At 40.1% G+C, this 288,358-nt stretch overlaps 3 protein-coding genes across 6 annotated transcripts; all 3 read left to right on the top strand.

The window, feature by feature from the left end:
- The first annotated feature begins 5,521 nt into the window (after window positions 1–5,521).
- On the top strand, window positions 5,522–16,722 carry hhex (hematopoietically expressed homeobox). The gene is given in 4 exon segments (NM_204089.1): window positions 5,522–5,927; window positions 11,174–11,352; window positions 12,661–12,711; window positions 15,275–16,722. Coding segments are annotated over 4 exon segments (825 nt in total). The 5' UTR covers window positions 5,522–5,560; the 3' UTR covers window positions 15,503–16,722.
- An 82,454-nt stretch (window positions 16,723–99,176) lies between these two features.
- exoc6 (exocyst complex component 6) lies at window positions 99,177–264,518 on the top strand. Of its 4 annotated transcripts, none has more exons than XM_031905939.1 (23): window positions 99,177–99,302; window positions 138,114–138,285; window positions 141,631–141,678; window positions 141,934–142,024; window positions 150,146–150,191; window positions 160,519–160,723; window positions 162,694–162,846; window positions 166,703–166,771; window positions 169,523–169,606; window positions 169,703–169,749; window positions 170,545–170,665; window positions 172,042–172,113; window positions 173,963–174,060; window positions 175,543–175,648; window positions 177,473–177,582; window positions 181,764–181,875; window positions 183,892–184,026; window positions 188,855–189,034; window positions 191,267–191,296; window positions 206,012–206,153; window positions 219,344–219,417; window positions 262,182–262,294; window positions 262,699–264,518. In XM_031905939.1, exons 1-23 carry the CDS (start codon window positions 99,178–99,180, stop codon window positions 262,829–262,831), a joined length of 2,466 nt encoding a protein of 821 aa, XP_031761799.1. In that variant the 5' UTR covers window position 99,177; the 3' UTR covers window positions 262,832–264,518. The 4 variants fall into 4 exon arrangements, with proteins under 4 accessions (XP_031761799.1, XP_031761801.1, XP_031761800.1 ...); XM_031905940.1 differs by lacking the exon at window positions 99,177–99,302 and adding an exon at window positions 106,035–106,233; XM_031905941.1 differs by lacking the exon at window positions 191,267–191,296.
- Window positions 264,519–271,375: 6,857 nt separating this feature from the next.
- cyp26c1 (cytochrome P450 family 26 subfamily C member 1) lies at window positions 271,376–287,593 on the top strand. Its single transcript, XM_031905723.1, has 7 exons — window positions 271,376–272,210; window positions 275,212–275,459; window positions 275,612–275,836; window positions 276,932–277,207; window positions 280,266–280,421; window positions 280,954–281,532; window positions 284,800–287,593. The coding sequence occupies exons 2-7, from the start codon at window positions 275,256–275,258 to the stop codon at window positions 285,184–285,186; spliced, it is 1,827 nt and encodes a 608-aa protein (XP_031761583.1). The 5' UTR covers window positions 271,376–272,210; window positions 275,212–275,255; the 3' UTR covers window positions 285,187–287,593.
- The last annotated feature ends 765 nt before the right edge of the window (window positions 287,594–288,358 follow it).

The raw sequence follows: 288,358 nt of genomic DNA, 5'->3' as shown, positions 1-288,358 counted from the left end.
ATAAATTGGAATTATTAACACAACAAAATACCAGATGCCGCTGATCCCCACAAAGTAAGCCGGTCCCTAATTTGTATTTGGCTACTTTTATGAATGGAAACGAATTCTTTAATGTGACTGAATTTTGTGGAATAGGCCCCTCAGAGGTTTGTGGGCTTAGAAATGATAACCAGCCCTTATTGTGATGCTTCAATTCTGTGTATTGCGATGTACTGATTGTGTTTATCTCTTAATTAACGCCACCAAGGTAGCGCTTCATGTAACACAGTTAGGTTTTAGTAAATACACATGTGCAGAGAAGACATGAAAGGAAAATAATGTCAAGAAGCGCTTACAGTCTATGTGACTTGAAAATTAAATATATTTGTGGCCATCAAAGGAGCAGACATTTGGCAATAAACTTGGTCAGAAGCAATTGGCAATTTCCCTCCATTCGTAGCCCTGTATGATGGCCTATTGAGCCTTGTTCCAACCGCTGTGGTCTAGGGAACCTCACTTTGCGGGTATCCCAGTTCATAATAAACTGACACAGGTATTTATACCTACAGGTATGTATCTTGAGCAGAACTTTATGTTTTCCTTTGCCCCTGTTTATATATACACACTCGGTGCAATGCGCATATTAAGCGCAATGTACATTTAAACACTTTCCTACCATCACTACTGGCTGTACAGTACAGCAGTGCATGTTGGGATACTCAGCCCCCACTGATAACTTCAGAGGTGTCTATTTCTGGGTTCTCAACTACCCAACATAAAGTAATGTGACTCAAAACATGGCAAGCTACAGCTAGAGCTCATATAAATGCCCAGTGAGGTGCCTTGGTGTTGCTAAAGCTTTGAATTCTAAGTAAAAGTAACCAGGTGCATGCAAAGGGAGGTGCCAGGGCCCCTTGTGGATGAAGTGCAAGCCAAGATAAATGCTTGGGTACATAACAAGCAGAGTGCCCAAGTGCTTGCATAGAAAAGTACCTGGGCACATAAGTGGGGTGCAGTGGAGCATACCAAGAGAGGTACCTGGATACCAGACAAGTGAACTGCTTAGGTACAAGCCAATGAGCAGCTAAGCTCTGTGTGTAAATGCAGTGCCAATGTGCATGCCCAATTGCTGGCTGCAGCTGTATCAGTGCAGTGTCTGGGTGCATGATATGTTATTGCCACAGTTCTGACTTCAATGTGTATTACTTTAGTGTCTATGTACATACAGACTGACTATTGGTAGTGCCCATGCACTGATGCCAGACACTTTGTATTACTGTATTACCCATGTACATACAAATTGATGCCAGTGTGTATTACCTAAGTGCCATTTTACATACAGGCTGACTGATGCCAGTGGATATTATTGTCTGTAGTGGCCCATGTACATACAGACTGATGACACTGTGTATTACTGTAGAGCCCATGTATTTACAAATTGATGCCAATGTGTATTACTGTAGAGCCCATGTAAATACAGATTGATGCCGGTGTGACACTGTATTGCCCATTTATATAGAGACTGATGCCAGTATGACACTGTAATGCTATTTACATACAGACTGAGGCCAGTATGTATTACTGTAGAGCCCATGTACATACAGACTGATGCCAGTATGTATTACTGTAGCGCCCCTGTACATACAGACTGAGGCCAGTATGTATTACTGTAGAGCCCATGTACATACAGACTGATGCCAGTATGTATTACTGTAGCGCCCCTGTACATACAGACTGAGGCCAGTATGTATTACTGTAGAGCCCATGTACATACAGACTGATGCCAGTATGTATTACTGTAGCGCCCCTGAACATACAGACTGAGGCCAGTATGTATTACTGTAGAGCCCATGTCCATACAGACTGATGCCAGTATGTATTACTGTAGCGCCCCTGTACATACAGACTGATGCCAGTATGTATTACTGTAGAGCCCATGTACATACAGACTGATGCCAGTATGTATTACTGTAGAGCCCATGTACATACAGACTGATGCCAGTGTGTATTACTGTAGAGCCCCTGTACATACAGATTGATGCCAGTGTGTATTACTGTAGAGCCCCTGTACATACAGATTGATGCCAGTGTGTATTACTGTAGAGCCCCTGAACATACAGACTGATGCCAGTATGTATTACTGTAGAGCCCCTGAACATACAGACTGAGGCCAGTATGTATTACTGTAGAGCCCATGTCCATACAGACTAATGCCAGTATGTATTACTGTAGCGCCCCTGTACATACAGACTGATGCCAGTATGTATTACTGTAGAGCCCATGTACATACAGACTGATGCCAGTATGTATTACTGTAGAGCCCATGTCCATACAGACTGATGCCAGTATGTATTACTGTAGCGCCCCTGTACATACAGACTGATGCCAGTATGTATTACTGTAGAGCCCATGTACATACAGACTGAGGCCAGTATGTATTACTGTAGAGCCCATGTCCATACAGACTGATGCCAGTATGTATTACTGTAGCGCCCCTGTACATACAGACTGATGCCAGTATGTATTACTGTAGAGCCCATGTACATACAGACTGATGCCAGTGTGTATTACTGTAGAGCCCCTGTACATACAGATTGATGCCAGTGTGTATTACTGTAGAGCCCCTGTACATACAGACTGATGCCAGTGTGTATTACTGTAGAGCCCCTGTACATACAGATTGATGCCAGTGTGTATTACTGTAGCGCCCCTGTACATACAGACTGATGCCAGTATGTATTACTGTAGAGCCCATGTACATACAGACTGATGCCAGTATGTATTACTGTAGAGCCCATGTACATACAGACTGATGCCAGTGTGTATTACTGTAGAGCCCCTGTACATACAGATTGATGCCAGTGTGTATTACTGTAGAGCCCCTGTACATACAGATTGATGCCAGTGTGTATTACTGTAGAGCCCCTGTACATACAGACTGATGCCAGTGTGTATTACTGTAGAGCCCCTGTACATACAGATTGATGCCAGTGTGTATTACTGTAGAGCCCCTGTACATACAGATTGATGCCAGTATGTATTACTGTAGAGCCCATGTACATACAGACTGATGCCAGTATGTATTACTGTAGAGCCCCTGTACATACAGATTGATGCCAGTGTGTATTACTGTAGAGCCCCTGTACATACAGACTGATGCCAGTGTGTATTACTGTAGAGCCCATGTACATACAGATTGATGCCAGTATGTATTACTGTAGAGCCCATGTACATACAGATTGATGCCAGTGTGTATTACCTAAGTGCCATTTTACATACAGGCTGACTGATGCCAGTGGATATTATTGTCTGTAGTGGCCCATGTACATACAGACTGATGACACTGTGTATTACTGTAGAGCCCATGTATTTACAAATTGATGCCAATGTGTATTACTGTAGAGCCCATGTAAATACAGATTGATGCCGGTGTGACACTGTATTGCCCATTTATATAGAGACTGATGCCAGTATGACACTGTAATGCTATTTACATACAGACTGAGGCCAGTATGTATTACTCTAGAGCCCATGTACATACAGACTGATGCCAGTATGTATTACTGTAGCGCCCCTGTACATACAGACTGAGGCCAGTATGTATTACTGTAGAGCCCATGTACATACAGACTGATGCCAGTATGTATTACTGTAGCGCCCCTGAACATACAGACTGAGGCCAGTATGTATTACTGTAGAGCCCATGTCCATACAGACTGATGCCAGTATGTATTACTGTAGAGCCCATGTACATACAGACTGATGCCAGTATGTATTACTGTAGAGCCCCTGTACATACAGACTGATGCCAGTATGTATTACTGTAGAGCCCATGTACATACAGACTGATGCCAGTGTGTATTACTGTAGAGCCCCTGTACATACAGATTGATGCCAGTGTGTATTACTGTAGAGCCCCTGTACATATAGACTGATGCCAGTGTGTATTACTGTAGAGCCCCTGTACATACAGACTGATGCCAGTGTGTATTACTGTAGAGCCCATGTACATACAGATTGATGCCAGTATGTATTACTGTAGAGCCCATGTACATACAGATTGATGCCAGTGTGTATTACTGTAGAGCCCATGTACATACAGATTGATGCCAGTATGTATTACTGTAGAGCCCATGTACATACAGACTGATGCCAGTATGTATTACTGTAGAGCCCCTGTACATACAGATTGATGCCAGTATGTATTACTGTAGAGCCCATGTACATACAGATTGATGCCATATGTATTACTGTAGAGCCCATGTACATACAGATTGATGCCAGTATGTATTACTGTAGAGCCCATGTACATACAGACTGATGCCAGTATGTATTACTGTAGAGCCCCTGTACATACAGACTGATGCCAGTATGTATTACTGTAGAGCCCATGTACATACAGACTGATGCCAGTGTGTATTACTGTAGAGCCCATGTACATACAGATTGATGCCAGTATGTATTACTGTAGAGCCCCTGTACATACAGATTGATGCCAGTATGTATTACTGTAGAGCCCCTGTACATACAGATTGATGCCAGTATGTATTACTGTAGAGCCCCTGTACATACAGATTGATGCCAGTGTGTATTACTGTAGAGCCCATGTACATACAGATTGATGCCAGTGTGTATTAATGTAGAGCCCATGTACATACAGATTGATGCCAGTATGTATTAATGTAGAGCCCATGTACATACAGATTGATGCCAGTATGTATTACTGTAGAGCCCATGTACATACAGATTGATGCCAGTATGTATTACTGTAGAGCCCATGTACATACAGATTGATGCCAGTATGTATTAATGTAGAGCCCATGTACATACAGATTGATGCCAGTATGTATTACTGTAGAGCCCCTGTACATACAGACTGATGCCAGTGTGTATTACTGTAGAGCCCATGTACATACAGACTGATGCCATATGTATTACTGTAGAGCCCATGTACATACAGACTGATGCCAGTGTGTATTACTGTAGAGCCCATGTACATACAGACTGATGCCAGTATGTATTACTGTAGAGCCCATGTACATACAGATTGATGCCAGTATGTATTACTGTAGAGCCCATGTACATACAGATTGATGCCAGTATGTATTACTGTAGAGCCCATGTACATACAGATTGATGCCAGTATGTATTACTGTAGCGCCCCTGTGCATAGAGTGCGTTGCCTGTAGCACGGTGCCTATGTGCATGCCCAGCCAATGGCCGCTCGGTGCCACAGCGCTTATGTTGATTCCGATCTCTCATTTCTCCCGCAGATCAATTTAGAGATTGTTGATTGGCGCCCTGGGGAATGTACTTGTACTGGGGCTTGTCGGGGGGTGTGGTTTCCCCTCTCAGCCAATCGGATGCAGAATGTGACAGAGCAGGAAGTGGCTAGAGCCCACATGGGGCCCTCCCCCTGCCAATAGAAACCTATGGAAGGTGCTGCCTAGGCTGTGTTCATGTCACCTCTCCGTACGGACGCGCCAGGGGCCATTTAAGAGGAGTGTGGCCCCAGTGTCAGGCAGATCCCATATACTGGTGGATTACAGCAGGATCCGAGTGTGGGAGAGAGAGAATAGCCATGCAGTACCAGCACCCCAGCTCCTCAGCCCTGGGGCTCAGTGTCCCCCTGTACGCACCCACCCCTCTGCAGCCAGTGCACCCAACTCCCTTCTACATTGATGATATCCTGGGAAGGAGCAGCGCCTCTAATGGGACCCCAGCCTTACCCACCCCAACCCTGCCATCGCCCAACTCTTCCTTCACCAGCCTGGTGGCTACCTACAGGACTCCCATCTATGAGCCTACTCCCATTCACCCTGCCTTCACCCACCCCGGGGCAGCCCTGGCAGCTTCCTATGGAGCCAGCACCTATGCCAACCCTCTGTACCCCTTCTCCAGGCCGGTCAGCGAGTACACCCATGCCCTCATCCGGCACGACTCCCTGGGTAAGTAACACATTGGTGCCTATTTACAGAGATTTAGCGCTGTAACAACTAACTGCCAGTTGTATGGGAGAGACCCCTCTCTGTCAGTGGGTCCTGTTATTCTAACTATGCTGTAAGTGCAAATTATCAATGGTTTTAATGTTTTATTTTTTCGTTATAAATGTAATTGAAATGATCTGTCTGGTTGTTTATATGACTGCACCGCTGGCTTCTGACTCCTAAACAATGTAGCAGAAAACAGCTGATTAACAAACCTGGGGGGGAAACTCACTTCTGCTACATTGTGTCAATAGTCACATTCAGAGAACCTAAAATAGAGCCTAAAACGCCGATTTCAAATACGATTCCATTTATTAAGCGGTTTGATACTTAGAATGGCATTTCCTTTCCTTATACAAACACTTTTTGGCGGAGCTTCGCTTTAACGCTTATTCCACACAAGGCAACTGGGCACAGGAATAAGTCTCTTTACTTACTATGGGGCACCAGCGATTATTTATAAAGACGCAAAATCCCTGTGTGGCATAACCAGCAAGGAGTCAGGGGAATCACTTTTTGTTATCGATTGCGAGGAATTGAAATCTCTGTGGCTAAAGTGATTTGTAGCTGGCTTGGAAGTCACAGCGAAACCACAGCAGCAGTGTCAGTGCAACTCTCTGTACCAGAAGCCTTCCCTTAATGCTAACAAGGCTGATGTAATCTCCTTCTCTGTAAGCCCTCTGCTCACTCACACTATTTCCTTAGAAAAACGGAGAGAAATGTGACAGATTTAGCAACTGTTGCAGGTTACAGTCTCTAAAACTTAAAGGGATGCATGAGTGCAACACAGGGCAAGTCAACTGTGAACAAGTAACAGGGAGGGATCTGCTTATTTGCTTATTGCAGAAGTAAAGTCATATTGGTTGCAACATATTTATTGTGGGACTGACTGGTAATAGTCATGCATGGTGGGAATAAATAGTAATAGTCATGCATGGTGGGAATTAATAGTAATGCATGGTGGGAATAAAAAGTAATAGTCATGCATGGTGGGAATTAATAGTAATAGTCATGCATGGTGGGAATAAATAGTAATAGTCATGCATGGTGGGAATTAATAGTAATGCATGGTGGGAATAAAAAGTAATAGTCATGCATGGTGGGAATTAATAGTAATAGTCATGCATGGTGGGAATAAATAGTAATAGTCATGCATGGTGGGAATTAATAGTAATGCATGGTGGGAATTAATAGTAATGCATGGTGGGAATAAAAAGTAATAGTCATGCATGGTGGGAATTAATAGTAATAGTCATGCATGGTGGGAATTAATAGTAATGCATGGTGGGAATTAATAGTAATAGTCATGCATGGTGGGAATTAATAGTAATGCATGGTGGGAATTAATAGTAATAGTCATGCATGGTGGGAATTAATAGTAATGCATGGTGGGAATTAATAGTAATAGTCATGCATGGTGGGAATTAATATTAATAGTCATGCATGGTGGGACTGACTGGTAATAGCCATGCATTATGGGGCTAAATAGTAATAGCCATGCATGGTGGGGCTAAATAGTAATAGCCATGCATTATGGGACTTAATAGTAATAGTCACACATGGTGGGACTTAATAGTAAGAGTCATGTATGCTGGGACTGACTAGTAATAGTCATGCATGGTGGGAATAAATAGTAATAGTCATGCGTGGTGGGAATAAATAGTAATAGTCATGCATGGTGGGACTGACTGGTAATAGTCATGCATTATGAGACTTAATAGTAATAATGAAGCATGGTGGGGCTAAATAGTAATAGCCATGCATGGTGGGGCTAAATAGTAATAGCCATGCATGGTGGGAAGAACTGGTAATGGCTATGCATGGTGGGACTGATAATAGCCATGCATGGTGGGAATGACTGGTAATGGCCATTCATGGTGGGACTGACTGGTAATGGCCATACATTGTGAGACTGACTGGTAATGGCCATGCATGGTGGGAATGACTGGTAATGGCCATTCATGGTGGGAATGACTGGTAATGGCCATACATTGTGGGACTGACTGGTAATGGCCATGCATGGTGGGACTGACTGGTAATAGCCATTCATGGTGGGGCTGACTGGTAATAGCCATGCATGGTGGGACTGACTGGTAATGGCCATTCATGGTGGGACTGACTGGTAATAGCCATGCATGGTGGGACTGACTGGTAATAGCCATGCATGGTGGGACTGACTGGTAATGGCCATTCATGGTGGGACTGACTGGTAATGGCCGTACATTGTGGGACTGACTGGTAATGGCCATTCATGGTGGGACTGACTGGTAATGGCCGTACATTGTGGGACTGACTGGTAATAGCCATGTATGGTGGGCATGGGCGCTAATAATCTAGCTGCAATATATAAATAGTAATGCTGGTACAAGTTCATAGTGAAATTGACAGCTGATAGCGCTAGGGTTCCCAATCAGAGAATCCTGTTGCAATGGAATGAATTCACTTGATCGCTGCGATATTGCATTAGGCAATGCCTGTCGTAGTTTTTATAAACACATTGTAGGCACAGTATTTCTGCAAGTATCTAGGCTTGGGTAGTGTTAGAGAAATAATAAGCGCAGGCTTGGTAAGTTCTACATATTCCCCTTCTGATGGCGTTAAACTATAATTATTATTATTTTTATTATCATTTATTTATAAAGCGCCAACATATTCCTCAGCGCTGTACAATAAGTGGGTTTCAATTCACAGCATTTCTTGGGATTGTAGTTCACCACCAACAAGAGGTGAAATCAGTTGCAAGTTCACAATCCAGGGATAACAGGTTGGGGTTCCATGACCCACAGACTGTGCGAGGTCACAATGGGCACTGAAGGGCCCAGCAAGCACTTTCTAACTGCCTAGTCCTATAGATTGTGTTGTACAATGACTGATTTATACTCATCAGCCATCGGCTACAGGGAAAGGTGAGACTAGTAGTTTGACAAGAACTGGGGGGGAGAATTCCCCTGAACTATATTGCCTGACTGAGGTCACAGTCACCAGTAACTGAACCAGAAATGCGTAAGTAATTCCCTTGAAAAAAAAGAAGAAAACACTTAAAACGCAAAACAAAAGAATATCGCCTGGTGATAAATACGCAGCGATCACTTTGCGCAGGACAGAGCTGCAGTTGGGCTGATTAGCGCGAATCTGGCCCGGGCCCTTTCCGTTCATACAGGAAACCTTGACTTCTCGATAGGAGTAAATCTGCTCTCAGAAGCTGTTAAATGCTTTCCTGGCTGCCTCTTCCTCGGGAATCGTGCGCGATGCTGATTATATTATCGACATCCTCAATACAGACAAATTCAGGAAACACTCGGCTTCTGATAGCCAGGATCCGTTTTTGTGATATTGTTCATTTCCTCTGTGTGGGATGAGACTGCTACAGCGGCTAAAATAACTTGCTGCTTCCTATTTTCTTTTTTTTTTTTTCTACGGCTGCTTTTCTTGCTCAGCTCCAACTGACGCAAACGATTGTCTTGAGCAACTCTCCTGTTGTAAGGCACAGACCGCAAAAATGCAAAGCTGGGGGTTTAGATAGCATCTAGTGGGAGATACTGATCGCTCATTGTAATAACTAGTGAGGACTATACGCTGTTATCTGATACCCCCTGAGTAGTAATAACGAAAAACAACCTAACAAATAGGAACAATCGTATCCCACTGATAGAATTATACAAACGCGTTTTGCTCTTAGACTTCAATATTTTCGTTTAACGATTTAATCAAGCCTATGTAAAACTATATATTTTGATAAATGATATATATCAAATTCGTATCACTAAGTTGCAGTAAGTTTGCTGACATGGCACAGAAAGCGATACATTTTATAGGATAGATACCGTGTTTATTTCACAGCTACTTTGTATGAGAAGAAAGTTTTTATACATTTAGTAAGATTTCACTAGGAATAATCGAATTTGTGTATAAATGCATCAGGATTGACAGAGTTAATTGTATATGAGAATCAGTTTATTTTTAGAACTTTCGCTCTCAACTGTTCACAGTTGGGAGCTTTTAGAGCAGGTATGAAACATAATGATCATTACAGCGCCATTGAATTATTTGTACCGGGCAGACACGAATCTACTGTACTTGGGGTATTTGTTACTGTACAGAGCAGAAGGAAGCCGGTGTGTGTGTGTTTGATAGACCCACAGGAAACACATTGGCGGAAATGTGGCCATAGACCTAGGGGAGGATGGGACTGCTCCTCTGAGCGCAGTAAAATCAGGGAGGTGAGAAACAGGCTAAAGATTTACACCCTATCAGCAACACCATGGGGGAAACTGCCTATTATCTGCCATTAACCACTAACAGGCACTGCCTGCTCTCTATAGCCTTCTGCATTTCTCTCTAACCTTATAAATAAATATAATATCAGTTTATTTCATTGTACAATATACGTGTTCAGTGGTTTTAGCATTATTTATAAATGCAATTGCAATCGAAAGCAATATTTTTCCGTCTCTTTTCTGGTGCACAGTTGATTCTGTCTCCTAAAATAGTGCAGCAGAAGTCAGCCTTGCATGCTGCTTCTTTGCAGTTTTGTTAAACTGTAGGGGTCTGCTACATTGTTTCAGAAGTCAGAAGCACCAGGGCAAAAAGGGACAGGCAGATACTGGTTTTAATAGCAGCTGCATTTATAAATCACTTTAAAAAAAACAACAGAACTAAATGAAATAAAGTTATATTTCCAAGTTGCTTGACATATAGAGCATTCCAGTTTGTGTCCTTGGGTTCAATTCTGTTTTGGGGTTTCCAGCCCCAACATTACATTAGGGTAATATGTATGTATGTATGTATGTATATCTTTATTTATAAAGCGCTACTTATGTACACAGCGCTGTACAGTAGAATACATTAATACAAACGGGGTATTAAGATAATAATAGATAAATACAAAGTATTACAATAAATACAAAGTATTATAATAAACACAAATACAAGATACAGTTGCAATAAGTTAAAAGTCAAAGACACAAGAGGATGGAGGTCCCTGCCCCGTAGAGCTTACAATCTATATGGGAGGGTAACTTACAGACACAAATGGGCAAATATAAGTGCTATAATAAAGCACAATTTTCCCAAGGAGGTAACCAGTTTACAAACACATTGACACAAACAGTTACTTATCTATGTGATTACTTTATTACTTATTAAACACTCGTTACCAATTGCATTACCCTTTTCAGCAAAGTGCGTATTTGTTGTGTATTGTGCAGGCAAACCCTTGCTATGGAGCCCCTTCATCCAGAGGCCTCTTCACAAGCGGAAAGGCGGCCAAGTGCGGTTTTCAAACGATCAGACCATCGAATTAGAGAAAAAGTTTGAGACACAAAAATATTTATCGCCCCCGGAAAGGAAACGCCTGGCTAAAATGCTTCAGCTCAGCGAGAGACAGGTACAGAGCCCCCCAGCACTGGGGAAATAGGGGATTATATCTGCCGAATAAGGGAAAGGGGTGAATATTCCAGATTTTTAAAAAAACAATTTGATTTTAATTATGTATGTACTGTGGCTTGCATTTTATACATCTGCCAGTTTCTCAGTGAAACAGTGTATGAATCTAACATCTATATTTCTGTTTGTCAGCTAATCTCTTCTCAGTATTTATCCAGCCGTTATATAATTATTGCCTATTATTTCACTCATCTTTATTACTAATTATCTTCAAATAGATTATCTCCAAATAGATCTTTCTATTAATCTATCTATCTCTATCTATCTATGTATCTTCATCCATTCATATTAATCCATATACTTTTGAATTCACCATCTGTCTAGTCTGTTATCTATTTATCCTATTATATCTATTTATTTAGCTAGCTTGTTATCTATCATATATGTGTATATTTATCCATTCCTATATATCCTTATATTTTTTTTCTTTAAATAATTCATGTGTGCATCCTGTTACCTGTCTATCATCAATCTATCATATTTTATCTATGTATCTAGCTAGCTTTATAAATAATGCATATTTACTTTATACATTATACTATATTTCTAATACTTTATATATTCCCATCATTCCAACGCATATGCCTGCTATCTATCTTTTATCTATCTATCTATCTATCTATCTATCTATCTATCTATCTATCATCTATCTATCTATCAATCTATCTATCTATCTATCATCTATTCAATTTCTCAGTGAAACAGTGTATGAATCTATCATCTATATTTTTGTTTGTCAGCTAATCTCTTTTCAGTATTTATCCAGCCATTATATATTGCCTATTATTCTATTATTTCACTCATCTATATTACTAATTATCTCCAAATAGATCTATCTATCATCTATCTACAATCATCTATCTATTATCTCCCTATCTCACCGAATATCTGCTGATTGTGAATCTGACGCATTATTCTGTACATACTTTATTTTATGGTTAAATACACAGTGGTTCTTCCTCAGTAATTGTCACAGTTATATGATAATAATGATACAAAAGTTGCCCAGAACCATTTGTGTTTCTTCTAATATTGTATCAACACAAAATAATATTTTCCGTACAACATTGAATTGGAACAAGGGAACTGCCTGATCAGGTTCAGCTGATGTACATGCATTTCTCCTACAGCCTCCCCAATATAATTATGATTTTCGATCTGTTCCATATGGTTGCTATAAATGGAGCTGGGTAGCCGATTCGATGCGATGTTGCGCTGCTGTAACCAATCTCTTTCTATTTCTGTGCAGGTCAAAACCTGGTTCCAGAACAGAAGAGCCAAATGGAGGCGTCTCAAGCAGGTATCTAAAAACATTCATTTTCTATAAAGGCAGCGATTTTAATCAACTTATCTCTTAATGTGATCACCTATTCCGGCTTGTGTGCCAAAGTCATTTGGGTGCCTGTGTAAACTCTTCACCTTGATTAGAAAGGCAAATAGTCAGGAATCCGGGGGGGAACTGCTCAGGCAGCACTAACGCTAAAAGCATGGGGAGAGGTCGAGCTACGAGCGAGTCAGTCGCACATCAACTGCCGCAACACTGCGCTAATTGTAAGGTACACGGTGCCGGCCCATATGGCCTTTAGCTCATTACCAGAGCGCTGATAAAGCCACTTTGGGAGAGCTGTACCTGTATTTAATCCTCCTCATTATACAACACACATACTAACAACAACTCATATTTCAGCACAAAGAGTCCCCTTATTTCACACCCCTTTGCCTTATATTACTGCCTAATGATTTGTCTAGACTAAATCACATTACCTGGGGGATTTAGCGATGTGTACAAATGTCATTTACATTGAGCCTGGTCATGGGGTAATTGAATTTTAGTGCAGAAAGGACAGACTGGTAGCACCTTAAATGGGAAAATGTTATTACATTTGGGAAAATCTATGTGTCTGTCTGTCTGTCAATCTATATGACTAATTGGCTATTATCTATATAGATATAATCAGTGTATATATTTTGGTGTGCCTTGAAATCCTTATGTTATTCTTAGTATGATGTTTGTGTTGTAGTAGGGGGCATAGGGCTTGATTCGTTCCACCCTGTGACACTTCCCACCTATAAATCTCACAGAAACCTTGGAAATAAAAACTTACTCTTTGGTGTTAATATTTAATATTGAAAATTATTAGTGTTATTAACTAATTAGAGCCAATGTTTCTGTTGTTGTGTCTAAAAAGGAATTACAAAAGTGAACACTAATAATTCATTTTTTAACTACAGATGATCTAAGATAGCAGTCACACTTATAATTAGGCCACCAGAAGATTTCAATAATCCACATAAATATATCATCATTTTGAAATATCTTGGGCTTGTTTTGTGCCCACTCTATCCTTATTTCATACTTTGGTTGATCTGAATTATGGACAACATCTTTATCTGGAAATCCGAGGGCTTTCCATGTAATAGATCCCATATCTGTAGAACTAGGTTTTGGTATTATCTATACATCTCTACATATAAGAGGGAGCTGCTGAGATGTAAGACTGCCATAACAACAGCACCCCTAATGGTCATAACTATTTGCTGCTGCTGTTAACTGAGAAGAACTCAGTGGCAAACTCTGGTGACATTACAATGGGTGTGGTATAGGAACTGAGCACTGTAGCTAACGTTTTCCTGTGCAGCCAGGCAGTAGAATTTAAAGAATGTTACTGATGTTGCAAAACAGTCCATACAATTAAAAGGGAAATCCACCCAAACACGTTTTATTTTGGATAATGAAAGACAATAAACTTCTAAACAACTATCCCTTATACATTTCTTGAAAAATGTCTGTGGTTTTAAAGGTACTTGTAAATGTAATTCTTGGCACTGCTAATTCTGACTCCTGAAACAATGGAGCAGAAGTGACTTCTGCTAAATTGTTGCAAGAGTCATAGCAGAAAGGCACAAACAGTGCAATCAATGGCAATTACATTTACAAATAAGTGGATTTAAAAGGCTAGCAAAGCCTTTGAGTACTTCAGTAAAAACCAATAGAGACAATTCTAAATACATTTTGTATTTTATAAAACTAATATCTCAGTTAGATTAGTAGCTGCTCCTTCTAGCTGGCTGGCAATAGGTTCATTTTGTTTATTAGGGTAAGTCATTGATTAGCCCACAGCACTTTATCTTTAATGTTGAGGGGGAGGTATGCACATAGCACTATTTAAATATATATGTACATTATTTTTGGGGTTGTGCAAAGAAAATACAGAACCTATTGTTCTTTAAGGGTGAAGACAGATGGGGCAATTAGTTTCAGCGATTTTTAAAAATACAATCACAGCGACTAATTGCAGCGGAACTGAGTTCCATGCTTTCCTGTGATACCCTTCTTGTTAAATACTGGGGATGGGGTGCATAATAATAATAATAATAATAATAATAATAATAATAATAATGTATTATGTATTCCAAGCACATTTTAATTTGGTCTTTATAACTCTTTCATATTGACTTCAAAACTGTTGTGTGGGTGCCAAGGTAATTTAGTCCTTAGCAGTTTAAATGCCAAGTCTGAATGCAGGGAAACAAACAAACAAACTAAAAATTTTTTTAAAAAATAACAAAAAAATTAGACTATTCCTTGAATATTATAACCCCCTTTTCCTGTGAGGGGATAGGTAATTGTATTAAAAACATACTAACAGGGCCAAATGGGAAAAACAGTGCTGAAGATAAACTGTATTGTTCTAAAAGGAAGAAAATGTTGTGCCTTGTGGGCGTAAACATGAAAACCTGTGTTTTTGTAACATCAATGTGTCATCTGACCGGCAATGCAACAGATGAGTGAACAGCTTATTGGGTTTCTAGTACTGATTGTACAGTTCATTCAAAACTGTTAACTGACTTTTCTATTTTAGGAAAACCCACAGGGAAATAAGAAAGACGAAACTGAAAGTCTAGAGAATATCTGCGAAGAGAGTCAGGAGAGGTGTTTGAGTGCTGAGCAGAAGAGCAGAGAGTCCTCCTTGGATGAACCCACCTCATCGCCCACCTCCCAAGAGACTCTGGATTCAGAGGTGTCCGATGATTCCGACCAGGAGGTGGACATTGAAGGAGACAAAGGATTTTACAACTGTGCACATTAACTGCTGCTCAGTAAGAATGGACCTCTCTTCAGCTTGCACTTTAACAGAAGCTGGACCTAGCTCCCTGGTAGCCTGACTTGGGTTAAGCCAGTGGCTGTCGGACTTTCTCAGTTCAAGCCCCCACTGGAGTTCCAACCTTTGTTCAGGGCCCCCTCAGCTCATAACAAGGAAAGCAGCGGTGTACCAGTCAGAGCAGAAAATACATTTTTATCCCAAATCTTATCCTAATTAACCTTCAAGTTGGAGGTATCTAGGAGAGCAAGTAGGCATTCTCCTCAAATTTCATTCTTTATTGACCTTTCAGGTGTATTTAGGAGAGCAAATAGGCATCCTCTCTAATTCTCACCCTAACTGGCAAGCTTCTATCCCACAGTGGCACAGTTTGGGAACCACTGAGTTAAGGGGATGGAAAGGACATTTTATCAGTGTATATCAAGGTTTAGTTTGATCATGGTCAAAGTTCTATTTCAGATTGTGTATTTATCATAAACGGTGTTACTGTAATATTTTGCCTAATTGCACAATACCACTAATATTCCCCAAGTGCCTTTTTTATACAGGTAGATCAGGAATCTCATTGTGTAAGAAAGCTCAGATTTTATTGACACTCAAAAATGAAGGAAGTTTTGTGTATAAATTCCAGTGCATCTCAGGTTGGGGTGGCCAGGCCTATTGTTTGAGTGGCTTGGGAATTTCCCCTATGTACACAAGCAAACTGTCAATCATGGAGGGTGCACAGCCAATGAGGTCGCAAACAGGCAACCCATTTCACGTGGACCATATGGACAGCCCTTTTATGGGGTACAATTCATATTCCCTTATTGCTCCATTGTCTATAAATGACTTTAGGCTTACATAACTATATTGTTGGGTCTATTTGGAATGGAAAAATAAATATTAAAAGAAGCTTAATTTAGCAATAATTAAAATTTTACATATTTGTACATAATTCTTTTTGTAAATCCCAAGTGCATTGAGAAAATTGCCAAATAATGATTTTTTTTTTTACAAAGGGAGATCTCAAATCAAATGTTATTATATGATTTTTTTATTGTGAATATGTAATATATACATTGTTCTTTTTGTATAATGCGTGTGTTGTTGTTATACCTCAGGTTGTTTATATGTCTTGTAAATATATTTTCATCATCCAAGCAAAAAACATATTTAATTTTGTGTCTTAAAAAAACAGTGGAATAAAAGAAAAAAATGGATACACACAAGGGTCTTCATCCATCATTTTAGAACATTTTATGACATTTAATCTTTTTTTTTACTCTGATATAAACTTTGAAGGGACAAAAAATAAATCTAACCAAAATATTAGAAAATAAATTTGAAACGCAGTTAAAAAAAAAAAAAGAGAGAGAAGTCGGTGTCATATTCTGGTTTCAGCAAACAATGAATGCAGAACAGGAGATAAGGGGATTGCTAAAAGTAAATGTGACTCACACTTTGTTATATTGATTTTTAAGGATCATGATTATTTTTTAACATCCAAAAACCACCAGTCAGTGACCCCTCTGTAGTTAATAGAGGTTATCTGTGTTCCATGAAATGACTTCAGTTCTGAGAATCTGTTTCAACACAATAAGATTAGAAATAGAACTTAAAAAAAACACTTCATGCTGCTTTAGTAGCCACCCCACCCCACAGGAAAATGGTGATTGTGCATGGGGCAAGGTATTATTAGCAGTTGGAAATGTACAGGCACAATTGTATGTTTATTACTTAATAATAAAGGGGCACCCTCATCCAGACCCCCATGTCAGACTGGGGCACTATGTGCCCCACCACAGATCTACATAAGAACCCACCAGCTGCTAGCCTGCCAATCTGGACACATTGACATTCACTGCCCTTCTCAGCCTGGAACAAAAGGGATTGGGACCCCAGTTTATTATCCTTTATTTAAATAGCATAGACATTCCGCATCACTTTCAGGCCCGGATTTGTGGCGAGGCCACAAAGGCCCGGGTCTAGGGCGGCACATACACAGGGGCGGCATGCCGCCCCGCCGCAAGCAAATTTTAACATTTTGCTCCCATACGGAGCAATGGGGACATCTCCCCACTGCTCCGTATGGGAGGTCTACGTTAAGCACTTGCGCATGCGCATTAGCGGTCACGGCGGGGGGGCTTGTTCGCGCATGCGCATTCGCGGCGGCGGCGGGGGGGGGGGTGCCGAATGGGGGCGGCCTTGGGGCGCCCCAAGTAGAAATCCGGCCCTGATCACTTTGCAGAGATTATGCATAATCACATCAGTCCCTGCGCCAGTGGAGCTTACACTCTAAGGTCTCTGTCACATTCACACACTCTATGGTCAAACTGAACATGAAGATAGTGCCCTGGCAATAATAAAAAAAATGAAAGTTGTGCTCACCATAAAATTTCAAACTATTAGGCAAGGGTGCATTAAGGCTGTAAACACATTCATTAAGGCACTTTGTGCATTGAGCTACTAAGAAATGCCCTCCCCTTTAAACAAAAGAGGGACAGTTTGTCCATATATTGCAATATATTCAAGTCATCCCTGGTCTGGCAAGTCCTACACTCACTTTCTTCTGCTTCTTTAAGAAAATGTGCTGCTTTATTATAAACGTTACACACAGGGTCGGACTGGGGGGGTGCAGGGCCCACCGGGGCTGCTGACCCAGGGACCCTGCAGGTGCCCCCGGCGGCTGTGTCCCCTGCACTCTCTAGGGGCCCCTGCTGCACCCCCTAACCCCCCACAGGGGCCCCCACTAAGCCTCCCTTACCCCCCGCAGAGGCCCCGCCCGACGTCCTCCCACCGTGTGAGGGCAAGGGTCGGGTCTGGGCCACAGGGCCCCACAGGGTTTTTTCCTGGTGTCCCGGCGGCCCAGTCCGACCCTGGTTACACAGAGACTGAGTTTTACATGCAACTTGCATGCTTTAATGGTTAAAACTCCTAAATTGTTGCCCTTTTATTGGCCCACTGGGATCACCTGACTGCAGCTGGAAAGGGTGGGAGCAACAACATGGAGCTGGCCACTGCTCCTGTATAAACTTTATATTTCTTGTTAGCTTAATGCACAGAATGTCTAAATGTCCTATATATATTGATAACGGGTAAGTGCAGAGGCCCTCTTGTCTCTTTCTGGCTGTAATCAAACCCAGGACCACACCATCAGGCCTGGATTGGCAATCTGTAGATTCTAACAAATGCCAGAGGGGCTGCAGCAAGATGCCATAATCAGTCACTATTTAGGGCGAATACGCGCTTGCTACTTAGTAGCAGCTACTTGTCATAGATACAGAACACCAGAAAATACCCTGCCATAGACAATACTGAAAATTTCCTCTGCTAAAACACACGTACAGACAATTATCAGTAAATGATCAGCATTGTCTATTTTTGTAGCCATGGCAAATAACTGCTACTAGTTGTGTGTCTTCACCCTTATTGGGCTTGTTGGAGGCTATTGGGTCACAGTAAACTCGTATATGAGAAGTGTCCTTGGCTCCTTCAGCACACCTTAAATGAATTTTATTTTTCCATCTGCAGAGCAGGGCCCAATAATGGTGCTTGAGGTGGCCATACACTTAAGGGTGGGCGGTATCGGGCTATAACCCTGGGATGGAAATAAAATGGTGAGTATAGGCGCTATTGGGGGTGCTCATTCAAGGGCAGATAAGCTGCTAAATCGATCTGAAGGATCTGAATTGACAGCTGAAATCTGCCTGTGTATGGCAACCTATAAAGCTACATGAAGAGCCCACCTGGATAGGGGCCCCACCTTGACTGTCCCAGTGGGCTAGTCGCACACTGCTCTCATCAAGAAGTTAATATCTGTTTCTGAAAACATTGTGAAATACAGCTGTATTTATTAATACTCCCACTAATTTTTAAAAAAAATAATTCTTGAAATCCTTTATTTGTTTATTTTAGCTCTGACATTAATCAATTTTGTCTCTCCCATGACCATTTCCAGAAAATGTATGATTTCGTCTTTAGGGCAGTAGAGTTGGACATTAAGAAGACAAAAAAAACGCTTTGTTGGTTTAAAAATAACATAATAAATGGTAGAGTGAATTATTTGCTATGTAAACAGTGTAATTTAGAAATAAAAAGTACTCCATAAAAATCATGACAATATCCCAAACGGATACTATCACAGGGCAAGCCCATATTATAAGGAGGAAATTGGCTTTGGGAGGCCCACATCTGGGACAGGTACTGTATTATCAGATCTTTTCCCCATTGCCTTCAGCTTCAGATGCATTGTATATAGTTGGTGAAATACTTGGATCAGTCTATCATTTTAATTAATAAGCTACACATATTTTTAGCTGCTTCATCCCAATCATCCTGGGTAAGGTTGGGGACATCAATTCGCCAGTGTGTCTGTGCACCAAGGAATGGGGCGTGGAATCCCACCAGCAGATTTATTGAGTATAGATACTAATTTTGTAGTGTGTTTTGTGGATAGGATATCCTCAACAGATCTGCATTGATTCCCCCATAGATATGAGCACACTATGGAGTCCAGGGAAATCACCACTCTGGATCCAGATTTGTTGTGATGAATAAATATATTTGTAAATAGCCACCAGAGGTTACAGTTGGTAGATCTGCCTGACAAGCCGAACTGAACTGGGTAGAATGTGGATAAAACATCTACTTTAATGCAATAGCCCATATGATGTTTTGCCTTGATGTTCTCATGGAGATCACTGATAATCAATATGCCTTTATATATGTACACACTGCATATATGTATCAATGGGTAATCTTACTATTGATCAACTACAGTGCACTACCTGGCAATTTGTTTATTTATTAAAGACAATGGAATTGGCAGATTGTGTACAAGTGTGTCATAATGATCAGGTTGTTGTAATGATCATGCCATTCTACCTGGGAGACCCAGACTGGGGTATCTGGGGCCCAACAAAATAAAAAAAACCTGACCCAAAAGACCTCCTGGATACTCATGTAAGCCCAATGGGACCCAAAGTGCTTATTTATATTTGTATAAACTATTAAACAACTCTGAATAAATTCTGAAGAATGGATCATGTGTAAATTCACACCCTGACCCTCCATTATTAAGGTTCCAACTTCCACACCAGGCCATGCCAGGTGGTGGCACCGTAACTTGCGAAAACAATACACATGGCTGCATATTTAAAAGGTATGATAGAGTTGCTAATTAAAAATTCAGATTCAGAGCAGTACCGCACTCCACGCCATGTCATGTACTGGTTGTTTGCAGGGGGAAAACCACAAATGTCTCACAATTGCTTTCCCCCAGCCTTTGTGTGCAAGTGGAATACAGTGAAGTATTGGTACCCTATAGTGAAATTATTAAGATGGTGGATAATTCAGCAAGGTATATTCAGATCAAGAGCTTCACTAGCGTGTTCCTCTTGTTCTAAAGAAAAAGAAGTTATTACATTTTTAACCACTTTGCAGTTAATTGAAACAGAAAATGTCTGACTCAAGACTATGGTATGCCAGACGTCTCATCCACTGCCATGCTCTGAGGGGGGACCATTGTGGTCAAAACCGGACAGGTGGCAACCCTACATGTGGTCCTTGCTCCAACAGGCCCTATTTCTGTCATTGCAATTCGATAATATGGGCGAGTGCCAAATGATCGGATTACTCCAATATCGGCAAATTTAGGTGGGCATATTGGCGGAAAGATATGGAAGTTATAGTGTATGGCCACCTTTAGAGTGTGTCTGTGTGTGTTTGTGTGTTTACATGCTTATTCATGGGTGTGAACAAGACTTTAATCTCACCACTTTACAAACAATGTTTTCACAAAAGGGGGTTAATTGCAGCTCATTTGCGTGTGTTCAATAAACATGTAAATTCATTTTATAGATAAATTGTGGATTGAAATCACAATATTTACATTGTTGATTTTTTTTTTCCTTAGGACTTGCCTGCAACTAGTTGTCTTCTGCAGTGGGAGACTTTATGTATAATGGCCTGAAAATGTAATAAGGTTAAGTAATACTCAGCCAACCATGCTATTGTTGTGAAGTCCAATTTGCAGGAAGCCGGGGATTGTCAGACAAGGATCAAACTGAACCACACAGTGGGCCAAAAATGCAAAGTTTGCAACTTCTAGAGGCATCTTTACGTCTGCATTTTCATAGTTCTGTGAACCCCCTATAAGTATTTTGACTGAAGGCAACCAACTAAAGTAGGATGTATGCATTATATCAGAGAGAATCAGAACTGTGTTAACTAAACAATTTTTAATAGGAATGTGAACGTACTTCTATAAAGCATTGTGCATCCAACTTTTCTCATGGCCCCTAATAAACTATATATGATGAAAATCAGCAATTCAGGACTCAACTGCCCATTTCTAAACTGGGTGCTTCTGTTCAGTAAAATTGCTGGTCAAAATGTATTTGTTCCTAACTTCTATACAGTGCTCCAGTCAGCAGTGTCTATAATCATTGCATATCTGTCAATACAAGGGTGACAACTAGGCACACCAGAGAGCAGGGGGCAAAGCTTACTGTATTATTGTAGGAGTAGAAAGTAGGCCCAGGCTTGGAATGACAACCTGTGGATTCTGGCAAATGCCAGAGGGGCTGCTGTAAGGCACTGTAGACAGTCTCTATTTATTGGGCTGGTGGGGGCTGTTTGGGCCTCTGTGTACTTGAAAAGCAAGGGCCTATTTAGAATCCCAGTCAGGGCCTGAGTGGGCACACAAAGTTTCAGGGTACCCCCCATTTTCAAATATCACTTACTGCACTTTCTCGCTACGTGCCACCTTTTTATGCTGTTGGAGAGGATTCTATTTAATTGAACAGTCAAACAGGGATTCCTGGAATTCCAGCTTTCCTATTTGTTTGCTGGCTAAAGATTTTCATGTCAAATCAGCATCTATAACCCTTCCAAAACAACCAGGTACTTGTTTTTTGCAATTTTTTTTATCAGGAGATTCAACTTGAAAACGGTTATCATTTAGCAGAAAGACAAACAGAAAAGCACATTTTTGTTAATCATTGGAAGAATTGCACCAATTTCAACATGGCATTGAGTGATCAATCTTGTGCTTCATGCACTTGTATGTTTAGTCATTAAGTTCATTGTCCTTCCATATGCCAAACTCCATTCTAATAAGCCTTTGATTTGTTTTTGCTCAGTGTACTTTGACTTTCAAAATACCAGTTAGTTTTGCAGGTGAAATGCATTTATTAAAATGGAACCAACAGACATTACAATGTTCCCTTTTAGCTCAAAGTTCCTATTTGTTAGAAACCCTTTCTCTATAAACTCATATATGGCACAATGTAACTTTGTTCTGTTATATCTTCATTGTCATATTTCCATGGAACTTCTATAGAAGGTCTCAGACATTGCCAAAGTTGGGCCTACTTTTAGTTAAGAAGTCATCTGATCAACATATATCAGTGTAGCTGAATGTAGAATTCTATTATGGTGCTATTACATTGAGCTATTACAGAGGTCTCAGCCAATGTATTTTATGGTCTGAATGATCAATTGTTCCAATACATAATGGCAATTTGGCTAGTGGAGTTAATATACATAACTACAGGCTGTATTGTGTGTGCTAGATATGTACAAGCTCTCTTAGGTTAGCATGTCCAGTAGGTATGGTCCATATTGCAGAATTAAGATTTAGCCACACACACACAAGGTTTATGAGCAGATCTCTTGGAGAATGTGTAGAAGGTGCATTTCCTCCCATGTTGTATTGTGGCACAATGCTTGGCTCTACCTTGCAGTGCTGGGGTGCTTCATTTGATTTATTGAATTAATTAAATTGGCTTAAGAAGGGAATCAACAGGTAATATCCCACCGATAGGTCCCGAATTATCATATGAATAAACAGCAAAAATTTCAATGGAATAAAAACCACAACATTTATTGGCTCAAATAAATACAACAAAAACTAACATATAAATCATACTATACCAAAAACGACAGGTGCATCCCAGTGCCTCATACTACCCACTCTCCTAACGCGTTTCACGCTGTATGGCGCTTCATCAGAGGAGGTGCTTCATTTGATTCCATCCAGGGGACTACAGGGTCAGCTTCCTATAGCCACACTGAAAATTCGGATGTTTTCTGCCTGAAATGCCTGAATGTGCACGCAAGCATGTGTATAGGTTGGGGAGGCCACTATGGATGCACCGAATCCAGGATTCAGTTCAGTATTCTGCGTTTTTCGGCAGGATTCGGATTAGCCTGAATCCATGGTCCTGGCTGAACCAAATCCGAATGCTAAAAATCACATGACTTTTTGTCATGTTTTTCACCACGCGCTTCGCGCTGGGCAACATTCCACCCTTCCAAATTCTAACTAGCATACACTAATTAGGATTCAGATTAATTTCGGTATTCGGTTATATTCGATTGTTAGAAGGAATTGGAACAGTCGGACTAGTCATGTCCATCTCCATTTACCCCTGAAGCATTACAAGGATGGTATGTCCATAACTTCTAAGTGTAACAAGTAAATCCAATTTTGCACCAGGCATCTCATCCATTGCATGAAAACCACATGATGGGATGACAGTTGCCCCAAAGTTGACTAAACAATACTCTCACAGATTAATTTGTTTAGGCTTTTGAAATATCTTTCCAAAAACCATTAATAAATATGCTTATTTGCTTCTTTTTGAAGGTATAAACTTTGGGAATTCATAATTATATTATTATTATGATTCTTGCCTCCTGGGCCACCTAAGCCCAGTGTTTCCTTTTAAAGGTGCCACCGAGCGTTATTAACCTGGAGACTCAAGCAGAAAGATAAGAATATTGAGCAAATGATTTTCTGAACACATCATCATAAATGTAATTGGATGGTAAACAGTGACCCCCGACACACGGTGAAGCAGGTGGAGAGGTTTCCTTAGCTGTCTATGGAATCTGCATTACAGCGTACGTTCCATTGTTTGAGAATCACACCATTGCAATTGAGTAAATCATTTTTAAAATGGGCTCTGAGTGCTGGTGTAGGAGCACAGAAGTGGTTTCTTGGACAACTGCTGGCGGCCTAATGATGTGATAGTGGGTAACTGCAGGGAGTTGATAACCCATGCATAAACTTGTTGATTGTTTAATTGAATGTAAATGTAGCTTAACTGCTCCATTACCTGATCTCCTCGGGTTCATTCGAATCAATAAACTACCGTTCTGACAAAAGCACCTCCTATCAATAGCATATTGTTTCAGGTATTAGGGAAAATAGATTTACTGATAGGGTAAATAGTCACTGTCAATATTTGATCCTACGTTGTAAGTTCCATTATGCTCAGTATAACTGATCTCCATTAGCAGGGAGGACATGATACATTCTGTAAACTTAAATAAGATATCATGCCCCAGTGGGTAAATTAATTAAAAGGCAAATCTTTTTATGCCTGTGAATTAATGACTGATAATTGTATTTGTTTAAATTAGTGCCATTAAGTACAGTGTGCTGTAGATGCGTGATGTGTTTATCAGTAATTTTGGCTTAAAATCATGCAAGAGTGGCTTAATTCATTACTGGTGGAATTTATTCCATAACAACGGGCCAGCCCAGTATCAAATAGGAAAAAAAAGAAAAGTTGTGCTCGCCACTAAATGAATAAACCATTAGGCGGGGGTGCAATGAGGCTGTGACCACAAAATTCATATAGACAACAACCAGATGTGAAAACTGAGAGAGTCAGGCATTGAACTCCATCAGCCCTTGTGGGGAATCACTGTTTGTCTCAAGGTGGCCATACAGGGGCAAATTAAACTGCTGATTTGAGACCTTAAGGGCTCTGGTACACGGGGATTTCGCGCAAATCGCCGAAAAAGACTCGCGAGGCTTTTTCGGCGATTTCCCGAAATCGCCCCGCCGCGTCTGCCATCCCACCGGCGACTTACATGTTCGCCGGCGGGATGGCAGGGGGAAGGCAACTCGGGGAGATTAGTCGCCCGCGAGCAGGGAGTTTTGCCGCGGGCGACTAATCTCCCCGTGTACCAGAGCCCTTAGACAAATTTGGCAGCTTATGTGCCTCTCCTGATGGCCCTACCTGACTGGCCAAAAATCACCCAGATGTCAATCGGGCAGGTTTGCTTCTTTAGCCAGATTGGGGACTGCATTGGCTCATTAATGCTCTGACGGCTCCTGTCTCCATCATTGTAATCCGATCATTTGACCCTAGGACCGAACGATTGAATTAGCCAGATACCATTTAAGGACTAGGAAGCCCTGAAAATATGGTACAAATATGGTACAACCCCCCTCCCCTCGCCAACCGGTGAATTTTTTGATTTTTTTGAAAAAATATGCACCAGCCCTGTAAACTTTCTATAGCATTGCCACTACACCATCTTTCATCACCTCCTTCACAGAGACTTTAGAGTTTATTTATTGCATTTAAAATGGATGCAATTTTTCTGTCTATCAATGACAAGTTATTGCCTCTAAACTCTACTTCTGCATAGTTGTACCTAGCACCACTGCTGCTGTCCAGTCTGATGAACCTCACATAAGTGTGCCAGGGGAACATTGGAACTAACATTGCAGTATGATAGTTATTCCAATGTTCCTGCTGTAGGCTTTGTCAGTAAGGGAAGCAGACAGGTGCCTCAAGAATCCCACACAAATGTTAAACACATGCTTTGTATCAGAAATGATGCAGTCCTCACTTCCCAATTCATCAGATCATGCACCCACCACTACATGCATTTAATGCTTTGGACTAAATTGCTGCAAGCGCAAATTCACATGCACCTGTAAGTACTAAGTCGTACTAGGTACAAACAACCAAATAATAGGGAACAAGTTATGTCTGATTTCCTAAAATTGGTGCAGCTGTGCATGCACTTTGTAGCAAATTGGGTGCAGTTGTGGCAGATTTTACAGCAGCACTCAATTCAGAATGCAAGGCAGCACTACAAGCCTGGATCACATTTTGATGTAAGTACCTGTACAAAAAGTGGTTTTACATGCAGCCGACCACAGAGGAGGTTGCAACTGCGCATGCGAACGTCTACAAACCCTAATATCTGGTCGAGGACTGGCCAGATACCTAACTCATGGGTTTTAAAATCCTGTCTAATTCTACTGCAGCAGTGCAAATGTCTAATTTACAAGTGCAAGTACAGTGTGCAAAGGTTTCTACCTTGATGGAGTGTTGGACAACTTGCTGAGCCAATCACATTTTAACTAGTGATGAGCGAATCTGTCCCATTTCGGCGCAAAATTTGTGAAACGGCGAAAATGTCACGCGTCAAAAAAAATTGTCGCCCACGACTATTCTTTTGTCGCCCATGTTCTTTTGTTGCCCGCGGCTATTCTTTTGACGCGCCGCTATCCTTTCGTCACCCGCGGCTATAGGGTGGATTTATTATATAGGCATCAGCCGCTGCTGGAGACTTGTTCAGGTTAAACTGGATGGCAGAGCTGGGGGGGTGAGGAAGTTTGGGTGCTTTGATGGGTGGATGAGACGTCACAATAAGGAAGTGACAGGGGGTGGGAATTCGATTAGTTCTGGTGCCTAGGGTGGCACTGCACCTAAGTACATCACTACCTCTGTGCCGCCCAAGCCCGCATTGCTAGCGCAAGGAATTCTACTGTAATACATTTTGATCCAGTACTGGGACCCTCAACGCTGCAAGTCTTTTATATATACCAACAATTACCCTTGCTTGAACCTATAAAAGACCTCTCTGGGTTTGTCTCTTCTGGCACAGAGGTTTGTAGTAAAGTTCTCAGTCCTGATCCGGTTTCTGCACAACAGACTACAAGAGGACAGATGCCTATTACATTTCTATTACGGGCAATAAAAGCTCTAACAAAAACACTGTTATCACACGAGATGCTTCCATGAAGAAACCCCACTTAGTATACGTGGCTGCATGACTAATTACCCCTTCCTGAATCTAATCAGACTATTTATGTAAAATTTCATGGATCCCATCATTTCCCTGGGAGGGCAATTATCTGCAAACAGCCCCAGCTGTAAAAAAATTAGCTGCCACTGCAAATGGATGGAATGGAAAATCAGCCCGGTCTGTGTGTTGTCTGTGGCTGTTTGCTGATGCATTTGTAATGTTAAACACAGATCACTGTGCTGAGCATCAATTATGGCTGCCCGCTGGGCCGTGAAATCAAGTTGATATTTCAAACCTTTTAACAAATGGAAACTTCTTGACTCTGAGCTAAATAGCGTTCTAATGCATAGCTAAATATTTGAGCCTATTGCATACTATTGAATTAGGAAGTGTTTGTCATCTTTTTGAAAAGGGCTTAGCTTACGCCTCATTTCATAACCCGTTAGCAGATAAAAAGGGACTGATGAGCAGGCCATTTACTCTCCATTTATTATAAGAGAAGAAATCAAATATTTTTTTATAGCTGCCCAAGCATATGCCACTTTCTCTGTGTCTTGCACCTTGTGTGGTTGCTTGCATATAGGGCAGGACTATATGCATCAATAAGCCTATGTGGTCCCCTGTCCAATGGGAGAATCAAACCTGCCCAATCAACATCTGGCCTATTTTAGACCACATATTAGTCAGGCAGGCCTGTTGGAGGTCCCCATACGGGGGCAGATAAGCTGCCGAATCAGCCTGAAGAACACAAATCGGCAGCTTTAATCTGCCAATGTAAAGCCACCTTACCTCTGTAAATTCATCCCACAATAAAACTGTAGTAATTATAAGATGCTAAAATCATCAAGACAAAAGACACTGCCAGGGGGAATGATTACATTTAAACACTGTTGCCCACACTTTTAGGGGCCTATTTATTAAAGTACGACAGGTACAAATTACATTGAGCCCTATGGGAGACTTTCTTTGGGCCGGGTTGGAGCTGCAGAGTGCCATTGAGCCCTATGGGAGACTTTCCTTGGGCCGGGTTGGAGCTGCAGAGTGCCATTGAGCCCTATGGGAGACTTTCCTTGGGCCGGGTTGGAGCTGCAGAGTGCCATTGAGCCCTATGGGAGGCTTTCCTTGGGCCGGGTAGGAGCTGCAGAGTGCCATTGAGCCCTATGGGAGACTTTCCTTGGGCCAGGTTGGAGCTGCAGAGTGCCATTGAGCCCTATGGGAGACTTTCCTTGGGCCGGGTTGGAGCTGCAGAGTGCCATTGAGCCCTATGGGAGGCTTTCCTTGGGCCAGGTTGGAGCTGCAGAGTGCCATTGAGCCCTATGGGAGGCTTTCCTTGGGCCAGGTTGGAGCTGCAGAGTGCCATTGAGTCCTATGGGAGACTTTCCTTGGGCCGGGTTGGAGCTGCAGAGTGCCATTGAGCCCTATGGGAGACTTTCCTTGGGCCGGGTTGGAGCTGCAGAGTGCCATTGAGCCCCATGGGAGACTTTCCTTGGGCTGGGTTGGAGCTGCAGAGTGCCATTGAGCCCTATGGGAGACTTTCCTTGGGCCGGGTTGGAGCTGCAGAGTGCCATTGAGCCCTATGGGAGACTTTCCTTGGGCCAGGTTGGAGCTGCAGAGTGCCATTGAGCCCTATGGGAGACTTTCCTTGGGCTGGGTTGGAGCTGCAGAGTGCCATTGAGCCCTATGGGAGACTTTCCTTGGGCCGGGTTAGAGCTGCAGAGTGCCATTGAGTCCTATGGGAGACTGTCCTTGGGCCAGGTTGGAGCTGCAGAGTGCCATTGAGCCCTATGGGAGACTTTCCTTGGGCCGGGTTGGAGCTGCAGAGTGCCATTGAGCCCTATGGGAGACTTTCCTTGGGCCGGGTTGGAGCTGCAGAGTGCCATTGAGCCCTATGGGAGACTTTCCTTGGGCCGGGTTGGAGCTGCAGAGTGCCATTGAGCCCCTATGGGAGAATTTCCTTGGGCCGGGTTGGAGCTGCAGAGTGCCATTGAGCCCCTATGGGAGAATTTCCTTGGGCCGGGTTGGAGCTGCAGAGTGCCATTGAGCCCTATGGGAGACTTTCCTTGGGCCGGGTTGGAGCTGCAGAGTGCCATTGAGCCCCTATGGGAGAATTTCCTTGGGCCGGGTTGGAGCTGCAGAGTGCCATTGAGCCCCTATGGGAGAATTTCCTTGGGCCGGGTTGGAGCTGCAGAGTGCCATTGAGCCCTATGGGAGACTTTCCTTGGGCCGGGTTGGAGCTGCAGAGTGCCATTGAGCCCTATGGGAGACTTTCCTTGGGCCGGGTTGGAGCTGCAGAGTGCCATTGAGCCCTATGGGAGACTTTCCTTGGGCCGGGTTGGAGCTGCAGAGTGCCATTGAGCCCTATGGGAGACTTTCCTTGGGCCAGGTTGGAGCTGCAGAGTGCCATTGAGCCCTATGGGAGACTTTCCTTGGGCCGGGTTGGAGCTGCAGAGTGCCATTGAGCCCTATGGGAGACTTTCCTTGGGCCGGGTTGGAGCTGCAGAGTGCCATTGAGCCCTATGGGAGACTTTCCTTGGGCCAGGTTGGAGCTGCAGAGTGCCATTGAGCCCTATGGGAGACTTTCCTTGGGCCAGGTTGGAGCTGCAGAGTGCCATTGAGCCCTATGGGAGACTTTCCTTGGGCCAGGTTGGAGCTGCAGAGTGCCATTGAGCCCTATGGGAGAATTTCCTTTCGGATCGCCAATACGATATTATCGTGACTATTCCAATTTTTTCGTAAGCATTTTTGTGATATTTGCGATCGTCAAATATTATCGTATTTAATCCGAATTGTTCCCAGTTCGGGATTCAAATTTATACTTTGATGATAGACCACTAAGTGTTGCTGGGCTACAAATCTCATCCTTTATTATATTATCAAGGGTTGAAGCTCACTGGGAGCTGTAGTCCAGTAACATCAGGATTGTAGTCTTAAAGAAATATTGCTCATTAAAATGTCAATAATCTTGCCCCAGATCCCACCTGATCTCTCTCCGACGTGTATTGCTCTCAAATTGTATTTTGTATATCTGTATATGACATAATAAAATTAGAAAAATCGAGAAAAATAACACCTCGCCAAACGAACAGATGTTAATTTGTATGGCCACCTTTACATTCAGATTGATTTTGTAGGATTAACGTCCTAAGAATAACAAATTAGACAATGTTCTGACCAATAATATTTGCCAGACAACAATCATACAAAAGTTATATCCCGGAAATACATTGTAGGCCAGATATTATCGTTATTTGACAGACATTTTCTAACCTGTCCAATCAACAAAACGACCAATTGCGATGGTAAATTTCAATTGTCAAGAAGATAATGTAGAGCCCACACAATAGAAAAATCGTACAAAGTTTATATCGGTGTGTGTATGGCAGCTTTGGTCCGTACTTTATCTCTATGTTTGATTATAGTGTAATATCATGAAGCAAAAATCACACAAGAACCTTCACATCTGTATGATAACAGCAAGCGCCTGACCTAGTTCTAGCTCTCAGCATTCTGACTGGTGAATTCTCTTGTATTTATACTTACAAGCTTGGTCGGTAGAATTCTCACTGGTGAATTGTATTGAATCTGTAAAAATACTATGAAAAATAGGGTGCAACAAATTTCATGGAGGGTTTAGATATCCATTAGTTTAGTGGTGGACAGATTATTAAGTCAACAATGCTACTGCACAAATGTCCCATACATGCACAGAGCATCTTTTTGGCCACTGAAACTGGTGCTTGGCCAGTAGCCACACTGCTCTTGCACTCCTCTATATGTATATCTGTGATCACAGCTCTGACTCACAGTTAATAGTACAGGTATAGGACCCATTATCCAGAATGCTCGGGAACAAGGGTATTCTGGATAAGGGGTCTTTCTGTAATTTGGATCTCTATACCTTAAGTCTACTAAAAAAATCAATAAAACATTTATTAAACCCAATAGGATTATTTTGCATCCAATGAGGATTATTTATATCTTAGTTGGGATCAAGTACAAGGTACTGTTTTATTATTACAGAGAAAAGGGAATCTTTTAACCATGAAATAAACCCAATAGGGCTGTTCTGCCCCCAATAAGGGGTAATTATATCTTAGTTGGGATCAAGTACAGGTACTGTTTTATTATTACAGAGAAAAGGGAATCATTTAACCATGAAATAAACCCAATAGGGCTGTTCTGCCCCCAATAAGGGGTAATTATATCTTAGTTGGGATCAAGTACAGGTACTGTTTTATTATTACAGAGAAAAGGGAATCATTTAACCATGAAATAAACCCAATAGGGCTGTTCTGCCCCAATAAGAGGTAATTATATCTTAGTTGGGATCAAGTACAGGTACTGTTTTATTATTACAGAGAAAAAGGAAATCAGTTTTAAAATTCTGAATTATTTGCTTAAAATGGAGTCTATGGGAGACAGGCTTTCCGTAATTCAGAGCTTTCTGGATAATGGGTTTCTGGATAAGGGATCCCATACCTGTAGTTTAAAAGCGTGTGTCCTGCATAGTTAGTCATTGGAAAAAAGGTGCTAATTGTTTAGAACTAATTTTATGATATCTATTCAATGATAATATCTAATCTAAATTGTAAATAATTGATAACTGGTCATAATTAAACTGATACTCTGGTAAGAAGGACTTCTTTAATACAATTTATTGATAATTCCTATAAGCAGTTCATTACTGTTATCTTCACAAATGGTGGATAAAAAAATCTGCATATATATCAGAAACCACTGACCAAACAATTTAAATAGAATTATATATGTGTAAATGACTTCAGCTAGACAAATTAGGCATATTACACTTGTGGTTCCTGCATTGATTTGCTGCTAAATTTGCAGCGGTAGGCTGATGCCACATGAAACAACCTTGTGTGGTATTAACCTTAATGGGTGATTTTTAATAAACATTAGTAAACAGACTAATTTGGCGTTATAAAAAGGGCTGTCGTACCACATCCTATAGAGAGATGTACAGAGCAGAGCTATTGGGCTTAAAGGGATAGTTTAAGCATCAGTTGTGGATTTAGAAAACAATATATTGTACTTATTGCTTAGCACAATGTCTAAAAGATGCGTATTTCTAAGGCTGATGTCCCACGGAGCGTGTTAGTTGTGTTATCGCGGGTGACTAACTGATCCGAAATGCCTTACCACCTGCAACAATAGGAGTTGCCAGTGGAAAGGCCTTCGTGCGACTTCGGAAAACCATAGCAATGCGAAGGTTCCTGCAGGAGGAAACTCTGCGCAACTTCCAAAAACCGAAGCGATGTGAAGGCCTTTCCACAATTCCTATTGGTGCCAGTGGAAAGGCATTTCGGAGCAGTTAGTGCCCACGATAGCAGAGATTTATCAAGGGGCCACACTCACCGTGGGACATCCTAAAGGGTTATCAGACAGGTTTGAAAATCCAATCAGGGCTAGATTTGCATCAGTGTGTTGAGGTGGTCTACATCTGTTGGTCCTCTGTTGCCTCCAATTCATGATCCGATTACTGGCCTCAGGGGCAAGATCAACCCGAATCTGGTAGTGCATGGCAACCTGATATCCCCCACTTCAAGGTGGCCATATTAGGGAAAAATCATCTGCTCAGTTGGAGCAGCAGACAGTCCTGAGTGCTTAACAAATAAGTAAGGAGAGAAGACTTATGGTCCTCATACACGTGAAGATTCGCTCGCTTGGTGAGGTCGCCCAGCTAGCGAATCTTCACCCGATATCCCCACCTACGGGTGGTCGTTATCAGGCTAATTCAGGCTAATTTGGTTGTTTGGCCCTGGGGCCAAACGATCGAGTTATAATGGCAGCAGTGGGGCAGTCAGTTCGGGGACTGCATCAACGAGCCGATGCGGTCCCCAATCCGACTGAATCTTTTAACCTTTAGGTGGGGGTGATTCCATAACTAAAAAGGCATATGGTTGTAGTACTTACCTGGCAAACAGTACTCCAGTCATCTGGAGAAATCCAAACAAAATAACAGCTAAAAGAAACAAGCCTGTATTGTACCTTTAGTTTGTGATGTCTATAAAGCACACTTAAGTTTCATTGTTTAAAGCACCCAATTGATACAAACCCTCCTGCCTTCTGGCTTCTTTGGAAAACTCATAGATCAGATACACAGTAGTCAGTAAGTCCTAGGAAAGCAAGCAAAGCTTCAATAATGACAGGTAAACATTCCCTTTCACCAATTTATCAACTTAACTCAGCATAATGGCCCTAGGTTACCCAAGGTCAACAACCAGTAAACTAGCATTCCTCAGTTGTCTGATTGCTTAAAACACATTAACAAATGGCCATTGAATGTGTTTTGATTAATCACTTTAATATGTTTTCTCTTTGCAGTGTTCTGTGCAATATTAAGGCTTCTTAACCGGCCAACATATAGAGCAACAGCTTCCAGTGAATTATCTGCACTCATCTACAATTAAAATCCATAAAAGTCTACTGTACCCAAGCACTTGACCACAGAGGAGTAATCATTAACGGAATGCATGCATTTGATCTTGCCAATATACAGCGAGGCGGTGAATTCAAAGGGGAAGGGAGATACCATCTGAGCGATTGTTTGAAGTCGATTGTTTTCATTGATTCATGAAAATACAGGTTGACTTAGTCATCTGTTTAGTATGTTAATGCGTCTTTATTTTGTTTTACAATAAAGCTTGTTATTCTTGTCTTCCACAGGGGAGAACTCATGCAAGACTGTAGAACGCTGTTAAAGTAAGGGTCACAGAACACAGGGCTACACAGGGAGCTCTAAGCCCTTCAGGTTTAAGTAGGCCACAAATGAAAGGTATGGATGATTTTTCAGGCAACTTCCGTACTTGGTTATGATGTTAGTCTATGGGGGGTTATTTCGGGTGCTTTAAAGGACATGTAAAACCTACATTTTCCTACCATGTATATAAGTTGGGCACATCTCCCCCACCCAAACCACACAATTTGTACTACATATACCCCCTCCGTTTGCCAGCACCATCACATTTTTCTAAAACAAATAGCAGCTTTCACCCAGTAGCCATTTTACCTCTGACATCGTCAGTGACATTTACATCTGCAAATAGCACAGGTGCACTGTAAAGTTTATGCATTGAAAAATGCAGGCTTACACAGGCAGAACTTACTTTGATAAGCTCAGGAGTGGAGGTTAGGAGAAAAAACATGCAAGCCAAGAGCCAAAGCCGAGTAAGAGGAGGAGATGGAATCCCAAGTGATGAAGGGGATGCAGCAGCCTTACTATAAACCTTTGAACAACCCAAGTGGCAAGTATTTAAAGATTTCAAAGAGGCTGATTTCATTTTTGTGTGGAGGGTTTAAGTCCTTTAAAGTAGCTTTTGGCTAGCTGAGAAAAGTTGCTTTCACCCAGTAGCCATTTTACCTCTGACATCGTCAGTGACATTTACATCTGCAAATAGCACAGGTGCACTGTAAAGTTTATGCATTGAAAAATGCAGGCTTACACAGGCAGAACTTACTTTGATAAGCTCAGGAGTGGAGGTTAGGAGAAAAAACATGCAAGCCAAGAGCCAAAGCCGAGTAAGAGGAGGAGATGGAATCCCAAGTGATGAAGGGGATGCAGCAGCCTTACTATAAACCTTTGAACAACCCAAGTGGCAAGTATTTAAAGATTTCAAAGAGGCTGATTTCATTTTTGTGTGGAGGGTTTAAGTCCTTTAAAGTAGCTTTTGGCTAGCTGAGAAAAGTTGCTTTCACCCAGTAGCCATTTTACCTCTGACATCGTCAGTGACATTTACATCTGCAAATAGCACAGGTGCACTGTAAAGTTTATGCATTGAAAAATGCAGGCTTACACAGGCAGAACTTACTTTGATAAGCTCAGGAGTGGAGGTTAGGAGAAAAAACATGCAAGCCAAGAGCCAAAGCCGAGTAAGAGGAGGAGATGGAATCCCAAGTGATGAAGGGGATGCAGCAGCCTTACTATAAACCTTTGAACAACCCAAGTGGCAAGTATTTAAAGATTTCAAAGAGGCTGATTTCATTTTTGTGTGGAGGGTTTAAGTCCTTTAAAGTAGCTTTTGGCTAGCTGAGAAAAGTTGCTGCTACAAGTAGCTCCATGTATTAATTCATTAATGGGGGGGGGGGGGGGGGGGGGGATGCAGGTAGGCAGAAACCTGTGGCAATTCAGAGAAGTTCTAGGTAGGGGCAAAATTTGAACACTTAGTAACTGACCTCTTTAGTATACCAGAGGCCACATAGGGAAAAGCTCATTATAGGGAAGAAAACATTATTCCTATTTGAATTGGAGAGAGGAATGAGAATAATTCTCCTCCAAAACTACTACCACCTCCCCCCACCAAATAAACAGTGCAGGAAATCTGGAACAATAGGCAAGGTCAGCTACACCCTGTTGTTGATTGAGTTTACAAAATGCCTACTCATGAGGCCTCTACAACTGACTGGGCCCCAGAGCCCTTGCTGCACCAGTGGGAGCTCTTATCAATGACCCCTAAGCAGAAATGGAATAGGGAAAGAAAGAAGGAAAGAAGGTGGAGCCATATGACAGCATGGGGAGATGGAGGGAAAGAGACAGAAGGGGACTAGGAAATAGGAAGAGAAGAAACCAGGACCAGTAGATGACAAAAGACATTTTGCAGTTGGTATTCATTTGATACTTTCTGTGGTTACTAAAAAATGTAAATGTAATTTTTTTTGTTTTGTAATTCTCAGGCTAGGAATTTCAGATGCTTGTTACTAGGGATAGTGGGGTAACTACCATACAGCAGACCAAGGGACATATGGTCATGGAGTCTGCTCTATGGTTCCCACTTCCACCACTCCTCGCTGTCCACTGCAACTGAGATGCTCCATCCCCAATGTGGTGGGTGCCCAAACATTTTTATGCTGGGGGGAGCGTGGCTCATAATTACATCCTTGCTAGGGATTTATTACCCTAGCAACCAGGCAACCAACAGCATGGAATATAAATTTAGCATCCAGCTTGTTCATAGCATTACAGCTGAAATTTGTACATCCATATAATCGTCCTCCTGCAATGACTGCTTGTGCAAGGACCTTTTTTATATTGTCCATCCCTTTCATTCTTAGACTGTAAGCTTTTGTGAGCAGGGCCCTCCCACTATTGTCTTCTGCCAATATGCAATTGTAACTTTGCATCTGTTCTGATGAAATGTTTGTCTGTATATCTAAACGGTTATGTCTTGTAATCAGCAGCGTAACTACTAAGCAACGCTTCACCCTGTGAAAGAAACCTTTGGGGACCCGTCACGAGGAGCTCAAATCAGCAGAAGTTTTGCATGAGTCGATGACGCTATATAAATAATAAATACAATTCTACATTTCATTTTTACACTGAATAAGCTGAGGATTTAGTTGCAGACTGAGACAAACCCGTTATAGAAAAGGGCTGGCTCAGCAAATGGTGTTCCTGTTTTTTCAGTAAAAGTAGATTGTAGAGAACAAGATATTTGGGTCCCACAGACTAATCAGTAAAGAGGAAGACAATTTCCTAATGATGGAGAATCTCATGTGTATGTTTGGTACAAACTGCCCATTACTGACACACATTGCTTGCTTTAAACACTCGGGCCTTAAAGGAACAGTAACACCAAAAAATTAAAGTGTATAAAAATAATTAATATACTATGTACTATTGCCCTGCACTGGTAAAAGTTGTGTGTTTGCTTCATAAACACTACTGCAGTTTATATAAATACCCTGTTGTGTAGCCATGGGGGCAGCCATTTAAATTGCAAAAAAGGAGAAAAGGCACAGGTTACTAAGCAGATAACAGATAAGTAGCAGATTCCCATTGTATTCTACACAGTTATCTGTTATCTTCTTATGTAACCTGTGCCTTTTCTCCTTTTTTCAATTTAAATGGCTGCCCCCATGGCTACACAACAGCTATTTCGATTAACTACAGTAGTCTTTCTGAAGCAAACACACAACTTTTACCAGTGCAGGGCAACAGTACATTATATTTTAATTATTTTAAAACATTTTTATTTTTTAGTGTTACTGTTCCTTTAAAGCCCACTATACCATCACATTTTCTTTCTTTTTACTACCATACAAGGGAATGCCTAAGCTGATAAAGTGTCATTGCATCTCTCAGATGGAGTTGTACCTGTGGAGGTAAGGGAATTTAGACAGCCTGGTATTACAATTTATACCAAAGGCTTGGGCCTCGTATGCAAAGATGCTAGCCCTTTATATGCAGATGTGTCTCAACCATGTATACTCCACCCAAGCCACACCCCTGTTCTGCCCAGGCCCCACCCCCAGATAGCACTCTGTGGTCCAACTGCTTCTGAGGAAGCAAACAAGTATTTACAAGTTTTTGTTGGAAGTTGTACAGCTGAAATGGTATAGGTTGGTAAAGTTTTACCTTGGGTGGATCACCAGTAAACAACGCTGGATTCATGATCACAGCGCCCCGAGGCCGCCAACACCCCCCCCCCACACGTGTCCATTTAGCTTGTATATGGAGCACTGGGAGCAGGATGCGCTGAAGTTTTTTGTGCGTGCTGTCCCCATTGCTCTGTATGTGAGCAAAGTTTCAGTGTGACTTGGGAGGCCACCCTAGGCCCAGGCCTTTGTGGCCTCTACACAAATCCGGGCAACAGCTGTGACTCTAGCGGTGACTGTGTCTCCTAGTCTGATGGAGCCCATCACATTTATAAGGCCGTGGGAGAAGCATAATTAGGCACTGTACTGATCCCTACTTGGCAAATTGTAAGGCTACAAACTGTCCTGTTGAAATGGTATGCACCAAATCCAGAATTCTGTCTTTTTCAGCAGGACTCAGATTCAGCCGAATCCACGCTCCTGGCCAGACCGAATCTTTAAAATCATGTGACTTTTTGTCACATAAACAAGGAAGTTTCCATATCCTAATTTACATATGCAAACTAGGATTTGGTTCAGTATTCGGCTGAATCGTTTACAAAGGATTAGGGGTTCGGCCAAACCCTAAAATAGTGGATTTGGTGCCTCCCTAGTTGCAATAAATACTGTAGATCTTACGAAGGCAAATTTTAAACTGTAGACTGTGGCACAAATATGCATGAATGCCCTTGATTTACTAAGACTTGGCCGCAGTACTAGATAATGAAGCTAGCTAACTGTCTGCTCAGTAAGATTTCTGCTTTACTTTGAGGGATCCAGATATCACACAATGTGTCCTGTTCCATGCATCCATTAGTGTAGCCTCTGGGACATCAGGAATATTGTTATATGGGCTCATTCATGGGTGTAGCTATAGACCACATATTGATGCAAATTGCGTCCAAACACACTTCTACGTGATTGCCAATTCTCATCCTGATTTTTCTGATAAATGATGCACAGCTGCACCAACTGAAGCTGAGGTGTCATGGACAGGCCTATACTGGTAATCTATGGATTACGGCAAATGCCAGAGTGGCTGCTGTAAGATGCCTTAGACAGTTACTATTTAATTGGCTGGTGGGTGAGCTGTTTAGGAATCTGTGTACTTGAAATGCCAGGGCCTATTTCGAATCCCAGTTCAGACCTGGTCATGGAGCTACTGCCACCTTGGACCTGCGTGTTGCTCTGGGATCCTCACAGCAGGTTATGTCAGTAATTCATGCTCCAGAAATCACACAACCTTGAGTCGTGTCAAACTGCCAGTACAGTGGCATCTGTTTTGACACATCGGCGCATGTGTAGCAGGTGCAACTCAGAGTTCTGCAGTACATTGCACTTGCATTAGTAAATCACTTTTATGGTAAGCACCCACGGAGAGACTTACTTGCCCACGATAGATCGCTGCTATTGTGGGTGAGTAACCACTTCAAAAAGGGTTCTCACCAGCAACAATAGAAGTCTCCGGTGGAAAGCCCTTTGCATGGCTTCGGTGTAACGTTCAAGTTAGTTAGGAACCAGTGTGCGACCGCTGGATGCAAAGTCTGACTCTTACGGTATAACAGGAACTCCCAGCCCTTCCCGGTCTTCACCGACGCCCTTTTGGGGCCCCGGAACTTTCTGCTGCGGTCCAAGCTGGGGTCCTGCAAACTTTCAGAGTTCAGACAAAAACGGGGTACCGGCAAGGCAAGGCAGAATCGTAGTCGGGGTACAGGCAAAGGTCGAGGCAGGTAGCAAGAATCGTAGTCGGGCACAGGCAAAAGGTCGAGGCAGGTAGCAGGAATCGTGGTCAGGGTACAGGCAAAGGTCAAAACCGAAAACAACAACAAAATGCTTAAGCAGGTACTGACAATAAACCAGAAGCCAGCTTGGGCAATGAAACACTGAAGGAAGGGGTTTAAATAGCAGTATTTTGGCGCCAAAACAGAAGGGAACCGGAAGAACTAAAAACCTGTACAAAGATGGCGCCCAAAGCTTCAAGGCGCGCAACTGCGCATGTCCGCGCGTCATCGCGCATGCGCAGTACCGTCGCGCCGTCCCCGCCGAACCCGGAAGCGTGGGCCCATACCAGAGCGCGTCTGCCGGCCGGCGCGAACTAAGGTAGGAGAACGCGCCGGCCCGGCAGAGCGCCTTACATTCGGTTTCCAAAGTCGCACAAAGTATTCTCTTGCAGGCACGACTTCGGAAACCGTAGCGATGCAAAGAGCTTTCCATTGATGACTTCTATTGTTGCCGGTGAAAACCCTTTTTCGGAGTTGTTACTCACTTGTGATAGCAGCGATCTATCGCAGACAAGTAAGACGTTCCATGGGTGCTCACCCTAAAGGTGGCCATACACGCACCGATATTATCGTACGAAACCTCGTTTCGTACGATAATCGGTGCGTGTATGGCATGTCGGCGAGTCGACCGATATCGCAGGAAGCTGCCGATATCGGACGACTCGCCGATCGGACAAGTTTGAAAATTTTGATCGGGCGCCATAGAAGGCGCCTGACCAAAATTCTCCCTTCAGAGCTGAATCGGCAGAAGGAGGTAGAAATCCTATTGTTTCTACCTCCTTACCTGCCGATTCAGCCCTGAATGGTGTGTGGCGGATCTTACGATGTTTCGTGCGACCGATGGTCGTACGAAACATCGTCGGATCGCCACGTGTATGGCCACCTTTAGGGTAATGTCCCACGGGCACATTAGTCACCCGTGGTTAATCTCGACTACTACAGGCGACTAATCTCCCCAAAATGTGTTTCCACTGGCAATTAACTTTAATGCCAGTGGAAACACATTTTGGGAAGAGCTTTCCAAAGTCTTGTTACAAACCTTATGGTTTTTAGATGGAACTAAAAACGGCTGCAAAAAAGACATTGTGCTTCACTTTTGAGCCTGCAGTCTATCTTATCACACTAAAGTGCTATCATTGAGGCTTAACCTGATCTCTGACCTGTCCTTACAAGTGCAACAATGGTTATTTATTGATGGGAGTTTATGTACACAGCAAATATATCAATATAAGTCTTAACATCTGTCAAAGGAAAAAAAATGATGTATCGGACATATCAACTAAAATTTGCCATTTGCCCTGTAACTGTATCATTTTCAGGCCCGGACTGGCAATCTGTGTGCTTTGGCTAATGCTAGAGGGGCTGCTGTAAGATGCCACAGACAGTCAGTATTTAGTGGGCTGGTGGGGGACTATTTGGGCCTCTGTGTACTTGAAATGCCAGGGCCTATTTTGAATCCCAGTCCAGAACTGGTCAGTTTTACCTAGTTTCTGTAAAATCTACACCAAAACAATTCCCTCCCTCTCTTCAGTTGGTTATTACAGTAACCCTCCTTTTAATTCAAAACAAAAAGAATCTGGATAAACATATTTTGCTGATTAACGGTTAAAGCATAAGAACATGTGAACAGTTTCCTGTGTAAATGCTGGGACACTAAATTTCTGCTCTGTACAACTACACTCATGATAACAAGAGGAAATTACGAGGGTTCTTGCATTGACAGAGACATTATTCATAGACTTACATGAAATACCACCACTGGTGGTCATCAATATACAGTGTTGGTTCTTTTAAAATCTATAGAAAATGCTTCTGTCCAGGCAAGAATAAGAAAAATATGTAGAGAAGGGTTGGTGTGGAAGCACAGTCTATTGCTGCCCATTTAAGAACAAAAGCAGAAACAACAGATATATCCTTTAAAACAGGCATGGCCAATACGTCGATCACGGTCCACCAGTCGATCCCCCGTGGATTTCTGGTAGATCTCGATCAAGCCGGGGATGCGGAAGTGCTGTGTGAATGTGTACGTACCTGACACAGCGTATGTACGCATTCACGGAGCACTTCCACATTCCGTGTCGGTCCGGTCGATTGCGAAAAAAAAAATCTGGCCACCCCTGCTTTAAAACATCCACACAAAACATGTAGAGATGTAGTGAAATGTGTGTCAAGTGTGAAGCCCTGTGTTAGTGTTATGTAGCTAGCTAGTGTGCAGAGTGTTTCCAAGGTCAGACTGGCCTACCACAGATCTCCTGGTGGGCCCAGGCCATAGGTAAATTCCCATATTCAGGGCCGGATTTCTCTTTGGTGCGCCCCGAGGCCACCCCTGTGGGAATCCCCCACGCGCATGTGCGAACGCGCACCCCAGTGCGCATGCGCAAACGCGCCCCCGGTGCGCAAGCGCGCCCCCAGTGCGCATGCGCGAAGTGCAATGCGCAAACGCTCTTTTTAACTCCCATACAGAGCAGTGGGGAGAGGTCCCGACTGCTCCGTATGGGAGCAAAATTAAAAAATGTTCTTGCGGCGGGGCGGCATGCCGCCCCTAAACTTCTGCCGCCCTAGGCCCGGCCCTTTGTGGCCTCTCCACAAATCCGGGCCTGCCCATATTTCCGCCATTGGGTCTATACACAAATGTATGCCATCTGATTCTATCTCTATCTAATTGCTCTGAATTTGGCCTAGTGTGTCAGGTTCTCTGGTGGGCCCTTAAAGACCAAGTCTGGTGCTAAGGGTCTCTGGGTCAGACGGAATGGTAAAACTAACTAGTGCTGTTAGTTAGTGATGGGCGAAATGTTTCGCCAGGCATGGAATCGCGGGGAATTTCCGTGTTTCGCCAGTGGTGGATTGTTTTGCGAAACGGATGAAAAAATTCACCGCAGAAAAATTTGGCGTCAAAATAATAGCCGCGGGCGACAAAAGAATAGCCGCGGGCGACAAAAGAATAGCCATGCAACGAAAGAATAGCCGCGGGCGCAACATTTTTGCCGTTTCGCAAATTTTCCGCCGTTTCACGAATCTTTTGAAAGATTCCCGAATTTTTCTGCGAAGCGAAACAGGACACATTCGCTCATCACTACTGTTAGTATTTTGAGGCAGGAGACAGATCATAATCAGTCTTTCAGACCCATTCTAAGGAGTAGAGACACATAAAACCAGAGAGTCAGGATGTTAAAGCGAACATTAATCCTGGGAAGGAAAGAGAACCAACTAAAGGAACAGACATTAAAGTTAGAGGTATAGGATCTGTTATCCAGAAATCTTTGAATTACAGAAAGGCTATACCCCATAGTCTATATTTTAATTACATTTGTTATAAATTATCTCCTTTTTCTCTGTAATAATAAAACAGTACCTGTACTTGATCCCAACTAAGGTATAATTACCCCTTATTGGGGGCAGAACAGTCCTATTGGGTTTATTTAATGGTTAAATGATTCCCTTTTCTCTGTAATAATAAAACAGTACCTGTACTTGATCCCAACTAAGATATAATTACCCCTTATTGGGGGCAGAACAGCCCTATTGGGTTTATTTAATGGTTAAATGATTCCCTTTTCTCTGTAATAATAAAACAGTACCTGTACTTGATCCCAACTAAGATATAATTACCCCTTATTGGGGGCAGAACAGCCCTATTGGGTTTATTTAATGGTTAAATGATTCCCTTTTCTCTGTAATAATAAAACAGTACCTGTACTTGATCCCAACTAAGATATAATTACCCCTTATTGGGGGCAGAACAGCCCTATTGGGTTTATTTAATGGTTAAATGATTCCCTTTTCTCTGTAATAATAAAACAGTACCTGTACTTGATCCCAACTAAGATATAATTACCCCTTATTGGGGCAGAACAGCCCTATTGGGTTTATTTAATGGTTAAATGATTCCCTTTTCTCTGTAATAATAAAACAGTACCTGTACTTGATCCCAACTAAGATATAATTACCCCTTATTGGGGGCAGAACAGCCCTATTGGGTTTATTTCATGGTTAAATGATTCCCTTTTCTCTGTAATAATAAAACAGTACCTGTACTTGATCCCAACTAAGATATAATTACCCCTTATTGGGGGCAGAACAGCCCTATTGGGTTTATTTCAAGGTTAAATGATTCCCTTTTCTCTGTAATAATAAAACAGTACCTGTACTTGATCCCAACTAAGATATAATTACCCCTTATTGGGGGCAGAACAGCCCTATTGGGTTTATTTAATGGTTAAATGATTCCCTTTTCTCTGTAATAATAAAACAGTACCTGTACTTGATCCCAACTAAGATATAATTACCCCTTATTGGGGCAGAACAGCCCTATTGGGTTTATTTAATGGTTAAATGATTCCCTTTTCTCTGTAATAATAAAACAGTACCTGTACTTGATCCCAACTAAGATATAATTACCCCTTATTGGGGCAGAACAGCCCTATTGGGTTTATTTCAAGGTTAAATGATTCCCTTTTCTCTGTAATAATAAAACAGTACCTGTACTTGATCCCAACTAAGATATAATTACCCCTTATTGGGGCAGAACAGCCCTATTGGGTTTATTTAATGGTTAAATGATTCCCTTTTCTCTGTAATAATAAAACAGTACCTGTACTTGATCCCAACTAAGATATAATTACCCCTTATTGGGGGCAGAACAGCCCTATTGGGTTTATTTCATGGTTAAATGATTCCCTTTTCTCTGTAATAATAAAACAGTACCTGTACTTGATCCCAACTAAGATATAATTACCCCTTATTGGGGGCAGAACAGCCCTATTGGGTTTATTTCAAGGTTAAATGATTCCCTTTTCTCTGTAATAATAAAACAGTACCTGTACTTGATCCCAACTAAGATATAATTACCCCTTATTGGGGGCAGAACAGCCCTATTGGGTTTATTTAATGGTTAAATGATTCCCTTTTCTCTGTAATAATAAAACAGTACCTGTACTTGATCCCAACTAAGATATAATTAATCCTTATTGGAGGCAAAACAATTATTTTGTAACAACTTTCAACTTTTTTAAAAAAAAGTTTTAAAAAACTTATTTTCCTTTTCTGCATTTTTTTAACTTTCGGATGGAGGTCAACGAACCTGGGATCCAAAAAACTATTGCTCTTGTTACTTTTTATTACTTGTCTTCACATTCATTAAAAAGCAAAAAAGAAGACTATGCTGTCTACGCTGTATATCATAAGTTGATTTAAAGGTCAACTATCTCTTTTGTAATTATGAAGTCCAAATCTGCGTCAGATTTTAATTGGCTTTCAAAAATGTGGTTCTATATGGAAAATATTTATTCAGATAGTAAAGAAAAGGTCTTGGCTTAGTTATGAGTGATGAGAAAATGGTTCTACAGTACTTTCCTGGTTCTGCATATGTATTTCTGTATTGTGCCACAGTCACAGAAAAACCCCCCACACATTTTGGCGTTTTTAGGAAAGTTTTTGGAGCCAGCCATATTCCCAGCATTTCATGAAATATTTCAGGAAGTTATTCCTATTTGTATGTTTCCACACACAAGTTATCAGCAGTAAAGGGCATTAGAAACACAGCTATTCTGTTTGATTTCCTTTCTACCAATGCCCAAGTCTGAAATAACAAAGATGAAAAAGGATGCTAACGCCCTTTTGCCGCAGTTTCAATAGCTCGATGCACAAATTCAAAAAGGAAACTCCTTAAATTAAAAGAAATGGCAGGAAATAACACAGCCATAAATTATGCATATATGAAAAAAAATGTTACTATTGTCTGAAGATCTTGGAGATGTAACAGTCCGGCTGGAGATATTACAGATATCTCATAATAGCAGCAACCCCCCCCCATAAGCTCTGTTTGCAGGTAAATCTATGTGAGATGAGTTGGGAGAAACAAGCCTATAAAAAGATCGAAGTTTTTTTTTTTACCATTTTCACCCTGAAAGAAGCCATTCTATCCAATATTTTGCCCCCCCCCTTCCCCATTTGTAACCCTATAGTTTGGGACCACATTTGCACATTTTGCAATTTCAGCTATGTTTCTGGTGCATAACTTTATATTAGATGTGAAGCAAAGTGTCTCATTTGTTAAAGGAAAGCAATCACAAAGCTGCACCCCTTGTTGGGAAAGTTTCTAAAGATCATTCTACCTCACACAATACAGACTTACCTGCCAAATGGCAAGGAACTGTAAGTATTTACAAGGATCCCTTTGCACCCTGTCGCGGGTGTGCCCTAACCTTTGGCACAATCAGCAATTCAAGCATTTTAAACAGCACTATACCTCCTGCTACCAATGCAACACCAAAACCAATCCAACACCCAAATCTGTTCCCAATGGTGGCAATAGAAACTCATAAGCATAAAACTCACAGCAATTCATATTAACAGTTCTATGCTGCAACCTGATCTAAGTTGTCCCCAAAAGTTCCTCCAGTGTCTCGTCTCAACCCATTCACTCAATAGTAAATCAATTAAGAATCCAGGAAGCAGGGACCATGCAGATAACTGAATGTGACTAGTGTGCCATTAATCTCCTTTAATCTACTGGATCCTTGTTTCCTGTTTGAAGAACAAGTTCTCATCTGGAAACCCCCTCACCCACAATTCTCATCTGGAAACCGCCTCAAAAGTACTTGTTGTTTTCCATATGATTCTTACTGTAGGTAATAATGGAGGTAGCAACTAAAGGTAAATTTGGGGTATTTTGGATCCTTGTTTTAAGCAGGGTAAAACATGTGGGACATCAATGGTTTTTAGATTAATAAAACTCTGTCTTGGTGATGTCTATAATATAAAGGTTCCAGACATCTGACAAAGGGGCATGTCCCGAAATGTTACTTTTGTACTTGCACTAAATAAACACACAGGGGGAGTCCCTGCTTTAAATTGCCATGCTGTGCAACTGCATTTTTTTATGGAATTATTATGTTGGATGCAAAGGTGCCGGTCCCTCTTTTGCGTATTGAGAACCGGGTGAAAGTCTTTTGGAAAGGCCAGGGTGTGCGGGTGAGTGCTCTTCTATATATAATGTAATTTACACCACTGCCCTACTTAACAGTTTAAAAACAGTTTAAGTGAAAGCACCTTATGCTAGGTGTACCCTTGCCCCCCCACCCCCTTGCTTTAAAGCATTATAAATATGACTTATAAAGAAAAGCCATTTCTAAAAACATCACTTTGCTCCTCTTATTAGAGAAGCTGAAGTGCGTTTGTAGAGGTCACGCCACAGTGGCTTTTGAGTGGAACCATGACGCACAAACCTTTTCTTGGTTACTGACTCATATCAAAAAGATCTAGCCTCCACAAAATGTAGTATTATTACTGAATATACTTGGCAGAGTAGTTATACAAGGCACAGCCATTGTATTACGACATGGGGTCATGTAATACAAGTTGCAAAGTTTCAACCAGGTCTAGTAGTAACCCATATTTTGCTTCTGCAGAGTTGAAGAGTAAATGCTGATAGGATGCTTTAGGTTACTAGGCAAGTAGCAAACCCCGTGTATCTTATTGTATTACCTCCTTAAGGCTTTGATTCACTTATAGAACCAAGTTGCAGCTCTAAAACAAGATATTGATTTAGGACCCCATTTTCACTGCCAGTGTAGTGTTTGTCTTAGACACCACAAACACAGAGCTGACTCTGTGGGTCATTGCTCTGAGTCCCACACATAACAGTTTTTCAAATGTAGAATATATAATAATAAGAGCGAGGAACAACAAGTATAGTACAGCAAGATGGCAACTGAAGGGCAGGATAGAGATAGCAATACTTCAAATCACTGTGGCCTAATCTGTGACCTTTATTAAAGTACAGCTCCCCTGACCCACTGCAGCTGGCTACAAGCTGAAAATACCTTGCCCTCTTATACTTTCATTATAACTAAAAAGATATCTCTGTTCTTAGGCTGCTCTGACAGGGAATGGTAATTTTTTGGGACCCCCCTAGAACTGATTTATCTACACATATCTACAAATGTATTTTTACATATATATATATATGGTTTGTCCCTGAGGAAGAGTACAGTCAGTACTCGAAACGTTGGATTTTTTTCAATAAATGTTTTCACTTTATTGTTAAGTCCTTGTGTGTGCGGCTCTCTGTCCTTATATATAATATATATATGTATGTATAAATATATAGTTATAGATTCTTCATTGAGCCACTAGGTTGAGCATGCAGTGAAAAATAGCAGCAAAAAGGTTTTCTGCTAAAATCCTTGCAACATGAATATGGTATAGAGCAGGGGTCCCCAGAGTTTTTTTTTACTTGTGAGCTACATTTAAATTTAAAAAAGTTCAATACAAGCATGAAAAAGTTTCTGGGGGTTGCCAAATATTCACTGTGATTGGCTATTGGCAGACTCTATGTGAACTGACGGCCTACAGGAGGCTCTGTTTGGCAGTACATGTAGTTTTTATGCAACTAAAGCTTGCCTTCAAGCCAGGATGTCTTTGGAGATTTAAAGTATTGAGATCTAAATTATAGAAAGACCCCTTATCCAGAAAACCTCAGGCCTGAGCAATCTGGATAACAGGTCCCATACCTCTATTTGTAAGTCAGAGCTGACTATGAATACTGCTCTAAGATGGCAGTCCCACAAGTATAAAGGTGAATACATGGGCTGAAAAATTACAACATAATTGCCTTTTCCCTTAATCACTAAATATTTTAAGAATAAATTAAATAGGGTATGGGTGAGCCTGTTTAATCATGGGAAAAAATAATTGATGGCAAAGGAAAAGCTTATTATTCCAACTTGCTTGAAAGCTGAAGGCACATTTCCCATTGACTTCCCACTGATTTCTAAAGAAAATTTGAGTTTCAAAAGCTCGATCACAAATATATTTGAAATTGTGCAGACATTTTCTTGAATGGAGGGAAAAAACGAGATCTCGATTTTAAATTCATTTGTCCCCAATACAGGAGATGGGATCTTAGTGATTTTGAAAACACTTTTGCAATTGAATAATGTTTTTTCATTGCTGAATATTGATGGGCGAAATGTTTCACCAGACATGGATTAGCGGCGAATTTCAGCGTTTTGCCATTGGCGGATTGTTTCGCGAAATGGATGAAAAAATTTGCCGCAGAAAAATTCGCCGAGCATCCAAAAATTGTCGCCCACAAAAGAATAGCCGCGTGACAAAAAAATAGCCGCGGGCGACAAAAGAATAGCCTTACGACAAAAAAATAGCCGTGGGCGACAAACTTTTTTGATGTGCGACATTTTCACCGTTTCGCAAATTTTCCGCCGTTTCGCGAATCTTTTGAAAGATTCACAAATTTTTCGGCAAACCAAAACGGGACAGATTCACTCATCACTATTGCTGAATGGAAGGTATCTAATCCCACAGGCAGTCTGCATATAGATAAACATGTAAAGGGGCAAATGTATAATGAGAATCCTCACCATACGCTTTATTAAAAAAACTGGGACTCGTGAATAAAGTTGCCTTTGACACTTGTATGCTTCACTTAAGCAGTGCCAATATACCCTACATCACTGTACAAGCAGGAAGAATGACTGAACTTACAGTAATAACTTTGCAGGGTTTTTAGGCATGATAAAGGATATGTTTCATCAATACTTTGAATTTCCTCTTGTACAGAGCCTTTTATCAGTACTCCACTTGTGGCAGTTCACACTCTGAACGCACGCACGCACGCCTGGCCAGTGTTGGTTTTTCATGCTAAAAGCGAATAGCCTTATCACAATATGCCCAATTGCCAAAAACATTTTTACAAGTTTTTTTTTTTAAAGTATTCTACATCTGTACCTGATGAATAACACCCACCACAAGCATATACCACAAGGGAGAACCTCAGTTATGTCTCTCCTATGTCTGATGTTTGACTTTAACGTGTGGGTTGAAACTGTAATTGTGAAAGTCCATTAACAGTCCAAGTTTCTGATATGCTCCCACTCAGGCATAATTCAATCAGTGGCTTTTCTTAAAACTCACCAAAGAACTGAAATATCTGCATATATACTTAGAAATATCCATGTACAATGCTTCATTTAAAGAGCAAGAAGATATACCCTGGCAGAGACTTTATCAGCCAAGATGTGCAGCAACTCAATCTCTAAATTGTTGGCCCCTCTAGCTTCATAGCTTGGTATCCTGGTACTGCAGTAGGTGCTTATTGGGTATGCTCAAATACTGATCTACATACTGTGCATCCACAAGACGGGGCTGGACAAAGACTAAAGGTCCCCATACATGGGCCGATCCGCTTGCTTGGCTAGAATCCAGGCTAATTCCTGTGGCCAAACGATTGAATTATATCGACGGGTATAGGAAAAGTCGGTCCGGGGACCGTATCAACGAGCCGATGCACTCCCCGATCCGACTAGATTTTTTAACCTGCCCGATCGAGATCTGGACGATTTCAGGCCAGATATCGCTTGGGCATGCCCGTCGGTAGTGCCCATAGACGGGCCGATTAGCTGCTGAATTGGCCCTTGTATGGGGATCTTCAAGGCACAACTTTGGAAATATGGATATTTGACTATCCAAGTTAAAGTAGATGTTCACCTTTAAAGTAGCCAGTATGACATTGTCAGTAATATCTTTAGCCAATTTGTATTTGGTTTTCAATTTTTCTTTTTTGTGGTTTTTCAGTTATTTAGATTTTTTTGTTCTGCAGCTCCCTAGTTTGGAATATTAGAATCTAGTTGCCAGGGTCCTGTTTAATTAAACAACCAGTGGTTTGAATAAGAGACAAAATATGAATTGGCGAGGGGCTGAATAGAAAGATGAAAAATGAAAAGTTACAACAATAATAACATTTTTGGCTGCGGAGTCTGTGACCCCCACTTGAAAGCTGAAAATATGTAGAATAAAGACCAGTTGCAAAGCTGGAAAGAAAATGATATTCTATTATATATTGAAAGTTAACTTGAAGGTGAACCACCCCTATTTTTACTTGAAATGGCTTCGTGGATAACTGAGAAATGAAGAATAACACCAAAATGTATTTTGTCCTCTTTAGCCTTTAATAACAGTATGTCTTGTGTGAATATGGAGCTTTGGCTGATAACTTGCAGTACAGTCATTCTATATATCTCCAGGCTGTATGAAGATGATGCAGGCCAGTTCTACGGTAAGGAAGATTACAAAGGGGTGGTTGTTTATAATGACTCCCTTCATGAATACAGACATGAGCACAAATGTTAAGCAGGCCTAGCATGCTGGAAGTCATATCTAGATAAAGATACCTTCAAGATATTTTTTTTAAATTGTCTCCTCATCTTAAATTTCTTTGTGCTATTAATAAACAAATAAGAAGAAGAGTGGTTATCACACTTCTTTAATACAAGCCCTCCTTAGTGGTCCAGCATTTGACCAGGACCCCTCTTAGCTAAAAATCCTACTGATAAGGGCACATTACAAGAGTACCTATCACAGCAGATAAGCATTAATTATCACACACAGCCATGTCCTTTTCTATATTGCTGTAAATAGTGTACTATGAACCCAGTGTCAAAGATGGACAAATCACAAAGTCTTCTTCTGGACTTAATGACTTGTTTGGTATATGATTCTGTGTCATAAGATGTTGTTAAATAAATCAGTTACTCAGGAGATAAATTTATGTTGTCATCTACTAATGTGTCCTGCTTACATGTAAAGGGCTGCCATGATTTATATGGTATAGTTTTTATTACAATATTATACTATTCACATTGCAAATAATTGATTCTGCCATTTAAAAATGTATTCTTATTAATCATTATGAACCAATACATGTATTTTTAGCTGTAATATTGGTGTGTAGGCTCCATCTCATTGCGTGTCAGATTCTCAGCTTTCAGAAGGAGCCATCACTACACAGTAGAAACGCTTTCAGATAAGCTGTTGTTTCTCCTACTCCAATGTAACTGGAGGAGTCATGATCTGGACTTGGATTTTTATTATTGAGTGCTATTCCCATAGGGAGCATTTTTAGCAATGCAGGGAGCTATCTTGCTACTTTCTCATTGTTCTGCTGATCAGCTACTGGGGGGAAAGGTTGTGGGGGTGATATCATTCCAACTTACAGTGCAGCAGTAAAGTGTCACACTGATTGAAAAACATATATTTTGAAAAACAAATACATATGAAGACTTAAGTAACATTAAACATGTTTTTATGTGGTCACATCAGTCACAATTCCACCTGCTCATAACTAGCAGACGATTGCATTTGTGGCAAACACCAAGAGATATCTAAAGGCAATTCTTGTGTATTATTCATAGAGACATTTTCAGTGATCTCTTTAATCCTGTGGTAACAAATTTCTATGTTATACCATTATCTGGTGGACTTCATTGGCCATTAAATCACGATAACAAAAAAAAAAAAAAAGAGAGCTGTATTCCATACCATAATGTGGTCAGCCCTGCCCAGTCTTCTCACCTAATTAGAGCAAGAGAGTTTCTGGAAATATTTACCCCCATCAACAGAACATCAAATTATGGAATTGTTTCAAAGAAGGATGGTGTCACATTCCAGAATCTTATACACTCTCTGCCATTGTGGATTCATCCTGGTTTAAAGGAACAGTAACACCAAAAAAATGAAAGTGTATAAAAGTAACTAAAATATAATGTGCTGCTGCCCTGCACTGGTAAAAGTTGTGTGTTTACTTCAGAAAGTCTACTATAATTTATATAAATAAGCTGCTATGTAGCCATGGAGGCAGCCATTCAAAGGAGAAAAGGCACAGGCACATAGCAGATAACAGATAAAACACTATTGTATTCTACAGAACTTATCTGTTATCTGCTATGTAACCTGTGCCTTTTCTCCTTTTTCCGGCTTGAATGGCTGCTCCCGTGGCTACACAGCAGCTTATTATATCAATTATAGTAGTGTTACTGTAGCAAACACACCAGTTTTACCAGTGCAGGGCAACAGTGCATTATATTTTTATTACTTTAAAGCTCTTTCATTTTTTAGTGTTACTGTTACTTTAAAGCTCTATTTACACATTTACCCTGATGTTTTCTTCAATATACTACATGAAGGATAAATATACATTTCGTTGCTAATGCAAAGATATTTTATGCACAGCATATGGTTACTTTGGGCTCTAGAAATTCAGGTGGCCCTCATAAATAGTGCTTCTACACTTGGTTTCTACACATTTTACTTGGCAATAAATAGTTAGTTAAGGGGAATTTTCACCTTAACCAGTGGTGTAACTACAGGGCGCAAGGCCTGCAATACATTTTCAGAGTGACCTGGTCTAAACTGCCACCCCTACCCAGCAAAACCCCAGTCTCTGCCCACTTGTGTTCAGGTCGCCGCCCAGACTGCGGGGTCTGCTTCCTCTATAGCTGTAAAAATTGGCCCTTTTGGCTGCTCTCCTACCTGAAAGCAAGTGGCGGGAAATGGCCATTCTCTACAGCTACAAAAGAAATAGACCCCACGGGCTGGGTCCCCTGTGCCCCCCTTCGACCTTGGGGTCTGCTTCCTCTATAGTTACACCACTGATCTTCACAAAATTCATATAGAAATGTCCAACCTTTCAAAGAGCAGCAAAGGAATCCTTCACCTTTCTTACTCTAAGCACCTTACCTGAACAGTGTCATCCCAGTAAACATATTTCTTGAAGAAGTACCTTTCTAAATCTTTGTTGGAGCATAGGCCTTGCCGTTCTAGACCTGACTTTGTGGCAATTATGTAGAACATAGTTCTATATATACTCATAGTATCTCGATAGCCCTGAACACATTCCACAGGACACCCTCAGTTCGATGCAGCTTTCCATCTCACAGCTAAAATAGGAGAGCAACCTCATGCCTTCCACAGACATATATGGTTTGAAATTACTTTGACCATCACCCAAAATATATGACTCATGCAACGACAACAAACTATTTGAAGGTGAGTGATTTTTTTACCTCTCTACATTTTGACTAAAGGCGACTTCCTATAAATATTACAAACCTAATGCTTTACTCTACATTTACTCTCACTCAGGTGGGGTGTAATAAATATTCACAAACCCATATTTGCCTTGCAATTAAAGTCTGAGAGGCTCTGTCTCACCTGAGCTCAGGGTCCGACTGGGGGCCCTGCAGGTGTCCCCTAACCCCCCTTGCAGGGTCCCCCTAACCCCCCTCGCAGGGGCCCCCCACCTGACGTCCTACCCTGAGTGTGTAAATTTAACGTGTCAGGGGAGGAGTGGTCGGGCAGGGGGAGCGCCGCAAGAGTTGGGTCTGGGCCGCTGGGGCCATTGGGATTTTTCCCGGTGTCCCAGGGGCCCAGTCCGACCCTGCCTGAGCTAGAAGCAACAGAATGCTGTGCTAAGCTAATATCAGTTGCAACTTCTAGTAACAGAGATTTCTGAAAAATACATGGTTTAGTTGCACAAAACTCAGAAGGAAGAGTGTGCAGTCAAGAGGAAATGAAGCATTGGCTTCTATAATTAATCTATCATGCATTGAGGAGTCACTGGCCTGTAGGCATTGTGCAACAGGTCAACCGCCCGTGGTTCCTTTCAAACTGTAGTAACTGGAATAATAACAATAACTCTGCAGCTACTTGGGGTTGTCTTCTGTTAGCTTTGATTCATACCACTGAGGAAAAATTTATATAGGAAATATTCCTATATAAATGGAGATGTATTTCTAATGTCTCCCTGACTGTGACAATGAAATGTGGGACCAGACAGTAGCTTTGTGCTTATTCTACATCCTTTTGCTACCATATTTTTCCCTTCATTTTAAAGGAATGTTAAAGGCATGAATATAAATGAGCATATATGTGGGTCTAAATATTTATTCTATGTGAGCAGTGAACAATCCACTGCAAAAACCCTGCTCAAATGCACTACCAACATGTAGAAACCATCCGCTTTCTTGTCATGAGTTCATAAAAATACAATAAGACAATCATCCTGCCTAAAAAATCCCCAAAATATACAGATTCATTCTTAGTAGATAACATACACAATTTATTAAGGGGAGAGCTATTTTTCATGTTATATTTCTTCAAAAACATATTGTATTATTATTATAATTATTACACACATTTTGTATTTTTTTCTCTGAATGCCTTCCATATATTTTTAGACTGCCTGACAAAGACAGAAATATTTGGCAGCGTGTGGTATGTGTTTTTCCTTTCATAGCCCTGCTTAATACACCACAGTGTCAGTCTTTTTCTACAGAGTGGTTGTCAGCCTTTTCCTGTTCTGCTCACCTTTTACAAACAGCAGCCACTTCCTGCGCCTGCATGATACATTACCCCATCCTCAGGCAATGGTACAGTAATCCATGCAAGAGAAGCCCAAACTCTGGACTGTAAAGATGATAATGCGATCAATGGTGCAATTTAGTAACAAGTAACAACCAATCAGGTGGCTGCTTTCAAACATGTGACCAGTAAAAACTACCTGCTGATTGGAAGATATTGAATACTAGATTTGGTGCAATCTTTGAGATTTTTATTACATTACACCAATATGAGGGGTTCTACGGCATCTAGAATTCTCTAGAGCATTGTCTGCTGTCCATGGTACTGAATATCAGTTACCAATCATATAAGTCATAATGTAGAGCAGTGATCCCCAACCAGTGGCTTGGGGGTAACATGTTGCTCCCCAACCCCTTGGATGTTGCTCTCAGTGCCCCCAAACCAGGGAGTTATTTTTGAATTCCTGACTTGGGGGCAAGTTTAGGTTGAATAAAAACAAGATTTCCTACCAAATAAAGCCCCTGTAAGCTGATAGTGTGCATAGAGGCCCCTAATAGCCAATCTTAGCCCTTATTTGGCTCCTCCATGAACGTTTATGGTGCTTGTGTTGCTTCCCAAGTCTTTTTACATTTGACTGTGGCTCACAAGTAAGAAAGGTTGGGGATCCCTGATGTAGAGGCAATGGGTAGGTTGAATTATTTCTCTCTTCTTTCCAGTATTCCAGTGCTTATTAATCACTACTGCTGAACATGGCACAATGAATTGTACACAATAAATAAAACTGGTTCTTTTTTTTCTTGATTTAGTTGCAAAGGAAAAAGATAAAAAGAATCAGTGTGGAACATGGTGAATATACAAGCATACTACCTATACTGTATATGCTTCAGCAGCAGGAGGCATGCACACATTTGTAGCTCTCAATACTCTCAATACATAAAACCTTTAACATTCAGGCTACTGTCAGTAGCATATTTGTTATAAACACTTTATTTGACCCCATGTTGCCTAATTATTTTACAGTCTTTTTGACACAGAGCGGAAATATATTGCCTTCTGCATTCAAACCTGATGTCAGTTGTTACAGACACTTGTGGTTCCTCAGCAGTACTAGCTTGGTGTCTGTGGCTGAGGAAATGAAGGAATGCAGTAATATTACCTTTAACTTCTCTAATGCATTACAGATCATAGTGCAGTGTATGAATCTGCTTGCAGAGTCTGTTAAAGCTGCAACAAACATTTTTAATTTATAAAGTAGTAGGGGGTGCAATGAGTGAATTATCACATAAGTTCATACAGACAGAAGAATAGATGTGTTTATGCATATTAAAATACTAAAGCGCATGGAGACTAAAAATAAGATTAAAATAGGAATTTGTTGTCCTTATATTAAAATATATTTAGATTGGCTAGCTATGTCACAGTCAGCCCTAGCAATAGGGCAGAGGCACTGTACTGTTTTCCCTGAGAGAAAATTATGAAAACTTCAAGCTTCTGTATAAATGACTGGCCACAGAAGTTGTGCTTAAATAATAACATGAGGTTGCAATAGGCAACTGGGGGGTGCAGGGCATATATACATCATACTTATTTTAGGCACAATCAGGATAAAGAGCTCAGTGAGGGAGTGCTGGTGGGGATTGGGTCTGGGTTGGCAGGGCCCACCAGGTTTTTTCCCAGTGCTCTGCCAGCCCAGTCCAACCCTGGCAATGGGTATAACCTCTTAACCTCACACAGGGTACATATTACTCTCTGGGTTACTATAACCCATAATATGGGAATACTAAAAACAGAGGGGGGCAATATAAATTTTCATACATGCAAAATACATAGCACTGTTCTTGCTTGCCACATCCTTACCATATATACAGTGGGCACAGGTGATATTAACTTTACATGCCAAACCCAGGCCTCAGATAACCTCTCCTAAACTCTACCTAGGTATGACAATAGCTCCTGCTAAGGAAAGGCTCAACTTATGGAATTTCATCTTCTCGTATTATTTTTGGGTAAAGAATGAAGCCCAGGAAATACTGGTTTTCATGTAAAGCTGTCTGTTTATCTATCTATTATCTTATATACTGTACGGTCAATCAGTGTATTTATATATATATATATATTATATATATGTTATTCTTATTCTTAGGGACATAGGGCTTAATCCGCTACATCTCTGTGACAGTCACCACCCATCTATCTCACAGGTACCTCTAAAATAAAAATTGACAAATCTTGAAAACTTTTAGGTGTTGATCTTAACTGGCGTTCTAGGTATCCCTACATGTACACACACACACACATATTTGCCACACGGAATTTTTCAGTTCAGACTTTTTAGTCAATGTAAGACATTTGTGAAAATGAGTTTATTCGAAATTTAAAATAAAAAAAATTAGAAATGTTAAGAGTTTTAAGAAATCTGCCCCATCTATGTTTGAATGTGCATTGTAAATTAATATTTTTAAATAAAAAAATAAAGATTTTTAAATGTAGTTACATTGTAGGTGCTTATAATATGAAATATCAATACCACCAATAATCCTGACTGTCTGTTAAAAAAATCTTGGTCTCTTTATATTCATTATCCTACTATAGGCTCCTTTAGTTCTGATCTATAGAGGTATTGTGTTGATAAGAATGCTGAGAGGATTTGTTTAACTGATTTCTTGTTTGCACATTTTGCAGCAATTTTGATTTTACAAGGATTTTACCAGAGTTTTTGCTGCTGTTTGTTTCTAATGCACACCCCACCTAGTGGCAGAACGCAGGATCTATCATAAATACAGTGAAGAAAAAATGTCAATTTAAGTTGTGAGAAGTTGCCTCGCAAGGAAACTTTGGACGACTTAGTGATGTGTATGTTTCCCCACTGGCAAAATATAGGTAAGTAAGCATTTGCAGGAGATTAATTGTCCATGGTAGAGGAGATTAATTAAGGTGACTAATTTTCTTGTTTGTCATTGCCCTAACATCATTTTATTCCATATATTACTAACTGCAAAAAAAGGACATAAAATACAGCAAAAAGTAAAAGTGAGGGTGATGATATAGGGGAATATGTCATTAAGCCACAGCTCAAAGAATATGTAGTACAGCAAATTCATTTTCACTTCAAATGCCGCCCTAATTGACTTTCAAGTTTGAATTTCAAACTTTCCTTAAATTTTACCCAAATTAGCCTTTGGGCTGAGCCCCCCTTGCCACTGCTCCGAGCACCCCCCAGGGGTGATATTCCCACAGTTTTGGAACCGCTGATCTAAATGCTGACACAGTCATAACTTTGAGACAGGGAGAAATCCATTGCAGAATCAGGGCCAGAACTAGGTATAGGCAGAAGAGGCACCTGCCCAGAGCACAACGATGATGGGGTGCCAGGCAGGTACCTCTCCTACCTACTCCTAGTCTGTGCACCCTTGTCATTGCCCCCACCACTTGTCATTGTGCAGCAGGGCAATGACCCCTCCCACCATGGCATTACATGCAGGCGGAGGGAGGTTGCAGGGGCAAGGTAGGCGACCGGGTTGCCTAGGGCGCTGGTTGTCTTGGCCCACCCCTGTGAAAAATGTTCATTATTTAAAGTCAGTATCAGTATTCCATACACCAACAAACACCATGGGGCAACATTTTCTATATTTACTCTCCTTAACTAGAAGGTAGGTACCAATCATATGGGTTATCTACTGCATCTTAAAGGGCAGACATAGGTTTTCATCACCAGATGAGCCCACATTCTTCAGCCTACCATAACTCTGATGTTATTCTAACCATGGCGTCCATTTTTACATCTGACAGCAGCCACTATAGTTCCAGCCTAAGGCCGCGTTTGGAGAAACAGTACATTAAAAAAAATAGAGCCTTCCAAACAGAGGAATAGAACAGTGCCACCAACTGATGATTCAGAAATGCAATAAGGCAACACAGTGGGGTTAATTTATAAGTAAAATAGAAATCCATAGAAACCAATCAGTGATTAACTATTTTTGCCATCTGCAGGTATAACAATGAAAAGTCCTGGGTTGTGTGTAAAAAAAGACACTTGGCACTTCTAAAGAAATGAACCCTCATACCACAAGTTTATCTTAAAGCTGCAGTACTGGCATACGAGGAGATAAGTCGCCCGTGATAAATCTCCTCTACCACGGGCAATAAAGTAAATCGCCAGTGGGAAAACATATGCAGCACTTTGTTTTTCCAAAGTTTCTAGCGATCTACTTTATTGCTGGTTGGCTCTACAAAAGGGACCTTTTTAAATCTCTCCTAGAGTTCAAGATATTTCACACCCTAAAGTGAAAACAAATAATTATATCCGGCAACACTGGGGTTACTATTTGAAATATGCAGTAAACACAAACACATAGTTCTTAAAGATCAGAAATAATAAATATAAAAACATGAAGTGAAACTCTGCAGGAAAGAAACACAAGATTGTTTAGAAGTGAAGGAGGCACATAGGCATCCTGACTCAAGTGTGCAGGGGGTAGGGGTCAAGCGCTTAAGTGATGAGCTCTTACAGGTGCGCTCTTGCACTCACACTTAGGGGCTGATTTACTAAGACACGAATTCGAATCCGAATTGGAAAAATTCAGATTGGAAAACGAACATTTTGCGACTTTTTCGTATTTTTTGCGATTTTTTCGGCGACTTTACGACTTTTCGGAAATTATCGCGACTTTTTCGTTACCAATATGATTTGCGCGAAAAAACTTGAGTTTTTCGTAGCCATTCCGAAAGTTGCGCAAAATCTGCCGATTTTTTCGTAGTGTTAAAACATGCGTGAAAAGTCGCGCCTTTTTCGTAGCGTTAAAACGTGCGCGAAAAGTCGCGCCTTTTTTCGTAGCGTTAACTTAAAAGGCGCGACGTTTCGCAGGCTAGGAAAGGAATAAAGTATTGGCTAGGAAAGGAGAGGGAGTGGTCTCTTTGCGGCCCTGTTCAACTACCTCCTCCTAATGATATCAAAGCACACCCACTTGGCTGTTTGGCCACGCCCCAGCTCCATATCTGTGGGTTACTATTAAACAGAAGGGCAGCCAGCCTGAGACAATGGCAGTTCGACTGTGCAAGTAACACTTTTATAAGCCACCAAGACGAAAAGTAAATGAACAACTTGAATATTCCCATTAGACAAATACAAAAAGAAAAAGCCGTACAGATCAGGCCAAGCAAGTTTCCAACAAGCAGGTTTCCCATCAGTGAAATCCAATGGTATCCAACGTATAGTGCAGGGAATTGTGCTAAAACATTTCTGGCAACCAAAGAGTTAACCACTTCTTTCTTGGATCAGTCCCCCCAGCCCAGACGGAATAGAATAACAGAGACCCCCTGTGCTTTCAAGATAGTGGTTGTTTTGCTACATGGCTGAATGTGCAGAGAAATGATAGGAGCTCCTCTGGGCCTGCTCCTTTGATGAGTAAAAGGCACAAGGGCCTGCACGGCAAGGCAATCTGATTTCATACAGAACTGCAACTGGGGGAAGTGATAAACACAACTTCCTGCCCAAAAGCTGCTTAAGATAACACTTTCCATGGCCTGGAAATGGCACATGATGGCTTCTGCAGCATTAAAAGGGAACTGACTTGCGGTTGACAAATAAGCTTTTTGATTTGCTTGCAAACCTTTCAAAACTCTTTCCAACAGCTGCATAATAAGGGCTATTAAGGGTTTTACATTCCAGCTTCCTTCTAGGGCTGGCAGATAATTGTAGGATATTTACTTGATTTTAGTGAAAGGGCTTCTGGGACTAAATCTTGAATTCTGCACCAAAAGCTGAACTATTGCACAGAGAACAAGGAGTGGCAGGGCTAAGGTTGAAATGTTGGGGGTTATTGTGTTTTCTGATGGGTAACAAGGGACTAAAATTTTGCGCTGGGTCCCTTGGTCTTAGTCAACTGTATCTGTTGAAAAACTTGTCCATCAAAAGCGAATGTAACATGTATCATAGCCTACAAGCATCATAAGGCTGCATCTGAAAAGGTTTAAAAAGGTCAATGAAACTAAATAAAAAAATGGATCATCTAACCTAACATGAATGACAAAATGCACTAGTTTCCTGTATCTATCTATCTATCTATCTATATATCTATCATCTATCTATCTATCTATCTATCTATCTATCTATTGTATAAGGTACATGTAAAAATTTGTCTATGTACATTTCCCTCCATAGGATGGTGCAGGTGAAAAGAAGACTTTTCTGAATAAAAGAGATAGTAATAGGAAGGATTTAATTTTTTAGCAATGATTAATGATTATTTACTAATCAAGGAAGTAAAATGCCATATTGGGGGTAGGAAGGAGTTACTGGCAGTTGACCAGCTGTGCGTTTCTCCTTATCTGGATCAATTTGTAGAGTGTTTTGGTAAGGCTGAACTTAAAGACTACTACTAACAGATTAAAATAACAATATTAGTAATTAATACTAGTAATTAATAATAATTTTAAAGTAGGAAATAATGTTAGTCATTTAAGATTGCTAAAGATAATGCAGTAGAAAGTCTGTTTAAAAGTGTAGCTGTGTTCCACACCATTATGGGCTTGTGATGTGCGATGTTAAGCAAAGCAGTTCTAAATTTGCTCTTCCTGAACTGACATTCCTAAATGTAAAGGTCATTCTCAAAGCCTGACATGGACATGGGGCCAAGTAAAAACATTTTTAAGCTGGGCATACACGTTAAGATTTTTCTCTCCCTAGCAATCAATTTCAGTGCAATCCAACAAATCCATCAAATTATCATGGTTAGTGGGCATACTAGTGGGCATTTAATTTGCTGCACACTAAGGGGATTATTGATAAAATGTACAACGTTTGCCCAAGAGCAATAACCCAATCAGCAACCAATCAGAGGTAGGATCTAGTGTTCATCTGTTTAAAAGCAGACATCCTTCGGTTGCTATGGGTTACTGCTCCTGGACAAACGTAACGCCTTTTATTACATATGGGGGCAAAAGTATTATTAAATGTACCAGAGCCAAAAGAAATGCTCAAATAGTCAGGGAAGCCCCAGAATTTGTGTTATTGACACATACTGATCCAATGACATTTGCCGCCAACCAACAAATATCCTCCTCAACATGCAGAAGAGTATGACCAGTTATTTCATCAGATCTATTCATCTAATGGTAAGCCTTCTAAACAGATACTACTAAAAAGATCCAATAAAGTCAAGTTATTTCATTAAATAGTACAATCCTACTTTTGCTTAGGTAACATTGTTAACAAAGGGATTTTTTTTTCTCCTTGTGCCCTAAGGATATTCATAAAAAATTATGGGATTTCATCTAAATATATGCTGAAAATAGAACCAAATGAGATATAGCAATAGAAGCATAAGTAGAACATATGCTTTGTCCTTCAAAGAACTTTGATGTGCCATTTTTGTTTATTGTTATAGTTGCATGGGAAAGACGGACTGAATGACCAACCAAGAAAACTAAAACCAAATCACAAAACATTTTGCTCTATAACACTTTTAACTTAAGGTGATAAATAGCCACCTTGGCTGCTAATGCCACAAGCTTCATTTTGTCTCTGTGGCTTTTCCAGGAAAATTGGTTAACCAAACACTGGTCAACAAGAATCTTTTGAGATCTCAGAGTACATGGAGATTAATGCTGATAATAAGTGCTCTAGATCTCACTGAAAATTTCAGGTGTGTAGCATCAGAAACAGAAGACCCAAAGGAAGAAAAGGGGCAGAGAAGTAGGGCACCCTGTTGAAGAGGCCTGAATATTGTGTAATTGGCATATATGTCTGCAAAAGAGACAATTTCAAAGAACCTGGGAGGAGGGGGGGGGGGAGGTGAGGCTAGAAGGAAGCTGCTATGGGACCCACAAACTACTAGATCCATCAAGGTATGATACAAGGCCATCTGTATTTTTGTTGCTTCTGTTTGCTCCATATTGTGAAGAAGATACACCCTATCCCCCCTCCTCACAACCACTGGTGTCATTATCCAGAATGGTACCCCCTGTTTCTACCCCTCTGTACTATCTATTTGTAAATACCCTACTAAATATCACGTACAAACCTTTCAGGCCTTTCTTTTTTGAGCTCTCCTCATTATACACCTATGTTTTTGGTGTGGATATCTGGTGTTGAAGTTTTGACTGCAGAAGTTGGATGGGCACCTTTCCCACTAACTCTTTCTCTGGCAAAACTTGTATTTTCTTAGGTACCTTGTAAGGCGCCACAGTTCCAAAGGGGCGAGTTCCCTTTTTCAAATAAGCATACTCACTGCATAAGTAACAGCAAGGGATAAGTTATTTTCCCAGCCGCAGTATTTGGCACAGTATTCCTACAGTATCATCATTTTAAAAGTCCCCTCTTTTAAACAACTTTGTCATTAAAGCTATTATTGTCAGATGATCATTTGCACTGTAATAACTGACATGTTGTTAGTGATTTATTTTCCATCATAGGAAAAGGGCTGACTCTTGAAAAACCACTTCCCCATTCAACTTCCCGAGGGATATAACAACTGTTGTAAGCAGTTCAAGGCAGATTCTGTATGGCATGCCCAGAAAGCACGTATTTCAAAAACAATAAAACAACCCGCACCCCAAACAAGACACATAGCTCGCAGGTGACCTATTTAATGTACCACCTGGCCCTGTTCAGAAGGCATTTGGAGCTCCTGAGACTTAAGGTGCCCATACACGGGCCAATTCTAGCTGCCGATATCGGTCCCTTAGACCGATTTGGCAGCTAATCGGCCTGTGTATGGGCACTACCAACGGGCCTACCGGTAGTGTGGGCACTACTGACGAGCAGGTTAAAAATTGAGTCGGATCGGGGACCGCATTGGCTCGTTGATACGGTCCCCGAACCAACTTTGCCTATGCCCGTCGTTATAATTCAATCATTTGGCCCCAGGGCCAAATGACTGAATTAGCCTGGATTCTCCCGATATCGCCCACCCATAGGTGGGGGATATCGGGAGAAGATCCGCTCACTTGGTGACATCGCCAAGCGAGCGGATCTGAAGGTGTATGGCCACCTTTACTACTACTAAATATGTTTTCATGGCCCCGGAATGACTGGGCAGAGTGATACTGTACTTTCTGTACACCCCTGATGTTTGGTCTTGGTATTATTAAAAATAATAACATTCTCTGTTGGTCATGGACCTAAAGATTTTTCAGTACAAACCAATAAAGAGTGCACAGTACATGTATGCATGGCACACAATTTCTGAATTATCTTCTCTCTTATTCTGTGTTATGTGGTGGGTCCTTTTCTCTTGTGCTCTGTGTTCTATAATATTTCCCCATTCTTCTTTTTTCATTTTCTGTATGTCACTCCCTCCTCTCTTATTTTCTTTTTTTCTTCCTTCCACATCTTCTTCTTATAGGTCCTTCTTTACTGTTCTTTGCTACACTTTTCTCTATTTTCACTTTTTCTCCTATTATCTCCCCCCTTACATTTCAATTCTTTTCTACACTCTGTACCATTCAAAGGGTAGTTCAACTGTAAGTTAAGCTTTAGTATGTTTTGTCCCTCTCCCATTCATATTCCAGTCTATCATTCAAGTCACTGTCCAGTTGCTAGGATAAACTGGACCCTTGTGACAAAATAGCTGCTAAAATTCCAAACTGGAGCTGGACTGTGGAACAATTACAAAACCACAAGAAACACTTTTCCTTGCTTGCTCTAAATGCCCCACAGTCATGCCAAAGTTAGAATTCGACCATTCCTTTCAATAACGTATGCTCTAAGTACACTTCATTGAAGTAATAATCAGGGTTTGGGTGACATTTACACACAGGTCATCTGGTCCTCTTAGTGAATTCCACTGCACACAGACATTGTTGTACCTTTGTTATTTACACTCTGTGCTAGATATCGACTGAGCCAAGTCTGCTGCTTTTCATGATGAGGATCTGTATACTGAAAAAGAATGTGTCCTATTTACATTTTGGTTATCCACAGAATTTACATGAGGTCTGGGGTTGAAACACTTAGGGATGTTGGTTTGTTAGGGATTCTGTCAAGAGTTTTATGGTGTACTTTTTATTTCTAAATTACACTGTTCACTTAGCAATATTTCACTCTACTGTTTAAAATTTTATTCTTGAAGCAACAAATAGGGGCCACCTCAGTGCATTGTGCCTGAGTCTGAGCTTTCAGAAGGAGCCAGCGCTACACATTAGAACTGCTTTCAGCTAACCTATTGTTTCTCCTACTCCCATGTAACTGGAGGAGTCCCAAGCCGGACTTGGATTTCTTACTATTAGGTGCTATTGTGATATCTTCTGGGAGCTGCTATCTTGCTCCCTTCCCATTGTTCTGCTGATCGGCTGCTGGGAGGGGGGGTGAAGGGGGGGGGGTGAAGGGAGGAGGGTACAATCACTCCAACTTGCAACTTTCAGTGTGACTGAATTTATCAGAGCACAAGTCACATGGCCGTGGCACCCTGGGAAATGAAAAATATGGGAGCACATGGGAAATTTCAAAATTAAATATAAAAAAATCTGTTTTTGAAAAATGCATTTTAATGCCGGATTCTGCTAGAAGCTCTATAACCTGATGTATTTTTAAAAAAATATGTTTTCCCATGACAGAATTCCTTTAAGCAGGAGAAGATTTTACCTCCCCATAGCTTTCTTGAATCGATTACTGTACTATAAAGATGTGTTGCAGTACAGTGGTTCTCAGTCTGCCCTTGTCTCAGTATATTTTTATCCTGTGGGTTTGTAGGGAGCCATGCCAAGCATTGATCCCTGTTCGCCAATCGCCACCACTTGGGAACACAAGCAGTTGCCTTCTACAGTGTATCAATTACAGTAAAGGCTTTGTAAAGTGAACCCTAGAGTGGGCAAAAGATGTATTTTCACAGGGTCCATCAGCTCTTTCAATAGCAATTTTGTAAAATGAAGAATTCCCCAAAAAAAGCAGACTCCCACATTCTAATAATCTAAAAGGCCTTAAATTGTAACTTTTAAAAATGTTATTTTTGTATTTATTTAACATTATACTCAATTTTAATGTATGTTGTTACCTTCTGATAACTTGTCGTCTGGTCACTGAGCACAAGTTAGGGCAATGACATATGGGTTATTTTGTTGCCTGGGCTTTCAAAATGACCAAATGTCTGTGGCAGGTTTCAACCCCTAAAATGCTTTTTTTAGTGAAAAGAAGTACACTATTTCATGAATAGCACTGCAGTGCAGTCAGTCTTTACAGGAGTGAAGGTCCTATACCCTATAAACAGAAAGCCCTGGTTTAGCTTATTCTGCTTCAGCGCAACCTCAGTCGGACTATTTACTCATGAGGCCCAAAGACAGTTAAACTGTTAAAATAGTTTATTTAACAATACTGGATAGTCACTATCAGTGTAAAGAATTATGTTACTTGCTTGCTTCCAGAATTTAGTAAATATGGCATGCTATGAAAGATTTGTTGGTAATAAATGTGGACTGCTACATATACAGGGCTCAAAGAGAAGGGGTATCTTGGCACTGCCGGAAAGCTAGGGCACAAAAACAATTGATACAATTCTGGAATGTCCTCCCTGCCTAATGTAATACCAGCCACGATGGCCATTGCACAGTTGGTCATATATATCACCAGTTGCCCACATTGGGAAGTAAGGCACAATTTTTACAAGACTGGTCACTGCTAATAATATTTCAGACATCTCCTAGCTATAGACTAGCCTTAAGCTAATACACGTGCGGTAAATCTGCTCATATGGCAAGGCCAAATCAGGCTGACCCTACTGTGTGGCCCCTAAACCAACATTCAGATTCCATGCCCCCATATATGTGCAGACTCATTAGGGTCTTTGGGAACATCATTTTGGCCCTATACATGGCCCAAATAAACTTACATCAAGAGTGGCCAAGTCAGCAGCCAGTATAAGCCCACTTTAGTGTAATGCTTCTTACTTGCAGTGCACAAAAGGACCACAACATTTTAATCTAAGAACAATATTTTCTTACCTTAGCTGTAAACTGTAGGATGACTACAAAGATCTCAACAGATCCATTTTCAAACAGCTGCCAAAAGAAATGTTGTAAGCATTAACAGTTTTGTAACCTGCTTTAGTGTCTTAATACAATGTGCTCACAATCTTCCTGAATTTCTAAAGTTTCATGGTTTCTTTGCTGCTAAAAATCTGTAAGTAGACAGGGCCAGACTTTTCCTGTTGACTTTCTGACCTATCTAGTGGCAAAGAAATATGAAAAAAATCAATGTATGAAAAAAAAAGGAAGTGCGCCATACCAACCAATGCATATATCAGAAGTGGTTAGGCACCACATTCAAGCTGGTTCAAGCTTGTTAAACTTGTTAAACAAAAAATTCTGTTACTTCTATGCTAATCTTGAACAAGTGTAAAAAATCCCATAACCGCAATGTATTTTCGAATTATCTCACCAAAATTTTCTAAATTAGAAAACACAAAACACACCAAGGTGGAAAGACACCAAGATGGAAATGTATTTATTTTGCAAATAAAATATATATTGGCTTGAACCTGTTGGACAAAATGGTACATACATACATACATAAATAAATATGTTTAAATTAAGGAATGCATTGGTTAGATTGCTCTTTATGCATGTTTATGCCTGCCCTACCCTGCCTATGTGTGCCATACTCTACCTGCCCTATGCTGCCTGTGTGTGCCATACTCTGTCTGCCCTATGCTGCCTGTGTGTGCCCTACTCTGCCTGCCCTATGCTGCCTGTGTTTGCCATACTCTGCCTGCCCTATGCTGCCTGTGTGTGACATACTCTGCCTGCCCTATGCTGCCTGTGTGTGACATACTCTGCCTGCCCTATGCTGCCTGTGTGTGACATACTCTGCCTGCCCTATGCTGCCTGTGGGAGGTGAACCTGGCAGGGGTTTGTTCTGGGAATTTGTTGGAAATAGCCATTACATGGTCCCTAAGGTGTGTAATTATGTGCTGGGGGTTGCTGTGCTATCCACAGGGGAGAAGGAGGTATATGGATTTAAGGGTGTGTCTTAATATGACATAATTCTTTCACATATGAATGAAGGTTGATATCCCCGCAGTGAACACCAACCATTTTGGTTTTTGCTGCGCTACCACCATTAATGTGTGCTTGGTTTGTAATAACAGGGGTGTGGTTTGTAGTAGGTGTGGTTTAAAAAAGGGGAATGGTCAAAACTGGCTTCCATTAGCGGCCCTCCACTATGTATGCCAGAGAAATTCCAGCCCTTGTCTCCACAGAAGTTGCACAGCACTGCTCTATAATATACTCACCTCGAAGATGCTAAGAATCAGAAAGGGTTTCCTAATATCAATGTCGGACTGTCCCACAGGGATACCAGGAAAATTCCTGGTGGGCCCTCCTGCTTCTAGCCATTTGGCCTAATTCATGGTCATTGCTTATATTATTGCTTATATATGGGAATAAAACAACTAACTATATAGAATAGATTATAGTATATAAAGGTAAAAAAAACTATATAGAAACTGAGTAAGAAGTAGATGAAAAATATGGTCTAGATATTCTTGTTGGCCCCTGGCATCCCAGTCCAACTCTGCCTAACATAACAAAAGCAACACTATTACCAAAGACTGTTATGTTATTTTACAAGATTTTCTCTGTAACTGCTCACAGGGATATATTGATTGGTTTCCCCGGCATGAAAGTCAGGCAGAGTTTACATTCAGATTATAATTAGTCATTTAACTGTGCTAATGTTTAAACTTGGTTTATTATTAAAATGTAAAAGTGAGCTGGCAGTGGCTAGAGATAAGGAAACAGCAATGGACTACTGCTAAGCCTTGCATGCCTGTGCTTGATTGGCTATGGGTTTGTAACTTGGGAATCTCATACAAAGATAACATTTTTGCAATTAAATATTAAAGGGGATGTAAAAATGCTGCACAGCACCAGGCAACCACACTTTACTAGGTTTAGTTGTTGCTACACTTCCCAGTATGTTATCAAGGTTAAGGCATTTTGGGAGCTGTAGTCCAGCAGCATCAGGGTTGTGTTTTTAAAGCAGTTTTGCTCAATTAAAAAAATCGCTAAATCTCATCCTCTTATTGGTGTTATTTTAACTCAAGGAGCTCAAGGCCAATAAGATCCATTCAAAATTTTGGGCATCACTGTTTGCAAATCTTTCTTTCAGTCCACTAAAGGTGGGCATACACGGGCTGATTGTAGCTGCTAATATCGGTCCCTTGGACCGATTCGGCAGCTTATCCGCCCATGTAGGGGCAACAACGACTAGCCTGTCCGACCGATATCTGGCCTGAAATGGGCAGGTTATAAAATTCAGTTGGATCTGAGACAGTATTGGCTCGTTGATGCGGTCCCCGAACCGAATGCGCCTATTACAGTCGTTATAATTCGATTGTTTGGCCCCCAGGCCAAACGACCGAATTAGGCTAAATTCACCCGATATCGCTCACCCGTAGGCTTGCCAGGAAAGCAGATCTGGCCACCTTTACTGGAGTCTTCTCAAAAGTTGTTGTATAATAAAAGCCAATCAAGCTAGCAACTTTGATCAAAGGAACAACATATTAATGAGGTCTTGCCAAATGTTTCTTTGGGCAAGAGCCCCCGCTCCCTTTTCTCAAGGGTTTCTTAAAACAACCTACCTTGCAGACATTTTTCCTACACTAGTAATTGAATCTTGTTATTCAAGTAAAGTCAATCAAACCCTAAACCTAGAATGTGATCAAAAAGTTTTCTCACTTTCATGCTCAAGAAAATTCAAGAAGCAAAAGATAAATACCAGAAAAGAAATAATGTTTAGGAATTCTCATCAAAAGCGAGAAGAATTGTTGAATTTTCATAAATAAGCCTAGGTCTACGACCTGATCTAATTCTTTGACAATTCTATTGTAAGCCATATTTTTAGAAAATAGGTATCCTTTGCTGATAGTAGTAAGGCTGCAGGTATAACAGTAAATAATTTGGTATAAGATATTAAAAGAAACCTGTAATAAGGGAATCAGGTCTGGACTGGGATTCAAAATAGGCCCTGGCATTTCAAGTACACAGGGGCCCAAACAGCCCCCCAAAGGCCCAATAAATAGTGAGTGTCTATGGCATCTTACAGCAGCCCCTCTGGCATAGCCCCTCTTACCAGAACCCACAGATTGTGGATAGGGGCCTGAAGGGAACCTTTATTTACTTCTCAATGTTGCCCATGGTGGCAGGGGAATATTACATACAATTTTTAACTAGAAATGTTTGTGTATGTTTTTGGGTGATAAAATTGCCTGTGCTAGCATTTCACACAATTCCAGCAAATGTCAGTTTGGAGAAATGTAATACCATTTTTGTGCATTAAAAAAATGACATGCTCCATTGGTCTTATAAGGACCACTGAGCAAAGGGTAACGGAGTATATTTTATTGGTGATTTACTCACAGAAATCTGGGCACATAAAATGCAACTAGTTTTGAACAGCCTCCTTTAAGTTAAAAAATGAAAGAATAGTCCTCATTGGTTGCTACTGACAGCTGCATTTGTGCAATCAGGCATGTAAGATGATAAACTTTAAACATATGGATCTCAGACTGGAGCAAAAATGAACTGCTTTTTCACAGAATTTTCATATGATGAGAGAGCAGATAAAATGCCATGCTTGGGCCCCTTTGGTGGCTGCCTTCCTGCCAATAGATACTATATTGCATTGCTCGCTATACCTAGTGCTGCACACACAGTATTTGCACACAAAATTGCCCCCCCCTGAACGCTTGATCCATTAAAAACCCTTGCACACATTCCTCCTACTCTGTCTGTACAGTAGCTTCTCAAAACTCTTTCTCCCCAGCTGGTCAGTGTTACACCCTCGCTGCTTTAGTTACACTCTCCTGCAACCACCCTCTCCCACCGATATCACTGCAAAACTGCTGCACCCTGCTGCTTGCCTCTTTGCCTACCCCTTATTATGGCCCTGGCAAGCATTGGCAATACTAAAATATGTTGTAGTTCAGCCAATAAATATGATGCAGGGGGTGCCTGCCTATTGCCACCATTCCCAGTTGCCAAAGGTTCCGCTGGACTTTTAAGTAACCATAAAGCTTGTTCAGCTTCAATCCCCACCATCATTTCAAGCTCCTCCATAGCTGGAAATAAATAGCCTACAGATCCTTGGTCCTCATAGAACTGTTTGAATGTGAGATTTGTTTTTGCTTTTTTCAATTGTTCATTTTACTGACTGATAACATTTCTCCAAAAATTAACCAACTGTGACATAGCTTGGCACCTGCCCAAAAAGTATTTCAAGCGAGTGATTCATTACTTTGTGTAAAAATAGCTAACCTTGTTTATAGGTAATTCTTTCTTCCTCCAAAGAGAAGGCTTCCATTATTGTAAGTTATTTGATCTGAAGATTAAACATTTTTATCAGGACAGTGCACTAATCCTGCGCCTCTCACTTCTGCCCAATGTACGGCTATTGGCAATAAAGTGCAATTCAAGAACTCATAACCTGAGAAATTCATTGGGAGAAGACATTTAAGCTCCCTATAAATTTTCTTTTGATGCCCAGCTGAAACCACACAGTCAAATATTTGTGTTAGGAGCTCCTGTGTTTAAAAGACTAATTAAAAAGATGGAATTTTTCCGATTGTATCTTAAAGGGTCCTAATCCATTTCAAGTAGCAGAAAGAAAAGCATGCCTCCTGAATAAGGGCTTAGTGCTGGACTATAAATCGGCCACCCTAGGACATAAATGGAACTGAAGTGCTCTTAATGTGCAGAGTTAATGTGAAGCTCCATTAACTTCTCTGTGAAGCTGAAACGTCTGCCCTATCCTCCTGAACTATTACTTCAGAGAAGTCGGAGCCATCTACTTGCTTTTATAGTCGATCAAAAACCATTGTAGCCAAAATTACTCCAATGTTTGGAACAGCACAAGGGTGCAGCTGTAATATTGTAGTTTTGAGTTTTATATCAACTCACAGGGGCTCATTTATCAACACAGGCCAAATTTGTCCATGGGCAGTTGCCCTTAACAACCAATCAGTGATTGGCTCTTTATGTCAGCTGCAGGTAGAACAAGTAATTAGGGATGCACCAAATCCACTTATATAGGATCCAGCCGAACCCCAAATCCTTTGTGAAAGATTCCGGCGAATACCAGAACCAAATCTTAATTTGAATATGCAAAGTAGGATAAGAGAGGGCAAAAAAAGAAAAATCTTCGATGTTCATGTGACAAAAAGTCACGTGATTTTAAGGATTCAGATTCAGTTCACCCAAGAGCATGAATTTGCCCGAATGCTGCTGAAAAAGGCCAAACCTTGGCCGAATTGCGAACCTGGATTCAATGCATTCATACAATGAATGCAACTATTTAATTGGTTGCCATGGGTTACTGCCCATGATCTCAGTCACTTACATTATATCTTAACTTCATACAGTGTATATCAATCACATATAGTACATCTCAGTCACATACAGTACATCTCGGTCATGGTATATCTCAATCTTATACAGTATATGTCGATCATATTTAGTACATCTCAGTCACACACAGTACATCTCAGTCACGGTATTTCTCAATCTTATACAGTATACAGGGCCGCCATCAGGGGGGCACAGCGGGGACAGTTGGAGGATACTAGGGGGGGCTGGAGAATGCTAGGGGGTAGCTGGAGAAAGCTGGGGAGGATGCTGGGAGGGAGCTGGAGGATGCTGGGGAGAGCTGGAGGATACTAGGGGGGGCTGGATGATGCTGGGGAGAACGCTGGGAGGGAGCTGGAGGATGTTGGGGAGGACGCTGGGGGGAGCTGGAGGACACTGGGGGGGAGCAATGTTTTAGGGGGTCCCTGCCCTGGCACCAATGCAAAACGTAACACCTGGCTACCAATGTTTTAGGGGGCCCTGGCTACCAATGTCTGTGTGTCCTTTGTACTGATGGGAGGGGCCATTGAGGGCAGGGCATAGGAGGAGGGGGCCCAGAAAATTTTGTGGTGAGGGGCCCCGTGATTTCTGATGGCGGCCCTGACAGTATATGTCGATCATATTTAGTACATCTCAGTCACACACAGTACATCTCAGTCACAGTATTTCTCAATCTTATACAGTATATGTCAATCATATTTAGTACATCTCAGTCACACACAGTACATTTCAGTCACTTACAGAACATCTCAGTCACATATAGTACATCTCAGATACTTACAGTACATTTCAGTTACATACAGTACATCTTAGTCACTTCAGAATTATTATAATGCCCACTTCTTTCCCACACAGCAGCTGACTCCGAGCCGGATCCGTTTTCAAACCGGCAAATCCGCGTTACAGTCACCTCCGCTGTGCCATTTGCCATTATGTATAGGTGACAGAGAGCCTAGAACACACATTAGGCTCTTTGATGCTATTTTTTACTTAGATAAATATTTTATACAAAAACTTCTCATCTGCATCTCATCTTAATTTTGTTATATGCTGATGCACCATCATGGCACAGTCGATAAACCACCTGGTATCAGTGGCACAAAGAAATCAGATAGAATTGTTTACCCATCATCAACAAATCTTTAAATGGATGTCTGGCAAGTACTGAATGGGAATATCTAGCACACCAGTGATGACTAGTTATGATAAAATATATAGTTGGTTCATATACAATGTAAGTGAAACTTTACAAACTGCCTCTCCTCACATCAAGCAAGTGGGTGTTTTTAAATGTTTGTAAAGAAAGTATGTGCTCGCTAAGCCACACATCATCAATATCCCCAGAATTCTGCTCATGCATTCTGCTAGTTATAAGGTGCTAACCGTGCTAGTGAAGTGACAGACTGGAAGGATTGATAATGTTCACATATGTGAGAGAAACAGGTGTCTGTCAGTGTGGTGCTTTGTAAATGTGACAGACTTTACCACTTAATTGGCATTGTCACTAATTGTGTAACTGTAACACTGTTTGTTTGTGATATGAAATTTGTCATATTGTTTTTTTTGTAAGGTCAATACAAATATTGGGCAGTACATGCATGAGAATTCCTGTGTGATGTTAAGTATATGGCTGGGCAAATAAACAGCAAAACAATATGATGCCTCTATGTACATTTCTGACATGATTACTGTACTCTAGTGCGTAGTCCAGAGTGTGTAGCAGTTATCTGAAAACCACTTATCCAAAAAGCTCCAAATTACTGCAAGGCCATCTAATTTTAATCAAATAATTGAAATTTTTAAAAAGTATTTCCTTTTTCCTGTGTATGGGGCCCTCAGATGAGCCTACCCGTCCAATATCTGGGTTAAAATTAGCCAGATGTTGATTGGGCAGCATTAAAAATCCTGTCTGGATGAGGATCACATTGGCCTTCAATGTCAATGTGATCAATCCAATACTGCCCATATCGGGAAAAGATCTGCTCGTTTGGCAACCTTGCCAAATGACTTTTAAAATTTGATAGAGGGCCAGGCCAGTATCCACTTCTTTACAAATTTACCAAAAGGCGCAGAATCTGCCAGAGTGAATAAACCAATTTTGCGATAGAGTCTTTATTATTGCAATAATGGGGACTGGGCAGACTGTCTCTGTGGTTACAACTCCAAACACATTAGTTGCTTGTAGATAAATTTGAGCTTGGACTATGCAATGACCTACAAGTAGTGACAAGGGTTTTTTTGCCAGGCATAGGTTTTGCACTGGCCAATTTTTTTGCAAAACTGCCGCAAAAATTTGCTGAGTGATGAAAAAAAAGTCACAGCCGTGTCAAATAAGTCAAAAACACTCAAAAAAGTTCACTCATCACTACCTACAAGCCTTCTTGTACGACCAGTAGTGGCATCTTGTACTGATTTTTCATGGTGACAAATTGTTGCAGTTTAAACATATATACTTATATAGGTATCAGTATAATCATTTACAGAATATAGGATTTAATTTGAATTTCATCTGACTAAAGCAGAGGGAATAAAGCCAGAATAATCCCCAAAAAATCAATCATTTCATACAAACACTCTTCAAGGATACATTTAGGCTTAAATAGAATTATGGGAAATTGATAAATTGTGTCAATACTTATATTAATAGTAAATTATTTTGCCAGCATGTTACAAGTGTCAACAATTTTATGGCTTCCATTTTTTACCAGCAAATGACCCACCTGTTGTGCATAAAGTGGCAGGCATATCCGAACAGTGTTAGAACACTGAATAAGTATATAATACAAGAGCCCAGCTGCAAAGCCCGTAAGATCCCCAGATCAACTGATTTTCTAGCCATTTTGGGCTATGGAGGAAGTCAACAAATATATCCCATATGCAAAACACGGCTACCAATGGAACAATATAAATACCTAAAAAATAATATTAATCCATGCCAAGTGTATCACTTTTGGCTCCCGTAGGACCATTTGCTGTGCAGCTGTGGCACAATTTCTTAATGTGCTAAACTGGAGAGAGCCGTTATTTCCCAAAGGTGCTGAAAAGAATGAGCGAGGGAAACATCTGCCGGCTTGTTGTGAGTCTCTGTGGTAGAAGGTGGCACAAGACTGCTTCTAATTTTTCCTTTGTATTTGCCTAATATAAGTATTATAAGAAAAATGTGTTTATAATTTCTGTACAGCTTTCCACAGCTTCTATAAAGGTGCTACTAAATAACAAATTCAGCAATGCCTGTAAGATCCACTACCATTTCTGTGTCCCATATCCCACCCTTGCTTCTTTTCAATCATTCTCCTGTAAATCCTGGTCAGGTAATCCACTTGTAAACACCCTTGTCACTTATCACATTTATTAGTTACAATATCTCAATAACAATATTAAATATTAAAGATTTAAAATGCATAATTTATATTTTTCATTGGCATCAGGCAAACAGCAAATGCTCAGGGGGGAATGCTCACTTGGGCTGCTTTGAAATGTATTAACTAAAGGTACCAAACTGTAATTGTTTAGACTGTTATTTGGAAATACGAGGAGTGAAAATTAAATGAGAAACAAATAAAAAATTGAAATGTTTGAGTATATAAATAGTCCATTTAAGTTGTTACTAATTATGCTTGATGTTTTAACCTTGTATAATACTCCATTGTTCACTAACTGACTTGCAATGACCATGTTTATCTAATGCCATAATGTGTCAGTATTACCATAATCTCTACCAAGACACCAGAAAGGAGCAAGGTTTGCAGCCAAGAGAACAAGGCCTGGTATCACTGGGCTGGTATGCAACAAGGCTGGTGAAAATTGCTCGGAATGGAAACCCCAGGCTTGGAGCAGCAGGAAAGACATAAAAATTCCAAACTGGGGTGCAAAACTAAGTCTACTAATTCAAAAACAACAAAAAGAAAGTTGCAAACTGTCTTGGATTACCATTGTTTACATCACAATAAAATATAATTTTAAATTGAACAACCCCTTTAAAGGGGAATTTAGGCAATAGGGCTGCTTTGCTATATTCCATGGCCATCAGCCTTATACAATTTGCACTGGGAGATACCATTTACATTCTAGGTTCCATCAGCACAGCCCTCATCCTCCAAGACAAAGACTTTGTACCCTGAGGCAGCACTGCATGTGTGCTGGGTATTACATTTGCATTCACAAAGGTATCCTGCACCCCTATAGGTGATGGCCAACACTAATATAGGCGGGCAATGCTGCGGGCATTTTGAGAAGATTGCAGTAGTCAAAACCAACCACGGGCAACTAATCTCACCAACAATAAAGTGAATTGCCCGTGGGAAGCCATATGCATCGATTTTCAAAGCCATGCAAAGTTTCCTCCTGCAAGAGAATTCATGTGACTTTGGAAAACAAAGTGAAGCATATGCCTTTCCACTGCCAATTCACTTTATTGACAGTGGAAAGGCATTGTGGGGAGATTAGTTACCTGCAGTAGCCAAAAATAACTGCAGACGACTAATCTTCCTGTGAGCCATCACCCACACTTGTACTTCCCCCAGGAAGAAAAGGAGACAGAGAACCATTTCAGGTAAGTTATGAAAGTCTATTTACCCTCTAAAAATGTAAAATAGAAGTTTGTGTGCTTGTGCTCTCCCTTTCTGTGCAGTGGCTACCTGCAAATACAGCCCATAATGACCTTCATTGACAATGCTGATTTCTTCATTAATCCCAATTTCCTATGATTTATATGAGCGTACTTGGCAGCCTGCTATCTAAAACAATGCAAAAGGTCTTTCAGTTTCCACCATCGTCATAATGCTTCCCACTGTACTAAATCCTTTAACTGCATAATCAATCATAGTGGAGATACAAGTCCCATGTAAATCTTATCAGTATTACAAATATAATGGGCTTTTTGTTTGCAGGGTGTCGATTGCGTTTGCAAGCTTTGATAGTAGCTCTAGACAGTCAATAAATACAGAGTCACTTACATGGCCAGTAGGAGCCTAACTAAACTATTTAATCTCTGGAGTGACAGGCAAAACAATGAACTCTGAACTTAATCCTCTCTCCAAACCTGGTAGAGTGCTTCTCAAACAGCCTCTTAAAGGAACAGTAACACCAAAAAATTAAAGTGTATAAAAGTAACTAAAATATAATGTGCTGCTGCCCTGCACTGGTAAAAGTTGTGTGTTTACTTCAGAAAGTCTACTATAATTTATATAGATAAGCTGCTATGTAGCCATGGAGGCAGCCATTCAAAGGAGAAAAGGCACAGGCACATAGCAGATAACAGATAAAACACAATTGTATTCTACAGAACTTATCTGTTATCTGCTATGTAACCTGTGCCTTTTCTCCTTTTTCCCAGCTTGAATGGCTGCCCCCGTGGCTACACAGCAGCTTATAATATAAATTATAGTAGTGTTACTGTAGCAAACACACCAGTTTTACCAGTGCAGGGCAACAGTACATTATATTTTTATTACTTTAAAGCTCTTTCATTTTTTGGTGTTACTGTTCCTTTAAACAAGGGCATTCTGCATATACATTCTTGGGGCAGAATTTTCACCCAGCATTAGGGCTCTGGCACACGAGGAGATTAGTCGCCCGCGACAAAACTCCCTGTTCGCGGGCGACTAATCTCCCCGGATTGCCATCCCACCGGCGATTTACATTTTCCAGGGAGATTAATCGCCCGAGACACGGGAGATTTGTCGCGGGCGACTAATCTCCCCGTGTGCCAGAGCCCTAAGACATCAGTAGTAAAGGAGATTTGTATTTAGTATTATAATAATATTCCCTGTGATAATATAATTTGTATTTATTTTTATCTACAGGGGCAGGACTGATTTAAGGTGGGCCCAGGACAAAGATCTCAATGGTGTGCCCCCTGCAGTCACCCCAAGATATTTGTGTTAGTACTACCCTCAAGCAGGTGAACTTGAATGAATATAAAATAGTAGGCAATGGGTGGGGTCTAGGCAGGGGTGTATTTATATATAGGCACTTGTGTGCGTAGGGTTGTAGGTTGGCCCAGGGTGCCTGTATATATATATATATATAAAATATATAAAATAAATACAGTGCAAAAGCGGCAGGGGGCACCTGGTCTTTCAGTTTCTTATTTTGGTTTCAATATACGCCTGAAGCTAAAGTGTGCCATGCGTTCAGGTGCCCATGGTGGTATCAGATCAAAACGCAGCCATGGTTCCAGGTGCACCATCCTTGACCAACAGCCATGGAAGCAGATAAATCATAATTATGCCTATTCATTTATAAAATTTTTTGTTATAGAGCTCTTATAGTGAATCCAAAATAAAAAGTCTGCCATTCCTCAGGAAATGCTTCAGTCAAAAGTGGTGAGCCCTGGGCAAATATGCCGTTGGCCTATTTATTAATACGGCCCTGAAGGTAGGGTCTGGAATTAATTTAAACCAGGCAGATATATGAAGCTTCTTGCACATGGGTGCCTGACTGTGATTACCTCATCTCATCAGGGAAAACTGCAGTGTTCAAAAGGGCATCCCTGTTGACAGATAAGCAGTGGCATTTGGGCTTCCTCTACTAGTAGAAGCTGATCCATGTGCTATAGTAAGGCCTGGTTTAGGATTCAAAATTGGCCCAGGCATTTCAAGTACTCAGAGACCAAAACAGCCCAATAAATAGTGACTGTCTATGGCATCTTACAGCAGCCCCCATGCATATGTATACTGCATGATTTAACATTAAGTTCATTTTGGAAAATGAATATATATATGCTCACAAGGGGGACCACCCATTCTAAGAATATTTATTTTAGCCCTTGGATTTTGGCAGTGCATATTAAATGCACTAAACAAATAACTGAATATCTGGAAATGCAAATTGTGTCTGACCACAAAGCCCAAACTGCCCATGTAAAGCTCTTTTGACCTAGATTAGTTATCTGTTATGGTATCTGTCTGTTATGTACCATTGGTTGGCTCCATGTTAAAGAACAAAGAAAGGGTCAACTTGGTTTTTAATGAAAGTCTCCTCTTTTCCTATGACTACAACAATCAGACAATGCTGATACAGACTACATGTCCAGCCTTACAAATACTTGCTCAGAGTTTGCCATTAATTTTTTTATCTTTGTTCTAAGTAAAATCCTGCATCAATTGTCACAGTAAAGTAGATAACATGGCTAATACTGGTAATGGAAATTTCCACCCTAAGATGATTATCGTGATGTGTGATAGTGTGTAAAGAAAAGGTAGCATATTTGTTACGATCCACTCATTTAGCAAGGTTGCCAAATGAGTGGCGCTTCCCCTAAATGATCCAATGGAGAAATCAAACCTGCCCAATCAACACCTGGCCAATTTTTGGGCCAGATATCGATCGTGAGGCCCATCAGAGGTCCCCATACACGGGCAGATAAGCTGCTGAATCAGTCTAAAGGACTAGTGTATGGCCACTTTAATCTGCAATTATTAGAGATTTCAGAGACCACTGACACAAACGTCGACTGCCATGTCTTATGCTGCATGCCTATGTGGGGGCGACTCTACATAATAAAGATTCAGCAGCTGTCAGGTGGCATTGGCACACCAGATGATGCTCCAAATTGGACATCCCTGATTTTCTAACAATAGTACACAAGCTGATCACAGGTAAAAGAGGGACAAAAAGAAATGCTGCCCATTTTTGCGACCACACTTGCTGATCAGTCAGATATTGTCAGCACACAATTCAGTTTATCAAGCCCACAAACATATTCTAGAGTGTGAGCCCCTTGTATAGGTATGGGATCCATTCTCTGGCAACTCTTTATTCAGAGTGTAATTATGGGAAGGCCATCTCCCATAGACTCCATTTTAATCAAACAATTTTAACTTTTAAATATAATTTCCATTTTCTCTGTAATAACAGAACAGTATATTGTACTTAATCCTAACTAACATTTAATTAAGCCTTATTGGAGGTAAAGCAATCCTATTCTGTTTAATTAATGTTCAACTGATTTTTCAGCAAACTTAAGGTATTGAGATCCAAACTACAGAAAGACCCTTATCCAGAAGACGCCATGTCCCGAGCATTCTGGATAACAGGTCCCATACCTGAGGCTCCAGTTCATAATCATAAGCAAGTACATGGCAATAGAATGCCTGCAATATTTTGCCTGATATAATAAAAGTCACAAAGTTTGCACTAAATCTAGCAACCCAAAGCAACCAATTAGATTCCTGCTTTTAAATGACCAATAAATACTACTAGCCTATTGGTTGGTGTGGGTTACTAGAACAAGATGGCGCACACTTTGTAGCTTTTTTAATACATGATCTCATTTGTCCTAAAAACTGTTGCCATCAAACTCCATGAATCTGTCTTAGTTACCTCTTAAGGTGGCCACAAACAGGCAGATTTCAGCAAACAAGACATGGCCCTAGTAGAGAATAAAAAGTGCTTAACATAACTGAAAAAGTTGTTTTCTGACTACATCTTCTTTGTCTTGAATGAGCCAAGAGACAACACCACAGTCACAAGACAATGCTCTTTGCCACAACAAGTAGCTCCATGTGTCATTGCCATAAAGCGCTGTGGGAGAAGATGGTGCTATAAACATAATAATATTTGAAACGTTGCTTTCACATTTATACAGTATGATGCCCGCTAATATGAACACAGATCAGTACACTACATGGGCTATGCAAATCGTGTTTAACCACAAACATGCTCTGAATGCCTTTTACGTAGATTCCACTATATTAAATTTGTGCGGTTTTATTAACATGAATTACCATTTAAAAAGGAAAACATTTTTATTTTGTCATATTTGAACGAGCCTGTTGTGGTCATGCACTAATATTTAGTGCATTTCTAACTCACATGATGAAGTGTCAGTAACTTGATTAACATTGTGCGTCACTCAGTCGCAACTACTTTAATAACTTGAAGCATGTGACCGAAGCAGACTATAATAAGATCCAGCTTATTGTTCAAATACCTCTCAATGTTGATGGACTCTTTGGCATTAGAGCTGATCCAGCTGATAAATATTGGATCTGTTGAATTCAGACCATTAGGTTTTTATGTTTTTTCCATCATTTCTCAGCTGCTACCTTTGCACCTTATCTCCTATTTCTATTTTTACTTTGTTAAGGAGGCCATACACTATAAGTTTTCCCTCATTTAATGTGATCAAGCATCACTGAGAAATGGGTACCTGAATGCAGAAAAATGAAATATATCCAAGCTAAGTGGTTACTTCAACAACTGCCTAATTTTTATCTTTGGCCAATATATTCATTTGTTCTGTTAAATCATTCATGACATATCGACTATTATGGACTATGGCCCAATGGTATATGAAAAGCATCATACTGGCCACACAGTGAGAGATGAGCCTGAGCATCAAAACACTCTATTTTCACACCAAGGATCAGCTGTCACTCTTGGTGTTAGAGGGTATTTGACACTGCTAGTGCTTTCCAGTCCCATGAAGTGTTAAACCCTTAAAGCAGTTGAATGATGACTGAATCCCTTCAGGCTGAGAAAGTGCGGACAATTCTCTATGACCATGTTTACACTTGTGTTGCATGCGTAATGACAGCTCCTTCCCGTATTATATTTTTTCCTGATGAATTTAGGATGTTGTTCTTGTATAGAATGAAATGACTGCAGCTGAATTTTCTGGCTACATTATCCCCCTGTTACATTTCCTTTGCATTCATATATTTCCATGGTTACATCCTGATTACTTCCTGAATAACAAAGGAGTTAAAAATGTATTCTTTAAAAAAGGAAACATACAGGTGAACTGCTGAACCTTGGTCTCCCCATGATCAAACTAAACCAGAATTGTTAATTTTCCTTAATCTTTTTGACTTGGGATATAAAAAGCAGGAAATGACTAATCTCTATCTGTAACATTCACACATCCATTTATTGCTTCGGCGTAGAAGTCTTTGTGATTCCCATGTTGAACATTACGCCGAAGTTCAGTAAATTAAAGTATACACACAATAGTTTCACCAATTTCTATAAGTTACGTAATGAGTCTGCAAAAGAGGTGTTTGGAAAAGTCATGGACAAAAGGGCAGACTTTACAATCTTCATCTGTATTTCCCATCATTTCTTAAAGGGGATGTACAGCCTTTTAGAGTCATGGCTCTGTTTTTTTTGTCCGCACTGTTTGCCATGACCTCAAATGGGGTAAAAACCGACATGTTTTTAACCCATACAGACCCACTGTAAAGATGGAAGAATGTTCCTACCGCCCATGACAGAAGCAGGTTTTTCTACTTCACAGTTAACATGGGAACTGTTCTTTTCATTCATACAGGAGAATGATCCTATAACCCAGTGATCACCAACCACTTGGTTGTTGCTCCCAGTGTCCCCAAAGCAGGTGGTTATTTTTGAATTCCTGGCTTGGTGGCAAGTTTGGTTGAAAAAAGCAAAATGTAACACCAAACAAAGCTTCCTATAAGCTTATAGTCTGCATAGAGGCTACCAAATAGTCGATTACAGCCCTTATTTGACACCCCCCCCTTGAACTTTTATGATCTTTTTATTGTTCCCCAAGTATTTTTACATTTGACTGTGCCTCACGAGTAAGAAAGGTTGGGGACCCCTGTTATAACCCATGGCAAAGGAGAAGGCCTCTGAAAGAAAATCCTATAAATTGTGCAAGAAGATATAAAGTCCATGCAACCCAAGGCAAAGATAAGTAGAATATTCCTGCAACCCATGGCAAGATGACAGAATGTCCCTGCATCACAGGTCAGAAGGATTGAACTCTTCTTGTACACAAGGCAAAGATTTGACCATGTCTTAGTACAACAGAACAAAACAACAGAATATTGGGAAATATGGTCATATAGTCCAATATAAGATGAGAGAATTATCCAGTTGTCCAAGACAAAGATGTGAGTATTTTCCTGTAATAGAAGATATAAACGGGCATATTCCTGTAACCTAAAACAGAGGTGGGACCATGTTCCTGTAATAAGGGAACAATGCAAGAATGTTCTTATAACTCCAGGCAAGAAGACAGAATTTCCATGCAACCCAAGGCAAAAAATGAATGTTCATTTAACCCACCATAACAAATGGATTGTTTATATACAGGCCCAGATTTGTGGAGAGGCCACAAAGGCCCGGGCCTAGGGGGCGGCAGAAGTTTAGGGGCGGCATTAATTTGGCTCCCATATGGAGCAGTCGGGACCTCTCCACACTGCTTCGCAGGGGCGGGCCAAGCCGACCGGGCGCCCTAGGCAACCCGGTCGGCCAACTCCGCCCACATCCCCGAACGGCGCATGCGCGCCAATGCACAGGAGGAGGTGCAGGGGGGCGGGGCGGTTAGTCGGTCATTGCCTCCGCCGCTAATGACAAGCGGCGGAGGCAATGACAAATTAGCACTAGGAGTAGGCAGGAGAGGTACCTGCCTGGCGCCCCTCAATCGTTGCGCCCTAGGCAGCTGCCTCTTCTGCCTACCCCTAGTTCCGGCCCTGCTGCTTCGTATGGGAGTTTAAAGGAGCGTTTGCGCATGCACACTGGGGAGAGGACACGTTCGCGCATGCGCACTGGGGGGCACGCGTTTGTGCATGTGCACGGGGGGGACACCCACAGGGGCGGCCTTGGGGCACCCAGGAGAGAAATCCGGCCCTGTTTATATAGCTCAAGGCAAGATGGGAGAATATTCAAGGCCTAGTTAAAGTCGGGGAACAGGGCCCCGTGAATGAGGCATTAGATAGTGTTTCTGTGTTCTATATTAGATAGTGGTGTAGCTCCCTTTATAGTACCACTCTAGGGGGCACATTTACTTACTCACAAACGGGCCGAATGTGTCCGATTGCGTTTTTTTCGTAATGATCGGTATTTGGCGATTTTTCGGAAAATTGTCGCAACTTTTTCGTTGCCATTCCGAATGTTGCGCAAAATCTGGCAATTTTTTCGTAGCGTTACTACTTGCACGAAAAGTCGCGACTTTTTCGTAGCCTTCACGCCGAGTACGAAAGATTCGGATTCATTCAAGCTTCAGTATGGTGACTTTTCTTGGGCCAGGTTGGAGCTGCAGGGGGCCATTGAGTCCTATGGGAGGCTTCCAAAATCATGCTAAGTCTGAAAGTTTCGCCCGCCGCTTACGAGCGCTCAATACGAAAAAGTCGCGACAAGATACGAGCGCATCGTAATGGCTCGTAAAGGCGTCGAAAAAATCGCAAAAAATACGAAAAAGTCGCAAAATGTTCGTTTTCCAATCAGAATTTTTCCAATTCGGATTCGTGGGTTAGTAAATGTTCCCCTAGGAGTGTAAGGCAGTTAGGGTTGAGCTAGAAAGAGCAGTTCTTAGCTCCTACATAGGACTTGCAGTTTTGGAGGTATCTCTCCCAGGCCATACTGCCTGTAGTGTAGGGATCCAAGTGAATAGGGAATCAGGATAGAGAATTCCCTGAGGGGATCCACTACGGGGTGTAACATCACAGTGTAATGTATTGTGGGTTATGTAGTTCCTGCATGATAACTGTAATCTGTGAAGTTGCTACAATTTGTCACACCAATGTTTTAGTCCCTGCTCTTCTGCCAGGATTTGAAATGATGCAGAAAATGGGGTTCTGTTCTGCAGCTGGACCAAATAAATGGTATTTATTCATACTGAACAGATTACAGTGATAGGAATATTAGGGGTTTCTGTGTTGGGTGGGGCTCTTTAAAAAATGTTGGTTCTGAAGCTGGAGTTCCCCTTTAATAAGAGAGGAATACTGTCTGTTAGTATGGCTGAGTGTTTTTTTTTGGTTTGGTTATTCTTGGTCACAGGTAAATATGTGCATAGAGACAAACTGCACTTTCCAAATGGCAAAGGAAACAGGTGACCAAGCAGCCTCTGTAGAAAATATCAGCCTGTAATTTGAGTGTGAAAACAATGCATGAAGTAGATGTGAGGCACGATCCTTTCGGCATTGGTGATTTATTCTTTTCAGAAAACAGGAAAATGTTCATTATCAAGTGCTGTGAGAACAGTGGAGTAATTGGAAGCTATTTCATATGAAATACTTGTGATTGTTGCTTTTCTGGCAATCTGTCACAGGAGAGCACTTCCTGTGAAATGAATCAGCAAAGCCCTGCCACTGGGATTCATTGTTGCTGCCGGGCAATAGAATGTAAAACAAGGATCTTATCTGCTCTTTAAAAAAAATGTTATTCCGGATGGGCTATGGGCAGGAAGATTCAAGTGCTCACAAAATAGTCCTACAGAGGCAGTGCAGAGCAAACTGTATGGACTACCACACTATACAAATATAAGGAGTAGATAAATTAGACTCAAACAACCCCACCAACCCGTTTACATCATTTAGGTTACCTGCAGGATAGTTGCTTCTCTTAGATATAAAAGTGGTCAGTTTTGAAGCTGATCTCAGTGTTCAATGTGCTACAATGGATGACAACTGGGTATTGATGAGGAAATGTTTTTCACCAGGCATTGATTTACGAAAAATTTTGGAGCAATAAAATGTGAGAAACATGCAGCAAAACAAAAAAACACCCATTGCATGCATTTGAAGTAAGAATAAATGTGAGAAAAACACTTCCACTGACCAATGCATTGGGCCAATGTTTTTTGTGCAAAAAAAAAAAACTTATGTGAAATATGCCCCTTGACTTCAATGCATATTGCGTGACAAAAACACTGCTGCAAAAAATGCCCATTGACTTCAACATGTTTAGCGTTTACATGTTTAGCATGTTTCAGTGTTTCGCAAATTCTTTTCCTATGGTTTTGCCAGTTTTTAGCAAAGTGGGAAAGATTTGCATCACTACAATTGGGTATTTTTTTGCTCTTTGCACACTGCATTCTGTTCTGTGCAAATTAATGCAGGTAATGCAGTGCAAAGACAACTGAGCTGACTGAGCTGACTGAATATGGCCAGGGCACACTTGCTCTTCCTGATGCTCTGCACTTGCACCCTGAAGACAAGTAAATGACCCCTAAGTCTTAGGTGACCACTGCCACCTACTGCCAAATATGCTTATTTGGTGACCACCCCCTATCTGCGCCCGATTTAGTAATCCAGGGCAAAATTGGGCCTGGGGCATTAATCCTTGTCCAATGGGATTTTTAAACCTGTCCTATGACGTTTCAACTTTCATCCAAAGATTGTTTGGGAAGTTGCCCATTCAGCATTATGTAAGGCTAATGGCAGATGTTTTCACTGACCAAGAAACATCTGAATATGCCTAAATGACTAACAATGACTTGAATGGCAGCAGCCTGTCACTGCTGGAAATACTGACAGATATTGTCCTTAAAATGAAATATTTTAAACTAAGTTCATCTCAGGCGGTTATTTCTCTGTTGGGGGACATCCACTGGTGAAAAAAACACTAGCCAGCGTGCTTTTGTCTTAACTCCCTGTTGAACACAATTGACTGGGAAGGATATTTGTTCCGATAATAGATGAAAGATGACTAAACATGCTGCAATAAAAATCAGGACTAAATAAAACATTTTTACAAGCACAAGTAGAGTGGTTCTTCCATACCCCTAGGCCTGTGTCTGGGCATCTTGTGCAGTCACTATACTTGTGTCCCTGTTGAAGGGGGTTGTATAAATATAGCCTTTTATCCCTAGACTGTGTGTTATGTTGTGATAATGTAGTTTTCCTTAGGATGGAATTTCCCTCGGAAGCCCCTCCAAATGGGTGTAGGCACAAGTAAACGATTTCCTGTATACAACTCTCTGGGTTACAGATGGCTCAGTTCTTAGGAAATTAGGCAAATCCACCACACACAGTTGCAGCATTACGTCCAAATGGAGGGAGAGCAGGTCCTATATTTGTGTTTGATACATGGACAGATTTAAAGTGGACCTGTCACCCAGGCATAAAAAGTTGTATAATAAAAGTCCTTTTCAAAATAAACATGAAACCCAAATTCACTTTTTGACATCCATAACCCATTAAATAGCATTTAAAGATCCCATCTGTCAATCATATATTGCCTTAGGCATAGAGGTGGGGCAGACAGTTGCTTTCACTTTCAATTCAGAACTTCTTAGATGTTGCTGAACTCCTCACATTCCCTTCCCTCCTCATCTAATTTTGTAACCAGTGCATGAACATGGGTATCAGATCCCCCCATACTGGCACAGAAACAAGATTTTGGCAGGAAGCAACACTTGCCTTAATAACAGTGCCACAAAATGGCGCCTGCCTGCTTGCTGCAATTGTAAATTTCAAGGCTGAAGAAAATACGTTTAAAATAATTTATATAGTGTAAGTGAAGTTTATTTTGCTTGACAAACACAATAGAAAAACATTTGGAATTATTTCTTAGGGATACAGGTCCCCTTTAAGCTGCTGATTTGGCCGCTTTCAAACTATTCTGCTGCCCATGTATTGGGCCTACCCGACAGACATTTTGCTGAAAATTAGCCAGGCGTCAGATCAGCTTAATGAGGTGGGCATATTGGTGAAAGATCTGCCCACTTGTTGACCTTACCAAATGAGCTTCATGCGTATGGCCAGCTTTAGGCTGATTACACAAAGGGTCGCTACACAGAGAGTATAGCACCTGAAACCGAAGCTGATGTCTCTTATTCTTTTGGACCTTAAAGCACTAAAGTATGGCACTTTCATACATTTCCCGCTGAAGTGAATAGGAGGTGACAGGGACGTTTTCAGGTGCTCCTGTGCTTGCTAATATGAGTAACCTATTGCAATCACTCATTACATATTTCAATACATTCTTCAAAAAAAGGCTTGTGTCAAAACACATCTAAATAAGAGGAACAGCTCACACAAATGGTTAATAATTAAAAGTTAAGGACTTGCCGCACATCTCTCCCATCACATTGCTCAGTAACTGACTCATTGCTGCAGTCTGCAACTCAATGAGATCTTACCCAAACTGACAGACATGATGCAATAGTGCCTGAGTCATAACAATGATGCACCTGTCTGATAATGCAGCTCTGTGACAGGTCCATGGGCAAAGCCACTCAGTTCATGGATGCAGTGCCGTATCTATATATAGGCACCGGAAGTGGTGCCTGTATAATCAATAATTAAGAAAAAAACCACCCCAGCCACTGCTGGTTTTGGCCAGGAAGCATCTGGCAGTGGCTGATGAGGTTTTTTTCTTAGTTATTGATTATACAGGTACCACTCGAACAAGGGTGCATGTGATGTCACTTACAGCATGTATAGAAAGTGATGTCATACGCACCCAGATGCCACAACCTAGAGGTGTAGTTAAGGCCTAGTGCATAGGGTGGCCCCAGACCTAAATACAACCCCCTGCTTGGATGCCAGTTTAGATCAGAACCACTATGCCTTTGAATTAAGCCATGAGCTTTATTTTCCCCCTGAAAAGGGGAAGATAAGGGGGGAGGGATCTTTTAAAGTTTATTATTAAATGCCGTGTAATAAAGGGACACATTTGCATAGACAGAAATACCATAGGGGTCATTTATCAACACTGCAAATTCCCTTGTGGGCAACCTGGCTGGCTGAAACAGCCAATCACTATGGGATACTGCCCACAGATAAATTTGCCAAGTGTTAATAAACAAGCCCCAATATTGTCATGTATAATTCAGCCGGCTTTATTTTGAACAAACCAAAGTTTTGTTCCTAGCGTGACCAGTGGAGAGCAGTAAGAGTTATAATGTCTAGTACAGAGCCACCTCTTGCTCACCATCAACCACTAACCATTTCTAATGCTATTTATTGCCTAATGAAGTTGTGTGATTCATATAAAGAAGTAACAATCAAAAACGTTGCTGAAAAATGATCAACATGACCTATAGGTAACTTTTTATGCACATTAATATTTCGAAAAGTAATATTATCATGTCAGTATCACTTTAATAAGATACTTAAATAAGGCTTCTGCCCAAAGACAGGCCTTGGCTCCGGTAATCACACAGTGTGGGAAGATTCTGGGAATCTAACTGTATACCACTGTCCTCATTCATTCGGGAAAGAGAGAAATTAAAAAGCTGCTGGTATTTATACTCTTACCCCCATATTTGATAAAAGGCACAAAGTTTGCCCAGGAGCAGTAAAGGTGGCCGATTCAGACCAACTTGGCATCTTATTTGCCTAAAATTGAAAAGATCTGGCAGGTTTGATTTTCCTGTTGGTTTAGGGACTACATTGGCTGACGGCGTCTTTGCCTACCCTTTAAGGGCTCTGGCACACGGGGAGATTAGTGGCCCGCGACAAAACTCCCTGTTCGCGGCGACTAATCTCCCCGAGTTGCCTTCACCTGCCATCCCACCGGCGAAAATGTAAGTCGCCGGTGTGATGGCACACGCGGCGGCGCGATTTTGCGCAAATCGCCAAAAAAGCCTCGCGAGGCAACTTCGGCGATTTGCGCGAAATCGCGCCGCCATGTGTGCCATCCCACCGGCAACTTACATTTTCGCCGGTGGGATGGCAGGTGAAGGCAACTCGGGGAGATTAGTCGCCCGCGAACAGGGAGTTTTGTCGCGGGCGACTAATCTCCCCGTGTGCCAGAGCCCTAAATTCTATAAGCCCGATATCACCCACCTTAGGTGGCCATATCGGGATAAGATCTGGTCGTTTGGGGATGTTGCCAAACTAGCAGATTGCAATGTGTATGGCCACCTTTATCCATAGAAACCAATAAGATGTTTGCTTTTAAACAGGTGGCAAGTTAATTCTACCTGCTGATTGGTAGCTATGGGTTACTGCACTTGAGCAAACTTATTGCCTTTTATTACATATCCCCCTTACAATGGTAATCTAAAGGACTGGTCCAATTGCAGTTTTGTAGTTGGGAAGGAATATTTTTCTTTTCATTTTTTTTTTTTTTTAAATCTTCTTCAAAATCAACTAAAATTTGCATTTTGTAAAAGAGGTCATGTATATCAGCAACCTGAATAAGCCATAATCATCCCTATCTGAAAATCAGCATAACCGCATGATTGAAATACCCACGGAATGGTAATACTATTATAACAAGGGACTGACAAGTTAGAAGGTGGTTCTACACAGACAGAGATATTTACATGTGAGAAGTAGTTAAGCAATGAATAGATCTCATTACCTGAAACTTGCTAACGATTCTGCTAATGGGTACACACTCGTAATAGATATAATAGGCTTGAACTAACCTTAAGGGCTTTTTCACACCCACAGTAGGGATAACGCTTACTAATGAGCCACCTTTATTGCATTTACTGCCAAGTATACACAAATACCCCCAATATTCCCTGGGTGTCCTATTGTTTCGGTTATTGGCTCAGTGGTGCAGCCGTTAGTGAGATATAGGTCAGAGACTAATCCAAACAGGACCGCTCCTGCCATGAAGCAAGGTGAGCAATAGCGCTCTCTGCATTAGCAATGTGGCTCTGGAGACACTCCAACGCTAGTTGTAAGCACAGAGAAGGGGCAGCATCGGGGTTCCCATCTCAGGCGGCAGTAGCCTCAGAATTGCCGCTGAATTCAGTTGCAATTTTGGAGTCAGTAAGGATTTTCCTGCAGCTGGGGACACATTCATTGGCATTTTTACTTTCCCAGAGATGAATATTTGGGCAAAACATTAGGGATGCAACAAATCCACTATTTTGGGATCCGCCCAACCCAAAACCCTTTATGAAAGATTCCACTGAATACTGAACCAAACCCTAAGGCATATAAGGCAACAGAAGGGTTAAAGAGAACTCTGTACAGTGATTATCTGACAAAAAGTCATGTGATTTTAATGATTCTGACTTGGTTCGGCCAGGCACATGGAAAAAGGCCAAATCTTGGCCGAATCCCAATCCAAATCATTTGGGTGCAAAACACTGGTGAAATTTAGCAATGTGTTTCTACCCACAGTGAGGCATTCTTTCCCAGAATTCCATGCAACCACTTCACAAGGGTGGAACATGATCATGCATTTACATGCACTTCAACTGTGATTCAACTGGCACAACATGCAAAGGGAGCCCTTTACAGACATTGTTCATCATTCACATCTGTCCCAGCCCCACAAGGGTATCTTCAGAACCTGCATGTACAAAAATATTATATACAAAGTCACAATGCATTTGTCACAGCATATTATTTAAAAAGGCATGAAAATGTGCAATAGGCATCATCACACTGACGTACCATAATAAAGTAAGGCACAGTCTCTAACAGAGATTTACTGCCTACTAGGAAATTTGCAAATTGTACATGCTATGAAAATCCTGGCATCATGTGCTAACCCATTAGAGAAAGACCAGTTGTATAGTATGTGCTGCGTTATTCAATCATTACATCATAGTTATCAGTCTTATCCAGAATTAAACTTTTGGGAGTCATGTGATTAGCTAATCTGCTGCTTTTACATAAGGAGATTTTTCTTCTTGCTAATTTAAAGGCATATTTATCAAAATTTGAGTTCATTACAGTCACATTCATCCTCTCTCTATTCATTCCTATGGGGATTTTAAAAGGCATATTTATCAAATGTGAACTCTAGCTTTTACATATTGTTAAATATGAATAGAGAGTGGGTGAATCTTACTGTGGTGAGCTGCAATTTCAGTGCCCCATCATGTCAACAATATGCAGTGGGTTTTTTTTCTATATTTGCATAGTTACCTAGTTACGTAGTTAAGTTAGGTTGATAAAAGTCCATCACGTTCAACCCCTTCAAGTGAACCCCAAAACAGACACAAACCTATACACTCACATACATAAACTATATATGCGTGAGCATCTTTATGGTTTTTGTACACACTCTTTTACAAAAACTCTTTGCCTACCTGCATTTGGTGCTAAGCATTTATGTTTAATAAACATTTTCTGCATGATAAGTAAGCAAACCTATGGATTTTAGTGTTCTGTAGGATGGAGTATTTGGACTTTATACTGCATCACCTGAGCAACGATCCAAGAGTATAGGCATACAGTTGACTTCCATATGCCATCTAGTGGTTACAAAGAGAAATATATGGTTCTAGATAATCTGAATTAAAGTACATATCTACAGTTAGCAGGATGCACTGATATATTAAAGGCAATTCATATGTTATTTAGTCCTGCAAAATACATTTTGAAGTGTCCCTTAATTCCAAAGACTTGCAAAGCTGAGACTGAAGGCAGTGCTCTTTCTCTAGGCTCTGCAATTGCATTACTCACACAACTCAAAATCCTGTACTTTGCCTGAAAGGCCCATTACACTGGGCATAAATGTGAACAAAATTCTTGTGAGCCCAACTTACAGAAAATACAAGGAGGACTTCAGCTGAGGTAAGCTATATGGCAGCACTCACAAGTTACCTTCCATCTTCAGTGACTGCTAACTTAGCTTCTATACACACAGCATACATACAATATACAGACAGAGCAATATTTTTCTTCTAAGGTACCACTTAGATTGTAAGCTCAATGGAGCAGGGACCTCCTTCCTACTGTGTCTCATACAACATGGCACTTATATATATATATTTATTTATTATATCACAATTTTGTATTCTGTAAGATTGTACAGCGCTGCGTACCCTTGTGGTGCTTTATAAATAAAGTTATACATACATACTCTGCTAAATTCATTTTACACTCTTTTCCCCTTGTCTAAAATGAATTGTACTCTTCTGCCCTCTAGTGGCAATTATATTGTTTTATTAGGAGACTTGGCTTATCCTGCTTGTCAGTTGTGTTTGTTTTTTCATATATTGTAGGCATGAATTAATTATTGAAAATCTTGGAGACACATACAGTTAACAGTGACTTCTGAAGCAGGTCATAGATATTGCCTTGCCTGAATGGGAATCGAAATGCCTCCTCTGCAGTGCAGTGGGACCTGGCCTCTAACTTTAGCTGCTACAGGGAAACCAGGCTCTGCACCTACAAGCTCCCTTAGGGGGTCCAGGATACAGCAGGGCTCATTTATAAAGCAGCCACAGTTGCCATCACACAAACATTTATGTAAGTGTTGTACATATTAACACCATTCATTAATGGTACTTGCCATTACACTGCTATACACAATATTTGTACCAAGAGCCTGTGTGCACCCAGTCTGCTCGGATGAATCATGTCCAACTACGCCTACCTTTAGGTGGTTGTAAAATTGTTTGGTATCAAGTTCCAGAAACATGTCATGATATGCACCAATAAAGGGTGAATTGCAGATGGAAGTACTGCTGTTTTCTGCTTTGTTTCTACATTGCGTTGTGCAATTGCTATCACACTGTGGATGGTGCATGTACTGAAACAGCGGAAAATATTTTGGGATTCGCTTGAAAAAGTTATTTTTTTTACTCTCCATCGAATCGTGCTAGCCAACTTCTGTGGTAACAGGCCAGGAATTTTTCTTGCCTACGTGGCATACAGAATATAGCAGACACAGCCAGGATAGGGCACGCAAAGTATGGCACACACAGGCAGCATAGGTCAGACAGAGTATGGCACACACAGGCATCATAGAGCAGGCAGAGAAGACACAGGCAGCATTGAGCAGACGAGTATAGCACACACAAGCAGTATAGGGCAGGCAGAGTATGACACACACAGGCAGCATTGAGCAGACAGAGTATAGCACACACAGGCAGTATAGGGCAGGCTGAGTATGGCCCACACAGGCAGCATAGGGCAGGCGGAGTATGGCACACACAGGCAGCTATGGCACACACAGGCAGCATAGGGCAGGCAGAGTATGACACACACAGGCAGCATTGAGCAGACAGAGTATAGCACACACAGGCAGTATACAGCAGGCAGAGTATGCCACACAAAGGCAGCATAGGGCAGGCGGAGTATGGCACACACAGGCAGCATAGGGCAGAAAGAGTAGGGCACAAACAGGCAGCAAAGGGACAGGCAGAGTAGGGCACACACAGGCAGCACAGGGCAGACAGAGTATGGCACACACAGGCAGCATAGGTCAGACAGAGTATGGCACACACAGACATCATAGAGCAGGCAGAGAAGACACAGGCAGCATTGAGCAGATGAGTATAGCACACACAGGCAGTATAGGGCAGGCGGAGTATGGCACACACAGGCAGCATTGAGCATACAGAGTATAGCACACACAGGCAGTATAGGGCAGGCTGAGTATGGCACACACAGGCAGCATAGGGCAGGCGGAGTATGTCACACACAGGCAGCATAGGGATGGCAGAGTATGTCACACACAGGCAGCATTGAGCAGACAGAGTATAGCACACACAGGCAGTATATGGCATGCGGAGTATGGCACACAGGCAGCATAGGGCAGGCAGAGTATGGCACACACAGGCAGCATAGGGCAGACAGAGTAGGGCACACACAGGCAGCAAAGGGCAGGCAGAGTAGGGCACACACAGGCAGCATAGGGCAGACAGAGTATGGCACACACAGGCAGCATAGGGCAGGCAGAGTATGGCACACACAGGCAACATAAGGCAGACAGAGTAGAGCACACACAGGCAGCAAAGGGCAGGCAGAGTAGAGCACACACAGGCAGCATAGGACAGAGTATGGCACACACAGGCAGCATAAGACAGAGTATGGCACACACAGGCAGCATAAGGCAGGCGGAGTAGGGCGCACACAGGCAGCATAGGGCAGGCAGAGTATGGCACACACAGGCAACATAAGGCAGACAGGGTAGGGCACACACAGGCAGGGTAGATACACAGGCAGGGTAGATCAGGGTAGGCAGACTATGGCACACACAGGCAGGATAGAGCAGGGCAGGCAGAATAGGGAAGGAGACAGGGAAACCTATTATATCTATGTAAGTAACTGATCTTGACCACTGCAAGATGAATAGTTTGTACTGTACTACGCACAGTGACACAGTCACGTAGTCTGTCTAAGATCTGAACAGGTGAACAATGCGGGTGCTTACAGTTTGAGTCTGAGGTCTTACAGGTGTGAACAATGTAAGGAGAAACAGGTGTGAACACCACATGGACTTGCATGTGTGAACAACACATGGGCTTACAAGTGTGAATAACGCAGGGACCTACATATGTAAACAATGCAGGATCTTACAGGTTTGAGCGATGTAGGTGCTTACAGGTGTGAACAATACATTGCCTTACAGGTGTGAGCAATGCAGATGCCTATAGGTATGAACAACACAGGGGCTTATATGTTTGAAAAACGCAGGTGCTTACAGGTGTGAAATGAAGGGGCTCAGAGGTGTGAACAATGCAGGGGCTTAGCCGTGTGAACAATGCAGGGGATTACATTCTGAATCTGAGGTGTTAACAAGGCAGGTAATCACAGTACTAATACCATTTTAAGTTTACACAAAGGTGAGCAGTCACAGCAGCCAGACTGATGGGGGGGCCACAGGCTGTCATAGAACATTTCACTGCAATTTCACTTAAGTAAAACACTAACAGAACTCAAAGCTGATATCTAATATTCTTACAATATAGAGCAGGGCAAACTTTATTCAGTTCTTCTTCATACAGTCCCGTATTTGTTGAGAATCCGAATAAACCAATTACCCCTAAGGATAATGCATTACAAACACTAATAACTGCAAATGATTCTTTACTTTTCCCTTTTGTTCCCTGTTTACCTTCTATTTTTAATCTCTTCCTCAAAAAGTTTTTATGTTTTATTTATATATGCAATTTCCTAGAAAAGGCATTGTGGGAAGGAAGCACTAAATATATGGATAATTCATTAACTGAATTCAAACAGAAAGCTTTCCCCCAATTGAGCACAGCTTTTTACGATTGCCAGAAGAACCCCTGCACTGAAATATGGGGTTTTCTCAGTAAGAAATATATGAAAATTCAAATGTGTAAGTGTGTACTTTGATAATAAATATATTATAATAATTTGTGTGCATAATCATCCCACGTGGTCCCACAATAGAGTTTGCCAGGACCATGAAAAAGCTGAAATAATTATAACTTCTTTCATAGTGTACATTATTTTGCACAATATTTTGCAGCCAGGTTGATTGATTTCTATTTCTCAGACTGTGACTTGCAAATTTGCAGTAAGCATCCCACGAAGTGAAAACTTCCTGTTTAGCAGACTTGTACATGACTTTTGTTACCGAATAACAACACCATTGTGTTGAAGTTTATTTATGTAGTGCAAGGTAGAAAACAGAAAGAAATGCACTTTACAAAGTAAAAAAGAAGAAATATGTCCCAGCTTAGACTCTAGTGGGTTTACGGGACCAAAGTAATATGAATGGAAGTACTTAATCGTAATATGCTATGTTGAATGGGGTATTAATGCATTAGAAAGAGTCCAAAGAAGGGCTGTTATTCTGGTAAATTGTATGGAAGGTGTCAGTAATAAAGTAAAGCTAAATAAAATGTGTACACTAGAGCAGAGGTGCTTAAGGGGAGATTTTATACGAGCTGCTTAAGGGGAGATATTCTTACTACGTATAAATATATAAGGGGACCATACAATAAATTCTTTGCTTTATTAATCAGTTGATTCTCCCAGGAAACACCAGGAAACCAGTTGAAATTAGAAGAAAGGTCTTTCACAGTAAATAACGATATTTCCTCTCTGAACATCTGTTGGCTTTCATTTATCCCCTAAGCCCGCCTGGCCCAGCCACTTCTAGTGATGTTAGGCAGTAGCTGGGTGGGTAGGATTGGGCAGGGTTAGGTCTGGACTGGTTAGGTTTGGCACAGGTAGACTATTTACTTACCAACACACCACTAGTAGATAGCTTTAAGAAATGGTTGGATGCCTTTTTTGGAAGGGAGAAAATACAAGGTTGGGGTCAGGCAAATGGATGAAGGTTTGAAGCCTCTTATCTATCATTATTAAATGGATTCTTTACCTTTAAATTAAGTTTAAGTATGATTTAGAGTGTGCTAATCGGTCTTTATTTTGTATAAACTGCTTTTTAAATTATTATTAACTATCTGTTGCAGTTTGGAATTTTTAGCAGCTACCTGGTTGCTAGGTTCCAGTCTATACTAGCAACCAGACTGTGGTTTGAAAGAGCGACAGGAATAAGAATAGAGAAGGACATGAATAGAAAGATAAGCAATAAAAACTAACAATAGCAATAAAATTGTAGCCTCACAGAGGAACAGTCTTTTTGTCTGCTGGGGTCAAACATACACTGAAAATGCTTATCACTGAGTGCCCCACTAGCCCACCAGCAGTTGCAGGGTCCAGTTGCACTATACTTATGCCCATGCCTTTCGCCTCAAATCAAATACCACAAAAACTTCTCTTTATTAGCATTTTCTGATGGTATGCTGAGTGCCCTTTAAGGTGAAACAAAAAAAAAAAAGAAGAAAAAATCTTTACAAACCAAAAACAGAGGCAAAAATGAAAAGTTGCTGACATACATGAATAAGTTTCATCAACATGATTCACTGTTATACCGATAGCTTTGCTAAAACTAATACAGAGATGGAATAAAGATCTATCAGCCCAAATTAAATTAAATATAATGCGGTTTGTATGTAAGTAATGCGATTAGCAATCATTATGTTGACAACAGGCAGTTTAACATTTGAAGAAGCAACATAGCACAATAAAAGCTATGTATGTCTGGTTTCTCTAAGCATTCTCTGTCCTCTTGTAACCTATTCCCGATTCCCTAGCAGATAGGGGAGTCATAACTGGTGGTACGTGGCTCTACAATTAATAAGGAAAGATTGAGGTGTAGGAATGCAGATGACCTGATCTTGTTCATGGAAATGTAAAGGTCCTCAGGGGTAACTTTAGAACATTAGGATCTAAGCTTGCTGCAAGGAAATGCTACCTGTTTCTTAGTCTACAACATGTAGGCAAAGGGGTGGTTCAAAAAATGCTTTAGGTAAGCTTAGGTTGTTTGAGGGTAAACATTTCTGAGCAATACAGAGTTTTTTTAACCCAAGGAAAATAGTTGCTTTGTGTAATTGTGGTTAATGTGCATAAATTCATCCATGTCCATTGTCTGATCTTTCAAGAGAACTGTTTGTTTACAGAATACAAGTGACTCCATGACATCCCTTTGGAGCAGATGAATGGAAATCAAAAAGGGGTTCTCTATAACAAAAGTCACGTATATGTATGTAGTAATTTTGTGAATTCGGACATTTTACAGTTTTGGTCTATCCCTAGTTATTGAGTTAAAACACTATACAATCCCAGTAAGGTAGGGAAATGTATTTCACAACTTGAGGACTGAATCAATATATCTCCATACAGTCACTTACAGGCCACCTCTCGTGCCTGTAATACTCATAGTTAATAAACCAAATTGTCTGCATGCATTTAAACAGTAGGGGACTCCCGCATTTATTTAGTTCTGTGTTTGATGTACAGCACCAGCACTAAATAAATTTGTAGTCAAACTGGTTTATTGACGATGAATATTACAGGCAAGGGAGGTGGACAGAAAAGACTCTATGTAGATCATTGATTCAGTCCTCCAGTCCTTGCGCAGTCCAGTCCATTTGCCTCCAGTCCAATTTGACAACTGAAGAACTGGCAGTTAGACATCCCTGTTGTTGAGACACTGGCCATACTTGTAAGCATTTCATCTGTATTACTCTCTGGATTGTCTGTTTTTAGAGCATACATTAAGTTAAGTTTTCCTCAAAGGATCAATAGGTAGCATTCTGGACTCTGGGCTAGCAAAATGTTTTTTTAAAGTTATAGCAATAATTATCATTATTTTCCCACTGCTCCTATTTTTACATCCACCCTATAATTATATATTGGAAAAAGGCAATACTAGAGGCTTTGATGACATATTTGGTCTTGATCCCCCTACTTCTCATGTCCCCAAGCACCACCAGATTTGTACTTACCCCTCTATCGATCCTTACTCTAATTTTAAATGTCCATTGCATTTACATATAATAATTCAAATATAATAAAATAGATTTTTGCACAACACTTTTTAACAACAAAAATTTTCTTCCTAAAATTGAGTGATCTTTATTTCCTGGAGATTTGATCCAGTTCCCAAAAATCAGGGACAACACCTGGAAACAGTTATTATAGGAAGAAGAGGGCCCAATGAGCTCCTGACTGAAAAGCAGTATTTTTATGGAACAGGTCAGGTTTGTCAGATTTAATTAATAGATTGCTGTGGGGTACAGTAATCTATTACTGCAAGGCCACTGCAAGGAATGTATGGGATTTTTGCGTTTAGACTGTATTTGTACTTGCCTGGCAGTAAACTAGTTTCCTTTCTTTGTCAAGAATTCCCTACTCAGCATTTCCTAAATCAGGATATCAGGATGGGGTGAGATATTTTTTTCTGGTTATAATGCTGACTCCAGAATATTTCTCTGTAAAAACAAAAAATACAAATGCGTGTTTTAAGTCAGTCTGTGGAGCAATGACCATGGCTGGCAGTGCAGCCCTGCCAGATATAGCAGCAGATGAGAAGAAGGCGGATAAAATATATGAAAAGGTGTGTGCTGAGATAGAGACATTGGAGCTGCCCCTTGGAACAACATTAAGGTAATAAAAACGAAATTAGTATTATTTGTTAGACTTCATAGAAAATCGTTTGTTGCTGTGGAGATCTTTGTCCCCATAGATCTACACCAGTATAGAGATCTGCAACTTGTACTTATTTGTTGGCCCCAGTAGAAGCAGAGGTTATGTATGCATTAATACCATCAGCTACTTAAAATCTATTTTTCTTTTTTATAATGAAAAAATTAGTTGGTAGTACTGTACAATGAGTTTAAGGCTGTCTCCAGGGACCTGTATAAATAGTGAATAATGTACATGATATTAAAAGTCGTCGTGTGAGTGAGAGCTTCCTTGACCCCATGAAAATTAATTGGTTGGCTGCATTATACACATTTGTGATATTTATGCAAACATGCTGACTGAACTAGAACACAATGAAAGCAGTTTTTCATACAGAAATCCACTTTGCCTCTCGTAGGGTCTCCCTTGTGTCTTCTCCACACAAATTCCAAGTTTTCTCTGCTTCTCCCTCGGCTCCTGCTCCCTTAGCTTTCACCCATCACCACAGATATTGGTAGCACCAGAGTCAAGGATATCTCTTCTCCTGTGCCAGGATCTGTGAGGATTTTTTTTGGCACTGGCAGGTAGGCCACCTGTCTCTGGCAGTGAGAGCCAATACCCAGAAAGAATAATCTGATACACAACAGCTTAACAATTCTACTGAAACTTAAATAAATAGCTGTTTTCACACCAGTTAAATGTGTGTTTGCCTAACAATATGCTTTGAATTAAACATATTTTTAAATGTACTTATAGTAGTAAGTATTATGGTGTTTTAAAGGGAAAATATCCCCTTCCTGTGTATAAATTAAAATTTTTATTTTGTCTGTGCGATACTAACATTGCAATCCAAATGGTGTTGAAATGTATACCTCGTTGTCCAGGCAGAGAATGGGTTAGTTGTTAATAATTTTGAAGCCACAATGTGGCCTCCTGTCATAGCTTTGTACCTGCCAATCCTTTCCCCAGCAATCCTAGCTCTCTCTGGTGATTATTGTGAAGTGATTACTATTAATATATCATAAATGTAACCTGAAGTATTTCATTTGTATCTGTGTTAGCTGTATATCACTATTCAGGCTACATACATTCACAACAGGTAACTTGCCCAGAATATCTGCCATATTGATCAGCCTTATGAGAACTAGTGGCTGCTGATGATATTACAGATATGGAGGTAAAAGGCATGTTCAAATGTACAGAGAAAGAATGCTACCATCATACAGAAATGTATTCCCTTCTATTGGACTGCCTGTTACAAGTAAACGTTTATGTAAATACTAACTCAATAAATTGCAGAAAAAGTTTCATAAGAATATTTTTAAAAAGTTGTTCATTTTACTTAGCCAAAAGAAAGTATAAGTAAGACTGGGGCAAATGCTTATTTGGTGCCGTGGATATCCATGGAACTATATCATGGCGACTGTTACACCAAAAGAAAGAATAAATTATACTTATATATGTGTGTGTACACACACACACACACACACATAAATTTATATTACATATATTATAGGCAGGGCTGTGGAGTTGGTACATACATCAGTTTATAGCACCTCTGACTCTCTACCTCTGTTTTTAAAGGAACAGTAACACCAAAAAATGAAAGATTATAAAAATAATTAACATACTATGTTTTATTGCCCTGCACTGGTAAAAGTTGTGTGTTTGGTTTAAATCCCTAATACAGTTTATATACACAAAGCTGCTATATAACCATGGGGTAGTTGATCAAACTAAAAAAAAAATGAGAAAAGGCACAAGTTACAAGATGTGTAGATTACCATTGCATTCCTCAGAGTTTGTCCATCTGCTATGTAACATGTGCCTTTTCTCCTTTTTTACCAGCTTGAATGGCTGCCCCCATAGCAGCTAATATAAACTATAGAAGTCTTTCTGAAGTAAACATGAAACTTTTACCAGTGCAGAGCAACAGCACATAATATTTTAATTAATGTAAACCATTTTCATTTTTGGTGTCATACAAGGCATTTCATCAACGCCAAAGCTCTGCAATGATAAAGCTGTATGAAGATGGTGTCTGTTTTTGGGAATAAACCAAAGAACTATTGGCTAGGAATTTGACACACTACCCTACTGGCAATCTAAGCCTGGCACTGCCAACATGAATGAGGATTCTGTTCAAGTTTGGGCCTAAAGCTATAACTAAGGGCTATAAGGTTTTAATAGCTCAGCTGGACTTCACACTAGTGAAAAAACTTTGCACTGCTCTTTATTCTTACAGCAAAGAAGTACTTTATTATAACTATTACCTGTGAAATAGTATATTGTAACATATTGTATATTTTTTCCATTACAACTTAAATTTATTAGGAGTCGATGTCAGTACATTTGTGCTGACTCCGACCCAGAACTGCTTCCGACTCCGACTCCACAGCTCTAATTATTTGAAAACCTGTGATGAGCCCAGCCTGAAGGCCATTTAGGGAGAGTCCTGTGTGAGTGCTAATTTGCTTCTTTTGATACCCTTGGAACTACAGCAGGATGAATGATGCATTCACTGAACCTCTAATCTTACTAACTTGTTTGCAAATTTGTATCCCTGGAACCACAGCAAAGTGTATATATATATATATTTAGTGCAGATGAAGCCGCACTCAAAGTTTGGGTGCACAGTCAGTTGTTCTCAAAGTTTACAAAATTCACAGATCAGCGATCAGATTCCTATATGGGACCGAAATGTTGAAATCACAGTAACGTGGCAAAATAAAGATTTTTTTTCTATTCAGGGGGATCTCAACACACTGCTTTCCTGTTCCCTTAGGCAGGGGTCCCCAACCTTTTTTACCCGTGAGCAACATTTAAATATAAAATAAGTTGGAAAGCAACGCAGGCATGAAAAAAGTCCTTTGGGGGTGACTAATAAAGGCTGTGATTGGTTATTTAATAGCCCAATGTGAACTGGCTGACTACAGGAGATTCTGTTTGGCAGTTCCCATGGTCTTTATGCCTCCAAATAAGAAATTCAAAAATGGGCACCTGCTTTGAGGCCAGTGGGAGCAACATCAAAGGGGTTGGTGAGCAACATGTTGCTCACGAGCCACTGGTTGGGGACCACTGCCTTCTGTTTATACCAAACCGAATCAAAAAATCAAACACATTTTAAGGAGAACCTCCCATTTAAGGGAAGTAAATGGATAATAAACCCTATTTACAAAAAATGGTATATCTTTCTTAACATCTACATGAAAAGCCATCTGCTGAGGTATACATTCTGGAACTGAATTTTGGAGGATAATTAAGAAATATTTCTTATATATCAGAATCTCATCTAGCAGGATTTATCAAGCAGGGGTATGCAGGCAGGACTAGGATACAGCTGGCCACCTGACATTCTTTGATCAGAAACTCATAAGATTTATCACATAGGGACCTGCATGTGATCATATTGCAGTTTGGCAATACGTCATAGCAGCTCTTAGTCAAAAATACACTGTCCGATTTGACGAATCTTACACAGAGTACACAGAGTGCCTTACAAATATCCATTATTAATTTAGCTAGATAGCTATCTTAATTCTAGAGGCTTGTTCTGAGAAATTAGATTGTGGAAAAACAAAACTGAAAGAGGTTATTGTATTGAGTCCTAAACTCCACCAGATCTGTAAAGCTGAATGTGGCAGCGTTTCTCTGCTGGCTTGGATAATTATAAACACATGCTAGGCATTCCATTTATTTCAGTGTAACAACTGCCAATCTGCTTTGTGTTTGGCGTTTAATGCTATAAGCCAATAAAGTCGTTTGGGCCTTGACGTTTCTGATATTTAATTAGGTGACTTAAACTAACACGTTTCATCTTAAATTGTTCATCTCAAATTAAACATGTAAAAATTTTTTATAGGAAATGAACATTTTATGGAGCTACGGCTTGTTTAAAGAGACACTCTTGTTCAATTTCCCACTGCTTAGCCCCATCTCACAGTTACTGAACCACAATTTGTTAAAGAGCCCCACACAACACAAAAACCCCTAATAGACCTATTGTTGTAATCTGTTTTTATATGCTGAAATCCAGCTGAAAAACAGTTCTACTCTTTTTGCATCATTTGAAATCCTGGCAGAGGAGGAAGGACTAAAACATTGATATCACAAATTGTATCAATATCTCCATAGCGTACAGACAGTATGCAGGAACTACATAACCCACAATTAATTGCTCTGTGACATTCCTTTCCTTTTTGACATCATGTGTGCAGTGAATTGTGGGATTGGGAAGATGCAGGCTGAAGGCAGATTGAGGACAGTTGACTACTGTTACATTTTATTTGAGTCTCAAAGTAGCCAGCCAGATCAGCAGAAGAACAGGGCCTAGGCTTAGCTAACTGTTCCAAACAATATTATTACATTGAAAATCATGGAAAGGCTGCATATTTTTTAACTGATGTATATTGCAAAGTTGCTTGTATTGTATTATGTTTTCTTTTCAAAAAGCTTTGGGTGAAGTTTGGGTGAAGTTCCCTTTTAAGGCTACTGCCAGACAGGGCTGATTCATGGGCTATGTTTCAGGGAATCAGCCGATCCACTGGCCTCTGCTTGCTTCTGTGTCTGCAGCGAGAGGCACTGTGCTGGCCTGGTTACAGACACATGGAGGGAATGCCTACTTGTAGTGCGTTTAAGGGACAAAATTTACTTCATGTGCATGCACTCAGGTTGATGCAATGCCTCTTAATACAGACACAAAAGAGAGAAGAAGCCAGTGGATTGGTTGATTTTCAGGCCGCGTTTAAAGTTCTGCTCATTCCTGCTGATTTCACTGACAAAAAGAGGGCCTGCAAAGCTTGTTAGATAGCATATGACTAAGGCAGACTGTAGAAGTACTTTTATGTACAGTAATTTTCTATAGAAACAACTAAAAGGCGAGATATCTTTCAGCATTACTGGTGTTAAAGCCACTCCTGGTAACTTTAAAGGTACAATAACACCAAAAAATTAAAGTGTATAGAAGTAATTACAATATAATGTACTGTTACCTGCAATGGTACAACTGGTGTGTTTGGCCCAGAAAGACTACTTTAGTTTATATTCACAAAAGCTGCTATGTAGCCATGGGGCAGCCATTCAAAGGACAAAAAGCACTGGGTACTTAGTAGATAACAGATAAAACCCCATTATATTTTACCGAGCTTATCTGTTATCTGCTATGTAACCTGCACCTTTTTTCCAGCTTATTTATATAAACTATAGTAGCTTTTCTGTAGTAAACATACCAGTTTTACCAGTGCAAGGCAACAGTACAGGTATAGGACCTATCATCCAGAATGCTCGGGACCAAGGGTATTCCAGATAGTCTACTAAAAAATAAATAAAACCCGTGCATTAATTAAACCAAATAGGATTGTTTTGCATCCAATAAGGATTAATTATATATTAGGATCAATTACAAGGTACTGTTTTATTATTACAGAGAAAAAAAAAATCCGTTTTAAAATTCTGAATTATTTGATTAAAATGGAGTCTATGGGAGACGGGCTTTCTGTAATTTGGAGCTTATTGGATAACAGGTTTCCGGATAAGAGATCCCATACCTGTACATTATATTTTAATTACATTAAAACACTTTAATTTTTTGGTGTTACTGTTCCTTTTTTCTACTACAGAGAGGGAGATTGTGCTCTTTGCACTAGGGATGCAGCCCCCCTTCCACCTGCTCCAGCTTTGAATTTCTGAGCACAGGGGGGTGAGGAGGGGGCAACATTAAGAAGGATGCCTCAGGAAATACCCGAGTGTGATGTCACACACGTGCATAAACGAGTGTACTGGTACTCTAACGCGCTACTGCTAATGTACCAAATTGGCCAACCTCCCAAGCAAAGTGGTATTGCTTCCCACAAGCATGTTTGTATGATGGATGTCCTTCTATGCAATTTTTTAAACAACGTTGAGAGGGCCCTACTAAGTTAGCAGTATGGGGCCCCATTATTACTGATGGTGACCCCGACTTCTGCCAGAATCCACTGAAGCCCAGTGATGCCCAACCAATCAGCAATTAGAATGGAATGTTCCCCTGCAATTTAGAAAACAAAAGCAAAAATCTGATTGGTTGCTAGGGGCAACATTGACAGCTTATACACTACAATGCCAGTGATGTCAGCTTATACACTACAATAAATATGCCCCTCAGAACAGGCTCAGGGGCATAATTCTATGTAAAGCACACTCTGGGACCCAGAAAATATAAGAGGAGTCATAGTGCCACTGGCAGTTTCTTTATATATGTTTATGAAAAATGTCATACTCCCAAAATTGTTTGGCCCTAAAATGATATTGGTACGGGGCCAAGTAACTTTTAGTTACGTCACTAGAAAGGCAGACAGCTATCAGGGTGCTGCAATCACATTCCAGAATGCACGTGACCAAGGGTATTCCAGATAAGGGGTCTTTCTGTAATTTGGATCTCCATACCTTAAGTCTACTAAAAAATTAATAAAACATTAATTAAACCAAATAGGATTGTTTTGCATCCAATAATGATTATTTATATCTTAGTTGGGATCAAGTACAAAGTTCTGTTTTATTATTACAGAGAAAAAGGAAATCAGTTTTAAAATTCTGAATTATTTGATTAAAATGGAGTCTATGGGAGATCGGCTTCCCCCATTGCAAAAGCTAAAGAGCCGATCACAAATGGATTTCCCTGAGAATGCCAGCTCCTATGTCAAACACTAGGCTTTAGTCGCTCTTGCTCCCTCTAGCGGCCACTGTTTCTATCACTGAAGCAGTACCACAGCCACCACCGCAGCGAGCGACGCTGCCTGTCACCGGTAGCCCGGGCGGCCTCCCTTCCTAGCAAGATGGCGGAGAGCAGCGGGAGCCTGGAGACTGTGACCGAGCACGAAAGGATCCTGCAGGAGATAGAGAGCACTGACACGGCGTGCTTGGGGCCCACGCTGCGGTAAGACTGCAGGCAAGGGAGGAGGCGGCAGGTGACACTGGGCGGGGGGGGGGATCCTCTTTCTTTTTGTCCCTTTCCAACACGGCCTGGCGTTGGGAGCCCTGGGTGCTGCAGTGACAGCTCCCCCCTCAATGGATCCTCCCATAGATGCAGTGCAGCCTGTGCCTTGTTCCAGGGGCAGATGGGTATGTGCTTGTCTGGCTGCGATGGTGCTGTGGAAATATCTAATTGCTGTAATCATCATTAGCGCTTCTTGTTCATTATTAGCACCAGGCTTGTCCCACGGACATAGTCTCCTCTCCTTCTGGTAACACAGACTGTTTAACATATATTGTTATTATTGGCAAGCAAGCCATGTATGGCACACCCCCTGTTATAATAGAACTTACCTTACAATGGCACACCCCCTATTATAATAGAACTTACCTTATAATGGCACACCCCCTATTATAATAGAACTTACCTTACAATGGCACACCCCCTATTATAATAGAACTTACCTTATAATGGCACACCCCCTATTATAATAGAACTTACCTTACAATGGCACACCCCCTATTATAATAGAACTTACCTTATAATGGCACACCCCCTATTATAATAGAACTTACCTTATAATGGCACACCCCCTATTATAATAGAACTTATCTCATAATGACACACCCCCTGTTATAATAGAACTTATCTTACAATGGCACACCCCCTATTATAATAGAACTTACCTTATAATGGCACACCCCCTGTTATAATAGAACTTATCTTATAATGGCACACCCCTTGTTATAATAGAACTTACCTTATAATGGCACACCCCCTGTTATAATAGAACTTACCTTATAATGGCACACCCCCTGTTATAATAGAACTTACCTTACATTGGCACACCCCCTGTTATAATAGAACTTATCTTATAATGGCACACCCCCTGTTATAATAGAACTTACCTTACATTGGCACACCCCCCTGTTATAATAGAACCTTACAATGGCACACTCCCTTTTATAGCACCCCATATTACAATGGCACACCCATATAATATTGTCATAATAACACCTTACAATGGCACACTCCCTTTTATAGCACCCCATATTACAATGGCACACCCCTATAATATTGTTATTATAACACCTTATAATGGCACACCCCCTTTTATAGCACCCCATATTGCAATGGCACAGCCCTATAATATTGTTATAATAATACCTTATAATGGCACATCACCTATTATAATAGCACCTCATACTATAATGGCACATATCTTATTATAATCTCACCCCTATATAACCTGCTTGAACAAAAAGCTGTGATAATTATGGTGTGTTAGAAAGAAGAAAAGTCAGCGAGTTACTCTTGCTAGTTATTTGTCATCTGACATCATGGAGAGAGAATACTGCACTTTAAAGTGCTTTTAAGAAAATAGGAAATTATGTCACTGATGTTCCATGTAACTTATGTTATTTTTGGTATATAAATAAGTACATTTCAACCTACTTTTCTTGAATTACTGTTCCCAGCATCCAGCCAAGGGCTGCCAGGTTGATGCTGAGAGTTCTAGTTTAATACAGGTATGGGATACCTTATCCGGAAACCCGATATCCAGAAAGCTCCGAATTACGGAAAGCCTGTGTCCCATAGACCCCATTTTAATCAAATAATTCAGATTTTTAAAATTGATTTCCTTTTTCTCTGTAAAAATAAAACAGTGCTTTGTATTTGATCCCAACGAAGATATAATTAATCCTTACTGGATGTAAAATAATCCTATTGGGTTTAATTAATGTTTTATTGATTTCTTAGTAGACTTAAGGTATGAAGATCCAAATTACGGAAAGACCCCTTATCCGGAATACCCTTGGTCCTGAGCATTCTGGATAACAGGTCCTATACCTGAAGAGATGCAGGTTGGACATCCCACACTTAACCTCAGAGTACAACAGCCTTCTAACAAGGCCAAGGGCCCTTCTCTAATTTGGATTTTATTTTGACCAGAGTAATATCAGTTTGCTTTAAGCATTAGGAAAACTGATGTGTATCCTATATTGAAAGCTTGCCCCAGATTTCAGTGTTACCTGTTAATTATGATGTATACTTGTGCTAAGGATACAGTCTCAATGTCCAATGAATGCGGTTTTAATTGTACTTGAATGCTGCGTGACCTCTGGCAGCACCAAGTATGCCTGGTGTCGTACTAGCCTAAGGGCACTATTTAAAAAGAAAAATAGTGCCCAAAAGTGTGAAATGTTTAAATGATTGAATTAAAGTTATAGTCAGTTTTGCAGTTAATAGTATAGTATAGTTTGTTAGTATAATTGCTGTTAGCAGCAGTACCATTATACTTTATGGCTGATATTCTGTTTATCACCTGAATCCGCCTAATTGATGGGCAGTGAAACTATTCTGCTATTTTGGGCCCTGACCATTTTGTCTGACCCAGCAGGGAGAAATTGCAAAATGACAAAGTTTTAGTAACAGAGCATTCAGACCACAGTAGTCAAAGATCTTATCTGAAACCCAGTGCTGCAGGCTTTTGAGCTTGTAGGCCCAGGGTACATGCTTGAAAATTTTCCCTGCTGCCCGTAATTCAGATGAATGGAAACCACCCTGCAGTGTGATTTTTTGGACTGAAAACACACATTTACTTGTTTTTGGGCCAAAGCCGCCTATAAGCATCTAGATGACAGGCGGCACAGGTAGGGATCAGGAGTTTCTGCGAGTAAGGAGTAAGATGAGATTTATCCATGACAGTCCCCAGAGTTATTACATTCTGTGGCTGTATGGGTGCAATGATACTGAAAGTGTTAATGATTTGGGGGTACCAATATGCAATATGTGATTACAATTTCTAATTGTAAAGCCCAGGTCAGTGCTTCTCTTTGCTGTATAGTGCACTGGCCAAGGTGTTAGTTCTTCCAGCGGCTGTGCCACTGACATGTTCTGAAATATCCCAGCAGTCCATTGAGACTGTCACGACCAAGCAAGTTTGAAGTGCAGTAAATTCATGAATCCCATACTGCACATGCGTATGGTCTATGACTGCAGCAAGGAACCAGGGATGTTTCACAATATGGCACCAGGGCACGTGCAATATTTAGTGAACAGGAACACTGGCTCAGGGTTGAAGATTAGTGATCGTAACATATAGGGACCCCCCCCCCATGATATACACTTTCCTATTCGTGATTTGTGTGTGTGAATTCTCATTTCATTCACTACATATGATATAATTGCTATCACCAGTGGCTTTACCAAACAATGGAATGTATGCCATGCAGCTTTCACCTATAACAAAATACCTGGTAAAGGGTCTAGTTTAAGGGTAAACATGGCATAGATTCTTTCTTGTCTGTATATCTTTATGTACTTATGGTAAAACTGGGCCCCAGTATGTGCTCTTAGGCTGATGCCACACGTGGCGTAGGGCTGATTTTTTCGGCAAGCGGAAAAACGCTTGCCGAAAATTCAGCCCTACGCCTGCTATTTGTGCCTGCACCCGAATGAATGGAATACGCTCGGGTGCAGGCACATGTAGCCGATATACGCATGAAAACACGAGAGAATGCGTATATGGGCTACATGTGCCTGCACCCGAGCGTATTCCATTCATTCGGGTGCAGGCACAAGTAGCAGGCGGAGGGCTGAATTTTCGGTAAGCGTTTTTCCGCTTGCTGAAAAAATCAGCCCTACGCCATGTGTGGCATCAGCCTTATGTACAGCCCTATGCAGCCTTTTCTGTGATCCAGCACACATTCACATACTTGCCACTGTTTAGTTGCCTTCCCCTAATAGTGTCATGCTTATGTCTGTCTCTGGCCCCCAGTGGGGTGTTGAACCGCTCAAAAACAGCTAAAAAAATAGGTGATCACTGTATTTTAAGGATTTTTGATATGTGGTCAAACTATACATGGATCTCAGGGCAGTTGACCAGTCACATGTTGCCACCTTAGCTCAAAGTTCTTAGTGGATCATTTAACAGGAGGTAACAAGTTCCACATGCTGGGCTGCAGGATACCTAATAAGTAAACCTGTTTGCTTTGTGTAGCTTTGTGTCTAGGGATTAAGTATTGCATTTTGTGTATAGCCGTCTACTGCCCAAACTGTCAGTTATGCAGTTACTTCTATAATGGAACTCGCATGGGGCAGACAATGCACTGCTCAGCAGATGGAATTTTACACACTGTGCTATTAAGCAGATCTGCTCTTTCCAATTAAGTGATGTATATGAATTTATAATGTGGCTTTGATTTATGGAGAGTGTTTGTATTCATTGCAGGTCAAAAGTGCATCAGACATCTATTTGTTTCTCTCCATTCCCATCCCCATATTTAAAGGGGAACTCAGACTTCCAAACCACAATTTGTTAAATAAACCCACACAACACAGAAACCCTTAATATACCTATCTATATCAAATCTGTTCCTTTACAAAATTGTGACTAAGTGTCATTTTTATATACTGAAATCTGTATGCAAAACAGTTCTTCTCTTTCTGCATCATTTGAAATCCTGGCAGGGGAGGAGGGACTAAAACATTGATGTTACAGATTGTAACAACTTCTCCACAGCTTACAGACATTATGCAGGAACTACATTACCCACAATGCATTGCACTGTGATGTTCCTTTCCTTATTCACATCGCTTGTGCAGGGAATTGTGGGATTGGGAGGATACAGGCTGAATGCAGGAACTACATTACCCACAATGCATTGCACTGTGATGTTCCTTTCCTTATTCACATCACTTGTGCAGGGAATTGTTGGATATGGAGGATTCAGGCTGAAGGCAGGCTGAGGACAGTCGGCTACTGTTACATTTTATTTGAGTGTCAAAGTAGTCAGCCAGATCAGCAGAGGAACAGGGGGCCGGGCTTAGGGAACTGTTCCAAACCATATTATTACATTAAAAATCATGAAAATGCTGCATTTTTGTTAAATTATGTATATTGCAAAGTTGCTTGAAATTATGTTTTTAGTTGTGTTTAGGTGGAGTTCCCCTTTAATTTTTCCCTCCCAAGCCACTGAAAAGCTTCCACAGTTCCGCCACTGATTATTTGTGGAACAGATTATTTTGTAGTATGCCATAGACAATTTAGCTGTGGTTGACCTGGGACTAGGCAGCTGCCATACCCAGAAAAGTTTTAGTGAAAAGTGGGATTAAAAGAGTAGTATGAGGGGCAGTTATATGGCATTTATGGGGATGAAAAAAAAGATACATTATTGTTACAGTTTCTGCTTTACCTTTAGATTAATGTAGTAGCTAAAATAAAGATAGTATGATGGAGACAGAAATATTCAGAGACATTATGGAATCGCTCTTAATTTTTTATTTTTTTGTGGTTTTTCTGTTATTCAGCTTTTTGTTTGGCCCCTCTCTCTAGTTTGGTATTTCAGCAACTATCTGGTTGCTAGGATTTTATTTACCCTAGCAACCAGGCAGTGATTTAAATGAGAGGCTGAAACTTGAATAGTTGAAGGGCTGAATAGTAAGAGAAGTAATAAAAAGTAACAATACTTGTAAACTGTAGCCTCACAGAGCAATAGTTTTTAGCCTGCTTGGCTCAGTGACCCCCATCTGATATTTGGAAAACAGCAGAAATGTAAGGCAAATAATTAAAAAAACTAACAAATGAAAACCATTGCAAAGTTCCTAGGAATAGGACATTCTACAACATACATAAAGTTAATTTTAAGGTGAACCACCCCTTTAAACATAGGTGCTAATTATACAAGCGTTGTTGCAGCGATCAGTCAGCTTTGTACAGTCAACCACAAGTTAAAAATCAAAGCAAAAATCTGATTGGTTGCTGTGGGTAACTGCACTGTGTCCTTATAGGTCTCTGGTCCCAGTCCTGTAATATTAATACGTGAGCTTTTGTGACTTGGCCTTTGTTTACACTGAGTGCTTAAATAAACAGTGGGTGTGGATGGAGGTTTTGTAATGACCCGGTTTATGCTTGTATGACACACTTACTAAATGATTCATGTCGCTAAGGGTTTGACATTCTGTCTCTTTTACTTAAAGGAGAATTAGCATGAAATAGAAACTTGCCATGTTTCTATTGTTAATTTCCAACTATCATTGCTTAAATATTTTGCAGCATTCATTATTAGTTTTTTTTTATTAGTTAGCTTTAACCAGCTTCTACATAAACCTTTATTCACTGTGGCCTACATATTGGATTTTGTGTTGTGTTGCATACACTTTTGCAGCTACACTTTTTTGGGGCCACTATATCCATCAAATTGTGGGGTAATATTGATGCCTACCTAAGCCCCTCTTTATAGACTGATCTCCTAGCTAGCCCATCCAAATGATACCCCATCTGTATTTCTCCATCAGCGTTCCTCGATTGGGAAAACCATGTCTCAATCCAGTCTGTTGTTTGGGAGTTAACTTTAAATGGGATCTAAACCTCAATATAAAATGAAAAACCCATCAGTATACTGTAAACTCATTGAAAATGTTCTTTAGCTGTTTAGTTAGTTTTAATAGCAGCATCTGTTTGTACATTTCTAGTCCATGTACTACTGGTTCTTACTATCAAAACAATTTTGATCAAGCTTATTAAAGGGGTGGTTCACCTTAAAGTTAACTTTTAGTATGTTATAGAATGGCCAATACTTAGCAGCTTTATATTTTATTTAGTATAGTTTTTAAATAACTTGCCTTCTTCTTCTGACCCTTTCCAGCTTTCAAATGGGGGTCACTGACCCCAGCAGCCCAAAAACTATTGCTCCATGAGGCTATAGTTATTGTTATTGCTACTTTTTATTCCTTATCTTTCTATTTAGGCCCTCACCTATTCATATTATAGTCTCTTATTCAAAATACTACCTGGTTGCTAGGGTAAGTTGGACACTAGCGACCATGTAGTTGCTAAAAAAAAGCTGAATAAGTAAAAAAACACTCAAAATAAAAAGTAAAGTCCAGTTGCAAATTGACTCAATTTCAATATCAATCTCTACATCATACTTAAAGTTATTTTTAAGGTGCACAACCCTTTTAATGAACCTGTGAAAAAGCTTACAAGGCATTTTGGGAATGGGAGGGTTGGTTAAAGGAAAGCTCCACGCACCACAGAGAATTCATGGGGTGTTTGTGTTATTTCAGCTAAAAAGCAATTCCACCCCTCTAAAATGAATCCTCCAAGCACATTATAATCCATGGATAATTAATAGCCTTGCTTATCAGCATGTCAGTGCCTAATAACAGTGATGTGATGACTCAGGCTGGGGCTGTGCTTCCTCAGAACAGACAGAAAGCACTGTTTTGCTTCACCCAAAGCCTCTGGGCTCCAAGACTTTCCTCTTCCGCATGGAAGATACGTGGTAGTGAGATCTAACTGCATTCATTATGCAGGGGAAATATAATTTAATTTCTTTTCACGTTATTTTAATCTTCTCCGTTACTGTGCAGTGACAAGCATGGGAGTTAATATTCTTCAACTGTAGTAACAGGGATTAAACATTAAAATAAACTGTCTGAATCTATCTGCTTGTTATGCGGAATGTGTGGGAGTTGGAACTGCAGTGGCTCAAACATGTTCATATAGAATTCTAATTATTAAACCATTCCTCTCTCTTTCAGTACAGGGTCTGGGATTAGCTGTCTAACATTAAAGATGATGCAGGTATTGATACTTTGGAGCATGTACCTGTATGGGATCTGTTATCTGGAAACCCCTTATCCAGAAAGCTCCAAATTATGGGAAGGCTATGTCTAATAGACCCCATTATAACAAAATAATTCCAAACTAAAAATGGATTCCTTTTCCTCTGTAATAATAAAACAGTACCTTATACTTGATCCCAACTAAGATATAATTACCCCTTATTGGGGGCAGAACAGCCCTATTGGGTTTATTTAATGGTTAAATGATTCCCTTTTCTCTGTAATAATAAAACAGTACCTGTACTTGATCCCAACTAAGATATAATTACCCCTTATTGGGGGCAGAACAGCCCTATTGGGTTTATTTAATGGTTAAATGATTCCCTTTTCTCTGTAATAATAAAACAGTACCTGTACTTGATCCCAACTAAGATATAATTACCCCTTATTGGAGGCAAAACAATCCTATTGGGTTTATTTAATGTTAAATGATTTTTTAGCAGGCTTAAGGTATGGAGATCCAAATTACTGAAAGATCCCTTATCAAGAAAACCCAAGGTCCCCAGCATTCTGGATAATAGGTCCCATACCTGCATTTCCAAATAGGCCTATTTCTACCTGCCCAGAACTAAAGGAAGAATGGTGGTGTAACCTGATGTCAGTAACAGGTCCGAACAGTCAGTAACTACCTACACCATAACAATATGTAATACCACTTAACAGCTGCTATACATTCACATACCAAGAAAAGTATACTAACACCCCAGTGTCCAGGCACCCCTGGATATGTTGGCCTGTGATGTGACCTAGAGAAAGTCCTGTGAAGGTCGTGCTGGAAAGCAGGGGGACATTATTATGAAATAATTATTTGTATGGGAAGTTCATTATGGAAAACATAGGCCAAGGGGCATTGCTACTGCAGCCTTATAGTGCGATTGGATGGGAGTACGATGAAGGCTTAGGCAGAAGAATACTATTTCTGATAAGGGAATTTCCTTATGTCACAAGTTAGTTAAAAGGGTTTATGTTCAATATAACTGGTGGTTGCAGGATTTTAGGTGTGGCATACCGCTAAGCTTCATCTGAATTGGTTCCAAAGTACTGGGGACATGCAGGAAATTTGAAAGCTCTTTAAAGGGGATGTAAAGGCAAAAGACAATATTGCATGTACTGCTTGTAAACCTAAAAAGAACCATATTTTCAATGTATTTTAATTAGAAATTGTGTCCAGTTTCTTTAAAATAACTGATTCTGCGCAGCTGAATTCACTGTTCACTTCCACTCCCTGGACATCTGGATGGATAGCTGAAATTTCTGAGCGCCACTATGGGATATATGAACCATAAAATAATACAATACAAAAGGTATTGGAAATTAACTTTTTTGCTAAATACTTTATGACTATACATCTGTTCCATACAATTAATATGATTCCTTGGTAAGACATATTGTTATTTATAATTGTAGTGACTAAAGGTGGCTATACATGGCAAGATTTGCTCGTTTGGCAAGGTTATGAAACAGGTAAACCTTAATATGCCCACCTTGGGCGGAATGTAAGAAGTCGGAATGAGGACCGCATCAATGGCAGTCCTCGATATTTGTGCCGATTATTGGCCAGATATCGGTCGGGGAGGCCTGTCAGAGTGCCCCATACAACAAATTGTCTTAAGACATTAATGTCTACGTCATACATTAAGTAGCTGCATATATGGTATTTTCTACCTAGTGGCTGTGTACGTTGTTTTAAAGAACAAGGAATCACCCTCTTGTTTGGAAGGATAGTGGGATCTTCTGCCCATCACAGGAGAACCCTGGCCACAGCCATTGTATACAGCATAATGTACAGCAACTCTGCCTATCATCAGGAAAGAAAGGGAAAGCAACTTGTAAGATTTTTTCCTGTTGTTGAGGTTTTTTATAAATAAATATTAGTCACAAAGTCAAAGTATGTTTTTGGTTTCCCCAGTGATGAAAGGCAACAATATGGCCACATAGCAATGAAAAGAAAGCCGTTAGTTGTCACTTCCCATTTAGTCAGTACATCAGAGATGTTTCAGCACAACACAATAACATATACTGCAAAAAGGAAATGTCTTTCATCAGCATTTCCTTGGGTCCGTTTGGGCACTGTGTGAGGAACAAAGAGACTGCCCGAGTCGCCTTTTTACTGTCACATCATATACACAGCAGCAGCCTACAATGGCTCCGGTTTAACAGCATGTAGCAAGAGCATTTTTAGCAAAAATTAGGTGAGAACTTGCTAAAATAAGGGGAAGTTATATATTACAGCGAAAACATTTCGTAAACAGTAAAGCAGTGGTGCAAAGGACCACACATTATATATTCTTTACAATTCCTTATTACTGGAAAATTAGGGGTAGATTTCTCTTGGAGTGCTAAAATGGATCAAGCCAAGGACCACTTTTTAAACATTATTCTTGATTGTTTGTTTATTTGTCTATAAATTTAAAATAATTTCTTCCTGCTTTGCTTTAATTACCTTCTTAAATAGGAGTTTGCACTCGTCTTCCAGTTTAAAGGAACACCAAAAAATGAAAGTGTTTTAAAGTAATTACAATATTATGTACTGTTGCCCTGCACTGCCAAAACTGATCTGTTCTCTTCATAAACAGTGCTATAGTTTATATAGACAAGCTGCTGTGTAGCAATGGAGGCAATTAAAATAGGGATAACAGGTTAATAGCCGATAACAGATAAGCTCCTGCTCTGTAACCTGTGCCTTTACTCCTTTGCTGCACATCAGCTTATTGATACAGTAAAAACTATAGGTTTCTGAAGCAAACACACCTGTTTTACCTGTGTAGGGCAACAGTGCATTATATTTTAATCAATTTAAACCAATTTCATTTGTTGGTGTTACTGTTCCTGTAGGCTTCAGGTGGATTATTGTGCAGTTATATTACCTGAACTGACCTCTCTCTGAGAGAGTTATAGATATATATATAAAAGGTTCCATAAAAGTACACAAGTACTGTATTCTGTTGTACTGAGCGCAATAAAGCAGTAAAATGTAAGGGCCTTCATTTCCCTGCTCTATTCCAAAACTTGGAGTTTTATCACTATTATAAATGAAATACCATCTGCCTTAACCCCTTTGTGATCTGGTCAGTCCTAACACTTACTTACACACAAAAATGAAATGCATTTCAAAAACGATTATTCTGCCTTTTCATTGCTTTGGACAAACTTTCCCCAAGTAGCAGTAGCATTAAGGGCTGTTTTCAAGAAAGAATTAGAAGGTATGACCAGCTGTTTGGCCAGGCAATTTTCAAGCCTCTTTGCCTATATAGAGAACTGTTTGAAAATAATGAGCAGTATTGCGCTGGATCTGAAGCTAGCCATACATATTCACATTTTAGTCTTCTTCCGACAGATGTTCAGATATCGATTGTATGTTTTAATGAAACAATTTAAAACAAACATTCAGACTGAAACCATCAATAATTGGCAGACAACAATTGCATGAAAGTTATGTCCCAGAAATACATTATATCGGTGCATGTATGGCTAGTTTAAAGGGTGATGAGTTATTGAGGTCTAAGGACATTGTTACAGTACACTGTCATTAGAATAATGCAAACTTTTTTTGGACTTTTTCAGATGAAATCCCTCATTGAGTTTTGACATTAGATCAGGCCTAAAACTCATAACCAGGTTACAGGAATATTTGCTATCCAACCATAGCTCCAAGAGTTCCTAAATTAACAACATGTAAAGCCCAAATCTACCCTTTAGGCTGATGCCACACGTGGCGTTTTTACGCTGTGTATTTTCTAATTCTCTTGGCGGCTGAAAAACGCACAATATCATCATCCATGGAAATAACTTGAAAAGACTCGAAGCAAACCAAACAATGAGTAAATACGCTAGAAAACGCCTTACCACGGAAGTGTTTGCCGAAATATGCCAGTATTTGCACAGCAAGCTATTCCTATGTATACACAAAGGCAGCTGCCAGACCTACCGGAAATACGCGGCGTTTTTCGCACTATTAGCATCATGGAAACGGGATTTGCTACATCACCAGTACTAGGCTGAAAAACGCCATAGTCAGGGGCTGTGTGGCTTGTGCAGCGTTTTTAGGCTGAGAAAATACACAGCGTAAAAACGCCACGTGTGGCATCAGCCTAAGAGACCATACAGACATTGTCACACATCTCACCTAACTGACCTCTGTGCTGGGTTCCCCAGTCTCTGTTCTGGGTGGCAGGGCCCACTGCTTTGGAACTACAAGATGCGATATCTGCTTGTAACTTCTCATAAATGTTGCCCTTTAAAGCTGTGCTCTTTCAAATAAGGTCCAGGAGTAGGCCACAAGTAATATTTACTGATCCTTTAGAAGGTCCAAATTTAATTTGCTGATAAATGAATCACAAATCATTAATTTTTAGCCGCAATGCACCAATTTTTCCCATTTCTATGTAATTACAACCATGTAAAGAATGATGGCTGCCACAACTGCACCAGATGTGTCAAAACTACAGCAATTCTAAATGCAAAAATCAGATGTAAAGCCATGGCTAACAATTTCAGAGCGGTGATTGCATTACTTTGATGCATTACAATGGCAACATATTGGCAAATGAATTGTAACAGAGCTGCACACATATGCAGATATATGCAATTGCATACCTCCCAACTGTCTGGATTTTTGGAGGACAGCCCCAAATTTAACTGCTCAGCCCGCAGTTCCAGATTTTTACTGAAAGGTCCCTCATTTCCTCTTTGATCTCCTGCACTGAATGCAAAAAAGATACAAAGTTAAATTAAATAAGTGGGCTTTTGGCAGAGAGCCCAGAATACTCAACAGTCAACACCTGCAATGAGATACAATTGTAACTAATGAGACTTGAATTCTAAAGGGCAATTTTGCCTTCATTAGCAAAACTGTAAAAAAAACTTAAAACAAGACGTCAAAAGCCCCAGAATTGTGTTTAAACTTTACATAACCTGCCAAATTTTGTAAATTGAGAGTGGTATTTAGGGGTTGTGGTCACAAAAATGGGCATGGTCACAAACTTTTTGCCACGTGTAGCGCGGCATTTTTTTTTTGTGGCTGTTAACATTTTTTAAGTGTTGGGAGGTATGCAGTTGGGTTGTGCCCCCCCAAAACATTGATCTAAGGTGGTCAGAATAAATGGGGTAAGCTCTCCAACTGCATATATCTATAGTGTGCAGCTTTGTTACAGTTGCTGTTGCTGTTGGAGGGATCTTGTCGTTCATACGGAAGCCTTGCACCACCAGTGCGGGGAATTAATCAAGTGTTCTGGTGTGCGGTTAAGGCAATTTTGTTTGGACTTCAAATTAATGTATTGGCACAAGTCTGCTGCATCTATTGACTTAAACAGATGGAGGAACCCTGAAATTACTGCCCCATGTTCAGGCTGACTGTAGCTCCAGGGTTCCCTAGCATCAATGCATGACAGATAATGCAATATTAATATAAATCCCATAGCAAAACGTTTTTGACTACTGTGGCAATAGCAGTAAATAAGAGGAATAGAAGGGGCAAGTGATAAAGGAACCCATAAACTCATGATCTACATTGTTAGCACTCAGGTTCTTCAGTGGCAGCACCTTAGAATTCACAATGCATGTCGCTGAAAGAGTTAAACTTTTCTCTAGCCGCATTTAGCCTCATTTAGCATTTAGCGCTAGTACTGACATTTCATACCAACATCCTTGCATAAAGAAAAGTATTAGCTCCAGGGGCTGAAGTGCCAGAAAAGCCACTACTTTAAAAAGCCGACACTGTATTTCTGTGTAATCCATCTACCTCTGTATCTTGAAAACTATTGCTGCAATTAACTGCTCTTAAACATTACACAACCAAGGAAACATTGCTGCATCTCTTTGCAACAGCCACTCCTCTGCACACATTTAAAGGACAAGTAAATGTATGTTGCTTCCCCCAAAGAGCTAACAGTAATGATTATAGATTGGTCATTTCCTAAAATAATCAGGATATATTCTCTGTCCCACAGGGGAAGCAATAGACTTCATTCGCACACAGGGAAGTTCTGCTGCAAGATAACTGAGCATTAAAAACCACAGCACTTTCAAGGGCAACAAATCACACACCAAACAAAATACGGTTACGCAGGGGGGACCCCAGATACCTTACAGCTTATGTCACACTGTGCTTCTATAACAGGGCAAATAACATTGTCTAATACAGGTATGGGATCCCTTATCCGGAAACCCGTTATCCAGAATGTTCCGAATTACGGAAAGGCCATCTCCCATAGACTCAATTATAAGAAAATAATTATTTTTAAAAATTATTTCCTTCTCTGTAATAATAAAACAGTACCTGTACTTGATCCCAACTAAGATATAATTACCCCTTATTGGGGGCAGAACAGCCCTATTGGGTTTATTTCATGGTTAAATGATTCCCTTTTCTCTGTAATAATAAAACAGTACCTGTACTTGATCCCAACTAAGATATAATTAACCCATATTGGGGGCAGAACAGCCCTATTGGGTTTATTTAATGGTTAAATGATTCCATTTTCTCTGTAATAATAAAACAGTACCTGTACTTGATCCCAACTAAGATATAATTAATCCTTATTGGGGGCAAAACAATCCTATTGGGTTTAAATGATGTTTAAATTATTTTTTTAGCAGACATAAGGCATGGAAATCCAAATTACGGAAAGATCCCTTATCTGGAATACCCTTGGTCCCGAGCATTCTGGATAATGGGTCCTATACCTGTTCTTTATTGTAAAGCAATGTGTAACTTGCTGATGCTGTATACTGTAAATAAATGAAGATGCTGGAGGGGAACACTGGGAACTGCATAGAATTCAAAGAGGTTCAAGTTTCTTTGCCATGCAAGCCTTAGCAAAATCATGGCTTTGAAGGGGTGCTGTTTTATAGGGCTTTGAGAATGATGGCAGTTAAAGGCAAAAAATGGATGTAACTAATCAGAGTATCTGTTATATTTTAGTGGTTTGCTGTACATTTATATCCATTAGTTCTGTGTTTCTTTGCTGCATAGTGCCACAGTACTATTTCAGTTTTTGTTTGGGGGGAGGGATAATGGCGAGCCAGCATCTTTAAAAGGGACAAATCATCAATTAAATTAAAATTCTGCCCTGTCAAAAATATCCTTTCTCCACTTTAGGGGTTCCCCTTTCAGTTAACTTTTAATATGTTATAGCAGTGATCCCCAACCAGTGGCTCGGGGGCAACATGTTGCTCTCAGTGCCCCAAACCAGGTAGTTATTGTTGAATTCCTGACTTGGTGGCAAGTTTTGGTTGAATAAAAACAAGATTTCCTACCAAATAAAGCCCCCTGTAAGCTGATAGTGTGCATAGAGGCCCCTAATAGCCAATCACAGCCCTTATTTGGCTCCTCCATGAACGTTTATGGTGCTTGTGTTGCTCTCCAAGTCTTTTTACATTTGACTGTGGCTCACAAGTAGGAAAGGTTGGGGAGCCCTGTGTTATAGGATGTCCTATTCCTAGCAACTTTGCAGTCGGTCTTTATTATTTCATTATTTAGTGTTTAATTATTTTCCTCCCTCATCTGCCTCTTCCCTGCTTTCAAATGGGGGTTAAGGACCCCGGCAGAGAAAAAAAACGATTGTTCCGTGTGCTTACAATTTTATTGTTATTACTTTTTAATTCTTATGTTATCTTATCTCTGTCTATAAATATTCTAGTCTCTCATTCACACCAATACCTGGTTGCTAAGGTAAACAAGACCCCAGCAACCAGATAGCTGCAGAAATTCGAAGCTGATGAACAAAACTGTTAAATAACCGATAAACCACAAATATTTGAAACAATTAAAACCAATTGAGTCTACATCATAATAAAAGTTTATTAAAAGGTGAACCACCCCTTTAACAAAAAATTCAGTTTTTATAAAACACATTGGGCCCGATTCACTAAAGGGCGAAAAAACGTGCGCTATTTTTAGCGTGCGCTAAAATTTTTACCGCGTCTTAATTTTGGCGATTTATCGCACGATTCACTATAAGCATACTCGCGCTTTTTTACGCGCTGCATTTCAATGCGATAAATAGCGTGCGCGGTATTTTCCGCATGCAGGCTATTTATCGCATGCGCTAATTGTAACAATCGGCAGCATAAAAATGGCGACATTTTGCCCTGGGAGAGCACAGAGTGCTAGAGAGGTGCTGTATAAAAGTTTATTTGCAAAAAACCCCCCCAAAAATTATAAAAATCTAAGTAAGAAAAAAAAAGAAGTGCTAGAGATAATAAAATGGGGGGGGGGGGGCATTTAAGAATATTTAGCCAAATACTTAGTTAGAGATTTTAGACACAGAATAAATGGCAAATATGTTATGGGCACTTTATTAACTGGGAACAAATATAATATTGCAATTATTCTGGCAACAAAACATTGGATTGGCAGTTATCATACTCGCCAGAAAATACGCTACGTACTAATTAACGCAAGTTTTACTATTCAGCAAAATGGGCTAAAGAGTAAATTGTTGGCAGAATAATTGCAAACATTTAACCCATATAGCATATTGATGCTGTTACTGATAAATGTAAGAGTGTAGGGGAAACTACATGAAAGTATAGAATACCATATCAAGGAAGGAAAAATAATGACACATTACTCAGTTCAAAAGTAGAAAAATAAAAACTTTTACTTAAAATAATAAAATAAAAAAAGGGGGGGGAAAAAAACTTAGGGCTTGCTGCCCTTGAGTTCTCTGGAGTTGATCCACCTCCCCCCGGAGCTGGGCCAGCTCAGCTTTCACGTTGGCCAGGTCCTCCTGCACTGATGGTCCCGCAGGAGAACCTGGCGCCCAGCGCTTGGCCTGGGGGGAGTCCGGGGCCTGGGGGGAGAACCCAAGGGCCTGGGGGGAAACTGAGGGGAAACTGGGGGAGGAAAGAAGGGGGGGGGTGTCTGGGGCCCGGGGGACCCTGGGGCCTCGGGGGCATATTCGGCCTCGGAGGCCTCTTCTGGGTCTTCACCCAATGGTCCTGGGGCCAGTTCTTGGGCCTCTGGGGCCAGTTCTTGGGCCTCTGGGGCCGCAGGTCGGGCCTCTGGGGCCGGTGGATGGGCCGCTGGGGCCGGTGGATGGGCCTCTGGGGCCGGTGGATGGGCCTCTGGGGCCGGTGGATGGGCCGCTGGGGCCGGTGGATGGGCCGCTGGGGCCGGTGGATGGGCCTCTGGGGCCGGTGCATGGGCCGCTGGGGCCGGTAGAGGCTGGAGGGCCTGGGGTTGGGCCTGGGGAGGAGGCGCCAGCTGAAGTTCTGTGAAATAGTATTGCAAGATGTTATTTTGTGTAATATATTATATATATATACATTCATACACCATCATAAATAACGGGGCCCCTCACAACAACATTTTTTGGGCCCCCTCCTCCCACGCCCCCAATGGCCCCTCCCCCTGTGAACCCTCACATCAATACAAAGGACACACAGACATTGTTAGCCAGGGCCCCCTAAAACATTCGTGGCCCTTCCCCAAATGACTCACACTATGGGCCGCTCCCTGCTGCTTCCCCCCTGCTTTAAACTTATTTATGCATATGTATTTGAAAATAGATGTGTGTATATATATATATATACAATAGGAAGTGCTGGGAAGCTGCACACCATAAGGAACAATAATACCTGGGTGCCTGTGGCAAAACAAAATCTAGACAGGCATGGGGTGACAGCACACACAGGATTTTGACAAGGAGTCACAAAGATGTGAAATAATATTCAGAGGTTTATTGTGAGCAACGTTTCAGTTCCTCACTGACATTATGGTTGAACGTGATCGACGTATGTCTTTTTTCAACCCAACTTACTATGTTACTATGTTACTTTCATCATCCCTGACATTTCTTACATTTGTACCTTTAGTTCAAATTACTTGCTAAATCTTTTACTGAACGTATACTGTAAAAGCATAATAAAGTACAATAATTACCTTCTCTAATTTCAGCGACCAGTTCTGGGCTCCTGCGCTTAAGGTCGGACCACAGCCTCCGGAGCTGGTGGGGGCCCACATCAAGGGCAAACCTGGCGAGCAAACCTTGTCTTAGCTCGGCCAGGATTGCCCTCTTCCTCTCGTGGACCCCTAAGTCCCCCGGTGGTGGGTGGTCATATCCTGCACGCAGGAGCACGCTGATAATATAGCGCCTCTCCCCTGGTAGCAATTCAGAAACCCCAGGCATCTCCTCTCAGTTTGGCTGAATGACACAAAATGGCCCCAAGTCGCACATGTCACGAGATTACAAAATCGCCACAAAATGTCCGCAATTCGCGAGATTACAAAATCGCGAAAAAAAAAAAACGCCAAAATATACATAGTAATGTATTTTGCGCGAAAAAAATATTCGCCGCTACAGTACAGTATATTTTGGCGACAACATATTCACCGCTATAGTACTGTATATTAGTAGCGAAATTCCATACATGCCAAGACTTTAGTAAAATTGAGTAAAAAGACACATACTTGAATAAATAACACTGTAAGTCCATATTTTATTGCAAAAAACTCATTTACTGTACTTTTGTATAATTTTTCGCCTGCCTGTAGTAGGTGTTAATTTTCGCATAGCCGAATGCGATATTTAGCGCGCAAAAGATATAGTGAATCATGCGATCATATTCTTTTCAGGGCGGAAATTAACTCATGCGCTAAAACTTGTGCGAGAAATAACCCATGCGAAAATGGCGATTTTTCGCACGCGATAATACTATGGTGAATCGCGCGCAAAGTATTTCGCGTTTTTTAACGCAAAAAAGCGTGCGATAATTTTTATCGCACTTTAGTGAATCAGGCCCATTATTTTTTACATTGCGTTACCTCTTCTCCCTGCTGGACTTACTAAACACAGATTTACCCATGGAATACTTTTTTTTTTTTTTTTTTTTTAAATAAGTACAATAAGAATAATCAATATTGGGATTTTTCCTGGCAATTTGACTGTAATAAATATGCTGTTTAAAATCTTTAAGACATTTGTGAGTTTGCTGTTAAATAATTTTCTGGCGGAAGTGATAAATTAACTGTATTTTTGCATTCCTATACTTTTCTTTTGAATTTCCCGCTGGGTAGGTGGCACAATGTAGGACAGGTTACTAACTTTCTTTAGCCAAGCTTCCAATGACAAGGTTATTAGTTCAGAAAACAAGATGCTTTTGATGGCTACTACCTGGATTTTGCCATTTTTTGGGCCAATTTTTAGTTCTAAGGCTACAGGAGCTCTTTAGCTAATCTTACATGGGAATAAATGTAGGAAGAGGGAATATTTCCCCATTAATGATTATTCAGTACTCAGCCTGGTTCACGAGGTGCATGAAATGGACAGATTGCGAGCACTTTATAACATGTCTTTTAGCTTGAATACCAATTACGGTTTCAATAAAACAGCCCGGGAAACACCTGTTTTCCACCCCAGAGAATTGCTGCTTTTCTGCCTAGTTTGGGGAATACACCGACATTTCCATATTAAATTTGTTTTACACTCCATATAAAGTTTTATACATGATTTTCTTTAACACGCCATAAATATTGTTATCAAAATTGGTTTTTGCTTTATTAAAGTGTTCACACCTGATGCGGATTAAACTTAGAAATTAAACTGCAGAATAGACTGTAGAAGATGTGAGTGGGCGTAGTGGCAATAAGTCCTGAGTTAGGAAATGATTCAATGGGGCATAACGTTGCCCCAAGCACTATTACTAGGGAAGCAGTGTAAGAGTGATTTCTATTAGGGAGCAGTTGCCAAATGTAAGATAGTGGGGTCAGCACCCTAATATTCTTCATAGCTCCTTAGTTATATATAAAATCCATGTACTGCATGGTTAATTAGCAATACATTTAGATATATACTGTGTGATGGTGTTTATGGGTTTGAAGGAGACATAACATATAAAAATTAATAATGTACCAGTGAATTATACTAAATCTATACTAAATATAGAAGGATTGTGCTTAAAAAAGTTGTGTTTTGTACTGATTTATTGAGAAATTCCACAAAAACCTCACTAGCCCCGCCCACCTGTTTCACTTCCTGCTGGCTGAATTCTCTGGATGTGCAGGGGAGCCGGCAGCTCTCAGTACACTGCACTGTAGGATAGGAACCAATCAGCAGCTAGGCTGACCTGATAGGGAACTGAAGCCTGTCTTTGCTTGTGTGAGTGCAAGGCTGTGATTGGCTGTCCCCCTCCTACTGTGTTTCTGGCAGGGACTGTTAGGACACACCCACTCTTCATTTAAAACATGGACAGAGTACTGATAGGATCTATAGGGAGCTTCAATAAAGGGGACATTTTTACAGATAGGATTTATTTTTAGCCCAAAGTGAAACCAGCGCCATATATTATTCATAATTGCCTACAAACGTTTTTTCCAGCATGTCTCCAATATGTCTCCTTTAACCACACAAGAGGTTTTGTTGGAAGCCTCTGCAACCCAACAGCATAAAGAAAAATCTTCAGCACACCACTTACATACATGTTCTCAAAGGGTGCTTGACTTCCACAGCCGCTCCCAAGCCTTTTTTCCATGTATCTTTGCAAAGGGGAAGAAGCACTCCAGTGTGTCGGCAATGCCTTTAAATCATTTATTTGCAGAAATGAACAAACGGCACAAGCTTTCGGGGGTGACCCCTTCTTCAGGTGCAATACACACAAGTGAACAATTTACTCACTAAATACCTTAACAGACCATGTTACACTACCATGTGACCCATTAACCCAGGGGTGGGCAAACTTTTTGGCTCACGGGCCACATTTACTCACCCCCTGGCCGGACCGGGCCAGGGTGGGCCCCCTTCTCTCTTTAATTCCGGCACGCCAATGACACCAAGTCTCGCGTGATGAGACTTGGCGTCGTCGGCGGGCCAGATTAAAAAGGCAAAGGGGCCGGATGTGGCCCGCGGGCCGTAGTTTGCCCACCCCTGCATTAACCCCATCTCGGCTGCAATGCCAAACAGTCCCAAGCAGACATTCAATTATGTGAATCAACAATCCCCTTCATAGGAGTCCTTTACACTTCATAATCTGTAAAACATATAACCATAAATACAAAGTATCACATTTAAAAACCAATTATACAAAGTATCCTACAATAAACAGTTACAAAGTCTATAAAAAACATTTCAAGCTGAAGCTTTCGTTTAAACCTTGAGGGGAAAGAGAATCCAGTTTTTTAATCCACACTGCCTCTCTTTTTAATAATTGTTAAGTCAAATTTCCACCTCTAAGTAAATGGACTTGTTCTAATACTGCCCATCTGACTTGTGCCACTGTATGCTTAGCTACATAAAAATTTTTGGCCACAGATAATTCAGATACATATTTCTTTCCACTTTCTTGTTCAGATTTTTCTTTTTCTCTCTCTGGTGTATAGTTCTTATATTACTTTTATGTTCATTTAAACGGGTTCTTATTGCTCTAGCTGTCTGCCCCACATAAGGGACCCCACATGGGCATTTTATCATATAAATTACCCCAGAGCTGTTACACGTACAATGTCCTTGAATTTAAATTGGTGTAGCTTTAGTGGGATGAGCGATCATATCCCCTCTGATAATACCTGTACAATGCGCACAATCGCCACTTTTCTTTTGTTTTTGCAAAACCTTTTTGGACAAAACCTGTCCTATTGATTTCCCCCTCCTATATGAAAATAGTGGTATTTGTCTACTTTACGATCGTCTTGTAACATGTAACAGGCATTGCCAACACACTGGTGTGCTTCTTCCCCTTTGCAACGATATCTGCAACCCAACAGCACATCCTACCAGCGGGATGCAGATGCACATGTCTAAAGAATATTCCATATCGGACCAGATAAAATCGGACCCAAAGTATTCAAATTAGGGTTGCCACATTTTCCCCCAAGAGTAACCAGCCTGTGGTCCAAGGAGGCAAGCGGTGATGTAACAGAGGCGGGGTAGGGGCGGATCAGAGTTACTAAAATTGGAGATAAATAATTACCAGTGATGTTCCCCATAGCAACCAATCAGCAATTAGATTAGAACAGTCAGCTACTAGTTACAAATCAAAGATCTGATTGGTTGCTAAGGGCAACATCAAGGTGATATTTACCTTAGTAAACACCCCTTAATTTGGATCACCATACCTTAAGTCTAAAAACATGAAATAAATCCAGTAGGATTGTTTTGCCACCAATTTGGGGATGGACCTGGGATTTTCTGGCTAATGATCTTTCTCTAATTTGGATTTCTATACCTCAAGTCCGCCAAAATCATTATTCAATATTAAATAAACCCAACAGCAGTGCTTTGCTTCCAATATAGATTCATACAGCTTAGTTACAATCGGGTACAAGGAAATCATTTTCAAAAGTTAGAATTATTTGCTTTAAAAGGAATTGGGGAGATGGCATTCCCATCATTTGGAGCTTTCTGGATATTGGGTTTCTGAGTAATGGATCCCATATTTCTATACAGAAAAAGAAAGTATTAAAAATATTAGATCATTTGTTTAAATTAAGTTTATGGGAGATGATCTTTCTGTAATTCCTAGCTTTCTGGTCATTTATAAACGTGAATCATAATAATACAGCTTGCAATCAAAAGCAGGCAGATCTGAATTACTGTAGATGCAGCCAGGCAAAGTAAAGTGAATTTGGTTAGCTCACGCGTTTTGTGCACCCAGATGCACATGAATGCATGAAAAAATTGGGTGAACCGACGGTTTAATACAGACTTGTAATCAGAACCATAGATTTCCTCACTGTTTCTACTGGAAATAACTTTTACTTGTCTGTTCTCAGGGATCACATCTATATTTAGACAACTGCATTCACATTTATATTTAGGCAGCCAGTCCTGGTTCCCACGTTTCTCTTCTGTGCAGTATTTATGGCTGGTTAAGTTTTTGAACTGTAGATCTGATTTATGTGATGCTCCAGTAAACTGTAAAAAATTATACATATACTGCCACAGCTCTTTATATAAATCTTCCATTGATTTCCCATTAAAGGGTATATTAAACTAAACACAGTTATTATTGGGCAGCAGAGCTTGGTCTGTACTCTAGATCCCCCCTGAAAAGATGGTACTGTGTGTGTATGGGCCCTGGGACACACAGAGCCAGTTTTATTATATTGACCTTTATTTATACATCATCATTTATTCATCATTCCCTGTCTCAGAGGAGCCATATATCCAAATTTTCCCGTAAGCCATACTTTAATTTGCCCATTTCCTGCTATGTTTTCACTTTCCCCCTGATTTGCTCTATGAATTGGGGCTTTTCCAACTTAAAGAGTAGAGAAAAACCCATGTTCAACCTGAGATCAATGAAAAGGGCTTGGGCTGAACATACTTTTTGCCAGTTAATTTAATTATGGAAAAATCAATGGTTTTGATTCAATCTGGAATTGAAAACAAAGTCACATGTTGCTTCCGGTTCTTAAGAGCACAAACAAAGTAAATGACAGTTCACTAAGGAGCCTCTCTATAACAAGCTGTTCCTTATCTGTAAGTCTAAGACAGGTTGCAGCTGGGGAAAGGAAGGAGTTTGTTTATACAGAGTCGGCAGATAACTTTAACCTTTCAGGGAATTTGATTATTAATGATGAGGCCAATGCAAAAACCGTGAAAAGAAATTGGAATTATTTCTTAGGGTGACAGGTCCCCTTTAATAATAAATAACTTATTTTAAATGTTGGGATATCTCAGTACTTAGTGTGGGACAGGTAGAAAAAGCAGGTATCCAAGCTGTGCGTCTTTTGCTCTTCAACTACTACTCCTAGTTTGTGGGATGTGGGAGTTTCAGTTCCACAAACACTGGAGGGCTACTAAGGTTGCCACTTGGCCAATATTTTACTGGCTAATAAGAAATATACGTTATTTATTGGGAAGCAAGATAAAAGAGATGGGGGGGGGGTAGGTATTATTTTGCTAAACAATCCATTTATTGCTCTAACATCGCAGGAAGAATACAACAGTCTATTTTATCCCGTATCAATGGCCGTGGGGGCAAGATAAAGGAAAGGTTGGTATGTGAGGCCAGTACAGGGAGACAGGAAAGAGGAAGCGGCTGGCCAAGCTGGAGGGCTAGATTGTGAGTTTGTCAGTAGAGCGCAGCCATTAGCAGCTGTTCCTATGAGCCCTCTGTGTGAGTCCCTTCCCACCCACAGCACTGACCCTCACTATATAGGAAGCAATGTTACCATGTAACTGGCACCGGCCCTTTCGGCTCCTACAAACGGGATCAGTGAGATTCTGCTGGGCAACTAGCCCCAACTAGCCCCAACTAGCCCCATACAGTGTATCAGCTGTGTTACATCCCTTCTGTGTGTCCTTGTATGACTCTCTCTGTCACTCCACTAATCCTGCTGCTTCCTGTGCCTGGGAGAAAGCTCATCCCGACTCCCATCATCTAATAACATCTTATCTATCTATGCTCTATGTATCTATCTACCTATATAATATCATCTATCTGTGTATCTATCTATGTATCTATCTATCTACCTATCTAATATCATCTATCTATCTATCTATCTATCTATCTATCTATCTATCTATCTATCTATCTATCTATCTCTCTCTCTCTCTCTCTCTCTCTCTCTCTCTTTCTATCTATCTATCTACATCTGTCATCTGGGATCTATATATGTATATCTGTATATCTCCTTAAGCTTTTTATCTAATATCTATCTATCTATCTATCTATCTATCTATCTATCTATCTATCTATTGTTACTTAGGGTTGAAAAAAGACCAGAGTCCATCAAGTTCAACCCATCCAAGTAAACCCAGCACACACAAGCTATCTCCTTCATCTAATACCATCTATCTATCTATGATCTATCTATCTACCTATCTAATATCATCTATCTGTCTATCTATCTATCTATCTATCTATCTATCTATCTATCTATCTATCTATCATCTGTCGATCTATCTATCTATCTATCTATCTATCTATCTATCTATCTATCTATCTATCATCTAGGGAGTCTGGCTGGTTAGGCCAGGCACTGGATGTAGGACCATTAAAAAAAAAAAATCCTGCAGAACATTTGGCCCCTGAGTAGTTTTCCAATTCTACATAATGCAGCAATATGTGTAACACATCACATGAACGCTTGAGCTACAGAAATACGTAGGCCCATTGCATACGCGGCTTAGTGAGTAGTTTCGTAGCATTCAGTCATACTGTGTCCAGTGCATAATCACACACAAAAAAATGAACTAACGTTTGATTATACATCTCATATATATATATATAGGGAATAATGTACCCCCTATTGTAAAATATAAGGATATAAATCACAGAGGAGTTCCATGACCATATAAAGGTAATAAGTTAAAGGCCTTGGAGTTTCATGACCTGTAAAAAGCAATCAGCCTGTTACCTTTATACAGTAACGGAACTCCTCTGTGACTTATAATATACTTATATCTTGCAATGGGGGGTAATTTATTCACCATATTAGAGCCAAATGAATGTTAAAAAATGAGGCAGCAGAGGAATGTGTTTTGGTGTTGTCGTACTCATAAAATGAAGTCTGTGGGCACAGAAGAGTCAGCTGGTGTTTCTTGGGTAAGTTCTAAGCAGAGCAATATCACATGACTTTCAGCTGACGCCAACTGAACACTAGGTGGCACTGTTGTTTCAGATTCATTAGATTGGCGGTGCTAATATCTTGAAACTGGAAAAAAAATGCCCACAGTGCAATGCATTGTGGGTTATGTAGTTCCTGCATGCTGTCTGTAAGCTGTGGAGAAGTTGTTACAGTTTGTAACATCAATGTTTTAGTCCCTCCTCCCCTGCCAGGATTTCAAAAGATGCAGAAAGAGAACTGTTTTGCATCTGAATTTCAGCATATAAAAATTACATTTAATCCTAAGAGAGTTACATGGGAGAGTTATACACAGGTTCCCCTTTAAAAAAGGAGTAAATGTTGGGTTGACAGTATCCCAAATGGTCATACTATGATCTAATTAATGTAATCTAAGTAATCTATGTAAAGGGCTCATGTATTACATGCAGTGCAGAATTTTGCCCATAATTACATTGTACTCATTTATATCGACAGACAGACAGAAGCGTAGGAGCAAAAGTGCGCCCCTTAGTGCTCATTCTGCACCTTGCACCAGATTAAAAAAAGTATGGCAGGGTGCTTTGTTGTCGAGAGCAACACATTTTTGCAACTTTACATTCCTTTATGTAGTAGAGCCCCTTCAGATTTTACAGTATTTGCAGATATTACTCGTAGTGAAATGAACATTCACATGGTGAAGATCTCTTTATGGAGCCAAAGAATGTTATAGATATATTCTAGTTAAAGATTATAACCACCCACGTGGAGTTTTACCATGGCAGTTACATAGGATACGGGGGTTAGATAAATGGAGTATAAGGTTTGATTCCTCGGGCAAATGGAGCCATAAAGACCTTGTTGTTTAATACAATGCAGTGGACTGAGCATCTCACCTCAAACAACTCCAATAACTCCAGTACAGCAGCATTTCTGCAAGTTGTGAACTGTAGCACCACCTTGTGGCCAAGAATATTATGACTGCTGAATATACATTTGAATGGGACATTTTTATGCTGCTTTTGGCACATTTTTACAGAAATCTGTAACCCTGCACCCCTGCATTTTAAAACTAGAAGTGACCAAAGCAATGATTTTAAGGGAAGAAGGGGGTTGGCACTCGGTATTTGGGCTACAAAAAGTCCAAAAGTGCCCTAAAGGACTAAGTTACATTATAGCAGACATCTCTTTGGGTGCCAGACGTCTGCTGTTATGTAAATGTACATTTCTGCAAGGTGTAAACTGTAGCAGCACCACACATACCTTGTGTGCCCTGTTTGGCAGATACAAGCACCAGGCATAGCCTTATGATACCCCAGTGGACACTCACTTATGCCCAGTTTTATATTGCTTATTGCCCAGCGCTTTGGTGGAACAGAAAGGTGGAACAGAAAGGGTTAAAGCCGCTCTATAAGCCTCTGCGTGGGTTTTTAATTACGCCTCCAATTGCAATATCTGTTTCGATAAGCCGAAGGCAATCTTAAATTTAATGAGACATATTGCAGTTTTTATTGTGTATATGATTTTAGCACCCAAATAAACATTATCTCTGAGCTGAAACGCTAGGGCAGAGCATTGGAAGGATGCCACTTGGGATTTAATTAAATCGTGATGTTATTGGAGCTGATATGCGTGTGATTGCCCTGCTTTATTGCGCCAGTAACAGGCCGGGTGAGGAATCCAAGTGGCAGGGGTGACAGCAATGAATAGGGCTCATTCTAGCACTACGTCTGTTTGCATAGGAGACATAGCAGGCACTGTCGTGGATGAGGTGCCCGGCGCTGGCTTTATGGTCTCTTAATTGGTGGTTTGTTTGTGATGCCAGGCTGAGACACGCGAGGGTTTGCCATGGCAGCTGGATGTTGTGTCAAAACTTCCGACATTGTTATCTCTGGGCTGGAAAGTAAATAGCTGTATAATGTGTTAATGGCTCGCTGGCTTCCTTCGCTTCATTATCCGCTCTTGTGACTTGAGCCTAACAATGTGTCTCTTTATTCTAAAGCCAGGTTTTTTTACAGGGTTGCTCAAAAATGATTCAAATTAGCAAAGGAGCTTTTTAGTAGAATTTAAAGCTGTTAATGTGGTAAAAATGAAACACCATCGCCACCTGCTGGCCAGTTCTGCCAAACATCCCACAGTTGGGAACATTTTTTCAGAAAAATGGGGTCATGTAATAAAAAGTCTTACATTCGCCCACACCTTGTAAACCCATAGCAACCAAAAAACCCACATACATACAAATTCTAAATAATTCTAAATTCCAACCCATAGCAACCAATCAGATGTTTGTTTCAAACAGCTGATCAGTAAATGCTATCTGCTAATTGGTTGCTAGGGGTTACTAGACAAGCAGCAAACTTAAGACTAATTATTACATAACCCTTATTAAGAAGAGACTACTATGTTGTAGCGCTGCTTAGGAGTTGTTCACCTTTCATTTAATTTTTATTATGTTGTAGAAGAGACAGTTATTAGCAACTTTTCAATTGTTCTTCATATTCATATTTCATATTTCATTTTTTTTACATTTTAGAATATTTGACTCTTTCCAGCTTTAAAAAAACCATCAGTAAAAAAACTATTGCTCTGTGCTGCTGCAATATTAGTGTTACTGCTACTTTGTATGACTTTTCCTTCTGTTCAGGCCTCTCCTGCTTTATTCACACCACTGCCTGGTTGCTAGGGTAACTAGCCAGATTGTATTATTATTATTACACATTATTACACATAATTATAAAACACCAACACATCCCAAAGAGCCTTTGAGCAGACTGGGGACCATAAAAATCCTTTGGAAGGCCACATATGGCCCACAGACCTCTTTTTGGACAGCTCGGTCTTAGAATATTACTCTCTATATTATACTAAAAGTTAATATAAAGAAGAAGGAAAGGTTCAAACACTGGGAGGTACCAAATGTGATTGTAATAACTTACCTGATACCCGGGGCCAGTGCCCCTGCTCCGGCCTTTTTGTAAAGGCTTTTCACTTTAAGACAAAAGAAGGAAGAGGATCAGTCGCTCACAGGTACCCCGGGTTGGGGCAGTTTTCTGCTAATAGAAGCACCGGCCTAGGGTATCAGGTAAGTGATCACAATCTCTGAGGGTGCCTAACATTTTGGACCCCCCCCCCCCAGGGATTCAACCTTTCCTAAAAGTGATACTGACACAAAAAAATGACTTTTAAAATAAAGTTGCCTATAGGTCATGTTGACCATTCTTTGACCATTAAGTTCCTAAACCTGACTGTCCCTTCTCAGCCTGTCAGTTATAGCCTCTAATGCTAACGGCCTACTGCTGCACAAATATGGCAGCCCCCTCATAGAGGAACATGGGGGATCAGATAGGGAATGTAAAAGCATCAGGCAAATACTTTTATGGCAAAATTATAAACAGCATGCAAAGACAGTGTTAGACAGTAACTGCTGTATGTGTGTAATGTGGCATTTAGTTGTGAGCTCTATGGCCCAGTATGGGTTTTCTTAATGGCTGTTTGCTGCTGTAGGAGACAATTTGCGAAACAGCTTGGGGACTTAACCCATAGGTTAAGAATCCCTGGTATAATAGATCTTATTTTGTTTATGCGTGAATGCTAGTATTCATAACAGGTGAACACATTTTCATTCTGCCCTGAAACAAAGCTGAATTGTAAAGATTTTGGTCTGATCCCCCAAGAACCTGCTCTTCAACACTATCATACTTGCAATCAACTCCATAGCTACGCCCCTAAACATCACTGGCCCGCCCTTCATTTAAAATCACACCCCCCCATGTTATTGCCCCCCCCCCCCACTAGCAGGCCAGTATTTATTTTTACAAAAGATGGCAACCCTAATAATGGATGAAGCATTAGAAGACACACCATGTGATTCCTTATATTGTAAACAAATTGTTATGGAAAAATCTCACACTATTAAATAACTGACACACAATCCATCTAAAAGGGATTGTAATTTTAATTCAAATGCACCATGTCCCTGAATTTTCAAGGGATCTGGTCACCCTGTATATATATATATTGCAAGTAAATTATTTTGTAAGTGTTGAAGAAGTGTAGTATTACTTGTCTTCCACTAGATGGCGATCACTGATTAAAGATTGTTTAACAACAATAGAGAATAAAGAAAATTGGGACTGTGGCTGTGGGATAGCAAATATAGTAGGGGGAGATGGTGCCTATAGTAACAGTGGGATAATAGCCTCTGGGAGGGGACTGTGGCTGTGGGATAGCAGGTATAGTAGGGAGAGATGGTGCCTATAGTAGCAGTGGGGATAATAGCCTCTGGGAAGGGACTGTGGCTGTGGGATAGCAGGTATAGTAGGGAGAGATGGTGCCTATAGTAGCAGTGGGATAATAGCCTCTGGGAAGGTACTGGGGCTGTGGGATAGCAGGTATAGTAGGGAGAGATGGTGCCTATAGTAGCAGTGGGGGGATAATAGCCTCTGGGAAGGGACTGGGGCTGTGGGATAGCGGGTATAGTAGGGAGAGATGGTGCCTATAGTAGCAGTGGGATAATAGCCTCTGGGAAGGGACTGGGGCTGTGGGATAGCAGGTATAGTAGGGAGAGATGGTGCCTATAGTAGCAGTGGGATAATAGCCTCTGGGAAGGGACTGGGGCTGTGGGATAGCAGGTATAGTAGGGAGAGATGGTGCCTATAGTAGCAGTGGGGATAATAGCCTCTGGGAATGGACTGTGGCTGTGGGATAGCAGGTATAGTAGGGAGAAATGGTGCCTATAGTAGCAGTGGGGGGATAATAGCCTCTGGGAAGGGACTGTGACTGTGGGATAGCAGGTATAGTAGGGAGAGATGGTGCCTATAGTAGCAGTGGGATAATAGCCTCTGGGAAGGGACTGTGGCTGTGGGATAGCAGGTATAGTAGGGAGAGATGGTGCCTATAGTAGCAGTGGGGGGATAATAGCCTCTGGGAATGGACTGTGACTGTGGGATAGCAGGTATAGTAGGGAGAGATGGTGCCTATAGTAGCAGTGGGATAATAGCCTCTGGGAAGGGACTGTGGCTGTGGGATAGAAGGTATAGTAGGGAGAGATGGTGCCTATAGTAGCAGTGGGATAATAGCCTCTGGGAAGGGACTGTGGCTGTGGGATAGCAGGTATAGTAGGGAGAGATGGTGCCTATTAGTAGAAGTGGGGAGATAATAGCCTCTGGGAAGGGACTGGGGCTGTGGGATAGCAGGTATAGTAGGGAGAGATGGTGCCTATAGTAGCAGTGGGGGGATAATAGCCTCTGGGAAGGGACTGTGGCTGTGGGATAGCAGGTATAGTAGGGAGAGATGGTGCTTATAGTAGCAGTAGGATAATAGCCTCTGGGAAGGGACTGGGGCTGTGGGATAGCAGGTATAGTAGGGAGAGATGGTGCCTATAGTAGCAGTGGGATAATAGCCTCTGGGAAGGGACTGTGGCTGTGGGATAGCAGGTATAGTAGGGAGAGATGGTGCCTATAGTAGCAGTGGGGAGATAATAGCCTCTGGGAAGGGACTGGGGCTGTGGGATAGAAGGTATAGTAGGGAGAGATGGTGCCTATAGTAGCAGTAGGATAATAGCCTCTGGGAAGGGACTGGGGCTGTGGGATAGCAGGTATAGTAGGGAGAGATGGTGCCTATAGTAGCAGTGGGGGATAATAGCCTCTGGGAAGGGACTGTGGCTGTGGAATAGCAGGTATAGTAGGGAGAGATGGTGCCTATAGTAGCAGTAGGATAATAGCCTCTGGGAAGGGACTGGGGCTGTGGGATAGCAGGTATAGTAGGGAGAGATGGTGCCTATAGTAGCAGTGGGATAATAGCCTCTGGGAAGGGACTGTGGCTGTGGGATAGCAGGTATAGTAGGGAGAGATGGTGCCTATAGTAGCAGTAGGATAATAGCCTCTGGGAAGGGACTGTGGCTGTGGGATAGCAGGTATAGTAGGGAGAGATGGTGCCTATAGTAGCAGTAGGATAATAGCCTCTGGGAAGGGACTGGGGCTGTGGGATAGCAGGTATAGTAGGGAGAGATGGTGCCTATAGTAGCAGTGGGATAATAGCCTCTGGGAAGGGACTGTGGCTGTGGGATAGCAGGTATAGTAGGGAGAGATGGTGCCTATAGTAGCAGTGGGGGGGATAATAGCCTCTGGGAAGGGACTGTGGCTGTGGGATAGTAGGGAGAGATATCTATAGTAGCAGTGGGAACATCACAGTGCAATGCATTGTGGGTTATGTAGTTCCTACATACTTTCTGTAAGCTGTGGAGAAATTGTTACAATATGTAACATCAGTGTTTTAGTCCCTCCTCCCCTGCAAGGAATTCAAATGATGTTGGAAGAGATGAACTATTTTGCAGCTGGATCTCAGCATATAAAATGGTATGTATTCATACTTTTTGAAGGAACAAATTACAGTGATTTGTATATTAAGGGTTTCTATGTTGTGTGGGGCTCTTTAACAACCCACCACCATGTGCCAGTTTTCACCCCATGCTAATGTACTATGAGTAGCAGACCCTATGTATGGCTCTGGGAACCTGCATGGCTGTGGATCTGCCTGTACATGGGCCTTGCTCACTAAACAGGACTGCACTGAGCTGAACAGGAGAGCGAAATGGATAAACTGGCAAAAACCAGAATGGAAAAGCCCCACAGGGGCAGGTAGATATTTTGACATGTATGTGTATGTATGCTCAGGGCTCATATTCCTGCATTATAAGCACTTACCATCTCTTATTTATTCACAGCTCTGTGTATGATGACCAGCCAAATGCACACCAAAGATTCATGGAAAAGCTGGATGCGCGGATTCGCAATCATGACCGAGAAATTGAGAAAATGTGCAATTTCCATCACCAGGGATTTGTAGAAGCAATTAATGAGCTACTTAAAGTAAGGGCTGATGCCGAGAAACTGAAGGTAAGGAATCATGTTGCCTCCTCTCTAATTGGTCACATTGGCCTTAGTGATACATCACTTGATACTGTCATAGTTGTGTGTGTGTGTGTGTGTGTACTTGTGCTGCCAGGGCACCTTGTGGAATATTCAGTAACTCTGAGGTCTGAACTGGGATTCAAAATAGGCCCTGGCATTTCAAGTACACAGAGGCCCAAACAGCCCCCACCAGCCCAATAAATAGTGACTGTCTATGGCATCTTACAGCAGCCCCTCTGGCATTTGCCTGAATCCATAGATTGCCAGTCTGGGCCTGTACAGTAAGGGCTCTGGCACAGGGATGTCTAGTACCTCTAGTGGACAAAAGACTCCACTTCTCCATCTGTCATCATTCATCACTCACTAATATTAGTGTATGAAAGGTGCCCTAATAGACACATACCGATCAGTGATACATGGACCTCAAGTGTTTGCCACTAAGGTTCTCCTGTCACGGCTCTTTGTCTTAATAAGCGATTTATCATTCCCAAATATTAGGAGCAATAATTTGCACCAGGTCTAGTAACTCATATTAAACTCTCAGAAGTTTGCATTAGCAGCTGGCCAATAAATGTTACCAGCTTAATGGTTGCTGTGGGTTACAAGACCTGGTGCAAAGTCTGTGACTTTTATTCCATTACCCCATAGATGCTCCTCCTGTCCACAGCTTATTAGATTGTGGCCTTATGAAGCAATGCTGTGTCTGGCCACACTTACTACTGGTCACGGGGCCATTCTATTCTCATTATCTGTCTGCAGTTATGGAGGTATTTACACCAGCTAATTTTCCATTCTCAATAAGACAATAAGTTCTTTTTTTTTTGAGAATAATTTATTCTCTGTGAATTATTTCGGAAGTAGCTGCTCACAGTATCCTAAGTCTGTACCTATAAATGCCAGGGACACATGCTGAACAACCCGCCAGTGATATTAAGCTGAAGGCGCACACTTGTTATCTGTGTTATGTTCCATTTCTCCTAATATATGTGCTTGATTTTTTCAACATTATTTTTTGGGATATAATAAAAGGCAAAGTTGTCCTCACCACTAGAGGGCCTCTTGTGTTTGTATGAATTTGTGGTCACAGCTTTCCCTTTTTTTTGATAGAGAGGGAAGTGATTTTGTGGCCAATGAAGATGGCGGTTGCTACTGTGTATAAAAAGAGAAAATTCCTTTGCTTTTTATTTAGACGCAGTGAGCTTTTTTGAAGAATAAATATATAGATTCAGGCTAGGATATTTAGGCCAATCTATAGACATTAAGGTTAATTTCTTTAATATGCTTTCTTTAATGCAAGGAGAGCAATGCTATATTAGGGAATCAAGAATGCCCTGAAGTGCTGATATTTGTCATCTTGTTTAAACTTTTGTCATTTCAGTAGACTTAGAGGCTCATTATGGTACCTGAATAAAACAGTTACCAAGGTATAGGGTCCATGCCTCAAAATATCTTAAAGAGGAACTCTGGCTCCTGAACCAAAATTCGATAAAGAGCCCCGCACAACACTAAAACGCCTAATATACCTATCACTGTAATCTGTACCATTTTTATATGCTGAAGTCCAGCTATAAAACAGTTCTTCTCTTTCTGCTTCATTTGAAATCCTGGTGGGGAGGAGGGACTAAAACACTGCTGTTACAAATTGCAAAAGCTTCTCCACAGCTTACAGACAGCATGTAGGAACTACATAACCCACAATGCATTGCACTGTGATGTTTCTTTCCTTATTGACATCACTTGTGCAGGGAATTGTGGGATATGGAGGCTGAAGGCAGGTTGAGGACAGTCGACTGCTGTTACATTTTATTTAAGTCTCAAAGTGATCAACCAGATCAGCAGGGGAACAGGGGCCCAAGCTTAGGGAACTGTTCCAAACCATATTAATACATTAAAAATCATGAAAAGGCTGCATATTTTTTAATTAATGTATATTGCAAAGTTGCTTAAAATTATTTTTTCTTTTCAAAAAGCTGTTTGTTTGGGTGGAGTTCCCCTTTAAATATATAAAAGTACCCCCTGTGTGGGGACTGCAGGTTTTCTCACTCCTTTCCACAAATGGTTTGGAGATGAGCTAGCTTTCCATCCCTTAATGGTTTGCAGGAGGAAAAGGAGCAACCCCATGCCTTTGCTCTCCATTACCAGGACTGGTGGGGTGTGCCCCTAATAACTATTTTCTTTCTACTCTCCAAAACTCTTTTAAACCCCAAGCATGAAAATTTTCTAGATCTCTGTTATAATTATGAAATCAAGGTTCCATACCGTAACAGAAATTGGCAAGACTCGCTCAGACTCGATATCTGAAATTTCACGTCTTGGTTATATTTTCTTTTTTATAAAAATAAACCACTCATTTAAAGATAGTTTCTTAACTCTCCAGGCGTCTAACCATTAAACAGCCCAAGAGCATTCTCCATTTTCCTTTCAATTCTGTAGTCGCTGCCAAACTGGATTTCTCCTCCCGTACTGAGATGGAATTTTCAAAGACTCCTGTTACGTGTCGGATATCAGTTGTAATTTGCGGTCATGGTTCAGCTTTGGGAAACTTGTGGTTCCACCACCCGAGAAGTGTTTTAGTTGAGACAGAGGTCACACTGAACCATCCCTTTTAGGTCTCTTTACACATCTCGGAACAAAATATGCGTAGCAGACGGGACAAATGCAGTTCACCGGAGCTTGTGATTCGCAGCGCATTATATAAACGATATTCAGATAACAAGAGACAAAATGCAGCATCAATGAGGTCGTTGAACATCTTTGTTCAGAAATGAATGAGATTTTTAATAAACCAGAATGTGCTTCCTTATTATGATGACCTAATGAGTCACTTAATATGTGGGAAAATCAGGGGTCGTGCTATTCCTGCACCTGCGACATGAAAAATGCTGCTGTGGCTCGGAGATTTCCATGTTTGATGTGAACCAACCACCCAGTCGTTGAATGTTTAATTACAAGAAAATGCCGTCAGCCATTTCCCTACAGACAATGAATGGCACATAGAGCTCATTGAGGTTATCAAAAGGGGACCAGTGGCCAATTGGGTCAATGATTTGAATTGTTTGACAGACCCGCAGGAACAATGAAAGTTCAAAAATCCCAACTAAAATTGAGAAGTTTGCCACAAAATCTGTTAGTACAAACTGTCACCAGTAATTAGAGGAAACAAAAGGCCTTTGTGATGAAAAGTTCAAGTTCAAACTGTTGAGTTAATTTGAATTTTGCATTTCTTTGTTTTAACTTTCTCATGAATCATGATCTGATTACAAGGGTGAGCAGTTACATCAGGGCAGTATGTGCTTGTTTGTCTGACCGAGGTACGTTTATTTCTTTCAGGTCCAAGTTACTGATACGAACCGAAGGCTTCAGGATGCTGGGAAGGAGGTGAGACCAATCAGAAGTTTTAGAAATCAGATTTTTTTACAAGTTCAAACATTTTCCAACACGTAAATTCTATACGTTCTATAGGGAAGATTTTTTATTTAGAAAATAATTTGAGATGAAAATAATGCGAAATTGTATATTAATTAAATATAATTTAGTTTGAATATGAATTCATTTGCTGAACCATTTCATAGTTAAGGAAATTGCTGGGATTGAAATCCGTGAAATTGTTTTGTTTTGTAATTTGCACGTCAGGTCATCGCTAAAACAGAGGAAAGCATCCGATGTAGAATCCAGCAACGAAACATTGCGACTGTAATAGATAAACTCCAGTTGTGCCTTCCAGGTGAGTAATGCATTGTTTAACTTTGCCTGTACAGGTATGGGATCCCTTATTGTTTTAATCAGCAATTATTTTTAATTAGACAACTATGTGCTAAAAAATGAAAGCAAAATGCTATTGGCAACCATGCTGGATTTAAACTCATAGTACAGGTATCGGACCCCTTATCCGATAACCCATTATCCAGAAAGTTACGAAGTACGGAAAGGCCATCGCCCATAGACTCCATTATAAGCAAATAATTCTAAATTTTAAAAATGATTTCCTTTTTCTCTGTAATAATAAAACAGTACCTTGTACTTGATCCCAACTAAGATATAATCACCCCTTATTGGGGGCAGAACAGCCCTATTGGGTTTATTTAATGGTTAAATGATTCCCTTTTTTCTGTAATAATAAAACAGTACCTGTACTTGATCCCAACTAAGATATAATTACCCCTTATTGGGGGCAGAACAGCCCTATTGGGTTTATTTAATGGTTAAATGATTCCCTTTTCTCTGTAATAATAAAACAGTACCTGTACCTGATCCCAACTAAGATATAATTACCCCTTATTGGGGGCAGAACAGCCCTATTGGGTTTATTTAATGGTTAAATGATTCCCTTTTCTCTGTAATAATAAAACAGTGCCTGTACTTGATCCCAACTAAGATATAATTACCCCTTATTGGGGGCAGAACAGTCCTATTGGGTTTATTTCATGGTTAAATGATTCCCTTTTCTCTGTAATAATAAAACAGTACCTGTACTTGATCCCAACTAAGATATAATTAATCATTATTGTATGCAAAACAATCCTATTTGGTTTATTTGATGTTTCAATGATTTTTAGCAGACTTAAGGTATGGAGATCTAAATTACAGAAAGATCCCTTATCCGGATCCTTTATCTGGATAACAGGTCCCATACCTGTATACAGTATGTGTGTTATTGTTGTTTAATATTTACAGTATGGCTCCCAAAATGAGCTCAAGAAGTCAACCCAACAAGAGCGAATTGCGACAGACATTGCCATGACAAGGATAATTTTAATTGATGCAGAGATTATACATCACATATTTAGATATGGTTGGACCAAAGACCAAAGATTTGTCATTTAATTATAATGAATACAATATTTTGAAACCAGAAGGTATTGGCATGCCTCACACCATATCCATAGCGCTGCCTTTAAACCGGTTTTCACCTTCTCTTAAGGAATTATGGCTGAAGAATATGACATAGAAATGGCTCCCTTCAGCCAACTACTCATCCAGAACCACTGGCTTAGGCCAACCACACCAGACACAACTTGTAGGCAGCCTTTTAGAGCTCATTGGTGCCAGATGTTCAACATGGCTTCTGAGGGGCCACATCGGCCATAATAAAGAAACAGCAAGCAAATGCCCACCCAGTAAAAACAGCCATTTAGGTTAATGTTAGGCATAAAAACCAACATTTCTGCTCAGTGCTGCCCCATGTGTGCAGATTCTGACAGGAAAGGTACAAATCAACCCCATGTGGCAGGCAGATACTGTTCCTGTCACATGAGGTGGCATTGGCCTAAAAAAGAGTGACATTCATCTTAGATACCTACCCACCCAAAGTCCTCATCCACCAAACCACACCCAGCCCAACATATACACTGGTCTTATTTATCCTAACATTACCTCCAGTGATGTCAGAGATGGGTGGAGTATACACAGACATCATCAAATGGCTGCTGAATGGTTCCACAACTCCTTATTTCAGACTTTAGTGAATCGGGCCCATGGAGTGCTATTTATAGCATGCGTTAAAAATCTTATCACTTCTTATTTTTCGCTCGATTCACTAAAAGGACACTTGTCATAATTAAGAAGCGATGTTCTTGGCGTTATTTATCTTGCGACGACATATTTTCAAGCAATATATTATGCAGCGCACAACATATTACGCAGCACGTTGCTTGAAAATATGTGGTCGCAAGATAAATAACGCCAAGAACATCGCTTCTTAATTATGACAAGTGTCCTTTTAGTGAATCGAGCGAAAAATAAGAAGTGATAAGATTTTTAACGCATGCTATAAATAGCACTCCTTATTTCGGACTTTAGTGAATCGGGCCCTATGTTTCTATCTGACTTAATTCCCAGGCAATTCTAACTGCTCATCTAGGCAGTATTTTGACCACTAGAGGGCATGCCCTTGCGCACCTTAGTTCTCTTGCCCTACTGCCCTGGATCAAGTAAATGACCCCTTTATATATTTAGTGATTGTCTCTTATCTGAAGCCTTGTTCGAAAAATAACAGAAAAATACCAATAGTGCTATTGCTGCTCCAGGGATAGCCTTTCTATCAATATATATTAAAGTTTTTTTAAGTCCATTAAGGCTGTTGTTGACCTTTGGATACAGGGCAGTGTCAGTGGTTTACACAGTATGTTTCAATGGGCAGAAACTCACACACTTATCCTACACTCTGGTCCCATTATTTTTCTACTTCCAGAGGGTCATTATGGATCACAAGAGCTCTTATCCAGCGGCTAACTCTTGGATTTTGTTTAAATATTACTCATCTATTTCTTGAATACACCAAAAGACTTGATAAATAGTCTCTTGTTACTAGCCCTTGTGGGGTGTTCATGAGAGTACTTTTGCAACCTTAAAAAAATGAGTCCTTTAAATAGAAGCTGAAACTTTGATTCATAAGCGAATGATTTTTTTTTTTCTGTATTCTATATTAGGTTGCAGGCGGGGACTGATAATATGGGAATTCTGGCAAATGCTGCTGTAAGATGCCATAGACAGTGACTATTTATTGGGCTGCTGGGGGGCTGTTTGGGCCTCTGCAAACTTGAAATTTCAGGGCTTTATTTTGAATCCCTGTTAAGTCAGATTTATTCTTGCGTTATAAATAAAAAGGATAACTATACAATGAACAATGTAGGTCTGTATAAAAATATTTTGCAAAAAACAGGCTATGGGGCTGATTCACAAAAGGTCGTTATCACTTAAAGTATAGGGGCTAATTCACAAAAGGTTGTTATCACTTAACACATATGGGCTGATTCACAAAAGGTCGTTACCACTTAACGCATAGTTTTATGCGTTAAAAAATGATGTTTAATTAAGTAACGATTCATCAAAGTCATTTCGTATGCGTTAATAGTCATATTGCATACGCAAAAATCTCAATTACCGCAAAGCGCTATGTCCATCGCATTGTGATAATTATCAAGTAGAAATAGTCCTAACACATAATTCACAGACATATTTTAAGCGTTAAAAGCATAAAATGTGGCGATAATTACTCTGTGACGCATCCTCGAGTTTCCAGGGAAATGGTAATTTTCAGAACGGTAGTTTTCACAAAGTAACGTTACCTGGGTAACAGCGCGTGATAATATTGCGTGCTATAAAATAACGCATAAACATATTGCATATTGATTAAAATATGGCATACTTAAAAATATCGTACATGGTTTATCAAAAAATAACGAAAATAGGGCCTGATTCACTAAAGTCTGAAATAAGGAGTGCTATTTATAGCATGCGTTAAAAATCTTATCACTTCTTATTTTTCTCTCGATTCACTAAAAGGACACTTGTCATAATTAAGAAGCGATGTTCTTGGCGTTATTTATCTTACGATGACATATTTTAATGAAAAAAACTATGCGATAAGCGTTATAGGGGCCGATTCACTAAAGGTCAATAACGCTTATCGCATAGTTTTTTTCATTAAAAAGCATGCGATAATTAAGTACCGATTCATCAAAGTCATTTCGCATGTGTTAATCCGCATATCGCATGCACAAAAAAAAACGCATTACGTTAATTAGCGAATAGAAATAGTACTAACGCATGATTCACAAACACATATGAAGCGTTAAACGTGCAAAATATCGTGTTAATCTGTGTGAATATTAACCCTACTTGGGGCAGGCGGTACTTAAAGAAAATTGCGGTTTGTGAGCTATTGGCAACACAACATGGAGTTTGCAGTCGTATTTTTTCAAGTGTATGTTGGCCCTAGAGTGATGCATCCTCCAGTTTTCAGGGAAATGGTGGTTTTCAGAAAGCAATGGTTAGGTGCGTAATATATTGCGCTCTGCGTAAAATATCGCGCGCTGCGTAATATCTTGTGCGCTGCGTAATATATTGCTTGAAAATATGTCATCGTAAGATAAATAACGCCAAGAACATCGCTTCTTAATTATGACAAGTGTCCTTTTAGTGAATCGAGTGAAAAATAAGAAGTGATAAGATTTTTAACGCATGCTATAAATAGCACTCCTTATTTCGGACTTTAGTGAATCGGGCCCATAAAATCTTAAGCCAGACAAGCGAACTTTTGGTGCATCGATCGTTAATTCTAAAAATATAAGAAGTGATACCATTTTTATTGCATGCTAAAAATAACCCACTATTTAGACCTTTTGTGAATGTAAAACTCTTCACTACATAAACCATTTTTATAAAAATATACTTAGTATGTGCCACTGGGTAATACTAAATAGAAAATGATCATTTTAATTAAAGGGATACTGGCATGATTTTATTGAGCCAACAAATGTATTTTTAGCTGTAATATTGGTGTGTAGGTGCCATCTCAGTGCATTGTGCCTGAGTCTGAGCTTTCAGAAGGAGCCAGCGCTACCCATTAGAACTGCTTTCAGCTAACCTATTGTTTCTCCTACTCCCATGTAACTGGAGGAGTCCCAAGCCGGACTTGGATTTCTTACTATTGAGTTCTATTCTGATATCTACTAGGAGCTGCTATCTTGCTCCCTTCCCATTGTTCTGCTGATCGGCTGCTGGGAGGGGGGGATATCACTCCAACTTACAGCTCAGCAGTAAAGTGTGACCGAATTTTCAATGCAGGATTCTGCTGGAGAAGCTCTATTAACTGATCATATGATTCACAGTGCACATAAACAAACCAAGGGCACACATACATGCTAGGCCCCATCAGCCACTTAATATACAAAGTTCTTTCTTTTACTCCAACACTACTTCCTGTTACAATTAGAGCTGCATCATTTCCTGTCAGGTGGTCTCTGTGGGAGCACACAGCCCATCACTAAATGGCGCTCAAGGTAATAGACTTGAAAGGGCAATACTTACTGATAAATATATTCTAGTTTGGTAATATTCTTTAATAGTCCACCTAATATAATGTAAACTCTCTGTTGGTTAAGTATTCATTCTGAGAAGGAGCTCAACCTGAAAAGAACAAGTAAAGTTTAGAATATAGTAACAGAAAGGGTTTAAAGAAGGGAAAGAGATAGTAAAGACAAGTAGAGCATGCAGTATATGTGTATAGATCTGTTTAAGGTCCACTATGGCGTAAAATGATGTTGCTTAAATTTGTTTAGTATAGGACAATACCTATGCTGTTATAGAATCATGGCATCTCCATGTACAGGCAATGAGAAAAACCAAAGGGAGTTTTCCCTGCTGTAGAGAGTTAAATTTATGACCATGCTCTACTGCTAGGACATTCCCCTCCTGGCTTCTTGTAAAAGAAATATACTGCAATCCATCCAACAAGAGTAAAAAATGGCTGCTTAGGCAGATCTACCACTGCAAGCTGACCCACTCACACCTTCATAGAAACCCGGGGCAGAGAAGCAAAAGGAGCCTAAACACACAGTCAGCTTCTAATATTTCCACTACACAAATCCACAGTAACAATAAATAATGACAGTATAGAGGCCCTTTAAAAGCCAGTAGCTTGACCTTTCAAGCACAAGGAAAAAAAAAAAAGAAAACACAAAACAAAAAAAGGGATGTTGTTTCGCACCACTGAGCTGGTTTCCTCACTTGATTGAATAGCAATCACAAGTAGAGCAAAGGAATGCGCAGCCTGAATGATGCCTTTTATTAGAGCTGCATTGGGGTGAAATTCAAACTCTCAGACCTCAGGTAGAAAAAATAATAATAGCAATCTGTGAGGGTTTGGATGCTCGTGTCTTCATCCATGAGGTCCAGTGAGAGGAATCATTCAGCCGGCTATTATCAGAACTAGGTCAGGTGAACTTTTACTTAATGGCCGTATGTTTCATCCCTAGGCTTTGTGTGCATTATAAATAATATAACTATGGTCATTACAGTATGGGCAGTAGGATGCGGGATACTTTTTGGTGCAAAATTGATTGTGTGACAAATATATACATACAGTAAAGTGCAGGTGTAATGTAGCAATGGAATGGGATCAGGGATCCAGACTTGAGTAACTTCAGCAACAGTGATAGTCGGGGTCCTTACTGCTTTGCCCAGTGCAAGTGTACAACAGTAGGACTCATACAATATACAGTAACCACCACTACACTGACTGTGACATATGTGTTGGTAAAGCATCCTGTGGATGACGTGGATGTTACCAGAAATACGTCAGTGTTCTTTTAAGACAGATCTTAGTAATGAAAGCCATCTGACTGGTGGTACATGTATGGGACCTGTTATCCAGAATGCTCGGGACCTGGGGTTTTCCGGATAAGGGGTCTCTCCATAATTCGGATTCCCTACCTTTAGTATACTAAAAAAATTATTTAAACAGTAATTAAACCCAATAGGATTGTTTTGCCTCCAATAAGGGTTAATTATATCTTAGTTGGGATCAAGTACAAGGGACAGTTTTATTATTACAGAGAAAAGGGAATCATTTTTAAAAATGTGAATTATTTGATTACAATGGAGTCTATGGGAGATGGCCTTTCCGTAATTCGGAACTTTCTGGATAATGGATTTCCGGATAAGGGATCCGATACCTGTACTATGAGTTTTAATTCAGCATGGTTGCCAATAGCATTTTGCTTTCATTTTTTAGCACATAGTTGTCTAATTAAAAATAATTGCTGATTGAAACAATTTAGCATGTCAGTGAAATATAGGGATGCACCAGTATTTAGGGTTTGGCTGAATCCTAAAATAGTGGATTTGGTGCTTTTACCCAATTGTGTCTCTGTACAAAACTGGGTAAAAGATCCAGACTGGGACTCAAAATAGGCACTTGCATTTCCAGTGCAGTGAGGCACAAAAAGTCCCCACCAACCCAATAAATAGTGACTGTCTATGGCATCTTACAGCAGCCCCTCTGGCATTTGCCAATATCCACAGATTGCCCGTCCAGGATGCTGGGTGCAGATGTGCTTGTTATTTCACACTTACAATCAACTCTTGTGGTGCGCACCTAGGAAAGAACATGACCCTTTGGCTCCAGGGCCCCTTTTTATCTTGGGATCTGGAAATCTGCTTCTGAACAAGCTTCCTATGGCTTTTTCTTTGGTAGCTGCCCCCTGATTGTTTGACACATGGCCCAATGATTGGATCATCAAAGGGCCTATGTAGATCTATTAAAAGGAGAGGACCGCATTAATGTATGATGAGCTCCTTGTCTGACGATATATTGATCAGGAAGATGATATCAAACAAGCACACACATGTGTATATATATATATATTTGTTTTGTTTGTTTGTTTTTTTTTACTCGAGCAGTTAGAATAATTATGTATGTATAACGTAATTTATAAAGCACTACAAAGATTCGCAGTGCTGTACAATCTTACAATATACACAATTACACACAGGGCGGACTATAAATAAGTATAAATACACAGAGATTAAGAGTCATGTAGTATGAGACACAATAGGAAGGAGGTCCCTGCCCCGTAGAGCTTACAGTCTAAGTGGTTGGGTAACATACAGGCACAAATTGGAAGGTAAGAGTGCACCAGGTATGGGCATTTGCCTTTAAGCGCAGGACTGGGCAAAATAACGTTTTAGTGCTTTTTTCTTAAAGAGAGTTAGTGAGTGTTCCCTACGTAGGAATTGAGGGATAGAGTTCCAGAGGTAAGGAGCAGCGAGATAGAAAGGTTTAAGGCGAGAGAAAGCAGTGGGTGTGGATGGTGTAAGAAGACGGAGGCTCTGAGAGGAAAGGAGGTGACGACCATTACTGACTTGGACAACCTTTATACTTGATTAACCATTTTTGGTCCCAACTTTAGGATTTTTACAGGCTTTTTTTTTTACATCCTTTTTTACTGTCAAGGTTAACATTGTTTATTTTGTATCTCTATTATGATATATTTCTCTGTTATGCTATGTATGTCTCTGATATGTTATGAATTTTTATGCTGTCTCTTTCTCTTTTGTCCAGCGCTGGAAATGTACAGCAAACTAAAGGAACAAATCAGTGGAAAGAGGTGAGATTTATCTTTTTTTTCAGCTAAATACAGTTGATGGACTATAGATAATTAGCCTTATTTAAGAATGACCCTGCAACAAGCGCAGAAGCACTAAAGGGTGCAAAACTGCCATTTGTTAGCACTCATTCGCATTGGGCTTGCTGTGCTTTGCACCTTGTGGCAGAATCTGGAGCGGGTGCTGAGGATATCGCTGCTGGGTATAAGGCAGCCTGGCATCCTTTGCTAGCTGGCACTCCTTAAAGGGGAAATCCACCCAAACAAAGCTTAAGCTTTTTGAAATGTAGGCATAATTTCAAACAACTTTGCAGTATACATCAATTAAAAAAATATGCAGCCTTTTCATGATTTTTAAAGGGATAATATGGTTTGTAACAGTTACTTAAGTTACCTGGCCCCCTGTTCTCCTGCTGATCTGGCTGACTACTTTGAGACTCAAATAAAATGTTACAGTAGTAGATTTTAGTTGTTTGTCCTTGGCTTGCATCCTCAAAATCCCACAATCCCATGCACACGTGATGTCAATAAAGAAAAGGGCATCACAGTGCAATGCATTGTGGGTTATGTAGTTCCTGCATGCTGTCTGTAAGCTGTGAAGAACTTGTTATAATTTGTAACATCAATGTTTTAGTCCCTCCTCCCCTGCGAGGATTTGAAATGATGCAGAAAGACAAGAACTGTTTTGCAGCTGGATTTCAGCATATAAAAATGGTATTTATTCATACTACAGAATACAGAGATAGGTGTATTAAAAGTTCATGTGTTTTGTGGGGCTCAAATTGTGATTCGTAAGCTGTAGTTCCCCTTTTAACTTGCATGTCTGATAAGGGGTTTGGCTGGGTAAGCCTATGTGATTTCCTCTGTCTCCCAGTATGAACACAGCATTGGCAACTCAGGCCACACTCTATTTATGGGGCAGATGCAGGTCTTTGCACTCCATGTTGCCTTTTCTACAAAGTGCAGGGCAGGGTGCAAAACTGCAAAAAACATGTTTGTTTGCTCCTGTTTTTCATGGGTTATGCCCCGCACTGTGCTGCTCCTTGTAGTCTACCCTATTGATCTTTTTTCCAAGATCTCTCCTAATTACAAATGTTGCTCGGGTCCCACTCACCAGATGGTATCGCCTTAAATGGAAGCCCCATAGCAAATAGATCCCTGAGACTGTAACTTCCATATTTATCATCATCTTTCATATGCTCTGCCCTGGCACGGAACAGATGTTGCAAGTAAACAGGCCAATTCTTCAAATGTCTACCGAAGGGTTCAAAAAACAAAATTTTTGCTAAACAGCACAAAATGTAATTAAAAAAAAATCTCAATGGAAGATTTGTTTTATATCATCTAAAACAATTTACAGGCAGGCAATAAATTAGAGCATTGGGGGAGCACAGTCAGAACAGAGAAATAATGATCCTACTGTACCTCATTAATAGCTGCGTCATCTCTCATAGCACATTAAAAATACATTTACATTAAAAACAACAGGGCAGTTGACCTTGTTTGTATCCTTCCTAGAATAAAATATGCACTGGGTTTCCCCTGGGCGTTACCTTAGAAGCAGTTTGTTTAATGGAACTAATTACACTGATTTCAAACAACGGGGAATAGTTTAGTATTTTTATTTGATAAATTATTGTTCATTTTCAAAATGTTGCTTACTATAAGGCAGATCTGCTGATTCCCAGCATAAACTGTCATAGAAATTTTGAATGAATAAACACTTTTTTTCCCCTAAAGTTGACAAAGTTGTCCATTCTGCATAATGTGATTGGTTGCTTTGGGCTGTTGGATGCTAGTAGTGCTGTGTTGCACAGTACTGTTACCTATCCAAATACTTTTTTTACCAATGGGTGTCACATGTGGGAGAAATGGTTCAGACAATTGTTTACTATTTGTTTCAGCGCAGAAAATTACCAAAATAGTAGGCAATGGTAAATTGTCTTCTGCTGTGCAACTAACATGTTTTTCTACGTGTTGGACTGGCCCACTGGAATACCAGGAAAACTCCCAGTGGGCACAGGAGTCAGTGGGCACAGGAGTCAGTGGGTTCTCCTATTTGGCCTTTTTCAGCAAGTGCAGTTGCGGTCCTTACAATTTCCCCAGTCAGTTGCATATTAAATATGCACGTTGCACTTTTGTATACTTGCGCCCCATTCCTCTCAGTCCTTCCTGCCTTCTGTTCCGAATTGAGTGCTGCTGCGCCTATTGAGGCAGGAGAACCCTGCAGCTACTGCCACCTTCGGAGCAAGCGGTAGGCCTTCAGGGTTCCCTTAGCACCCTGCGTCAACCATAAGAATGGGGTGCACACATCACTTGCACACCAAACAGCAGAAATGATGCCAGCGAACAACGAAAATAAATCCAGACAATTGTAGAATATATTCTGCGTAGTTGCACCAAACGCGTGCAATTGCATGAAGTGCATCACCCTCTTACAACCTAAATGATGCTGGAATTGTGGGAATAATTGTATTATGCTCACGGCACTTGCAGAACGTAGGTGTGCCCTATACTATCGCCTTGTTTGGGAATACGAGGGTCAGCCACATTTTGGACAGCAAAAGATATGAAAAGCTGTAGCCTGTAATTTCTGTAAAAAAACGGTAGTGGAAACTTGTGAGGCTTTGTTGGGAATCTCTGATCCTGGGTGTGAGACCATTTACTGAAATGGCAATGTCGCCAATGGTAGGAAAAGATATAATATGTAGGAAAATTTCTCATACAATCTGAAAAATTTATTTAGTTTAGCTTTTAATTAATACATTTTTATTTAGTTTTTACCAATGCTGCCAGTTTACTCAAAAGGACACCTGGTTTTCTGATATTATACACTGCGGTCCCTACACTTGGAGTGGTGAAGTGCAATGGTCTGTCTATCCGCCATCGGCAAATGTCAGTAGAATCCTCTGTGTGGCACTTACTCTTTGAGGGCAATTTATCAACATTTGAGTTCTAATTTTCTCAGTGATTCAAAAGTTTTTACTTGAAAAATTCGAATTTTGGTTTCTAAAACTGGAATGCTTGATATTTATTAAAGGGATACTGTCATAATTTTTATAGTGTACTTTTTATTTCTAAATTACACTGGTTACATAGCAAACCATACCATTTAACATTTTATTCTTGAACCAACAAATGCATTTTTTTTAGTAATATTGGTGTGTAGGCGCCACCTCGGTGCATTGTGCCTGAGTCTGAGCTTTCAGAAGGAGCCAGCGCTACGCATTAGAACTGCTTTCAGCTAACCTATTGTTTCTCCTACTCCCATGTAACTGGAGGAGTCCCAAGCCGGACTTGGATTTCTTACTATTGAGTGCTATTCTGATACCTACTGGGAGCTGCTATCTTGCTCCCTTCCCATTGTTCTGCTGATCGGCTGCTGGGGGTGGGGGGGGGGGGCATGATATCATTCGAACTTGCAGAGCAGCAGTAAAGTGTGACTGAAGTTTATCAGAGCACAGGTCACATGGCTGTGGCACCCTGGGAAATGAAGAATAAGGCTAGCCCCATGTGACATGTTTAGTTAAACTTCATGTTTATTTGAAAAAAATCTAATATTCACATATTTGAAAACTACTAAATAAGCTTTCCCGTGTCCAGAAAGGGGCTACAAAAGTGCAGATTTTGTTTTGAGTCTCTCAAATGATGACTTCTGTGGTTTGAGGTTAATTTCTCCTTTCTGATTTGCACCATGAAGTGCTTGTGTGCGCCCTCACTTTGAAAACAGATATCGTACCCTTAAACCTAGTGTTTCCATTAAAATACAAGATGGCAGGTAACAGGGAGTAGCAGGATACATAAAGAGTTTCTGAAAACAAACTTTGAAGTATATTTCCTTTTGAAACCGAAGATGGCATGTCCAGTTCACAAACGACAAATGCAATTTAAAAAACCTAATGTTCTGCTAAGATATGAAAATGTATTCTACAAATGCTTAAAAAGGCTCTTTAATTTAGGAGCCGCTCGCTTTTCAGCTCAAAATTCTTCTTGAAGGGATTCACATTACCTTGTGGAGTTCCACATAAGTACATCTGACATAAAAGTCACTTTCATGATATGATCTGCTTCCTTAATGAGACCAGGGGGACCGTGGTTCTTGTAGATCAGATGGCTGGTGCGTCAAAAATGTTAATATAAGAAAAGCGGGTGATGTAGATTTTTATCGCTCTGCAGATACCTAATCCATTTGGACACCAAGTTGGCTTTTTGACTCTTACCCAAAATTCTCTTGGTGGGTATTGTTAAACAGTCTGGTTGCAAATGTATTCCTTCTCGCAACCTTTAATTCAGTGGGGTCAAAATATCAAGTATTGGATATGTTTTATTTTTGCAGTTGGAGTAAAACAAAGAAGATGCAAGTAGAATAGACTTAATTGAGGTGTTTTGTGCTGAGAACTTATCTCAGGGATATCATACTCACAGCCCTGCAGCTATCTTCCTCTATGTTACACAGTTGCAGTAAGATGTATAGATGATGTATAAATATATTTTTTTTACAACTAAATCAAATACCCTCAGCTACAGAATTATTATTCAGAAAGCAAACCAAAAGCAGAAATTGAGAGGGGAGAGATGTGTCTCTATCCCACACTTCCCAATCATGGACCTATTTCAAGGTAAACTGTGGAAGAAGAAGATGGTGTGAGGATACGTCAAAACTACCTGAAGTGCAGTTGTCTTAAGGGAAGCTTCTCTGTGACAAAAGGAGAATCGTATGATTCCATGATGGTGCCTACTTGTCTGGGCTATTGGTACTTTACATTTCTCGGGATTTCATTTGTCCACAAGGTGTGGAAATGTTCATGTACTTTTTATTGTCGTTTTTCTTGTTTTCTCCTACCTTTTTTCTGTCAGTTCATGTTCTTTCCTATAATTTCCCTTACAATGACTTCTTTCTTGTCTTCGCTTTTCTCCATTCCCTGCGACCATAATTACACTTCTCCATTCTAGCTCCTTTTTGATTTTCCTCTTCTGTTTTGGATTATTTTTCTATTCTTGCTTTTCTTTCACTTTTTCCTGTCGCTATCACTTATTTTCACTTCTTTTTCTGTTTGTCATTCTTTCTTTTCCTCTTCTGTTCCCTTTCTGGCTGTCCCTCACAACTTCTTATCATTCTTCCTCCATTTCCATTGTGTTTTTTTATCTTCTGCATCCATCTTCCTTCCTTCCATTGTGTTTTTTTTCCCTTTTTCTCTCTCCATTTGCATTTGGGGTCCCTTTATACTCCCACCATTCCCCTCTATATCCTTATTTTTACCACATTTATTCCTGTCTCCCTTTTCCATCTCAGTCTTTCTTCCTCCGTATAGACCAGCTTCATTTGCACACAAAGACAATTTTCCAGTTCTGTGAGGAGGTTTTTGGCATCACTGGCAAATAAGATAGCTACAGCAACTTTACAGTGCTCCTCCCAAAAAAGTACATGGGGTATCTGGTGCCATATTTGTCACTTCCTATTAGAACTATCCAGGCTCTTGATCTCACCTTTCTCCTTCTATAGCAGGGATCCCCAAACTTTTAAGAAACAAGCATGAAAAAGGTTTCTGGGGGTTCCCTAATAAGAGCTGTAATTGGACATTTAGCAGCCCCTATGTGGACTGGCAGCCTACAGAAAGCTCTGTTTGGCCTTACACAAGGTTTTAATGCAACCAAAACTTGTCTCCACTCCAAGCCAGGAGTTCAAAACTAAGCACCTACTTTGAGGCCATTGGGAGCAACATCCAAGGGGTTGGTGAGCAACATGTTGCTCCTGAGCCACTGCTGGGGATAACTGGTCTGTGGTATCTGCATAGTGGACACCTTAACTAAGGGCTTATTTTGGCTGTGTGTTTGTTCCTTTTTGGCATTCCTTTGCAATAACATTTCTAGTTGTAAATACAGTGTATTTTATTTATGGGTTTGCTATTGTGTATGTTAATATGTGCTTCTAACAATCACTGTTTAGAACATATAAAGGATGTGCTGAATTTTTACCAAATGTATATACTTCTATATACTAAACAACTAAATATAGAGGACAAATCCCTTTTACTTTTTCTTTTTCACTTCAACACAGTTGAAGAACAGATGTGGTTTTCTACATTAAAATCTAAGCACTGCCCTATTTAACACATTCTTAAATATCAAATTCAAGCCTGGTAGCATAGTTCCTGACCTGCAAATAACCTACAAATTAAAAAGACTAAAAGCTTCCTTTGGAACAGATGTTGAAAGGGCATGGTCCTGAGCTGGGGATATGTATAATTAGCAAGGGGCTCAAGAATGAGTTTAAGTTGGATTATGCTAATTCCGATTTCAGAAACAACATTCAAAAACCTTCCAGATGAACCAACAGAGCCCGATAAGCTGATTTGTAGAATTTGAATAAAAGCGTTTATATGATTTTAATGCCGTTATGGAATTATCTCCTGAGAGGTCATACCGTGCGGAGCTGCTCTTTTGGAAGATGGATGAAAGAATCCAAAAACACATCCAAAGAATTGTAATTCAAGGCTTTCACTAACCCAGACATTTACACATCCACTGACCACATTATTTATTCTAACCATATGTCGGTTTGAACTTATTAAACTGAAAAAACACTTCCAGACAGAAAGAATATTTAACTCCTCTCATATACCTTTCAGTAATCTGCGCGCGCATACGAGCGTTTTACAATGTACAGTAGAATGAAATTGATTTAGAAAGGTCAGCCGCAATTACATAGTCGATAGAAAGTTAGTAAAAAAAAAGTAGATTCCTGTATTTGCTGGAAAACCGCTGTATCATAGAATGCTATAAGAATTAATGAGTATCAGTCTGTCTGTCTATTTACTGATGTGTCTCTCTGTCTACATTGTATGCATATCTATTAGAATTATAAAAAGCATTTGCCCATCATATTCAACTTCTCTCTTCTATACTTTGTATTTTGGGACACATTTATTAGAGTGAAATTCCCTCCTCTCTGTATTCATTTCCGTGGGATTTTTGGGAGCCTTTTTATCAAAGGGTGATGGTGAGGGTTCATCCCTTGATAAACAGACTTTAAAAAATCCCATAAATATGTTGCTAATAGGGATGAGCAACGTTTTTAAACCTCATACAGATTTGTGCAGATATCTGTGGCAAAAATATTTATGAATCTGTACTTGGATTTCGTCATGCATTTTGTTAAGTTGGAAAACAAATTTGTGTTTTTTTAGTGCTGGAGTAAAAAACAACAATTGCCTCCAATGCATATGTCACAAAAATAAATGGCAATTGTCTCCAATGCACGTCACAAAAATAAATGGCAATTGTCTCCAATGCATTTGGCGCAAGAAAAAACACCCTTTGGCTCCAAAGTGTTTGGCGTGAAAAAAAATTGTGGTAAAAATCTGCCACTTCTGCACTTGGCAAGCTTTCATCATTTTGTGAATTTTTCCAGATTTGCAAATTTTGTGGCAAAGCAAAACTAAGAAGTTTTGCTCAACTGATCAGTGTTGCTAGGAAATGATAGAAAGAAATATTGGTACAAAGTTGTAGTACAAGTGCGAGAGTGCCAAGGGATGCAAAAGCACTCAATAAAGGGAAAACTATACCCCCGAATGAACACTTTTCTAGAGACCTACATTGTTTGGGGGTATAGTTTTCCTTTAAAAAGCATTTGCGTTGAGGGTTTTGGAGCGCAAAGACCTGTGACAATACTTCTACGTGCAGGGGCGGGCACATTGAACCCAGTTCTTTGGCATCTTTTTATCGTTGAATTTTGCGCCAGGCACAATGACATCCTAGCATCTTTGACAAGAAGCGGAGCACCCCTAACTGAAGCTCGCCTGGCATTGCCCACTGATATAAATTATAAGTCTAAGAAACTTTAAAATATACATTAATTACAAATCTTCAGCTGTCCTAAAGTTATTTGTAATTTCTACTAAAAGCAGCATCTGACTAAACCTTGCTATTCTGTGCACTGCTGGTTCCGACTGTTAAAGCAACGTAGCAGAAGGCATCTGTAGAGCAGATGTGACTTCCAAGTATCTCAGAATCCTCAAAAAGCCTGGCATCTATAGCTCACCAGTAGCTGTAAAGAAAAGGACCACCCTAGTACTAAACTGAGAAATCTACAGAACATGGGAAAGTATGGATGAATGTTGTGGTTCAGCAGATGGAGGGCTGCAGGTTACGCACTATTACTGTATGACAGAACCCCCAAGCTCTGCACACTTTGTATTATTGTAAGCTGTCTGGGATCAGCAAGTAAATCCCACTGTCCCTTGACACCGAAAAAAGTCAAACAAATCAATAATGGGAAAAAGGAAACAGATCAAATAGCAGTGCAACATAAAAATAAGGTCTACTTCAAAGGATAGTGTTTCTAAAAACAACAAGCACAATTAAAGTAATGCATAGGACTTAATCTGGTTGCAATTTCTGGTGTGTACAAATGCACTATTCAGTGGCTTATTTATTCAGCATTATAATTCAGCAAAGTGCGTAATTTTGACCAAACGTATCTACTTTGATCATAGCATAAAAAAACCCTCATTTTTTTTTATTTATTCCACATATAAATGGCATTACACTAATGGATTTCTGTAACAGCTCTAATTATATGGCCCTAAAGAATTACCATTTTCTAACATGGTACAGGATCTATTATCCAGAATGCTTGGAACCATGGGTTTTCCTGAAATGGGGTCCTGTCCCATTTTGCATTAGTCTTAAGGCTACTAAAAATCGTTAAACATTAAATAAATCCAATAGGATTGTTTTGTCTCCAATAAGGATTAATTATATCTTAGTTGGGATCAAGTACAGGTACTGTTTTATTATTACAGAGAAAAAGGAATCATTTAACCATTAAATAAACCCAATAGGGCTGTTCTGCCCCCAATAAGGGGTAATTATATCTTAGTTGGGATCAAGTACAGGTACTGTTTTATTATTACAGAGAAAAGGGAATAATTTAACCATTAAATAAACCCAATAGAGCTGTTCTGCCCCCAATAAGGGGTAATTATATCTTAGTTGGGATCAAGTACAGGTACTGTTTTATTATTACAGAGAAAAGGGAATCATTTAACCATTAAATAAACCCAATAGGGCTGTTCTGCCCCAATAAGGGGTAATTATATCTTAGTTGGGATCAAGTACAGGTACTGTTTTATTATTACAGAGAAAAGGGAATCATTTAACCATTAAATAAACCCAATAGGATTGTTCTGCCCCAACAAGGGGTAATTATACCTTAGTTGGGATCAAGGGCAAGTTCTGTTTTATTATTACAGAGAAAGCGAAAATAATTTGTACAAGTTGGAATTATTTGCTTAAAATGGACTCCTGTAATTCAGAGCTTTTAGGATAATGCTTTCTAACATTTCTATTCAATTTGAAGCGTGATAAATAGGCCTGAGAGATGCTTATTACTACCCTGTAAATCCCAGGGCTAGCATTTACATTTTTCTCCTTTTCCCAAAAACTAAAAGGGGTAAAGGACAGATTACTTGTTACACTGTGTAACAGTCCTATGTTATGTTTAGTATTCTTGTTGGGGATATCGAGCCTACTTCTCTCCAGCTGAACTCACAGCATCCCACCAAAATCCATTGGCATTCTGGGTAGTTGTAGTCCAACAATAGCTTAGCAGATAGCAGCGCTCACAATTATAGAATTTTGGGTAAAGACGTGGAGAATTATACAGATGCAAGAACTACAACATTCTAGCTCAAGGGCATGGTGTATGGTGTTTAATGTGTGTAATAATTATTATCATCTATTTGTGAAGCTTCAAAAAATCTCCAGCAATGTCAAAAGAGGCGTGAAAATAAAAATAATATAATATAACTCAGCTCCTATTATTTCAATGGCATTTCAAGGACTGAAGTTTCTTCTCATCTTTCCCAGGTTCTTAGTCCAACCATAACAAGTAATGAAATTAGATTGTAAACACATTTTGGTGATATTCTGCTCAAATTGGATGTTAAATTAGTTGAGAGAAAACTCCAGTTGGAGGAAACAATACTATTTTTCTTATAAAAAAATAGCCCCCTACAGTATTAGGATGCCCATACTGCGAGGGAACTTCCAGTGCGGGCAGCCATGTTGTGCCACACACATGCACATAAGGAACGAGTGCCACAACTTGCTTATTACGTGCATGTATGTAACTTGGGAAGGTGAGTTGCATCCACGTGCCTACGTGACATGCATGAGCATAAGTGCTAAATGCATGCATGTGCGCTAAATAACATGGCCGCCTGCAAAAAAATATATATCTGTTGAGAACTCCTTTAAAAATGTTTTCTGATATTTTTTCATTCTTTAGTTGACTTTGGTTTTTTTTTACTGTTTTGTTTTCCAACAGGTATTATTCTGCCCTAAAAACAATGGAACAGTTAGAAAACATTTATCTTCCTAAAGTGTCTCAATACCGTTTTTGCCAAATAATGGGCGAAAATCTTCCAAAGCTTCGGGAGGAAATAAAGGAGATTTCCATGTCAGGTCTGAAGGACTTTTTGGAGAGCATCAGGAAGCATTCGGACAAAATTGGGGAAACGGCAATGAGGCAGGTCGGTATGTTTGGAATTACTGTTGTGTGACGGTAGCATACCAGTCATGCTCTGAAGCACTATACAATAGTGAAATTCTTACTGGGACAAACAAAAGAAAGGCGGTTCTGCCCATAAGAGCTCAACATCTAGACAAAAGCTGTATCAGGTGTCCACATGTCATCCAATTGTCTTGCAGGGGAATTAGAAGGACATTATGGACCATAGAAGAACTTGCCTGTATGTAGCCAGCTTTAAATCTAAGGCTTATACTACATGTTGCTATTAAACGGCTCTTCCTCATCTGGTGCTGGTTCTTGTTTAGGAAAAGAGTTCATTCATCTAGCTTGCTATACATAGAAACTCAGTAATGTATAGATGGAGCATAGCTTGTGTTGGCACCTGGCGCAACACCTTCATGGCATACCCACTGCCATATGTTCATCAATATTTGCAGATTGTAAGCTCTTTTGGGCAGGGCCCTCTTCACCTCTTGTATCGGTTATTGATTGCTTTATATGTTACTCTGTATGTCCAATGTATGAAACCCACTTATTGTACAGCGCTGCGGAATATGTTGGCGCTTTATAAATAAATGTTAATGTAATATTTACAGGTACGGGATCTATTATCAGGAAACAAATTATCCAGAAAGCTCCGAATTAGGGAAAGGGCCATTTCCCATAGACTCTATTTAAAGGAAATATTTCTAATTTTAATAAATAATTATTTTTTTCTCTGTAGTAATAAAACTGTACCTTGTACTTGATCCCAACTAAGATATAATTACCCCTTATTGGGGGCAGAACAGCCCTATTGGGTTTATTTAATGGTTAAATGATTCCCTTTTCTCTGTAATAATAAAACTGTACCTTGTACTTGATCCCAACTAAGATATAATTAATCCTTATTGGAGGCAAAATGTTAAAATGATTTTTTAGAAGACTTACGGCATGGAGATTCAACTTATGGAAAGATCCCTTATCCCTTTATCCCTTAAATAAAGAGTGGCTCATAATAAAGATGTTTTTCAGTGGGCTGCTGGCTTGTTTAACTTTTCTGCTTTTTTGGGGTCAGGAAGTAGTATGTGGCCTTTTTTATTTTGCCCTGTTTAGAACAAGAAATAACAAAAACCATAGATAATTCATGATGAAAACAAGTGGCAATAAGTATGTTCAGAACAAGACCTATTCATTGAGCCAATGTTGAAAAATTATCTGCTTTTTCTACCTTGTACACCAAGTCCTGACATGCTAAAATGACCTCTTTTTTCTTGACCTGTCTTGAATGATCGTAGATTGCAATATAAAACCTGTTAAAAGGGTTAATTTTAAGATCTCTACCTTAATCTTTGCGCAGGAGGTAAGAACAGTGCCGTGCCCAAATGTGGGCTGTGGGCTGCACCTCATTCCGCTCCTTAAATTGCATGTGCAATTCACTCATAGTGCGGTCTAATGCTGAAACAAAGTGCAGAGGCCTGCGGCTATTCACACAATGCCCTGCTTCAGGTGTGGTCTTTTTTTTCCACTTTGCCCCCTGCATGGGTCATTGTGAATTACCCCTGTGGTTTTCAAGATTGTATTACAGGTAATTTCAAGTACAAGCTACTGTTTTATTATTACAGAGAAAAAGGAAATCCTTTTCAAAAATGAGAATTATTTGCTTATAATGGAGTCTATGGAAGATGGCCTTTCTGCAATTCATAACTTTCTGGTACATACTTTACAGGTACATACCTGTACTGCATTTTAATTACATTGATCATTTATGAAAAGGGTTTTAATTGTGATGTCCTTTTGTGCTTACTCCCATATATCAGCCTATGACAACATCCATCAATGGATAGCAATGGCTTAATTATAAATATGAAATGATATAATGAGATTCAGGAAGTGCTGTTCATGATGAGTTACTGAGCACTTGATGCAGAACATGATTGAAAACACTAATCGCAGTGCTAATACAGAACGGTTCTTTTTCCCAATATTCAGGCTCAACAGCAAAAGACCTTCCAGGTTGCCTTGCACAAAAAAACCAATGTGAGTTTAAAAAAAACCAAGTATATTCTTAATGGACATATATCTGAAGACAAAAATGGAGTCAAATCAAAATATGATGCAGCCGATGAAGACACAGAAGAAGAGGTACTTTGTGTTTCATATATTAATCTAAGCGAGAAGTTCAGTGTAATAAATATAAGGGGTAACCTATGACGACAAGTACAGTTCTGCATTATCCCTGTTCATTAAAGGTGCCTGCATCAAAATGTGCTTCCGTGTAGTTGTGCTCAGTGCTGCTCAGTCCTTCCTGCCTTCTGTTACAAAATGAGAGCAGCTGCATCTACTGACGGAGAGGAACCCTGGAACTACCGACACCTCTGAACCATGAAATAGCTCCGGGGTTCACTCAGCCCGTGCTTTAATAGGTGCAGCGTGCGTCTAAATAATCAAGGTCATGCATCACTTTCATGACGAACACTGGAAATGATGTCAACCAGTTCAAGTGCGAACAACAAAGCGCAAGTGCAATTGTGTTAAGTTGTGATGCATCACGTCAATTGTGTCAAGTGCAACGCCCCCCTTGTGACCAAAAAACATGGAAATTGTACACAAAATTGCAGTTTGCTAAATATAAATCATTCATTGTTTATTGCAGTAGATTTTTATCTGATGTTGATTGGGGCACTTACATGTGGCCTTTTTTAAATCCTGACTGTACCCACCTGAGCTCACTGGAATGCTAAGTGCAGTTAGAGTGTGGGATACCTACAATGGACGCAGTTCCACCCAGTGGTGATGTAACAACAGTTACCGCCTATAGCAAGTCAGTTATACACCAAAAATGCTTGATTATTCTCAGCTACGTATCCTACCAAATAAGTGTTCTCAGCGAGCCTGGCCCAAGCAGCACACAGATATTAGGTCTTTTATAACACCATGACATTGCTGAAATTGTAAAAATCCTGCCCAGCAGTGTTTAAATTATATTGTATTATAGAAGCTTTTAGTAAGGACTTTAGTGCCACTATCCTATGTATTGAGAAAATCAAAGTTCTTTGGTGCAGTGCCATAACACTAGTTGCCTTGTCACTGTCACACTGTTATACAGTATATGTAATTAGCAAAGGTGTCTCTTCTGTAATTTGCCCTTTCTGCATCTGGAGATTTTGAGAAGGAACTTTTAAAGGACATGTCAACCCCAAAAAGATTTTTTCGCCTAATAAAATAAAACATAACAATAATAACATAATTCCAAGCAACTTTCCAATGTGAATTTAAGTTTTAAAAGTTATTTGTAAATGTAATTGGTATTGAAAGCTGCATTTGCTGAACTCCTGGGTGTTACTATTAAAACAATGTTGCAAAGGTCAGTCTCCTCCAGCAACACAGGTCTGTCAGGCTGCTGCCTTGTGTTATATTGTTTCAAACGCCAGAGCCCCCAGGGCAGAGAATAGAAAAAGACAGACAAACACTGCTTCTAATAGCAATTATATATACAAATAAGTCAAAAACCATTGCAAATTTGTAATGAATGAATTTCATTTGAAATGAATTTATTTTACCAGGCAAAAAATTATATTTTGGGTTGACTTGTCCTTTAAGGTAATGTAATTCTTTATGAGACTATCAAGAATTAATCAGTTTTCCTATTTTTTCTAACCAAAAACTTAACACAGGATGTGTCATAAAACAGAGAGTCTCCTTATAAAATAACAATACAACAAAAAACTAAAAAGTTTCAGTTGCACCTGTGCCCTATCTTCCATTCAATATTGGTGGATTGAACAACCAATCAGCTATGGATATTCAGCAGTGATGGACAAAGCTGTCACAAAACACACTGAAGTCAGTTGGTGTTTACTATGATTGTTTTTAAACAAAAATCCAAAATGGCTCATTCATCGCCAACATTTGATACCCATTATATCTCAGCTTTTCTTTATTATGTATATAGCCAAAAGCCTCATTACCAAATATGGGGCATTTGTTGTAATAAATCAGAGCAGAATGTTATGCGAGTGTGTGGCTTTGTGTCCCACATGTGTTCAAGTTCCATTCCATATATTCTCAAATATCTTAATTTGCAATGGTCTTGTGGCTTTTCCCCACATATTGGGCCCCACACGGGCACCAAAGTGAGTATGAAACTGTTATTACTCAAGATGAGAGGTTTAACCATATAAGAAAGAGAAACGTTTCAAGTCAAAATGTGTTTTTTAAGCTTTTGCTTAGAGCAGCCAAATGAAATGTTATTGGTTATATAGGAACATAGTAAGTTAGGCTGAAAAAAAACACACTTCCTTCATGTTCAACCTTAATGCCTATATATAACCTGCCTAACTGCTAGTTGATCCAAAGGAAGCAAAAAACCCTTCTGAAGCCTCTCTAATTTGCCGCAGAAGGAGAAAAAATTCCTTCCTGAATCCAAGATGGCAATCGGACCTGCCCCTGGACCAACTAAGAGCTATCTCCCATAACCCTGTATTCCCTCACTTGCTAAAAAGCCATCCAACCCCTTCTTGAAGCTATCTAATATATCGCCAGTACGGCGGATTCAGGGAGGGAATTCCACAGCTTCACAGCTCTCACTAGAATAAACCCTTTCTGAATGTTTAGAGGGAACTTCATTTCATCTAATCGGAATGGGTTCCCTTGTGTCAGTTGGAAGGACCTACTGGTAAATTAAGAGATTTTTAGAGAGATTATTAGATAATCCCCTTATATATTTATACATAGTTCTCCTTCTCCAACAACCCCAGCCTGGCCAGTCTTTCTTGATAACTGAGACTTGTAATACCCTTTACCAACTTAGTTGCCCTTCTTTGGACTCTTTCTAATGCAATAATATCCCTCTCACTGGGGACCAGATTTTTGGATTTGTTATAATACACATGATAGGGGAACATGGTGCCATAACTTGAAGTTGTTGGGTCCTACAATAGAAAGGTTTCCCTTTATCTACAAACCTTGGGGGATAGTGTGTTTTGTATGCAGGTAACTGCATAAGTCAGTTGTCCCAGAGAACCCTGTGTCCCGTCTGAATCATCTGTCTGAAATACAGGAGGGCTTAGTCACGAGCACAAGAGCAGTAAGCAAACTGCATGTTTTAGCACACTCGGCAATAATGCACCTATAATTCAGTGCCATGGAGCACCAATAAATAAATATTAGTGAAGTTGTACTCACACTTCACTGTAAATAGAGACACACGGCACTAAGGGAACCCTGGAATTACTGCCTGGTCTGGAGGGGCAATAGGGGCAACAGTTAGTGCAACTGCCCTGAATTCAGAATAGAAGGCAGGAAGGACTGAGCGGCACCGAGCGCAACTATACTGAAGTGCAAGGAGTGTATTTTGATGCCTTTAATGAGTACCACAACTGTGGACTGACACATGTAAATAACCTCTTGCATTTCTAAATTTGGAGTAGTAGTTGTACATACAAACGTACTACGTTTTGGTTGTTTAAGGGTGCCATTAAATCAGGTATTATATAGATAAATAGATAGATTGAAAGATGATAGATAGATAGATAGATAGATAGATAGATAGATAGGCAAACAGATAGATGATAGATAGATAGATAGATAGATAGATAGACAGATAGATAGGCAAACAGATAGATGATAGATAGACAGGCACACAGATAGATAGATAGATAGATAGATAGATAGATAGATAGACAGATAAAATGAAGACTGATGATAGATAGATAGATAGATAGATAGATAGATAATAGGCTCATATAGATTATAAATAGATGAAGAGTGACTTAGATGGATGATATATGGTGGTAGATGATAGATAGATAGATAGATATTGAAGATCAAGTGATAGATGTTGCAGATAGCGGGATAGATAGGTAGATATATACTGTAGATAGATAGATTAATCTATCACAGGTAGATAGATAAGATGACAGATTGATAGTTAGATAGCAGGTAAGACAGACAGATAGTAGATAGTCTATGTTGAAAAATATGTCATTTGCTTTTTCAGGTTTTAAACGTTCAAGATTTGGTAGATTTCTCACCTGTTTATAGATGTCTACATATATACTCAATCTTGGTAAGTACATTGTTAACCTATATAAATGACATATATTAATAATATTAGGCTGACTGTAACCCATGATCTAATCTTGTTCTCATATGGGAAAGTGCTGAACCTAGCTAAAAAGGGCTGTGAGAGCTCTCGCTGCCAGAAATGTGAAGCAGATAAATATTCATTGTTGTATGTTACAATAAACAACATTACTGACCTTTTGGTTGTTTTTATTGTATCTGCAACTGCCCCAAAACTGCCATCTTTCCTCTTAACAGTCTCCCTGTGCTTCTTCATTGTGCGCCTCCTGATTAGTCCTGTATCTTTTCAAGGCGCTATAAATCTTCCCATGCCTGTGTTCCCGTAATAAAAATTTTATGTTCTTGTCATAGTGATGAAGAAGTTAAGGTTTAGGAGGGAAAAGGGGGGATTTCTAATGCAAAACCTGCAAAGTTTGACTGCTGTGATATACGGTAGGATGGCTCAGGAAAGTGAGCATTATGCAGCAGGAATCCTGATTGTGCAAATCAAGTCAAGTCTCCAGGAAGAAGCACAGAGAATAAATCTTGCAACTGTCGTCCGTACGCTCCAAGAGGGAGGAAAGTGCAAAAAATTGAAAAAAGTTAAAAAAGAATGTAGCATAGAGTTTTGATTTAATATTAAATTAAATTAGAAGGAACAGATACACTAAATGAATCATAAATCCATATATTATATATAAAGTGATATGAAAATATAAATAGGCCCCTCAAATTATGTGCCTTTTATGTCCAAACGTCTGTGGATGGCTCCTTACTGGTGCAATCATCAGGCTTGAGTCTACTGCATTATAATTGTGTTTGTACAGTCAGTACCTGGGGCTGCCCAATGCACACTGGCCAAGCTGTGGTTTGTTTTGTTGTTTGGTAAGCCAAAATGGGAGAGCTTAGAACTGCTTAATGGAATACTAAGAGACTGACCTAACAGTAACATGTCCCCCAAAAGCTGCATAAATACTGCAGGCATGCAGGTGCCATTGCATTAACTGGTTTGATGGGACAGTAGAGTTGTAGTAGTTTTCATTGGACAGATGTCTTCTTCTGAATGGTTCTTCTTATTGAGAACACAATGATGCCTCTTTTACTTCTGAGAAAAGACACAAGTGAAATGTCTTTGATTGCAGTCAAAACTTTTCTAATAGTCAAGGACATTTTCCTGACAGTGAGTTACATGCTGTGTAGCAGCAACCTTTTATACCCATGAGCCATATTTAAATGGAAAAAGTGTTGGGGAGCAACACAAGCATGAGAAAGGTTCCTGGGGGTGCCAATACAGGTTTAGTTGTCTACTTAATAGCCCCTATGTGGACTGGCAGCCTACAGAAGGCTCTGTTTGGCATTATACTTGTTTTTTTGCAACCTAAACTTGCCTCCTTACCTTAATAAAAAAATAGGCACCTACTTTGAGGCCACCGGGAGCAACATGCATAGGGTTGGTGAGCAACATGTTGCTCACGAGCCACTGGTTGGGGAACAATGCTGTATAGTATTACTTATTGTCAAGGAGGAAGCTGACTAGAGATAAGACAGGACAGGTCAGGGCCAGACTGGAAATCTGTTGGTTCTGGCAAATACCCAAGGGCCTGCTGTAAGATGCCATAGGCAGTTACTATTTAGTGGGCTGGTGGAGGGCTATTTGGGCCTCTGTGTACTTAAAAAGTCAGGGCCTATTTTGAATCCGAGTCCAGACCTGGAATAGATTCTTGGCCAACAGGGGTATTTTGAGGCAGGAAAGGCAGACAGTAGGCACTGTTATACACAGGGTAAAAGGGCGGGTGATGAGCTAACAAGCTTAAGTCCAGGCAATGGGCCAGGGCAGACAGAGATCAGACAGGATCAGCTAGAGACTAAAGTCTTTAACAGAGATCAAATAGAATATACAATGGGCAGCAGGAAGATATACCATCAAACTGGTACCAACCATTAGTGTCCATGGCACTTTAAAGGTTTTTTTCCATGCCTCCTGAAATCCAGAGCCCATCCCCCCATTAGTGCCAAACTGGCAGACACACCACTAAGATAAAAGACCATCATTCATAGTGGTGTTTTCCAGTTCTGGTCACACACAAATAGATCATAGGAATGGCACACCAGTTATAGCAGACATGTGCTCCTGAACTAGCTCCAGGGTCAAATACAGCAACTTACAACACCTAAGCAGCACTCCATTAAAATAGTCTTTATCCATGCTTAATGGCAATGTACTGAAAAAGAGCAATACTATGGGCTCTTTGCACCCTTTCTCAAGCATGTTTGTCCAATGCGTTCCTCCACACATCCACAGAGGAATAAAGGGCACATTAGATTGTGTAACAAAAGCAACAACAAAGTACAACTACAACCTGTGCAGGATTTAAATAGTTACATGACTAGTCTAAAAACATCATTGGCAATATTATATGTCTTAATTAGAGTAGACTCCTTCTAAATACATTTATATGAATGTGATTCTACCCTATTTCATGTAAGCTATAATGTTTGTCCCTTTCTCTTGACATTACCATAGCAGGAGTCAGATTTTAGCAATAGACTGCCTTCAGAATTCATTTTCAGCGGGAGTTCTGATCAGTTTAAGTAAGAATTGTGGTTTAATCAAATTATAACTAGTATCAAATTATCATTTTCTTGGCTCCTTATCAGCCTGAGAGCGATAAGCTGCAGCCTCAGATCATATTTAGGCGAATTGCTCTTTAGCATCTGGGGAACATTAACGTCTCTCTCTGTGGTTACGTTTTAGGGTGATAAAGAAGTATTTGAAAACTACTACAGAAAGCAGAGAAGAAAACAAGCGAGATTAGTCCTGCAGCCCCAGTCCACCATGGTAAACTGATTTTCTTTCAGAGAATATTGTTCTTGACTGTCCACAACTTGATATGTATTAATATATGTGTGTCTTTTTTGTGCTCTGTTTTAAAAGCATGAAACTGTTGAAGGTTACAGAAAATATTTCAGTCAGATTGCAGGGTGAGTATTTTAATGCATTGTGAATTTTCACCATGTTTTATATTGATATTCTTTTCAAGATTGAAGGCATATAGAGAGTTTCAGTTGGTGCCGTCTTGTGAAGAAGATCTGCCGTATTCACTTCCACAATATCAAGTGCAATATCTATGCAATATCTATTGATTGTTTGCTGTGGGCCTAAATCCTAGCTATATTGCCAGCTACTACTCCGGATCTTTGGGGCTCTCATTTATGGGAATCTTAGATGGGTCTTCTAGATGATGCTAGTCAGTGTTTGCAGGTCTAGAACAGGGTGGTGGTTTATTTAAAATACGTTATGGAATCCAACAGTAGGTCCCAACCCTTTAGTCTCAACCAGCCCCTAGCAAGGTCAGACACTTGGTTACATATTACAAAATGCTGGGAGTTGTACTTTGGGGACAGGTTGGGTACCATTGAGTTAGCATCAAGTGGTGAAATTTCTCATGGGTTTTGATCATCATATGGAAATCATTCTATAGAAATGAAATGCCCCAGCTGAGTAAGTGAACCACACAACATTCTTTCCCTTGTGGGTTCCCTGTTGTTGGTGCCCATCTCTGCTCTGCCCAAAGACTGCCCCTGTCAGGGCTTATTAAATGAAATGGCAACGTTTCTTAATGCCTTCCACAATAAAAGATCAGCCTTGCTTTACCCATAAAATTTCACCCAAATGTACAGATACGCCAACCATGAATATTCTTAGAATGATGTTATTGAATGTGAAATCTACTGACACATTAATTTGAATAAACAGTTTTTTCCCCTTTATTTCAGATTTTTTGTTGTGGAAGATCATATTTTACATGTAACACAAGGGCTCGTCACTGGCTCTTACACCACCGAACTATGGAATATGGCGCAGTCGAAGATCATAGCTGTCCTTCGAACGCACTCGGTAAGAAAGGCAGAATTCTGACCTGGTGGGGTTATGTAATGACTGAAAGGTACATACATGCAACTCCCAGCATCCTTCAGCAGTCAGGGCTTGTGTTCTAGTGCTACCAGGGCTTTTGTGTTCCCGGGAGGTTCAAGCTGTGAGCCACAGCTGAGGGCTATCTGCATAATCCTTCTCTGATTTACAAGTTACTGGGTCCTTACAGCATAGTGTAGTACTTTAGAATATGCATAGTTAATCTGCTGTTATTAAGGCTATCTGTCCTCATTAGCCTCAACTGGCCTTCATTAGATCAAACTGAATAGGTCAGCACTCAGACTGCCACCAGGAAATGGTTTCAGATGATTGCGCCAGATACCCTGTTCCCAAAATAAACTTTTTCTGGTTTATTCACTGAAATGGGAAGTTCCCCTTAAACGTAACTTCTGGGATGATGCAGGCAGTGATAATCGAAGAGAGATAAGACCTTTCAGGACCAGTTTATTATGGGTGAATTATTTGCTGTACAGAAATATATAAATACAAATCTGTTACAATACACTGAAAACTTACTGTGCCTTCTTTACAAAGGCCCTGAATCCAAATGCTAGAATGTTGAGGGGTGCAAAATCGAGTCTTTAAGGGCCTTATTTACAAAGTGCAGGGTAAAGTACAAAAAGTGGACTCATGTTTGTGCTTCAGAATGGAGAATGAATAGCCATACTTCCTCCATGAATACAGAGCTGCCAGTGTTTGTTAGGTGCAGAGTGCTAAGGATCCCTTATGCCCTATGTGCTCCATTCTGGACATACTGGGTTAAAATCCCACTTTACTTGCACTGCCCCCTCACTGCATGGATAGGTGAGACCTAAGAGGCCTATTGATGAAATACAGACTTATATAACTTTCATGTATACACGCAGACTCATACACAGTGACCCTGCAAAGATGCCATAGTGCGGTAGCAAACTGTAACTAATACTTTATCTTGGTCTAATGCAGTTAAAATAATGAAAGCAACATGACAATTATGTGGGTAAATGAAAGCAACTAACTGAGTATTCTCTTGAGCAGCTCACAGCTTATATGTATGCATACAGAGCCACTTTTCAGCAGAAGCTGGAGAGCTATGGGTCACATCATAAATAATAGATCCCCCCACAGGGGGTATTTTTGTCACTCCAAGTAAAACTGTGCACTTATACACAGCATGCAGTGAGAATCTCTTGGTCATAGAAAAAAGTTATCATTAAAACCTCTGTGATATTATCTGCAGACCTGGGTATCAGATCAGAGCCCAATATCTCAGCACATCTTTCCTCACCAGTCGATTTAGCACAAGGTGCAGCTTTTAAGCACAGTTTGTAATACACTTAACAAATCTCATTTCTTTGTAGTCGTATTGCACTGACCCCGATCTTGTCCTGGAGCTTAAGAACCTGATTGTTGTGTTTGCTGATACTATGCAGGTAAGTGTTATCTGGGATCTTCCAGTTCAGTCTAATTAGATTCGCCAGGCCTTGGATGCCAGATGAAAGAAGAAACATTTCATTGTGCTCAGTTCTGTCAGATATAAAATAAGTTTATTTTCTACTGTAGGAATATGCCAGGTGAACAGTTTTATATATATATATATATATATCATGGGATTCGGTCTCCTACAAACAAAAAGCAGGGATGCAGGTTTTTTTTTTTTATGTATAAATTCTGCAGGACATTTTAGGTTTATTTTTTAATTCTATTAAGCAACTTTAGATTCAGCCACCAGCTGCATTTATCAGTCCCTTAGGGGCACATTTACTAACCCACGAACGGGCCGAATGCGTCCGATTGCGTTTTTTTCGTAATGATCGGTATTTTGCGATTTTTTTTGGAAAATTGTCGCGACTTTTTCGTTACTAATACGATTTGTGCGAAAAAACGCGAGTTTTTCGTAGCCATTCCGAAAGTTGCGCAAAATCTGGCGATTTTTCGTAGCGTTAAAACTTGCGCGAAACGTCGCACCTTTTAAGTTTTAACGCTACGAAAAAGGCGCAACTTTTCGCGCAAGTTTTAACGCTACGAAAAAATCGCCAGATTTTGCGCAACTTTCGGAATGGCTACGAAAAACTCACGTTTTTTCGCGCAAAACGTATTGGTAACGAAAAAGTCGCGACAATTTCCGAAAAGTCGTAAAGTCGCAAAATGTTCGTTTTCAAATTGGAATTTTTCCAATTCAGTTCTGATTCGTGTCTTAGTAAATGTGCCCCTTAGTGTAGCTCTGGAACAGATCTGGTGTTGGGGTGCAGCATGAACAGAACACCTGCAGCCCATGAGAAAAATCTGTATAGGTCATGTACTTGCAGGTAGCATTTTAAGGTGGCATATACCCAGACTTCACCACCCTCCAAAAGTTGCACATTAGCTTTGGTAAGGTCGTAGTAATGCCAATTCTGCACAAACTATACAGTGCAAATGTGTAGGGCTACTGTACCCCTGTTTCTCCTTTTGCTTTTCATTCTTTTCCTCTTCTTTTCCCAACTGCATGTGTCATTCTTCCTCTTTTTGTGTTTTTTTATCTTCTGTGTCCATCTTCCTTTTTCCCATTGTCTTTTTTTTCCATTATTTATTTTTTTTATTTCCATCCTCTCCATTTGCATTTGAGCTCCCTTTATACTCCCACCTTTCCCCTCTATATCCTAATTGTTACCACATTTATTCCTGTATCCCTCCTCCATCTCAGTCCTTCTTCCTCCTTATAAGCCAGCTGCATTTTTGCAAACAAAGACAATTTTCCACATTTTGGCATTACTGACAAATAAGTAGCTACAGCAACTGTACAGTGCTCTTCCCAAAAGTATCTGGTGCCATATTTGTCACTTCCTATTAGAACTGTCCAGGCTTTTGATCTCACCTTTCTCCTTCTCCAAACTTTTATATGCTGTCAAATGAAAAGTGTTGCAAAACAAACATGTAAAAAGTTCCCCGGGGGGTTCTCTAAGAGCTTTAATTGTATATTTAGTAGCCCCTGTGTGGACTGGCAGCCTACAGAAGACTCTGTTTAGCATTACACCAGGTTTTAATGCAACCTTAAGAGGAAACTTCCGCGACTTTGGCAAATCGCAGCGCCGCGTATGCCATCCCACCAGTGACTTACATTCTAGCCGATGGGATGGCATTTCAGGGAGATTAGTTGCCCGCGACAAGGGAGATTTGTCGCACGGCGACTAATCTCCCCGTGTGTACAGCATTTTATTTGGGGGGTTTAGATTTAGGTTTAAAAATGAAAATGCTTCCCAGAAAATGCTTTCTTACATAACTGTTTTTCTATCTTTGCAGGGCTTTGGTTTTCCTGTTACTCGGCTCTTTGATCTGCTGTTTGAAGTAAGAGATAGATACAATGAAACGCTGCTTAAAAAATGGGCAGGTATATTCAGGTACGCCAATTTATGAATCAGATGGGTTGTGTTTAACGCTTCCCTGCACATTAGCACAGGTCAAAACTGGGATTCATAATAGGCCCTGTCATTCCAGCTACTCAGAGGGCCAAATAAATAGTGACCTGTCTATGGGATCATACAGCAGCCCCCCCCTAGCATTTGCTGGAGTCCACAGATTGCCAGTCTGGGCCTGCATTAACATATATACTTCATATATCTTCTAATTTAAGCCTTCTAAATGTACTTTTAATATAAGATGCCAAAAAAACATTTTTCTTTACATCCCACCAATTTCCATGTCCATGGTTTAAAGTAAACTAGTGAATATTTAAAATAAATATTTTTCATTTCTGGACTTCATTTCTGGTTAGTGGCTGCCCTCACTAACTTGAGCACAGGATCCCCATTTGTACTTGTAAAATGACTTTTGGATTTAATATTAATATCAATAAATCCATTTGCTATTGTTAGTCATGGGTTAGTGTTTAAACTACCTGATCAAAACTGCTTTACACACCACAACACATTTTTCTTGAATTGCAAATGATGTATAAATGTTATGTCTAATGTTTTGTTTTGTACAGCAATGTTAATGTCAAGAACTGTTGCATCTGGTGACATGGCACCATTAATTGTCACAGGGTTTTGTGTCCACCATCTAGTGGAAAACAGTGGCAGATATGACACTCCTCTCCCCCTATCATTAGTATAAGGGAATGGAACGCTCCCTGTATTATGCACATGGAGCTGACAGATGGAGCTCAGGGCCAAAATACTTTTTCCACCACTTAATTAACCATTGTTTTCTACCAGATGGTAGAGTTGGACAAAACTGTTTTGTGCAATTTAGCTTTGGCTTATGTTACATCAATAATTGTAGAATGTTAACTTGTTATCCAGAAAACCTGTTATCCAGAAAGCACCAAATTACGGAAAGGCCATCGCCCATAGACTACATTTAAATCTAATAATTTATTTTGTTTAAAAAAAAATTTTGTTGTACCTTGTACTTAATCCCAACTAAAATATAATTAATCTATATTGGAGGTGAAACAATCCTATTGGATGTAATTAATTTTTAAATGATTTTTAAATAGACTTATGGTATGGAGATCCAAATTACAGAAAGAACCCATGTCCCAATAACCCCAGGTCCTGAGCATTCTGGATAACAGATACAATACCTGTTTGTACTGGGCTCCATGCAGTTTCTGCTTAGCCATGACAACCATCCCAGGATGTAACATATATATATATGTATATATATATATTTATATATACACACACAGACACACACACACACATATATATATATTGTGTATACCTCTCACACAGAAGCATAGCTAGCAATGTACACAGCACTGTCTATTTGTAAGTCAATACATTTTCTTTTAATTAGACTGAGCCATTCCATTATTGGTTTGCAGAATGGCAGCAGTCTGTTTTATAATTTCTCATCTTTTCTTTTTGTTACTGCAGGACCATTTTTGAAGCTGATAACTACAGTCCTATTCCAATAGCCAATGAGGAGGAATACAGAATTGTTATTAGCAAGTTTCCTTTCCAGGACGCAGAGACTGATAAGGTATCCCTGGCATTTTGCCCAAATAATCTTAAGGGCAAGGGCTGCAGTTATTCCACATGCATTCATTTTTTTAAACATTTTTCACACATGCACAGTTAAGTGACTTTTCTGAATGTATGAATGTAAATCAATTATTATTATTTATGTTATAAATACAGTACCATGATGTGGGCAAAATGATGTTAGAGATCACCATTCAGACTATATGGCTTGCTTGTATGCCTTATACATTAATGGGGTTGTTCACCTTTAAATACATTTTTATTATGAAGCAGATACTGATATTCTGAGACAATTTGCAGTTAGTTTTCATGTTCATCAGCTCTCCAGTTTGGAATTTCAGCAGTTATCCAATTGCTATGGTCTTGTATTGTCTTAGCAACCAGGCAGTGGTTTAAATGAGAGACTGGGGTATGAATAGGAGTGGTTCTGAATAGGAATATAAGTAATAAAAAGCAACAATAATAATAAATTAAATAAATAATGAAGACCAATTGCAAAGTTGCTAGGAATTGGACATTCTATAAAATACTTAAAGCTGACATAAAGGCAACTCATGAAACAGAGGGGTCTAGGTCTGCCTAACCAAGAGCCTTGCCCAGAGAGCAGTGTGCCACTGATTTGAATGTTGGGTGGTACGGCTGAATCTCTCATTGGCCAGCTTCAGAGACTAGTGTTCCATTGGGCATCTCCTTAGCTCTAAAGTTAAGTTAAGCTAGTTGTACAGGGACTAAACTGGCTGTAGTGACTCGTGACTTGGCCACTCTTGGGCAGCAGATTTCTGTGCTTTTTGCCACAGCTATGGCCTCTCTGATAGATAACTGATTAGGATGCAGTCAGATATTGATTGGGAAGCGTGGAAAATTCTTTCAGGTGAAGATTACATTGGCTGCGGACCCAACCCTCTCCTGACAGGTCTGCATGGGCCCCACACAATGTTCCCTCTAATTCCTTTTTGCCCAAAAAATTATTTTGTGTGCACATTTTAAAGTTGTGTGTGCATTTTTAAAAACAATGTGTTCAGGTCAGAATAAATACAAAGGGGCGACTCACTAAAGTGCGATAACGCTTATCGCATGCTTTTTTGCGCTAAAAAGCACGCAATAAATAACGACCGATTCATCAAAGTCATTTTGCATGCATTAAAACGCATATCGCATGTGCAAAAAAATGCAGAATGCGTTATTTACCTCACATTGTGTTAATTCTCACATAGATATAATACTAACGCATGATTCACAAACACATATTAAGCATTAAATGCGCTAAATATCGCATTAGTCTGAGCGAAAATTAACACCTACTTGGGGCAGGCGGTACTTAAAGAAAATTGTAATTGGTGAGCTTTTGGCAACACAACATGGAGTTTGCAGTGGGATTTTTTCAAGTCTGTGTTGGTCCTAGAGTGATGCAGCCGCCAGTTTTCTAGCCTCTACTTTTTCAGAAAAGTAGTATTCGCCCACGGCGAAAAATAACGCAAGAAAAACGCTCATCGCGAGTAAAATAACGCAAAGAACATTACATCTAAATTATGACACCTATCCTTTTAGTGAATCGTACGTTAAGTCGCAAAAAATAAGAACCGATATAATTTTTAGCGCATGCTATAAATAGCGCTCGTTTTAACGCACTTTAGTGAATCAACCCCATAATGTTGTGTTTTCGCACAAAATTCCTTTTTCTACTACTAGGAGCTATATAAGCTTTTGTTGTCTGTCCTTATTGTGTGTATAATTGGAAAATGAATATATGTTTTCTATGTAGGGTGTTTAAATTATAGCTAAGCAAAGTATTAATGGGTCACTTTGCTTTTCTTTACCCTAGAAGCCATTTCCAAAGAAACTCCCGGTATCTCAGTCAGTTCCTCAGATTTACTCACAGGTGAAGGAGTTTATCTACGCAAGCCTTAAATTCTCCGAGTCGCTCCACAGAAGGTAAGGGCTGGCAGCACTGCTGCTCATATTCTCACATATGGCTGCTTCCAGCTGCTTTGGGTCCTGAGCGCCTTCCTATCAAGGGGGCCACGTGTAATGATTATTATGCCTTAAGGCTGGAATCACACAGGGAAGAAAACGCAGAGCATCTACCTATCAGTGTGGCTCGTGGGGCAGATTTTATCATGAAAACAATAAAATATGTATTTTTGCACTGCAATCTGCCCATATGCACTGACAGACTGATGCCTTGCGTTTGTTATAGTGTGAGGAAGGCAGCAGATCGCATTTTCTCTGCCTGCATATTTACATTGTGTGACACTAGCATGAGCAACAATATAGGTCTCATTAACAATATAATATAAAGCAGCACATCTGTATTATTTAAATAAACCGTTTTCATCAAAATATACTTTTTTCTTAAGGTAATTCTAAATGGGAAATTGTCATTTGAAATACTAATGGCTGCCCCCGTGGGATCATAGGATTCACAGTGCACACAAACAAAACAAGGCCAGACATACATGTTAGGCAACATCAGCTAAAAAATGGGCAAAGTTGTGTCTTTTACTCCCATACTATTTCCTGTTACAGAGCTGCATTATTTCCTGTCAGCTGATCTCTGAGGGAGCACATAGCCCATCACTAAATGGTGGATCAAGAGAAAGGATATAAAAGGGAAATATTTACTGATATATATATTCCAGTTTGGTAAGATTCTTTAATAGACCACTAGAAAATATCTATTGGTTACGTATTTAATCTGGGGGTATAGTTTCCCTTTAAAAAAGGCAATTAAATGCCATATATGTTTTGATTGCATTTAGCGTGTATTTCAATAAACTTCTATTCAAACACCTGCATGTAGGAGGCATTTTTCATCTACTAAACTGTAGCTCTCCAGCAACAGCCTATAAAGGGAGGCCTTAAGGGACATAAAGGTTTCAATCACAGGCCAAGAATGGGCTGGGAGTGTTGGGGGATGGTTTGGGGTAGATTCCAGGCATGGAATTTATTTCAAGAGGCCCAGACAGATGGTGGCCTAATAACTTGGGCCTGCTACTGGCGGGACAGCCTTGCTAATTCAGTAGTATTGGGCGCCATGATTTTTTATGGCAGCTCTGCCCAGCAGTCATACTCTACCTAGTAATTACATATATGCAGGCAGGATGCATTTCAATGTGGGGTAAAAATGCTGCCCAATACTTTAGCTAGTGGATACTTGAAAAAACCTTTGAGAGCTAATTGTTTGGGCATTTAGGACCACTGAAATACTTATTTGTAGCTGGTCATTTACAAAAAAAAAGATATTTCTGAGGCCAAAAACTACAAAGGGTCCAAATATTCACTGTCCCTGAAAATTAGGGACATCTGCCAACCATACATTTGCACGGAGTGCTGTGAGCAGATAAGCTACATGATACTGTTCCTCCAGCAGTTAAGCCCATTTATCTTGCCCTTATCACTACTTGCTTTAACCCTGACCTGGAAGTTATTGGCGCAAACGGAAAATTGGATTCCCCAAACAGCATGCTCTGCATGGCAAATCTCAAGATCTCTCAAAGTATAGGAAGTTATACTTCACTCGGCATGAACTTTAATCCACGGATTTTCATGGGAGCAGTAATTGAACTCAGCATCGACGTCATTTGTAAATTTGTGCTAGAAACTGCAACCCGGCATTGTCATGTAAGGTGTTTGCTTTGTCTTAGCTGTGAACAGATTAACCTGCTCCTTTGTGATACTAATTTCAATTTGATTGCCTTTTAACCAGGGCTGATTTCAATGAGATAGGCTCCCAGCTGCACACTCAGCTGGAAAACAGAGAATCCAGCCGCCATTGCCAGTTTATCTTCTCATTCTTATCTCCTAATGGATGTAAATGACTGCAATTTCACACATCCTTAATTGGTACTGAGTGCAATTTACACATATTAACGAGTAACCTTTTGGCCTAACCTGTAAATATTTACTAACAAAACATATGTAAAAAGTGGCCGCTAACAACCAAGGCCGAAAGGGGGACCATTCACTGGCGCTTTTAAAGTAAAGCAAAAAGTGTGCTCCAGTGTTTGGAAAGTGCTCAGCGTACACAAGCACTAATTGTGTTTATGGTGACATTTGCACGCAACACCTTAAGTCCACATTGATTTAATTGGTGCCCTCACCATTTTTAGCACGTTAAGGTAGCCATACACATTCAGATTTTAGTCCTCTTCCATTGAACATTCGGATATCGATCATACGTTTAAATGCAACAATCTAAAACTAACATTCATACTGAAATTGTAGGATACAGCCCTAATAATAACAACATCGGAGGATGTTCTGAACATGAAATAGTTGACAGACGCCAATTGTGCAAAAGTGACTTTCTGGAAATGCATTGTAGGTCCCCCAAGAAAAATACATGCACAGATTTTATCATTATCCAACCCAAATTTTCTAACCTGTCCGACTGACTAAACGACCAACCACCATGGTATGAAAATTAACGGGGCGATAATTTAGAGCCCATACATGGTCCGAAAATTGTACAAAACAATATATATCTGTGTGTGTATGGCCAGCTTAAGACTGTAAAGCCCTCCCAGTAGACAGTGACATTTTTAAATAATGTTTGATTAAGGTCAAGTCACCTTAAGAATATGTATGTATTGTATGTATGTATATCTTTATTTATAAAGTGCTACTTATGTACGCAGCGCTGTACAGTAGAATACATTAATACAAACAAAGGGTTATTAAGATAATAGATAAATACAATGTATAACAATCAATATAAATAAATATAAGATACAGTTGCAATAAGTTAGGAGTCAAAGACACAAGAGGATGGAGGTCCCTGACCCGTAGAGCTTACAATCTATATAAATACAATCTATATAAATATCACTTTAAGAAACTAAATAAGCAGTGAGCCTAAATGGGCCCGGTGTAGGGTTGCCATCAGAACCCTTTAAAACCAGAAACATAAAATTGCCATGCAGGGGGCCATTAATTAGCAATGTATGTAAATGCAACCTGCAGGGGTGGGTAGTTAGACATTGAGTGCTTTTAACTACTAAGATTTCCCCCCCCCCCCCTTCCCATTTAAACAAAACAGAGATTGTTTGTCCATATAATGCAATATACTTTAGACTGGCCAACTATGTCATTCCTGTTCTGGCCAGTCCTACACTCACTTGTTCTACATTCTTCTGCTTTATTATACATTTTTCACAGGGACTACATTTTTCTTGCTTTCAAGGTTAAATCTCCCAAATAGCTGGGATGATGGGAGCTACAACACAGAGCCACCCATTGCTCCTGTATGAACTATAGCAAGAAAAGGAAAGTTGTGTTTTTGCTAAACCATTTCCCCCTCATCACTAGGTCTTGCTGACAATCAATGGGGAGAAAATAGAAAGCCACTTTCTAGGATCCAGTTGTTGTTGTGAAGTTAGGAAGGAATTTTCTCTGTATCAACTGGAAGGTGGGATTTGATGGACATGAGTCTTTTTTTAACCCCAGTTACTATGTAAAAATTAAAGAATGTACAGAGTAGAGTTTGTGTGTGTATATGGCCAAAGGCTGGGAGTAGCGGCCAGAAGCCTGAGGCTTTGCTTTGGTTACATAGGTCTTATCTTTGCCCAATCTATTATATCCATTTTAGAGAATACATATTTGTTATGAGGGTCAGAAAGTCTAAAATAAAGAAGGTAAGTTGTTTATAAATAAAAAATAATCATACACACTAGTAGTGCTAAAAAATGTGTTAACTGTAATTAGTGTGTATGCACTAGGAAAGGTGCAACTGGCACAAGGGGTATTTATACATGTTACAAGACCAGGAACTGGTGCAAGTGCCAGATGTATGGTTCAATTTTACATTTCTGTGTGTGACACTTTTGCTGCCTACCCCTTAATAAACGAATATTTAAAGTCTCACATTGCATCATATTTAGCTTATTTAAAGAAAGAATAGCTGAGAAAATGCGAACACCATATAGATAGACAGACAGACATATAGATAGACAGAGAGTGAGAGACATGGATAGATAGATAGATAGATAAATAGATAGATTGGTTGATAGATTAAGGCAAGGTAGATAGACAGAATAATAGATGGATTTTGCTGTAATCATAGCAGTTTACCAGATCTTTAGTCTCTGAATTCTGAATATAATCTCTTCTTCCAGCTCCACGGAAATCGATGACATGCTTCGAAAATCCACCAATTTGCTTCTCACCAGAACACTGAGCAGCAGTTTGCAGAATGTCATCAAAAAGCCTCACATAGGTTTAACTGAGGTACAGCTAAATTATATTCATGTATCTCTTCTATAACAGGCAGTAGTAAGCAAGAAAATGTATATCTTTTGGATATTCTTGTAAGCCCAGTCTGAGGGAGAAATAAGCTGGCATTTGGGCTGAACAAGTATTTGTTGCCCTAGATGTACTCTGAAATATGGCATTAAATAACTTTTAATACAGTCAGGTTTTATATATCTCTTTTTTTTTTATATAACTTTAATATACGTTAAACAAGTCCCTGGCCTAATATTTAAAATTAAAGGGGGGCTTGAACCAAATAAATTCTGAAAATCTGTAACCCATGAACAGCCGTCCAAGGAGTAGAGAGTAATAGGAGATAAAGGGGGCAAGTCTATGGCAGGCAGCACAGCTCCAGAAGCTATAAGTAGGATACAGCTTATGGTACAGGACTGGAGATGAATCAATAAGAGAGCAATTAAAAGGGAAATTTATAAATCAGTTATGGGCTATGAAACAATGAATTGCTATCGCTATAAAACAAGTAAAAACAGGCTTCCATTTATGAGAGGAGCTTTATTCATTAATTCATCATTATTTAGTCAGTCAGTAGGTAACACTAAGCAAGTATTCTGCTAACTTTTAGAATAACTTCTGCCCAAGGGTTATGTATTATTTTACAGTGGATAACATTTAACAGGGTGCTCTAAATAGGAAATGCTTGGTACTTTCAACTTGCACCTATTTATACCGATGCAGATCAGTAAGGCCCCTTGGCAGTGTATCCTATGTACTTGGCTAATAGGGAAGCAGGAAATTCTACTGTAAAGAACATGATAAATCTCTACAGTGAATTCAGGTGTATGTTTTTGTGGATATATAATGACAGGCCTAGGCTTTATTGCACAGGTGAGAACGCTAGGCATGTATTTGTGGTAGAGGAGTGGTAGCTGCTGTATAAACTCTGTATACTCTCATATACAGCGGGTGGCAGCTGTAAGGGGTCTGCCTGTCAGTGTGCAATTAAAGTTGTTATCAGTGATGCAGGTGGGTATTTGTGGGAAGGAAAAATGGGAGGGTCATGAAAAAATGGAGTTAAAAAGAAACAACAATAAGAGAGCAAAAGAGAAGTTGTAATGGGGGACAATGTAACAGACGTATGGCAGGTGATATTGGACAAATCCTATTGTTTAGCCGTAGGGCCAAATGAGTAGATTACAATGATGAAAATACAAGCTGTCAGGACCACATCAATGAGTCAACAGGGTCCTCAATCAAAAATTTAAACCTGCCAATCGACATATGGCCTATTTTCAGGCAGCCACCAGTTGGGGAGGGCGTCAGAGGGCCCCATACACAGGCTAATAAGCTGCCAAATTGGTCTGAAGGGCTAAAGTTGGCAGCTTAAATCTGGAAACCTTATCTTGAAAGCATTTCCCCCAAATAGTGCCAATTTAGGTGGTACAGTCTTGTACAACAAAAGGGTTAGAAGTGGTTGAGTTTATAGACAAGTAAGCGGCATATTAGGATGGACCTTGTGGACTGGTGAAATGGCCTAAATTATCTAGACTCATAGTTAGCGGGGGGTGCCAATTATTAGCACATCACATGGGCACCCTGACAAGTAGAATATAGCCCAATAAAAATGGAATACCCCCTGATCCCTCTGAAAAAGAAAGGGAATAATCTAACATTAAATTAACAAGCATCCTTTAAAAAACTGAAAGTGGCTAATCAATAGGAAGGTATAATGTGTACAAGGGAAATAAGTAAAATAATTTAAATAAACTACTTATTTAGTAACTTAATTTTAATTTAACAAAGTACTTTTTTAGATAATAAATGCTGTTGTGCGCGGCTAGCCAGCGTGTAAAGGAACTTTGCTGAACTTTATTGAATTGGAAACATATGATTACCATCAGCCCCAGCCTGTAATACACTAATTGCCATGTATTGCCATTGATGTCTGGAAGGACAAAAGCTTAAAAAAAAAAGAAAATCAGGTGGCTCTGGGGTGGTGCACGTCTCATACCGGATGTATTTTGTGCTTTGTAGCTAGTTCAGATCATCATCAACACCACACACCTGGAGCAAGCCTGTAAATACCTGGAGGACTTTATAACAAATATTACAAATATTTCACCTGAAACAGTGCACACGACAAGGCTTTATGGACTTTCTACATTTAAGGTATGTCTCACAATCCCACTGAGAATTTCCATTGTGCTCTACTGCAATTATCAGCAGAATTCTCCAGTTCAACCTTGTTACGCAAGTTATCCAGCCGCTGTGATATTGGGAAATAAACTTTGAATTTATTTTTACTGTCAGATTTAGCTAGATGTGAGTTTAGAGAAGCATATTTATCAATGGATGAAAGTTAGAACTCACCTTTTAATAATTATGCTTCTAAAAATCCCATAGGAATGAATAGAACGTGGGTGAGCTTTTATGTATAAAGTTCTAAACTCACATTTTGATAAAACTAAAACTCTGTAATTTCTCTTTTTTTATTTTAAAATTCAACTAAAACCATTTCCTTGAATGTCTGATATTTACTAAATAATCTGATATGAAAAGTCCATGGAAGAAAAACTGTGACTTTTCTGAATTGTCGTTACGAAAACTCTCGAGTTGTCTCATCAAAACTTTTTTTGTCTACTTTTGTTGCACAAAAAAACACATTGTCATAAAAGGATCTTCATGAAAAGGGAAGGGACCTCTGCCATTAACTTCTACATGATCTCGGCATGTTTTAGCTGATGAATTGTCGGATTTGGATTTTTGTCACGATTCTGATTTTTTTTTGCGCTAAAACTTGAAGATTTATTATTCTGCAAAACTGCAGTAATCAGGTTTCTCCCAAGAAACCTGCAAAACCCCCTATTATCTGTTTTTTTGCCCAGGGGTAAAGAAACTGCATCAGCCCAAATTGTTCTATTCCAAATGGTCAAATAATGCAAAGCCTCCTAAAGGAACCTATATAGAACTTTTTCGTAAAGCAGGCCATATACAAATGGATAGGAGACTTTGCATTATTTGACCTTTTTGACTTTGATTATTTGATTATATGGTACAATTTGGGCTGATGGAGTTGCTTTACCCCTGGGCCAAACAGATCATAATAGGGGCCTATTCAGGTCTCTTGGGAAAGTAGCACCCAATCCTCACCCAACAAGCTTTTTAAACCTGCTCAATAGATATCTGCCCGATTCTTGGTCTGAGCAGGCTGCCATTTTGACCAATATACATGCTAGTAAGCTACCAACAATGGCTCATAGGACTGCACAGGATTTGACTAAGATTCAGAACACAGTTTTGATTTATTATGTGCAGATAGAATGCATTATTACTGCAGCGATGGTTAAAACCCCCACTAGCCCAATAAATAGTCTATGGCATCTTAGAGCAGCCCCTCTGGCATTTGCCAGAACCCACAGATTGCCAGTCCAGGCCTGCATGTATGGCCAGCTTAAGTTGAGCTTTTCCAATATTTCAGTGAGTGAGTGTGTGGAGTTGTAGTAACATTTTAAACAATATTATTTGCCAAACTAATGGTTAAGCAGTAGTTAAGTTAAATATATTTTGCTTAAAATATGTTTTCCATAGCATCATATATATTATTTCATCTACATTGTTCACATTTATCTGACTGAGGGCAATAAACTGGTAAAGGAATCTGTTTTCCTCGCGGTTTGTTTTTCAGAAAGCAGCTTGCATTGATTTTCTACATATCCCTTTGTCATTTAAGTATCTACAGTCGCTCTAATATTAAATGTAGATCATAGATTTCTTTTTATTGACATCATGTAGCCAACGAGCAGTGTTATTTAATATGTAGATAATTAGATTTAAGAAAAATGTGACCTGATAACATGAGATCTGTGTTTAAGGACCATGTAAATGAGACAAGTGGGTTTCTCCTGCTGGCAGTTAAATTTAACAAGAGAAAGGGCTTGAGCAGCTTGAAAGCATGGGACTTGGTGTATTTGGCTCCTGTCTAATTTATTCTAGACGCTCAGTTGGCATGTTAAAGGACTACTCGTAAAGGTTATATGGACAATAAATATTAATCATTGTGCGCTGTAAAGCCAAGAAAATTCTGCTTAAGAAAGTATCTCACTTCTGCCTGTTGTTTTTCTAGTAAGAAGCCATCTTGGTTGCCCTTGGGCAATAGCACACATGGTAATTTTGCCTAATTTTGATCATTCCTGGCCAAAAGTCCCTAGAGCTGATGGTGTCTCATTATATTCTGTGGGTAGAGTCATGAATGGGATGTGTGGAGGTGATTATTGGCTGAAAACTTATCCATTAATATTCTCCAAGAATAATCACTGCCAGCTGCTTTTTTGCAATGTCTGCCATAATTTGCAATAGGAAGTTATTTATTTGAGTTTTCCCACCAAAGAAAATGAAGAAATCACCCTTTGTTCTACCCTAAGGTAAGTGTCTGATGGGTACTTGGAGAGTATTGAGCATATAATGTCAGGTAAAGAGCACAGAAACCCAGAAACACCAGGGACTTGGGGGGTACTGAAACTATTGTTGATCCCTTTACGGATGTACTCTTAATAAACATATAAACTATACAAAAATAAATTCACATTGCTAATCAGCAGGTGTACAATGCACCCTTAGAAGTCTGTATTGTCCTCCAGTATGTTTTGAATTTCAGAAGTATTTATGGCCACCAGTAGTATACATCGTCCACAAATCATAGATATTAGCCGCAAGCAGAAGGCATGTAGAATGTTTTGCATCTTTTCACTTTGCCTGGTCTTGGTGGCAGAGCAAAGGGCCAGATAGGCTGGAGCATATAGATATTATGTCCAGCCTAGTGAATTTTTGCAGTGCCCCCAAGTCCTTGGTGATGGCAGGAAAAAATGAGAGTGGGAATCTAACACAAGCAGGTAAAAAAGAACTGGGGGTGGGCAAGAAGTTAGAATTTGTAATGTAAAATGTACATAGTAGGGATTGTTTGCAAAGTTACCCCCATTTGTAATTAAAGCTCCTTTTTCTAAAAGCCCGCAACTTCATTTCGCCCAAGGTAATGGGTACATATATTTCCTGCATAGTTTGTGCCTTGGAAACAAAATGACTGCACATCAGCTTGTGCCTCAGAAAGCTTGCATTTATCTCATTTGATCTCCAAGCATTGGGTGTGGATAAAGATCAAATGGCCCATAATGCAATGTAAATAATCCTTTCTAAGGAGTTTGTTTTCTGTGGAGCACTGCGCTAGAGTCTAGCATGAAGATGATAAATCTTCCTGGAACTATTTCTCCACTGTCCCTTAATTACTTACATTAATCAGTGGGTGGAGAGTTGTTCATTATGAAAATATCTCCATATCTCAAGTCATACTGTTTGCTGATGTACCGTGCCATGCTAACAACAGGGAAAAATTAAGCACTGCAGTGATTTTAACTCATGTAATCAATCCAGCTAAGGCCTATAAAAGAAAATACAGCACAGCCTTATTTCAGAAAAAAAGTTTTTGGCTTTTCCATTTGAAACAAAATGTTGTGCAGTGTTATTATCACCACTTACTTGTCTCCACAAAACAAGACAGATGAACAACAGTGCCTGCATTTTTTATTTTATATGACCTCCAAGCCTTAGTTGTGACTGCGCTTGACAAATTATTTTTGACAGTGGTCCAGTCATATATTTTTTATCCTGACAAATGTCACCCAGTAGAACCAACGTTTTAAACAGCGGTCACCTGACGTCATGAAGCTTAGAGAATAGAGTACTGTGCTGCTTCTGACTGCCAGCAACCCTTGGCCACATATAATAATTACCCAGGGACTCCTCTGGTGTAAGCCTCACGCTTCACATCATGGAATTAAGGTATATGCAATGACTGCCTCAAGGCACTTATATGGAAACAATACCCCTTTTTTCACTTCAGCTCATTTAGTTGGGCTCATGTATATAGGTTAAAAAAACATCTGAACTTCCAAAAAAAAGAATTATTTTATTATTCAGACATACATGCTTCCTCAGATTGAGTCAAGAATCATTTGCCCACCCTCCTTAGGCTGACACAGTTATTCAACCCTTCCCTCATCTTGTTCTACGTTAAAATGATGGACTCTAGGGCATGAAGTCTTCTGCTTTCCATGGTAGGCAATGAATATATTCTCTAGAAACCAGAGGGACTAGAAATTGTAGATCAAGGCTTTTCAACTGAAGGCTAGTGGGCTGGGAAGATGGTTGTGCCCCCAGCCTGGAGAATGTGACCATCGTTCTAATAGTATCTGTCCTCTATACAAGTTGCACTGACTAACTTCATAATACAGATTGACTAGTCCTATTATAGAGGTAATTATCTGGCAAAGAGTACCTAGGATACCTATGTGGCATGTTCAAAGGAGTTAACAGATTAAATATTTTTCTTATTTTCTTTCATCATTTATTCTTCTCTTCTAAAGATGATCAGATCACTTGGGTTTTACGAATGGAATCCCAATTCCGTTGTGCAGTTTTTTTATATGAATTGTACCACTGAACTTGGGAATGGAAATGTGGCTATTTGGCTATTGGTTTAACAACCCCAGAGTAGCACTGTACGGTTTGCAACTACCATCTCACATTACTTGATGGAATTTCTCCAAAAATCACCAAGTAGGACCATGCTTCTGAGGTGAGAGCACTGGGAAAATTACATCAAGCATTGCAAGATGGTGGCTGCAATCCCAGCTGTGCTACTCTGCATTTTATGGCATTTTAGTGAATGGTTCAGCTGGTGGGGTGGGGGGGGGGGCATCTGAATTGGGTCTTGGGTTGTTAAGCTACTTTCATTTTTCATTAAATCTGAATAGTATAAATCTGAATTTGTCTGAATAAACACAGCGCACAGCACCAAATGGAAAATGAGTGTGTGACTTATTATAGACTCTTTTATAGAACATTTTCTACTGTTGATCTTTTACAGTGATCAATAAGAAATAGAATATAAGAGGTATTTTGCTTGATTTATTAGCACTGACAAAATGTTTTTCTGTTTTGTAAGGATGCAAGACATTCAGCTGAAGAGGAAATATACACAAAACTCAACCAAAAAATAGATGAATTCATTCAGTTAGCCGACTATGACTGGACCATGTCTGAACCAGATGGAAGAGCCAGTGGCTACTTAATGGATCTGATCAATTTTTTAAGAAGCACATTTCAGGTTTTTACTAATTTGCCTGTAAGTTGACTAAATCATATGATTTTTAATTCCCTTTATAACAGTGATTGTCAATTTATAGATCACAAATTTTTTTTGTCCTGTATTTGTTTTCTCTTCTGTCTCTCTCTCTCTTAATATTTGTTGGTGGTGGGTTAGTGTCTCTTTAATTTGTAAATGCCACCTTTTCACATTGATAGCTTACCACCAGCCCACTAAATAGTAACACCACTGGGGCATTTTACAGTGGCATTTGGCAGATGACAGTCCAGAGTTGCCAGTTCAGGCCTGACGGTTTCCAGATCACTTGAAAATCCAACTAGAATGGCTGCACAGATTGCAGTTAATTTAAAGACGTGTCCTTCAATTTTCAAGTGATCTGGTAACCCTGCCTTGGTAATTATCTTGAAAATGCCATAGGTTTAAGTCAGGTTGTAACCAAAGGTAGTAAAGTTCATTAAGCTACTGTGTGTTATCAATGAATGCTAAAGAATAACTAGAAAGTGATGCTTTTGTATCATTCTCCAGTTCAGTTGCATTCCTTGGCAGTTACTACTGATGGGTTGTCGTGAAACTTAGTTTGGCGATTTTTTGTTAAACTAAGTTGGAATATTTCCATGGTGTATATATATATGAAGAAAAAACACTTTTTTAAATGTAATTAATCCTACATGGTTGGGCTTGATATCCCGGTAGACTGTGTCCTGGCTCAGAATAACAAAGACACAATTCCATAACAGCATGTGTGTGTGGGTGTACTCAGCCAGAACGTATCTAAGTACTCCAAAAAATATAGTGCAAAAGTATCACCAGCTGGACGAGTGAATTGTAGCTCAGAATGAGACTGTGGGTGGTAAATGTTATTAGAGCTATATCGCATATTTGCTAAAGTCTGCATTGGACATCTTGGAAGTAAAAGCAGATATTACTAAAGGCCTTCTAAAATTAATTCCCAAAAGTCATCTCAGTGCCTAGAGCTGCTGTATGATTTTCCTTGGACAGCAGCATTAGGCCTATAAATTCCTTTCCATCTAATACTATTCGCCTTGCCTTCAGTGTTCATTTTATCATACCAACCTCACATACAGTCTGCCCATTGGTTAGCAATGGTGCTATTTGCAAGATGAATGGGAAGCACAATGGCTGTTGAAATGCAAAACTTTGGCCATAACTGACTGCACTTTTAATTTATAAATAGATAAACAGACCTTTACATATTTAATAGACACTAGTGTCTCACTGTACCTACTAGTTACCGTGATATTACCGTGCAATCAAGCACAAACAGGGGTGACATACAGAGAAAACTGTGTTTAAAGTGACCAAGTTCTGTTGCAGGAACTTTGATTTACACAGATCAGGGGGAATTCTCATTGGGAGCCTGGAGAGCTGGGATTTAGAGTCCAGCGACAGTTTTATAAAATATGGCTGAACAACACTTTTTAGAAACCCCTTTAAATAAAGTATAGTACAGATTTACCTAACCTCTTTTGGTTACTATTTGGTACTATAACTTATAGAAGTATAAGTAATCCTTACATTTACCTACAGTAATTCTCTCAAATAATACTTGCCATTCTGTATCCATTTTAAAGGCTTTACATTTCTTTAAATGAATAAGGAAATTTTCTTTTTGACTGTCTGTTCTGCTTTGCTAATCAGTAGTATTCAATATTATAATTGCATGCTGATCTAATAGGTGGCCAGTTACTATTCTTTAAAGCAGGTATCCTCAAACTATGGCCTGTGGGCAGAATCCGGCCCCCCAAGGTGATTTACCCGGCCCCCGCTGCGTCCTCACCCCTGGCTAATACCTGTCTGCCTCATTGCGGTGACATGATGCGAGGACACAGCAGGGAGCAGGAAGACCCAACAGGGAGCGGTGGAGCAGGGAGCGGGAGGACCCAGCGGGGAGCGGTAGGATGGAACGGGGGAGAGGGAGGACACAGGAGCAGCCGTAGTTTGAGGACGCAGCAGGGAGAGGAGAGCGGGGCCATAGTTTGAGGACTATAGTCCGGCCCCCGAACAGTCTGAGGGACCATGATCTGACCCCCTGTTTAAAAAGTTTGAGGACCCCTGCTTTAAAGTCAAACAGAAGAATGATGGTAGAATTGTTTTCCAAAAGGAGCGAATTTATCTGCACAAACACAGACCCTTTCTAGACTATTTCTTCTTTACTGCTACTAATATTTTTTAGCTGTTTACATCTCTACTCTCTTTGTCTTTTGATTTTCTTGCTGGCTACTCCCTCAGAATAACAGCAATGATCACGCAGCTATGTCGGTAAGTAGATTCAAGATGGCGGCAGACTGCAGTCTCCACAGACTGCTTAAAGTCCTATCCTTCTATCAGTTGATGGAGAAAAAAGTAATTTATTACCTCCCATTTTGCTTTCACTAACATTATGCATTAATACATCTATTCTTTTCCACATTTAACCTTTAAAAAAAAGGTTGGCCCTTAAAGACTGCTCCAAACCATTATTATGTCATCTGCTCATGAGCTCATCTGTCTCTTCCATTAGAGTTTTCCAACCTGAAGAAGTCTTAAGTGGCCTTGCAATCTGGAATTGGGTCTTTGTGAAATCACAGGGCCTCTTACGACTCCTTCAGGTCAGAGATTAAGCAATAAGGTCATAGGAAATTATTGATCCTATTGATTTAATGTATGTTGCTGACATAAGGAACATGGTTTTTTGTTTTTTTTTTTCTTATGAAAATTGAGCCATAATATTCTGAACGGGGTAGAAACGTACAATTATTTTACATGTCTATATGAAATCTGCAATTCAACAAATACACCTTTTATTGATTTTAGAGTTTGAAACTGAACTTGGATATTTAATAGGGTTTGGCTAACGGTTTGGATTATTTTGAGACAAGTATTGATTCTGTTGTGGTTGTGGTTTCAGTTTAAGCTTTGGCATTTCTACATTTGGTTTGGATTGGGAAATTTTTATACAATGTTTAAATGAGATTCATATAAAAGGAGCAGTAACACCAACAAAAATAAAAGCTTTTTAAAATATAATTAATTATAAATATAATTTAAAATTAAAATAATATATTTAAAATATAATGTACTGTTGCCCTGCACTCGTAAAAGTTGTGTGTGTGCTACAGTAACTACTATAGTTTATATAAATAAGCTGGTGTGTAGCCACGGGGGCAGCCATTCAAGCTGGAAAAAGGCACAGGTTACATAGCAGAAACACTTTTATACAGGTATCGGACCCCTTATCCGGAAACCCATTATCCAGAAGGTTCCGAATTACGAAAAGGCCATCTCCCATAGACTCCATTTTAATCAAATAATTCACATTTTTAAAAATGATTCCCTTTTCTCTGTAATAATAAAACAGTACCTGTACTTGATCCCAACTAAGATATAATTACCCCTTATTGGGGGCAGAACAGCCCTATTGGGTTTATTTCATGGTTAAATGATTCCCTTTTCTCTGTAATAATAAAACAGAACCTGTACTTGATTCCAACTAAAATATAATTAATCCTTATTTGAGGCAAAACAATCCTATTGGATTTAATTACTGTTTAAATAATGTTTTTAGCTGACTTTAGGTAGAAAACTCAAGGTCCCGGGCATTCTGGATAATGGGTCCCCATACCTGTATGCTTTTTTGGTGTTACTGTTCCTTTAAAGAGTTAGATGTTAGGGTATTTATTGTGCTTGAAAGTATTTAGCATGGGAATGTCAAGCCACAGTTAAAACAGATCATTTATTGTTGATTTTGGGCAGTGAAGCCAGCCAATTAATTATCAGCAGCTATCCTCATTTCTGGCTAAAGTTTCTTTTTATGCCAACACATATTTATTAATAAAATTTAAATTTAAAGCACAAAATAAAAAGTATTCAAGAAGTCAAAATTTGGGAACCTCAAAAATAGCACATTCCATTTTTATAATGCACACGTCATGCACATTTTGTGTAGCGCTGTCATAGCTGATATATTTGTATTGGATGATTTACTCAAAAGTTGTATATTATACAAAATATAAAGATGTGAGTTTTGATTAAAAGCACCCAACCCACACCTACATATGGTCATGGGTCCCCTAATGTGACTTCTAATGTACTAATATTTTCTAATAGGAGGGATATTATGCCCAATATGTTATAGGATCTATTATCCAAAATGCTCGGGACCTGGGATTTGCAGGATAAGGAATCTTTCTGCAGTTTTGATCTCTATACCTTAAGTCTGCTAAAGAACATTTAAACATTAAAAAACCCAATAGGATTGTTTTGCCCCCAATATGGATTCATGCTGCGTAGTTACCATCAAGTACAAGGTACTGTTTTATTATTACAGAGAAAAAAAGAAATCATTTCTAAAAACTTGAAATATTTTCTTATGGAAGATCTATTCAGAGCTTTCTGGATAACAGGTTTCTGGGTATATACCTATACCTGTATAGTGCACAAATCTCTTAACTGGGAAATGTTTCATAAATTAATTTTGAATCAATTAGGGATGTGCCAGATCCATAATCTTTGGATTTAGACAAATAATGAATCCTCCCCTAAAGCCAAATACATTATGCAGTATCAAAATTCTCCTTGCATATTAATATTTGAGATAAATACAAAATTTGCATCAGTTGTGGAGAAAAATTTTTCAAGAATTCAATTGTCCATAGATGTAAAATCACGTGGAATGGTTTGGACTTGGTATGGCCAGTGATATGCCAGATTTATCTGTTTAGGATTTGTGCATATTTATTAAAAATCTCAAATCCTGAAAACTTGATCAAGTGAAAACATGTAAAAATAACTGGGACAAAGTAAAATCATATTCTACCCTTCTTGTAGAGTGTAAGCTCTTTTGGGCAGGGCTCACCTCTTGTATCGGTTATTGATTGCTTTATATGTTACTCTGTATGACCAATGTATGTAACCCACTTATTGTACAGCGCTGCGGAATATGTTGGCGCTTTATAAAAAATGTTAACAATAATAATAATAATTTTCAATGAGTCTGACAAATTTCCAATTAATCTCATTCCAGTTTTCAAGTGTTTGTCACTTAAGAAATCTTAAAAATTCAAGTTTCTGAAACTCCAATTAAAATTTGCGATTATTGTCACAAAATACTAGAATTACAGTGAACAATGGGAAAAATCTGCCCCTATGAATTCAGCTGAATCCAAATCCTGCAAAATGTGCTAGGAATGCCTGATTCCCAATCCGAATCCTGAATTCAGCATCTGCCTATAATAAATTCATTTCATGTTTCACACAGTCAGGATCAGATTCTACTATTTCTTATTGGATACTATGAGTATGAGTAAATACTACCTGCTGAATGGTTTCTGTAGGTGATTAGACCTATAGAATACCTTGCACATTTTGGACCAAATTCAAATAGATGAGAAATACTTATCTCAAGTTTTTCAATTTCAAATTTCCCCAGAGAATTCTGAAAAACTCAAATTCGAAAAAGTCCCAGGCAATCATGAATATTAAAGGAACAGTAACACCAAAAAATGAAAGTGTATAAAAGTAACTAAAATGTAATGTGCTGCTGCCCTGCACTGGTAAAAGTTGTGTGTTTACTTCAGAAACACTACTATAATTTATATAAATAAGCTGCCATGTAGCCATGGGGGCAGCCATTCAAAGGAGAAAAGGCACAGGCACATAGCAGATAACAGATAAAACACTATTGTATTCTACAGAACTTATCTGTTATCTGCTATGTAACCTGTGCCTTTTCACCTTTTATCCAGCTTGAATGGCTGCCCCCGTGGCTACACAGCAGCTTATTATATAAATTATAGTAGTGTTACTGTAGCAAACACACCAGTTTTACCAGTGCAGGGCAACAGTGCATTATATTTTTATTACTTTAAAGCTCTTTCATTTTTTGGAGTTACTGTTCCTTTAATATATAGACCTCTTGGAATAAACTTAATGGGGTAACCTTTCAATTCATTCATTTGGAGAATTTAGCTGGGTTTGTTGTGGCAGCTTAGCATTCCGGCTCAGTCACATAAATGGAATTTGTTTGTATTTACCACTGCTGTGCCCACTGTAGTCTTTAACATATGCTTATTACATTATAAGGATTTATACATTTGTTTATAGACATTTCACGGCGTTCTTACTGCTCATGCATGTGTGGAATGAATGTCAATAGTAATAGGCCGTCTCTGCTCAAATTTAGTATTTTACAATGCATGCCGTTTTCCAGGGGAAATGAATATGGAAGCTTACCATGTTCTTGGGAGTGGGATTAATTTGCTGAGAATATAGTAAATGTCACCAGAGTCGAAAATGAGTTACGAGAAATACAATGACCTTTCCCTGGCCAAGCACAGAGTGGGGTGTTTGCTTGTGCTTGAGGTTTAATATTATGCGCTGATGAGAATGTGATAAAGCTGTGCCTGAACATATTTTAAGCATGACCAGAATGAATTACTGGCACTGAGAATCCTGTCTTTAAAAATCTTTCTAAGCTTCTCTGTGGTTTGTATAATCTTTCCGAGGCTCATAATGAAAGTTTAAGAGAGGTTCTTGTCCAATAGGAATGTTTTATATTATTGGAAATCTGAATTATTTGAGCTGTAAGTTAACCGTTATGGAACTGTGACTTTTTAAGTAGAAAACTTGTTTTTAATTGATATGGATAAAAAGAAACAGAGCACTTGGATTGTTTAATTCAAAAATAAGCCATTTTAGGAAAAACAAATATCCCAGAATGTAAACCTTATTGTTGCTATAGTAATACAACCAGCAATGTGTGGGACTTGCAAGCGTCATTATAAAGACAGGGTGGCTGCCTCATTAGTATGCAGACCAATAGGAATTGTGTATGGCCTGCAAAGGAAAGATGTTCTTGCCCATTGGGAGCAACCAGGCAGTAATAATAATGCTTGGATTTTGCGCTCCCTGTATTTATTTATATCTTTCAGACTTAACACCATGCATGGCTCTGCAAGTGGCTGGGTTTACATTTTTCAATGACCAGTGCAAGGAGGATTCAAACAGAACTTTAGCTTAAGTTTTAAATACTTCTTTTATCTCTCAAACCCTGGTCTAGCAAATGCTCCTTAAATGCCCCTTAAATCTCAGTCGCAGTGATGTGTGCCGAGATCAAGGTTGTATATATTTAATATACATTACATTACATTACATTAACATTTATTTATAAAGCGCCAACATATTCCGCAGCGCTGTACAATAAGTGGGTTACATACATTGGACATACAGAGTAACATATAAAGCAATCAATAACCGATACAAGAGGTGAAGAGGGCCCTGCCCAAAAGAGCTTACAATCTACAAGGAGAAAGGGTTGAGACACAAGGTGTGGGAATGGGCATGACCAGAGTTGTGAGAGGTGGGGCACAGGGTATTGCTAAACTAGATTAGGGTAAGCCTCTCTAAATAAATGTGTTTTTAGAGATTTCTTGAAGGCAGAGAGATTGGGAGAAAGTCTGACAGTTTGTGGGAGCGAATTCCAGAGAAGCGGGGCAGCCCTTGCAAAGTCTTGAATGCGAGCGTGTGAGGAGGGAATGAGAGAGGAGTTGAGGAGCAGGTCAGTAGAGGAGCGTAACAAGCGGGTTGGATGGTACCTAGAGATGAGTTCAGAGATGTAGGGTGGGGCAGAGTTATGGACTGCTTTAAATGTGAGGGTCAATAGCTTGAATTTTATCCTGGATGGTAGGGGAAGCCAGTGCAGGGATTGGCAGAGTGGCATGGCAGAGGAGGAGCGGTTGGAGAGGTGTATGAGCCGGGCAGCAGTATTCATTATGGACTGGAGAGGGGACAGTCTTTGGAGGGGAAGGCCAATTAATAGGGAGTTACAGTAGTCCAGGCGAGATATTATAAGAGAGTGAATAAGAATTTTGGCAGCATCTTGGGTGATAAATGATCGGATTTTGGAGATATTTCTTAGGTGAAAGTGACATGATTTGATAAGTGATTGGATATGAGGGGTGAAGGACAGGGCAGAATCAAGGATAACCCCGAGGCACCGGGCCTGGGAAGATGGGGTGATGGTAGAATTGTTAACCGTTATAGATACCTCGGGAACAATGTGGGCGTTGGATGGGGGAAAGAGAACCAGTTCAGTTTTAGAGAGGTTTAATTTCAGGTAATATTCAGCTATATATATATATAGAGCCAAAATAGGAAGAATGCCGCACTCACAGGGCTTAGTGTAGAAAAATAGAGTAGTTTATTCAAACAAAAACACTTTGAGAAAGGCTGAGGTTCCAGCCGAAACGTTAGGTTTTTGTTTGAATAAACTACTCTATTTTTCTACACTAAGCCCTGTAAGTGCGGCATTCTTCCTATTTTGGCTCTCTATACTACAGCTCTAAATACTGCACCCAGGCGATCTGTGACTCCATCACACATGAGTGCCTGTTGCTTGGACTTCTATATATATATATATATATATATATATATATATATATATATATTTCATGTGTATTGAGTATATACAACCTTGATCTCTGCATGTCCCAGGCTATTGAAGGATTGTGCGACACAACAGGCATTCTTGGGCTTCTCTCACTCTCATTTTTCTTCTAATTACATTTCAACTTAACTGGATATATACCATTAAGATCTTTCTCAGAAATTGTGCTATTTTCCCTGAAGGGATGGGGGTCACTCATTTGTGTTGTGTCATTGTCCCTTTGATTGTCACTAAAAGCCTTATTTCACAGCTTGCAGTAAAAAGCCAGTGGGGAAAGGGTGTCCCACCTTTACAAGCTAAATTCAAAACCTGTCAATCAGCTGAAGTCAGAGAAAAGGGTTTTTTCTAAACTAATTTTACCAAATGTCGCCTCATGCTGTCCTTGATTGGCATAGTCTGGCAGGGAGGATGGATGGATCTGTCACCGGCTGGTTAATTGTGTTGCCGATCACAGCCTGACATCAGGTCTTTGAGTGGTAAGTAGCTCAATACAAAGCAAATTAGCAGATTGTAGTCATATTTCTCATTCTATATGCTCCGACTTTCTTGAATGCAGTCCATAAATCATAGTGACTGACACTCCAGTGAATGATGAAAGCTGCTTTTGATGCCTCTCGCATGGATCTAGAATGCAGCACCATGACGTTGCCACGGAAGGATGCATGTGGCTGACCCTTAGAATTTCCTGGGAGCTAAATGTCTCTCGACCCCAATTGTTTCTAAGAATGAAAGCTTTTGGTCATCACAGAAAGGACTAAGTGTGTCAGCAGATTTCCCCCTATTTTTTTCACGAGCCTTTGAAATATAAGTACTTAGTCTAAGGATTCTTTCTATAAAAACTAGAGTTTCAGCATTATTTGAAGGCCCACAAGATGTAGAGATACTGGACCCCCCACCCCCTAGCAGGTGTCTGCATTCTGCACTCAAATCAATTCCCCAATTCTCTGAAGTCCAGAAAAGAAAAAGTTTATATTTTGTCGCCACTGATTTTCAACAGAACCATTGATCGGCCCAGTGTGCCTTATGTCGCACAAAGGGCCTGCTAAGAACTGAAACCAAAAGCTTTTTACTGATTGTATTCAAAGCACGAACAAGGAAACTAAAGTGGTCACACATTTCTTGGCTATAAAACAATACTATTTGAATATATCAGAGTTTGACTTGCCCCACACCTGTAACATTATTGCTATCAATACAATATGTAAAGGAAAAGCATCTCAAAGCCTTTATATTATCTTATATATGCCTTTCCCATACATTTTTGGGGATAAGGACATTGAATCCCAGTCACTGCCATGTGGCTTAGTTTTATGTTTTTAAATGTTTGTGAAACTTTGCTTGTCATTTTATTTAGAACTGATTCTATCACCCTCTGCTCTTTAAAGTAGGGGTCCCAAAACTGTGTAACAGACACACTGGTCCTTGTGTTTGGAGTAGAGTCTGGGGGGAAGCAGAACTGAAACAGAGGCAAACAGAAATAAGCGTTATTGTAGCGCAGGTAGATAATAAGGCACATAGGAAAGGACAGATATAGCCAAAAGTCTACAAGGAAGCATATTGTTGATTAAGCAATAAGAGTCCAATATCAAGGCAAATGGACAAAGGATAAGGGAAAAGCCTACTACAGGTATAGGATCCGCTATCCAGAATGCTTGGGACAAATGGTATTCCCTAATTTGGATCTCCATACCGTAAGTCTACTAAAAAATCAATTAAACCCAATAGCATTGTTTTGCATCCAATAAAGATTAATAATATCTTAGTTGGGATCACATACAAGGTACTGTTTTATTATTACAGAGAAAAACGAAATCAATTCTATAAACCTGATTTATTTAATTAAAAATGGAATCTATGGGAGACGGGCTTTCCTTATTCAGAGCTTTCTTAATAACGGTTTCTGGATAACGGATCCCATACCTATACAGGCCCGGGGAATAAGATACAGGCGGCATGTCCAATTGGGGGAGAATGAGACACTAAGGGAAATAGCAGAGCAGAGTGACATGAGGAATGGGCAATGAGATTGGTGTTAAACAGTCCTTTAAAGAAGAATTGTACCCCAATGAGCTGTGGTTCTGGTGTAGAAACAATAACATCTATGCTTTTGTGCCTGAGGGGGCAGAGACATCATTGCATCTGGCCAGACCAGAGTTTGTGTATGACATATACATGATATGCACTTCCTCAGCATCCATTGCAACTGCTTATATACTATAACATTCAAACATATAGACTCTTGAAAAAAAATCGTTGTGTGCTGGGGCCCCTTCTTCTGTATATACTGATAAGAGTTTCCCTCAAAGAGATTTAGGGGCCTGTGGAAAATAGTCAGTATTGTACTTGTTGCATTAGGATCCCAAAAGGAATTTCAGACTCTGAATAAATTAATAATATGGGTTTATTTTTCAAGTCACTTTTATGTTAATGGAAAAGTCACATATTAACCTGCCTCTCCTTTGAAAGTCTTGTAGAATCCAGATCCTTTGTAGGTGCTCCACTATTAGGCAACAGCTTAAGGTCATATCACTGTAGTTCTGAGGTTCTGAATACTTTCTCTGAAGTGGCATGCCTTCATATAGAACTTCTGCCTGAAACTTGGGCACCTGATTATATCCAACTCTCCCTAAGCAGCAAATATACCATGTAAAGTAATTCATTTAATGACCCAAGACCAAAAAAGCTATTTATTGTAGCGACTAGGTTATGTATTTTTGCAAACTTTATCCCCAACATACCAAGTAAATTTACCAGTTTTTCAGGTTTTCACTTTAGCCAAAACTGTGTTCCATCTTTGCGAGTCCGGGCACTTTGAACTGATCACAGAGGATGTCAAGAACATTGTTACAATTTATTGCATCCTGTCCAGCACAAAAGGAACCAACATATAATTAAACTTCATCTTCAAAAATGCTTATTTGCTGCTATTACACATAATACCTAGGAGGGGGAGTAGGTATTACATTCATTGCATTGAACAAATAGGTCAACTTCACTCACGTCACTTTCAAGTCAACATCAACAAAACAATATTTCATTTATGCCTGAAAAAATAAAACTGTCTTTAATGTTTAGCTAAATAGAGTATTACTTTGGATAATAGAAGTTCTTGTGGTCCTGCTTCAGCTATTTCCTTCCTGTAAGGAATAACCCTCTTGACTTATTTTCACAAGAAGCTTTGAAACCATTGCTCTACAAGGGTTTCTAGTGCTTGCTCCATTCTAGAATGGGGAGTCTATAATGTAGAATGGGTAGCCATAGGGTAAGTCACAGAATATATGGAGTTTGGAAGCTTGTAATTACTTGCACTGTGTGTTTTCAGCAAGATGGACATGGTTTCTGAAGATTTGATTTGTGGTACCAAACCATGCCCTTGGCAAGTGATAGAAGCAGGCATCAAACACCTGTTTCTTGGATGAGAAAATGATTTTCGTAGTTTTTCTGGGCTAATTTCTAAGTTATACTGCATGCCTATCTGTAAGGAAGCGTGCCTTACCGGCACGGCGGGGACGCCCGCCGCGCCACCATCGGCGGGGACGCCCGCCGCGCCGTCTTTCCTCTGCGCCGGTTCCTTCCTAGTGTGCGCGCGCGCGCACTTCCGCGTTGTTAAGCGCATGCGCGCTGACGTGATGACGTCAGCGCGCAATGGCGCGAAATTTAAAAGTATTTAAAGGGGTTTTTGCCTTTTGTCAGTGCCCGTGATAGGATTTGATCCTGGTGCTTTTCTGAGCCTTGTACACTTCGTTTCTGTATCCTGCCTTGTTGCCTTCCTGTGTTTTGACCCGGTTTTGCTCCTGACTATTCTGATTATCCATATCTGACCCCGGCTTGTACTTGACTACGATTTCGTCCCATCCTGCTGTTTTGATTACCCGGTTTGACCCTTGCCTGTCTGACTATCCTTGATTGCTGCCCGCCCCGACCTAGCCTGCCTGACGACGACCTTGTTAACCCTATTTTGTACCGTGATCTTTGGCCTAAACTGACTTTCTACAGTCGTGCCCCATTGCTAGCCAGAACTCCTGCTCTGCACCTCTCGTTTAAGTCCAGGTGGCATCCGAGTAGCTGAGGGCTCCTCCCGAAGCCAAAGGCGGTCACGCTACTGGTGAAGCACGAGCTGAGACCAGGGTGCTTGGCACTAGCTCTGGTATTGGGTGCCGACCGTGACACTATCTCATTAGAGAAACACAGAGTAAGTAGACTTAGCAGCAGCTGGTTGACTTGCCACTGTTAGGGTAATTTATCAACACTGGTTTCTATGGGTTACTTCCCATGGGCAAATTTTCCCAGTGTTGATAAGTGAACCCCATATGATGTCACTGCCATTGTGGGAAGTCTCGTACCAACTGGCCTCATCTGTGTGATGTCCTAAGCTGGCTATGGTCTAGCACAGGGGTAGGGAACCTTGGCTCTCCAGCTGTGATAAAAATACAAATCCCAGCAAGCATTTTCCTTAATTAACCATGACTGTGGCTGTCAGACTCCTGCAATGCATTGTGGGACTGGTAGTTCCATAACAGCTGGAGAGCCAAGGTTCCCTACCCCTGGTCTAGCACTTTGACTAAGTGGCAAGCAATCCCTTCCTCCCTAGGCCATTCTCAAAAAAATTCCTTAATTTTTAAAGTCAATTCGGTAAGTTATACAGAGCTTCCATTTGTCTATTTAAATTAAATGTAGTGCAGCCGAACATTATTGATAATACTGGTGATTTCATGGTCCTTTCCACTATTCAGAGTGCACTGCCAGGGGCAGGCCTATCATACCTCCATTGTGCAGCTCTGCCTTGCATAGATTATCATTCCCATGTCCAAACTTTTTTTGCTATAACTTGAATGTTGAAAAGGCTAAAAAAAGAATGTAAGTCAGTTTTGTTGCCGAGCCATTCATCTGGCTGTACAGTAATTTCATTATCATTGTTAAAAAGATGGAGTTTATTTAATGAAGCAGTGCATTAACCTAAAATGCACTAGTTGTTCCATTAAATCAAAGTGACACAGCCATTAGGTATCTCAAACGTATTACTTTGTAATTAAATGAACGGTGGGCCATTGATTTCTGTTTTCTCTCCCTGTTCTTTCATTCATTTTCATATTCTTCTGCTTGGGGAATAATGGCACGTGTCTCTCAATGTAATTACCATTGGGCTTTGAATGTGAGCACTGCTGTTGGTAGCGGTCACTCTCTGTAGTTCATCAGTGTTTGTTCGATAGCCTGTCATTTTCATTAAAAAGTTTTCTGATTTTTGGACCTGAACTACTTTTTCTCTGTCTTTTAATGATCACTGAGCTTCTTTGTTAATTCATAGAAACACTTCTGTTTCCTTACAGCTTGAATGAAACATAGCATGACCCTCTGGTCTTGGTAACTAGGGTGCCTTACATCTTTCTATTTCAGTAGCTTACAGATATTAGACATAATGCTCCTGTACATAGATATACAGCGGCTTGCAAAAGTATTCGGCCCCCTTGAACTTTTCCACATTTTGTCACATTACAGCCACAAACATGAATCAATTTTATTGGAATTCCACGTGAAAGACCAATACAAAGTGGTGTACACGTGAGAAGTGGAACGAAAATCATACATGATTCCAAACATTTTTTACAAATAAATAACTGCAAAGTGGGGTGTGCGTAATTATTCAGCCCCCTGAGTCAATACTTTGTAGAACCCCCTTTTGCTGCAATTCCAGCTGCCAGTCTTTTAGGGTATGTCTCTACCAGCTTTGCACATCTACAGACTGAAATCCTTGCCCATTCTTCTTTGCAAAACAGCTCCAGCTCAGCCAGATTAGATGGACAGCGTTTGTGAGCAGCAGTTTTCAGATCTTGCCACAGATTCTCTATTGGATTTAGATCTGGACTGTGACTGGGCCATTCTAACACATGGATATGTTTTGTTTTAAACCATTCCATTGTTGCCCTGGCTTTATGTTTAGGGTCGTTGTCCTGCTGGAAGGTGAACCTCCGCCCCAGTCTCAATTCTCAGTTTTCTTCCAAGATTGCCCTGTATTTGGCTCCATCCATCTTCCCATCAACTCTGAGCAGCTTCCCTGTCCCTGCTGAAGAGAAGCACCCCCAGAGCATGATGCTGCCACCACCATATTTGACAGTGGGGATGGTGTGTTCAGAGTGATGTGCAGTGTTAGTTTTCCGCCACACATAGCGTTTTGCATTTTGGCCAGAAAGTTCCATTTTGGTCTCATCTGACCAGAGCACCTTCTTCCACATGTTTGCTGTGTCCCCCACATGGCTTGTGGCAAACTGCAAATGGGACTTCTTATGGTTTTCTGTTAACAATGGCTTTCTTCTTGCCACTCTTCCATAAAGGCCAACTTTGTGCAGTGCACGACTAATAGTTGTCCTATGGACAGATTCCCCCACCTGAGCTGTAGATCTCTGCAGCTCGTCCAGAGTCACCATGGGCCTCTTGGCTGCATTTCTGATCAGCGCTCTCCTTGTTCGGCCTGTGAGTTTAGGTGGACGGCCTTGTCTTGGTAGGTTTACAGTTGTGCCATACTCCTTCCATTTCTGAATGATCGGTGGAACAGTGCTCCGTGGGATGTTCAAGGCTTTGGAAATCTTTTTGTAGCCTAAGCCTGCTTTAAATTTCTCAATAACTTTATCCCTGACCTGTCTGGTGTGTTCCTTTGACTTCATGGTGTTGTTGCTCTGAATATTCTCTTAGACAACCTCTGAGGCCGTCACAGAGCAGCTGTATTTGTACTGACATTAGATTACACACAGGTGCACTCTATTTAGTCATTAGCACTCATCAGGCAATGTCTATGGGCAACTGACTGCACTCAGACCAAAGGGGGCTGAATAATTACGCACACCCCACTTTGCAGTTATTTATTTGTATAAAATGTTTGGAATCATGTATGATTTTCATTCCACTTCTCACGTGTACACCACTTTGTATTGGTCTTTCACATGGAATTCCAATAAAATTGATTCATGTTTGTGGCTGTAATGTGACAAAATGTGGAAAAGTTCAAGGGGGCCGAATACTTTTGCAAGCCACTGTATCATTAAAGAGTACTTTTACCATGTAAAAATCTGAAGCTATTTCCCTTATTTAAGATTAGGTGGTGTATTATGTCATATAATGCATAAGGGTTTATAGCGCAGGTATGTGTCATAAGAATGAGTGTGGTCACATTCATTGGATGAACTACAGAAGGTGGACAGACTTGGAATGCTCCGATAACAGCAGTTTTAAGCTACTGAAATACAATGTTCAGTTAAATCCTCCATCCAACAGTGGTTTGGGTTTGCCATGTACACACAACATATAATTTGAAGAAAACAAAATCGACTGGTGAGCCATGCAACTCTAAATAAAAAACCCAAAAGTCGCACTTGCATGGTTCTCCAGTGGATTTTGTTTTCTATAACACTTGGAACTCTGTCAGCCAATGAATAATGGAAGATGTGCCAAAAACACAGACCTCATCTGCAAAGCCAAATGCAGCGTGCAAAGTGCCAAAAACGGTGCAAGCAGCCACATCTTTCGGAGCACAGAGACCTGCCACATGGACTTTGGACACATGGACTGCCACATGGACTCTGGTGCTCAGTGCAGAACGCAGTTCATAGGGGGGGCAAGTGCTTTTAGAATAAACACTAAGGGGCATGCTCTTGTGCCCCTTAATGCCTTTTGCACTTGCAATCCCCGGGGTTGTAAATGACCCCTCACAGACTCTTTCTGAAAGAGTTTTCATATAGAAGATACAGTGATCAGCTGGGTACATAATGGGCAGAGGTATTATAATGATATATATACTCATAATTGTCAATGCAACATCGGTGAGTGACATTTATAAGAATATACCACTGCTTTAGGTATAAAAATGCACCCAAACTGTAATGGATTGTTTTTTTATCGTTTTTTACTTATTGTTTTTGAGATATAGATGGTTTATTAGTTTGCTTCTTTAACCAAACATATAAAAAATAAGGATGCTATGTGTCAATAGCGCTCTGCATATTGCTGACTCATTCTGGAATCAGCCAATCAAAGCAGGTACAATCTGTCAGGACTCACAGCATGAGTATGTTGATTGCACCCAAATAAAAATTTTGGTTGATGAACACAATTAAATCATTAAATATACATATAGCTGTAAATCAGTTTCACAAAGTAAAGGTGGCCGGCCATACATGGGCCGATTGTAGCTGCTGATATCAGTCCCTTGGACCGTTTCTGCAGCTTATTGGCCCCTGTAGGGGCAGGAATGAGGGTCATGCCCAACAGATATCTGGCCTGAAATTGGCCAGATATCGATCGGGCAGGTTAAAAGATTTAGTCGGATCGGGGACCGCATCTGCTCGTACTGACAGCCTATATGTTCCCTGATATCGCCCACCCCTAGGTGGGGATATCGGGTGAAGATTCGCTTGCTAGGCCACCTCGCCAAGCGAGGGATCTTCACGTGTATGGGGACCTTTACACTGGACTTCTGCTAGGCTATGCAGTGGTGCACAAATCTACTGTCTGCCTTTGATATTGTGTGAGGATTTTAACATATGTAACTTTTTGGTTTTCAGGGAAAGGTGGCGCAGACAGCTTGCATGTCAGCTTGCAAACATCTATCCACGTCTCTAACACAGATGCTGCTGGACAGTGATCTGAAACAGATAAGCATGGGAGCCATCCAGCAATTTAACTTAGATGTCATACAGTGTGAATGTAAGTAATACTTGATGTTTGTGAATGAAGCAGTCACAGATTCATTTCTAGGGTTTATTGGTTAGACTGGTAGGTTTATATTCAAGAATTGTACTATAAGAAATTACAGTTAGAGCTGTAATCTCTGAGGGAGCACACAGCCCATCACTAAATAATGGATCATGGGAAAGATGTAAAGGGACAATATTTACTGATATATATTCCATTTTTGTGAGAAAATTTAATAGTTCACTTAACATTGTTGCTTAGATATTCATTCTGGGGGTATAGTTTACCTTTAATTAGCTGATGTGGCCTAACATGTACTTGTATCCTTTGTTTGTGTGCACCGTGAATCATATGATCCCAGGGCGGCCCTTAGTACTTACAATGGCAATTTTCTATTTAGGATTACCCAGTGGCACATATGGCTAAAAAAAGTATATTTTTATAGAAATGGATTAGATAGTTGAACCAGGGTTTTACATTTGTGTTGGGCAACCCTGAATATGTTCCAGCTCTGTAGATGCTGCCTGCTTACTGTACATTTCATTGTTCCCATTGTATATCCACAGGAATGTTCAGTTTTATGGGCTACTGAACAGCCTATGATTATCAGAGGTCACTGTGGCTGGACACTGATTATACAGTTCATAGACTGCATATTAGTATTATTCATCCAATAGGGAATAGCAGCAAAGAAAAATTAAGCACCAGTAGATATCAGTGCAGTTGTGCTTCTTTTATAAATAAGTTGACAGTTACTGGGTGTATCAGTGCAATACACTGTGCGTGTATCTTGGGATAATTTTAGCATTCCAGGGCGAGTGCGTCTTCTGGGATTGGGGTATGTTCTGTGGGCAGATTGGGTTTTACTGTGGTTGCAAATTGAGAACTGAATGACCACAGAGCTTTTAAGGCAAAGCCAAATTGTGTTTGTGTTGTGGCCTTTTAGGTGGGATACAAAGCATTGAATTTGAGAAGGCAGCCTGAATGGCATAAAATATAGGGCAGATGCTAACCTTATGTTCTGGATACCCTTGAAACTCTGTGGCAGCCTTCCTATAATTACATGATTGGAAGTATTTTCTGTACTGAGCTAAGGGGTTTGATCCTCAAAATGGGTCAAAAGCATACAAAATCTTTTATTTAAATCAACACTTATGGACAGTATTGGCCATACACTACTCTTTTGGACTGTTGTATGGAATAGCAATTTGCCATCCAAAAGAGACCATTGACACACCTTTGCATTAATACTTCATAACATTAAGGGTAAGGTATTAATACATCTGATACACTGTGGTTTATTTGGCATCCCTAAGTGTCAGCAAGGGACAAAACATGTTAAGAAATCCCTGTTTTGAGATAATGATAAGGATGCTACTTACACATCTTCCCCTTTTATGTGATGCATTTGAAATGTAGTTTCTCATCTGGATTGAGGTTTGAAATTCCAAATTGAGGAATAATACCACTCCATTTTTCCCCCTATATGCACATTAGATTATATACTTTGCATCTCATTTTATTGTATAGGGGAATCACAGAATATCTTCTTCTGGACTCCAGTAGACTGTATCTCCATTAACCTCATTGCTTCTCTCATATTCTTGGGTTCCATGATATTACCCATCAGCACGTTTCCACTGACAGTGATGAATTTTCCATTGGTCAAGGGTTAGATTAATGATTGAGTCAATTACACTTCCTGAGCATTCAACAAATATTTTGGTCCTTTATTTTATAACATTTTTGTGTGAAAGATCTAGCTTTTAGGGTGACATCTTTCTAAGGCAAAGGTGGCATCTATTATCCAAGGACCTTCCAACTGAAAAGGAAGTTGCCTTTCATAGAATTACTTGTTACATTGTGAGTAGCCATAAATCTTCAACTGCTTAGTATTAAGGAAATTATATACTGTAAATCCAATGCAAAGACTTAAACCACATGAGGATTTCATTAACCAAAGGCGAATTCTTATTGGGCTAAGGATCAATTACAGTTAACAAGACTGCAAGATATATGTTTCTTCCTTTTGTATCAATGATTACTTGGTTCTGGCAATGAACAAGGCATCATCACTATATCAGCACAATATGGGAGTGCATTAAGGATTTCACTTGTGCTTCACAGAATGTAGAACATGACTAAGACTATGTTTTATATAGAAGAAAGGTGATAGCAGAGGGCTTATACAAGTTCATGTCTTGCATTTAGTTATACTTCTTTTGTTCAGTAATAAATCCTACAAACACGCTTCTTAGATGCTTTCATAGCACTGAATGGGTTTTGACAAGCTCCATTGAATTAATGGACTCAAAGTGACCTCTTTACAAATATTGCTTCTAATACATTTCGGAGGCAAAATATCAACATTATACCGAAGCAAAATAACAGATCTTTTTAAAGATGGAGGAAGCTCTCTGCTTTGAATGGATGAATTTGTTGCATAGAAGCTTTTAAACAGGGACATCACAGAGTCTATACTCTGCATTGTTGTTGGGTTTTCATTCACAAGACCTGTCAGACACATTCCAAGCATCCCTATACTGACTGTGATTTATGCCTCTACGCATTGGCCTCCTCCAGCTTTCTCCTTTGACATTTTGGGATTAATGGCTACAACAGTGACATTTCCATTAGCACTCAGGGTGTGCAAATAACTCACAGATGGCAGGTAGCTTCCTACTGTATTGATAAATGGCTTTTTAGGTTTTACAGACACAGAAGGGGAGGTGTGTTCTACAGCATCCTACATTTTAATGTGCCCAGTTTAATGACTGCTGAACTTTTTTCTTTCTTTCTTTTTTCCAAACTATTGTAAAATGACCTTAGAATTTATATGTGTTAAATGGGATTCCTAAATCATGTGGGACCTCTACTGCATATTGGCTGTCAAACTTATATACACCCTTAACTGATAGCGCAGTTACATTATTAATGTTGTGAGCAGTTGTATCTTCCATCAAGGTTACGTGTGTGCCCTGCCAGCTTAAACACAAGGGTGGTTATTTTAAAACAGAAGAGCTGAGAGTGCAGGCTTTCAAGGCAAGTTAGTGCTCTTCTTTAGATATGTCATTAAATCTGTATTTATTTCTGTGTTAGGATATAAATTAGGAACATTTTCCATGTCAGAGCTTTATTTATTTATTTTGACTTGGTGGTCTATTGCCATAGATTTCTTTACTGGTGCATGTCTGTGAATTTTCCTCAGATCTTTAGGAAGCATCTGCAGGGCTATTTTAATAAAAGGGCAAAAGAGACATTTTCCCAGGGCCCACCAGGATAGGGGGCACACTGGCACACCTTTATCTGGGGTAACTTTTGGCAGAGATGGCAAACCCCTCGTTTTTTTAGTTTGCCTTTTTTCTTGTGGCACCAACATTTTTTCATTTTTCTGCTCCAAGGGCTGTTGGTCCAGGAAAGCACAATTGGCCACCATGTCTACATCAGTAAGGGCAGACCATTTATTCACTATTACTTACTTACTATATATATATATATATTTGTGATAGGATTTTTCTATCACAAATTTCTTGGTGCAGTGGGCGCCCACTGGTAAATTTTGACCAGGGCCAGCTGGTACCTTAAAGTGGCCCTGAGCATCTGAACGAACCATAAAATTTGTGGGTGAACCTAGTAGCAGAATTTAGAGCAGACTTGTAACTAGCAATCTAGAAAACAGCAAAGGAGAGAATAGATACAAACAAAAATGTGCAGGTAAAGGTGGTAGAATTTGGTAAGGGTTTGGATGTGGGGCATAAAAGAGTAATCAGAGCCAAGAATGACTACAAAGTGAGCCTGTGTGGTTGAATGAAAGACAATATTGTTAAGGAAAGATAAAATCAAACCCCTGTCATTTACTTTTTTATAGACAATTGCCCTGTGCCTGTACCACAATATATTATTGTCACAGCATAGTGGTCTGTCAACAGCTACATGCTATGTGTGCGTCTGTTTTATAATTGCACTAATCCTTGATGTAATCAACCTTAATGTACGTTAAAGAGAAGTCAGAGGTGCCTGATAGTGATGAGTGAATCTGTCCCGTTGTCAAAAAATTTGCGAAATGTTTACACATGTAACTTTTTTTTCTCACTCCAAATACATTAAAGTGAACGGGCAGTTTTCTTACTCCTACAGTGCAAATTTTTTTTCCACATGGGACTTTTTTTTTTACGCACACAAGTTTTTTCTCCAAAGTCAATGGGCGTCTTTTCTTTTGCTGCAGTTTCTCGAAAAAATTGGCTGATGGCAAATGTGGAATTTCACCACAAATCCATGCTTGCCAAAAAAATTCGCTCATCACTAGTGCCTGATACTCTTCACCATTTAAGTAAAAAATTTGCTATTTTAGCTTGCAGTTTTATTAAAAGAGAAAAACCTGCCCCGTGCAATATAGTACTGGATTAAGTAAAATGTTCACAGGACACAAAATAAAGACAATTACTGGAGTAATTGATTGCAAGACAGCTGTTAAGCCATGAGTCTTTAGTATAGAAATAAATGAGAAGACCCAAGTGCTGAATGTGGCAGCAATTCAGGATTCCCACAGCAGATTTCATCAATAGGTGAAGCAGACTTTTAACACCAGGTTTTAACAAGTGATGCAATCCCAACTTTGAAAACGTTAGAAATGTGTAGTTGGTTAATGGTTAGAAAACTACACAATTGCAGCAGACAGAATAGCCAATGCTGGAATTCTGTGGAAAGAAATGTTGCATGGTGCATTAAAAATATGGCAACATCTACATCACAACTGGCCCAACAGAGTACATATTTTATTCCAGGTCTAGGATGGAATATTGGGCACATGTGTTTAGTGGTAAAATACAAAGATATTAGAAGAATGAGGGCTGATTTGCAGGTGAAAATGGAGTGGAATGGATTGAAGAAATTGTGCAATTCTGTCCCTTTACAAAAGGTTGTACCGGAAAAAACAATGGATCAAACCAGTCTGGTTCCATTTTAGAGAAGAAGAAGATCAATAATAACAGGGATTTCCTGAGTCTGAACCTAAAGTCATGGGGCTTTAAAGCTCTTGCCTTTTTTGTTCTCATTTTATAGAATTTTGTTTTTAATTTTGAATACGCATATTAGGATTCAGGTAAGCATTTGTTCGAATCTTTTGTTGTGTATCCAGTGTTTGGGCAAATTCGGTGTATTCGTAGAACACAATCATCTCATTTCATCCTGGAACCAGTATGTTTGCCCCTTCACAGAAAGATTAAAAGCAGCTTCAAATGTTTGTATTTTATTTGTTTATTGGTTTATTTAGAACCAGTTAGAAGCTACATAGGAACATGTATGAGCCAAGATTTGTCTTTTCAGCATTACTAAGTTGCTTTTATTTTACTAATATAATTGAATACATATAATATATAATAATATTTAACATTTTTTAGATTTCAGTGAGACATTTGATGGTGTTTTTTTATTTAATTGAACAAAGGTGCAGCCCAGACAGAAAGTTCAGTAAGAGAATTATTGTTAAGACCCATTTCACTTGTAAAATATATCCTTATAACTGTACCTGGAGACTTTTTTTTATCAGAATTCATATTTGTGTAATTCTCATATTTTTTTCTACTTTGAATAACCTCAAAATATTATAAAACGCAAATGTTACCTTATTTATGGAAAAAATCTGAACGCAATTGAATAAAACCATGGAAAAAAACACAAATACCTTAAATTTATAGTTTACTCATCATTTATAATGGGTTGACAAGCTCAAACAAATTGTAAAACTCAAATTGAAAAAATAGTTTAAATTTTGCTCTTTACGTTCAAGTTTTTTTTCTTTTTCACTTAATAAATATAAAAAATTTGAGTTTTTTAAACTGTTTTGAAATTCAAATTCATGATTTTTTGCACAAAAAATGTTGAATGGCAGTAAAGAAATAATATGAACGTTGATAAATATGACCCTTATTAATATCATCGGTGATAATGTCACATGACTTATTGAACTGCATATATTATTAGACCAAGGGGCAGATTAAATATGATAATTTCTGATGATCGCAAATATCACGAAAATGCTTATGAAAAAATCGTATTAGTCACAATGATATTATATTGGCGATCCGAAAGTCACAAAATTTTCATATCCAAAAGGAAAACCTTTCTGACTTTGATCCTTCAGTGCATGATTTTGGAAGCCTCCCAAAAGGCTCAATGGCACTCTGCAGCTCCAACCTGGCCCAAGGAAAGTCTCCCATAGGGCTCAATGGCACTCTGCAGCTCCAACCCGGCCCAAGGAAAGTCTCCCATAGGGCTCAATGGCACTCTGCAGCTCCAACCCGGCCCAAGGAAAGTCTCCCATAGGGCTCAATGGCACTCTGCAGCTCCAACCTGGCCCAAGGAAAGTCTCCCATAGGGCTCAATGGCACTCTGCAGCTCCAACCCGGCCCAAGGAAAGTCTCCCATAGGGCTCAATGGCACTCTGCAGCTCCAACCCGGCCCAAGGAAAGTCTCCCATAGGGCTCAATGGCACTCTGCAGCTCCAACAACCCGGCCCAAGGAAAGTCTCCCATAGGGCTCAATGGCACTCTGCAGCTCCAACTCGGCCCAAGGAAAGTCTCCCATAGGGACTCAATGGCACTCTGCAGCTCCAACCTGGCCCAAGGAAAGTCTCCCATAGGGCTCAATGGCACTCTGCAGCTCCAACCCGGCCCAAGGAAAGTCTCCCATAGGGCTCAATGGTACTCTGCAGCTCCAACCCGGCCCAAGGAAAGTCTCCCATAGGGCTCAAGGGCACTCTGCAGCTCCAACCTGGCCCAAGGAAAGTCTCCCATAGGGCTCAATGGCACTCTGCAGCTCCAACCCGGCCCAAGGAAAGTCTCCCATAGGGCTCAATGGTACTCTGCAGCTCCAACCTGGCCCAAGGAAAGTCTCCCATAGGGCTCAATGGCACTCTGCAGCTCCAACCTGGCCCAAGGAAAGTCTCTCCTAGGGCTCAATGGCACTCTGCAGCTCCAACCCGGCCCAAGGAAAGTCTCCCATAGGGCTCAATGGCACTCTGCAGCTCCAACCCGGCCCAAGGAAAGTCTCCCATAGGGCTCAATGGCACTCTGCAGCTCCAACCCGGCCCAAGGAAAGTCTCCCATAGGGCTCAATGGCACTCTGCAGCTCCAACCTGGCCCAAGGAAAGTCTCCCATAGGGCTCAATGGCACTCTGCAGCTCCAACCTGGCCCAAGGAAAGTCTCCCATAGGGCTCAATGGCACTCTGCAGCTCCAGCCCGACCCAAGGAAAGTCTCCCATAGGGCTCAATGGCACTCTGCAGCTCCAACCCGGCCCAAGGAAAGTCTCCCATAGGGCTCAATGGCCCTCTGCAGCTCCAACCCGGCCCAAGGAAAGTCTCCCATAGGGCTCAATGGCCCTCTGCAGCTCCAACCTGGCCCAAGGAAAGTCTCCCATAGGGCTCAATTGCACTCAGCAGCTCCAACCCGGCCCAAGGAAAGTCTCCCATAGGGCTCAATGGCACTCTGCAGCTCCAACCCGGCCCAAGGAAAGTCTCCCATAGGACTCAATGGCCCTCTGCAGCTCCAACCTGGCCCAAGGAAAGTCTCCCATAGGGCTCAATGGCACTCTGCAGCTCCAACCCGGCCCAAGGAAAGTCTCCCATAGGACTCAATGGCACTCTGCAGCTCCAACCCGGCCCAAAGATAGTCTCCCATAGGGCTCAATGGCACTCTGCAGCTCCAACCTGGCCCAAGGAAAGTCTCCCATAGGGCTCAATGGCACTCTGCAGCTCCAACCCAGCCCAAGGAAAGTCTCCCATAGGGCTCAATGGCACTCTGCAGCTCCAACCTGACCCAAGGAAAGTCTCCCATAGGGCTCAATGGCACTCTGCAGCTCCAACCCGGCCCAAGGAAAGTCTCCCATAGGGCTCAATGGCACTCTGCAGCTCCAACCTGGCCCAAGGAAAGTCACCCATAGGGCTCAATGGCACTCTGCAGCTCCAACCTGGCCCAAGGAAAGTCACCCATAGGGCTCAATGGCACTCTGCAGCTCCAACCTGGCCCAAGGAAAGTCTCCCATAGGGCTCAAGGGCACTCTGCAGCTCCAACCTGGCCCAAGGAAAGTCTCCCATAGGGCTCAATGGCACTCTGCAGCTCCAACCCGGCCCAAGGAAAGTCTCCCATAGGACTCAATGGCACTCTGCAGCTCCAACCTGGCCCAAGGAAAGTCTCCCATAGGGCTCAAGGGCACTCTGCAGCTCCAACCTGGCCCAAGGAAAGTCTCCCATAGGGCTCAATGGCACTCTGCAGCTCCAACCCGGCCCAAGGAAAGTCTCCCATAGGACTCAATGGCACTCTGCAGCTCCAACCCGGCCCAAGGAAAGTCTCCCATAGGGCTCAATGGCACTCTGCAGCTCCAACCCGGCCCAAGGAAAGTCTCCCATAGGGCTCAATGGCACTCTGCAGCTCCAACCCGGCCCAAGGAAAGCCTCCCATAGGGCTCAATGGCACTCTGCAGCTCCAACCCGGCCCAAGGAAAGTCTCCCATAGGGCTCAATGGCACTCTGCAGCTCCAACCCGGCCCAAGGAAAGTCTCCCATAGGGCTCAATGGCACTCTGCAGCTCCAACCTGGCCCAAGGAAAGTCTCCCATAGGGCTCAATGGCACTCTGCAGCTCCAACCTGGCCAAAGGAAAGTCATGATACCAAAGCTTGAATGAATCCAAAACTTTTGTACTCTGCGCAACAATACGATTTTGTTGCATAATCTTTGCCACACAGTATGAAAAAAGTTGCACAAATTAGCAAAATACACAAGGTACGAAAACTTAGGAAAAATACGATCTTTTTGTATTCAGAGGCAATCATATTTTGATAAATGGGCCCCCAAGTGTAACCTACTCTTGCCCACTCTAGCCTGAGGCACGGGTAGGTAAATTGACTTCCATAACGCCATGAGGGGTTGATAGAGGAATCAGTGAAAACTCTTCACAAGTTCGTCTAGCAGCTTGGAGTCTTCTAAAAAGTTCTTTATAAACTGAAGATTCAGACCTACATTTATTGGTATGGAACCAGTCTTTACTGTTGCTTGCTAGAGGCATTTCATTACATAAGAAGGGAGGTACCTCAGTGTGCTTCACTGTAGGGATGAGGTAGACACCAAATTCTAAGCTATTTATCTTAGTCACATTTCAGTTGCTTTGTGGTATGCTTGTCTCCAGAACATTGAGCTGTATAATGGAGGCTAGACTGAGTCTTTGAGCCACTCAGGGTTGACATGTCAAAAAGGTCAGTCTCACAGGAGCTTGGCGATCCTTTGCCCCAACTTCTTTCTTCACCAGTTGTTTACTCAACACTTGCTACAGGACTCCCCAATGGCTTGGGTCTCTCTGTAGTGCACCCTTTACAGAAGTATATGAGCAACCTAACCATTGTCAAAACACACTCACTACCTGACCTATCATCCTGTCTTTTGGCACCCCATCTATCATGTTGTTGACATGACATTGGCCGAGATGTTGCGCCTGTTCTGCTCACCTGTTTTGTAAATTCTTTCTCCATTCTTAATGGCTACTTAAGTGACATGATGAATGGTTTTGTGGTATGAAGAATTGTTTTGCGTTGGATATTCACTTCAGACGTTCTACTATTAAGATCTTCTCAAAGTGCATAGTTCCAATTTATATATGTGGTATAATTCATTTAATGTTAATCCTTTCTTATCAGAGAGTCAGCACTGGCAAAGGAAATGTTAATGTTTCAATTTAAGAACAGATAAGCAAGATGGTTCTGTTGGGATGAGTTTATTTCAACTCCATTTTCAACAATTTATTTCACCCAGTTTACTTAATCATTTTTATATTTATATATGGCTTCTCCTGATCTCTCTCTCTTTTTTTAGGATAGACTTGTTAAGTCTGGCTAGTCATGCTTTTTTTTTTAATGTAATAATCTTCCAAATTTTTTCGAAGAGTATCAGATACAGGTTGAAACACACGCACAATTGCCCATGTTTTATCTCATCACCATAACTCCCTGACCACCCAAAAGGTCCACCAGGCATGAAAGAAACAACCCTTTTCATCACAACCTCCAAAACACAGAGGGAAGTGAGAGACCTCTGAAAGATGAGTAAGCTTGGAGGTTGTGCAGTACTGTCTATTAATTAGTTTGTATGCCCTGTAGCTGTTACACATAGTGAGGGCTTACTACCTCTGTTTCATAACATCTGCCATGTCCATTTGATTTTTGTTTGAAGGTCCTTAGTCCATTTGGTCATGTAGGGCTTTAGTGGTGCATCCTTACATGAGCAGTCATGACCAGTCTTCTGAGAGGCCATTGTATAATAGTGTAATAGGATGGGTTCTAGTCTCTGATCAGTCACAAAGCAATTTAAAGTATGTAATTGCAGGATGGGGGTACCCCATTAGAAGTATTTAATTGATGAAGTGGTGTTTTTGAAAACCCCTGAAAAGTTTGGCTAGTCATTGAAGGTTATGATTGATTTTGAGGCAGGACTTAAGCCAGTAGAACAGCGGTTCTCAACCTGTGGGCGGGGACACCTTTGGAAAAACACATATTTCCCATGGTCTTAGGAATAATTTTATGGTTGGGGGTCACCACAACATGAGGAACTGTATTAAAGGGTCACGGCATTAGGAAGGTTGAGAACCACTGCAGTAGAACTTCTGGTATGTTGCTGATAAGGGGTGCTCTGGACCAGGAATAGTTCCTTGGGCATATTATATGCATATCAGATGATATGATTTGTGGTTCATCTATATACATTTATTGGTTGGCATGGCAAAATACAAAATGCAGCAATGTTGATTTGACACAACAAAACTGATCTTGCCTTATTTCTATGGTGTTGCTTCACCACTATGGAATTGCTAAGACTTTGCCACTGCCAGTATAAGGGAAGCAGTTGCACTTGATGGCACCAGTGGCTCATGGCTAAGACCCAAAATAACCGAGTTTATTTTTCTTCATTCTATCTAATTCTGCCCCAGACAGTATTAAGGCAGCTTCAGCGATCAGGACAGGCATTCATGCATGTGCAGACAGTGCTTCTCAGAGGTTCACACCTGAACTGGCATGTTCACCTTACTCCCAGTTTAAAAGGTTTTCTATAATTGCTGTTTTGCTAGAGGTAGGGTTTTTATAGTGTGAATGCTGTAACAAAAACAGATGTTTGGAATACATTGACAGCCAAAGAATTAGTATACAAAATCCTTTAGTAATCTTTCCCTTAAGGGCACAAATATGTTTTCCCCCATCATTACGGCTTATCATGTATGTCTGAATTCTAAGATGAAATCCTGGAAAAGTCATGTGAGTGGGATTAGCCAGGAATAGAGTTCAGTTTGTGGGTTAAAAAAACACCTATACCCCCAAATAATATAGGTCTCTATAAAAATATATTGCATAAACAAGCTCATATGTAAAACCCTGATTCATCTAAATAAACCATTTTCATAAAACCATTTTTAGTAGTATGTGCTATTGGGTAATCCTAAATAGAAAATTGCCATTTTAAGAATTATGGGCCGCCCCCTGGGATTGTACAATTCACTGCAAACAAACAAGCCAAGGCACACATACATGCTAGGCCCCATCAGCCAATGAATGGGCAGAGTTCTGCCTTTTGCTCCCACACTACTTCCTGTTACAGTTAGAGCTGCATTATTTCCTGTCAGCTGATCTCTGAGGGAGCACACAGCCCATCACTAAATGGTGGATCAGGGGAAAGGATGTAAAAGGGCAATATTTATGTATCTGTTGGTTTAGTATTCATTCAGGGGGGAATAGATTTCCTTTAACTATGGTCTGCTATGGCCTGAAGTAAGCATAGCCATAGTTCGACACTGGTGTTCCCATTGTGCTTTGCACCCACCATCAAGACAATTGCCAGGAGTTTCTTAGCACTGCTAAAGATTAAATATCTCACCCTTTAGAGCACGGGTCCCCAAATTTTTAACCTGTGAACAACATTTAAATTAAAAAAAAAGTTGGGGAGCAAAGCAAGCATGAACAAAGTTGCTAGGGGTTGACCAATAAGGGCTGATTGGTTATTTAGTAGCCCAATGTGGACTGGCAGACTACAGGGGGCTCTGTTTGGCAGTAAACCTGGTCTTCATGGCTGCAAAACTTAACTCCAAGCCAGAAATGGGCACATACTTTGAAGCCACTGGGAGCAACATCAGAGGGGTTAGTGAGCCCTACATATTGGCCACGAGCCAGTGGTTGGGGTCACTGCTTTAGTGTCTTCGATTTAGACTTTCTAGCACTAGATTTAGCTCTCATACCATCAGACAAAATTGACTGGATAAAATGTTTTTTATGTCAGGCTGTCCTGCTGGATGTGACCCTACAAGAAATTTTTATGGCCCAGACTCTTCAAGAACTTTACAGACCTCTAGCAGATAGCAACCTGTAGGGATTCTCCAATAATGCATTGTTTTTATCTCAGATGTTTTATTTCAGCATTGCTGTGGTTACTATGGGGAGCTGCATCTGAAACAATTGCAACAAAGGCATCAATATAAAAGCAATTGCACATGCACTTTAATGAGAATGTGATGCAATATTATGGAAAGTTTTCTAAATGTGGTTTCCTTCATTTGGAATGGGAGTGATGTGTGACCCAGTTCTATAGATCAGGGGTCCCTAAACTTTTATACGTGTGAGCCACATTTAAATGTAGAAAGTGTTGGGGAGCAACTCAAGCGTGAAAAAAGTTCCGGGGGTGCCAAATAAGAGCTATGTCTGGCTATTTGGTAGCCCCATGTAAACTGGAAACCTACAGAGAAGGCTCTGTTTGGTAATTACACTGGGTTTTGATGCAACCAAACTTGCCTCCAAGCCAGGAATTCAAAAATAAGAACCTGCTTTGAACAACACTGGGAGCAACATCCAAGGGGTTGGTGAGCAAAATGTTGTTCACAAGCCACTGGTTGGGGATCACTGCTATAGACGGGGTTGTGGGAACCCTTAAGTTACTGTCTGATCCAGAGGTAGTGGGAGATCTAGTGTTCTCCTGCATCAATAGGCGCAGAAGCACTTGATTCAGACCAGGAGTAGGGAGGAAGGCAGAGGCGATGGAAGAGAAAGGAGTGGATTTTGCATAAATGCATCTTTACTTACATAACCCGTGTTTTAAAGGCATTATCTTGCGATAGGTTAATGCTCATATTTTTGTGGTGCACTTGATTCATATTTCTGTGATTTTTCATTTCTAGTGTTTGCAAGTTCGGATCCTGTTCCTGGGTTTCAGGAGGATACCCTGCAGTTAGCGTTCATTGACCTTCGCCAGGTAAGAAATAATTCCAAGGTTTAATGGTAAACTTTTATAATTAGGCTACTACCAGTGTGTGGCTATGGGCTAATAAATGCAGACACAAGACTCTTAAATGACAAGGAAATCCATATTCATTATGGATAGCCAATTGGTATGGCACCTTCCTGTAAATAGAAATGCTCACCTAGGACCCTGGGCTGGTGCTCCTGTTTCCTGAAAAATACTCTGGCTTTGTGTCTTCTATGTGATTGCTGTGCCTCCATCTTTGATCAATTTTTCCAGAGATTTCTTTTGACAATCCAGGACTGGTGTTTTCTTGGTAGAGTAATGGTTGATATGTTTTTACCCACAATGCACCAATACAGGCTCAAAGTTGCTTTCAAAGCAAGTCACATTCAAAGCAAGACTCAAGCAAGATTCAAAAGCAAGACAGTCTCTAATGAAAGTCGTCATAGCAAATTTCCTTGACCTGTTGAGATGTAAATTTGACACATTTATAAGTAAAACATAAACCCTATTGTGGGCATATTTAACACTCTATCTTTCAGTGCCCTTTAGTACCCAAAGTCTTCAGCTTTCCAGAATGGAATTTGACACCGAGGCCTTGAAAAACATAACTGTGCAAGCACTTAAGTTACATCGTTAGGCATCCCATGGGCTTTATTGGGTCTGATGTCAGGGTTAGAGAACCTATTTTTTGTCCCTAGGGTCCGATAGTTGGAAACTGGATAATCTATTTGGGAAGAAAACCCTGCAGTAGGGTTAGAGTTTACATAACATTTCCTTCTCTAAAAACAGTTGTCAAAAATAAAAGTAACGTCAATTGCACTGACCAAACAATACTAAAAAATGGAAATATCCAGGCCTGGACTGGGATGCAAAATAGGCCCTGGCATTTCAAGTACACAGAGGCCCAAACAGCCCTCAAACAGGCCCAATAAATAGTGACTGTCTATGGCATCTTACAGCAGCCCCTCTGGCATTTGCCAGAATCCACAGATTGCCAGTCCGGGCCTGGAAACATCAGTAAGGGCTTAATAAATAGTTATGCCATTTAGAATTATATATTTACAATTTGTTCGTTAATTGTAAATGTCAATGTAGAATGATGTTAACAAAATAACTGTAACGGATTATTAAACATTTGTTTTAATTCTGGTGCCGTTAAGGTTGTAGAGAGAAGTCCTGTTGTGACGAGGGCAGAGTTGAGTTACACAAAGTGCAGTCATGACTGAATGCTCATAATTGATGGACATTGATTTATATTCCTATATAACAGTGGTCCCCAACCTTTTTTGCACCACGGACCGGTTTCAAGCAAGACAATTTTTTCAAGGACCGGGGATGGGGGGGGCGCAACTAGTGCATAGTATATAATTTAATTATTACATTATTACATATATAATGTAAATGTAATTATTAAATGTTATATTATGCACTTTATTATTATTATTACATACAGCTAAATAAAGTACTTTGGTCCTTTTCCTGCTCATTAGAAAGCTTCCTGAGCTTCGCATAGCTGTTGTCATGGCTGTGTAACACATCAGGGAGTTGGGATTATTGGTAATTGGGAGCAGAGGTGGCCAAGTTCAGCACAGCCCAGGGCCCGGGACCGGTCCCCGGCCCGGTGATTGGGGACCCCTGCTATATACTACACATTTCCATTCCTATATACTGGAGCATTAAATAAGGGTAGTGTATAAGTGGGTAATGAGGAAGCACAATATTATACGTTATATTTTGTATTTAATGATAGATCGCTTAGCAAATCAAATGGAAAAACAGTATATATATATATATATATATATATATAGCAACAAAAAAGTACCGCTCAACAAGGCTCAGTTGGAGTAACTGATTTTAATAAACAAACAAAAGAAATTCCAACGTTTTGATCACATCATCATGATCTTCCTCAGGGAAAACAAAAAATAAAAAAATATATAAAAATGTATATGTTATGTGACAAACCCAGGATTCAGTTTCAATTTTAGACAAATTCCAGCACTTTCTGTAGGATTTAGATTTGCAAAACTCAAACGCTGCATATTTAAAAACCTTAATTCATGAAAAGTGGATGACATTTATTTGTGAAAAACCCTTGATCTCGAAAATCCCATTATTCATTATCAGATTTCTATTGTTTTCTTCATTTAACTTGTCTTAAGTTTTAAAATAGCTTGAATGTCGAAAATACACTTCCCGCGGCCTTCTCTAGAAGCTTGCAAGGTATTGACTGCTGTATGTTTTCATTCAGATTTTGGAGATTTTTGATAGTCTTGAATATTATAGTTTGGAAAACTCAAATTCAAAAATATTCACAGTTGTGTTGCTTTCTCCACACTTTTCAAAAAAGTGAGAGCTTTTTAACGGGTTTTTTTTCTGGAACGCTTGCTTATTTAAGAAAAACAACTTTTTTGTGGAAAAAAAGTCTCACTGGTGAGAATAAAATGGTTATTATTTATTTTCAGTAAGGCTGAATAATATCCCAATAGGCTTGTTTTGCCTCCAAAAAGGATTATACATTAGTTGGGATCAAGTACAAGGTCCTGTTTTATTATTACAGAGAAAAGGGAATCATTTAACCATTAAATAAACCCAATAGGGCTGTTCTGCCCCCAATAAGGGGTAATTATATCTTAGTTGGGATCAAGTACAGGTACTGTTTTATTATTACAGAAAAAAGGGAATCATTTAACCATGAAATAAACCCAATAGGGCTGTTCTGCCCCAATAAGGGGTAATTATATCTTAGTTGGGATCAAGTACAGGTACTGTTTTATTATTACAGAGAAAATGGAATCATTTAACCATTAAATAAACCCAATAGGGCTGTTCTGCCCCATTAGGGGTAATTATATCTTAGTTGGGATCAAGTACAGGTACTGTTTTATTATTACAGAGAAAAGGGAATCATTTAACCATTAAGTAAACCCAATAGGGCTGTTCTGCCCCCAATAAGGGGTAATTATATCTTAGTTGGGATCAAGTACAGGTACTATTTTATTATTACAGAGAAAAGGTAATCATTTAACCATTAAATAAACCCAATAGGGCCCCAATAAGGGGTAATTATATCTTAGTTGGGATCAAGTACAGGTACTGTTTTATTATTACAGAAAAAAGGGAATCATTTAACCATTAAATAAACCCAATAGGGCTGTTCTGCCCCCAATAAGGGGTAATTATATCTTAGTTGGGATCAAGTACAAGGTACTGTTTTATTATTACAGAGAAAAGGGAATCATTTTTAAAAAGAAGAATTATTTGCTTATAATGAAGACTATGGGAGATGGACTTCCCTTAATTTGAAGCCTTCTGGATAATGGATCCCATACCTGTATTAGCGCATATATTGAGGGAGTATAAATTGACCTCATGCTACATTTTATGCACATATGTGTATTTTTAGGTCAAATTGTTACCGATAAAAGAAAGGAAATTATCTAATGGTTTTAATTGCATTAATTACTACACACACACTCAATATAAAAGTATTCCCATGTCATACATATGGCTTTATGCTCTTTGATCTGGTGTGTATTTATTTATTATTACATTTATTTAAAGCTTTTCAACACTAAAAACATTTATTTCACCAGCGATTAGATCACGAATTCTTGCGTTTAGTGTTTTATATACATCGATGTTTTCATTAAGAGAGGATCAGTGATTTAATCTGGTGTTTAGACACCGCAAGGTAATGCGATCTGGCTGCCTTCCTCGGTAGCCTCGCAAGAATCGAGCCAGGATCCGATAGTTTAGCGGCCGCGTCAATCACCGGAACATTATCCCCTCTACTAATACTTTAAGTCTATTTTGAAATTATTACAACTGATCGAGCAAACATGAGACAGTTACAAAAACACAGTTTCTGTCTGGGGGGAATATTCATATTTATTTGTGTAGGAGAAGTAAGGTTGTCGCTGTCATGCATTTCCACACATTTGTACACTGAGGTGTATGGAGTGTGATTGCGGTGGAGTATGTTAATGAGAACCCCACAGAAAAGCGTGAGGCTGCATATCTTTCTGAGACGCCGACATGGTGTCTGTACAAGCGGCAACCTCAAGCCTCTTTCAAAAATAAATAGTGTTCTTGCCCTAGGGCAGAAGCCATGTTTGTGCTCTGGCATGTTCTCCACGGCTGCTTTTTTAGGGGCAGACTGTGTTTTGATGTGATAATTTCTTTTAAGATATCATATGAAATGTATAAGGAAAGTGAATGGGCAAACGGCTACATACACAGTTCAAACCACTGCTTTTCCCGGACATTGCTGGCTGATCGTGATTCCTCTTAAGGATGTTTATATAACGTGCAGCACTATGTAATGAATATTGTATTGGGGCATTGCTCTCTTGTCATTCATTGGGAGAGATGAACTCATAGCACTCATTTGAGGGACTGTAATAAGAATAAAAATTCTCAGTGTAATCTTGTTCATTAGACTCGGGCAAACTTTATCTTTTTCATTAGGAAGTTTTATTACATACAATGCGCACTGGTGCAAACGATAAAATTTCTTCCGCTGTTGGGAAAGGTCGATAAATAGTTTCCACATTCATAAAAGTTCTGTTAAACTTATTACAGGAAAAGGGGAATGGGGAAAGAAGAAATTCTCTTATCCAATAATTTTTTTGTGTTTTCTTGGGGGTATAAAATTCAAAATATTAGATGAAGAAGAAAAAGATAACCCCTTAATTAATTCTAACTAAGGAGTTATCTTTTTCTTCATCTAAAAGTTCTATTAAATTCGCACAAAGACAGATATGTTCACACAGAGGCATACATTTTCGCATTGCAAATTTTTTTCCATTACAGGTATGGGATCTGTTATACAGAAACCCATTTTATAGAAAGCTCTGAATTACGTAAAGCCTGTCTCCCATAGATTCAGTTTTATTCAAATAATTCAGATTTTTAAAATTGATTTCCTTTTTCTATGTAATAATAAAACAGAACCTTGTACTTGATCCCAACTAAGATATAATTACCCCTTATTGGGGGCAGAACAGCCCTATTGGGTTTATTTCATGGTTAAATGATTCCCTTTTCTCTGTAATAATAAAACAGTACCTGTACTTGATCCCAACTAAGATATAATTACCCCTTATTGGGGGCAGAACAGCCCTATTGGGTTTATTTAATGGTTAAATGATTCCATTTTCTCTGTAATAATAAAACAGTACCTGTACTTGATCCCAACTAAGATATAATTACCCCTTATTGGGGGCAGAACAGCCCTATTGGGTTTATTTAATGGTTAAATGATTCCCTTTTCTCTGTAATAATAAAACAGTACCTGTACTTGATCCCAACTAAGATATAATTACCCCTTATTGGGGGCAGAACAGCCCTATTGGGTTTATTTAATGGTTAAATGATTCCCTTTTCTCTGTAATAATAAAACAGTACCTGTACTTGATCCCAACTAAGATATAATTACCCCTTATTGGGGGCAGAACAGCCCTATTGGGATTATTTCATGGTTAAATGATTCCTTTTTCTCAAAACAATTCTATTGTGTTTATTTAATGTTTTATTGATTTTTTAGTAGACCTAAGGTATGGAGATCCAAATTACGAAAAGACCCCTTGTCCTGAGCATTCTGGATAACGGATCCTATACCTGTACCTACTTTTTTTTTAATTTACCCTGTATTTTTTCATACTTCACTTAACCTTGTATTAAAAGAAAAATTAATTTTAACATATTCGTTAAAAAATCTGAATTCAAAACGCAATTAAATAAAACGGCTAAAAACTTATAATTGTAATTTTAAAAAAAAAACAAAAAACTTAAAACCTCAAATTGACTAAATAGTTAGAATTGTAACTAGCACAGCTCCCATTGGCTTCTACATTACCTTGCAAACTTTTAGATGCTGAAGTTGTACATTTGTGATTTCAGGTTTTTTTGACTGAATGTATATTGAAAACGCAATAAAACTTAAATTGCAGGAAAATAATACAAGAATTAATAAATAACCCCCATAGTTGAAAGACATATATTACCATATAGACCAAAGACATCCGTAAAGGGGACATTTGAAAATGTATGTATTTTTTTTTTTTAAAAATCATTTCATTTTTAGATTACAATTCACACTGGTGAATCCTAAAAGATTCCCATCAGTTTAAATGTTGGGTTATGAACATTTTCTTGAACACTGTGGGTGTTAAAGTCAAGGGTCTAACACCCTATTCATGAAAGTGGCAATAAAAGGACAAGCATCGTCGCCGTTAACCAGTGCACTTTTATTAACTTTTCTACAAAAAATTCAGTAGTAATGAGAAAATGATATATAAATAGGAACCTCTTGTTACTTATTTTTATATATATATTTATGGGGTGTAACTATTGTTACTGCTCATAAATCAGCCCCATCAGTGTGAATGGGAAACATGCAGAGATATGGGAAAAGGTGGGACAAAGAAGTAATTTTGGGTATCATGTTTAATGCTAGAAGGACAGTCTATAAAGAATTTTTTTTTTTGCTTGTTAGCCTTGGGTATGGCTCTTCAGTTGATATCTGATTGGTGCTAATTCAAAAACTGACTGGGGAGGTTGTTAAAACTGGACCTGAGTAAGCCAATTGTTGACCTGGGGGCAAATGATCAGAGAGCATGTTGGCTTACCACATGGGTGGCATAATCAGCCAAAGACCTGCTAGTTTGGTGTCCTTGTCAGACAGGCAGGTCTTCCCCTGTATAATAAGTATAGGAAAATACCATTGTGTCATTCATTTCACAATCCAGGGCTATCCAGCTACTGGTTCATATGAGGTAACTAAAATGTTCCCAGACCACATTATATTATTATCGAGGCATGTGGGAAAACTCAGTACCTATTTAGTATCCTTTCATACTATGGTTTTCTATAAAATACAGACTGCCCTAAGTACCCAAAGCCCATACTGTTTTTATAAAAATAGGACGTTCTCCCTATTTAACATGGTTCTGAAGTTCAGTTCTGCACACAGGACATATTAAGTGAGTGCCGAATGATATCTGTATATATGTTTTCCTATTGTCTCAATATAAACGGCTGTTACTGGTATATTTCATCTGCTTACTGATTTTGTTTGTTTTTGTGTGGATCACTCATATTAATACGTTGAGTGACAGCTTTTCCAACCCCCAACTATTTGGTAAATCGTAACTGAGACTTTTTTTTTCAAAATTCCTTCAAGAGGTCAAGCTTCTGTTTTTTGGCTCAAATTCGATACTGTTGCAGGCAGTCTAGCCTATGAAAGATTAGGAAGTGGGTGTAGTTGTAGAAGGTTTACCTGCCCACCCGGGCAGCGCCCCTAGGTCAGACCCCTGGAGTGAGCTGCCCTGCCTGGAGGAGCTGATGACAGGTAGAGTCTGATACAGAGGAGAGCGGAGACCATATCAAAGCTCTAAAGCAGGAGATCTGGGACTTGAACGGAGACTGAGGTTTAAAGTTGAGTCAGCAGGATTGCCCTTTATTTGGAAGAGAAGCTGACCTGTGACTGAGGAAGGCTGGGTCTCCTTGGCAATCACAAGCTTCTTAATGGAAGCCAGTTATTTCAACAACCTCTCCCTGTTTCCATCCTGCACTAGAACAATGGCCAGGATTAAAGGGGATACAATCTGAGAAAGGCTTCCTTTATTCTTTTTATTACAGCTTCCATTTCTCTATGTCTCTGATATAAACAAAGGTGTTTCTAGGCCAGGGCAGACTGGCCGTTTGCTTTAAACCCCAAACCTGAAGAACCCGTTTGGCAAGGTATAATATATTCACATTATTGTCAGCCTGTGGCCCTCCAGCTATTGTTGTACTGCAACTCTCAACATCCTATCAACATGCTAATAATTGCCAAAGGCTCCCAGTTACTTTCTACTTAGTTATTATTAAACAGACACACATTTGCTTCATTTCCCAAAGAAACTAATTAGATGTTTGCTTTCCAGTGGCTGCAAATGCCATTTGCCAAATCTTTTAATTGTCTTTATGGGTGAATAGAGGTGGGTGGGACACTGATCCTGTTAATACCTTACACCTTTAAAGGCATATACATGAGTTCATATAGAAGTCAAAGGAGGCTGTCAGCAAAATTCAAGCAATCTTTTTCTATTTTTTTTTTAAAGGTGGTAGGTTCATGGAAAATGAAAATTTTTTAGAAATGAAGTTTTCGCTTTTCAAGTTTTTTTAATAAATAAGTGCATTTTAGAGTTTTCTGAGTAGTCAAGTTTATTTCTATTGAAAAAAATGCCAAAAATTCACCATTTTTTTGTGAATCAGTGCAGTATGTGTAATCTTTCAGCGCAAATGGAAAGGAAGACTTAAACTCCACAGCCTTTCCCGTGTCAGTGGGGGGATATGGACAATAACAGTGGTCAATTTTCATTTTCATTGCAAGAAATGCTCTGCCTATAGCAGCCAGTGGCGGTGGAAGGAAGAAGCCACTTAAAAACACTTCCCTCTGTGTTTCTGAGTAGAGAGCACCTGTTATCACCTGTATCTCCAGTAGACTGAACCTTTTCCAGCTTTGTTATGGGAAGAGGCGGAAGGGGATTTTGAGCATTTTGGCCTCTGTGCTTCTCTACTGAAAGGCAATCTTGATACAAACAAAAAATAAATGATGGGATTTTTTTCAGGGTGCTTCTGTGAGCAATATAAATTCATTTGATATTTGCAATTTAGGCTCTTCATAGCAGGCTTGTTGCTCAACTGAGAGTCACCAAACTTAGGGTTATCTGAATCCTGGAAGTACATAGGAGGGAGTGTTTATTAAAATTGGAGACAAACATCAGTTAAAATAGAAAATGAATGGAAATTGCAAAAGTGCTCAGAGGATCACTCAGAATAAGTTTACAACAATTATTTATTCATTTAGATCCCAAGTGTCATGGACCATTGTCCTCAATTTTTATCTGATGTAGGGGAAATTAAGGCAGCTTTCCTGGGAAATATTGTCTTTAGAAATGTACTTCTACTGAATGTACAGTTTTGGGTTTAGATCTCCATTTTTTCATAGACATATATGGAAACTGCTTATTACTCAGTGCCCCACTGGGCCCCCAATACCAGTCTGCCTCCTATATAGTTACTGTATATACTCAAGTATAAGCCTAGTTTTTCAGCACCCAAAATGTGCTGAAAAAGTCACCCTCGGCTTATACTCGAATCGGGTGCCAAGGGTCCCTCCAGACTAGAACCCTCTCTCCTTTGTGTGCAAATTAGGCCACCCGCAACCAGACCCTCCAGTGCCTGTTGTTTTTGTTGACCTTCTTCTCCACTTACAGAGCTAGTTTACTGTTTTCTTTATTTAAAAACATATACCCCACTGATGCCTCAATTAATGTAATTTTATTGGTATTTATTTTGATTATTGAAACTTAGCAGTAGCGGCTGCATTTCCCACCCTAGGCTTATACTCGAGTCAATACGTTTTTCCAGTTTTCTAAGGTAAAATTAGGTACCTCGGCTTATATTCGGATCGGCTTATACTCGAGTATATACGGTACACCCCTGAGAAAGTGCCTTCATATATTTTCATTAGTCTCAAGTGACATTATGCACAGCAATCACATGATGTCACTTCAGGTAGTTTGTGATGTCACTTCCATATGAGTGACGTCACACGCACTACATTGTGTACCCTACTCCCCTCTCCCCCTCCCCAAGTGCCGGATCTGGCTGGGGGGGTTTGAATGGATGGATGGGTAATGAGGTGCAGATCTCTAATTTTTTTTTTTTAACTTTTATATAGGCACCCAAAGGCCCCCCCTCAAAAGCTGCTGCTCTATGCACAGGCCCTATATAATAATACAGCCCTGATTTCTTCTACAGTTTTCATTGTTGCATGACACCTTCCGTTAGGAAGTAATATTTCTATTAAATATATCTACATAAATAAGAGCATGCTGGTGGCGCAATAATTCAACTCCTGTGATCTAATTGCTCTATGGGGCTTATATAGCGCTTTGCCACATTACATAAGGTACATTCTCACACATAAACACAAGGGCATAAAGATCTTTAGTTTCGGTGAATACATAAAATGAAACCTTATGTTGTTTCATGGCAAGGGGAAACTCAACATAGCAGAAAGTTACAGCACATGCAGAAGATTTATGCCTCCTATGAAGACATTTGTTGCTTGACAGTCATCTCCTATGTGTGCCATAACCACAGAGATTGGCATTGTTTCCTAGCATTGTGTCCTGATGTTATTTTCTTTGCGCTATTTTCCAGAATTTTATCTTGCCAATATATCATGGCAAAATTCTGAAAGACAGGAAAAAGTTTTAGAAACCCTCATTGGCCATTGTATTAGAGAATATAAGATAAAAACACAAAAATGATAATCACATGGCTCTTTTGGAACAAGGAATTAAGACAGCAGCAAGCCTTAGTAAAGCAATTTTGGTTAGTGTAAATGTTTGTTGCTAGCTTTCCTTTTAATTCTATAGATATGGTTTCATAGAACAAATGCTATACATGCAATTACTAGGGGGCTGATTCATCAAAGTACGAGATCAAATCCCGAAATGGGTAAAATTTGAATTAGATACGATAATTTCTGATGATCGCAAATATCACGAATATGCTTATGAAAAAATCGTATTAGTCGTGATGATATAGTATTGGTGATCCAATTTTCGTATCCGAACGATCGTAAATGGCGGGAAAACCTTTCTGACTTTGATCTTTCAGTGCATAATTTTGGAAGCCTCCCATAGGGCTCAATGGCACTCTGCAGCTCCAACCCGGCCCAAGGAAAGTCTCCCATAGGGCTCAATGGCACTCTGCAGCTCCAACCCGGCCCAAGGAAAGTCTCCCATAGGGCTCAATGGCACTCTGCAGCTCCAACCTGGCCCCAGGAAAGTCTCCCATAGGGCTCAATGGCACTCTGCAGCTCCAACCTGGCCCAAGGAAAATCTCCCATAGGGCTCAATGGCACTCTGCAGCTCCAACCCGGCCCAAGGAAAATCTCCCATAGGGCTCAATGGCACTCTGCAGCTCCAACCCGGCCCAAGGAAAATCTCCCATAGGGCTCAATGGCACTCTGCAGCTCCAACCCGGCCCAAGGAAAGTCTCCCATAGGGCTCAATGGCACTCTGCAGCTCCAACCCGGCCCAAGGAAAGTCTCCCATAGGGCTCAATGGCACTGTGCAGCTCCAACCCGGCCCAAGGAAAGCCTCCCATAGGGCTCAATGGCACTCTGCAGCTCCAACCCGGCCCAAGGAAAGTCTCCCATAGGGCTCAATGGCACTCTGCAGCTCCAACCTGGCCCAAGGAAAGTCTCCCATAGGGCTCAATGGCACTCTGCAGCTCCAACCCGGCCCAAGGAAATTCTCCCATAGGGCTCAATGGCACTCTGCAGCTCCAACCCGGCCCAAGGAAAGTCTCCCATAGGGCTCAATGGCACTCTGCAGCTCCAACCCGGCCCAAGGAAAGTCTCCCATAGGGCTCAATGGCACTCTGCAGCTCCTACCCGGCCCAAGGAAATTCTCCCATAGGGCTCAATGGCACTCTGCAGCTCCAACCTGGCCCAAGGAAAGTCTCCCATAGGGCTCAATGGCACTCTGCAGCTCCAACCTGGCCCAAGGAAAGTCACGATACCGAAGCTTGAATGAATCCGAAACTTTCGTACTCTGTGCGACAATACGATTTTGTCACGTAATTTTTGATGCACAGTATGAAAAAGTTGCACAAATTAGCAAAAAAATCGGCAAAAATACTCAGTGTGAAAACTTAGAAAAAATATGATTTTTTTGTATTCGGATTCAATCATACTTTGATAAATGGGCCCCTAGAAGTCACCTTTTACGCAGAAGACATATTTTAGCCTTGTCAAAGTGTTTTATGCAGTGAGCAATCAGATCTGTCAGCCTGCTGATGATACCTTCCCAAGTGGCCTCCATTCAGTCTGCCTGTCAGTGATGAGCCAGGACCAACAGCAATGTTTGGAGACACATATGGTTTAGATATATGTAGTCATGTAGCAGAAAGTGCTCTACTTCACATATTTACCTCTTAGGACAGTTGACAATGTAGAATTGTTTATTATGATGTCATTTTAAAAAAAGAGAAACTTCTTTTGCAATTTAGATTGTAGAACTTTTATTAAGATAATATTTCTAAAAAGTTGAAAGCAGTGACTGCTATGAGGAATACGTTTTTAGTAATCTCTCAAATCCAGGGGTCAACTATTAACAGATAACAGGAGATACAGAATTGTCTATACACAATACAGATCTCAAACACCAAGGGGCTGATTTAGTAACATTCAAATCCAGATTTTTGCCATGATCCAAGTTTGTTTTGCATTTAAGGGCTCTGGCACACGGGGGAGATTAGTCGCCCGCGACAAAACTCCCTGTTCGCGGGCGACTAATCTCCCCGAGTTGCCATGACCCGCCATCCCGCCGGCGAACATGTAAGTCGCCGGCGGGATGGCACACGCGGCAGCGTGATTTCCCGAAATCGCCGAAAAAGACTCGCGAGGCTTCCCAAAACTTGATGTTTCGAGATTTATTAAGCACAAAAGCTTGAAAACCGGCGAGATTTTTTCGTATTTTGCGCGGCTTTTTCATCGCTATTACGACTTTATCGTATTTTGCGATTTTTTCATATTGAACAATTGTAAACGGCGGAAAAACCAATCCGATTTTTTTGCGATGGCGACGAAAAAGTCGCGGAAAATATACGATAAAGTCGTAACGGCAATGAAAAAGTCGCGCAAAATACGAAAAAATCTCAACAGCGACGAAATAGTCACAAAAATACAGATCATTACAAAAAAAACACTTTCGGACGCTTTCGAACGTTCGTGGATTAGTAAATGTGCCCCTAAAGCTTGAATGAATTCCGAAACTTTTCCATTTTGTCACACAAATTGTCGTGCAAATTGTAACAAAGTACGAAGTGGTTTTTTTACATTTTTAAGCAGAGTTTTTGAGTTTCGAGTTTGTGCACATTCTAGTTTGGTGGGTTTTCAAGTTTTTTTTAAAATTAAGAAGAAAAACAATATTCACTAATTTGATTTTTGATAACTAGGTTTCCCTGTTTTTACAGTAGCGTGAAATACTGTAGAAGAGCAAGTTTTACAAGTTATAATTGTTAATATGTAGCCAATAGAGTTTCTCTAATTGGTCATTGTTTCACGGCAATTATCTACAATAGGAATCATCTACTTGCCATGAAACCATGCAGAAATATATTATGTCGAAATTGATGTTTTCTAAATGACAGTAATATTTTAGATTCATTTTCACACCTCTTCTAGGCAGAGTATTTGATAATATAAGTATTCTCATGAATCTGGAAATCTATGGGCATAATGACAATGCGTCAAAAAGATTGGTGGAATATTTGTTTGGGATAATATCTTCATAGAAGGGAAACTACCTTTTTTATATTTTTATGTACAAATATTTTACACAATTTAGTGAATGGTATCAGCAGAATTCACTAATATTCAGGGTCGGACTGGGATCCTAGTGGACCCCGGTGCCCAGACCCAACGCTTGCCGGCGCTCCCCCTGCCTGACCGTTCCTCCCCTGACGTGTTAAACTTACGTGTGCTCAGGGGAGGACGTTGGGTGGGGGACCCTGCGGGATGTTAGGGGGGCCCCTGCGGGAAGGGGTTAGGGGATGCGGCCGACGGGGGCACCTGCAGGACCCCTGGGGTGGGAGCCCTGGTGGGCCCTGCACCCCCAGTCCGACCCTGCTAATATTTAAAGTAAACACAGGGCCTATTAATTTTCTTTTATGTCATGTGATTTCAGCCAGTAATCTGACTTTTTTTGTTTTTATTTCCATTTATCAAAAATCTGAACAATTTGTTTTAACATGAGCAATGGTGGAGATTAAAAAAAAAAAAAATAGATGTCCACAGATTTTTTCAGATAAATAATATTGCTAAATCACAATTTCGTAGATGGTATTACATTTGTTTAATGAATTTATTGCATATGAGGCCAGTAGCCATTACCTTTTCCTGACAGTCAAGTGTTTTTAATTGTGGAAAAACTACTGGGAATCTTTCAAATTTAAGTTGGGTCGGACTGGGCCGCCGGGACACCGGGAAAAGACTGGCCCAGACCGGATCCCCACAGGGAACTATATAGAGTCTCCCTCGGGGGAGGGGGTCAGACGGGTGGGGTAAGTATTGCCCTAAATTTTCTATGTAAAACGTATTTACATCTTTTTGAAGTTAGGGCATTGGTCACTATTTCATGGATGAATCTTTTTAAATAATATTTTTTAAGCAAATATATGGCATTTGAGGACAGTGGGGCTCATTTTTCAACACTGGGCAATTTTGCCCATAGGCAGTAACCCATAGCAACCTATCAGAGATTGGCTTTTCTCAGCCAGCTAGGTAGAACAATGAATGCAACAATTTGATTGGTTGCCATTGGTTACTGCCGATGGGCAAATTTTCCCAGGGTTGATAAATGACCCCCAATGTCTGTTACTTTTCCTCACAGTCAGGAAAGTGTTTTTTACCTTGGACAAATTTAAACTACTGGAAATCCTTCAGTTTTAATTAAATGATAGTAAATATTACCTTAAACTTGCTATGTAAATATTTGGAATCGTCATGTCATTGTCAATCAAAAAACCAAATGCTCCTACAACTCTGTAAAGCATCATGGGGTTTGTATTTTTGAATAGTTTTATGATCTAAATAAACTGGTGCTTTTATCATTAATTTTACTACTGTTGAATATTTTTGTTTCTCATTTTTATATTAACATCATTCTGGGGACTTTCTATAGTTTTGTGTTAACCTTTTCTTTTTAGCTTGCTGTACGTTCAAACAAACTTTTCAGAATCCATTGTGATTAATGAAAATTTTAAAAAAAAGGGCAAGAAAAAGTTTGAAATTGGATCATGTTCTAAAATAATATTATTCTTATTATTTTCTTATTTGCCCTTTATTTAAGGGGGAACCCTTTTCCTACTTCCAGCTGTTTTAGTCGGAAAATAAGTATTTGTTTCTAAGATCTCTTTCACGTGTTTTAGTGTTAAGGTCAATGTACAATTCTTAACACATTTAAGAAACTGTAATTGATCTCTCGGGAGTCTTCTGGTCTTGACTTGTAGTCGCAAGGAATGTAAGCGGCTCGGTGTTTGACTGGAGCTGGAAGGAATGTAAGCTGCTTGGCGTTTGACCCAGATTCCCTTTCCAATTAGTGGAATTTCCTAACACCTTTCCTGCAACATTAGAAGTCAGTGTAAAATGTGAAGCTTTGTTTTCAGTGTTACCTAAGGATTAAACCAATATTTCTGAAACAAAGTTATATTTATATTATAAGTGTGTACTGTTGCTTTAATATATATTCGTATATTGTAATGACACCCACTGTGACCTACAGCACTTGTATTTGCCTAGTTGTGTCTGTAAGTTACCCTCCCATATAGATTGTAAACTCTACGGGGCAGGGACTTCCATCCTCTTGTGTCTAACTCTTAACTTATTGCAACTGTATCTTGTATTTATTTGTATTTATTTATTTGTATTTATTGTTATACTTTGTATGTATCTATTATTATCTTAATAACCCCCTGTTTGTATTAATGTATTCTACTGTACAGCGCTGCGTACATAAGTAGCGCTTTATAAATAAAGATATACATACTTATTCATATATATATATATGTTAAAAAGGTCAAACACTGACCGATCCAGTGTGGTATCTGACTGGTATTCAGTCAGTTTGATACCATATAGAAAAGCATTGTTGGTACAAAGAAATTAGACAAGATTGTCGGATTTTGTTTTGTGCAATTTAATTGGTGCATTTATGGCCAGCTTAGATAATCTTCCTTGTCCCAATGATAGAATGATTTGTTAAGCTTTCACATGGGTGTGTTCTGTGTGTAATTAGGTGTGTCTGTTGTGGACATGATCAAGAGTAGAGATTAGTTGGGCATTTTTTTCCATTCCATTCTACTAAGTTGGCAAGGCCCACCACCAACAGAGTTCCCTGGGGGGCTATCTATCTTCAGCTACTTTGTGAAATTGAAAATAATAACCAATCAGGTCCTTGCATTCATTTTCCAACTAGTAGTAGACTGTTCAAAACTCATTTCTGAGTGGTAGCTATTGCATTGGTGCAGTTTAGCACCTGTGTTCATTAATCAGCCCCATAAGGTAGTGTACCAAAGTGTAATTAATAAAGCTGTTGTGCAAGTCGTGGGCTCCCATATAAACATATGCAAAGGGCAAAAAACAGACCAAGTCACCCTTTTCTCCTTGCCCTGATCTCATTTGTTTGGAATGAAACTCTTTATTGGAAGATACAAGGTGTTGGTAAGGCTCCCTTGCATCTGATTGCACTGGGCAGAGCATTGTGTGCAGCCCCGGACTGGCAATCTGTGGATTCAGGCAAATGCCGGGGGGCTGCTGTAAGATGCCATAGACAGTCACTGGGCTGGTGGGGGCTGTTTGGGCCCCTGTGTACTTGAAATTACATTACATTAACATTTATTTATAAAGCGCCAACATATTCCGCAGCACTGTACAATAAGTGGGTTTCATACATTGGACATACAGAGTAACATATAAAGCAATCAATAACCTATACAAGAGGTGTAGAGGGCCCTGCCCAAAAGAGCTTACAATCTACAAATGCCAGGGCCTATTATGAATCCCAGTCCAGTCCTGATTTTGGTCAACAATCTGTATGCATTTTTGCACAAAAATTAGCCATATAATAATTATCCACATTAATAATTTTGTGATGTGGATGTTTTGCGGTATGGATGTTGGTGATATACAATATATAGCTTACCACAACAACATTGCTCTGGAAATGCAAAGTGAAGAAGATAGCTGCATTCATTTTTGACATGTTATTGTAGTTATTCATGCTTGATATGATATAATTCCTGAAATTAAAAATAGCCAAGGATTCCTGGAAAGTATTAGTGCCAAAAAAATCTCCTTGGAAATTATTGAACTGCGTCCAGGGAAGAACCCTGGGAAATACCAACATAATAAGTGTTTGCATTTCCTTAATTAAGCAAAACCACATTCATAGGGGTCACAAACAAAGGCCAGTATGTGAGCAAGAATGGCACAGAACATACTTATTTGTGCTGGTATCTATGTAGCACTCTGTCCTGGTTTTTATGCCCCTACTGGTTCCTATTCATCTGAGAGCTCTGGTAAGCAGGGGACATAATTAGAACCCACAGACAGATTGCCTTGATAGGATATTATCCCTTCCTTTATATACTGTATGTTTTATAACTTAATTTATAAAGCGCTACAAGGATACGCATTGCTGCTGTATATGCACTGTTTATCCATTCTGCACCTTTGTGTTTGAATTTAGATGGAAACATGGGGTTCTGGCAGCGGCTATGTCCTCTGTATAATATGTCCACATACAGATAAAAGATTTCTTAGTATTTCAGGAATGAAACATGGATTTTCTCATAGGTTTAGACTTGTAAGTTATGTAGGGTTAAGTTGGTCCTGAATGCAAACTTATTATCCACATGAATGGGCAAATATCATCCATCCACTCCTTTAGCTTATGGCCCGAAATATGCAGAAATGGGTGAGAATAGTCGCCCCTTGCACTTCTGAGAACGAATGAGAACATCAGATTCTATTTACAGTTATTACCCTGGGGGCCCATACCCATACAACTCCCATTGACTTCTATATGAACTTTCAAGGTTTTCAATGCCAAAGTTTTACATTCAAGTTTTTCAAATTTTTTGCACTTAAAAAATATCGAGCATTTGCGGTGTTGTGTGTTATTTTTGTTTGTTTGTTTTTTTTCAATCTTTGAAAGAAAATTTTTAATTTGAACATTCATAAATCAGCACCTATATGGGTAAATAAGTACAACTGTAAATATTAGAGTAGCAGTTTGAAGTTTTTAGGCAGTATTAGAGACAGTATCCAATAATAATGATACTAATAATGATATTTATTTCTGCTTTTCCCCTTTTATGACCCCACCTGCAGATTCTGCTTGACACACAAACTCCATTGTTTTTTCAGTCCCTGCCACAAGCTCCCTTACCTCCTTTCATAGCTCTCAGTGGAATGATTTTCCTTTATAAAGGAAGCAGGGGCTTCAATGCAACAACAGCAACAATCCATTTCCCAAGCGTTTGCACTTGGTCCAGCACAGATTATTCCCTGTACTACAAGTTCCATTAGCCTTACATTTGATAAAGCCTTTTTTTGCTTTTTTACTTCTGTTCCCTGCTCTGAACAACAATGGCATGGAAAGGGTTTTCAGAATACTGTATGTATAAATTAGATATTACATTCTAAGTAGCCAGGGGTAGATATTACCATAAAACCGATTACTTATGCTGGCTATGGTTTGCCATTGTAAAGCTGTAAAGTCCCCTTCTCTGAAATAAATGGAAGTTGTGCTTAAGGGCTGTATTAAATCACGCTGAACATATGCTGCTTGTAAACTGATACAGTGAGTGACAAAGGGAAAAGGAGGAATGTGTGATAAATGTAAGATAACTGATGTACTCTCTGATCACCGGAGACTTCATAGTTTAAGGCTTTTTGTGCTCTGTACAACAAAGGGATGTAAATCACGATTTAGTGCACATAAATTCATTTACTTCACGTATGCAAGCCATTCTGCTACCAGGAAGACTATTTTAGCAGGTAGATTGCTCTGTATGATTGTATAGAGGATTTTCTGAAGTCCATCTATGACTATTAAATCCCTTCACATATTTTTATGAAACACCCTTAGATATAATGACAGCTGCAGCGGGTCACCCCCTGGCTAGAGTTTTCATTGATTTGAGCCACCGTAGAAGGTTACTTGTCCAGAACAAAGACTATGGGGCCGATTCACTAAAGGTCTTTAACGCTTATCGCATAGTTTTTTGCGTTAAAAAGTGTGCGATAAATAAGTACCGATTCATAAAAGTCATTTCGCATGCGTTAACACTCATATTGCATGAACCGGCAAAAAAACGCATTATCACAAAGCGTTATTTACATCGCATTGCGGTAATTATCAAATAGAAATAATACTAACGCAGAATTCACAAAAACATATGAAGCGTTAAACGTGTGAAATATCGCCGTAATCTGTGCTAATATTAACACCTACTTGGAGTAGGCGGTATTTAAAAAACATTGCGGTTCGTGAGCGTTTGGCAAGACAAGATGGACTTTGCAGTCGGATTTTTGTTGGCTTGTGAAGAAGAAAATCGAGTATGTGATTGCCCTAGAGTGATGCATCCTAGAGTTGTCAGGAAATTGGTAATTTTCAGAACAGTAGTTTTCAGAAAGTACTGGTTACGTGTGTAATAGCACGTGCTACGAAATAACGCATAAATATATCACATGGTTTAAAATATCGCTTAAAAATATGTCATCGCCAGATAAATAACGACAAGAACATCGCTTCTTAATTCAGACAAGTGTCTTTTTAGCGCCTTTGTCAGTTCTTTGTAGCCACTGGGCAAGTTACTTGATCCATCTGCCTCAGGTACCAAATTTGCGATAAAAGTGGTAAGTGGGATCAAAAATTCCCAGCAGTAAAAAAAATTGCTTTCTTATTGTTTTTAAATTATTATAGTGCAGCACAAATGTAAAAATGTATCTTTTTAATAGGCAGGAGATTATATATAATAATTACTATACTAAAAGGAAGAATTGTTTAAACAGAGGCACAGTTGTTTCCATATTCCTTCCCCCCATGTTCGTTAATGGTGTATTATGTTCTCTATACTAGTCAGGAGCTTGTACTGCATGGGAATGTCTATTGAGGCATATATTTATTCTTACTGTGATTATATCAAATGGATAGTTAAGTTAAGAATAGGTTGAAACAACCTTTAGTGAAACTTTTAATTCAGCTAAAACAGGGCCAGATGCCATCATTTTTCAATCATTCTTCTAAATGTATTGTAAATGCGTAAGACAAACAATATAGGATTGTAATGTGGGAACTGATAGGATTAACAAGCCCACCTCATGCGGTTAGCCCATCATTTGGTGGAGGGGCAGGAGCGATCTGTATTGACAACAACATCATTAGAGGGCCACAGCTTTGACTCCGATTGAAGTCAGGATTATTCCATTAAGATGCCATTTGTGACCCTACAATCCCAAGAACTCACTGAACAAGGACGTGGGATCTATTTCAGCTTTGTGGTAATGGACACCTGTACGGCAGTGGTTTCAATCAATCAATCAGTCAATGGGTTTTGTATGATTCTGACTGCCCAAGGGGGTTAGGCCTGCGATGGCCGCCTCGTGTGACTTACAGAGCTATTTCCTAATGGGAACATTGTTATTCCTTGGCAGAAATACAAAAGCTTAAACTGATACAAACATGGGAAAACTCTTCAGCCAGAACAATCTTTAAAGTTCCTATGTCACTCTGTGGAGCTTAGTGCAAAACAATTCCTTTTATTTTCACTTCCGGAGTAGCTGTCACTAGCGAATCTGTCCCGTTTCAATTTGTGGAAAAATTTGTGAAACTCCTAAGAAATTAGTGAAGAATTTTTTTTTTATGCACAACAATTATCTGAAGGTGATCGTTAGCAGTCACTAATTAAATAGGGTAGAGGAATTGCCAACATCTAAAAGGTGGTGGATCTTCACTAGGTAGTGCTTCCTATTGTGTGAAATTATAGCTGGCAACTTACAGATATTGTTCTTCATTGATCAGGCCTTGCCCCAGAAGAGCTTACACTCTTAAGTCTATCACATTCACACAAGCTTATTGCAGTAATAAGATTATAAAATGTTCAGCCTTTAAACTGTATTTGTATATATCTATAGCCCTTGCCTTTCCAAAGAACTTTCTAAATACAACCAATTACACATTTTGTCCTAAAATACTACTAAAATTCTACTAAAATCAAGTTACTCTTGAGCATACTCTTAGGTAGTGTCACTTCATGTAGGAGTCTGAGTCAGATATTTGATTGACAGGCAGGTCAGATACATTGGTGTGCGCTCCCATTGTCTGAACAATGTATTGGAACTAACTGTCTTTCAAAAGAACTGACTCCGACACAAAGCCTGCATATAGAGAGAAGCAGATTTCTGAAAGAGGGTTGGTAAAAAGTAACTTATTTCAGAAATAGTGCATACATTTTAGCTGATTATGTTTTGAAAAATTATTATTATCATGAGATGAAGCTTATATTACATTTTAGTGTTCTCATTAGATCACTTTTAACACACATTATTTTTTCTCTCTCTCTGCAATTCAGTTGGGCTTATCTAAAAAGCCAAAAACAAACACATTTATATATTTTCTTTTTTACACAGACATAGCAGATTCCACAGAGTAAGAGGAAACCAGGATAATCTGGCTCGCAGGGACAGTTTCCCCACCCCTTTAGTCAATCAAACTAGTCTCCCCACCTTGATCCATGTTGAAGCAATTCATTTTAGGACCCACCATAGAAAACAGAGATACTTGAAGTCCCACAATCCATCTCTTCATCATGGAGCAAGGTTTGAGTGACACTGCCAGTCTAAGGGGAGTGGGGGGGCTATTGTTCGTGCAAGTCAGAGACAGATTATCATGGTTTCCTCTAGTCAATCATGTTTATCTGTGCAAATATATATATACATATGTTTGTGTGTGGGTCTATATTTCTCCTATAAAGAAGATAGCTTTCATAGCAGTTAAATCTTGTACCAGCCAATGTTAGACAGGGATTCACTAGCGTGCAGTCGTCCCATGAACCCTCTCTCCCTGCAGGTGTGGCTGACACCGCTTACTGCCAAGCCAATATTAAAGCAGGTTCTTAGTTCATTTCCATTGTAAGAAGCATTAGCACGAAGAATTCATCCTTTAATTTTTAATCCAGGGACATGAAATCTGAGGATAAGAGGCTTTTTGACCGTAGTTTATGTTTCAGTCTAATAAATCCTAATTCAGGGACCTAGATTGTCAGCCATCATTTAGGTCATCCTCTTAGAGGGGTTCTTTATCAGCAGAGATCAGAGGGTATTACCTACATTTCCAAAGAATTTACCAATTAGGCTTAGTTCAGTATTCATGGCAATGAATCCTCACCTTATTTTGAATTAAATCTGGTTCCGAATTTAATAAAAAAAATAATAATAATTGTGACATATTATTAAAAACACAAAATGTTGGTTACAAATATGATATCTTTATTTTATAGACTGCTGCATTTGCTACTCTTATTTCCTCACCTTTATGTTACAGGTATAGGATCTTTTATTCAGAATGCTTGAGGTGCAGGGTTTTCAGGATAAGGGGACTTTCCATCATTTGGATCTCCCTGATACAAACCATTTAAACATTAAATAAACCCAATAGGATTGTTATGCCACCAATAATGATTTAGGCAGATTAGTTACCATCAAGTACAAGATAATTATTACACAAAAAAAAGGAAATCAATTTTAAAAATCAAAATGATTTGCTTAACATGGAGTCTATGGGAGATGACCTTCCTGGCATTAGGAGCTTTCTGGATAATGGGTCTCCGGATAAGGGATCCCATACTTGTAAAAGTCACAGTTAAATGCTATACTCTAGTGATAAATCATATCATATATATTACATATGATACAAGATATTATTTTCTTACCATGACTAGTCATTCCACAACAGATATACAGTGGGTAGAGTTGCCACTATCAATAACATTGGCATTAAGCATCACTTTTACCAGCCAGGTGGCAACCTTAGCGCTGCCCACATAAGTGTGTACATAAAGGATCACTAGGGCACATCACTTGATTTCCTATTGAGCGGCTCCCCAAGCCTCTATGGGGGAATGTAATAAAAGTTGGTAACGGGAAATTATCCACCATGTGAAAATGTATACCTCTGTGCAAACAAATTTGCTTTAATATGGGCTTTGCAAACTCAGAAACTGTTTAGCGAGCACTGTTGACAGTGGAAAAAAGCATGTCTTAAAAAGTTTACAATGCGCAATTAATATTCGCAATGCAACAGTCAACAATATAAACAAGATAACATTGCGAAATGCTAATTTTTATTCTTATTAGTGTGCTTTTTTTCATTTAAAGGTCCCCATACACATGAAGATTCGCTTGCTTGGCGAGGTCACCAAGTGAGCGGATCTTCACCCAATATCCCCACCTACAAGAGGGCAATATTGGGGAACATGTAAGCTAATTTGATCGTTTGGCCCTGGGGCCAAACAATCGAATTATAATGGCGGCAGTGGGGCAGTCGGTTCGGGGACCGCATCAACAAGCCGATGTGGTCCCCGATCCGACTAAATCTTTTAACCTGCCCAATCGACATCTGGCCAATTTCAGGCCTGATATCGGTCGGGCATGCCCCTCGTTCCTGCCCCTACACGGGCCGATAAGCAGCCGAATCAGTCCAAGGGATATCGGCAGCTACAATCAGCCGTGTATGGGGGCCTTAAGACATTCCTCCATATAAGTGTTGCATCTAGATTCTGCCTTTTTGGAGACATAATTCTCTGTCTTGTTCCCATAACTCCATCCCAGACACCGATAATCTTCTAGCAATAAACTAGAATTTGTGTGTGACCCAGCAACGAGAAGGTATGACCCATGTATATTCTGCTGTGGGGCCAGCAAAAAACATGTTAAAAACCCACAAAAAAAAAAAAAAATATATATATATATATATTCATAGCCTTAAAAAGGTGCTGTAAACTATGTCTAGCATATTCCCCTTTAACCATAAAAGCACAGTTAAGCAAAAACAGCTTTGGCGTTAGGGTTCCCTAATTCAGCAGTCTGTCTTCCATTGCAGCTTAAGACATGCAGTCTCTGCCTTAATTTGACGCTCAGCAGTATATCATAGACATGTTGATTGAAGCCAAATCTCATCCATCAAAGTCTACTGAAGGCACTGCCCTCTGGCACAGCTAAAACTGAAAATCACTTTCACTTGAAAACACTTTCAACCCCTGTAAAATCACTAGATATCCGACTTTATCTGCAAGTCACACTAACATTTATTGTTTGAAGCCGCAACAAGTTACCAGTAATAAAGCCTTTGTGTGGAAATGTTCTATTGTGCTGCTTTGGCTCGTTTCTGTTTCTTTTGTGCATAAAATAACATTTTCTGATAAAAATGAAGGTTTCTGTTGGGGTTCTAATGGATATTAATCAGGCTAGGAGACTATACTTAACCCTACCAACCCTCTCCATATTACCAAGCTCCCTTCCAGACTTTTTTGTCATCTCAAGTTGTTTGTTTCAATTGTTACATTATGTACTATAACGGATCTTTATACTACTTTATTTGTAGCCATGTTTGTATTTATTGTGTTGACATGGTGACCACTAGCTTTGTCGTAATGTATTGTTCCATAATAGGACACATTTGTGTTTGTGGATTTGGTTATGTCCCTTTTCACTTTTTGAAACTTGAGTTTCTATTGCCTTTTTATTTATATCAGAAAATTAGGAACTTGTTGGGTGTTGGAACTTGCACTGGCGTGGATCCCATTATTGCATTTCATCAAAATGCTCACAGACAGTATGTACATAAGCAACAACTTTTTAGTTCTAATTTGTTCCAGAATGCACTTGTCCATGATATCAAGAGAGTGTGAGTCAGTCAAAACTTCATGAGTGAGTCGTCATGTATTTTTTTACTTGTTATTTAACAGAGAGTGTGAGTTTTGTTCCTTCCCCTGCCCCAATTGACAGTCTGAACACAAATCCTTGTAATATGCTTACAGCCTAATGTCTTACTCTCAACCTATAAAAGTGATCTAATTAAAACATGGATTTGCCATTTTAGTGGAACAAAAGTTACTCCATTTCTATTTTTTTTTTTCAGTTTCATCCATCTAAATATAATCAAAATACACAAAAGGGAGGTTTGTGGGAGCACTCAAAGGCTAAGTCAAATTTACAATTACAATGGAAGATCAACTGATCCAGCCAAATTAGCTCCAAGCATACATACGAGAGAGGACTAATCAATGCACATTCCCTGGTCCCCTGTTTCACTAGTCATTTAGTATCTAGTCAAATGCATGTGTTTTTAAAACCAGGGGGCACAAAATAATGATGTTAAAACTGTCAAGCCACCGTACCATGTCAAGGTAAACCCCATATGGCTGTCTTAACTATTTATCTACACATAGGGGCACACTCGTTTAAGTACAACAGGTCCAATTATTAAAAATTCTTATTTTTTCCAAACTTTTTGAACTTTTGCTACCATATTTTCGTTAATTTGCACAACTTTTTCATACTTTGCGACAATTTGTGCGACAAAACCGTATTTGTCGCAGTGAGTACCAAAGTTTCGGATTCATTCAAGCTTCGGTATTCGTAACATTTCCACACATCAGAAATTATCATTAAATATACGAATTTTGCGCAAATCATACTTTTAAACAATCTAAATTTGTACATTGATAAATGAGCCCCATAGGGTGGCACTCCAGTTTTAAGTTTCAGTAAGGACCGAAACCCAGGGGGGTCTCCCAAGTATAAACATTGTCCTAGGTTGCCACACCTTACCCTATTGTTCCGCAAAGTAAGACAGATATATAAAGCAAAATCAATTCTACCTGAATGTCATGCCCTGGTACCATCCCTTATCTCTGTTATCTGGTTACTCAATGTACAGAGAACATAAAATGCTCATTTATTTAGAGGAATTCTTATAGATCCAACAAAATACATAGCAAAGTCTGCATGATGAGAAGAATCTTCAATACCATTTTTGAAACCTCTGACCTACACTTCTATTTCTATAAGAACAAGGTAATAAAATAATTGTATTATCAATTTAAGACATGACTGATTCGTTTATTAAATCAGCAGCTATACCATAGCCACTGAGAAGTAAACTTAAGGTGGCCATACACATTGAGCTTATATGCCCATCTTAGGTGGGCAATATCGTGCTTATTCAATCGTTTGGTCTAAAAGGGAGGCATAGGCGCCATCGGATTGAGGGCCGCATGAATGAGCTGATGTTGTTAATGATGGAGATCTGGCCAATTTTAGGCCAAATGTCTGTAGGGTTGCCCATACACTGGCAGAAAAACTGCTGAATCAGTGTGAAGAACCCCAATTGGCAGCTAATATCTGCCTGTGTATGGGCACCTTTAGCTTTATGTAGGCATTTGGGGAAGGCACCATCTCTTAAACATGTTTCCTGATCCCTTCAAACTGGACTTTAGGCTGATGCCACACGAGGCGTAGGGCTGAAATTTTCGGCAAGCGGAAAAACGCTTGCCGAAAATTCAGCCCTACGCCTGCTACTTGTGCCCGCACCCGAATGAATGGAATACGCTCGGGTGTAGGCACATGTAGCCGATATACGCATGAAAACGCGTGAGAATGCAAAGTCTGTGTGTGGCATTAGCCTAACCTTGAAAATTGACTCTTTAGTTTTACCAAACATTAGATTGTGAGGGCATGTCCTGTTGCATTCGGCCAACTGTTGTTTTAGTCAATGGGAAGCAACTTAAACCCAAGGTTCTGGGACTGTTGTAAAGTGTGGGAATTTTCCTTGCTATAGCTAAATCAGCCATTTATAAGGGACAATATAGGATAAAGATTAGAAGAGCATAAAATCAAGCTTAGTTCTTTCCAGAGAAACAGGTTAAATCTCCATTATTTGGCATGGCAGGGCTCCCTATTCAGCGGCTGGCATGCTGGCACCATTCACTAATTATAATTTCATGTTTGCACCAAGACTTCTAAATATTCATGTTGGGATTATTCCGTTTGCACGGTTCACTCAAAGCGCCGCACACACCTTTTATTCCCACAAATCTTTTGACCTTTTGAACTTGCTGGAACCCACCAACGCTCTTTTATTCCCCTTTAATCCTCTGGTATAAAAATAATAGGAAGTAAATGGCCTGATGGTCCTCTCTAAGCGCTCTGTTTAAGGTGCTTATGCAAAGTGTCAATAGAAGCAATTGGCCTAACAGTATGACTACATAGTTGCTTGAAAATGGGCTAATCTCTTGCTTGGGTTATTCAGAGGTCAGAAAGGGATTTTTGCTTCTCCTCCCTGGCACCCCCCTTAGTGAATGGGCTTCTCTGTGTTTTTCTAAGTGCCTTTTCTGTGGTAATTATGCCCCCAGGCTGTGGAAAGAAGGCATTTATCCAGTGCAGCAGCAAGTCTTCTTACATGTTTATCAAGTAAATTGTACCTCACAAAAGGTAATTACAGATACAGTCAAATGTAGAAGTAACGGGATGATTAGGATTTAATATACTGTTTAGCATATGAACGGCGGCCATTGTGGTGGGGAGATCGTTGTTTTTAACCCCAGCAGTGCCGCGGGGGTCTTCATTATAAAGCAGCAGCTTTACATCAGTCTCCATTTGTAGCCCATTTTCTGTCATGTTTAGAAGTTTTATTGTGGCCCTTTGTGTGACAAATCATCAGAATTAAATTTAACATTCATGAGCATATACTGCAATATATTGTTTTATGCAATACTGATTAAATGATGCATTCAAATATATAAACATAAATGTCATCAAAGGTCATGGACCTGTAAATACTATCCAAGATCTAAATTCTATCCAGCCCCTCCCATTTCACTCACAGCTGGGTGCCAGTGGGGGTGCCAGTAACAACCCTCCAGGCCGCTAACTAACAGAGAAGTGGCTGATGGGTCAGGGGAGTCCATTACTCTCTTGCATGGAGACCGTCGCTATCACCTTCTCAGTGAAGATGGTTTTTCAAATATTCTTTTATAAATTTGAATTGGGTCTTAGTGGGAAAGGGACAGGGAACAAGGGGTTGGTTAGATACACCTCATCAAGTGTGGCTGCTTTAAAATATTAAAGAGAATCCATTAAGGTAGTTTTGTCTAAATAGTGCTCCTGAATTTCACATGGTTGCCCATGTATCCACCCTGCCTCTCCTGTAAATGATGCACAACTGTGCCTACTGACCCTGCGGAACCCTAGAGCTACTGCCACTCTGGACTAAGCGTTCTGACAATGAATTGCTTCTATAGACCCATCAGACTTTTGCCCAGTGAATCAGAAGCAAACAGAATCTTAAATGTGAACTCCAAATGCAACTACTTTGAAAATGCTGGATGCAACTTGAGCCAATTAGTGCCAAAATTGTTGAGTCTGTTTAGATTGTATCATTAACAACTCAAAGAGGCCATGATTACTCTGGAATTATGGGGAAGAAACCTGCATTCTAAGTATTAAACATGAGGTGATGTTTACATCCGCACAGTGGCATTTCCACAGTTTTCCTTGTGGTCAGATGCTCGTTAAACCCCATTCATTAAAGGTACATTTTACACTTCCGTATATTTGCACTTGGTGCTGCTTCGCCCCTTCTGCCTCCCATTCCGAATCAAGCACTGCTGTACCCATTAACTCAGAGGAACCCTGGAGCTATTGTAACCCCTGACTAGGCAGTAGCTCCATGGTTTCCGCAGCACCATGTGTCAGTAAGCACACTTTCATCTAAGGAATCGGGCATATGCATCACTCTTGTCCCAAAGAAATGAAATACCAAAAATGACTTCAACAGCAGATTGTAAGCTCTTTTGGGCAGGGCTCTCTTCACCTCTTGTATCGGTTACTGATTGGTTTATATGTTACTCTGTATGTCCAATGTATGAAACCCACTTATTGTACAGCGCTGCGGGGTATGTTGGCGCTTTATAAATAAATGTTAATAATAATAACAGTACTTGGAAAGCTTTCAGTGCAATTGCGTCCAATTTACAGCACAAGCACAGTTGCATTGATATTGACTCATCTCCTGCAATTGCATCAGGCGACTGTATCAACACTGGATTTCTGGAAAAATACACTGCATTATGGTAAAAAACATTGCAATGCACTTTGCACACTGCACTTTCAGACGTCAATGACCCCTCTGTGTTTTGCGTCTAAAATTGCACTTTGCACACTGCACTTGCACTAATAAATGAGCCCTTTGATCTCATTTACACAACCATTTTGTTCAGAAGGAGCTGTGGTGCTACAGAATCACAATTCCCTTGCCCACCAGGGATATAGGAGCACACCCTTTGTTTCTTCTTATGTCTTTGACCAACGGAAAATGAGCTTTTGTTATGGAGATGATGAGGCTTTTACAGAAACAGAGAAAGTAGATTTCCCAGCAGGCAGCATAACACAAGTTTAGTCCAACTATGACTAACTTTCTTACTGTCATATTCTGTGAAATGTATGAAATTCTAATCCAGGACAGTTGATCAAATTGTGGGCTATTTGCTCTTTTGCATCTGTTATATAATAAGCACCACTAAATGTAGCCTCTTGCACTGATTATATTAAATTATGACTTCTATTTGTCCCTCCTATGTTAGAACTCCTATGTTAGAACTCACTGTTAAACTCTATCATATATATTATAGGCCATTAAAACTTCCAGCTGTAAGAGTGAATTCAGGCTCAGAAAGGAATAAACACAGCAGCGCCGATGCCAGAGGGAGGAGAGTGGGATCGGCACCCACGTGCCCATTATTTATTTCAGAAATAATATTCTGTTTTTTAGGAACCTATGAAATTTTTTTTTACTTTGAATCCAAAATATCTGCTGAAATAATCATCTACTTGGGCAATGTTGAAGCACAAACACAGTCTCATTTACAAACAAAAGCGCAAATGCAAAGCACTAAGAAAAGGACACAAAAAGTTATTTTACGTTGATGCTTATAACTGCGGCAAATGCAGTGAACACTCACTATTACCCTGGAATTCTGGGGGGCAATTCTGTATTGTGGGTAAAAACCATGGTGATATAACCATGTATAAACCATAGACATTAAATAATTAGAATCAGGTGATCCCTAGTTCAGTGCATTGCTAGAAAAGAAGATGGGAACAAAGGGAATATCATGAGTACATTGCTAGACATGAAGGTGGAAAGACAGGGAATACCATGGGCATGTTAGATTTAAAGAAACAGTCACTTACAAGAAAACAAAAGCAAAGATCTGATTGGTTGCTATGAGCAACATCACCGGTGATGTTTGGCTCCGATGTTTATAAATACACCCCAGGCAGTTCATAGACATTAGGCTCATTGACATGGGCCCTCAAAAACATCAGTGTAGCCAAGCCTGCCTAGCAATGTAAAACTCTCTAAAACTACTGATTATGTTTGTCTTCAGGGTGAGTAAATACAGCCCTAAGACCGCATTGCTAGAGAAGAAGTTGGGAAGACAGGGAATACCATAAGTGCATTGCTAGAGAAGCTTCTATACTACTATACTTATACTACTACTATACCCCCAACCACTGTAGGTCTCTATTAAAATTACAAGCTTATATGTAAAACCTGCTTCATCTAAATAAACCATTTTCATAAAAATATACTTTTTTAGTAGAATGTGCTATTGGGTAATCCTAAATAGATCCATTTTTAGAATTAAGGGCCGCCCCCTGGGATCATAGGATTCACAGTGCACACAAACAAGCCAAGGCACACATACATGCTAGGCCCCATTAGCCAATGAATGGGCAGAGTTCTGCCTTTTACTCCCACACTACTTCCTGTTACAGTTAGAGCTGCATCACTTCCTGTCAGCTGATCTCTGAGGGAGCACACAGCCCGTCACTAAATGGTGGCTCAAAGGAAAAGATGTAAAAGGACAATATTTACTGATATATATATATATTCCAGTTTGGCTAGATTCTTTAATAGGTCACTTAACATAATATAAACTCTCTGTTAAGTATTCTTACTGGGGGTATAGTTTTGGCTTTTTTTAAATATTGATAAAGGGAGGTTGTCCAATGACAAGTGGGGCATGTTCCAAAGGCTTAGAGCATGAAAAGAGAAGGGCTTACTACTAAAAATACATTGATTGCATGTTGTGTAGATAGAGGTCTCATTATGTGTGTATGATGCATTGACAAGTACAGGTACTGTTTTGTTTGATTTAAATTGAGTCTATGGGAGATGTCCTTCCCATAAGTCAGAGCTTTCTAGATAACAAGTTTTTATATAATGGCAGGGCGCGTATTTATATATATGCACCCGGGTGCCTATGTATTTCATTTTCTTTTTTTTAATTAAAAATTCCTTCAGCCCCAGATGGAGAGTTTTTGCAGATATCTGGTGCCGGGGGTGGCGCGTGCGCTGCACTATGTGACATCACTTGTGCAGAAGTGACATCAAACGTGACTGGAAGTCCGCGTCATGTCACTTCCGCATCCAGGGGGGATGTATTTAGGTCTAATGCCTAGGGTGGCACTGGACCTAAATACAGCACTGTATAATTGATCCCATACCTGTATGTATATATATATATTTTTTTTTTTTTTTTTTTAATCTTATACATTGTCGTATGAAAGCTGGGAGAGCTTGACTATATCCCTGATCTGCAAAATGGTTGCTGATAGTGGAGCGTGAACTCCAGCAGTACATTTTATTAACTAACAAGGACATTCTTTCAACCTACACCCTAGGAATTCATTTACAAGTATGGCTCTTGGCAACCACATGGGGTAAAGTTAAACCTCTTAAATGGTTATGAAACATGCCTGGTAGAAAAGCTAGAAACAAAGAAAAACCATTCACACTCTTATTATTAATTTTGTTTTTGGCTCCCCCCTTAGAAAAAAAAACATGTATCAGCGTACTAAGGGGGGTTGCTGGTTATGCATGGCATGCAGGCCTTTGTATCTAGACACCAGTTTTATACTGACCTTTAATGTACAAAACTAAGTTTTCCAATGTTGAAAAATCTATAAAAACCCACTGGAAGGGCTGCAATAATTTAATTTCACGACAGACAGTTGGCAGTCAGTGATCTGGTAACCTTATAGCAAGATCATTGCTTTTATTGGACCAGTCTATAGCTATCAACCTATAGTTTGGTTAAGCAAAATATATTTTTCCCATTCATCCCATATAAAAAACCAACCATTTCATTTTAAATCTTGTGTTTATGAGCTTGACTAATAGTGCATTGGGATAATTACATTCTACCTGAACTCTTATAGCTATTAATGGGGTGAACACTCATTCCAATGATCTGCTTGACCTGGTAGTTGTTATCTTCTGTGTTTGGTAATGTGATTTGTTTCCTGATAGGCTGATAGCTTTTGGGTGTTAGATGTGGTTCCATCTTAGAGGGATTCACAAATATAACTAATGAGCCTACTTGAAACATATGTTTCTCTTATCCTTTAGCAGTTGTCCTTAAACTGTGTAATTGCCCTGGATAGTTACTGGGCCAAAAGCTAAAGGTCATTTAAGGTGATATTTTACCTATTTTCTTCCCTAAATACACTGTAAGCCCAGCCTGTCCCTCATTTGTGTTGAAGTTTGCACATTTGCAGCCCTAGATATTCCTAGAACTATAGCTGAATTACTGAGCTAAGGAGGAGGCCTAACCAATTGTTGGACCTCAAAGTGGTGCTTAAATGCAAAAAGTGTGAGGAAGAAGTGAATGGAAGGTATGGCGCCTCTTTATTTCCTGCACTTCTGATCATTTGGTAGCAGCAGAGAAGGAAGGTGGCCATAGACTTGTATGATCACTTGAACTGTATGCATCAGCTGATCAGTCGGATATCAGAGAGTTAGCTTCGGGGTATGGCCAAGTCTAGCCCGTAGCTTCCAAGCCAAAGTGTAGTGCAGCTGGTTTCTCACTGGTGCCGGATATGTCAGACAGGGCTGTGTTGTCAGTTTTATTGCCCTGTCCATGTATGTTCTCAAGGTCAAACCAGAAGGTTTCCAGACAATGTTATGAGGCCTGCAGATTTATGTGTCCTTATACAGTAGTAGAGACCACACCACTTTGTGTAGGATTGTGTGCAAAAAGGAAAAATAGTCACCCTCTGGGACTTTCTCTTTCTTTTTCCTGTTCCTTTTGCCCATACCCATGCAAGTGACTTGTACCTTCTAGGACACAGCATGAAGAGCTTTCTTTCACTTCCCTGGATTTGCTCTCATTCCAACTGACTTATTGAAAATGGAATCCAAGATACAGAAATTAAATGGGGTTTAAAATTTACAGACAGCTTTAACTTCAATCTGGGATAGCCAAGATAAAATCTGTCTCCTACTGAAGCAATAGGCTTTTCTTTCTTGCAAAAACGAAGTAAAAAAAAAAAGGTACAAACAAAGTATATTTGTAAAGAATCGTCGTTTATTTTAGGCATCCGTTGTGAGACAGCTTGAACTCACCCACCGCTAATGGATCATCACATAAATTGGGAAGCCCCCTATTGCCCCCTATTGCAAAACAGGGTATGATCAGGTCATTGTCATTCACAAAGTCTACATTATGGAAGCCATTTCCAGGCACCCCTGGAAATAAAAATCTGGTGCGAGATGCACGTCACCACCAGGTGCAGCCTTGTCCTTACCGGGCCACAACCAAGTACAGGGGGGCTTTCATAAGGCCTGCACCTGTCAGTGCTTCCTAACATCTGAATGATGTGCAGGTCTGGGCACTTGTAGAGCAAAGGAGGAGGGAAACCTGCACACTTCTTCTGCCCTGCCCCTCATAAATGCAAGCCTACAGCTCTGCCAACACAAATCAAGCCCAAAAAGGCATACAGATGATTTTTTTAACTATTACTGGTCAAAACAAAATCAAATTAGCAGTACACTGAGAAGCCCTCTGTCTAAACAAACCCCTCCCTTCCCCCCAGCTGCAGCCTGTTAAGCCTTCAGCAACTCATTATATAGAGGCTGCCTAGTGGACCCAGGGATTTCAGAATTTCCTCTGTTGAGGGCAAGAAATCACAACCATACATATTTCCTAATTAAAAAATTAAATTAAAAAAAAAAGGTTGAAAAAGAGTATACATTTTTCATGAATATCCAGGCCCTTATCCAGATCTAAATATCCTTCTACCTTTCTTTCCATATAGGAAGTTGTGGAATGCCCATTTAAAGAAAAAAAGCCTTTCTCACTCCCATTTTATTGTCCTCCCTCTGTACAAGAGAAACCTGAAAACTTTTATAATGTCCTGTAACCAATGTAATAATGTTACATCTATAATCTCATGAAAATATATGGTATAAAGGTTTTATTTTAAACTGTTTCCACATCACTCAACTAGAAGTAGTCATTTTATAATAAGTTACCTGTATGAGGGTGTGAGAGCAAAGGGCCACAGAGCATCTCTTGAAGACTTTTATTAAATATAAATATTTCCCATCAGCACATGAGAAATCTGTATAAAATCTATGATCGTGGGACTTGTTGGGGTGTAGTTTCTAAATGTAAAAGGACAATATTTACTGATATATATATTCCAGTTTTGGTAATAGGCCACTTAATATGATATAAACTGTCTGTTGGTTAAGTATTTATTCTGGGGGTATAGTTTTCCTTTAATGTTCCTACACAGAGATTCTGTTCCTCAGAGCAGGAATTAGCAAAGTTATTCCATGAGTCCATGACTCTGATTTATAGATTAAAAATCCCAGATTACTAGTAAAACCGATTAATCTCTATTATTTGCAGTAGAAGTGGTTGCTTGTCTCTGGATATACGTGACGTTAAACGAAACGCATTTCCTAGTTAAATGCATACTCGTGAATTTCATTGATTCCCCAGCTTGCTGCCAGCGTCAGGCACATATACCTAATGTATTGTATATTACATTTTACAATAGAGATCAGTACGCAAGGAAAACAGAACAGCAAAATATATAGAGTTTTTATTGAAAACTTTAGAAGAAAAGATTAACATAACCGAGAGAGAGAGAGTTTTTTTTTTATAAATGTCTGTTCTTCACGTACTGGTGCTCATTTAACATACCAGAACCCATTGTGCAAAATACAGGTATGGGATCTGTTATCTGGAAAGTTCTGAATTACAGGAAGGCCTTCTCCCATAGACTTCATGTTAATAAAAAGAAGTCAAATTTTAAAAAAGTATTACTTTTTTCTCTGTCATTTAATGTTTAAATGATATTAGCGTATAGAGATCCAAATTACAGAAAGACCCTATCCAGAAAAACCGGATAACAGGTCCCATACCTGTACAAAAAAAACTGCAATTGCCCATTTTTTTAAAAAGGTTTGCACACTGCATTCTCGTCTTCTAGCATTGCTGCAGGTCTCTGATCTCCATTTCAGCCTATGGAAACAGGACAGGGGTCCTTTCCATGTGCCCCATAGCAGGGGGTACAGCTGATCCACACCCTCTGATGCTGCTCTGTGTACCTGCCCATTAGATATCAGTCCAGTTTTTGCCCCAATCTGTCAAAAGGGCCCTATACATGGGCCAATAATCTACCAAGTCATAAGCATCTTTTATTGGCCCATGTATGCTCTCCTTAGGATTAATAGAAACAATGGGCCCGATTCACTAAAGTCCGAAATAAGGAGTGCTATTTATAGCATGCGTTAAAAATTTTATCACTTCTTATTTTTCGCTCGATTCACTAAAAGGACACTTGTCATAATTAAGAAGCGATGTTCTTGGCGTTATTTATCTTACGATGACATATTTTAATGAAAAAAACTATGAGATAAGCGTTATAGGGGCCGATTCACTAGTGGTCAATAACGCTTATCGCATAGTTTTTTTCATTAAAAAGCATGCGATAATTAAGTACTGATTCATCAAAGTCATTTCGCATGTGTTAATCCGCATATCGCATGCACAAAAAAAACGCATTGCGTTAATTAGCGAATAGAAATAGTACTAACGCATGATTCACAAACACATAGTAAGCGTTAAACGTGCAAAATATCGTGTTAATCTGTGTGAATATTAACCCTACTTGGGGCAGGCGGTACTTAAAGAAAATTGCGGTTTGTGAGCTATTGGCAACACAACATGGAGTTTGCAGTCGTATTTTTTCAAGTCTGTGTTGGCCCTAGAGTGATGCATCCTCCAGTTTTCAGGGAAATGGTGGTTTTCAGAAAGTAATGGTTACGTGTGTAATATATTGCGCTCTGCGTAAAATATCGCGCGCTGCGTAATATCTTGTGCACTGCGTAATATATTGCTTGAAAATATGTCATCGTAAGATAAATAACGCCAAGAACATCGCTTCTTAATTATGACAAGTGTCCTTTTAGTGAATCGAATGAAAAATAAGAAGTGATAAGATTTTTAACGCATGCTATAAATAGCACTCCTTATTTCGGACTTTAGTGAATCGGGCCCAATGTGTAGTGCAGTATGACCTTTACATTAACTGGTATTACATACTAGAATAGGTATTCTGAGACAATGTCATTGGTTTCCATTTTTTATGACTTTTCAGTTATTTAGCTTTTGTTTGGAATATGAATAGGAGAGAGACTGACTGGAAAGATAATGAATACACTGAAACAATAATTATAATAAAATGGTAACTTCACAGACCAATAATAATAATAATTAAAAAAATATATAAAAAATAAATAATGAATCTGGTCGGATCCCCGAATAAAAATTATAAAAATCATAGCTACTTATCCCGTCTATTGTATATAGTTATAGTTATTCAGTTTTTAAAGATAATAAAGAGAGGGATCCAGGGTGCCCCATGGGGAACCCCCTGGCCCCCGACGGAAACATTTCAGACTACTTACTAAACTATGTTTACAACCTGTATCTCATCAAAAAGCTTTGGTACTCTATGATATTGTAATTATGCTTGTATATACGGTGATATTTGGAAAGTAGCCTGTATGTCTTTTGCTTTTTCAAATAAAAAACATATTGAAATAAAAAATAAATAAATAAATAAATAATGAAGACCAACTGCAAATTTGCTGGGAATAGGGCATTGTAAAACTAAAAGTTATGGTAGAGGTGAGCCTCCCCTGTACGGAAGTCGAAGCTCCCCAGTATTTCATGGGGTTTAGTTGGCCTTGCCCCAGGGCATCAGTTTAGTAGATGCACAAAGGCACTTACAGATCCTGCCTATTCATACTGGGGGCATTTAATTAGCAACAAGCAAAGAAACAGAGGAGGAGAGGGAACGAGTGATATTGTTCTGCATGTATTTAGTACTGTTACAAGAGAATAAAACAATAATGTGATAACAAGTACGGCACATATTACTTAATGGAACCATTTATTAGATGAAGATACTTTTACTTATATTTATCACCTTTTGTTTTCGTCCTAGAGACATTATTACAGAGAACACCTTTAAATTGATTTACTAAAGAGGATGTTTCCTGAAACGGCGCCATTAATTCAGCATAAACACCCCCATGTGGCAGAAGGCCATTAAAATAGCTGCTCACGGCGGCTCTTATTTATATTTACCATGTTTTGTTTTTTTGTTTTAGAGGAACTTGTGCCAGAGAAAAAAAGCCGAAATAGGATAAATTGATTTACTAAAGCGGATGTTTAGTGAAAGAGTCACAATTCATTACAAGTAGGCGCGCCCGAGTGGCGGAAGCTCATTAAAGCAGCTGTGAGCTTGAAGGTTCATTAGCTGGAAAGTCTGATCAGTCACTGATAACAGCAGCTTCCACAAGTCTTTGCCGAAAATGGTTCTGCAGTGTCACATTCTGTCGTGCCACTAGCAATGCATTGTATGGACAGGTGGCTGCTTGGTTGGAACAATTGCGCTGAACTCAACTTTGGGCCATCAGCACAAAAAAACTAGAGGACGTGCCGTGGAGATGAAATGTGGTCTGATGTGGACTGCATACTTGTAGGATCGAGCCTGCCAAGAAAATGCTCATTGGCCAATATGCAGCCATGGAAAGATGTTGGCTAATTTTGCTAGCTAGCTAAAGTATTAAATATATAGATGTTAATGAGCCTGTTAACTTGTCTTGTTTTGGCTCAACTAAATTTCTTAAAAAGGCAGTTTGGCATTTTATTGCCAATAGATTCGCCACATCAGTGCCACCTAGAACGCTATATTCAATCTGCAGAAAGCTTTACCATACCGGAGTAAATAGCCCTAGAAGCTCCCTCCATTTGTTTAAGATAGCAGCTTCCATTTTAGCTTGGTTTCGATAGCTTTTGTGCTGCAGCTCTGGCCGTTGGTAGCTCAGATCACACATTCTGATGGGAGGGGGAATGAGTTCTTGTGAGAATGAAGGATTTTTTTGAGAGAGGAAGTCAGATACCCCAAGAACATGTTTACAGAAAAGGAGACAAGAAATCCTGTGTTTCTAGAGGACTCAGTGCAGCATTTCTGTGAGTGCTTATGGCTGTATTTACATAGACCTTTCTGATAAAGATTACTTAGTTTTTACCTTTCCTTTTCCTTTAAGGGTCTCCCCCAAAGTCAGTTGTAACCCCATTCTTTAAAGGTATTTGCGTCAAAATGGGCTCTTTGCACTCAGCGCCCATGAGTGCTTCTTCCCTTCCATTCCAAATCAAACACTTCTGCGCTTATGGACAAGGGTTTTCCTTGCACCCTGAGTCGGCCCTACGCACTGCTTTTAAAAAAATAGCTTGCAAACGTCACTTGTTGCCTAACAACTAACTGGCAAGCTGACTTCAGTGCAATAACATCCAATTTGCTGTGAAGCGCTTGCAAAATATATCCCCTACATTTGTGTCCGGTGCAGCGCAATTGCATTATGCGCAATGTGGCTTTATAACAACAAAATGGCACTTGAAATTGCTCACTGCATATTTGATCATAAATGTCCCCAATAGTCTTCTGTGAAAAATAATCACATATGTTACCTATGTTAAGAAACATGGAATGTTATGTAGAAAGAAATAACCATATGGGGCTTTTGGGTAAACCCAACAATCAAAGCATGACAGTTTGTATCCTTTACGTACATCCGTGGGTCATAAATAACGTGATACTTGAATGAAAATTCAGTCCATGTTTGGCCACAATCCCAATCGGTCAATAACCCAGCCCAGTTCCTGGTATCTTGGTATTCGGATGTGTTCAAGGAAAAATTAGAGAATGGGCATAAACAGTTATAGCAAACCACTGCAGCACTCCGATTGCCTCCTTTCCCCTTCTAAACTAAATCATTAGTTTCTGGAAAAACTTGACTGTCAAAAACCTTCTTGTTTAAAAAACTCACATTCTACTCCTCATTTTCAAAGGGCCTGCAAAGTTTCAAAACTCACATTTTAAAAGCTCTTATAGTTTGAAAAGAAATATTCCATTTTTTGTATTTGTTTTTTGTTTGTTTTTTGCTCAAATAAACCTTGACTTTTTGTGTTTGTGAAACTTAAATTCCAAAGTGTGTTTGTTGTGCTCAGTTTTGAATGTTGAGAAATCTGCCCCAAGAGAGGCAATCTTCATCATTGAAGCACTTTGTAAAATGTTTTGAACCCCCCCATTAATAGAAGATGTTTTATTCACATATTATTCTATTAAAGCCATGGTCCCTTTGCCTGCTGGGCCATAGTTGGTGGTGCTGTTCTTTGTAGCCTTGGAAAAAGATTAACTTAACTCAAAAGAGGTTTGAGGTGGGACAAAGCTCCTCGATACTTCCCAGCTGCAATACATTTTGAAGTAAGCAGCCCCCCATAAAGGAAAGACCCTCCTTTTGATCAGCCACAAAGTACTACAACAAACCTGTTAAGAAAATAATTATACTCTCCCCCCCCCGCCCCCCCTTGGCTTTGGCCAATGGTTTTATGGCTTGTTCAGTGGCCGTCCAACGACAACAAATACAAGTGAAGGAACTGGAAGAATAATGTAGATGGGAGACGTTTGAGTGACAGTGGGCGACAGCTGACGGTTAAATAGAGAAGTGAAAGATAAGCACGGTGGGCACCATTGTGTCGGCAGAAGAATTGATTGGGTGCTCACAGCTGGAATTTATGCAGAGTTTTATTCAGCAGAGGAGAACCATTCTTTCTTCCCTCTGTGCCTGTGGAAATAGGGGAAAAGGCATCCTTCATACTCAGGAATGGAAGGGTCACCCCCTGACCCCAAGTGATTTTTTTGTCCATCCTGAATGGGGCAAAAAAGGCTGCAACCAGCATTCTTTAAAGTGTCTTCCATTGCTGTCATTTGTGTCCTTGGCCAGAAAACTTTGGCTTAGTTAAATAGGGTGGAAAAGAGCTACTTTGTCATTTTAATTGTTGACATATAGGAGTAATTAGCTACTAATAATAATGAATTTCAGAACAGATGTTCGCGTACAGCAGTGCACTGACGGCAATCACATTTCTTTAATGTTTGGGGGTTTGGGGAAATCTGGTAAGGTTGTTTATAAAGTGCCAGAGCCAAAAATCAGTGGAACGTGTAGTATTTGTAATTTCACCTGTTTATAAAGCTTTGGCAGAAATGCGACTTTATCTTGGATTCGTTTTTCTCAGTCGACATCCACTTTGACCAAAATATCACTGGAATTTGGCAAAATTGCATTGTTTTCTTCTGGCGGCATAAAGAACTAATTTTGGACAAAGTTAAAGAAGTCATTGGTATTTTTCACTCTTGTTATTGTTGAAATAAAGAGGTTTCAACAACAAATACATTTTCTGTGCTTCATTAACAATTACTGCTATAGCAGTCTTCCATTTGGCTGAAAACCTTTTATGGTGTTGCCACACCCGCTATACCCAGGCCTGCCCCATCTGCCTGAAGCCCTGCCCAATTATGGGAACCTCTTCCCCCTTTTGGGGTCAATGATTCAGGACCACTGGGAGATATGTTTGCATGACAAGAACCAGATATATTTTATATTTACTTCTAATCAATAACTTACTAATCTCTGCTCAGTAAAGTGTGGCTCTTGGACCTTTACCTCAGGTCCCTATATATATTTAAATTTTCAGTCTAGAACTGAATTCGTCTTTTGAATTGGAAATTTGTTGAAAGATAAAACTGCAGTGTGTAAAGTTTTGACATTGTAGATATTGGAAAGCAAATTGCAAGGAAGTTTCTCTACTTTTTTGGCATTTCCATGACTTTAGTAAAGTGTGTGTTGCAAATTAAAATTTTGGTTCTCATTTTGCCAAAACCAGATTCTACAGGACATCGTCATTTTTAATATCATTACTCCATTGACATTTTATTACAGGTATGGGATCCGTTAGCCAGAAAACCCGTTATTCAGAAAGTTCCAAATTAAAGAAAGGCCATCTCTCTCCCATAAACCCAATTTTAATTAGATAATTCAACATTTTTACAATAATTGTCCTTTTCTTGCTAATAAGAAGGAACCTTGTACTTGATCCCAACTAAGATATAGTTAATCCATAGGAGGCAGAAACAATTCAATTGGGTTTATTTCATGTTTAAATAATGTTTTGGTAGGCTTAAAGTATGAAGATCCAAATTAAGGAAAGATCCCTTATTTAGAAAACCCCAGATCCTGAGCTTTCTGTTTAACAGGTCCCATACCTATATATTTATGTGACACAACACCACAAACAGAAATGCAATGAGAATAGAAATGTATCTTCACCATAGGATTTTTTTCTCTGCAAAATGAAACTTTTATAAATGGTTGAAATAAGATATTTAAAAAAAAAAAAATTCTACATTGACTGCTTATAAACAGGGGGCAGCTAATGGTTCTGAAACCTGGTGCCGCTGTCTGTGTGCGTTATGGTAGAACGTAACCCGGGAGGGTTTGTAAGCAAAGTATTTAATGGTAACAAACAGTAAGAAGCTGGAAAGGAAGTCGGTTTAAATGGCTTAGATGGATTATGGCTTTAAACCTGAATAAAAGGGATAGTTGTTTTAGTTCAGACACATTAGCTTTTAAAAGATTACCTCAGTATTGACCCGAGAGCCGCTGAGGTGGACCTTAAGATAATGATAGGGATGAGGGGATCATTCTGTTTGTGTTTAGGAATAAGGGATTCCCCGGTGAATTCTGGCAGCAGCTCACTGCATGTTTAGCCTGGGATTCTTCACTGAGGATAAACTAATTGCAATTGTCCCAGGAACTTAATTAAGTAAAACCCTGCTTTCTATTACCCTGGAATTTCATATTCTTTGGGGGAATTCACAACAATGTTAGTAAAGGAAAATATCGGAAATAATGTCGTATTTTTCCTCCTCTACTGACAATTTTCAAAAAACGTTTTTAAAAAGTGGATGTGGTTATTTTTGCGCCATACATACCATTTTGAGAATGTCATAACAACTACATTTTTTACACCACAATTTCTTCACCATAATGAAAATATAGAGGAAAAATGGTTAATTTGCCTTAAGTCTGTATAGAGGAAAAATGTTTTGGTGCCCAAACAACATCTTCACAACGCAATAACAATGGCGGCATTACGACTAATCCATAAAACTATAAGATGCCTTTTGTGAATCTGTTGTGCGAAACTGTGTACTTACTGACACTTTTGTGATTCCCCTTTTGTTTTTTCACAGCCATTTTTTTTGTTTTGATTTTGTGTTCTACTTCCAAGGTAGCTCCGGGAAATGTAGGAGAACATACAACGTGGGCACAGTTCTAGGTGTAAAATGCTTATGGCATTATAGTAGGGACTAGTGTGCCTTTGCCTTAGTGCCTACTAATTGTCACTGGGATGCATGGTGGCAACCTTCTTTAGTCCAGGACTTGCTTATTTTTATGCATGACAACCGTATTTACACGCATGCAATTTAACCCTGATTCGTACTTATATTGGTACATTGTTTGTGCCTCATTTGCTAGCACAGCTGCCAATGCAGTCACACTGAAATGGACACAATGTTTGGGTTTATTGAAGCCATTCATTAAAGTTATGCAGTTATGCTGAAATTCTGGGAAAACTGCTGCATTGTGGGTTAAAAAAAATGGTGGTTTGCGAGGTTCAGTGCAGATTGCCCTCTTTTGCATTTAGCGCTAAAGCACTTGTACATAGGGCAGTGATGTATGAGGCCCTTTGTTTTGGCTGTTGATATACTGTAATATTGTCTTAATGTGCCTTTTTAGAGAAAATTACATGCAATCATTCCCTTTGGTTCTTACAAATTGTTGCCATTTTGTGTATTTCAGCTTCTGGACCTTTTTATGGTGTGGGACTGGTCAGCTTACTTAGCTGATTATGGGCAGCCGTACTCCAAATACCTGAGAGTGAATCCAAGTACAGCCCTGATACTGCTGGAGAAGTAAGTACACACCTACGGATCTGGCGACTGCAGGGATTGCATTGGATTTGGGCAGATTGGGCAGTCTGTTTTGGAATGAGAAGGTTTGCTTGTACGTGTATATCTGTCTGTCTGTGACCTTGACTGTATCATGAAAACGGTACATGTGCAACAGAGTCACAGTGTGACTGGTCAGAGAGGTCTAATACTGCATTTATGTAACTGTAACCCATTTTTGTGAATCGTTTATATGGACACGTTAACTGTTCTGTCTTTTGTACCCCTTTATTCTGTAAAGCGCTGCGTACACTGATGGCTCTATATAAATAATAATAATATTTAGTATTTTAATTTTGAATACATAGCTATGTGTTTCCCCATGAGTTGGAGAGCTTACTTTAACTTAACTCTTTCTCCTTCTCCAGGATGAAAGACAGCAGCAAGAAGAACAACATCTTTTCTCAGTTCAGAAAAAATGACAGAGACAAACAGAAGCTAATAGAGACTGTTGTGAAGCAACTCAGGAGTCTGGTGAACGGGATGTCTCAGCACTCGTAACATTCACCTCTGCAGCATATCATCCAGATCTGCCCTTATATCAAGGGATACCCACCATTTGCATCACTGCCCCCATGTCTGTCAGGGGATACCCATAATGTGCACCACTATCCCTATACCAGTCAGGAGATTCGTGTAATGTGCACCACTGCCCTCATTATATTCACGGAATACCCATATAGTAAACCGCCGCCAATACACTAGTCAGGGGATACTAATAATGTGCACCATCGCACCACTGTCACTATACCAGTCAGGGGATACCCATAATGTGCACAATTGCCCCTACACCAGTCAGGGGATACCCATAATGTGCATTATACACCACCTCCCCCATACCAATTAGGGGATATCAATAATGTGCATTGTTGCCCTTAGAGCACTCAAGGGACACCCATGATGTGCAGCATTGACCCCATACTGATCAGATGATACCCTTAATGTGCACCACTGCTCCTATACCTGTCAGGGGATACGCATAATGTGCACCGCTACCCTCATATCAATCAAAGGATACCCATAACATACCCCACTGACCCTGCACAGGGAATACTGATAATATACACCACTGCCCCCATACCAGCCAAGGGATACCCATAACATACCCCACTGACCCTGCACAATCAGGGAATACCGATATTATGCACCACTCCCCCATACCAGCCAAGGGATACCCATAACGTACCCCACTGACCCTGCACAATCAGGGAATACCGATAATATGCACCACTGCCCCCATACCAGCCAGGGTAAACCCATAGCGTGCACCACTGCCCTTATACAATTCAGTTGTTACCCATAATGCATAACACTGTCTGCATACCAGTCAGGGGATACCCATAATGTGCACCGTTGCTCTTATACTGGTCAGGGGATACCGATAATGTGCACCGTTGCCCCTATACTGGTCAGGGGATACCCATAATGTGCACCGTTGCCCTTATACTGGTCAGGGGATACCCATAATGTGCACCGTTGCACAAATACCATTTGTGGGATACCCATATCGTGCCCACTGCCTATAGCAGTCAGGCAATAAGCATGATGTCCACCGCTGTTCTCATACTCATAGTGGCCACAATGCCCAGCACTGCTCCTTGTAGGAGTAAGAGGATTCCCATTATACACATAATAATGTGCATTGTGCACTGCAATCATAACTGCTATAGAAACTTTTAATTCATTTTCCTGTTCCTGTGGCTCAGAATGAGGGACATGAATGATCTTTTGTTTATGCGAGGGGTCCCCCTTTACTTTTTCTCCAGAAGAAGGCACAGGACTGTGCTAGAACTGTAAGAAAAATCACAGTAATTTGCCCTGTTTTTATTTGATATACAGCAGATAAGACTTTTTGCAAAAAAAAAAAAAAGAAAAAGGGCCAACGTGCACAGCAAATACAGGATTGTAAATATTTTATTTAATTGCTTCTAACATTGCTGCTAAGAGCCTGCCAGCGTGATGCCAGCGTGGTATTTTAACAAGGACGATCGTTTTTTATACCTTGAGATTCGGAGTGGCCGCTGAGACTGAGAAAGCAGCCTCCTCGCTGTCACTGTCCCCAGCCGCCTTTTCTAATGACATGACTTTAGGTTCTCAGGGCTGTGATTTTTAATCTATACTTTGTAAGTATTTCCTTTACAATGCGACTATATCCTAAGATAGGGAATAAAGAATATTGGCAACAAAATGCACTTTACATTATTTCTAAATGCGCCCCCCACTTACCCCTACTTACCTGCCCCATGGTTCCATTTGTTTGAGACTTTGGGTATCTGCTTAAAGGGATACTGTCATGATTTTTATGGAGTACTTTTTATTTCTAAATGACACTGTTTACATTGCAAATAATTCACTCTACCATTTAACATTTTATTCTTGAACCAACAAATGTATTTTTAGCTGTAATATTGGTGTGTAGGCGCCATCTCAGTGCATTGTGCCTGAGTCTGAGCTTTCAGAAGGAGCCAGCGCTACCCATTAGAACTGCTTTCAGCTAACCTATTGTTTCTCCTACTCCCATGTAACTGAAGGAGTCCCAAGCTGGACTTGGATTTCTTACTATTGAGTGCTATTCTGATACCTACTGGGAGCTGCTGTCTTGCTCCCTTCCCATTGTTCTGCTGATCGGCTGCTGAGGGGGGGGGGGGATATCACTTCAACTTGCAGCGCAGCAGTAAAGTGTGACTGAAGTTTATCAGAGTGCAGGTCACATGGCTGTGGCACCCTGGGAAATTAAGAATATGGCTAGCCCCATGTGAAATTTTAAAATTAAATATAAAAAAATCTGTGCTTTTGAATAAAGGATTGCAAAGCAGAATTCTGCCGGAGAAGCTCTATTAACTGATGTGTTTTTTTTTTAAAAAAACATGGTTTCCCATGACAGTATTATTTTAAGATGTTTAGAAATTGCAGGGTTTTTTCCCTCATCTGCGGGCCGAATGGCCAGATTGTGTTGAATGAGGCTCCCTTAATACTGCTTCATGCCCAGATCCTGTCACTTATGTGTGACCCAACACATGCAGATGGCCAAGTAGATTGTTATCCCCAACTAAAGAGTCTATGTACAGACAAATGGTTGGACAATCCAGTAGAATGACCATGATGCTCCATGTATTCCCATGTGCCAGCTGTAGTTCCTGGGGGTCACTCAGCGGCAGTGATAAAGAATTTGAAGGCTGGCGCTCTAAATATAAGAAAGTATGTAATACAGGTATGGGACCTGATTTCCAGAATGCTAGGGACCTGAGGTTTTCCAGATAAGGGATCTCCATACCTTAAGGCTACTAAAAAATAATTTAAACATTAAATAAACCCAATAGGACTGTTCTGCCCCCAATAAGGGGTAATTATATCTTAGTTGGGATCAAGTACAGGTACTGTTTTATTATTACAGAGAAAAAGGAATCATTTAACCATGAAATAAACCCAATAGGGCTGTTCTGCCCCCAATAAGGGGTAATTATATCTTAGTTGGGATCAAGTACAGGTACTGTTTTATTATTACAGAGAAAAGGGAATCATTTAACCATTAAATAAACCCAATAGGGCTGTTCTGCCCCAATAAGGGGTAATTATATCTTAGTTGGGATCAAGTACAGGTACTGTTTTATTATTACAGAGAAAAGGGAATCATTTAACCATTAAATAAACGCCAATAGGGCTGTTCTGCCCCCAATAAGGGGTGATTATATCTTAGTTGGGATCAAGTACAGGTACTGTTTTATTATTACAGAGAAAAGGAAACCATTTTCAAAAATTAAAATTTATTTCATTAAAATACAGTCTATGGGAGATGGCCCTCCCGTATTTCAGGGCTTTCTGGATAATAGGTTCCCGGATAACAGATCCCATACCTCTACAGGAATGTCCAATGTTGTTGAGCCTTTGGCTGTTGGTGGGGCAACTAAAGAGTTCAAACAAATATATCCTTTGTCCCTAAGGGGCTCCTGTGATGCTGGGGCAGGGGGAAAAATGCCCTTTCTGCCTACCAACCCCGGGTACATTTCCAGTGTAATGTATATTTGTTGCAAACTGACAAATCACCCCTCTAAGACAGACATTGTCTGTTTGCTCATTACTTTTGATGTATGCTGCAGACTACACTAGTTTCCCTGGAAGCCATGCAGTTTACCTGTAAATGAACTGCTAATAAGCCATTTCAGATGCCAGTTCTATGGGTGAATGAGGCAAGTCTGCTTTTAGTACATTGCTGACCTATTTAATAATCTGAGAGTCATTTTGCTCCGAATCCCAGTTTGATTTGGTGCTGCCAATAAGTGCAGTCCAATCACTTAGCGTTGTGCTAAGGTGGCCCTTTGTGATGGTCCAAACGGCTACTGGCAGCTGAGTCTGTTGCACCACAAATACTGATCTCGAGCGCTTGGCTCTCCTTTTACTGCAGTTTGTGATCTTGGGAATTGGCCATTGGAATACATTTGAAGTTGTAAATTATTGAGAGCGGGCTCAAACTCTGGGAGATTTATACTGATGGGGCTATAAATTACGCGGCTGCACTCCAGCGGATAGGCCTGTGAATGTGGGAAGACATATGTCTATCGATTGCGGGTGGGGGGCCCACTCCTGCCACTTCCAGTGGAACAAGATAAACACGGAGCGCAAAGGGAGTCAATAATGATATCATGTTTGCTGAGTGATGCTTAACCCCTTGGGTGATGACAAAAACAAAAAAAACACAGGCTCATTTTACCTTATTAATATTATCTTGTTCATATAGCGCCAACATGTTCCATGGTGCTTTATAGTGATAATACATCATTTATTGCCGAACAGGATCTTACTCTAAGGCCCCTAACAGAAGCCAATTAACCTTGCTAATTATACCTGGGCTCCCAGTACAGCGTGGAGTCATTAAGCCATCGTTCTGTGGCCCCCAATGGGCATAACAATGTAACAAGGCCCAGTGGAGCGGCAACCATGAGGCAAGTTAAGAATCTTGATTGAGAAAACAGCACCCAACAAGTTACCAGGGGGGGGACAAAAAGACATTTCTGGATAAGAGGCAAAATTCCAGTCTTCAAATCAGAAATGTAGCTTTTCTAATTGCACTCTGCACTAATTGCACTAGTGATGCAGGTCCCCCGAGACCCTCGCTGAAAGGTAAGTACAGGGGTGAGGGAGATGGTACAGGAAAAACTGCGTCAGGCCACCCTGGGCACCCAACCTAAATATGCCCCTCAGGTTGCGGAATTGACGTGCTTCCTCTATGTGTCATTGCTTCCATCTAACAGCCTCAGCCCCAAGCACCCTAGGGAGGCAGCATTAGGGGGACGGCCTTTATAATCATTAAAAAAAAAAAATTTAAATATCCCCAGATTTTTTTTTACATTTTGAGATTATATAGGCACCCAAGGGCAGGGCTGTCCCCTGATGCTGCCGTCCTGGGCAGGCCCTCAGGTGCCTATATCTAAATATGCCCCTGGTGTATTTACATATAGGCACCCGAGGGGAAGACAAGTCACAGCAACAGGGGTGGAAGACCCCAAGGTAACAGCCGGTGGGCTCCACACATGCTGGTCTGACAGTGAATCCGCCCCGTGTGGGCACTGACAGGCTGCTGCTGTGCATACTAAAGGCTGGGAAGATGGGATTAAGCAGGTGTGCTCTTGGCCTTGGGGATAAATGGAAGACTTGTACTGTGGTATGACGCAAGGGGAGCCCTGTAACAGGCTTTATTCACAAATTGTTGTGAGACACAGACTGTATTTTTTTATTATTATTATTATATGAACTATTTGACACAGGGAGCTGCAGGCCCTAAGGGTGGCCCTGTGGACAGGCAATGTCAGCACTCTCACTAGCTATTATTAATACTAATACTCCCATGACTCTCTGCAGGGCATTGCTCCAGAACAGCCAGCTGGTCAAAGATGGTTCCCAGGAATATCAAACATTGTTACATACATATAAAGTGATTGCACTACCTCCAATTATACATTGGCATTAAAGCCAACCACCCAGCTTTTCTCTGGTAGGGTTAATTGGAGGGAATAAAGCCATACCTTCTATAGTGGGAGAATAGAATGAGGACATTCTCAGAATGGATCATATCAGTAGCACCCAGTCTGCACCCCATCTCTGTAACTGTAACAGTTTAGAATCATTTCAGATGTTTTCTGTGGGTCACAACTGTGTATGGGAAGGACAGATTCATAATGATAGGCAGGGAGGAATATAGACAGCAGTAGAGACTAACAGAAAGACAGACATAGAGGCAGACAGATATGGAATGACAAATACTGACACAGGATGAGCAGATGGTAGAGAAACCCTAAGGCTCGTGCCATAGGGGCAGATTATTGGCCTCCGGGCACACACGGCGTATTTCACACTGATTCTGCTCAAGTATGCAGCTTCCAGCTAAAATATACTGCCTGTACTGCGCCCCGGCCTAAGCACTGCTACCTGGGCAGCCACAACTCTCTGATTCTTCAAGTGTAGGGGCAGATTCTCGAGTAATGCTTACTGGCCGGCAAGAGATCCCAGTAAATATTGGTAATTGCTATTAACATTCATTGCATATGCAGGATACAGACACATGAGGATGATGTAGATGACAGACAGACAGAAAATAACAGATTGGTCACATGATACATAGAGAGATGATGATGATGATAGAGATAGATAGACAGATAGATAGATAGATAGATAGATAGATAGATAGATAGATAGATAGACATATAGATAGATAGATAGATAGATAGATAGATAGATAGATAGATAGATTATAGATGATGATGATAGATAGATAGATAGATAGATGATAGATAATAGATAGATAGATAGATAGATATTACCAACATATAAATGAAAAAGACTACAGAATAGATATCAGAGATAGAACATAAATTGAGAATAAAAGATGTAGGGAGTAGGGAGACAGAGACAAATTTAAAGACAGATGATTAGATGATTAATAAATACACTATATCAGTGATCCCCAACCAGTGGCTCGGGGGGAACATGTTGCTCCCCAACCCCTTGGATGTTACTCTCAGTGCCCCCAAACCAGGGAGTTATTTTTCAATTCCTGACTTGGGGGCAAGTTTTGGTTGAATAAAAACAAGATTTCCTACCAAATAAAGCCCCCTGTAAGCTGATAGTGTGCATAGAGGCTGCCTAATAGCCAATCTGAGCCCTTATTTGGCTCCTCCATGAACTTTTATGGTGCTTTTGTTGCTCTCCAAGTCTTTTTACATTTGACTGTGGCTCACAAGTAGGAAAGGTTGGGGATCCCTGCCCTAGCTTGATAGATTGTAGTAAAATAAACTGTTTGATAGTGTTATGGTGATGATGAAAGTTTGTAAACTGAATAGACAGGTAGGCAGTTGGGTTACATATAATATTCCACAGATGCAGATAACTCCCCTGTACCAATGGAGGGGGGCATGGCTGTTGGGAATGCCCCAGTACCTAGTACCCAGTGTGGGATACTGAGCACCCAGAGAGCTGTGGGATACTGAGCACCCAGAGAGCTGTGGAATACTAAGCACCCAGAGAGCTTTGGGATACTGAGCACCCAGAAAGCTGTGGGATACTCAGCACCCAGAGAGCTGTGGGATACTAAGCACCCAGAGAGCTGTGGGATACTGAGCACCCAGAGAGCTGTGGGATACTGAGCACCCAGAAAGCTGTGGGATACTCAGCACCCAGAGAACTGTGGGATACTAAGCACCCAGAGAGCTGTGGGATACTGAGCACCCAGAGAGCTGTGGGATACTGAGCACCCAGAAAGCTGTGGGATACTCAGCACCCAGAGAACTGTGGGATACTAAGCACCCAGAGAGCTGTGGGATACTGAGCACCCAGAAAGCTGTGGGATACTCAGCACCCAGAGAGCTGTGGGATACTGAGCACCCAGAGAGCTGTGGGATACTGAGCACCCAGAAAGCTGTGGGATACTCAGCACCCAGAGAGCTGTGGGATACTGAGAACCCAGAGAGCTGTGGGATACTGAGCACCCAGAAAGCTGTGGGATATTGAGCACCCAGAAAGCTGTGGGATACTCAGCACCCAGAGAGCTGTGGGATACTCAGCACCCAGAGAGCTGTGGGATACTGAGCACCCAGAAAGCTGTGGGAAACTCAGCACCCAGAAAGCTGTGGGATACTGAGCACCCAGAGAGCTGTGGGATACTGAGCACCCAGAAAGCTGTGGGATACTCAGCACCCAGAGAACTGTGGGATACTGAGCACCCAGAGAGCTGTGGGATACTGAGCACCCAGAGAGCTGTGGGATACTGAGCACCCAGAAAGCTGTGGGAAACTCAGCACCCATAGAGGTGCCGGATACTCAGCACCCAGAGAGGTGCCGGATACTCAGCAACCAGAAAGTATTATAAAGTCTGCACCCCAAGGCAGTATAACGGTATAATAGTCTGTACTGTATTGCGCTGTTGCACTGTACAGCAACACTGTAGCTGTAGCACCTCACTGCGCTGCCTGTAACTGAATCGTATTGAGCCGCTCCGACCCCATGTGCCTGACAGGGTGACACCATGCAGGGTGGGTGCCTCTCCCCCAGTAACGGGCCCTGTCTCTGAGCTACAGACACTTCTATATGGGAGCCCCTGTCTGTATCTGCCCTTATCCTATCTGTTACTATAATCTCTCTCTGCCATCTCTGTCTAACTATCTAACACTCTATGCTTCTATTATCTGTCATCTCCCTACCCATCACCTACCTCTCTATCCATCCTGTTATTTATCTACATATTATGTGTGTGCCCTGTCTGTTCTATCATCTATATCGAACCGTGTATCCATTCCCACTTCTATCCTGTACCTCTCTCTTACTCTTTTATTTGTCGATCATATCTATCTATCTATCTATCTATCTATCATCTATCTATCATCTATCTATCTATCTATCTATCTATCATCTATATATCTGTAGACCTACCTATCATCTATCTATCCATATATCTATGTATATATTGTCTAATCACATAACCTACCTTTCTGTGTATATATCTCTGTCTCTGCCTTTCTTAACCTTTGCTCTCTCTACATTTCTATCTAATCTTATGATGTATCTTTCTGTTTATCTATGTGACCATTATTTATCTTTAGATAAGTATCATCATCACCGAATTACAATCTACCCGTTAATAGTTATGTGCCTATTCAGGCCGATCTCTCTAGGTGTATGTATCGCTGCCGATGTATCGCTGCCGATGTATCTCCGCCTGCGTATGTGTTTCTCCTGTGCCTGTAGCAGTGAGTGGGAAACTTTGCTTCACTCGGTGGATTTCAGCTGCACATTTAGCAGATTTTGCTTCAAGCGAGTCGCTCCCTAGACTGCTGCGCGGTATCGCTGCGGCGCTGATCTATGTACCATCTGACTGTCTGTCTGCGCCTGTGGATCTGTCGGTTGTTCTGTACTTACTAATCCAAGATCAGTGCAACAGTCGCTCATTGCCACGTAGAAAGTAACCGTTCCACTTCTCAATTAGCCACAAAGTCGCACCGGGTGAGAGCACTGCACCGACAAAGCGCAGCCCGACTCTCCCGCAGCGCACAGGGATCGCTCAGTAGTTACCTGGTCCTGTGAGCGCAGCCGCCCGTAGGGCCCACCTTCTGGGGCCCCTCTCCCCACCCAGAGAGCTGTCACATCAGCCTGTCCAGCTGCACATTCCTTCCATCAATAGCATCACCTCCAAGTAGCCAATCATCGCCCTCATTCCCAGCTCCTTAAATAGGCAGCCCAACACGTCATGTGTGAAGGGGGAACGTATATGAAGGCAATATGTATATAAATGTGGCGCTAGCCCACAGTACGAGCCATAGGATTTGCCTGATGATGTGGGGCCACCACAGAACATTCCTCTTCCCTCTCAGACTCCTGTTGGTGTGAAGGACTGGTGAGTAGTATATACCATTAGGGGTTTTGCTGTTCCTCCAATAGAAAACACCTGCTTAGGAAGTTTTGAAAAAGTTTTTTCACCCCCACCTCAGTTAAGTCAGGATATGTAACAGCCCTGTTCTTATTTCTCAGTCCCTTTCACTGTCATTTCTAGCGACAGAGGAAATTCCAGCCCAGCCTTTTGTCTCTCCTCTCTGTCTCTCCAAGCCCAACTTACCTTTCTCTTCATATGTCCCTTCTCTTTATATGTCCCTTCTCTTTATATGTCCCTTCTCATTATATGTCCCTTCTCTTTATATGTCCCTTCTCTTATACCTTCTCTTTATATGTCCCTTCTCTTTATATGTCCCTTCTCTTAATATGTCCCTTCTCTTTATATGTCCCTTCTCTTTATATGTCCCTTCTCTTTATATGTCCCTTCTCATTATTTGTCACTTCTCTTTATATGTCCCTTCTCTTATACCTTCTCTTTATATGTCCCTTCTCTTTATATGTCCCTTCTCTTTATATGTCCCTTCTCATTATTTGTCACTTCTCTTTATATGTCCCTTCTCTTATACCTTCTCTTTATATGTCCCTTCTCCTTATATGTCCCTTCTCCTTATATGTCCCTTCTCTTTATATGTCCCTTCTCTTATACCTTCTCTTTAAATGTCCCTTCTCTTTATATGTCCCTTCTCTTATAACTTCTCTTTAAATGTCCCTTCTCTTTATATGTCCCTTCTCTTTATATGTCCCTTCTCTTATACCTTCTCTTTAAATGTCCCTTCTCTTTATATGTCCCTTCTCTTTATATGTCCCTTCTCTTATACCTTCTCTTTAAATGTCCCTTCTCTTTATATGTCCCTTCTCTTTAAATGTCCCTTCTCTTTATATGTCCCTTCTCTTTAAATGTCCCTTCTCTTTATATGTCCCTTCTCTTTATATGTCCCTTCTCTTATACCTTCTCTTTAAATGTCCCTTCTCTTTATATGTCCCTTCTCTTTATATGTCCCTTCTCTTTATATGTCCCTTCTCTTTATATGTCCCTTCTCTTATACCTTCTCTTTATATGTCCCTTCTCTTAATATGTCCCTTCTCTTAATATGTCCCTTCTCTTTATATGTCCCTTCTCTTAATATGTCCCTTCTCTTTATATGTCCCTTCTCTTAATATGTCCCTTCTCTTTATATGTCCCTTCTCTTAATATGTCCCTTCTCTTAATATGTCCCTTCTCTTTATATGTCCCTTCTCTTTATATGTCCCTTCTCTTAATATGTCCCTTCTCTTTATATGTCCCTTCTCTTATACCTTCTCTTTATATGTCCCTTCTCTTTATATGTCCCTTCTCCTTATATGTCCCTTCTCTTTATATGTCCCTTCTCTTAATATGTCCCTTCTCTTTATATGTCCCTTCTCTTATACATTCTCTTTATATGTCCCTTCTCTTATACATTCTCTTTATATGTCCCTTCTCTTAATATGTCCCTTCTCTTTATATGTCCCTTCTCTTTATATGTCCCTTCTCTTATACATTCTCTTTATATGTCCCTTCTCTTTATATGTCCCTTCTCTTAATATGTCCCTTCTCTTTATATGTCCCTTCTCTTATACCTTCTCTTTATATGTCCCTTCTCCTTATATGTCCCTTCTCTTAATATGTCCCTTCTCTTTATATGTCCCTTCTCTTAATATGTCCCTTCTCTTAATATGTCCCTTCTCTTTATATGTCCCTTCTCTTTATATGTCACTTCTCTTTATATGTCCCTTCTCTTATACTTTCTCTTTATATGTCCCTTTTCTTTATATGTCCCTTCTCTTAATATGTCCCTTCTCTTTATATGTCCCTTCTCTTTATATGTCCCTTCTCTTATACATTCTCTTTATATGTCCCTTCTCTTTATATGTCCCTTCTCTTAATATGTCCCTTCTCTTTATATGTCCCTTCTCTTTATATGTCCCTTCTCTTATACCTTCTCTTTATATGTCCCTTCTCCTTATATGTCCCTTCTCTTAATATGTCCCTTCTCTTTATATGTCCCTTCTCTTAATATGTCCCTTCTCTTAATATATCCCTTCTCTTTATATGTCCCTTCTCTTTATATGTCCCTTCTCTTTATATGTCCCTTCTCTTATACCTTCTCTTTATATGTCCCTTCTCTTATACCTTCTCATTATATGTCCCTTCTCTTTATTTGTCCCTTCTCATTATATGTCCCTTCCCTTTGTATGTCCCTTATCTTTATATGTCCCTTCCCTTTATATGTCCCTTCTCTTAATATGTCCCTTCTCTTAATATGTCCCTTGTCATTATATGTATCTTCTCTAATCACCCTCAGCACCTGTAGATGGAAACTCAGAAATAACATTCTGCCTAAGGATAAAACATTTAATTGGTAGCAACTTTCCCCTTTACATCCATTAACCAATGTCAGTGTTTTTGAAGTTATTTGTAAAGGTAATTGCTATTAAAAGCAGTATCTATTCCTTTCTGCACTGTTGGTTCTGTCTCTTGAAACAATGTAGCAGAAATCGAACCTTGCTTGCTGCTGGGTCTTTTGATCGGCCAGTTGCTTCTACATTTCAACAGTCAGAACCAGCAGGGCAGAGAATAAAAAGAGACAATAGGATATAGCAGACATAAGTGCATACAAATAACTTTGTAAAATGTGTAATTACTGTATATTGGTAAGTTGGTTAGAATTACATATTTAGTCATTTGGCAATATTCAGTTTTTTGGGGTTTACATCCCCTTAACCATTTTGCCTCTAATAAATAATTGTATGGTATACATATATTGTTTAATTTCTGTATTGTGTGTATATATGTTTGTATCTATATATATATATATGTGTGTGTGTGTGTGTGTGTGTGTGTGTATATACCCAGGAGCCACACACATATATGTATCTAGTGTATTGGGCATCCCACATAAATAGCTGGGCTACCTCCTCAGATGAATAAAGTGCCCCTTTCAGAGAGTGGCTTTGCCTGCTGACACTGCTTTCCATCTCACTAGTCATTATTGGCACCAAGGGAGCCTGAAGCCCCACTGGCTACAAGATGTTCCTCCTTGAGATCAGTTACACGTCCTTCTTTGAGGCTGCCCTGACCTCAGCCCTCTCACTGGTCCTCCTGTTGGCTGCATCTCACCAGCTCTGGTCCCTGAGATGGCACAGCACTAGGGACAGAGGGAGCAGTTTGCCCCTACCCAAGGGCTCCATGGGATGGCCCTTCTTTGGAGAAACTCTGCATTGGCTTGTGCAGGTAAGAATACATTCTACATCCAGTATTTAGCCCATAGTATATGGGATGTTGCACCCTATAGTAGGGGCCCCTACAGTACTGGGATTGCAGGGTGCCTGCCTGGCACTTGGGCTGAATACCCCTCTTACTCTCTTCTCCCAATGTCTCCCCAGGGCTCTAGCTTCCATAGTTCCAGGAGAGAGAAGTATGGCAACATATTTAAGACCCACCTGCTGGGGAAGCCGGTTATTCGGGTGACAGGGGCAGAGAACATTCGCAAGATCTTGTTGGGAGAACACCACCTTGTCAGCACCCAGTGGCCACAGAGCACCCAAATCATCTTGGGCTCCAATACTCTTTCCAACTCTATTGGGGAGCTCCATCGACAAAAGCGCAAGGTGGGTGGCACTGACATTGCTGCTACATCTGCCTAGAAATAGTCCCAATATGCGATTTGGTACCAGGCCGGCAACCCCATAGCAACCCACCTGCAAGTACATTTAATGGGCAAGTTCCAAAGGAAACGGCGCTTTTTATGGGTTAATAGACCTTCTGCAAATAGAATATTATTTAATGCCACCCAGTGTAATTGGGTGATTCGCATGGGTATTCGCAGGCGTATTCGTATGGGTATATAGGGTATATAGCGACTTAACACTGCAGATATCTTCCCTTGTACATTATGTTACTAAAAATGTTGCCCTTGGCCAAAAAATCTTCAACTTTGGGATCTGTGACTGTTGTTGAACTACAACTCAATCAGCCTAAGGGGAAAAAAACAGTAAAGGGACTTGTAGGACAGGACAGTCGGCAATTCCATTCCCCTGTATTTCTGGCTTTTAGATTAAGTAGCGGAGATCTAGATAAATAAACATGATTATTATGAGTGCTTAACAAGCAGGTAATTACAGGGGTTTGGCTTCCCCTGCACATCCTGAGCCAGAGGGGTTCCGCATTGCTCTCATCTACATTAATGACTGCCGATTGCTGCCTGTTCCCTCCAGTCTCTTATTAACCCCTCATTGCCCTGATGCTGCCATTAGAGCTGTCACATTCCCCTGCTGACAAGAGATGCACTTGGGGCACCTGAGAAAGCGCCTCAGCCTGTTGGCTGCACTGGTCGGTACGATGTGATCGTACGATATGATTATATGACACACACAGGTAGAGGAAATAGTACCCATGAGGAATGCAGTTTTATTGAACTTGGGTAATGAAACCCCTGATGTGCCAAGGTGCGTTACCCAGGGTCGGGGGTCAGGCAGGTATCTTTAGCAGATCTCTATCGGGAAATGCTAAGTAAGACAGAGCTGTCATCCTGTAGCCTTTATTCACACAGGTGCATGTCAGCCCTACACACACGGTGATGCGCTAATTCCCCGCTATTATAATCAGTGGGTGATATTATTTGCCAGCCTGCGCGCAGTTGCATGAGTGTGAGAGAGATATAAATGTGTCTGTGCGATTCCCTCACCTCTCTGTCCCTCTGGCAGATGATGAGCAAGGTGCTGAGCAGCGCTGCCCTAGAGAGCTACCTGCCCCGGATCCATGAAGCGGTGCGCTGGGAGGTGCGCAGTTGGTGCCGGGGGGTCGGGCCGGTCTCTATGCTCTCCTGTGCCAAAGCCCTGACTTTCCGTATCGCCGCCCGGATCCTGCTGGGTCTCAGCCTGACAGACACACAGTTCCAGGAGCTGACCCGGACCTTCGAGCAGCTGGTGGAGAACCTCTTCTGCCTCCCCTTGGACATCCCATTCAGCGGCCTCCGAAAGGTACTGAGCCTCCCTCCCTGCTTCCCCCCATTCCTGCTCCTTTCCTAGTACCTGGGTGGGTGCCTGTTACTGTGATACTGGCATCTGCCTACCTCTGACTCCCCACCTGTTGCTAAACTACATCTCCCAGCATCCTCATCCAGCATCTATCTGTCAGGTTATAGGAAGGTATAGTACCTTTCTTTCTTTCTTAGGGATATCTACCCATTTAATCTATCATCTATCTATCTACCTATTATTATTATTATTATTATCAATAACATTTTTGTATAAAGTGCCAAAATATTCTGCAGCGCTGATCACGCTATCTGTCTATCTATCATCCATACTATTTATATCCCTTTAATCTATCTATCTATCTATCTATCTATCTATCTATCTATCATCATCTATCTATCTATCTATCATCATCTATCTATCTATCTATCTATCTATCTATCATCTATCTATCATCTATCTATCTATCTATCTATCTATCATCTATCTATCTATCTATCATCTATCTATCTATCTATCATCTATCTATCTATCTATCTATCATCTATCTATCTATCTATCTATCTATCTATCTATCATCTATCTATCTATCTATCTATCTATCATCTATCTATCTATCATCTATCTATCTATCTATCTATCTATCATATCATCTATCTATCTATCTATCTATCATCTATCTATCTATCTATCTATCTATCTATCTATCATCTATCTATCTATCTATCATCTATCTATCTATCATCTATCTATCTATCTATCTATCTATCTATCTATCATCTATCTATCTATCTATCTATCTATCTATCTATCTATCATATCATCTATCTATCTATCTATCTATCATCTATATCTATCATCTATCTATCTCTCTATCTATGTATATCTTTATTTATAAAGTGCTACTTATGTACGCAGCGCTGTACAGTAGAATACATTAATACAAACAGGGGGTTATTAAGATAATAGATAAATAATAATAATAAAAGTATTACAATAAACACAAATAAATAAAATATACAGTTGCAATAAGATAAGAGTCAAAGACACAAGAGGATGGAAGTCCCTGCCCCGTAGAGCTTACAATCTAACATTTTTGTATAAAGCTCCAAAATATTCCGCAGCGCTGATCTATCTATCTATCTATCTATCTATCTATCTATCTATCATCTATCTATCTATCATCTATCTATCTATCTATCTATCTATCTATCTATCATCTGTCTATCTATCTATCTATCTATCTATTTATCTATCTATCATCTGTCTATCTATCTATCTATCTATCTATCATCTATCTATCTATCTATCTATCATCTATCTATCTATTTATCTATCTATCTATCTATCTATCTATCTATCTATCTATCAATCTATCTATCTATCTATCTATCTATCATCTATCTATCTATCTATCTATCTATCTATCATCTGTGTGTCTGTGTATATATCTGGTTTAGGATTATTTCCATACACAATATACATTGGAAGAGACTTGTGCATGGACTCACGGGGTAGCACTTAGGCTAGGAGCACCTTCATTGCCTCTGTGCTTGTAATTTATAGGCACAAACATGCAAACACTACAAGCTGAGCTCCATACAAGCCTCTGCCCATAAATCATAAGCTTAATAGCAGCCACAGTATGTTCCAAAGCCATTAAATTGTCTGAACTAGATTCCCTTATTTGCTATACAGCAGCCCATATTGCAGAGGGACACGCAACACATTGTTCAATGGGATCACAAATTAAAGGAGACGGACACTTTGAACCCCTAATAACTAAAACTTTGTCATTTTGCCACGGCTCCCTGCTGGGTCAGACACAATGGCCAGGGCCCAGAATAGCAGAATAGCTTCACTGCCCATCCATTATCCCCTGTGGAATTGGTGGATTTAGCCATAGGGGATTCTAAACAGTGTGCAAAGCTGTTTGTGACTATTTTATTCTCTGGCAATTAGGGGAGAGAGGGGCTGGGGGAGGTGTGAGAGAGAGACAGAGAGAGCAAAGGGATGAGAACGGCCAAAGTGATGTGAGTGCATGGAGGAGACTACAAGGGGCAGAAGGTTTTTGACTTTTTCCCCTTTATAGTTACATAGTTACATAGGGTTGAAAAAAGAGTCCATCAAGTTCACCCTTTCAATGATATGATACACATGTTGTTAGACCCCTCCCTAGTTCATTATAATGTTAAACACTATATATATAGTTTATATATATATTATTGCAACAGTCACCTTGCTATTGGTTCTACAGCTACTGTATAGCAATATGACTTCTGTGTTCTTCTTAAAGGGGTGGTTCACCTTTTTTTCCAATTGGTCTTCATTAATTTCATTAATTGGTCTTTCCTCAGCAGCCAAAAACTATTACTCTGTGAGGCTACAATTTTCTTGTTGTTGTTATTTTTTATTACTTATGTTCAGGTAGTTGTCTCCTATTCATATTCCAGTCTCTCATTCAATCCACTCCCTGGTTGCTAAGGTAATATGAACCCTAGCAACCAGATAATTGCTGAAATCTCAAACTGGAGACAGTGAAATAATAAAAAAAACAGAAATAATAAAAAAAATGGCAATTGCAAATTTTCTTAGAGTATTACTGTCTACATCATAGTAAAAGGTCAAAGGTAAACAACCCCTTTACAGAAGGAGAGTTAAACTCGGGGGGTGCCAAATGTTAGGTTAGGCACCCCCAGTGATTGTAATCACTTATTACCTAACATTTTGGCCCCCCCCCCCCCCCCCCCCCCCCAGTGATTAGACCTTTCCTTCTCTTTTAAGGTGTCAAATTCTCTTATTCAACTGACATTACAGAAATATACAGAACTTTACACACAGTGTTCAGCATCTGGTTCAGTCCCTGCCCCTGAGTAACTTACAGTCCCTATTACTTTCATATTAGATTCCTTACCTCACTATTGCCCCAGTCCATATACAAATACAACCCCATATAAATCCCACTGGCAACATTATATCCCAGGGGCAGGCAATATGCCACTAGGATATAACAAAAGGGAGTCTGTTGTGCCATTGTGCTTATCTGTGTCTGTATTTATAGGGTATGAAGGCACGTGACACTCTCCACCAGTACATGGAAGAAGCCATAAAAGAAAAATTATCAAAAAGAGACCCAGATGCCTGTGAGGATGCCCTGGATTATCTAATAAACAGCGCCAAGGAAGGAGGCAAGGAAATCAATATGCAGGAGTTAAAGGTACATTCCAAATTAAGGAAAATGCTGAATTCTCTGCCAGGGGAGGTTGTATTAGAAGTTAGCACCCAGGTTAGCTGCCAGGATGGAAATGCCCTTTTTAAAAATGGCTCCTATTTGCTAAGTCAATGCATGGAGCCTATTGGCTTAGTTTGTGACCATAAAGCTCACCCCAAAGGATAGAGGGTCCTCCAATAAATATGCAGGTACATGTTAACTACAGGTCCCCACTGTAAAAAGTATCTGACCTCCATCAGAATCCTCTTAGTTCTCTATAGGTAAGCTTTTTGGGCCTTGTGTTTATTAACGGGGATCTTTCTTTTATATAAAAACATTAACTCCAAACAACTTTCTAATATAGATTAATAAAAAAACATTTAAATGGTTTTAAAGTTATCTGTAAATACTGGTATCTGTCTGATAAGGATAAAGTATCTGGGATTAATGAGAAAGGTAAAGTTCTTATGCAAAGGTTGAGCATATAATTATATATAAACTCCATTAAAATAATTTCACTTGTGTGCTTGGCTTTCAGGAATCTGCCATAGAATTAATATTTGCAGCTTTCTTGACAACTGCAAGTGCCAGCACCTCCCTGGTACTGCTCCTACTCAAGCACCCCTCTGCCATCCATAAAATCCGCCAGGAACTGGCATCTCATGGGCTCAGCGAACATTGTGAACAGTGTCTTCCTGCTACGGAAAACCCAAATAACAACATCCTTCAGGATAATGGGCATCAGTGTCTCACAGCTGGTTGTCAGTTGCCTCTTGTGATGGGCACTGAAGGGCAGGTGAAGACCCTATGGGAACAGACTAAACAGCTGCTCACTGATAGAACTGATCAAGACCCACAGAATTCTTTATCAAGTAAAAATCTCGTTAATGGAGAAAATAGAATCCAGGAGGCACCCTGCAGCCATGATAAGTCCAACTGCTCCCCAGTGCCAGGCAAGCTACAGAATTCTGTGTTTGAAGGAACCTGCCAGCAAAACATCAGCTTAGAGAAGCTCAAGAGCCTCCATTACCTGGACTGTGTGGTGAAAGAGGTTCTGCGCCTGCTTCCCCCAGTCTCGGGGGGCTACAGAACAGCACTTCAGACGTTTGAGCTGGATGTAAGTATAAAAGAATCATACATTGTGGCATGTACATACATACATGCATATATACATACATTTCTTTATTGGCATGCTACAAAGTTAGTAGGGCCCTTCACCCAGGGGGCAATAATTATTAGTAACTTGGTCACTTGGGCTCCCTGTGTGGTGGGCCCTGCCCAGGGTCTCGCCAACCCAGACCTGATCCCTTCCAAGATAAGTATAATGTATGTGCACTCTAGGTGGGGTGTGAGGACCCCTCGGGGGCGGCAGCCTAGGGTGTGCCCTGCACACCCCAGTCCGACCCTGGCCCGGCAACAATAAAATGGGGTAACAATTAAAAAAATCCTACCCATGGTCCACCCACACCCTGCAAGCCCTTAACCCGTTAAAGAAAGAAAGATAATAGATTAGTCAAATAATAGATAGATAGATAGATAGATAGATAGAATCAGTGATCCATTACAGTTTATATATATATATATATATATATCAACAAAATGTAGCAACAGGCACTCACGCTAAAAAAGATTAGAGATGCCTGGGTGCCGTCCAAAAACGAATAAATGTAGCAAAAAGTAACCAGTACCGAACTCACAGGACTTATTCAAAGCTCACAAAATTTATTAGAAAATTGTGTCTAACGTTTCGGCTACCACTGCAGCCTTTCTCAAAGACTGAGAAGAGAAAGGCTGCAGTGGTAGCCGAAACGTTAGACACAATTTTCTAATAAATTTTGTGAGCTTTGAATAAGTCCTGTGAGTGCGGTACCGGATACTTTTTGCTATATATATATATTATACAGTCAGGGCTCAGAACCTCGCCAGTTGAAGCTGCTGCAGGTCTGATAGAATAGCAGAGCTGTCAATCACTCACTCTGAGATGACTTTACCAGTGATTGACGGTACTTAGCCCACATGGTAATACAGTAGCCATGGGCTTTAGAGTACTTATCTCAGTGATGGACAGATGACCTCCCACAGTGGCCAAAATCATTACAATCTCACAAGCCCAGCAGGACATTAGCCCCCTGCTAAACTGCCCAGCCCTCCACAGATCTCTGCCCATGTTTGAGATTCTCTGTATAAGAAAACAACTGTCACCAAGGTTCTCCTTTTATACTTGTTCCAATAAAAACCTTTAAATAACTCATGATATCAGGGCAACTTCTGGGGATCCCAGCTCGAGAAATAAAAACATATAAAGCAAGAATGTGCAACCTGTGGCCCACTGGCTGTTGTTGATCGGCACAGGTTGAACATCTCTGAAAGGAATAGTAAGCGTATCATACAGCTGTTACACATTGCCCCACTGTGTATTTTGTACCATCTCTGATAACATTTTTAACTAATGGGTTCAGAACAAGACTGGGTGGGGGGGGGGGCAGTGCAGGGCAAAAGTAGGTGCCTTCCTTCCCCCTATCCTCAGGCCTCTAGCAAGAAAATATAGGCACGCTTCACCCTAAGTATAAGGGCATGACTTGAAATACCACCCATGTAATCGTGATCTCCCCTTCTGCTAGTCTCCCTGCCATGCCTACCCTCACAGATGCCGGGTCTAGTTACTCTTATGTTAAGCAGGCCATCATACAAGGGAAGATTTAAGCTGTTGATTTGGCTTTTAGACCTAGGGACCAATTTATCAGTGTGAAATAAAAGCTCACCATGAGATTTTTAGAGCATTTATCAATAGGTGAAAGCTAGAGTTCACCACGTGATAGATACACCTTTAAAAAAATTCCATAGAAATGAAGTGTGTTGGAATTCTACTGTGGTGAGCTCTAATTTCTCACTTTAAAAAAATCTTCCCCCCCCCCCCAGTTAGCAGCTTATCTGCCCATGTATGGGCCCTTCCAAATAGATATCTGGCCAAAAATCATCCCTTGGCCAAATTATCGGATTAGCCTGGTATTGCCCAGCCCAATGTTGTCATCATGTGTATGGACAGCATTATACTATCATGTTTATCTGAAACTGCCCAGCAGGGCACCTAAACCATTTGAGCCCCATGCCATGTAGATAATTTACGCTCTCAGATTTTGGGTTCACGTTAAATGCTCTTTCTGATCTTAAACCAGTCCTGTGTGATATAAATCCCAGTATAAAGTACTGTAGAATTGAAGCTCAGGTCATTGCTGTTTGTATATTGAGTAATATCAGTCCTTAGTCTTTTCTGCTGCTAAAAACATGTCAGATTTCTACCATTGTCTCTATTGTGCCCAAATACATGGCATGAATATAACACATACAACTCTGCACTCCCCTAATGGGGAAAAGCATAAGATAAGCATGACAAATTCTAAAATTCCTTTAAAGGAATATGCTGTTTAGTCGCCCTCTTTTGGTGGAAAAGAGCATTTTTCAGCCAATGCTCATCAATTCTTATAGTCTCAGGCAATAGCATTACTGTGGTTAAGAAGTACAAACCAAATGAATGAGCTGAAAAGGCATAATTTGCATTGTGCATGCACCCTGATGACCTGGGGGGTTGAGAATCGGGTAATGGGGGAATGAGGGACCAGACTATGGGTTCAGAAGGGGTACGTGTCTAGTGCCCAACCCTCCCCCACCCCAGCACTCTACATACTTGCCTCTTCTGCCTACTTCTAGTTCTGGCCAGGGACAGATTTTAAATATGTGCGCTCCTAGGCCCTACTCCCCCTCTTCCCCCCCCCATGCTCACACCCCTGAGCGCTCGCTCCCCCTCATCCCCTCTAGGTGCTTGCACCCCCCGGCATTCGCCACACCCCCTTACCAATTGGCTGTACTGGGGACTGGATGGGCGGGAGATTTAAATAGCTGCCAAAATCTCCAGTCCAATCCCCAGTGCAGATGAGGCCTAGCGGGCCACGATTTCATTCCCGATCTTTGCTGCCCTGAGCCCTGGCCTTTTTGGCATGCCCACAAATCCAGGCCTCATTCTGGCTCACTTGGGTTTGGGTCAGGGGTCTGTGTAGACCAGATTCTTCCACTACCATCTCAGTAAACCCATTCTGTACAGACCTTGCTTTTGTACATTGAGGCATTATTGTACTGAAACGGTAAAAAGCCTTCCCAAAACTCAGAATAATAGAACCGGGGGCCTTTCCCAAACCATAGAGCACAACTCCATACCATTATTCCTCCTCCACCAACTTTAAAATAGGCATTGTGCCTTTAGGCAGGTTGTGCTACTTACTGGTACCAGCAGTATACTTAATTCATATAGGTGAATGTTCATATCTTACTGGGTATATCTTACTGATATAGTTTAATCAAAACTGATGCACATTCTTTCCTTTCCCAGGGTTACCAGATCCCCAAAGGCTGGAGCGTTATGTACAGCATTAGGGACACCCACGAAACAGCAGCGGTGTATCAAAACGCCGAAATGTTTGACCCAGAGAGGTTCAGCACGGAGAGAGACGAGGGGAAACTGGGCAGGTTCAACTACATTCCCTTCGGTGGAGGCGCCAGGAGCTGTATTGGGAAAGAACTGGCACAAATCATTCTCAAAATCCTGGCCATGGAGCTGGTAACTACTGCCAAGTGGGAGCTGGCCACGCCAAGCTTCCCCAAAATGCAGACCGTGCCAGTCGTGCACCCAGTGGATGGACTCCAGCTTTCCTTCAGTTTCCTAGGCTCTAACGACAGTGACAAAGCAGCAAGAAATAGGTCACTTGCCAATCCCTGAACTTATTAACACTTAAATTATTTTATCTTTGGTTTCTACACAGGTGCATTTACTGCGTGTAATGTAGGTACTGTAACAGGAATAATACTATTTATAATGTAATATTTATATGGCTCTTGGCAGAAGAGTATAGGGTGATACTAAGCTATAGGAATAAATGCAGTTATTTTATTAATGTGCATGGTTTTGCAATTAATTGTGTAAGAATTTCTGGATGATACCTGGGGCATACGGTTGCACCCCCAGGCAAAGTATATTTCTGAGCACCAACACTCTATATGGGACCTTACCAGGCCCTAGGCCCTCCTGCAGTCACCAGTTCTGCTACCCCTATAGTTATGCCACTGGATTATACTGTTCTACCCAGTGTACCAGGAAATCAACCTTTGTTCTGCCATTCTATACTTTGGCACATCAGCAGCCATGTGTTGCTAGTGTGCTTGGCCTTAACAACCATGCATTCATCAGAGCGACAGACTGGAAGACAAGGGAACATACGGTAATAATAATAACAACAATATTCATAGCTATTTTATTAACAAGTAGATGCTGGGGCTCATTTGCTAGAGGCCCACCAGGAACACTGATAGTTTACAAACAAATATTTCTTTCTTACATCCCTCAAAAACATTGTCAGTAGACTGCTGAGCCACCGCAGTAACACAAAGCATGGCACTTACCAACTACTCGAGTCAATAAATGGATGGCACGTATGACTTTTATTATATTAGCCCCCCTTCCTCCTTAAATCTGAACTCTTTAGTGCCTTCTGCATATGGAGTAATCCATTCTAATTTACAACCAGACATTTTTGTGCCCAATCCATGAATCACTGGCTTAGCAGAAAATTTTGGCACAATGGTGGTCTTTGGGTTATTAACACTTTACCCCCTACATCCCTTGCTTATTGAAAGCACAAAGAGTCTGATATATATATACATACTTCTAAGTCCCACCTGACCCCAGTTTCTATAGTAGAACCAGGGTTTAGTGATGACAACAAGGCCTGGGGCAATAGTCCCAGTATGACACCATGTTTATATATTACCCAACATTCAGCTCTCCAGTTGCTATCAAACTACAACTCTCAGTATTACCCAACAGCCAATGGTGGAGACTGCAGATTTGACAGCCTTGATATACTTTCTTCCCTTAAAATTACTTTGTTCCATAGATGCAGCCACCTTCCAGAAGACACATTCCCTCTGTGTTTGCTTTGTGAAGCCCCTGCTTGTGAGTGCACAACTATAGCCCAGAGTAGAACAATACTAGCGCTATACTGGGTATTGCATGGAAACGTTAGCTACATAAGGATCTTTTATTGCCTGCTACCACTGGGTGGTTTGCATGCCAAGGTGACTCTTGCTGCCTCTCCATATCGCAGTCCCTCATTTTCTTTGCCTTCTTATTGGAGTAAGGAGAAAGACTTGTTTATAATGACAAAGTAGGAGGAAGTATATTTAGTAAACGTTTATGGGCAGAACATATTGTGGCGCTTCTCTATAACATGTAGTGTGAATATTCCTACCTTAACTCTTTCATAAGGAGGTCTAGTCAGTCTATTTTGGCATATGACATGTACTACAATATAGATATTTATTGCAGGGAATAATGTAGCCCTGTACTGGAAAATATAACGATATTAAAAGTGAGGAAGGAGTTCCATAACCATAAATATATAAATAATAAATATAAAAGCACAAGGCACCAACATGGCATACCATTAAGCACTCTCATTAAGCACTATATATATATATATACATTTTCAATGATATATATTTTTGTCATTTCGTGTGACCTATTGGTGAATAATGAAAAAACTCTTAAGTGGATTTCCCAGATCCTATACATTTATACATAGTTACAGATCATCCCTTTTATTTAACTGTGTTAGGATTTAACATAGAGTAACACTGTATCCATATTATATGCAATGTGTTTTGTTTTGAAATCTCATATAACAGAGCATTTTTCTATGACTTTGGTGTAAAACTATTGGTTTAATGTTCCAGATTTATTTAGAAAAATCCAAAGTGGTTTGTGCCAATTAAGCTATACATTTCCCAGAGCATTTGGTATCCACTTGCATTTTGCTTTTGAACGATGGGTTTACATTATTTGCCTGCCGAATGCTGCAAATCTGTAATTTACTATGACAAATCTCGGCTATTAGGCACTGGATGTTATGGTCTCTGTATATATAATGTAGACTGGGGCAACCCCATTGCTAGATTCATTCATTTTAATAGTCATTTTTACAATAAACCGGTTCATTGTTGTAAATAATGGACGAACTGAAGTCAAAGCCATTAAACCTTATTTCCAGGCACCAGAAAGATTCAAATCCGCATTATAACTTTTTTTTATGTTAAAAAATAAATAAAAATAAAAACAAAGTGCTAATTTTGTTAGTCAATTCGTTTATTTACTTGTGTAAAGAGGTTTGTATTCCCCAAATCGGCCGACTTTTGATATTCATGACTTTATCCTAATTATCCTAAGCATTCCCTTCCCCCAAAGTAAAAATTTTAATCCCATCCATTTCAATGTAATTGAGCTTCTCCCTAGGAAATTGCATCACAACGCAGTGAATAGGGGGATTTACAAAGTGCTGATTACAACTGTGTGGGCTGCCCTGTAATCCCAACATTGTGCGGACTGGTCAACCTTAAAAGTATCGGCCCGTCGGCCTTTAATTGGATACACCGAATTGGTTCCTGGGTGGAAAGCAAACGCTCAGGGTTCTGCAGTTATTTGTGATCAGTAAATAAAGATGAAGCCTCAGGGTCGAGGAAGATCGGTCAAATAAACTAAGCGGGATACTGAGGGGTTTTATTGAAGGATTCGTTAAGAAACAGATAAGAGCCAAATAATATCCGTAGCTGTCGGCTTTTACTAAGCGGGACGAGAAGGTTTTCCCCCGGAATGTGCCACTCTGGCGGGTGTATCTGCTCAGAACGAGTAATCAGGGGTTAAACCTGGATTGGGAATAAAACAGGCACCAGTGCTTTGTGCAATATGAGCATTGTGAAAATGATGGGGCTGCCAATGTAATTGTGGGTGAAGGCAAACGGAGACAATAAGAGACATAGACTGGCCACTAATTATCTATGGGGGTTTCCATTCACCCAGGTCATGATTTACACTATTCAGTACTAAAAGGTGGATTGGG

This window comes from Xenopus tropicalis, chromosome 7 (assembly GCF_000004195.4).
Source record: "Xenopus tropicalis strain Nigerian chromosome 7, UCB_Xtro_10.0, whole genome shotgun sequence".
Classification (NCBI taxonomy): domain Eukaryota; kingdom Metazoa; phylum Chordata; class Amphibia; order Anura; family Pipidae; genus Xenopus; species Xenopus tropicalis.
This window is presented reverse-complemented; position numbering and strand designations above follow the sequence as displayed.

Excerpts from the sequence above, each read along its gene's own strand:
- exoc6 (XM_031905939.1), top strand. The coding sequence starts at position 99,178 with ATGACCATGGCTGGCAGTGCAGCCCTGCCAGATATAGCAGCAGATGAG. Across the intron at positions 141,679-141,933 it reads TTCAGGATGCTGGGAAGGAG|GTCATCGCTAAAACAGAGGA; the intron begins GTGAGACCAATC and ends TTTGCACGTCAG. Across the intron at positions 170,666-172,041 it reads CTGTCCTTCGAACGCACTCG|TCGTATTGCACTGACCCCGA; the intron begins GTAAGAAAGGCA and ends ATTTCTTTGTAG.
- cyp26c1 (XM_031905723.1), top strand. The coding sequence starts at position 275,256 with ATGTTCCTCCTTGAGATCAGTTACACGTCCTTCTTTGAGGCTGCCCTG. Across the intron at positions 280,422-280,953 it reads TCAATATGCAGGAGTTAAAG|GAATCTGCCATAGAATTAAT; the intron begins GTACATTCCAAA and ends CTTGGCTTTCAG. Across the intron at positions 281,533-284,799 it reads TTCAGACGTTTGAGCTGGAT|GGTTACCAGATCCCCAAAGG; the intron begins GTAAGTATAAAA and ends TTCCTTTCCCAG.